A 282,503-nucleotide genomic window follows, 5' to 3' on the forward strand; every position below is an offset into this window, starting at 1 on the left:
AAACCAGTAACATTTGTTAATTTGTATAATATTTATAAAGAATGATTACTTGTAAATACATTGAGCCTGTTACGTTTATTTTAAACTTATTAATTATATTTATTTGATTTTATATCTTTCGGACAGAGGAATTACACGGTAATTAAATTTAATTTGTAATATAGTATTATTTCCAATGATTTATGGGTTTTTCGACAAAAAAAAGAACTGATTGAAAAGGGAGTGCCTATAGCATTAAAGTAGCCTTCCTTATTTTGTAAATACGATTAAAAAATCCATTGTTTTATATTTTGTGTACAGTAATGTATATTATAGTATAGTTTTTCAATACACTACTTGCTATTATTATAATATATGAATTATTTTTTATTTCCTAACGATCCATTTCCATTATCCTGTGAATTTTAAAAGGTAAGATGCATGAACGATATTTTTTCCTAGTTGGTACGACAAAAAAAAAGTTCGGGTAGGAAATCGTAATGTATGCATACAAAAAAAAATGTATGGTGATCACCGTTAGTCAATGATTATTCAGAAATCGTGAGATGCGGCCTGGTGTGATGTAGGTTTCAGAAAAATATTTTCTTTATCGTGCCAACGTTTCGATCTTTATTGAGATCGTCTTCAGGGCTCAAAGTGTTTGTTTTCTGCGTAAGTGTGACATTCTTGCGTGTCGTGTGCCACTCACAAACACTTTGAGCCTTGAAGATTATCTCAATAAAGATCGAAACTTTGGCACGATAAAGAAAGTGTTTTTCTGAAACCTACATCACACCAGACCGCATCTCACGATTTCTGAATAAACAAAAAAAAATATTTAGGAACATGCAAGGAAAAAATATAGATTTAACCTATCAAAAAATCCATTTGGCAGGAAATGTACACGACTGATAAAAAGAGGATAGGGACGTGGGATCTCCAATTTTTTATTTTTTTTATTTTTTTATTTTGTTCGGTTTTTACATAAGGTAACTTATCTAAAAACTTACCTATTAAGCTCATTTGCACGTATATAGTATAGTGTTTTGGCAGTACATGCTTCTGCAGTAAAGTTCGTTAGAGTTCCATTATCCTGTGAATTTTCAATGGTAAGATGCATAAACGATATTTTTTCCTAGTTGATACGATAAAAAATAAGTTTGGATAGGAATGTATGGTATATATGCAAAAACATTATTTACGTGGGAGGTTTAACCTATCAAAAATCCCTTTTCCACGAACTGTACACGACTGATAAAAAGGGGCTAGGGACGTCGGAATTCCGATTTTTTAATTATTATTATTTTTTTGTGGTTGGGTATTTAGATAGAAAAAAAAATTCGGGAAGAAAATTGTAATGTATATATACAAAAAAAGAGATATAGGAACAAACAAGGAAAACTCTAGCTTTAACCTATCAAAAATCCCTTTTGTATGAACTGTACATGACTGATAAAAAGGGGCTAGGGACGTGGGAATCCCGATTTTTTTATTATTATTGTTTTGTGGTTGGTTAGATAGAAAAAAAAATTTTCGGGAAGGAAATTGTAATGTATATATACAAAAAAAGAGATATAGGAACAAACAAGGAAAAATTCTAGCTTTAACCTATCAAAAATCCCTTTTGTATGAACTGTACAGTCACTTATCTAAAAACTTATCTATTAAACTCATTTGCAAGTATATAGTATAGCGTTTTGGCAGTGCATGCTTCTGGAGTGAAGTTCGTTAGAGTTCCATTTTGTGAATGTTCAATGGTAAGATGCAGAAACGATATTTTTTCCTAGTTGATACGATAAAAAATAAGTTTGGGTAGGAAATTGTATGGTATATACATAAAAACATTATTTACGTGGGAGGTTTAACCTATCAAAAATCCCTTTTGCACGAACTGTACACGACTGATAAAAAAGGGCTAGGGACGTGGGAATTCTAATTTTTTTAATTATTGGTTCGTGGTTGGGTTTTTAGATAGAAAAAAAAAGTTCGGGTAGGAAATTGTAATGTATATATACAAAAGAGAGATATAGGAGCAAACAAGAAAAAACTCTAGCTCTAACCTATCAAAAATACATCTTGCATGAAACGTACTTTTTTTAATCGGTTTTTACTTATATTATTATATTATATAGTATATTATTACCTTATTATTTATTACCTTATTATATTATATAGTATAGAGTTTTGGCAGTACATGCTTCTGCAGTGAAATTCGTTGGATTGGATCAATTATTATTATATTTATAAAGAATGATTAATTTTAAATACATTGATCCTGTTAGTTTATTTTAAACTTATTAATTATATTTATTTGATTTTATATTTTTCGGACAGAGGAATTATACGGTGATTAAATATAATTTGTAATACAATTAATTAAGGTTTTTAGTTGAGATAAAAAAGTTAATGTCAGGAGCGGGATTCGAACCCACGACCTTCGGCTAGATACGCCGCTGCTCTAGCACTTGAGCTATCGTGACCTCGATCCACTCGGACACTAACTTCCCGTCTCAACCCAACCTTTTGAATTTTCCCTCCTTTTTGCCATTTTTCGTGGGTTCGAATCCCGCTCGGGCCATTAACTTTTTTATCTCAACTAAAAATCTTAATTAATCATAAGCTATTACCTGGTCAAGCGGACCACGAAACTTGTGAATTTAATAATTTGTAATATAGTATTATTTCAAATGGTTTATGGGTTTAAAAAAAAGAACTGATTGAAAAAGGACGGAATGGATTTAAAAAAAAAACCATTGTTTTATATTTTGTGTACACTTCGAGCTCTGAAGATGATCTCAATAAAGATCGAAACGTTGGCACGATGTAGAAAATTATTTTTCTAAACCTACTTCACACCAGACCGCAACTCACCATCTCGAAATGACTATTTATATATATATATAATTATAATCTTCGGTGGTTGTTCTGTGCGTTATTTTTTCCAATTGTGTCCTTTTTATATAAATAAAGTCTCCAGTGAAGATGGCAAAAAGCTGAAACACATCTGACAGAAAACACGGACCCAGATAAAATATCAACATCCTGAATAATTAAAGAAAAAATCTCTGGTTTATTGCAGAATCAAGGGTGTGGTTATTCGAAACTAAGCGCAAAGTGCGGCTTTTCTTTTTGTTCTGTTGATTTTTATAAGACAATAAGTCCCGTCAAGTAAACGTGAAATATTATGGTCCAGGTAACTAACTCGCAATAAAAAGGGAGACGTGGTTTTGTCGGACTCTGGCCTGTTACAGATCCCAGTGTTCTGTTCGCTCACCCTCCTTATCTACGGACCTTATCTCTTTCTGTTATCTCTCACTTCCTCCTCCTCTCTAAATTACTCTCGAAGCCGGACAAAGCTGTTGGCATGTTTCAAGCGTGGGACGTCTCTCTTGCCACACTGCCAGAAGGTTAAATTAAAAAATGACGTGTGTATTTACGGATAACCAGTGCTGAGAGCTGCTCTGCCCCATTTGCATGACGTGAATTATTAAATGGGCCGTATGTGGCGTACAAGTTTAGGGGAGGATTTTCAAGTGAAGCACGGCCCAGCCGACACTCCTCGCTTTTCTCTCGACACCCTTGTTTTGAATATGAATGAGCTTAAATCAAAACTTCATTATTATGTACGCGGTCTCAGATATCAAAGCATACAGGACACGGTGAAAAATTCGTTTTCAGACTTCCAGCATAAAGATTGTACATAAAAATAGCGTTAATTAAAGAAACCTTTTATAGCCTTTATACAAATATTTTATATTTTTGGGCTAGTTTTTCTCCCATGACCTGTATAACTCATAAAAAATCATAGTACCTACATAATTTATTCAATGCCTATAATACTACGACTGTTTCAAAGCTGACGTTTTTTGCTTTATGCTTTCAGCCGTCAACCACGTCCGTTATGTGTCCTGCAACGATGCCTATATAAGTGAGAAAAATAGGATTAAATCGACAAAAATTGCTCAATAGTTTCATTGTTTTTATCTCCAGTTCTACAGTATTTACGGTAGCCTGATTTATACCATTAGGTGTATTTTATAAGGTGCTAAACCTCTGTAGAATTTCACGTACATCGGTGGAATCGTATTAAAGTTATCACTGTTTTGTGTGTTTTTCGAAAAAATCAAAGAAAAGGAATTTGTGGAAAATTGTAAATTTTCATTTGTGGTTTGTTTAGATGGCAGAATCCATAATCAACTTTGTTTCTTGCTAAATTATATTTTCTCATACTCTGCTACTATATCCAAATTATGTATTTTTGGCAGGTGGTCCTGTTTTACACGTTCATAAAAATAAAATTCTCAAATAATCTTAAATCTTCTTATAACCGTTTTTTGTGATTTTCGAAAAAAATTAAAGACCGGAAATTTGTGAAAAAATGTGAATTTTCCCAATAATTTCAATTAGGAGGGAAAATTCAAAAGGTGCGGTTGAGATGGGAAGTTGGTGCCCGAGTAGAACAAGGTCACGATAGCTCAGGTGGTAGAGCGGCACCGTATCAAGCCGAAGGTCGTGGTTCGAATCCCGCTCGTGGTACTGACTTTTTATCTCAACTAAAAACCTTAATTAAGTGTAACTTTTTATCACCGTTTTTTGTGGTTTTCGAAAAAATCAAAGACCGGAAATTTGTGAAAAATTGTGAATTTTCTCAGTAATTTTCATTTATGGTTTGTTTAGAGGGCAGAATCGAAAATCAACTTTTTTTTTGCTAAATTATATTTTCTTATACTCTGCTACCATGTCGAAATTATGTACATTTGGCAGCTGGTCCTGCTCGTTTTATCGCCTTTAATACGTTCATAAAAATAACGAAATTCTCAATAATCTTAAATCTTTTTATCACCGTTTTTTGTGATTTTCGAAAGAAATCAGACCGGAAATTTGTGAAAAATTGTGAATTTTCTCAGTAATTTTCATTTATGGTTTGTTTAGAGGACAGAATCGATAAACGACTTTGTTTCTTGCTAAATTATATTTTCTCATACTTTGCTACTATGTCCACATTATGTACTTTTGGTAGATAGTCCTGCTGGTTTTATTGCCTTGGTCATGCCCTTTAACACGTTCATAAAAATAGCGAAATTCTCAAATAATGTTAAATCTATGATCGATAATGGTTCAATCTAAAAATCAATGATCTTGCTGGTGTGCTTATTTTGTCTTTGATATTCTTCAACATTTCACCATTTTCACTGGTGGGTTAAGTGATCTGTGTATTATTTAGATAAACTTATCCCTTAACTTGTTCTCAAAATGCGAATGGCTATCAAAGAATCTGGAATATTTCGTTAATAAATCCTTTCCTTAAGAATCTACAACTTGAAATTAGTAAAAGCTGTCAAATACATAAAAGTGCCAGGTTTTATCTTTAACGTTTTCGGGAAACTCAGGGACATCCTTCGCCTTCCCATAAAATCTTTCCGATAAGACACGTTCAACTACAAATCGGAATCTCCGCGATCCAGTTTGACGAAGCGGTTGTTCCACGAAGGCAACATCCTTAGTCCCACTCTCTTTTCAGTAAACTCTGCAGACATTCCTACTCCTCACTTAATCAGACGATAACTTGTCATCAAAATGAGACCCAGTGGCCTTCAGAAACCGTCATGACTGTCTTACATTTTTGGAAGAACAGTTCAAAAAAATGGAGGATCAGACTCAACAAAATCAAATTCCAACAAATATCCTTTAACTCTCCCAATTTACTACGGCTCTGTTCTTCTCCCAGCAAATAATTTTTGTTGTTTTGTTAAGATCTGCGAGGTGATGAGCCGGTTTTCTAGTCTCCAATCTTTATTGACACCTTGTTTAAGGTTTGACGTTTTCCGGGATTAGTCATTAGTCATCATCTTTAGTGGTTATTCTGAGTGTTATTCAGACGATCATGTCCTTTTGACATGTTCATAAAAATTGTAGGAGGTGTCAAATAACCGCAAAAGTTTTTTTAACCAACTTTCCATTAAGAATCTAGAAAATGCAAGATAAAGTATTTTGAAGTAGACACAGTATTAAAATTTAAGCCTGAAATGAAGGAGAAACAGTAATAATCGATGATTTTTCTGTTCTTTTGGTTTTGCTTATTTTCGGGGCTTCTTAATGTTCAGTGTTATTAAGTCAATTATGACTATAACACCTTCGTAAAAATCGCAAGACTCTCAAGTAATATCAAATATTTTGTTAACAAGTCCTTTCCTTAAGAATCTAGGAGTTGTAATTGGCAAAATCTGTAAAAAAAAATTATAACTGTTGATCAGTAGACTAAATATCTATTTTTCAATACCACTATGCCAATTATATCATAAACTATTTTGGAGTAGACAGTTTAGTAAAATGTAATGTAAGCCGGAAATGAAGGAAAGAGAGGAAATAATCGATTATTTTATTGAGGACTGCGAGGTGATGAGCCGGTTTTCTAGTCTCCGATCTTTATTGTCGCCTTGTTTAATGTTTGACGTTTTGGGGGATTTCACCATCTTCAGTGGGGGACCGCGGTAGCCGAGTGGTTAGCATGAGAGACTCTCACGCCGCGGTCGTGTGTTCGATTCCCACCGTCGCCTCTGGCCCATTTTTCCCGATAACCCCCAATTTGAACACACAAGAATTCGTACTATGGCTAATATGCAAGATCTCTTTAATTTGACAATATTGCGTTAGCTTATCGCAGGCGCCCATCACGAGCCGCTTATGAAAGCATTGGCATAACTGCATCCTCCTGAATTATTTTTAAAGCCTCATGTCCAGGGCCCCCATATACTTTTACGGATTGGGCCAACATGTTTATTAACGCAATTAATTTTTTTTTATCTAAGGATTCGAACCCACGGCTCAATACGCCACTGTTCTAACCATTTGAGCTATCGTGACTTCTATCGTGGTCAAGTGGTTAGCGCGGCGGCATATTGAGCCGAAGGTCGCGGGTTCGACTTCCGTTCGTGACACTAACTTTTTCTCAACCAAAAACCTTCGATAAAAAGAATAATTGATATGGTCAGTTATGACCACTAAACATGTATGGATGTTTATTAACTATATATTCTTTTGACATGTCTTCCTAATATGGGTGTTCCAGTCTTAATCTCCTGTCGAGCCAGACTCCTAGAATTCGGATTTCTATTAGTTCTGGTATTGTTTTTGCCCATTATGTACAGTTCCATTGACATCTTTATTTTATTCCTTGTAACGTGTACAGCAATTGTGATTTTTCGGGGTTGTATTTTACCTTTCAGTTGGCCATTTCTCTATCAGATATAAGTTGTAATTTCCTCTACAGCTGAATTCGAATTTTGTTTTTACTCCAGTTAACACCAACAAGTCATTGGCAAATGCGAACAACTCAGAATCTTCTGGATGCTTGATGGACAGCAAAGAATCTTACATAATTGTCCAAAATCCTGGCCCGGAGCATGACCTTTTCCTCTTTGCGTTGACATTTTCCTTTATTCAAATCTGACGTAGCCATTCGATCTTTAAAGTATTCTTTCGATAGGTTAACTAAATTATTTGCGCATTGTTTTTTTCTCTAATTGTATCAAAATCGAATTCCAACTGAGCCAAAAGCTCCTGCCACATCCAGAGAAATGAGTAAAACATGTTCCTTCCTTGCTATTTTTTACTCTATTACATTTTTGAAAAATACAGAATAGAGACGGAATAGTACAAAAGCCTGAACTGAACGAGAGACAGTAATAATAAATTATTTTCCTGGTAACTTGTCTTTAACATCTTTCGGCATTTTTCCATTTTCAGTGGTTGGTCAGTGTGTTATTTCTTGCGAATGTGTGTTGAGTAGTGACCGTTAGTCGATAATTATTCAGAAACCGAGAGATGCGGTCTGGTATTTGTTAAATGTAAACAATTTTTGTAAATCCCAAGCCCTGAAGATGATCTCAATAAAGATCGAAACGTTGGCACGACAAAGAAAATGTTTTTCTGAAACCTACATCACACCAGACGCATCTCACGATTTCTGAATAATTATATATTTTTATATTCAATCAAAAATATATTTCTACTCACCCAAAAAGTTTGTTATCTGCATAAGTGTGTCATTATTGCACAAAGGTCGTGTTGAGAGTAAATCCCAGGCCCTGAAGATGATCTCAATAAAGATCGAAACGTTGGCACGATAAAAAAAATGCTTTTCTGAAACCTCCATCAGACCAGACCGCATCTCACGATTTCAGAATAATTAATTTATTCGAAGTATTTACCTTCGTTTTCTACAAATTTTTCCCAACGCGTGACCAACTTTTTTATGCCGCAACTGAAGAATTCTGAGTTGTCAAATGATTCAAAATCTGAAAACGCTTTTGGATTTGAACATCGTTTTCAAACATTTTTCCTTTGACGAAGTTCTCTAAATTCCTAAGCAGGTGAAAATCTTAGGAGACAAGTCCGGAGAATAAGGTGGACGCTGAAGACTTCGTAACCAAGCCCTTTCAATTTGTTTTCAGTATGTTTTGAAACATGAGATCTGGCGTTTTCGTGGAGGACCTTTCGGATTTACCAATGCAGGTTGTTTTTTTGAGTAATTTCTTTATGCATTTCGTCAATTTCCTTGCAGTACGATGTAGAGGTAATGGTCTCATCTCTTGCCAAAACGGAGAGGTGAATAATTCCAGCCTTGGACCACTATACGGTGTCCATCAATTTTTTGGGTGTAGATTTGGTTTTGGCATATGTCTTGGTATTTCGTCGATGTTTAACACAGCCCTGACTGACGATATGATCATATGAATCCATTTTTCATCGCAAGTGATTATTTTTTCAAGAATTGGCTCGTTTCAGATCATCTTCAGGGCTCAAAGTGTTTGTCTTCTGTGTAATTGTGCCATTCTTGCGTGTCGAGTTGAGAGTTTCTTGCGAAGGTTTATAAAATAATTGACTGTATTGGAAAAGGGTTACAAATCTTTTGTTAATAACCGTAGAAACTCGACATGTAAATGGTTAAAGGGCAAAACAAAGAAATTTACAGGTTATACCTGCTGAGTTCTGGATTGGCAATCTTTTGTATACAGCACTATTATTTCATAATTTGGTTGTAAATAGGTAAACTTATGTATTTTGTGTGGTGATTAGTGACCGTAAATCGATAATTATTCAGAAATCGTGAGATGCGGTCTGGTGTGATGTAGGTTTCAGGAAAACATTTTCTTTATCGTGCCAACGTTTCGATCTTCATTGAGATCTTCAGGGCCTGGGATTTACAAATACATGTAGGATGTGGAAAAAAGTGAATTTATACAATGCAAAATATATTTTTTATATTCATTAAAAAAAACGTTGGCACGATAAAGAAAATGTTTTTCTGAAACTTACATCACACCACACCGCATCTCACGATTTCTGAATACTTATGTATTTTAACCCTGGAATGTACGAGAGACAGGAAATAATACATGAGATATTATTTTGCCTAAGAGGTGATGAACCTGTTTCATTGTCTCCTGTCTCAGTTTTTCTAGTTATTAATTATTTGTAATCAATCTAGATAAATTTCACATTTTTAGATAATAATTTATAGAATTCGGTTTTGTTCGAACTTTCATCGTTTATTTCCATGGTGGCACGGCAAAAAAATCTATAAGAAGAAAAATCTCAACTGGATCTTTCATCTGAAAAGTGGAAAGCTGTGTATTTATAAATAAACAAACCTTATTGTTTGGACGGGGATAAGAAAGGGGAGCTTCTGTTATCCTAGAATGGAATTAGATTGGGCTGGAGTAGAAGGGACGGTGTTCAATCATATCTAGATATCCGGGCTGGAAGATCAAAGTAAACAGGAGAGTTGCTTCTAAAGGCTTCCCAAGGGGCCAATCCGCCGCCTCCCGACCGTTCTCGTTCTAATCAAAACTTTTCATATAATCCTCCTTAACTGCCACTTTTAACTTTGGGACGCAGCGGTGCCGGCTTTTGTTTTCCACACGTGGGCAAGGGTTTTACAAAAAAAATTTAATTTATTGATTTTCAACAAAACCAGACTGAATGTTTGGCAAATGCTAAAATCCAAAAGATTTTCATATTAAGAGATAAATGACGAACCGATACAGTCTAAATAACCTTTTTAGACTTGAAAGATTTGCCCTAAACTACACTGACAGGCAAAAAATTCTACACCTACTTGTAATATAACATGATTTTTATGCCCCAATCGATTCAGCCGCACTTCCAGATCTTATAGGAAATTGAACGCTGAGTAAAAAAGGTCCTATGAACCTGTGTCCGCAAACCCTTCAGTTCCGAGCTATAGGCAAAAAACCATGAAAAACCACGTTTTTTGCCCTTATTCGTGAAATTGTTAGTAAACCGTTAGCCTGACCATAAAACAGCTGGAAACAACATCTGTAGAGGATTAATTTCTGCGTCGAATGAGATTAAAACCAGCCAGATCGGCCGAAAATTTCATTTTTGGCGATTTTTCAGAAAAACAGTAACATTCGATTTGGGTGGAAAGCAGTAAACTAGCCAAAATTGGAATGTTTCATAAATCGGTCTGGGGTTGGTCTAGTGTGACGAAGAATTCGATCACCAACAAACGAGGTTTGTAACGGATAATTTTTTGATAGGGTGTTCAAATTGTGAATTTTCGATAAAAATGTCAGAAATGGTGAATTTTGTGTACCCCTTCACCCCCTAACTTCGAAAAATTGCCAAAAATGAAATTTTCGGCCGATCTGGCTGGTTTTAATTTCATTCGACGCAGAAATTAATCCTCCACAGATGTTGTTTCCAGCTGTTTTATGGTCAGGCTAACGGTTTACTAACAATTTCACGAATAAGGTAAAAAAACGTGGTTTTTAAAGGTTTTNTATATATATCAAAGTTTCACGTTTTTTAACGTTTAATAATTGAGTCTTTGTCTCAAAAAGTAAAAAAAAAATGTAAATTACTGAGGAAAATGAAAAATGAAAAAAAGACGGACGGAAAAAATTTGTTTATAAGATTTTTAAATAACATTTCAATAACGCGTATTTTCTCCTCTTGGCCAATTACATCTTGAAAACGCCTAGGTATACTTTCTACTAGTCTGGAAATGTCCCTTTGCTGGAGGTTAGCCCTTTCTTCATGAAGAGTCCTTTCAACATCGTGAAGTGATGGTCGTGCTCTGATTTGTCTTTTGAGGTTATCCCATAAATGTTTGATGGGGTTCAAGTCTGGGGAACGGGCTGGCCAGGCTAAGACCTTGATGTTATGCTGTTGAAGGTATTTTTGTACTATGCGACGATAGGAAACGCATGATGGTCCAATATTTCATCCCCATAGCTAGTGGCCGTCAATGACCCTCCACTAACATCAACCAACCCTGTGCTCTCTCCATTGAAATTCCCGCCTAAACCTTCACTGAGGTACGTTGAAAACATCGGGTCTGGGAAAAATTACAGTCTTGCAAGAGCAAATCTACACTCATCTGTAAAAAGTTCACAAGACCAATCGTCCAAAGACCAATGGATGTGTTTTCGAGCAAATGGGAGCCGTGTAATTCTGTGTGTTCTGGTCAACTATGGTCCTCTTACGGGCGAAAAGCCATCAGTCCATATTAATTTAATCTTTTTCGAGCGGTGTTTCAATTTGGACACGTTGAATTTACTGGAGCAGATGAATCGCATGAACAACAGTAAGATGCCGGTTTCGCAAAATTCTTAAGGTCAAAAAACTATCGTATAGTTCTGTTACCCTAGGGCGTCCAGAACCTTCAAAGGTCTAAGGTGCCTGTTCCTATGTCCGTTTCCGGACTTACATAGGATGGTCGTGCAACCATACACCTGAAGGCCCAACCCTCACGTCACCAGGCGTTAGCCACGGCTGCAGCAGTGCCCAGGATGGACCACGGGGAGGTGCCTAGTCGGGATACGACGTGAGGGTCGCACCTTACAATTATCTTACGTGCTAATGAGGGGATGCCCAATCTCCCCGTTCACTGAACCCCGCCCAGGAGAGAAAGAGAGTGGGCACCCCTTGTGCATACTGCTACTATATATACAATAAACTGCATATATTTTTACAATATGTTTATATATACAATTAAATCTAATATATCGCTAATATATTCTTCATTGGTTTTGACTGCACTGACACTTAGATGAACACTTACACTGACATTTTTATTCGTCACTGTTGGGTGGTGTTGGCCTTCCTTTTGTCATCACCTGATACACAAAGCGTTTAATGGCCGCAAATCCTTCCTTTGACATTACCGCACTGGATATGGCTCGGACGTTACACTCTATGGAGCACGTTTCCCCTAGCCATGCACTTCTTGCAGCTGAATGAGCAGGGCACCGAAAAAGTGTGGTCCGGTGTCTCTTCAGAACCATTAGAGCACTGAGGGCACTCCGCCGTGTTCCGTATGCCGAATTTACACAAATACGTCCCAAAAACACCATGCCCCGTGAACATTTGGGTCATATAATGGTCTTGACATATTTACGTTTTAGTCTGTCACTTATAGAAGGCATAAGATGATGGGTACGACGGCCTTTGACGGTTTCATCCCATCGTCTCTACCACCGCGTAATTGTGTCCAAATGAATTCTGTTGATAATTTCTTTATTTTCCGCCGGTTCCTTTCCTTGTTTCTTCATAGATTCTATGCCGTTTCTCAACATCTAATATAATTGGGATTACGCCGGCAATTACACAGTGAGCTTCCGTAGGAAGCAGTACGGTATGCTCTGGTGATTTTTAGTAGTAATTTTCGCTGCGCTGTTTCTAACGGCGTCCAGAACCGGGCCTTCCATGGTAAGACCCATTTTCTCGAAAACGATTAACGGGGTCTCGCAGTGTTTTGTATCCATATCTCCAACTTTTGTCCCTATAGAATCTCAGTTGACAGGTGATAAAATGAAATATCATATAGAAAAAATTACACTCCAGTCCACAGGACAATGATCCAAAACACGAGGCCAAAAATACGAGAGGCTGGTTCATAATGTGTCCTAGGATACTACAAACCTATCTCCAATTGTAAACACATATATTCATTATTTTTTGCATATATGTATAACTAAAATGTTCATGTAACAAGGTTTATGATTTTTTAAATTATCTTTTACCCTGATTATTAGTGAAATAATATATTGCCGGAAACTTGCAAATTGAAGCACAGTTTAGTGACCGCCTTTTCTTAAATCCTAGTGAGACTAGCAGAGATTTGTATATAACTGCGCTTTTCCTTTTGCCAAATATGTGGTGGTTAGTGACCATTAATCGATAATTATTCAGAAATCGTGAGATGCGGTCTGGTGTGATGTAGGTTTCAGAAAAACATTTTCTTTATCATGCCAACGTTTCGATCTTTATTGAGATCATCTTCAGGGCTCAAAGTAGTCTTCTGCCATTCTTGCGTGTCATGTTGAGAGTGCCCAAATAAATGACCCTAGTGGGTTCAGTATCTGCCATAATTTTATGTGGTGTGAGAAGTGATCAATCTTTAAGTCCCTTACACCTAAGGACATCAGCCAAGACAGCAATCTTCGAGCCGGGTTTCAAACGTACGATTTCGCTTCGGAAAGTCAAAGGTTTAGATCTTTTCTGTTTCATGCACACAAGGAGGTCGTGCTGAATCAAAACGCCGGAACCTTTCAAATTGAAGCACTGTTTAACGACCTCCACCCTTTCTTAAATCCAAATGAGACTAGCAGAGACTTTGACATAATTGAGCTGTTCTTTTGCCATATTCAGTGAGGAATTCTCTGGTGCCGAATTTTTCAACAAACCGAATAAAAACGCAATAAGTGACCCTAGCCGGTGCAGCATCATATATCATTTAGTTGAGGTCTAAGAAGTGATCAAGCTGTTTTTATGGTCTCCGATCTTCCTGGTTTGGATATTCTTTTGTTTTCTTAAAAATAATAGTTTCAAGTAAAAAATATGTTTTTTCCCTCTCCTGCTCGGTGTGTTGCCCCCGAAGACCTGTTGGTCCGTCGGGCCGTACGGTTGAATAAGAAATGCGAGCCGTGAGTAATAGTGGATACCTGATCGATACGAAACAGCTGCTCTGACAGCCCCTCCTCCCCATTTGGCCCACCATACAACTCCACCCATTCATCTTTCACTAATCCTTCCTCTATCCAGCCGTCGTATACCTCGTTTTCTTTCCCCCTTTTTTATCTAATGATGCAATTTGCATACATGATCCGTCTCGCCGGAGGATACGACGGAGGAAATTCCATGTTTTTTGACCATCACGTCTCAGATACACAATGCATTGTCCAACGCCATGTATGGGTCAGAAACTCTATTGTATATTTTTTTTATAAAGACAAAGGCTTCATAAAGCCTACTTATTATTAACAATAAAAATAATTATAATTTATACTCAGTGTCACTTTTAAGAGCAAAAGGTTGTGTGATATTCTTGAGGTAATAGCACATGAAGTGGATCAATCTGTACGATTTTAAAAAAGAACGAACTACTTCTCTATTAAAAGAATCGTATTATTTGAAATGACGACTGCTATAACAGATGAAGTTTCATTGGCACCCCGATGTGTATTGTATCGAGTCTAGGCGTACCGATTAGAACAAAGGCCGATTACTTCAAGGACTTCGCGGCCGGAAGTTTACAACGGGGCGAAGTTTTAAGCTCGATAACTGTGAATGACTTTGCACAAACTCACCTCACGCCTAACGGCCTAAGCAGTCGATGAACCTAATTGACATTTTTATCAAAATTTATCATACCGAGGCTGCCTATGGGTATGCTCGACGCTACTATTAATCCTGATTTTCTCCGGTTGAAATACTTAACCTTGTGGTTGTGTATTTATTGAAATTTTAAGAGATTACCCTATACCCTTTAAGATCTAGTACATATAGCCTAGTTCTGTACCTGTAATGCACCGGTGGGTCATAATTCATAGAGGAATTATTATTGTAATTATTTGACTTTAGGATGCACCAGTCTGACTCTAGGTGTGCTGAGGTTTCCTCCCATTTTTTGCATAATTCGCTCAACCGTATTGATGCCGATCTTTCACAATGCCCATTGAGTCTCCAATGATGAAAAATCTCGCAAGATTCTCGGATTGTATATGAACCCGGATTTCCATCGTTTCACACTCATCCTGTTTGCTATTCTAAGGTATTCTTCAGATCCTTCTCAAGCAAAATGGTTCTATCTACAGGCGACGTGGCAACTCCTTTTCAGGTAATTTTTTATTTGAACTCGGTCCAATACTGAATTGAGCTTAAAACAGGTTCGAACAAATCCTAACAAGAGTAGATTGTAATACCTCAAATTTAGACATAAATACCTATTTTAACCTATTAAACCCAACAATGGCTTAGCTTGTCCATAGATAATGTCCATCATTCATCCGTATAGATAGATTAGAACTAACCTATTAAGTTTGGGGTCTTGCCGTTCAGAAGCATCATCGAGCTGATGTTTGAGGTTTGCTGGCTGCTTGCCTATTTTATCATTATTCAAATGAACACACGTTCTGTGGACTTTGGCTGGAAAGACATTTGAAACCGTGAGTGCTGAGTACTTGGTTTAGGGTACCTGCGTACTACAGCCTTTAGGTTTTTGTCATTTTTATCTAACGACATCTACAAAGTCGAATTCTTAGGTCTATACCTAAAGGTCTCAATAACAAAAAATGAAGAGTTGGGCTGTCATGAAGACTAAACAAAAATCAGGCAACTTTACAACAAAAAAAAAATTAATCTAGTAATTGAATTTGGGAAGAATATGGGGTATCACGAAGTTATTCAAGTATTACAGTCAAAAGTCTTCAGAAGAATCACAAGCTCCTAAAACTCCGTCTCTAACCACCCCATCCACAATCACCTAACATTTGATCCCGTTTCTCCGTTCAGTTCAAGATTTGATCCCGAAGTTCAGCTCTAATATTTATTTAGCTTCTGTGTTTGTTCCGCTTGATCCCGCTATTTATTCTTGATTTGTCCCTCTGCACTTTTTTGGTTGGTATAAATAGTTCGGTTCCACATAGGTGACGCCCGTAAGATGGAGAGAAGCTGAAATGGATCTGAAAGATCAAAACCGAAATACAAAATTGATCGTACCAATATACAGAAAAACAGACCTGGAGACAAATTTGTCGAGTATGGTACCGACAGGCTATCTATATCACTGATCGGTGTTGGGTCCGCTTGAACTCGCTGTTTATTCTTGATTGGACCCTCTGCTATTTTTTGATCGGTTTCAAGGTAGGTAAAAGTTTTTGTAGGTATGTCGGGTTCGAATGCAAGGCCGCTGGATTCGAACCCGGGACCTTTACCTTACATTGATGAGCGCCTAAACCGTTTCGGCCACCGACGCACAATTTATTCTATTCCGTGTCGAAATAAATTTAAACAATTTCGTTCAACACAGGTGAAGCCCTAAGATGGAGAGAAGCCGAAACGGATCTGAAAGATCAAACGGAAATACGAAAATGATTGTACCAAAATACAGATTAACAGACCTCGTGACAAATTTGTCAAGATTTATCAAGTAGGGTACCGACAGGCTTTCTATATCACTGATCGGTGTTGGGTCCGCTTGATCTCGCTATTTTTTCTTGATTGAATTTTGAAAGAATACGGGGTATCAGGAATTCATTCAAGCATTCCAGTCAAAAGTCTTCAGAAGAATTATCCAAGCTTCTGAAACTACGTCTCTAACCACCCCATCCACAATCACTTCAACATTACCTCCGTTCAGTTCAAGATTTGATCCCGAAGTTCAGCTCTAATATTTATTTAGCTTCTGTGTTCTTTTTGTTGGTTTCAAGGTTTCAGATCAAAATAAAGTTAAATCATTCGGTTCAACAATCTACAGTAACTTTCAATTAATTAAGGTTTTTAGTTGAAATAAAAAAGTCAGTGTCACGAGCGGGATTCGAACCCACGATCTTCGGCTAGATACGCCCCTCCTCTACCACTTGAACTATCGTGATTTCGATCCTTTGTCGCCGAGAATCAAATAGATTACACGACATTTGAAAAATGGCAAAAAGGAGGGAAAATTCAAAAGCTGGGGTTGAGATTGGACGTTAGCGTCCGAGTGGATCGAGGTCACGATAGCTCAAGTGGTAGAGCAGCTGCGTATCTAGCCGAAGATCGTGGGTTCGAATCCCGCTCTTTACTTTTTTATCTCAACTAAAAACCTTAATTAATTTAAAGATATTAATTGGTCAAGCGGACCACGAAAACTAGTAAATCTACAATAACCTCGACATTACCTCCGTTTAAGATTTGTACCCGAAGTTCAGTTCTAATATTTCTACACAACCAAGCCCTGTAGCCAAGCCTCTTCTATCTCCCTTTTCCAGAAACCTCAAAGTCCTTTAAATGACTTTAGGCCTTTCAACCGTCTGCAGTAAGAGTCCTAGGGTCTCAAGTCATCTCCGTGCTTACAGTGATGACCGTAGAAGTATGAAACGAATATAAATCTAATCAAATATATTTAGAAATTCTTACATTGATAAGACAAAGCCTTGGGTGTATGTGGAATTGCAAAGGTCCTATTTATTAATTATTCAGAAATCGTGAGATGCTGTATGGTGTGATGTGGGTTTCAGACAAACTTTTCTTTATCGTGCCAACGTTTCGATCTTTATTGAGCCCTGAAGATGATCTCAATAAAGATCGAAACGTTGGCACGATAAAGAAAATGTTTTTCTGAAACCTACATCACACCAGACTGCATCTCACGATTTCTGAATTGATTAATTTAATTAATAATTATCGATTAACGGTCACTAATCCCCAAATAAAATACATAACTTAAGACAAGTACAAGTACACCCACTATCTACCAAATATAGAGGGCGGAAAGTGAACCGAATCTCGGCAGATGATCTTTGGAGCTGAACGGGCGTATCCTGAAAATGTGATGCTTTGGGGACCGACTCGAATCTAGCTCAACGGGGGGTTGCCTTTTAGAGGATCTTAATGAGATGTCGAATATGCACATCATAATGACCAGGATATATTAACTCACACACGATTAGCAATCTAACGCTGCACATAATGTCACAGGCCCACCTACTCGCTCCTTGAATAGATCCAGTATCATCCATAGAATTTGCTTTCTTAACATGGTACTTTATCCCACGAGGTATTCTACCATTACCTAGACAAAACATATAACTATTCAGAAATCGTGAGATGCGGTCTGGTGTGATGTAGGTTTCAGAAAAACATTTTCTTTATCGAGCCAACGTTTCGATCTTTATTGAGATCATCTTCAGGGCTCAAAGTGTTTGTCTTGCCCATTCTTGCGTGTCGTGTTGAGAGTGCCCATAAAGAAAATGTTTTTCTGAAACCTACATCACACCAGACCACATCTCACGATTTCTGAATAATTATCGATTAACGGTCACTAATCACCACACAGTCCTGTTTATTATTGAACCCAAGGTGAGCTGTATTATTTATAATTATGGTGTACTCTAAAGATTCATTTCAGAGTAAGGATAATAATTAAAATAAAATAGGTTGGTGAAAGTTCTGCATTGAATTTAAAAAACTCTGATAACGGATCAATATATAAAAGACACTAGCGCCAGATTTTTTAGCTTTCTCTTGAGCCTTCCGGGGTTTTTTTTCCAATAACACAAACCATCCTAATTGGTAGCCCTTTAATCTGTATATTCAATCATTTTCATTCGAGGGCTGAGTTGTCATCTTTTCAATTTTAAAGCCCAATTAAAAGATGTTCTTGATGACGATGAACTTCATTAGCAAGTAACCTTTTATTACAATTTATAACATAATTTAATACAAATCCGCTTGGTTTTTAGATGATGTAACTTTTAAGATAATATTCAATTATTAATTAACTTCTCATTAATTACTCTTGTTTTGAACAATTTCACCATCACGTAGTAGTAAATAAATGTTTTTTCAAAACACAAGATGGAAAGCTAAGTTTTGAAAATACTACAATCCAAACATCATATTATGTTTCTGCATGTTTTAAAGGTTTGGCTGTTAGTTCTACTATATGCGTCCTTTTTTACATAACAAACTCGCCAGGAAAGTGCAAAATGAAGAAACCAGTCTGACAAACAAAATTATGAGGATAGACAAAAACGTTCGGAAATGACCAAACTACAAGGGAAAAAATCCTTCGACTATATAAATGATATTTGCTTGGAGAAAACTTACATAGTTTCTATATTGGTTCCGCTTGATCTCGCTATTTATTCTTGATTTGATCCTGCTGTTTATTAGTTTCAAGGTAGTTTTGCTTGTAGTTGTTTAATTTATTCTATTTCGTGTCGAAATAAATTTAAATTTTTCAATTAGTTGATCTTTTTATGTTAAGTTTTGGTTGAAATGAAATAGCTAGTGCCACGAGCGGGATTCGAACCCACGACCTTCGGCCCAACACGCCGCTCCAACCACTTGAGCTATCGTGACTTCGATCCACTCGGACACCAACTCCCATCTCAACCTACAACCTTTCGAATATTCCCTCCTTTTTGCCATTTTTCAATGGGGGAGTGTCCGAGAATATAGGATAAAGTTGTAATGTCGGTAAAACTGGAAATGACCAAATACGGTTTCATCCCCCCTCAAGACCTCAAGAAAATCACAGTTTAAATTTGCAATATTTGACAGCGAGAACAAGTGAAGGCCATAAAATGAACGGTCCAATTGTAGATGAAACAGTCAGCTAATAAAAATCACCTAAGCAGTCATTTGCATCCACAGCTTACAACATGCTCTGGGTCATTGAAGGGTGGAATATAAAGGGGCGTTATAATCGGATTTTTCGATAGTTGGCAAACTCTAAAGTCTGGTACTATACAAAAGTACAAAAGGGCGCTGATTAAGTGCAGGGGGTCGGTAAAAAATCCCGGATTATTAATATTTGAACATGATGACTGTAGGTCCTTAAAAAAAATATTTCAATAAACGGAAGCGGAAATTGGTGGTGGTTCCTCCCCCCGGACCAGCCTTTTGAGAGTGAATAAGCCATATTTGCGGCAAACAGGACTCGTCGCTGATGCAAAATTCAGGCGGTAACAAGGCTGGAAATTCAATACCGTCTCTCAGCCCCACCGTCTTAGCAAAGTGTAGGATCGTGTACTGGTGGATTTAGGCCCTTAATTTTTTATCAAACGACTTTGACAGAAAGGAAAGTAAGAGAAGGGAGATTATTGCGTTACTTTCTTTTTTATCACATATGAACAATCTTTCAACAACAAACAACTACGGACGCACATGCGATATAATTATGAAATCTTGCATGGAGTATATTGATTATGAACTTTTCGTGAACATAAAATAAGATAATATCTATTATTAATAGAACTCTTCACTACTTTAAACTTTTCACCCTTTCAGCGCAACTTCGAAGACTTACGCGGAAGAATCCATGTAGATTTCGGGTGTCCCACAGCTGCCAAGTCTTCCAACTTCTTAAAGAAATCGTGTCCTCGCTCAGGATGCCTCGTTACAGGGGTTGAAGAGCGGAATTAACTTTAAAAAGAAGGGTAGCAGCGGGAGAAAGACACTGTGGTGAAGACCATCAACAGTATAAAGCTCGAATGGATCCACCTAAGAAGACCACCCTATACAAAAATCGTCCACAACCTCCGTGATCGGGTTCAACGGTACTTGTCATTCCATCTCGAATCAACTGCTTAATTAAAGAAAAATCTCCTAGCGTGGCCAAGAACCCTTGTGGGAAATTGACTTGGATAGGTTTCCTCAGCGTTAGTTCAGGTAGAATCCAGGATTACTTAACTGGATAGAACTATTACTAACTACTCGAAGTATGTAGTGTGCACGAATGGCAAACTTTACCGAAGGCAGTCTCTGGTTATCCATTCCACTTTAAACAAAGCCGCGGTCGAATCCGGAAGTTTCTACGCTGGGGAAGCCCCAATACTCTGGGAGATGGCCTTCTCTATCTAGGTAGTGCGCGCGGGAAACCAGGCTGATGAATTTCGGCCTAGGTAGCCCTTTGCGCGCGGTATACGGCTCGATGCTCATTGCGGACCCAACCACTCGGAGGGCAAGCGGGGAGCGAGGTTCGTCTTGGCCCCTCGGGGCTGGGACGCTGCGGCTGTAACAACGTCAGTCGTATGCGGAAGAGCGTCAGCTCTCATCTTGAGAATCAAATCGTCCGATAAGGCCTAATCGGGCAGGTGCGGTTAAAGATCTTCATTGTCCTTTTTAGGACGACCGAGTATGCGGGAACCTCAGAACTATTTTAGTTTGCAGAGCTTTCTCAGATGCAAGATTATTTCCAACGATCATGTTTAAAAAGCACAAGCAGTACTCAAGGTTTTGACCAGTACTGGAAGAAGGTTGGTCTTTAGGAGGAGGTGACTGAACATTTGACGCTACTGGTAACACAGCCAACGACTTAACCTTTGGGGACCCTCAAGGTATACGCTTTTATGATTATCTCTACGCTAGATTGGGCGTTGCTTTAGGTCGCACGACCGATGTACCGGTTTCGGTTTACCTGAGTCGAGCTCCGAGGTTATTCCACGACCTTAACCTTTACCCGCAGCTCTTCGGCACATAAAAGATGTTCTCTTTGCGGCCGAGAAGACTTCGGCGACTTCTGCGTATTCAATCACCTGCTGCACCAGAATATCCGGCACCGAGGCGATTAGCGATTGATGACTATCTACTGCAGTTTGAATACCATTGTCGGCCGAAAAATAAAATCTATATAATAACAATATGTCAAGTTAGAACAAGTCTGAAGGATATAAAGGTTAAATAACAAAAACCGTCAGTTTTTAAGTAAAAAGCGCAAATCTGAGCTTCACAATCTTACGAACAATAGCCACACCCTGGACTACATATGAATCATTGGGTTAAAACTTCTAAACCCTATGAAAATAACTGTTGTTAAGTTATGAGATTTTCTCTAAGGGTCTACACGGTGATGAACCTATAGTTTGGTATTTTCCAATCATCCTGGTCTGTCTATCCTATATATCAGTATATTTTAGATTGTCTGTCAAAAACAAAATGCCTTCTACAAAGTTATGACTACGGTACTTGATTCGTCCATTAGAATTTAACCAGCCATACAACACCGCCTCTATGCAGATTATGCAGAACAGGTTCCTGCTCATTCCCAAGGACTCCCCACGCCATTCAAAATATCTATTGACATGCTAATCAATAGGCACGTGAAGGATCGAATAGAGAAAAATAACCGGTTGTTATCTATGTGTCACTGATTATGAACAATACAAGACCGTAGGTTGGTCTATATCTTAATTTATGCTGTCCTAGAGGTTTTCTCTTTTAAATTAGTCGATAAGATTTCCTGGTCATAAATAACATAAAATTTAAACTCCAATAGAGAATTATGAGGGAATACGATGAAAGAGAGGGAAAGATAGATAAGTAGATAAATAGGTAGATAGAGGTAAGAGAAAGAGAGAGAATTGAAACGCTTTATTTATAGATTCGCACACTCAGAGTGAGAGGGAGAAAGAAGAAAAGGGAGAAGAAAAAAAGAAGGTACTTAGAGAGAAAGGAGAGTGAGGGGGAGAGAAATAAAAAAGAAAAAGAGAGAGAGATGAAAATAGAGTAGAAAAAAGACAAGGGAGAAAGGGAGAGAGAGACAGAATTGAAACGCTTCAATTAAAAATCTCGGAGAGAGAGAGAGAGAGAAAGAGAGAGAGAGAGATGAAGAGAGAGAAATTGGAAAAAAGAAAATACAATGCGATAGGGTGAGAAGTGGGATTAAGAGAGAATTGAAACGCTTCATTTATAAAATTCGGAGAGAGTGAGGGAAAAAAATGAAAAGAAATACAAACTGATAGTGAAAGATACGAAAAGAATAAGAGAGACGAAAATAAAGACAAACTAAAAGAAAGAGATACGAAAAGAGGTAGATAGACGAAAACAAAGACAACCTAAAAGAGAGAGATACGAAAAGAGGAAGGGAGACGAAAAAAAAGACAAACTAAAAGAGAGAGATACGAAAAGAGGAAGAGAGACGAAAATAAAGACAAACTAAAAGAAAGAAATCGAAAACAGGAAGAGGGACAAAAAAAGACAAACTAAAAGCGAGAGATACGAAAAGAAGAAGAGAGACGAAAATAAAGACAAACTAAAAGAGAGAGATACGAAAAGAGGAAAAAGAGAGAAAACGATGGAAAGAGACAGAGAGAAACTGACATAAAGACTGGCGAGAGAATGGGCAGACATGCCATACTTTATTTCTAAATAAAACCCTTTTAATGAACAACTTCCTTAGAAGAATTACTGCTAAATATATTTTAGCTCTTTTAAATAAATAAAATAAATTTTATAATGGATTTTTTTTTTTTTTTTTTTGAGCCTGCTTACCTAAGTAACTCCTATTGTCAGCCACTTCGTAATCACTAATTCCTTTGATGTTGCTTTTATTTTGAAACTTACTGTTTTGATCATTGCCTATCTGGATAATTTTTTATAATTTTTAATTGTTAAATTTTCGTTTCGTTTGTTTTGATCAATCGATAATTTAGGTAGGGCTAACCTGCGTTTTTGCCTTGGGTTAGTGGACGTCCAATTTCTCTCCTAGGATTTAGGCCGAAGGGGAGGGATCTCCCCTATTTCTACACCCCTCGCCGTGTTTACACCTCCCTCGGTTAGATTCTATTAATAATTCAACATCCTAGTCCTTCCCAACGAGCTATCTCTTCGCCCTATACCGATGGAACAATTATACATTTTGAGGACTACTAACCAAAAATTATAGAAAGATTGGATGTACTGTTCGGTAGTATCTGATTTGATCAACGTGCGATGTTCTGGTGTGGTTTCCTTAATTACCACAGCTTTGCTCTGCCTATTTAGATTGTCATAAACAAATTATGCTAAGATTTGTAATTCAATGTTATTATCGTTATGTTATCGACCACTTTTTCACTCACGAACACTTTGGATGAAGGTATGGTCTTGAAGAAAAAGCAAATTCAGTTATTTCTGCCCCAGCTTTCGACCTATTTTAAAGTCGTCATCAGGGCAAAACAATCTTAAATATGTCTACAGATTGACATATTTCAGTTTTTTACTGGTAAGTTTTTTCCTGAGTAGGACTGAGTCGGTCTTCAAGAAAATTTGAGATTGGTTGCAAAAAAAAGTTAAATATGTCTATCTTAAATAAAATTTAAATATGTCAATCTTAAATAAGTTTACAGATTGACATATTTAAGTTTCTTTTACAACCAATCTCAAATTTCCTTGAAGACCGACTCAGTCCTAATTAGGAAAAACTTACCAGTAAAAAACTTAAATATGTCTATCTGTAGACATATTTAAGATTGTTTTGCCCTGATGACGACCTTAAAATAGGTCGAAAGCTTGGCAGAAACAACTGAATTTGTTTTTTCTTCAAGACCATATTTGATCCTGAGTGTCCTTCAAGATTTGTAGTAATTAATCTTTTTATGTAAGATTTTGGTTGAAATGGAAAAGTTAGTGTCACAAGCGGGATTCGAACCCAGCCGAAGGTTAAATAAAAAAAGTTAAGTATGTCTATCTTAAATAAAATTTACATATGTCAATCTTAAATAAGTTTACAGATTGACATATTTAAGTTTTTTTTACAAAAATGTTGGCTTTTAGGGCACCATTAAAAAAAAAGAAAAAATATGTAGCTGTAATAATTATATAGTTTTACATTACTACAAATTCATTATCTATTTATGTTGGCTATTAGGGTACCATTAAAAAAAAACGAAAAGATATGTAGCTGTAATAATCATATAGTTTTACGTTACTACAAATTCATTATATTTAGTGGTCTGATTGACCAAATTAGTTCTTTCAATTAATTCATCTTTTTATGTAAGGTTTTGGTTGAAATGAAAAAGTTAATGTCACAAGCGGGATTCGAACCCGGCCGAAGGTTAAACTATATGATTATTACAGCTACATATTTTTTCGTTTTTTTTTTTTTAATGGTGCCCTAATAGCCAACATAAATAGTTTTTTTGTACAACCAATCTCAAATTTCCTTGAAGACAGACTCAGTCCCATTCACGAAAAAACTTACCTGTAAAAAACTTAAATATGTCGATCTTAAATAAGTTTACAGATTGACATAATTAAGTGGTTTTTTTTTACAATCAATCTCAAATTTCCTTAATGACCGACTCAATCCTACTCAAGAAAAGACTTACCTGTAAAGAACTTAAATGTGTCAATCTTAAATAAGTTTACAAATTGACATATTTAAGTGTTGTTGTTTTTTTACAGCCAATCTCAAATTTCCTTAATGACCGACTCAGTCCTACTCAAGAAAAGACTTACCTGTAAAGAACTTAAATGTGTCAATCTTAAATAAGTTTACAGTTTGACATAATTAAGTGGTTTTTTTTACAATCTATCTCAATTTCCTTAATGACCGACTCAGTCCTACTCAAGAAAAGACTTACCTGTAAAAAAACTTAAATATGTCAATCTTAAATAAGTTTACAGTTTGACATATTTAAGTGTTTTTTTTTACAATCAATCTCAAATTTCCTTAATGACCGACTCAGTCCTACTCAAGAAAAGACTTACCTGTAAAAAAACTTACATATGTCAATCTTAAATAAGTTTACAGATTGACATATTTAAGTTTCTTTTACAACCAATCTCAAATTTCCTTGAAGACAGACTCAGTCCCATTCACGAAAAAACTTACCTGTAAAAAACTTAAATATGTCGATCTTAAATAAGTTTACAAATTGACATATTTAAGTGTTGTTGTTTTTTTACAGCCAATCTCAAATTTCCTTAATGACCGACTCAGTCCTACTCAAGAAAAAACTTACCTGTAAAAAACTTAAACATGTCAATCTATAGACTATTTAAGATTGTTTTGCCCTGATGACGACCTTAAAATAGGTCGAAAGCTTGGCAGTAGCAACTGAATTTCCCTTTTTCTTCTTTGTCTTGATCCAGCGTGTTCTTCAAGATTTGTAATAACGTAAAACCATATGATTATTACAGCTACATATTTTTTTGTTTTTTAATGGTGCTCTAATAGCCAGCATAAATAAAACGTTATAATTGGTATCGGGAAAAAACATCTGATGTTGGGGCGAAAAGGAATTCGTTAATTAGAAACGATTCCAGCCAGCGGACAGAAACGTGTGGTCCATTAAACTGTGGTTGTTGTTGTTGGGTAAGCTGGTAGCCGGCTGTTGTGGGCCAGTCAGCGATATTCCCTACCGTACGCCCACACACGGTTCAATACTCTCCCACCCTCTCACTCCTTTACTCCTGATAACAAATAGAAATGAAATACGTTCTTTTAGCCCTTGGCAAGGACAGGTTTTACACGTTGAACTCTTATGGTGCACTAATAAAAGGAGAAATATATTTGTACTAGGTTTTGACGTCACATTTGGGGAATTACTTCAGCTTGGTCACGTCTGCAAGTCTGGCAGACTTTAGTTTTATGCAGAGAGATAAATTTTCTAAAAGTCCAATGAATATAGGTAAATTTTAAATGTACTGAATTATCATACTTTACCAGCTCAGCTTAGTTTCTTTTTTCCCCTCCACATGGAGTCGTAGTTGATTCTTTAGCACTTAAACTATCCTCTGTTGTACCTCTTCTAATGGATTTCCTGGAAGATTTTCCTTTTCAAGAATTCTTCTTTTGTGGATGGCATGAAGCTCTGTATAGCTCAGGTTTTCCCAAGTACAATACATTCTGTATTGTATCTCCATACAAACATTCTGGACATAATCGACATGGGTCATGTGATAATAGTCCCATTTTTTAAAGTGTTTAACTGGAGCATGTCCTATGAATATACCATTTAGAGTTTTTAATTCCTTTCTATTGAATATAGCTCTATATAAAGAACGTGTAAGAATGTCACTCGATATAAGCATCATGCTTGAGCAGGGCAGCGAGAATCTAGGCACCTATTGCTATTTTTGGAGGAAAATGGTCTGTTCGTCTTTAAAAGGATTTTGGAGAAATTCTAGCCAATACCGATCGCAGCATTAACAACAAATTATGCAATTTTTACACATTTTCGGAAATCACGGATATATAGAAAATAAGGTGGGCCCATTATACTCCCTTGGGGTACTCTCGCCGTTTTTTTCTTATTCTGAATAGTGATCTTGTTTGACTCTGAAGTTAATTAAGTTAATGTCTACAAACTTTTTTGTCAGCATCCAACTTAGATTATTGTTAAGACCTTTATGCAAGAGCTTGTCAAAAGCCCGTGGAACATCAAGGAACAAATTAGTTTTTTTCTATTTTTGTATTACATCCGTTAATCGGTGAATTTGTACTACAGTCGAAAGGTTTGATTTTAATCCAAATTGATGAGTAATGATGATTTTCTTATTTTTCCTGTGGGTTTTATTCTTTTTTATAATAAATTTTCAGTTTAGAAGCTGTCGGTAGTAACAATATGGGGTGATTTGGCAATTTTTCAGGTTATATCTTGATTGCAGCATTAAATAGGTGCATTGGTTTAACCACTTTTTGTATTTTTTTTGTTTTTTTTGTTATCCAGTGATAGGGCCAATATCTTGGAATATTCTTTGGGTATAACCAGCTTTATATTTTGTTCATTGGTTTAACCACGCTTTTTAAATATTTTTTAAAATATTTCTTCAGTGATAGGGTCAATATCCTGGAATATTCTTTGGGTGTAACCAGCTTTATATTTTGTACATTGGTTTAACCACTTTTTTTATATTTTTTAAAATATTTCTCCAGTGATAGGGTCAATATCTTGGAATATTTTTTGGGTATAACAAGCTTTATATTTTGTACATTGGTTTAACCACTTTTTTTATATTTTTTAAATTATTTCTCCAGTGATAGGGTCAATATCTTGGAATATTCTTTGGGTATAACAAGCTTTACATTTTGTACATTGGTTTAACCACTTTTTTTTATATTTTTTTTAATATTTCTTCAGTGATAGGGTCAAAATCCTGGAATATTCTTTGGGTGTAACAAGCTTTATATTTTGTACATTGGTTTAACCACTTTTTTTATATTTTTTAAAATATTTCTCCAGTGATAGGGTCAATGTCCTGGAATATTCTTTGGGCGTAACCAGCTTTACATTTTCTCCTTCTGACGTAGTCGATACTTCAATTGTGCTGCCATTGATGTTTTAATTTGATTTGACAATTTTAGCAAGGTGAAAGGCGAAAATCTAGGCTTTTTCTTGAACTGGTTAAACTTTTCTCATAGCTGATGTGTTTGCTATAAAATTTACTTATTCTACTGAAAAACACAAACTTTTATATTTTTTCGCCATCAGAACATCTACCCATTGGCGTAGTGTTTGAATTTCAAATTTTATATATATATATATATATATATATATAATTGTATATAAATAATTGTCGACCAAAAAAAAAGTAATAAAGACAAAAAGAAAATTTTGTAAAAACAATTGAATAAATATAAATGCAATAATTGTATAAACAATTATTTATTTCTGTTTTGTATAGTTTAAATTTTCAATTCGTTTATCAAATCAAATAATTAATTAATTACATAACTAATTATTTAATGTATTACTGGATACCCTTGTAATGTTGAATCTAATGAAAATAAACAAAATGTTTACATTGCAATGTGTTGATAACTGATATCTTGTTGACATTACAACTGTTTATTTTTCAGATTTTAATCTTTTAAATTTTGTATTCACTGTAAATTTTCAAGAGATCAAATCTTAGTAAAAGAATTAGTAAAAGAATCTGCTTTCGAACCCTTTGGAGATTTTATGGCGGAATCTGGCTCAAAGAAGGATTTCTCATAAGAGAAACATCAAACGTCCGAAGGAAAGTTGTGCGAAGAGGCTTTTTTCAATTTTCGCAAACACTCTTGATGAAGGTACGGTCTTGAAGAAAAAAGTAAATTCAGTTGTTACTGCCAAGATTTCGACCTGTTTTAAAGACATCATCAGGGCCTATGTTAATTTCACATTTTGAAAAACATATTTGTACAATTGATTTAACAATCGATATAACTACATAGAATTTACAAAATCATGTTAAACATATTTACGTTTTTTACAGGAGATCTCAAATTTCCTTGAAGACCGACTGGGACATTGCCAAGGACGGTAAAAGTATTGCATCCTTATCTCGGAGGTCCTCCTCTCGGTTATCAACATTTTTTTTCAAAATTACGTGAAAGGATTCATATTTCTATCGGGTTTTTTCGCCATTTGTTAACTTCCTTGACAATAACGACTTATTAACAATGTCTTTGGCTAGTTATTTCTTAAAATTCGGAAGGTTTTTCTCATCTAGAAGCATGTGCTGATTAATCACAAAATTTTATGTATCAAATTATTAGCAGATTTCAGTTTTAGACGAAAACAGTGAGAAGAGAAATAACTGAAACATTTGTCAGAGTTGATTTCTTTTATATACCACTTCCACGTCCTAGATAGAGAATAGAGCCACTATTTTCAACTTCATGTGAGAATTGTATGTTCTCATGATAATTACTAAAAAGATTAAGGAGATTGTCTAAATTATCCCTCGGAAAAATCAGAAACAAGTCATCGACATATTTACATAAGAACTTAATATTATAAGTGAACTGATCTAAAACCAAATCAATCAAATCTTTCATTAAGATATCTGCAAAAATGGGGGACAAAACGCCTCCATCGCCACTTCATCAACCTGCATATACAGGGTGTCCTTTTTTTGTGGCCCGGCTGAATTTCAGCAAAACCAATGAACTATGAAAAAATACCTATTTTTGTAGACTTGTTTCAAATTTTTACCTTTTTTTTGGAGAAAAATTATACAGGGTACCTCAGAGCTAGTTCAACTTCAAAATTTCGAATACCTAGACCCTAGACATCCTGACGATAAAAAATGTTTTATGCTGAAAAGAATAGTGCAATCAGATTTTAAATTGGTCAAAAAATGAGCGATAGAGTCAGGGGAGATGGACTGACAAGCATTTTTTGTCCTTTGCCGCAGTTCTTCGGGAGAGGAACATCATTAGTTGGTCAAACCTCTCTCAAAAATTGAGGAACTGAGCATCATTTAAATTATTTTTATAGAAATAATTCCCAATAATCAATCGTTGATCCTGTGAACCGCCTGATGATGACAAGATTACGAAATTCTCTGATCGTCCTCTGCCCACGTTCGAAAATTCAAACGGTTTAGTATGCCGTTAGAGGGGAACTTGTATTTATCAGTCAGGATGTATTGAAGAAGGTTTTTTTCGGCCTCCCAAATCGACATTTGTGCAAGGAACATTATACGCCTGTCATAATCAGAATCCCGAAATCCCTGGACAAGATGAGAGCGATACGGCTTAAAATTTGTCAGGAGTTCATCTATACTTTTATTTTTTGATAAACCTCAAACCCTTCCAATATTTCGTTGAGAGGAATTCGGATTTTTGCGAACATATAGTAAAATATTCAGCTCCTCGTCGAAATTACGCCGCCGGTTTCTTTTTGCCATAACTTTGTCATTATTTGTCCCATTTAAAAGCCGATTGCACCATTGTTTTCGGGTAAAAAATAATTTAAAATGATGCATCAGGATGTATAGGATCGTATTTGAAATTTGGTATTTGAACTTGGCCTGAGGTAAACATTCGAAACTAGAAATCGTGAGATGCGGTCTGGTGTGATGTAGGTTTCAGAAAAACATTTTCTTTATCGTGCCAACGTTTCGATCTTTATTNACGATAAAGAAAATGTTTTTCTGAAACCTACATCACACCAGACCGCATCTCACGATTTCTAAATAAATATCGATTAACGGTCACTAATCACCACACATTTGAAACTAGACTAAAATATTCTCATTGGTTCAAGAGAAATTCAGCCAGGCCGTCTAAAAAAGACAACCCTTTATATTACACTTTCTAATTTTCCTCCTTTAACAAACGCCAGAATAACATAAAAATCATCGGATAATTCCGATCCTGATCAAAAATGAAGAAATCCACAGAGAGACGGCTTTGAGCGAAGGGCAGGAGCGTAGGAATGCAATCTTCAGGGACAAGGCGGACGACGGCTGACGAAGGAACGAGAAGCAATTTGTCATGGTTTTAATGGTCCCTGGTTCGAACCCCTTGCCTAGCGTTTCTTTACCATTCAATAAATATACGAAGAATCAAACCGTTCTGACACAGTTACAATCAGTGTCGTCAAAACATATATTTTATTATTATTCATGCTTCTAAGTTTTATTATTGCTAAGATTATTTACTTTCTTATTGATAAATAAGTAGTACTATCTTTAATAACTCCAATACCAAAACCACACAAATCCCCTAGTGCCCCTCCTCTTATAGGCCAATAAGTCTCCTTCCTATTTTATCCAAAATCTTTGAACGTATCCTCTTTAAAAGACTAATTCCTATATTCGACTCAGAATACGCAATTCCTAACCATTAATTTGGGTTTCGACCTCTCCATTCCGCTGTTTAGCAGTGCTTCAGAGTAGTCGATACGATATCGTCGGCTCTAGAAAACAAAATATACAGCTCAGCCGTATTTCTGGACGTTATGGAAACATTTGACCGAGTATCGCACCCCGGCCTCCTCTATAAACGTGGCCATTCACGATCACTCCAAATGGAACCGCGCCAAGCCGTACAGATCCATTTGGAGTGCCCGAAATTTGAGGGGGCATTCACGACCGCTCCACAGCCAGTCGCTCCGAACGTCAACCAATGAAATACCTTCTCAAAATGGATGACGATCTCTTGTGCTACTCTTCTGTTTATTTACATATTAAAAGCAAAAAATCGAAGAGAAAATGGTGTAAGAAGTGGCTCCTGAACAGAAGCCGTAATACCCACATCAATTTGATGAAAGATCTTTCCCTTGAACCCGCTGATTGCAGGAACTTTAAGGATGGATGAAACGTCTTAATTATTCATTATATTTAGTGTTCTATTGACCAAATTACTTCTTTCAATTAATTAATCTTTTTTGTAAGGTTTTGGTTGAAATGAAAAAGCTAGTGCCACGAACGGGATCTGAATCCATGGCCTTCGGCTAAATACGCCGCTGCTCTACCACTTGAGCTATCGTGACTTCGATCCTCTCCGACTCCAAAAAATGGCAAAAAGAGAGAAAATTCGAAAGGTTGTAGGTTGAGATAGGGAGATGGTGCCCGAGTGGATCGAACTATCGAAGTCAGGATAGCTCAAGTGGTTAGCGCAGCGGCGTATTTAGCCGAATGTCGTGAATTCGAATCCCCTCGTGACACTATTTTTTTTTCATTTCAACCAAAACCTTACAAAAAAAAGATTAACGTCTTATTTATATTTACTCCAGCTTGTTACCCGCTTGATTAGAAAACAAAAGACAGTCATGAGAGAAATCATCACTATATGAAAGATTGGCAACCACATTACGATTTCTCGCTACAGGGATGAACTACAAAGAACTTAAGTTCTCTACTATGATTTCTGATCATTGTTAGGGGTTATCAATACCGCATCTCTCATTGCATTTGTATCCTTTGTTTTGAAAACGTCGACCAGCTGGTTGAGGATCGAATTTTTTTATTTCTATCGTGGTAATACAATCATTGTCCACCACTTTATAAACATGGTAAATTTTCATACAATTCAATCACCTCAACAATAAAATCTCGATTGGATGTCATTACCAATAAAGAATAAACGTTTTTGACTTTTTGAGAATGTACGACGGCGATGTTTGCTCAGTGACAGAAAGACGGAGACTGCGCCAAAAAAACGCGGGTTTCCCGTTCACGACGAAGCCAGCGCTCCAAAATTCCACCGTTCACGCCAGGTTTTCTCATTCACGAACGCGCCATGCCGTCGTCGCGCCGTAGATGGAGTTCGGACCGGTCGAATATTCGGCACAGCCGGGCACGCCAGTTCAGTTTTGCCATTGACGTGGTTTTTGGAACGGTGTCGCTCCGTTTGGACTGCTAGGAGCGATCGTGAATGGCCACCTTTACAGTGATGAGAGCCGTGTCAACGCCTAAACCGTTGCGGCCACCGACGCCCCCCTAATAGTATTTTATTAATCACAGAATTCTATACAATTAAATAATGCAAAATAACTATTAAAATAAATTTATACCTAAAAAATGTCACAACTCAAAAATTGGTAGTTTTTTAAGGGTAGTACAATTGGATTTTTGAAGTTTTATGTTTTCGCTTAAGTCTTGAACAAAGGAAAGACAGTATTGATGGATCATGACAGTTTTTATTGCCGACAACCGTTATAGCGTGTATTTGGTATGGTATGGTAGAAAAGGATTTAGGAAAAGGAAGCGGGGTTTGTACACCCCAGGCACTGCAGCCTTCTGGCTTATTGTACCTTCCTAGTTCCTTAGTTCAGTCAATAGACTCAATCCTTCTTCTTAGAAGTATCAGGTCATTGACTGTTGCTGCTGCAATTTGATTCCCTAAGTTTTTTCCGTTCGTTAGGTTAAATCTCCATTGAGCTGTTGCTTCGCATTCGAAGATGATATGAGTGGCCGTTTCGTCCTCCTCATTACATAATCTGCAAATGGGATCATCGCTGTATATACCCATGTTGTGTAGATGTTTTCTCAGATGCCAGTGACCGGTTAGCAGTCATACCACTCCTCTGAGTTTGGCCCTCTCTAATTGCAGCAGTGCTTTTGCCAGTCTCGGTGAGGGTTGCTTCATCATAAGTTTACTATGTCTAGCACCGCTAGAGTTTATCCACTTCTCCTTTTGTTTTGCTTGGATCCATTCTGCGATGGAGGATTCTATATTTGTTCTTGTTATCCCAAGAATAGGTTCGGGGCCTATGTATGGTCTTGCAGATCCTCCTCTGGCCAATCAGTCTGCTTTCTCGTTACCCAAAATTCCCCTGTGCCCTGGCACCCAAGATGTTATCAGGTTGTTGTGTTTCCCAAGGTTTTGAAGATTTTAGATGCATTCACTGACTAATTTTGATGTGATTCTTTTACATGCAAATGCTTTAATGGCTGCTTGGCTATCTGATCTTAAGAGGATTTTTTTGTCAATTTAATCTCTTTTAAGATTTTCCAGGGCACAAGCATTGATGGCATGTATATCTGCTTGAACGACCAAAGTGTACTTCCCTGAGTTTGATTGCTCATGTTTTGGGCTTGTACAGAAAACGCCTGATCCGGTTCCTTCGTTTGTTTTAGAGCCATCTGTGTACCATATCATTGCATCTAATGCTCTCCTGTGTTCTTCTCCTTTATAGTCCATTTAGACTTTATAGGAAGTTGTGAAGATTGTTTCCGGGATCATATAATCAGTCCCCATTTCTAATAATGGGTGTCTGATTTTGTTGATTATGGTTGTATGCCCAAATTGTTTAGTTCCTTTCCAATTTAATTGTTTCTGGAGCCTAAGTGAGCTTTTCCTAGCCACTCCTCGTATGAATATTTTCAGTGGAGGTAGGTTTAGCAATGTTTCTAATGCGTTTGTAGGGGTTTCTCATTGCCGCTGTGAAACATAGGTCTTTGTATACTGCCTAATGTTAGGGTAGCTACATTTTGTTGAGCTTTGTTCCACCAGATTAGTGATCCATAGGTTATTCCGGGTCTTATTACTGCCGTGTATAGCCAATAGGCCATGTTAGCCTTACAAATTACTAATGTATCAGGTACATATTATTTTGGAAAGAAAACCCTTAAAAATATTTATTTAGAAAATCGAGAGAAAAAGAATGAGAAAACAAAAGATTAAAAAAAAACCAGTGGAATTATTCCATTTTTGACATCTTTGGGCAATTTGTTATAATTTTCGCAGGTTGCGATGTCCTCATCGGAAGTATTTGAGAAAAAAGATGATTTGCATCAAATGGTAGGATTTGAGGGAGTTGATCTACGAGATGTGATCAGGCTATTTAAACAAAAGACTGAGAAAAGACAATTTGGGGTTTATATTTATTTTACTTTCAGAACCATAAAAAATTCTGAGTCGTATAAACTCTAGAACGCATAAAGACCCTCTTTCTGCTTTCTCGTGCTCTTTAATTTTTCCTTTGGCTTTGGTGGTTTTTCATGCTTTTGGGCTTGAAAAAGCATTTCTGTCTTTTTTTTTATACTTTCAAGTTTTCTTTAGAGCTTCAAAATACAATTTACTTTCATTGAAATTGAAATTAAGAAAACCAAGATGAAAACTATACAGTTTATTGCTTCAGAATTCAAATGAGACCGAATAAAAATTTGAAATTCCGTAAAAAGTAAACATTGAAAAATCCTATATCCTTATTTTGGATTAAGGATTAAGTGTCTTTACGTCTAATTGATATTCCCGATTTAAAACATAGCATAAACAAATATTTATTGGTAAAAACAATGAGACAATTAAGGGCAGAATTTTCTTTCATCGAGAAAATGGATAAAAAAATCGAATGGGAGGAATTATTTGCCTGTCAATGTGTAATAATGTAATGCTTTGAAACATTTGATCTTTTCAACTACCTTGTATCAACTTGTGTAAGATATATTATTAAAATTTCAGTACCCAATTGATTAATAAATTATGGCTTACTTTAAAGTATCGATTAAAACATTCTTTCATTACAAGATGAAAATCTCAGTTGATGAAATGTTTGCAGGCGGTGGTTTGAAATCGAAAGAGTGCCTGTGAAGCACTCGTAACGACTTTAAATCCCAGGCTTTCCCAATTATACCGTACTCCCTCTTACAATTAACATAGCAGCAATTCCTTTACCGACCGCGTTTTCCAGCTACCGAACAACAATTCCCATAGATTCCCGTCTCGGCAAGACTTTATGGAATGCCCATAATTAACCTTGGGAATTTATATCTTTATTGTGTACGATTTTTAATTAATGAACCGGGGATAGAATATTGTACGCGGGACAAAGGGTTGAATCGCGTCTCAGGAAGAGGTGACGGTCCGTTGGCAGTGGCAGGATATGCGGGCACTCCTTGCATACATTAAACCTCTGTCTCATAAATACCACAATAACCCCCAATCAATTACCTTCTCCCCTTGTCAGAAGAAGGGGCCCCGATTTGGCTCAATTATCCTCATCCATTCAACTCCCTTATTTGAATCATGATCTCATTTCATATCTGAAATTACCTGTGAAAACAGAAATACATCAATGCTTGTTCCCTGGAAAATCTTAGAGGATTGACAAAAAAATCCTCATAACATCAGATAGCCAAGCATTAAAGCATTAACATGTAAAAGAATCGCATCAAAATTAGTCAGTGAATGCAGCCAAAATCTCCAAAACCTGGGGAAAAACAACAACCTGATGATACCTTGGGTGCCGTGACACAGGGGAATTTTGGTTAACGAGAAAGCAGACAGACTGGCCAGAGGAGGATCTGCAAGACCATACATAGGGCCCGAGCCTATACTTGGGATAACAAAAACAAATATAGAATCCTCCATCGCAGAATGGATCCAAACAAAACAAAAGGAGAAGTGAATAAACTCTAGCGGTGCTAGACATAGTAAACTTATGGTGAAGCAACCCTCACCGAGACTGGCGAAAACACTGCTACGATTGGAGAGGGCCAAACTCAGAGGAGTGGTAGGACTACTGACCGGTCACTGGCATCTGAGAAAACATCTACACAACATGGGTATATACAGCGATGATCCCATTTGCAGATTATGTAATGAGGAGGACGAAACGGCCACTCATATCACCTTCGAATGCGAAGCAACAGCTCAATGGAGGTTTAACCAACGTACGGAAAAAACTTAGGGAATCAAATTGCAGCAGCAACAGTCCAAGACCTGATACTTCTAAGAAGAAAGATTGAGTCTATTGACTGAACTAAAGAATAGGAAGGTACAATAAGCCAGAAGGCTACAGTGCCTGGGGAGTACAAACCCCGCTTCCTAGTATCCTTTTCTACCATACCATACCACTCCATATGTCCAAATTGGTCGCCGAAAAGTCTTGTACAAGGTTAGTTTAGTGTTGACGGTTAAGACTTATTTCGGTCCTAGAAGTCTTCGTAGTTGTCCATACCTTCTGTTAATTGGTTGTCTCTTAAGTTTTGTGTGCACTTCATCTGCTGCCTTTCTCAATAGATAATGTCCAAAGTATTTGATTTGAATGGAAATAGGTATCTTTTTATTGCTGATGTACAGTGGAGGGCAAGACTGTTTTATCTTAAAAACACTGAGTATATTTTTCTTCATTCTTGTCCTCCTTTTTGCACCACTCTTCGATATGGTGACATTATTGGATTTTGGAGGCAGCTTGGATAGGATTCGAGCTAGAAGACAAAATTGCGGTATCGTCCGTGTAGGTTGAAATGATGGTATTGGGGTGTGCAGGTAGATCAGTAGTTTAGATGATATAAAAGATGGGACCAAGAATGCTCCCTTGTGGGACGGCGGCTTGTATCTGCGTGACTTCCGAGAACTCGTTGCCGCACCTCACTCTGAAGCAGCGATCTGTTACGCAGAATTTGAGTGGGTAGGAAGCCTTTAAATTCATAAAACATAAAAAAATCCTATGAAAATTCTGTGCTGCAATGGAGGTTTAACCTAACGGAAAAAACTTAGGGAATCAAATTGCAGCAGCAACAGACAATGATCTGATACTTCTAAGAAGAAGGATTGAGTCTATTGCACAGAACTAAGGAACTAGGAAGGTACAATAAGCCAGAAGGCTGCAGTGCCTGGGAATACAAACCCCGCTTCCTAGTATCCTTTTCTACCATACCATACCTGTGAAAACATTGAACTACTAAATTGTCTTTATACTCAAAACATCACAACAAAAACTCGTGCTTATTCAACATGAAGTTGATATTCTTGAGGAAAATGTAGCATAAAAGAAAAATTATTTGAACCGAGGGGTGGGACTTTCGTGGCGGAGGCATCCTCCCATGAGGGACCACCCTTCTAGGGAACGCCTGAGGGCAAATCCCGTATAATAAGGGCGCTCTTCCTTTCAAACCAGCCCTTACAGAATCTTATTTCTACCACATTATCTCCTACACTGCGCCTTTACGGTAAATTTAAATGTTGTAAATAACTATTTTTAAGGAAAAAAGTGTCTATAGTCCTACATGGCCTGAAACGGCAATAATCCTGATATAACCAAGAATCTATAAAACTAAATAAATTTAAAAAAGATTAGAAGAAGAATAAAAGAAAGCAGTTGGACATATCCAGGCGTTCAATCAAAAATTGACCTTCATGGTAATGACTACTAGTAGCTACAAAATAAGAAGAATCTAGGGCATTTTTTACACCTAAACCTGCAGTTTGGGATGCTTCATACTATTTCAAGGATTTAAGAGAAAAATACCAACTAAGAATTAAAGCAGTTCCCCCCCACCACCGAGGGCTTCCAACCGTAAAGTACTTAATATTCCGCCATCGGCACTACAGTCTAAAAGATCACCCACTTACAACAAACAAATAAATAAAACACATCACAGATACACTTATTTACACAGATATTCACGTTTTATACATTAATTATTCAGAAATCGTGAGATGCGGTCTGGTGTGATGTAGGTTTCAGAAAAACATTTTCTTTATCTTGCCAACGTTTCGATCTTTATTGAGATCATCTTCAGGGCCTGGGATTTACAAACATTGTTTACATTTAACAAATACATTTAGGATGTGGAAAAGTAAATTTATACAATGCAAAATATATTTTTTATATTCAATCAAAGTATTTCTACTCACTCAAAGTGTTTGTCTTCTGTGTAATTGTGCCATTCTTGCGTGTCGTGTTGAGAGTAAATCCCAGGCCCTGAAGATGATCTCAATAAAGATCGAAACGTTGGCACGATAAAGAAAATGTTTTTCTGAAACCTACATCACACCAGACCGCATCTCACGATTTCTGAGTAATTATCGTTTAATGGTCATTAATCACCACACACACGTTTTATACACTATTTACAAGTGAGGAAACACCCCCGTTTCTCTTAAAAAGCGGAATAGGGTATCCAACATCTGACTTGCTCGCCCGAGTACCGTTTTTATGTCGGGGTTCATGCCTACTCGCTCCCTGTAAGGGGCCAAGGCACGGCACTCCTCGACAAGACGAGACACACTGAGCAACCTTTCTCTGCAAGCGGGACACCTGCGCGGGTTTTGACCCCGAAGCAGATGTCCGTGTGTCAGACGGGTATGGCCAATCCTCAATCGAGTTAACACGATCCTTTCATTTCGTTTCAGATTCGCATGGGGCCATCGTTCGTCTTAACTCGCAGGAGCTTCTCGGACGACCCGGCCCACTGACGCTGCCAACGCTTTCTTACAGCGTTCTTTACTCGCACAGCGTCACCGGGCCGGATCGAGGTAGCTTGATCTGGAGGACGAGACGTCCCAGCTTAGCAAGCAGTTATTAAAAACATCCATGAGTGTATCATTAAAGGCAATTAAGAACCGAGTCGCTCACTGAACCTATCTGAATTATCTCATCTCATTGGAAAACAATAAGTTAATAGATCAAAGACTTCCTACTTGCGGTGATGATATGGCTTGGCTGAGATTGGTACCTTACAATTGGAAGGCTCCTAGAACCAAGGACTATCGTGACGAGAAAGTTAAAAGCAATAAGTGAGATGAAATTGGTGGATGAATGAAGAAGTACGATAAAAAATGAAAATAAATTTGAAAGAGAAAGAACTTATCGTTCGGCTAGGGGCTGTGGTGGGATTCTGTGGGTGCCTCACCCAGCTTAAATCGCCGATAAGTCCGGGAGGGGGGGTTTCTGATTCAAATTCAGAAAAAGTATTGAAAACTACCAAATTTTCTCGTAAAAGTATTCCAAAAAGAACATGAAATAAAGAACAAAAAAGACCCTGTGAAGTTCAAGGAAGGTTCTTTCCAAATTGTCTGAGGTGGAGCTTAGAACTCGGCAATGTCCTTCCCATTCACACGTAAAATAAAGAATTTTAAAAATGTTTTGTGAAAATCAGTACAGAGTTATTTATCTTTTTCTGCTAAACTGACGGAGGAAGAGCGTGAAAAGGTCTTTCCGTCCACGTAAATAAAAAATATACAAAAAATGCTGTATAAAAATCAATAAAAAATTGTGGCTGAGAATGGGCTCAGAGGAGCTCGAAAAAGCCATCCTCACCAAACGTGAAATAAAGAATGCAATAAAAAAGCGTTGTGAAGTCCAATAGATCTTTTTTTATCCTTTCCTGCCAAATTAACTGAGGAGGAGTACGAAAAGGCATTCTAGCCAAACGTTAAAAAGAATATAAATAAAAAGCTTTGTGAAGTTCAACCAAAGTTTATTGTAATTTCCTGCCAAGTTAGCTAAGGTGGGGTAGAGGTCGAAAAAGTCTTCCAAACCAAACGAGATATAATGAATATAAAAAAAAAGCTCTATGAAGTTCAATAAAAAATTGTTATCCTTTCTTGTCAAATTGGCTGAAGAAGGGTAGAGGGAAGCTCGAAAAAGCCTTCGAAACCAAACAAGATATAGTGAATATAAAAACAGCTCTGTGAAGTTCCATAAAAAAATTGTTATCCTTTTTTGTCAAATTGGCTGTGGAGGAATAGAGGGAAGCTCGAAAAAGCCTTCCAAACCGAATGAATATAAAAAAGCTCTATGAAGTTCAATAAAAAAAATGGTTATCCTTTCTTGTCAAATTAGCCGAAGAGGGGTAGAGGTCGAAAAATTCTTCCAAACCAGACGAAATAAATTGAATATAAAAAAGCTCTATGAAGTTCAATAAAAATTTTTTATCCTTTCTTGTCAAATTGGCTGAAGAGAGATAGAGGGAAGCTCAAAGAAGCCTTCCAAGCCAAAAAGATGTAATGAATATAAAAAAAACTCTGTGAAGTTCAATAAAAAAAATTTTTATCCTTTCTTGTCAAATTGGCTGAGGAGGAGTAGAGAGAAGCTCGAAAAAGCCTTCCAAACCGAACGAATAAAAAAAAGCTCTGTGAAGTTCAATAAAAAAAATTATCCTTTCTTGTCAAATTGGAAAATCGTTTATTTTGATCGTTTCTTGTCATATTGACTGAGAAGAGCTCAGAGGAGCTCGAAACTCCTCAACAAAACGTGGCATACAGTATAAAAAAAGCGCTGGGAAGTTCAAGTGCTTTTTTTTATTATTATTTTTTTAGCCTTTCCTGCCAAATTGGAGGAGTAGCTAGAAAAGGTCTTCTTCATTAAATCTTAAATAAATAATATAAATAAAAATCTATTTGAAGTTCGATAAAATGTTTTTATCCTTTTCCTGTCAAATTAGCTCTGGAAGGGTACAGAGAAATTCCAAAAAGCCTTCCCAACCACACGTAAAATAAAGAATGTAAATAAAGTCCTGTGAAGTTCAGAAAAAAATTTATCCTTTACCTGCCAGATTGGCTGAGGATGAGGATCGAGAAGTCCTCCTCAAAAAACGTGGAATGCAGAGTGCAATAAAAAAGCGCTGGGAAGTTCAAGTGTTTTTGTTTGCCTTTCCTGCCAAATTGGCGAAGGAGAATCTAGAAAACATCTGCTTGACTCTTGAATAAATAGAATGAAGAATATAAAAAGTTATGTGAAATTCAGTACGAAGATTTTATTCTTTCCTGCCAAATTGACTGACGATGAACTCAGAAGAGCTCGAAAAGGACTTCCCAACCAAACGTGAAATAAAGAAGGTAAAAAAAGTTCTGTTAAGTTCAATAAAAAGTTTTTAATTCATTCCTGCCAAATCGGGTGAGGAGAAGCTCAGAGGACTCCGAACTCAGAGGACCTTCCCAAAGAATTGTTCAAGACCTTTTTGATGTCCAACGAAAGTTTTTTCCATCCTTTGTTGCCGAATTGGCTGTGGGAGAGCGCAGAAATGCCTTCCCAACCAAATGTGTAATAAAAAATGAAAACAAAACTGTTGAGAAATTCTTGCCAAAAATAAAGTTAAACAAAGGATGTAATAACAACGCCCTATGAAGTTCAATAAAGGATGAATTCCAAAAAAGCACAAAAACAAAAAAAGAACCAAGAACTAGCGAAAAAGAACATAATTGTACTAATACTGCTAAAACCAATTTCTAACCAAATGTGAAATAAAGAAGGTAAAAAGCGCTCCGTGAGGTCCAACAAAAAGTTTTTAATCCGCCAAATTAAGGAGGAGCTCAGAGGATTCCGGGTTGAGAGGACCTTCCCAAAGAATCGTGAAATTGAAGAATGTAACAAGACTTCTGTGATGTTCAAAGAAGATTTTTTCTATTTTTTGCTGCCGAAATGCTGAGTGAGAAGAAGATGCCTGCAGAAATGCCTTCCCAACCAAACGTATAATAAAGAATACGAAAAAAAGCGCTGTGAAGTTCCATGAAGAGTTTGTTTATCCTTTCTTACCAATTGTACAACCTGAAAGCTCGATATCATTAGATATTAGTTTAGACCGAAATTATAATTACTCCGTAACACAGTAAATGAAATAATTAGTGCAAGAAAAAAATGTACGGCAATTAAACCTGTGTCATTGATTAGTCTGCCACGTTTATTAATTGCTTAATTATTTATAAATTTCTTTAAACGAGAATGAAGCCCACTGCAGAAAATGGCCGGGATTTTACTTAAATAATGCAGAGGCCTGTTACAATCTGCGTGACCTCATAGTGACCGAGGACATATTCGATCAATCACGTCCTGGAGGCGGAAAATGGACTTTTCTCGTCATTTTCAGTTTCGAAGATAATCGAGTGGTTTTTTGTTTGTTTATGAGGATATGTTGCACTGAATAATTTTAAACAAATATGTTTAGAAGGGTTGAAGCAGTTTTAAGGGATTAGCACTGCTTAATAGAGCAGGAATGGAAGAAATGTGTTTAACGTGTATTCATGTTGATAACATAGATTTTTTTAAATAATTCAATTAATTAAGGTTTTAAGTTGAGATAAAAAAGTCAGTATCACGAGCGGGATTCGAACCCACGACCTTCGGCTTGTACGGCGCTACTCTACCACTCGAGATGTCGTGACTTTGATCCACTCGGGCACTAACTTCCCATCTCAACCCACCTTTTGAATTTGGGGGAAGTTAGTGCCCGAGTGGATAGAAGTCACGATATATCAAGTGGTAGAGCGGCGTATCAAGCCGAAGGTCGTGGGTTCGAATCCCGCTCGTGACACTGACTTTTTTATCTCAACTTAAAACCTTAGTTAATTGAATGATATTAATTGGTCAACCGGACCACGAAAAATAGTGAGTTTTTAAATAATGTTTATTTCGTTTGTGATCTCTTTTGTTAACATGCGGTGGGGTTCTTTCCATTTGACTCCATTTTGCCGGCTTGTTATAGGCTTCAGTAGAGGGAATCGATATCTAGCGACTCCCTATCACATTTAGATTAACCCAGTCTCTCTCCCCCAACATTCACGACATCCCCATTTATTCAATACACCCTTTGTTTTTGATTTCGTCCTCGGCCGTGCATCATCTGAGAACGGCGTGTAAAAATAAGGGGCGTGGCGATTGTCCCAGCAATGTTATACGATGTAGACGTCCTATAAAATCTAACGGGGCTTGGGAGTATGATAGGCAAAACAACTATAAACTGTTAAGTACAAGTTTAATGTGTTTAGAGAATAAGTAAAATACAAGGGTTTTGATTAGAAATGTTTTAGTGTTGGGAACTGCGAGGTCAAGAACGTGCAGTCCGATGGTCTCCGATCACTCCGATCTCGGGTTTGTTTGTCAGACGGGTTTCAGCATTTCCAGGTCAGTATATGTGAAAGGTTTGCTAATTACAAATTTAGTAAAACTATGCGGACCAGGATGACCGGAGACGATTTGTCAGCAACCAAAAGAACTATATGGTACGAGAGGATTAGTGTAAAGTCAGTAAGCCATCGATGATGATAGAATGTTAACATATCGCACGCACACAACAAAAGAAAATTTTACAGGAGAGGCAAATGGAAGTTTACTTTTTTGACTTGTGTATTAAATACACGCAATTATAGAATCCTCCATCGCAGAATGGATTCAAGCAAGGAACAAAAGAAGTGGATAGCGTGTTAGACATAGTAAACTTATGATGAAACAACCCTCACCGAGACTGGCAAAAACACTGCTGCAATTGGAGAGGGCAAAACTCAGAGGAGTGGTAGGACTGCTAACCGGTCACTGGCATCTGAGAAAACATCTACACAACATGGGTATATACAGCGATGATCCCATTTGCAGATTATGTAGTGAGGAGGACGAAACGGCCACTTATATCATCTTCGAATGCGAAGCAACAGCTCAATGGAGGTTTAACCTAACGTACGGAAAAAACTTAGGGAATCAAATTGGAGCAGCAACAGTCAATGACCTGATACTTCTAAGAAGAAGGATTGAGTCTATTGACTGAACTAAGGAACTAGGAAGGTACAATAAGCCAGAAGGCTGCAGTGCCTGGGGTGTACAAACCCCGCTTCCTAGTATCCTTTTCTACCATACCATACCAAATACATGCTATTAGTTGTCGGCAATAAAAACTGTCATGATCCTTCAATACTGTCTTTCCTTTGTTCAAGACTTAAGCGAAAACATAAAACTTTAAAAATCCAATTGTACTACCCTTAAAAAACTACCAATTTTTGAGTTGTGACATTTTTCTGGCATATATTGGCTCTCAGTACTTATTTAAATTTATCTGTTACCTCTATATGATCGAATATTATGCACTGCACCGATAGAACCCATGCTTTGAGGAGCCAGTCATTGCTGGCACTCAATGTGTATGATTGGATGTTAAGGAGGTTCCGAGGCCACCGTCGGTTGACGATGTCATGATGGGAATGAGTGGAGAGGGCTCGAGCAGCTGGTTTGGATGGTTCGAAACGTTGGTGTGAAAGGTTTGGAATCTGGACGGGATCAGTTGACAAAAGGAATATTGAGGTCATTGTGGGTGTGTGTGTGTGTGTGTGTGTGTGTGTGTGTGTGTGTGTGTGTGTGTGTGTGTGTGTGTGTGTGTGTGTGTGTGGAAATAATAAGTTGCTTTTACAATTTGTCTAACGAACTGTGACTGGATGCGCTGGATACTGGATGGCTTGGCAGTATCCCACAATTCCAACAATGCCCATATTGGTCTTAGTAAAGTCTTGCACAGTGTTAGTTTTGTCCCAGTTGTCAAATTCGACTTCGGTCTTAGGAGTCTTCGTATTTCTTGTAAATTGTTGTTTAAGTCTTGTGTGGGAATTCCACGTCAGTCTGCTGTCGATATACATAGACCCAAGAATTTGACTTCAGTGTAAACTGGTATCTTTTTGTTGTTGTACAATGAAGGGCAAGACTGCTTTTTCAGCGTAAAAGTACACTGAGTGCATTTTTCTTCGTTCGGTCTTGTCCTCCATTTTTTACACCAGTCGTGAATAAGCTCAAGGTGTTCCTGGATATTGGAGGTAACTTGAACAGGATTCGAGTTAGATGATAGGATTGCGGCGTCGTCCGCGTAGGAGGTGATAACAGTGTCAGGATGTATTGGTAGGTCAGCAGTATAAATTATGTAAAGGATAGAACCAAGGATGCTACCTTGCGGTACACCGGCCGGTATTTGTTTCACTTCCGAGAACTCATTGCCTCACCTCACTCTGAAACAGCGATCAGTTCGGATTTCAATAAAAGTGTAGGAAGCTCTTAAGTTTAAAAAGTATGCCTGGATGCCAGACCCTGTCGAATACCAGTGCTTCGTCTAAGAACACGCCCAGGCAATACTCCTTTTTTTCTAGGACCGATGGGATGGTGTCGAATCAAATAGATTACACGACATTTGAAAAATCGCAAAAAGGAGGGAAAATTCAAAAGGTGGGGTTGAGATGGGAAGTTAGTGTCCGAGTGGATCGAGGTCACGATAGCTCAAGTGGTAGAGAAGCGGCGTATTTAGCGGAATTTCGTGGGTTCGAATCCCGCTCGTGCCATTGACTTTTTTATCTCAACTAAAAACCTTAATTAATTTTAACCCTAGTGTGAACTAAGCTTAAGACGTATCCTATCTAAGCCTTGATATTGAATTTGCTTGTCGACGTCACCACCCTGAGTTCATAGAGTCTAAATTCTCCATTGTTATGCTCTGGGTGGTACTACGCCGTACACTAATAGTTTCCTTTGTATGACCTTAGGCATCGTCAGAACCGATCTTTCGTTAATCCATTCAAACGGAAAGAGCGTGCCCCAGATGGGGTTAATATAAATAAACTGTAAATAAAACCTATTGTTTGCATATTCATGCGCGGTTTGTTAGCTTTGGTCGAAGAGGTACGAGCGTTTCCAACCCCCCCGGGTTTCGCCTACCTGCGTCCCACCCAGGATATAATCCTGAACCGACGAGCGGAAATAATCTTTCCTGTGATAGCGTGATCGTATCAACACAACGACCTCTCAAGTGAGCCGTGACGGCTTCCGATGTACTTCGAGTATTTTTCAGCCTGTAAAGACAAAGCACAACGGAGCTTTAAACTTTACTTTTCTTATAGCCGTGCTTTTTTGATAAAAATGAGAGAAAGAGAGAGAGAGAGAGAGAGAGAGAGAGAGAGAGAGAGAGAATGAGTAAATACAAAATCACACTCTTACCTATTTGTTAGAATAACAGTGCAAGGGTCAGTATTCTCATTGGTTCGAATTTTCCATTACCACATATGTTATATGTGGTACAAAACAATATAAAACAGAGGTATTACAGTTTAATAAAAATTAATCGTTCCTCGTCTGGCCGAGGTCTCCCTGTTGGTCTTGAGTCAGATGGTTCGCCCCAACGACGTCATCTGTTAATGTGCTCGTCTCTTGTTTCTTTCTCGACTGCTATCATTTACGATGAAGACCCCGTCGGCGATAAAAAGACCAGACAAAGAACGAATCCCAAAAGTAAAAGAGTGTGCCTTGGAGAAAGATGAATTTCGGGTACGTGGATTTGGCTGATTACTTTCAAAAATAAATAAAATTTGACGTTTATGTTAAGTAAGTTTAAAACCAAATTTAATCTGGTAATTGCGACAATTGTGCGTACAGCATAAAATTGCATTTTACATACAATAATTATGATAATTAAATTCACTAATTTCGTGGTCCGCTTGACCAATCAATATATTATAATTAATTAAGGTTTTTAGTTGAGATAAAAAAGTCAGTGTCACGAGCGGGATTCGAACCCACGACCTTCGGCTTGATACGCCGGTCCACGAAAAATGGTGAATTTAATGAATTAAAATGAAGTATACCTCACTAGAACTCTACGTGGCCATTTCATTTGTCGTCGAGAATACAATCCGATTACACGACATTTGAAAAATGGCAAAAAGGAGGGAAAATTCAAAAGGTGCGGTTGAGATGGGAAGTTGGTGTCCGAGTGAATGGAGGTCACAATAGCTCAAGTGGTAGAGCAGCGGGGTATCAAGCGGAAGATCGTGGGTTCGAATCCCGCTCGTGCCATTGACTTTTTATCTCAACTAAAAACCTTAATTAATTATAATTATAATAATATAATTAATGTAAATGCGAATATTTATGAAGTTAACCATATAACCCTTACAGCATAGTAATTACAGCATCTGTCCTACTAGTAGGTGATTTAAGTTATTTTTTCTCTAATATCTATTGAATAATAAATACATATACAAATTTATATAAATAATATAGCCAATAGTAAAATTTAACAAATAAACATAGCAATAAGTTATAAAATAGTTCACTAGTTTTCGTGGTCCGCTTGACCAATTAATATCATTCAATTAATTAAGGTTTTTAGTTGAGATAAAAAAGTCAGTTTCACAAGCGGGATTCGAACTTGGCTTGATACGCCGCTACTCTACCACTTGAGCTATCGTGACTTCAAGTGGTAGAGTCACCGTGGAAGTCACGATAGCTCAGGTGGGAGAGTAGCGGCGTATCAAGCCGAAGGTCGTGGGTTCGAATCCCGCTTGTGACACTGACTTTTTTATCTCAACTAAAAACCTTAATTGAGTTATAAAATAGTTTGAAATATAAAAGTTGTTTGGGAAAGTCATTTACAAAACGGTTACAGAATTGTCTGTCAAACAAGTAGGTGACTTAATCAAGTTATTTTTTTCTCTAATATTTAGTGAATAATAATAAAAATAATAATACAGCAAACAGTAAAATTTAAAAATAAACGTAGTAATAAGTTATAAAATATTTTGATGTATTAAAATTGTTTCGGAAAGTCATTTACAAAATGGTTAGAAACTGAACTCTGAAAAAAAAAGTTCAGTTTCCTCTCTCGTCTTGGCTGGTGTCCTCCTGGAGTGCCTTATGAACCTAAAACCATCCTTGGTCAATGTCGGGAAAACAAGGTCATAAATTAGCATTTTAATATATTGATTCCACCACCCATTCACCAGAGTGCTTATTCAAAAAACTGCCAAACACAGACAAGCCACTGATCGACGAAATTAAATATGTCTTTTCTAACTCATCACTGTTAGGGGTCATCGTTGTGATAGCGAACTGAGAAGAATAATAATCGACCAGGATGGCAAAAATACACAGAAATAAAATATGCTGTGCTTGTTAGTGTACTTTTCTTTCTTGTCACCTGTAGAAGATTTGCGCAATCGACCAATATTGGTCGCGATGTGCGAGGCCGACACCTAGTAACCTGTATAAGGTAAGAGTGTTAGTGATAAAGCTAGAGTAGAGTGAGAGTGAGAGAAAGAGAGAAAATGGATAAAAACAAAGAGAAAAGCGATACGGTATGTTTGTTTAAATTTGAACTTAAGAATTCACAGAAAGTGTGTGAGAGACAGAGAAATGAATGGATAAATAATCAGATAGCTAGAGAGGGGGAGAAAGGGATAAATAGGCAGATAAAGAGATAGTGAGGTAATCCTTGAGTGAAATGACATGAGAAAAAGGGAGAGAGAGAGAGAGAGAGAGAGAGAGAGAGAGAGCAAAACTGGAGCGAGATAAAATGCAAACAAAGTACAGAAAGAAAGAACATATTAGAGAAAGAGAGAGATCGACGGTTGGAGTGACGGTTTTATTTAATCACACAAAGTTAGGTCATTTAAAGAAGGGAGAGAGAGAGAGAGAGAGAGCAAAACTGGAGCGAGATAAAATGCAAACAAAGTACAGAAAGAAAGAACATATTAGAGAGAGAGAGAGAGAGAGAGAGAGATCGACGGTTGGAGTGACGGTTTTATTTAATCACACAAAGTTAGGTCATTTAAAGAAGGGAGAGAGAGAGAGAGAGAGAGAGAGAGAGAGAGAGAGAGAGAAAATTGGTGAAAGAGAGCAAAAAGAAGAATAGAGTTTAAACAAAGTGGAGAGGAACAAACATAATAAAGAGAAAGCGAGAGAGAAAGATAAGGATAAAAAGAAAAAAAAGTCGGTAGAGTCAGTGCAAACAAAGTTGAAAAAAAGAACAAAATAGAGAGAGAGAGAGAGAAGTGTTGAAAAAGAGAACAACTAGAAATAAAGTGAGTGCAAACAAAGTGGAGAAAGAAAGAAAAAATAAAGATAAGGAGAGAGAGAGAGAGAGAGAGAGAGAGAGAATAGAATGATGAAATATATAAAATAAAGATAGAATGAAAGAAAAAGAGAAAAGATAGAGAAAGATATAAGAGTTAAAAAACAGAAATAACAAGAAATATAGTAAGTGCAAATAAAGTGGAGAAAAAAAGAACAAAACCAAGAGAAGGAGATAGACAGTAGGATGAATAAATAAAAAAGAAAGATGTAGTGAAAGAGAAAAGAGAGAAAGATAAACGAGATGAAAAAGAGCAGAAACTAGAGATGTAGTGAGTGCAAACAAAGCGGACATAGAAACAACAAAATGAAGAGAAGGAGGGAGAAAGTGATGATGAAATATATAAAAAAAGAAAGATAAAGTGGAAGAGGTGAATAGAAAAGACAGAGAGCAAGAGAAAGAAAGACAGAGGGGGATAAAAGTGAGAGTGAGAGAGAGAGAGAGAGAGAGAGAGAGAGAGAGAGAGATTAAAACCGTGAAAGATCGTAAAAACTAGAGAAAGAGAGCAAATATAGTGAAGAAAGAAATAACAAAATAAAAAGATGAATATATAGAAATGTAAAAAGAAGAAAGAATAAAAATATAAAAGAGAAGGAGAAAGTCAAAGAGAGAAAGAGACAAAGGGAAAGATATATTTGAGAGAAGACAAGAGAGATGTAGGACCAATTACATCTGAATAAATCTTATATATTCCCCTTCTGAACCTCCTTCGTCTATTTTTCCTATTCAGGAAAAAAATATTAGACATTTATAATTTTGCGTTGTGATATTTAATCACAAATGTTTACTGAAATGGTTACGAAACAAAAAAAAAGACAGAGTTGGTGGAAAAGTTAATTTTCAATTATGCTAAAAAATTACAAATTTATCGGTTAATCCATTGGTAAACTACTTTCACTAAAACATATGAGCCTGATTAATTTTTTTATCGGAATGTTTTAAACTTTTTTAAATGTTTACAATATAATTAAAATTATTTTATAAAAAGTTAAAAAATATTCATAATATATGTACTGCTAGTAATTTTGTTATGATTATGCATAAAAAGAACGTTAGAATTTTATTTATTACTTATTAACTCTTTAACTTTTGGATTAGTACCTAATGGTGGAAGTTTTTGTGGTAAAACGTGTTCCTCGCTCTTTCCTTCTTATTATACAGTATCGCTGAAAAAAACTTTTACTTTTTATTTTATGTTTGAGGACGAATGATTGATTGGGTTTTGGTAAAGGTATAAAAAAATAGTAAGTGCAAACAAAGTGAAGAAAAAAAGAACAAAATCAAGAGAAGTAGATAGACAATAGGATGATGAAATATATAAAAAAGAAAGATAGAGTGAAAGAGAAAAGAGAAAACTAAAAGAGGTGAAGAGCAGAAACTAGATATGTAGTGAGTGCAAAGAAAGCAGACAAAGAAACAACAAAATAAAGAGAGAGGGAAAAAGAGATGATGAAATATATATTTAAAACAATTTTATTTATTACTCATTAACTCTATAACTTTTGGATTATTACCTAACGATGGAAGTTGTTGTGGTAAAACGTGTTCCTCGCTCTTTCCTCTTATTATTATTTTTTTATTTTTTACGAGGCAACAGCAGAGGTCATATCAACCCTCGGGGTGCCGGTGCTTTTGAAAAAAAGCCCAGTTGTAAGGACGTCGGGTTGGAATGCAGGGCCGCTGGATTCGAACCAGGGACCTTTACCTTACAGAGATGAGCGCCGTGTCAACGCCTAAACCGTTGCGGCCACCGACGCCCCTCTTTCCTTCTTATTATGTAGTATCTCCAGCAAAAACGTTTACTTTTCATTTTATGTTTAAGGTCGAATGAGTCATTGGATTTTGCTAAACGTATAAAAAGGTCATCAAAATGTCTAAACTTCATTGGCGCGAGAAAAACGAAAATAAAGAACAGTACATTAGAAGAAGACAACACTTTTCATTATTTACGTACGTAGTTACTGGACGGAATAATTAATGAATAGTACTAATAACAAAGCAAGTGGTTTATTTTAAAAGCAGTACTGCCGGACGGTGACCGTTGGATGTATTGGATATCGGCCAAGTGGACTACGACACATATATCGGTCATAGAACGGCAATGACCTTGCCACTCCCATTTCCTGATTCCAATACTCTTATCAGATTTAAAGTCGACTGTTAATGATAACATCAGTCATTTTATTTCAAAATGAAGAACAAGAGCGAAGCCTCGGACCGAGGAAAAGTTCAGCGACGGGTGGGGTGAAGACCTTCGCAAAAAAGGTCCTTCTCTCTCAACTATAATTACCTTCGCGTGCATTCGTCCTGTTTTTTCGTAATACCTTCACCGTGAAAAAAAGAAATACATCTAATATGAATATGATAGTGAAACACAGACGTGGCCGTAATATTTTTTAAATTACGGCAAAAATATTACGGCCACGATATATATCATTGTTGTTCTTGCATTTATTGTGGAAGAAGGCGTAGAATTGTCAATTTTTATAAAACTGAATCAATAATTTATTTAAAAGTAAAAAAATTCTAACCACTGCAAATAACAATCCTTCCTTTATTATTTTTTTAAAAGAATTAAAGAATACCTCCAATTTGATAGATAAACAAAAAGTCAGTTCTCATTAAATCTCTCTCTGCCAAAAATTTTGTCCACATTCCATCTCTCCGTCTGTCTCTCTCATTCTCTCTTTTCGTCTTTCTGCCTTTTCCTCTTTTCGCCTATTTTTCTTTTATTTTATTTGTCTTTCCTTTGGCATTTCTCTCTCTCACTATCCGTTCGACTTTCACTCTCNACTATTACATCACATACTTATATAATTTTATTTATTACTTTTATTATTCTCTTTTTTATTATATATTTTACATTAACTTGTAAAACGTAATAATCATTTTATTAGTATTTTATTTCATTTTTAAATCCTACGATTTGAAAAATACGTTTTCTCAATATATTCAAACAAAATGTTAAATTGTTCATATTAAAATAGTCTGTATTGCATTGATTGGCGATACAATCAAAGACATCTTGGCAATTAGTCGGCTATCTTTTATCTAAACTCTTCTCTTATCCCTCTTATCTCATTTTTACCCAAATTCTACGTGTCCTGATTTAAAATGTTGCTTACGACCTAATTGTATTTAGTAGTAAAAGTTTTTATAATATTTCACTCCGTTTATAATTACAGCTTTTTGATGCTAGCTGAATGCAAAGTGTTCCATAAGCTTAGACATTTTCCCCCTTCGTGTACAAGAGAGAGAGGGAGTGAGCGTGAGAGCGAGAAAGAGAGAGAGTGGGAAATTAAAAGAGAGGAAAGAAACGAAAAGAAAGACATACAAATAGAGAGAAAGGAGAAGAGAAGGACGAAAAGAAAGACAGATGAAAAGAGAGAAAAAGGGAGAGAGAAAGACGAAAAAAGAGAGAGGAAGAAATGGTTAGAGAGTGAGAGAGAGTTTGATTGTTTCACGTTTTATTTATTAAAATACCCGCAAAAAGTTAGGTCTCTGGGAGCTTTCTTACACTTAACGTGCAATTAGATTTTTTTTACGAGGGTTCGCAACAGCAGAGGTTATATCAACCCTCGGGGTGCCGGTGTTTTTGAAAAAAAGCCCATTTGTAAGTATGTCGGGTTCGAATGGAGGGCCGCTGGATTCGAACCCGGACCTTTACCTTACAGTGACGTGCGCCGTGTCAACGCCTAAACCGTTGCGGCCACAGACCTCCCACGAATTAGAATTATAATATTTTTTTACAGTCGCAGCAGGCATAAAATAGAAATAACAAATTATTATAAAATCAACAAAGAATTAAATGAATAAAGTGAGAGTAAGTTGAACTTATGAGTTATATTTTTATACAGAGCATATTATTGTTAAGTAACAAAATTGGATATTTTTCTTTTTTTTCCTAAGATTCTTAAAACTAGATTAGATTCTTCTAGAAGAAGAACATAATTTTACGATTGAAAAATGAAATAAAATACTAATAAAATGATTATTACATTTTACAAGTTAATGTAAAAGTATATAATAAAAAAGAGAATAATAAAAGTAATAAATAAAATTATATAAGTATATGATGTAATGTNGAGAGAGAGAGAGAGAGAGAGAGAGAGAGAGAGAGAGAGAGAGAGAGAAAGGCCAAAGGAAAGACAAATAAAATAAGAGAAAGAGAGGCGAAAAGAGAAAAAGACAGAATGACGAAAAGAGAGAATGGGAGAGACAGACAGAGAGATGGAATGTGGACAAAATGTTTGGCAGAGAGAGATTTAATGAGCACTGACTTTTTGTTTATCGATCAAATTTTTAAAAAATAATAAAGGAAGGTTGTTATTTGCAGTGGTTAGAATTTTTTTACATTTAAATCAAAAATTGAAAAATGGCAAAAAGGAGGGAATATTCAAAAAGGTGGGGTTGAGATGGGAAGTTAGTGCTCGAGTGGATCGAAGTCACGACAGCTCAAGTGGTAGAGCAGCGGCGTATCTAGCCGAAGATCGTGGGTTCGAATCCCGCTCGTGACACTGACTTTTTTTATCTCAACTAAAAACCTTAATTAATTGAAATATATTAATTGGTCCAGCGGACCGCTAAAATTATTGATTCAGTTTTATAAAAATTGACAATTCTTCGCCTTCTTCAATTTGGTATGGAGAAAAAGGAATACTTATTATTCGCCATATAATATACATATGTTCACCAACTAATGAAACTTTGACCCTGGAAAAGCTAGTCGGTTGGTTTCTAATTTCATATTAAATTAGTAGCAAAACCTGATTTGTCTGAAGTCCATCCCTGGAAGTGATTAATGGTGAGTCAACTTACCCCATGATCGCTGACCCGGGTGTATTGTTACGCAGAATCCATTCTTCCGACGTCACCAAGACTCATCCATCTATGAAACGGATCGTTATCTCGATCCTGTAACGCTTCAATTTCTGTCACTTAACAGGTGCGGTATCCAGGAATATAGCACCTAAGCTTGTGTAAATCCATTCCTTGATTAAATTTTGATGTTTGTCTTTTACTTTAGAAAATAATTTTGTGCTTTCTTGAAAGCAGAAATAATAAATTTAAAAAATTAGAACGAAAGTAGGATAAAGGTTAGATCAGTAAAGACTCTCTCTCTCTCTCTCTCATAATAAATTTAAAAAATTAGAACGAAAGTAGGATAAAGGTTAGATCAGTAAAGATACTGTTTGTAAATCGATTAGTCTGAAACGTTTGAAAATTTAATTTTTCCAACCTGAGTAACACATTGCTTGAATGCCTTCATGAGGAACGTGTTCATCTCAGGTTTATCCTAAGTCCCGAGGCAACTTAGGTTAACTCAAATTTATCATCGCCTCTCAACCGGCACCGGATGACGCAGATGAATTACGATGCCAGTGCGTTACCCAAAATACCTTTGTGTTCTGGTACTCAAGATATCAGGTTTTTGTGTTTCCCTAGGTTTTGGAGATTTCGAATGCATTTACTAATTTTGATGTGACCTTTTTTAAGATTTTCTAAGGCACAAGCGTTGATGTTTACAGTATTAGAAATATCGTCCAATTTTTCACTAATGAACACTCTGGATCAAGGTCTTGAAGAAGAAATTCAGTCATTGCTGCCAAGTTCGAATGTTGGGATATACATTGCTGAGCTCCCCAATCCATTACAAATTTTTTAGTATACCTCCAAATATGAACATGGAAGCACGTGATTTTCGTGTAATATTCCTTTAAGAGTTAAACTCGGTCATTCGGCAGCTGAGGCTGCAAGAAACATCAGTATGGCGTTTGGGGAAGGGAGTGTAAATGAAGGACCATTCGCTTTTGGTTTGCTAAGTTTTCGGAATATCGAATTGGAAAACAATCCCCGCGGAAGACCTCCAACTTTAATTGACAACGATGTCTTTTAGCTTCAGGTGGAACAAAACCACTATAAAGCAGACAGAGGACTCGCAGCACAACTAAACCAAACAACTAAGTGCAGCTACCGTGTCAAGACAATTAAGGAACTTAGGAAAAGTCAAAAAGATGGATCTATGCGTCCCTCATGCACTCACTGAGCGACAACGGTTAAAGCGCCTTGAGACATGCGTTTTGTTACTCGCTGGCAAAAAACCGAGCCTTTTCTTGAAAAAATAATCAATTGCGATGAAAAATAGATTGCATATGACCATATCGTCAGTCAGGGCTGTGTTAAACATCGACGAAATACCAGGACACATGCCAAAACCAAATTTACACCCAAAAAATTGATGGAGACCGTATAGTGGTCCAAGGCTGGAATTGTTCACCTCTCCGTTTTGCCAAGATGTAAGACCATTACCTCTACATCGTACTGCAAGGAAATATACGAAATGCATAAAAAATAACTCAAAAGAACAACCTGCATTGGTAAATCGGAAAGGTCCTATACTCCTCCAAGAAAACGCCAGGCCTCATGTTTCAAAACATACTGTAAACAAATTGAAAGAGCTTGGTTACGAAGTCTTCAGCATCCGCTTTATTCTCCAGATTTGTCTCCAACAGATTTTCGCCTGCTTAGGAATTTAGATAGCTTCGTCAAAGGAAAAATTTTTGAAAATGATGTTCAAGTCCAAAAAGCGTTTTCAGATTTTGAATCATTTGACAACTCAGAAGTCTTCAGTTGCGGCATAAAAAAGTTGGTCACGCGTTGGGAAAAATATGTAAAAAATTAAGGTAAATACTTCGAATAAATAATCTGGTGTGATGTAGGGTTCAGAAAAACATTTTCTTTATCGTGCCAACGTTTCGATCTTTATTGAGATCATCTTCAGGGCCTGGGATTTACTCTCAACACGACACGCAAGAATGGCACACAGAAACACTCCGAGTGAGTAGATAAACTTAGATTGAATATAAAAAATATAATAATATGTGTTTGTTAAATTTAAACAATGTTTGTAAATTCCAGGCCCTGAAGATGATCTCAATAAAGATCGAAACGTTGGCACGATAAAGAAAATGTTTTTCTGAAACCTACATCTCACCAGATCGCATCTCTCTTTTTCTGAATAATCATCAACTAACGGTCACTAAACATCACACAATTCGAATAAAATTATTTTGTTTTTACATAGTAATTAGAAGAATTTAATTATTGTAATGTAATTTAATAGTAATTTTACTAAAAAACTTTTACCTTGGAATCGGACATTTCATGTGAAACAACCCAATAGTTATAAGTATTTATTATAATCCATAAGTTAGATTTTAGGATTTAGCTTTATTTACATGACTAGCACCTGCGAAAATAAAACAAATTTTCAAAACCTGCATTAATTTTTGACCTAATATATACAAAAAATAGATAAAGGATTACAATTTATCGAACGGCGTCGTAATCCTTGTTTACTCGCAGATCCAACAAAGTGAAATTCAATTTGCGACATCCAATAATGTTGAGGTGGAGGAAAAGAAGTGCGAAAGATGGTATCACTGTCAATAATGCACATGGGATGTCAATAGGCTTAGTGCTGTATCAGATAGATGGGGGGGTTGAGCGCGCCGGGGGGTCAGCGAGCGGGGGATGAAGCCACCCTACTTCCTTCTACTTTCCCTTCTCCCCTTTCTATTTTATTGGGTCGGTATCAATCACCATTTGGTTCACCCTTCGTGAATCCGCACAACTCAACACGATATATTCGCATCGTCGGAGGCATCGTAATTCATCTGCGTCATCCGGTGCCGGTTGAGAGGCGATGATAAATTTGAGTTAACAAACGTTGCCTCGGGACTTAGGATAAACCTGAGATGAACACGTTCACGAATCAATCAGTAATGCACATATACAATAAAACATCCTTGTTTCCTCCAAAAATCGGAACTCTCAAGCTGCTCAAGCACAATTCTAATATCGGTTGGGATTCCTACTTCCTCTGTATATAGAACCAAGCAATTAAATTAAGTGGGTCACACCGAAAGACCTTTCTCTACATGCCGGAAACACACGCCTGCTTTGGCCAAAAATTGATTTTTTTACATATTTTTACTAACATATTCAATAAAGGCTACGACAATCTGGTTGATCAGGCTTGAAGATATAGGTTCTCCATGATTCTCGATAGCAAATATTCTACTTATCCATATTTTGTTATTGTAGGGTAACCTTTGGTAATTCCTTATTTCTAGTGTCTCTCCTAAATTATACATTTTTATTAGGTCGAGAAAATTTCGTTTTGGTTTATGTTTCTATCCAGTTAGAAGAGAGGAAAACACCTTTAAGAACGGCAGCATCTATTGGTACCCAGACGGATCGATCCTGGAACCAAATACTTAGAATCCATGGGAAAATACACCAGTATCTCCAAGCTGAGGTCGCAATCGAGAGATGTATCCAATTCAACTTGACTAAAGTGTACAAAAACAAGAATGTAGAAGAATGTAATCATGTCAGATAGCCAAGCCGCCATCAAAACACTAAGTTCAAACATCATCAGTTCAAAGTTTAAGTTGAACTGCAAAACCAAATTAAACATATTAGGTGCGCAGACCAAAATCAGCCTTTGCTGGGTCCCAGGACATATGGGAGTAGAAGGCAACGAGAAATCGGACACCCTTGCAAGAAAAGAGGCAGCTGATACCGCTGATAGGACCCGAACCCTTATGTAGCATAGGAACGCACACAATCAATGAGTACCTCAGACAGAAGGACAAAAAGAGGGCAGGGTGAGCTCCTGGTCATCAATTTAGCCAAAAAATGTGTATTTTCTCGGTCCGTTAAAAGTTCATATCTAAGGGTTATCTAAGGGTGCTTAAAAAGAATCAAAATTGTGAATGCTGAATGGTAAGACCATCTTCTATATGGGGTGAAATAATTTTAGATAGGTCTGTAAACAGTAAAGATCTTACTGAATGAAAAATAAAAGGAAGGTTTTAAGAGAGGAAACAGAACTGGAACCAAGTGTGATCCCTGAGAAACGCCAAAATTAACTTCAAAGTCAGAGGAATAGATAATAAACTAATAATGATATTAGTAGTTCCGTCACCATCAGTAGCGATTCGAGTCTGTACGATGAAATTCTGAACCATTTTTTTTATAGGAAAACAACAACTAATCTGCCTAACTTACATCATATTTAGATATACATAAAATTATACATACATAAATCTCTCGACAGTCAGTTAGAATTTCTCATAAGCTATCCGGCAAATCGTATGACTCGTATAGGCGCATAAATGAGGTGGAGGTTCCATCGCCATCAGGTGCACATGTAATCCTACAATGACCAGTTCGCAACCTAGCAAGTGGTGTTCCTTCCTTTCTGTATTTTCGGATTGATCTATTGTCTAGCACTAACTGTTGCCTGTAAGATAGTTTCTCACTGGTGCGAATGTTTTCAATGGTTTTCTTTTAAGTACATTGGGCACTTGCGGTCATAGGCAGGGTGAGATCCATGACAGTTAATGGAATTTATACAGATGTTTGTTTGGTGATCATTTGAATAGCAGGAGCTAGGCATGCAGACCAGAAACCCTGTTATGGATGAACACCATGATAGTAAGACCTTACTTACGGAGCCTGGGCTGATAAAGCAGAAGAAGTAACTAAAAGAAAAGAACTCACAAAAATACAGAGACTTGCATGCATCTGCATAACGGGAGCAATGAGAACATGTCCTACAATTAGCATGGAAAAAATATTAGGATTAATCCCCCTACATCACATGGTAATAAGGACAGCGCAGAAAACCATCATCAACTTTACCAAAGAGAAACCTCCAACAGGAATAAAACTGAAATGGAGAGATAGCAATAAACTATGGAAAGACCATTCGATACTCATGGCTCCAAGAGACGACATGAACAGGATGTTTGAATTTAACCAAAACTTCCGAATAAACCTGGGTACCAAAAAAGAATGGGAAAGAGAGGGAAACAACTCTTTTAAAAATGGCACCATCCTCTGGTACACAGATGGATCTAGAACACAAGAAGGTACAAGGGCAGGAGGATTTGGACCTGGAACCAAATACTCAGAACCCATGAGAAAATACACCAGTATCTTCCAAGCTGGGATTCATGCAATCGAAAGATGTACCCAAATCAACTTAAGTAAAGGGTACAAAAACAAGAATATAGCTATCATGTCAGATGGCCAAGCAGTCATCAAAGCACTAAGCTCAAATATCATTAGTTCAAGGATGGTGCTGAACAGCAAAACCAAACTAAACATACTAGGTACGCAGAATAAAGTCAGCCTCTGCTGGGTCCCAGGACACATGGTAGTAGAAGGCAACGAGAAAGCGGACATCCTTGCAAGGCAAGGAGCTGCTACACCGCTGATAGGACCTGGACCCTTCTGTGGCATAGGAACCCACACTATTAACGAGTATCTCAGACAGAAGGACAAATAGAAAATGAGGTAAATATGGAACTCACTCAATGGACACAAACAATCCAAGACCCTCCTAACAAATTTCGGAAGAAAAGAAGTAATAGGATGTGTCAAAGGAAGCAGGAAAAAACTGCGAATCCTAGCAGGATTCTTATAGGAAACTGCCAACTAAACGGTCATTTAAAGAAGATTGGAATAATCCAAGACGGCACGTACAAATTCTGCAAAGAGGCAGAGGAGACACCAACACACCTATTAACAAACTGTGGCGCTACACTTGCCCGCAGGAAGAAGTGCTTTGGGACGTGCAATGCGACCGTAGAAGAAATTCAACCATTGAAACCGAGCCTACTGATTAAATTCCTTGATGAATTAGGACTCGCCGGTGTGCTTTAAGCATAGAAGAGAGGATACAACAGCTTTTAAATGGCGCAGTAGATTACACCCCGATTAATACATCTTCATCTACATACAGGTGGAACTTTAAAATTGGATAGCGTGGCTTACCGGATATGATTTATCTTACTTCATGGAGTACTGCAGACAAGTTCCTAACGAGAGAGAAAATCTCGAAGACATTGGCGCTTTAGGGGTCTTAGAGGATTGTCGGGAAAGGTCTTGGATGGCATTAGTTGTCCAGGGACTTATGGAGGCGTCCGTGTTGAATTCGTGCGGTTTCGAGAATAGCATTTAAAGGCCTTGTAGGTAGTTTGGACAATGGTAAGGTTTGACTGAAGAAACTGGATTCTTTGTATGTTGGAACACTCGGTTCAACTCTAGAGGTCAATTTCTACTTGGTTTGAAAATTGGTTGTAGTAGTAATGAGTAAATGAGGCGTTTTTTAATGAGAGTTTTGTTCTCTTGTCAAGTAGACTTTTGAGTAGTTCATATCGTCTGTTTAGCTCTATTCTTTTAACCCTAGGGTGTCTTTTTTCGATGTCCCAAATAGCGGACGACTGGTTTACTGGAGAGGAACAGAATGTAGTAGTAGGAAGAGCATGAAGGTTATTACCTGGATTGGCCCTGGATGTTTCTGAAGGTCACTGCTGGGTAGACGATCAATATTATTGCACAATATTTTGGGTTGTGCAATTTAATTGATCGTGTGTAGACGATATTGAAAGTTTGTGCAATACATTGCATGATTGACGAAAAGTTAATTATATNAAAACATGTCTATGGAGAACGCAATGACTGCTGCTGCAAAATTTAAAAAAAAATCGTTTTCAGTACTCATTGTTATTAGATTTTATTTTGTTTATTTATTCATTCTTAGTTTATTTTTCTAAATATTAATTTTTCTCGAACGCTGGCATTTGTTTCATATATAATGCATCTCTGTGGAGAACACAATGACTGCTGCTGCAAAATAATAAAAAAATCGTTTTCAGTACACATTTTTTTCTAATTTTATTTATTCATTCTACATATATTTTTCAAATTATTAATTTTTCTCGAAGGCTGGCATTTGTTTCATATATAATGTATATCTGTAGAGAACACAATGACTGCTGCTGCAAAATTAAAAAAATCGTTTTAAGTACTCATTGTTATTAGATTTTATTTTTTTTATTTATTCTACGTTTATTTTTCTAATTATTAATTTTTCTTGAAGTCTAGCATGTATTTCATAGAAAAAGTATGTCTATGGAGGACACAATGACTCCTGCTGCAAAATAAAAATAAAAATCGTTTTCAGTAAACATTTTTTCGAATTTTATTTATTCATTCTACTTATATTTTTCAAATAATTAATTTTTCTCGAAGGCTGGCATTTGTTTCATCTATAATGCATCTCTGTGGAGAACACAATGTCTACTGCTGCAAAATAAAAAACTTTCTTTTTCAGTACTCATTGTTATTATTATTTTTTTATTCATTCTACGTTTATTTTTCTAATTATTAATTTTTCTTGAAGGCTAGCATGTATTTCATAGAAAAAGTATGTCTATGGAGAACACAATGACTGCTGCTGCAAAATAAAAATAAAAATCGGTTTCAGTACACATTGTTTTTTAATGTTATTTATTCATTCTACATTTTATAACTAATTATTAATTTTCCTCGAAGGCTAGCATCTATTTCATAAAAAAAGCATGTTTGTGGAGAACACAATGACTGCTGCTGCAAAGTAAAAAACTTCCTTTTTCAGTACTCATTATTATTAGTTTTCTACGTTTAAGAAAAAAGTACTTGCTGTTTAAAAAAACCATTCATTAATTTCCTATAAGTGATATTCACCGGGGGTAAACCTAATTTCCCCAGACGGATTTTCCAATAACTGATAACGTCGTAATTAACATCGGTTAAATTTCATTTTTATACTTTGCCCTCGAATTTTAATTAATCCCGAAGGGGTCCGAGAGTAAAAAAGGGACGTGTACCGTTAGCAAAATGGCGGTGCCTCATTATGTATACATTCAGCCCCTAACTTCCGCTCCTTCTCGCTACCGGAGCAATTGCATAAGTGGCGACGATCGATCGACTCTGCGGCACCTAAGTTGAACGCGATTTCAAATATGCAAGTACGGATCGATGCCGGAACGTGGTAACGAGCAAGAGGTGACATCGTGCGGATGGCAGGTCACCACGTTCCTACCCTCAAACGAGTTATCTGATCGACTCTATAAACACGAACCGGGACGGACGGAGTGTTTAGAACAAATGGCGATCCGTGCCGGGCCGTCAGTCCAATTAAGAAGCAATTCCAGTACGAGTGAAAAAACTAATCGAATCATTCGTTTGTTCTCTTAATCTCGCGTCATATTCGAGATAATCAATCAGGATTACAAATCAACAGACTTATCCTCTTTGGAATTCACTAGCTTTTACTTCTCGTTGTAATTTTGCCTTTCCTTTAGAAAATCTCTCAGGTTGGCCTAAACTGTTTAACTTAGGTGATCATGCGGTGAACATCATACACAGCCCTCAAACATATCTCCTTTTTAAGGACATAGATTCTACGGATCGTTTAACTTACATGTTCAAGAAGCTCTCTGAAACCCTCTGCTCTATGATGGCTACTTAAACTTCTGTGCGAAAAAGTGTTTTTAAATTCTGTGCTATGCAAGGAAGACGATGAAAATTGCATGTGGGTAAAAGAGCATATTTTTAATTTTGTTGCCACTGTCCTATAATGTGAAAGTTTTGAATCTTGTTTCTAGGACATAGACCACTTTCCAGGTCTCAGCTGCTTAGTCTTCTAAACATTGAAAAATTTCAAGGTCTTGCACTCCACAACGTCATGCCTGGCAATATAGGTTCGAGGGCAGAGGGCAAAGAATAGGACGGCAAATAGTTCAAGGAAAGGCCCTGAAACTTGTGGCATACCAAACGGCCAAAAACGCGACTTAAAAATAAGTCCTCCGTTCAATGGGACAGAGGCGAAAATGTTTATCAAAGGACCAACCCAGAAACTAACGGCAGGACTACAAAACCTAAGACGTACTAGGACTAAAATAATATTTGGACTGCTGTCTGAACACTGCAGACTCCGGAGGCATATATATAGACTCGGAGTGGCAGAAACAAGCCTGTGCAGATGTTTCCAAGAAGAAGAATCTGAGGAACATGTCCTCTGTTGGTGCAAAGTCCCAATAAGAGAGGAAAAGCCAGGGCCTGAAGGATACTCGGGAGCCCCTGAAAAGGCTTTAGGGTAAAAAGCCTTAAGCTTAACGAGGAGTCTAGATAAAAATGGTGATGCACAATAGACCAATACTGGTTATTGCTTTATGTGTATTTAGTGTTTTTATATATTTTAATGCCCAATTTTGCACTAGTTAAAATAGTTATATTCATAGCCAACTATCGGCAGAAGGATAACCATCCATGCCGTATAAAGCTTTATATATGTCTATTTATTTATTTACGTGAGTCTGGGTGTCTGGATTGAAGGAAAAGAAGGCTCCGCCATACCCAACGGACCAGAATCTTAATTCAAGCTTACCAACAAAATTAAGAAAATAAGAATTTCAGAAGTATTAAGTGTTAGATGTATCGACCACGTTCTACTCTTGAATACTCTGGATCATGGTCTTGATGAAAAAGCAAATTAAGTTGTTGCCACCAAATGTTTGAGGTTATGTTGCATGGCAATGTTGGGACTTTTCTGTCTTCCAAAAAATTTGAAATCACCTGTGAAAAATTTAATTATGTCATTTAGTAGACATGTTTTAATAGTTAACATTGTTTTGCCCTGATGAAGTTTTGAATAGTGTTCAGTCCTTGGCACTGTTGGGACTGAGTTGGTCTTCATTTGTAGATATTCAAAATTGTTTTATCCTGATAATTACTTCAAAATAGGGCCTAAGGCTTGTTAGTAACAACTGACTGCTTTTTCATTAAGGTCATACAGTGATCCAGAGTATTAGATCGGTAGTAGTAGCCAAGTAGCTAGCTTCTAGGCAAGGGTAGAAATATCTAAATTACAGAGGTCCAGGCTTTAGGTACCTAAGGTAAGGTCAATCATCATTAATTAAACAAGAATTAGCAGATTTATCTTATCCTCGACATTCGTCCCTGGGCACTTGGACAGAGGCAATGAAAAGGTTGACATGTTGGCCAAAGGAGCCAATATGGACTCTCGAGGTCCTGTTCTATTACTTAACATTTGCCACAAAAGAGGTTAAATTAGGCATATCTTAAAATGGATCTTTAATGAGTCTAAAACCTGGTAGAACAATACCACAGGCATGAGGCAAGCAAAGACATTCATAGAGTCATCCGCAAAACTTACAAGGGAATTAATGGAAGGCAACCGCAACCGAACCAGGATTCTGGTTGGATTACTGACAGGGCACAGCCATTTAAGAAAGCACATGCACGGGATAGGAGTATAGGCAGAAGAACCACTGTGCAGATACTGCCAGAAAGAGGAGGAGACCGCAGAATACATTTTATGTTTCTGTGAAGGTCTGTAGGTGCAACAAGGACAGGAATAGGCACAAGCAAGATCCTAAACTAAGGAGCCGCTGGCAAGGCTATGTAGGTTGACCTGAAGCTGGCAGGTGAGTTATAAAATACAGGGAGGACAATAATCTACTTAGGTCGGGGTGCCTCTTTTATCCCTACCCTTATCCTCGACAATCAAAAACCTTTATTCCTAATCATCCTCAGTAGATTCATTCAAAACCTTTTCGGTAAATGACTTAAACATTTCCAATACCAGTGAAAATTTGAAAGTGTCGCAAGTCGGGGTGCCGGGATTGACGAAAAAGTAGGCGCTACGGTCATACCCATCGAACTGGAACCTCAATCCAAGGTTACCAACCAAATTAAGTTAAGTAGAATTTCATTCAGGCTTAAAACAGCAGATTTTAAAAAAATCTTAAAATGTTCAAACTATTTCAAACTGAAAGATCAATAAATCATCGATCCCTCAATCGATCAGGCAAGAATGAATATCGCCAGCCATTACCCTCATGAAATACCGACTTATAATTGGGTAATCTGCTGAGAAGCTGTTCTACGCAACTATCTAGACACAATACAAGAAGCAGATACAATAAAAGAAGCATCATAAATATTAGTCAAGGGAAAATATATCTAACTTAAACTAAACTTGGAGGTGACTGACTAGTTGACAGACAAGGTAAAAACAAGACAAACCAACAGGACTAGAATAACGATCACTGAAAATATTAAATTCACATTGGATTAAAAGTTTCAGAATTAAAAGACCCAAGTCCGTCGTGACTGTTGAGCCTTAGCTCCAAAAAGAACAACTTAGCCAAGTAACTATTAGAAAAACGCTTAAACTTATTATGTACAGTGTACTTTTCATGCTAAGGTCTTATTTAAAAAGTACCAAGAAGGCTGGAATATGATTGACATGGGATTGAAGGGAATGAACAAATTCGTAAAACAAGGTAGAGCATTCAGCACTTTCATACAGGAACAGTGTCTATGTCTAGAATCAGTCATAACATCTATGTTTAAAAAAATCAATGTAAAACGTACTCAATCAACAGACTTCAATATCTCAATCTTGAATAATTCAATGTAGTCGCTCGAAGAAACTACTTTTTCAATCATGCAGTACGATCGATTTAGGGCTCACGAAGGATTTGTTCTCTTTAAAAGTTCTAGAAGTCTTACTATGTTTTTTAGATAAGAAAATCAATTTGTCTCTAGATTCAATAACATTATAATTTAATCCGACACGTGAAATATTTTTAAAAGTACGAATTATTACAATAATAATTTCTTAAGTAGTTTTCTCATTCCAAAACAGGCAAGTATGCTTAGATGTTTTATACTTTTTAGACGAACAAATTCAATCAATTAAAATACAAAATAAGCAACGTGCTTAACAATTAATCAAATCGTTTACCCCCTGACCTACAATAAAAACCCTTTCCCTTTAGATTTATCATTTTGTTGCCTGGTTGAGTGCCATGAGGGGGAGGACTCTCCATTCTATCAACCCCCCTTACTCGCTATTCGAAAAACAATAACTATTATTATATATTTATTATACAGGGTGTCCCAGTTCCTTCTGACGAAACTCAGGGAATCGATTCTACTCTTATTCGGAGCAAAAAATGCTCAGGAGACAATTTTCGGAAAGTTCTCTATTTTGAAGATATTCGTCAATTTAGGTTTTTTCAACTTTTCACTACCTTACCACATAAAAACGCTTACAACTTCCAAAATGTTGAGACTACAACAAATCCAATTACCATTTGAAAGAACACTAAATTTGCTGTAAGATACTTCTATTTGCAATAATCTAAATTACATAAAATGTTAGCCAATATCAGTTGGAACATGTCAAAATTACAAAATTTAAAATTTTGGTCATGATTGCACGTTCTACTGAGGTTACAAAAAAATACCTACAACTTGTCAAATTTCACAAAAACCTCTTCGTCTAATATGCTTTAGTTGATTTTTCAACTCTACTAGAACGTTATTTAAAAACCTGGATATATCGCCTTTGGAAGGTATAAAAAGAAAAACGTTTTGGTTCAAGAACTGGATGAATCGTGACAAGTGCTCAGTTGACATTAGTTAAATGAATGACATTAGTTAATTTTTATTTATTGGTTTTTCTTTTATTTTATCCTTAAAAATGTTTATCTTACTGTATTAGTGTGATTTTCGCAAATAAAATTATTTTTATATCACTAACTTAAAAATATAAGTAGTATCTATCGAATAGACTAGAATCTGAATTGTATAGCAAGTGGAACTCTCTACCAGAAAGATGTGTATATTAGAATTATATTTTAATACTAGATTAACAAAGGTTAAAATAATAATTAGTATTTATTATTCAGAAATCGTGAGATGCGGTCTTGTGTGATGTAGGTTTCAGAAAAACATTTTCTTTATCGTACCAACGTTTCGATCTTTATTGAGATCATCTTCAGGGCCTGGGATTTACAAACATAGTTTACATTTAACAAATACATGTAGTATGTGGAAAAAAGTGAATTTATACAATGCAAAAGATATTTTTTATATTCATTCAAAGTATTTCTACTCACTCAAAGTGTTTCTTTCTGANTTTTAATTTGTTTGGTTTGAGTTGATAATAATTTGTTTTTTATTGGTGTGTTGGCTGTCTTGTATTTGTGATTCAGAAGGAAAAGCAGCGAGGACAAGCGGACCTGATCGAAAACCACTTAACTAGAGTGTCACCTCCTCGCAGTCCTCAATATTTTACAATTTTGTTTACTACAATTCTTTGTAGAACGGAAATAATATCGTTACAGATTAGATTTAGAAAAATTAACGTGCCATAAATTCGCACAAGAGACCTTAAAGTGCCACCCCTCAGAAAAACGCCTTAAAAATAATACATCCGTTTTCGTCAATAATTCAATCGGTGATACGCAGGGCTCGGAAAGCTGAAGTGCTTGCTTGAAAACATCAGAAAAGGGCCGAGGGGATCCGTGTGTGTGAGTTGTGTTTATTCCGGCATTTAGGCAAATGGGGTCGGTTGTCTTTGAAAGAGCCGTTTGATATACTGCCCCTAAGGGATGAAGTGGTATCTAGAGAAAATGATTAAATGTTTTTATTTCCATGCATCCAAGAAAAAGGACAAGGCGGAATTATTTCTACCCTTCGCTTTCTGATAGACTGCGAAAGATGAAATTAAACACTTGATATGTTGATTTTATTAAAGTCATAATTAAACTAGTTTTTCTATGAACCCCATTAGTACAAAATTATGAAAAAACATTGCAGAATTTAAAAATCATTCAAGGTTTTAAAAGGGATGAAAGTGAAATAACACATACACTACTTGAGGCGTCTTACAATTTAATCATTTATTACAATTAATTAAGGTTTTTAGTTGAGATAAAAAGTCAATGGCACGAGCGGGATTCGAACCCACGATCTTCGGCTTGATTGTAATATATTGCTTAATTGTAATATATTCATTGGTCAAGCGGACCACGAAATTAGTGAATTTAATCATTTATGTTAAATTGTAATAATAATTTTTTGTTTTTTGTTGATTTACTCGAGATGATGAACCCTTGGCTTGATTTTCTACTGTCACTCTGATCCGCTCAGTCTCACTTGTTTTGTCTGTCATACGTATTTCGGGTATTTAAGTAGCTCGCAAGTTTGGGATAGTAATTTCAAGGAACTTTATAAAATAATATGCTCACTTTTCCAAAAGCTTTTTTAACTCCGGATTAGATTTGAGATGGAGGATGAAAGAACAATATTTCTAATTTGAAAAATGGCAAAAAGGAGGGAAAATTCAAAAGGTGAGGTTGAGATGGAAGGTTAGTGCCCGAGTGGATCGAGGTCACGATAGCTCAAATGGTAGAGAAGCGGCGTATCAAGCCGAAGGTCGTGGGTTCGAATCCCGCTCGTAACACTGACTTTTCTATCTCATAAAAATCCTTAATTATTTGAATGATATTAATTGGTCAAGCGGGCCACGAAAATTAGTGAATTTAATATTTCTAACGTCCTATGGCATGTAGTTCAGTCATTTCAGATAACTAAGGTTTATTTTATACCTGTTATTTTTTCCATAATTAGCTAGTTTACAAATTTACGATTTTTGAACCAGACCAGTGTAAAGTTACAAACCCAATAAGGAACTATGTAAGGTCTTGGCTGAAATGAAAAAGTTAGTGTCTCGAGCGGGATTCGAACCCACGACCTTCGGCTTGATAAGCCGTTACTTCCCATCACAACCCCACCTTTTGAATTTTGCCTCCATTTTTAAATGCCGTGTAATCTTATTTGACCAAAATTAGACTTATTCAGGTTTCTAGGTTATTTCGCGTAACCTTTTAGATTTACTGGCCTCATTTGTCCAAAATTCGACTTTTTCGACTCATTTGTCTCGAGGGTGGAGATTTCACTTTAACCTATTAGATGGAGATTAGTGACCGTTAATCGATAATTATTCAGAAATCGTGAGATGCGGTCTGTTGTGATGTAGGTTTCAGAAAAATATTTTCTTTATCGTGCCAAAGTTTCGATCTTTATTGAGATCATCTTCAGGGCTCAATAAAGATCGAAACGTTGGCACGATAAAGAAAATGTTTTTCTGAAACCTACATCACACCAGACCGCATCTCACGATTTCTGAATAACTATTACATTATAACCAAAAAAACATACTATGGCACATTGTTTCAGGTAACCCAGGTTTATTTTATAACTGTCTTTTTCCTTAATTAGCTAGTGACAAATTTACGACTTTTCAACCAGACCACAATAAAGTTACAATCCCAACAATCATCCAGAACGATATGACGAACCTCAGGCCTAAAAACATTAATAAAATATGCACTTATTTGACCAAAACTAGAATTATTCAGGTAAAAACTAGTGTAGTTTGAATATGAAGTTTTGTTATTATAACCTACCCTTTACTTTATTATTTGACAAACCTGTTTATTAAATTTAACACGGGCGAAGTACCTGTAACTTATCAAGCATCTATGATATACCCATGAATTAATGTAAGAATATACTTTTATTTATTTTTTTCCGGTTGACGTTTTATTTTCTTGAGTTTTTTTTCAGGAACTAGGCAAACATCAAACTTGATGGTTGTCTAGTTCGTGAAAAATATTAATGTAAGAGTGTTCTCTTTTGGCCCTGAGGAAGACGAAAATATATCGGCGAAAGTTTGGCATTGGTGCAAAAATAAGGATTTTTTTCCGACCACAACTCTAATCGTTAAGTAATTATTAAAAGTCTGGTCGATTGCATAGAAGAACCTATTAGATCAATGAGATTCAACGAGATTCAGATTATTTGTAAGTTGTCTAATGTAGAAAAACAAACAGCCACCTATGTTACCTGAATGCAAAGCAACAATGGATACCTAGATGGTCCTTACTGTAGAAAACAAGACACATTGAACCACAGCTTAAACAATACAATAATGCTATCCCAAAGCCATAGAAATTTATTTAAAAAAATATCGCCCTGCAAAAGAAACCCAAGGAATTTCAATGTAAGAATGTTCTCCGTTGACCCTGAGGAAGACGAAATATATGATCGAAAGCTCGCCGTTGGTGCAAAAATTAGGATTTTTTCCTGTCCACATCACTAATCCTTAAGTAACTATTAGAAAGTCTGGTCGAATGCTTAGATCCTTTAAGTGGGATATTCCAAGGGGTTGAAAAAAGTTCTCGGATATCATGGTTCAATCGAGTTAAATTTATTTTATTGTATTTGAACGTAAATTTGTTGTAAATACAGTTAGAAGCTATAGTGGGATTTCAAGGTACATTGCTTTAGGGATATCTTCCCTTTTCAAAGGGATATCTTGCCCTACGTGCAGCCCTCTGGCGGTGCGGTTCAGCTAGAATCGTTCCGAGAAAGAAAGCCTTGAATTCAGGGCAAATTCGCATTTTTATTTTTAAAGTGTGCTATGACGTTATGTGGTACTGTTGCTATGGTATGTGTTAAACGCATACAGTGAGAAGTTGGCGTTCAGAGACAAGAGCAAAGCGAAAAGGGACCGGTCGCCAGGTGCCCCTTTGTTTAGGGTGTAACATGGCGGAATGAGAACATCTGCCGATCCGGCTAACCATAAAAACACCAAAAATACGCGTTTTTCAGAAGAAGTACAACCACGGCGTCTCGCGAGACGGAATGGCACGTTGTAAAAAAAAATCAGGAATCAGCGGCTCAAGCGGCTCCGACGGCGCAGAATGAAGGGAAAAAACCGTTACATAATTACAGTGGGGAAGAGGGCCGGCGTTGCCAGTTTGTGCACGTGCGAGAGTTAGGAAAGTCAGAAAGTGGCGAAGGGGATCTATAGTTGAGGTGTTCAGCACCAATGGAGATGAGAGCAGCACTCGACGAAATGCTGATCTCCTCGATGCTGATCTTGCCGGTTCATCTGGCATAAACTGCCCTAAAGTCGCCAAAAACATAAAAAATAACAAGACCAAGGTCGAATTACCATCACCCCTTCACAACCTCACCAAAAAACATGTACGTTTCATAATTATAAGGCCAATATGTTTTGTTCCTCGAATAACACAATTCATCGTGTCGATACTGCCATCTAGTATACTACATTTGAAAGAAAAAATATGAAAATTACTTTTTCTTTCGATCAGTAACTTATACATTATTATAACAGTACTGCAGAAATCATGAGCTATATAACAAAACCTTCTACCTATTCTGATAAACGCCATTGCTGTTTATAAGCTTTCATCTCAATCTTAAAATAAAATCATTTAGCCATAATAATAACATAAAAGGACAAAAAATATCAACCAAATTTAACGAGTTTTTATGTAGTGGTGGATTTTGTCCGCAGGACAATGTAAAATCCACCAGTTCATGATGAAAATAGACAGGATTATGAAGTTTCTACTTTCTACTATTTAATCTGTTTATACTGTAACTATAATAGTGAAGTAAAGTTTGTTTCTTTCAATAAACCACTCACAAGATTCTTGAAAAATTTGACTCAATCAAAACTGATCAGCATATTCAACAACATAGTTTGGCCGTTTCTGTTCATGTTTGCCCTATCTTCGCTGTTTTGACCTCAGATTTTCTACTTCTCACCATCTTCAGTTTTCAATATTCTCGATACACTATTAGAAATTTAGCGCGAGGATAGCTAAGCCAAAAGGATCGGGAACGAGCAGACTATGGACTTTATAATATATATATTTATGCACGGTGATGCATTTGATGTTCAACACTGAAGTCGGCGAGAAGTCGAAATTTGCCACAATAATTTTGGTCGTTTCCGATTATTACCAGCCCGCAGTCTTCAATCTGACAGTATTCTGCAACTTTGAGTCGTTCTTTTCTACGACATATTTATTGAATTATACAAACCGGGCGTTAAAATTTCTCGTACGAAAAATGAGCTTGATTTTTCCATGTTTCAAATTTTAAGTTTACCACTCGTTGTTTCCATCCTTCCCGAATATTGTCGTATTGATGGCATTTAATAATAAAACATATCAGGCAAAGTTTACGACTTTTTTATATAGTGGTGTACTTTGCCCGTTGAACTTTGAAATTTGACTCGATTAAAACTGATCGGCATATTTTACCATTTATAATTTGGCCGTTCATGTTTGTCTGCCTATCTTCGCTATTTTAGCCTCCGGCGGGTTTTCTACTTCTCACCATCTTCAGTGTGTTTTACTGTGTGTTTTGAATATTCTTGACTATGTACTATTTGAAATTTGGTCATCCGGAGTATAAGCAGGGTGAGGCAATGAGCTGATGATTACTAAAACGGAAGGATGGGTTTGCCAAAAACAATCGGGAGCAAAATTTATAAGTACAATAAGGCATCGACACAAGCGTAACTCTGAAGGCGACGAGAAGCCGAAATTGGCCAAATTCTAAAAAACAAATTGAAAATATTGAATTATACTAATCGACTGTTATACTTTTCATATAATTCAGTGGCCCGAAATGGGGCGAAAATAGAAAAATGAGCGTGCCGCTTGCTATTGATCTTTGATTTTTCCATGTTTCAAATTTTAAATTTAATACTCGGTTTTTCTATTTAATTTATTATCTCTAGTGTGACTGTTTCGTTGTTTTGTCTTGCATTTTCTAATTCTTGCCAACCGCGCTGTGTTTTTTCTGAGCTGAATAATATCCTTGACTGTACAGTATTTGTAATTTCGTGTTCATGTTCATCCTGACTCAGTGAAGTAGGATGAGTCGCCGAAGCTCAAAATTACGAGAAGCCGGAAAACGCGTGCAGGCTAAAATGGCGAGGGTAAGTAGGCCAGAAGGACCGGGAACGAGCGAACTATAAGCGTGGTGAGGAATCGACACAAGCCCAACACTGAATATGGCGAGAAGCCGGAAATCAACTGTCTAACCAAAATGATCGGAGACTGCCAAATTACCTTCCCGCAGACTTCAAAAGGCAATCACACAATATTCTAAGTTTTTATGTCGTTCTTTTCTTCATGTTTATTAGATTATGCTCACCAAGGATCTATTTTCTTCAATTCAACTTTACCACGTAGTCATTATTACATAATAAATACGTGCCTGTTGTCATTGATTCTTTGTTTTTGTTTTTTCATATTTCAAATATTTAGATTTAATATTCGTCCTTTCCATCCTCTCACTATGCACCACTCCTGGTCGGTCATTATCTCCTTTGGTATTTTATTACAAACAAAAGATCGGTAAGTACCTGACGGACTTGATGAAAAAATTGATCCATATGCGAGTGATACAAAGTCAATATTTAGTCAAGGCAAGAGAACATAAATGATTTGTGATAAATTCCTTTCCAAAAAAAAATTAACTAATGCACCCGCGAGACCTTTCTGACTTATAGTATTTAACACTTTATAAGCTATTGATAATTTCTACAATCTGTTGATTGCAACTTGACTAATAAAAAAAAATATTTAAAAAAAAATTCTATGCTTTAAGTACACTTACGTTGTTATGGCTTTCGGACATTGATCACTTCACTAAGTCCGTCTTTTCTCGACGGTTTACGTTTCACGCACGCAATCTTCAGTGATGAACGTGCTGTGGTTATGAGTATCCTTTATATAAATATAATCAGATTTAAACATGAACAAGAATAAGATTTAATTAAAATATAAGAAAACCTTCTAATATGGAAAGAAGAATTTTTTATTGTTTTATTAAAAAAAAAATAGTGCAATAATTAACTGTATCTGGGTTCCCCCTTATAAAAAAAAATTCCCTGGAAACTGGCTGTTTCCAGAAGAAAACTTTATGGCTTTTATGGATGTCTTTTTTCTAGCATTTGATCATCATGATTTCTGCGTCTATTGAACTATTGGAAAGAATCGACTAATGGGCCGGTCAATTAAATTTTCGTTGGGTCCGGTTTCCGATGATTTTGGTTTAACTTACAATATTTATTTTTGGAAGGGTTGATCGGCGGAAGATTTGAGGTGTTTTGGGAACATCCCTTGAAAATCTTTGGAATGTTTAATAAAGATTTGTCAGAATAAAACAGAGGTAAAACAATGAACCGATGGCGAGAAGCCGAAACTTTTCCAACTGACAAAAACAGTTAAGATGGCCAGACCAAAATGGTCGGAAACGCAATATAAATAAAATTGTATTGAAATCTAGTTTGATTTTTTTAATACTGCTACGAACCTTCCCTCAAATAACAACAAACAAACTAAAATAATAATAATTCCTAAAATTCACTAATTTCGTGGTCCGCTTGACCAATTAATATATTACAATTAATTAAGTTGAGATAAAAAAGTCAATGGCACGAGCGAATGAAAAATGACAAAAACGAGGGAAAATTCAAAAGGTGGGGTTGAGATGGGAAGAGTCCGAGTGGATCGAGGTCACAATAGCTCAAGTGGTAGAGTAGCGGCGTATCAAGCCGAAGGTCGTGGGTTCGAATCCCGCTCGTGCCATTGACTTTTTTTATCTCAACTAAAAGCCTTAAATAATTACTAATATGTAATTACTAAAATACTAATAATGTGGAAAGTTTAGGAGCCAACAAACAGCTGAGGTTATCGCCGGCCATCTGCGTGTTTTTACTTTTTTCTCATCTTTCACGCATAACTTTCAGCCTGCATCCATTTATTACTGACTTACTTCTTTATAGAAAACTAAGTCGATATCCTAAAATGCTAGCCTCTCGTACGTAGTACCTTATATAGATAAATACACAACATACCTCACCACACACATAGAAGCCTGGTCAAATCCACTCCATCAGAGTAGTCGAACTCACTCTATTCTCGCTAATAACTTACTTTTTCTCTCCAGACAACTCACTCACCACAGAGTACACTACATACCTCGGGCCTTCCTTTCACGCTAATAAATTACATTTATTCAAAGTAATTAGCATAAACACAACACCCGATACAAGCATAGACCTCCCTCATAGAACTCGATATTCCTCGAAACGGTTAACAACTCCTTTCCTTCAGGCTAATAAATTACATTCATTCTAATACATTAACATAAACACTATTTAAAAATCCTTATATCCCTGATAACTGCCATCCCCCAAGAGTACGCTCAGTCTGATGATTTGCCAAAATATTACCGCGTTATGCACTCCTAGCAGGTTATTATTTCCTTTGGCATTTAATCATAGACAAAAGATCGATAAGTACCAGACGGACTTGATGCAAACAACCAATTATTGATCCGTCTGCGAATGATTAAAAAAATCAGGTTTTATTCGCCTTTCGAGGCCAGAAAACTTAAACGATTTGTGATGAAATCCGCCGTTCTTCCTTTCCAAAACAAAAACCTGTCAAACTTTATATTATTTAACATTGCATCATTTATGTTTTTAAGCTTATGGTAATTTCTAAAATCTGTTGATTGCAACTTGAATAATAAAAAAAAAATATAAAACAACATTCTATGCTTTAAGTACACCTTGTTATAACTTCTCTCTGTTTTTCGTTTCACTCAAGCGTTTGGCCCGCACGACATCTTCAGTAACGAATGTGCTGTGATTATGCGATGTTAAAAAACCCATTCCTTTCACGCTAATAAATTACATTCATTCTAATAAATTGACATGAACACAACACTATATACATTTAAAATTTCTTATATCCCTGAGGCTGACGTGCCAAAATATTGCCTATAAATATCAAGCCTAATGCAGCCGACCATTATTTTATCCTTGCATAATAACAATAAAATAATAATAAAAATAACATAAAAGAACGAAATAGAGATTTACGGCAATTCAGAAATCGATAATATCATAAAAAGTACATTTTTTTATGTATTATAAATTACTAAATATTGAAGGATTTATTTTGAATAGTAATGACTAACAGAGTACATTAAAAAGTCTAAACTTCTAAAAAATATGTTGTTCATCTGGGCAAAATTTTTCAAAAATGCTGTACAAAATTTTTTTTTGACATTTTGGTACATCGGACACCGATGTAAAAAGCCTTAAATCCCTAATTCTCCCATCAGACCAAAATTGAGACCAATTGTTCCCTTTTTCTCATCTTTGGCCGGTTTTAAAAATTCCGTTGGCTCTCCGTCCCGAGGAGTGAGGGAAATGGGAGGAGTGAATGGGAGGGACGGTGAATGGGATTTGTTTGCCTCTCGCATGCGCCTTTGTCAGCCCCTCCCTTTCGCCCGTTCTTTTCTCCTGTCCCGTCCGGTTCCTTTTCCAACTGTACCTCGGCACTGAAAATGAATCCCAGGATAATCTGAGTATGTATTTAACTGGATATGACCGTATTAAAGCCTGACGAGGATTTATCCGATTGATTATATGCGTTAACTGTGGTGGAAAAATTAAATATTTCTGTCAGAAGCGTTTCGGCTACTCGCCATATTCAGTGCAGGATTTGTCGAAAACTATCACACTGTTTTAAAAGTGGCCGACTCAGTGTAGAATTGGACATCAACTAACCTATTGATAAAATAATAGTGAGTCATAAATAATGACCGGTTTTGTTGCTAATTTAAAAATATATTTTATTTTCATACTTTTTTTTTATATATTCAAAGTATACACCGTTGGGTTCTATGATTTGTTACCATCTCGAGGCCAGGTGAAACTTATATATATTATCATAACAATACAGCAGAAATCATGAGCTATGTAAGACTTCTAGCCCTAAAGTTGCCAAAAACCTTAAAAATAACAAGACCAAGGACGAATTACCATCACCCCTTCACAACCTCACCAAAAAACATGTACGTTTCATAATTATAAGACCAATATGTTTTGTTTCTGGAATAACACAATTGCTCGTTTCCATACTGCCATCTAGTATGCTAATTTGAAAGAAAAACTTTGAAAATTACTTTTTCTTTCCATCAGTAACTTATGTATTATCGATTATTTGGAGGTCGTGAGCTGCGGTCTGGTGTGACGTAGGTTTTAGAAAAACGCCATCGCTGATTATAAGCTCTCATCTCAATCTGAAAATAAAATCATTTAGCAAAAATAATAACTTTTTTTTTAGAAATCGTGTGATGCGGTTTGGTGTGATGTAGGTTTCAGAAAAACATTTTCTTTATCGTGCCAACGTTTCGATCTTTATTGAGATCATCTTCAGGGCTCAAAGTGTTTGTCTTCTGTGTAATTGCGTGTCGTGTTCTAAATAAATATCGATTAACGGTCACTAATCACCACACAAAAATAATAACATGAAAGGTCAAAAATATCAACCAGATTTAACGAGTTTTTTATGCAGTGGTGGATTTTGTCCGCAGGGCAATGCAAAATCCACCAGTTCGTGATGAAAATAGACAGGACTATGAAATTTCTATTTTCTACTGCATAACCTGTTCGTACTGTAACCATAATAGTGAATTAAAGTTTGTTTCTTTTAATAAATCAGTCAAAATATGCTTGAGAAATTTTACTCGATCAAAATTGATCAGCATAATCAACAATCTAGTTTGGCGTCTCCGATCATGCTTGTCCGCCTATCTTCGCTGTTTTGACCTCAGATTTTCTACTTTTCACCATCTTCAGTTTTCAATATTCTCGATACATTATTAGAAATTTTGTCGTAATGAGCTGAAAACAAGCCAGAAAACGCATGACCAAAGCTGCGAGGATAGCTAAGCCAAAAGGATCGGGAACGAGCAGACTATGGACTTTATAATATACATATTTATGCACGGTGATGCATTTGATGTTCAATACTGAAGTCGGCGAGAAGTCGAAATTTGCCATAATAATTTTGGTCGTTTCCGATTATGAAGTTTCTACTTTCTATTGCATAACCTGTTCATACTGTAGTCATAATAGTGAACCCCCCTAACCATAATAGTGAAGTGAAGTTTGTTTCTTTCAATAAACCGATGCTTGTCCGCCTATCTTCGCTGTTTTGGCCTTAGATTGATTTTCTGCTTCTCACCATCCTCAAGGTTCATATTCTTGGCTATACATTATTAGAAATTTGGTCGTAGTGAGCTGATAACAAGCCAGAAAACGCATGACCAAAGCGGCGAGGATAGCTAAGCCAAAAGAATCGGGAATGAGCAGACTATGGACTTTATAGCACATATTGTTTTCCTTCACAATACCGCACTTTGGGTTTGAACGGAAGAATTCTGCAACTCCATTGCGAACCTCATCCACAGAATTAAAATTTTCCCCTTGAAGATAATGAGCCACAGGAACAGACGGTAATCGGAAGGAAGGTCTGGACTCTAAGCTGGGTGAGGGAGAAGCTCAATTCCATCTAATTCTTTAATTTTTTGCTTCGTGCAACGAGAAGTGTAGTCTTGTTGAAATAAAACACGATTTCCATTTATTAATCCTGGGTGACGCCGGGTCAAAAGACCATACATTTTTTGTAACTGCTCACAATAAAGGTTTGGATCAATGGTTCCACTTACTAGAATGAATTCCTTGCAGTCTAGACATTTTTCTTGGTTTTGGGGTTTCTACAAAATTTCCAATTTTCCTTTCAATTGACTATTCTTTTGATGAACCGAAGGTCATTTGGGTTTTTCAACATCTGACAAATTTCTACTCGGCTTCGTGCCTGCCCAATGTCAACTTATGAGGAACCAGTCTTAATGAGCGATTCACATTCCTCAAGTTATGTCCACGATTCATAGTTAGAAGAATCAATCCCCTCAGACGGTTTTAAACCATGAGGAACGCCTTTCTTGCTCTGTAAAATATACTGCCGATCTGTAAACTTTGTATATATATTAAACAATAAAGACATATAGTTGTAGTAGTAGAAGAACCAATCTACATAAACAAAACTATCGGAAGATTGCTCAAATAATCACGCTGAGAGAACAATGAAGGAAGCGTACATCATTCGAGAAACCAACAGCTTCCTCGCCGACCTCCTTACATCAACCAATCCCTCAAATTCAACTCCTCACATCACACTCGTAACACCCGCTCATCCCCAATTGACCATATCCTTCCGCAACATACAACCCATACCTTCGAAAGAACCCTTTTGACCCAAGCCCCTATACTCTGGAACTCACCTTTCTATTCGTCACGCTGCCTTCTTTTTCTCCTTTAAATCCCACCTGCATAATCACCTCCTCTCCCTCCAAGCAGAACCTTTAAGTTAATATTTGATATTTTTGTTTAATATTCTTGTTATTTTTCTTATGGCCTGCTTTACAGGTATACATTGTGCCCAGATTTCAATCTCATTTTATTTTTAATTTCATAGAAGGAACTTCCTTTATTTATTTCATGTATATTATTCTTAGGGGACATCAGTCCCAGAATAAAGTTATTTTTCTTCTTCATGGTGCACATGCCGTTAGGAAAAGAGAACTGGACCACTTACATAAACTCCCCCTTTCCTATCTTGGGTGGGTTACCTGCCTTTATGTAGCACCCACTGTCGAGGTTACATTCGAAGACTGAAATAAAGTATATACTATTTATTTCAAGAAGAGTAACAAATACAGTTTGGAACGGGTGAACCTTCAGTTGGGGAGTGGGCGCGACCCGAAGGGGTGAGCTTACGAACGTCGGAACATCCGTTTTCATAAAAGGGGGAGGCTTGATGGTTGCATTGGTCGATAGCCTCCCTGAATAAATAAAATGTGTTCTTTAGCGACCGGTGGTTCAGTAATGTCGACGATGAACTGAGGATAAGCGGATAAGCAGGATAGACCTTATGGATCAACCTGAAAATTCACGGGCAACACTTTATCAATGTTTTGCGTCGTTTATTACTCCTGAACACCATCGTCTCAACCATCGATTAAAAGGTATCTAGGCGCAAAATAATGGTACAACCCAGATAGTGGTGAATCTTCTAAACCATAGGCTGTCTTCATGTACAGGGGAAAGACATCGTGAACAAATTAGTCTCACAGGTGGGTGAGTGAACGACTTCCTGTTTGAAAAGACGCGAGACGGAGCATGATCGATTTAATCTAGGGAGGTAGCAATTTCCAAGTCTATAACTTGCTATTCGTTTGGATTCTGAGACTCTTGGTGGGTTGAAGCTGTCGTTCAGATGGTTCTATTTATCAGAAACCTTAACGAAAAACTGGGTGATTTGCATTCCACTTAAGTCTAAGTGCTGGCTTGTTAGTCCTTTGCTTGAAGAAGCCCCACCACTCATGGTGGAAACGCGAGGACGTACGGACAAAACTTGTTTCAGACTTTTGATCTTCTCGCCGTGGGGGTCAGGCGTATCGATGCTATTCCTTAGGCTACGGTTACTATGGATGCGAATTCTGACGAAATTTTGTTCTGACGGGTTCGTCCGAACAAACAAATACATGTTTTCCAATGAGAGTGTTTACTCTGGAAGCGAAGTGCATGTCAGAACACGCACGATGTTTTCAGAACCGTTCCAGCTCTCAAACGAGTTTGTCTACGGCTACTATGGATGCGAATTCTGACGAAATTTTGTTCTGACGAGTAGGTCCGAAATCCTGGTCAGTATAAAGTGGTTATATTGTTATATCTGATAGTCGTTTCTTCCTCCCAGCAAAATGGACGAACTTAATGAGTTTTATTTTCTTGAAAGTCCGTTGATTAAGTTATTGTTCATAGCTGGTGGGAAAACAGAGCATGTAACTGCTAAACTTACTGCTAGGGTCGATTTCTTGATCAACTTTCTCCCACTTTTGTCGAGAAATACTGTACTAATAGTGTTGTACTACTTTTTGTCTTTCATGTCCCAGGAACACAGGGNCGATCTTTATTGAGCCCTGAAGATAATCTCAATAAAGATCGAAACGTTGGCACGATAAAGAAAATGTTTTTCTGAAACCTACGTTACACCAGACCGCATCTCACGATTTCTGAATAATTATCGATTAACGGTCACTAATCACCACACACTAATCAATATATGGTCCATGGTGAAATAACCAAAACTCTCTAAATTCAACGTCAGAACACGAAAAAACCAAAGGTTGCGGTTACAATGGATTCGAATTCTGACGAAATTTTGTTCTGACGAGTTCTGACAGTTTGTCTGAACAAACAAATACTTGTTTGCCGATGAGAGTGTTTAATCTGGCAGGGAAGTTCATGTCAGAATATGCCGTCAATTTAGACAGTTTTGGTTTTACACCAAGGATACAGATAAACCGATGAATCGGTGTTTGTGGTACATGAACGTCAAAAATATCACAACAGAGGTATTTCTCGGCCAAAGAGGGAGAAACTTTCTCAAGAAATCGACACAAGAAATAAGCCATATTTGGTTAGTGGTCATAATTGATCACATTAATAATTCTTTTTATCTAAGGTTTTTGGTTGACACGAAAAATTAGTGTCACGGGCGGGATTCGAACTCACGACATCCGTCTCAATACGACGTCGCTCTAACCACATGAGCTATCGTTTCTTCGATCCCCTCCGACACCAACTCATCACAACCTACAACCGTTCCCTCTTTTTGCCATTTTTCAAATTTCATTTTAATTAATATGGTCAATTATAACTGCTAAACATACATGGATCAATATGCATTTTTTAACGGACTAGCAATAAGTTTGAAACTCTCCCCTATCCTCTCTTGTGGAAAATAAGTGGTTAGCATGCTCTGTTTTCCCACCAGCTTAACTTAATTACTTAATAACTTAATCAACGGACTTTCAACAAAAAAAAAAAAACTCATCAAGTTCGTCCATTTTGCTGGGGGGCAGAAGCATACTGTCAGAAAACGCGCACAATGTAACCACCTGGTTCTGACGAGGATTTCGGACCTACTCGTCAGAATTCGCATCCGTGGTAACCGTAGCCTAACGGGACTGGGTCGTTCTATTTGTGAACTTACGAGAAGTGCACCGTTCTTTCCTAAGCAGTATTACCTCACTTCACACCTTGTAATAAACGAACTACTGATAAGGCCATGTGCCAGGTGCGGTGGAAAACAGAACCCCTAAAAGGAACTCGTGTTTTTATCAGTGTTCGGTTAAAAGTTCATATTACTGGGTTGCTTTAAAAACTCGTTTAATGGACTAGACTAGGTTTGTTATGAAAAACTGCCTGACATTGAAGAATATTATTAAATAATGACTTTAAGTAATGTAAACTGTAACTATCCTTTCTTTAATCCTTCCATTTCTCCTGTTCACATTTTCATTTATTTTTTTATTGTGAATATTTTGTTTCTTTCTACTTCCTCTTTTCTTTCATGTATGTATATTACATTCCTTATGCATTGGGTATGTTTTGCTCGTAATTATTTTAGACATTTCAAAGTGCCAAATCCCGGCGATTTAAGTTTACGTATTTATTGGAAAAATTATGTTATTTTATTTTATACAATAAACTTTTATCACTCAAATCCAGAAAAATACAGCGAAAACTTGCTGGCCAGGATCATTAGGGGCTATCTAGAACATAGTTACATTCTATTTAGATAGTTATTTAGTTTTTATTTATTTTATTTTATTTCTTTTTCTTTATTTTATTATTTTTTAATTTTACGAGGGTTTGCAACAGCAGAGGTCATATAAACTCTCGGGGTGCCGGTGTTTTTGAAAAAAAGACCATTTGTAATTATGTCGGGTTCGAATGCAGGGCCGCTGGATTCGAACCCGGGACCTTTACCTTACAGTGATGAGCGCCGTGTCAACGCCTAAACCGTTGCGGCCACCGACGCCCCTATTTCTTTTTATTATTAAATATAATATATTTATATTCGCCAGTGGTTTATCGGTTTTTAAATTTGCACTTTTCACGGTACAACGGGCCGACTGAACTACTGATGATGGCAAAATGTCGAATGTTTGCCAGTAAATATACAGCTAAACTAGGCAAAACATCGACCTCGATGATCAGGGTCATCATTAAATATCATGTACATAATTTTCTTAAAAATACAAAATGAAATCAAAGTAAAATTTAAGAAAATAATTGTCGGCGGTATAGTGGACTGCATTTCCATTTTGGGTTTTACCAAAAATCATGGACACATACCACACATCTTGCAATTCTTGGCTCCATATAGAGAGCGTGTAGGAATATGAGAATAGTTCTTGAGCATGACAGCAAATTTTTAGATCCCCTCTAACGATTCTTGGTTGGAGGAGGGTTGTTTTATATAATTTAGTGCTCACATTGCTTTGTCCCCAGTGGATGTTAAGAATGTGTGTATTTATTAGCGTGAAGGTGTAGTATGAAAGCCCAATGGCGGGATGTTGGGTACCCCATCGACCACGAGAAAGAATATGTTTAAAAGTGAGTGAGATTGACTAATTTTGATGTAAAAAAACACATCAAAATCAGTCAGTGAATGCATCAAAATTCTCCAAAACCTGGGGAAACACAACAACCTGATGATGTATTAGGTGCCAGGGCACAGAGGAATTTTGGGTAACGAAAAAGCAGACACATTGGCCAGAGGAAGATCTGCAAGACCATACATAGGCCCCGAACCTATACTTGGAATAACAAGAACAAATATAGAATCCTCCATCGCAGAATGGATCCAAACTAAACAAAAGGAGAAGGGGATAAACACTAGCGGCGCTAAACACAGTAAAATTATAATGAAACAACCTTCAACAAGACTGGCAAACTCACTGCTGCAACTGAGGCTAGACTAGACTCATAGGAGTGATGATAGGACTATTAAAGTCACTGACATCTGAGAAAACATCTACACAACATGGGCATGTACAACGATGATCCCATTTGCAGATTATGCAATGAGGAGGAGGAAACAGCCACCCAAACACCATACCATCTTCAAATGCGAAGCAACGGCTCAATAGAGACTTAACCTAACGTAGAGAAAAAACCTAGGGGATGAAATTGTAGCAGCGACAGTCAATGACCTGATACTTCTGCACTGAACTAGGGAACTAGGAAGGTACAATAAGCCAGAAGGCTGCAGTGTCTGGGGAGCACAAACCCCGCTTCCTAATATCCTCATTACCATCTCCGTCAACACCAAAGTGAGTGAGAGTGTGAATGAGTTTGGATTTAGGAATTGCGTTGGGGGCTAAAATGACATAGTGTTGATAGCCGATGTAGATAGTTGGCTGGATAAGACCGAGGTCGTATCCCGAACTGCCAACACCCAGGGTGGGTGATTCTCGAGGTCTGCCAGTAATACATTGTAGACTACATAAATTTTAAGTGCTGGAGACTGCGAGATGTGATAGGCCCAACTCTGTACACGCGTGTGTATCGACCTTCTAAGTGACGATCGGTTTTAGACACTCAATTTCGTTCTTTTTTCTAAACGAGCAGGTCTGGAATTAGTCGATCATGTACCTAAAAACCATAGCCTGAAAACCATTGAACCTAATCCCAACGGGTAAAAAAGTTTTAAATTATGATCCGATTGGAACGATATTGCCCTTCAATGTTGATTCTAACGGATAGTCTCGTTTTCCAGCTTATCCAGGATTTTTTTCTTTTTTACTTTACGTGTCAAAAGGACTGAACAGCCTGTTTGCCCGACGAGACAGGAAAGTGCGCCAGCGATAAGTCAATACTGGAGAACGGTTTGGCATTCCTTCCGTGAGAGGTCAGCATCTACTGCACGGTAGACTTTTCCGTAGAAGACGCGCATCTCTTTACGCAGGTCTGCCCTGCGCTCGTAATACCATCGACCCTTGTCAATTCGAAACTCGATAATTGGAATTTCTTCATAATACAGACTCCTCAGAGCAGGTCACTTTAGTAAATCGAAAAAATTCTGTATATTTTTATACACTCGATAAAACGAAATATTTTTCGTAACAGGTGGAGAACAAGAATTGTATAAATCGAAATGGAGCCACTTTCCCTCTTTATAATTCGAACTTTTTGTAATATTCCTCTAAATGTCCACATATTGTTTCCTTACAGCCTAAAGTTTTTCGAATTTTCTCTTCCTTGTTATGTGTAGTACTTAATGACTGTTAATTAATGATTAATTGGAGTTCGTGAGATGGGGTCTTGTGTGATGTAGGTTTAGAAAAACATTTTCTTTGTCGTGCCAACGTTTCGATCTTTATTTAGATCATCATCAGGGCCTGGAATTTACAAACATTGATTATATTATACAAATACATGTAAGGTGTGAAAATGAATTTATACAATGATTTTCATAAAGCAGAAATTTTCTGTTTAATCAAAGTATGTGTTTTCTGTATAGATGTGTCATTGTTGTGTGTCGTGTTGGGAGTGTTAGTGAGATATAAACGTTTTTTGTTTTATATGTTTGATATGGAAGGAGTGGGGAAGGAAGTAGGGATAGAAATTCATTTTTCTGAGGAGTCGACTTCTTTGAGGTGAAAGGGGAAATGGGGTAAAAAAGGGTAATGGTTTTTCGTTTAAAAACAAGAAAAAACTTTGAGGTCTTAAGATGATCTCAATAAAGATCGAAACGTTGGCATGATAAAGAAAATGTTTTTCTAAAACCTACTTCACACCAGACCGCACCTCACGATCTCCAAATAATCGTTGGCTAACGGTCACTAAACACCACATACTTTTTCCGATAGTTTTAACCTGCCTGTCCTCTTTGTTTTGGTCCGGCCGACCAATTTATACCTTTTCCCAGTTCAGCGATGAAATTGTTATTTTGAAAAGAGAAACAACCCACGAAATTACACGGAAAACTCAATTATGCAATCTGCGGTGTGAAGAACCTATTCCGGATCGGTGTGGTCCGCCTACCCTCGCTGTTTTGGACTGTTAGACCAATGTATGCATTCGGCATGTTCAGAGATGGGTTATTTTGATAGAGAAATAGCTGAAATAAAAACGCAGAAAAACAACTGACGACATGCCGAAACTTTTCTCCACGAGTTCTGCGGTCTGAAGAACCTATTCCGGATCGTTGTGGTCCGCCTACCCTCGCTGTTTTGGACTGTTAGTCCAATTTATGCATTCGACCTGTTCAGCGATGGGTTATTTTGACAGAGAAATAGCTGAAATAAAAACGCAGAAAAACAACTGACGACATGCCGAAATTTTTCTCCACGAGGTCTGCGGTGTGACGAAACCTTTTTCCCATCGTTGAGGCCCGCCTGCCCTCGCTGTTTTTGACTGTTAGACCAATTTATGAGTTCGGCCTGTTCAGCGATGGGTTATTTTGATAGAGAAATAGCTGAAATAAAAACGTAGAAAAACAACTGACGACATGCCGAAACCTTTCTCCACGACGTCTGCGGTGTGACGAAAACCTTTTTCCGATCGTTGTGGTCCGCCTACCCTCGCTGTTTTGGACTGTTAGACCAATGTATGCATTCGAAATGTTCAGCGATGGGTTATTTTGATAGAGAAATAGCTGAAATAAAAACGCAGAAAAACAACTGACCACATGCCGAAACCTTTCTCCACGAGGTCTGCGGTCTGAAGAACCTATTTCGGATCGTTGTGGTCCGCCTACCCTCGCTGTTTTGTTCCCTCCGACCAATTTATACATTTGCCCGGTTCTATGATGAAATTGTTACTTTAAAAGAATAATGAAATAACTCCACGAAATTACACGGAAAACTCAATTACAAGCAGAACTCTTCTTAACGTAGTCTGCTGTGTCAAGAACTTATTTCGGATCGTTTTGGTCTGCCTATACTCGCGGTTTCAGTATGTCAGAGTAATTTAGGTATTTGGCCAGTTCAGCGGTGAATAAGTTATGTTAAAAGACAAACAAGTGAAACGAAAAAGCAGAAAAACCACTGGCGAAATGATGAAAACTTTTTCATTAAGGTCTGTTGGGAGATGAGCCTGTTTCCGATCAATTGGTGTGCCTCCCCTCGTCGTTTTGATGTACATTTCGACTTTTCGCTAATTACATAAAAAGGGACATAATTTACAATACAACATACAGACAAACTACTTGCAGAACGCTCCCATCGCCCACAAAACTGCAGATTTATCATCCCTCCGATTGTACCATTACAAAAATTACACAGGACATTAGTCACTGTCTAAATTGGGAATTTCCGTTTACAAGGATATACAGGAATGAATTTTATCAAGGCGACTTTTCATTAATTCTAGACAAAACAAAACTCACGGTGAAAGATTGATCAGCTTCCGCTGACGTCCTGTCGTCCATTGTCCCGTAAAATCTGATAACAGAAAAAGTTAAATCAAAATTAACATCATGGAAAAAGCTTATTCATAGTTCATTTGAAGTCAGTGATAGTTGCGATTTTTTTGTGTTATTATTGATATTATGCAGTATATATTTTCACAAGTGGTTTTTATTTTCATCATTTTAAAAACTCGACATGCACTGCCATCCTGTACGGTAAAGACATTGTAACAATCACATTTAATCATAATGACCTGTACTGTTTTACAATTATTGGATGGGAATTATTTTATTTACTTATTTTAACCGAATCGAACATACTCTAGCATCCACCATGCAGATATGACGTGATCCGAAGTCCAGAGGACATGAGCGGCCTCGTTGTTCGCGATAACTCTCTCCATTCCATCAACTGGAGCTGGGAAGTACGCGGAGGAAGTTGGAACGTCACTTACAAGTACAATTACCCGAGTAATTATCATTATTGAAGCAAAAACGTGTTCGGGTTTTTTAATTTTTGTCTTCACAGGCGGTTGGTACGAAGGGACGGCGATTTTCGTTAATTGTTCGACCTACATGGCCGGCAAAGAGCAGGCCACCGTGTCCTGGGGGTATATCAAAAATTGGGAGAGCAACGCGATCCCAGTCTACGCCAACGCGTGGAATATCAACTACAACGGTGATGTGTTCGGTTTCATACCATCTAATTATGGAAGATACACGTTCAGGATTTACTCGAGTATACATTTTACAAAAATCTTATTGCAATCCTATTTTATTCATTTATCTTGTTTTGTTTCAAGAGAACAAAAGACACAATCCTTTTGGCGAGGACTTGCAATACCCTCCTGATTTCTGCACTTTATCATCAAACGATAAAAAGGAGGTATGCTTATTGTTTATGTTATTAGCCAATTAACTCAAACTTTGTGAGATTTCTGTAGCCTGAGGGATGACGAACCTAATACGGTCGTTAACGTTAATTTTGGTCTGCATATACTCTCTTGGTTGGTCATTGTGTTGTGTTGGGTTCGACCAACATTCTCGACTGTTATTTATATTTTGGTCGTTTTCGACAATCCCGGGGTCAGAAATATAAACAGGGTAAGGCACCAAAACTAAAGATTACGGAAAACAACAATAACAATTTACAACGTCTAGCCAAAACCGGATAGGCAGACCAAAATAATCAAAAGTTATTTATACAAACATAAGCAATATTTTTATTATGTTTTAGATGTCAAAGTGGTGGATGCAAAAAAAGGCGCAAAAGAATTGCCAGGAAGCGACTGTAATCTGGAACTGGAACTCAAACAGAGGGAGATGGAAGATATTGTACAAATGGGCGCATAATACAGGTTAATAAAATCCCTTTTATCTTATTTATTTCTCAAAAAAATGTATAAATAAACAAATATAAGATCAAATCGATTTAACTTAAAAAGTGTGGTGAATTTACAAGCAGATTCAACCAAATGTTTGTACAGAAAGTTGGTTCAAAAAGGACAATGTAGGGAAAGCATTCGGGAAAACCATAAATAGGTTAAGATGTAACCATGCTGTATGTAAACAATATTTAGCAAAAGTAGGTGCTGGGTTGTGTTTCTACCCCTGACTGGAGAAGGAAGTGAATGGCATGGCACAAATGCTTATTCTTCTAAAACAGTCAGCCACGGTTTATAAAACAAACAAAATACGCTAAGAAAAAAGGAGAGAATGCTGGCTTTCATGTGGGTGCAGTACCGGGGGTAGATGGGTTCCCCCATTCCGGCCGTTCGCGGGGCGTTTGCTGCCGCACGGCTACACATGGTTTATGGCTCTAAAGCCAATACCAAAAATAATTCGGCATTTCCCTAATTGTTAAGTTTATTGTATAGCCAATAACAAACCAAGGGTACCGTGGAGGCGTTTGGGCGTCCGTTACAGACATTTGCCGTAGTAGGTTCGAACCCTGTCATAGGCCTTGATATTTATGTAATATATTTTAAAAAACTGTAAAAAAGTTTGACTTAAGATGGATGACGAACCGACAAACCACTGAAGGTACGAAATGCATATGCCAGCCTGACTGGCTAATAACATCGAATGTTGGGAGCCAATGATGATTACTCCGGTCAAAATGTCCTGCACGTCGTTTTGGTCCGTTATACATTAAGCATCAAGTCAATCCTGTGTTTGTTTGTTAACAAACAGACATACAAATGAAGATGACAGAATGAACCACCAAAATATCAATTACTCGTAGTCTAGTATTGTCGGAGAATACGAAACCACATATCAATTTGTAGAAAGGTCGTTACCGGTCAAAGTGTCAATCCTCGTCGTTCTTGGGTTAAAGGTCGTTAGGTCTGTCCTTCAAGGTTTGGCATTAAACTAAACAAAAAGGCACAAACATAAACCATTAACGATTATGAAATGAAAACACGTCTGGCAAACAAAAATATCAAATAAGGCTAAACTAGCATAATCGTAATGTTCCAAACTACATATAAATCTGAAAATAGGTTGTCTAGGTCAAACTGTCCTCGCATCGTCGCTGTTTTCGTAGTTTCTGCATTAGGCTATATAAAAAGGGACACAACTTACAAAAAGACACTTAGTCAAACCACTAAAGATTATGAATTGAAAACACGTCTGACAAACATAAATGTTAAAGCTAAATTAGCATAATCGTGGGGGGGCGCGGTTGCCGAGTCGTTAAGGCGTCAGATTCTCGGCTAAGTAGATCCCGCGGTCTTGGGTTCGATCCCCATCGACCGTCGCCTCTGGAATTTTTCTGACGCCTAAGGGGACCGGTGACCGCAATTGAAAGAAATTGACATGGCACTCATCAATGGAAGGAGCGGGATCAGATCTCAGCGACCCTGAATTTGGTCCCAACCCCATTCAAAAATGATCTCGATGGAGGTACACCGGCAAACCGGTGGCTCAAATTCACACTTGCGTTGCGAGCCCCCAAAAATGGAGCCAGCGATAAAGTACAATAAGCTGTACAGCTGCAGTGTTCAGGAGGGAACTCCTCCAAAAAAAAAGCATAATCGTAATGTACCAATAGATTCTGGACAAACTGTCCTTTACCCTTGCTCTTTTCGTCTGTCAGACAAGTTTCGTCAATAGATTACATAGACACCACTTACACAATGACGCACAGACAAAACACTAGTGAACTGAGCTTGACTGACTGACCAAAACAGGATAGACGGATCAAATCTACAACGACTAAACTACATATACATTTCTAGATATGTCGTTTCCGGTCAAACTTCCTATTCTCGGGGTTTTGTTATGTCAGATAAGTGTCGTCATTAGGCTATATAAAAATGGACACAACTCACTCAACGACGCACAGAGGAACCACTGGTGAAATACTGAGCTTGACTGTTGACCAAAACAGCGAGGATAGGCGGATCAGTTCAAACTAATTATAAATTCTAAGATAGGTCGTTTCTGATCAACCCTTCTTCCTGTTCCTCGTTAGGCCTAGTACGCACTGGGATTCTTTGAGTCGACTCTTTGAATCTTTGGAGAGTCTCGGCTGCGTCTAGCCTGAGTCCGGGCTGCCCCGACGCATTGTTGCGATGAATCTGGTGTGTTGCGGGTTAGCATTTTCGGACTCTTTTGAATCCCATCCGATGTGGGATTCTTTGACTCAATGTTGCGCAACATTTGCCAGTGCGGACGAGAATCGGAACAAGCGCTTTTGCTTTTTAGTTGACGTTCTAGTGAGTGTTTTCTTGAAGATTTTGCAAGTGTCTTGTATTTTTTTTTTTTTGCTTTGCCGTGTGGCATCCGCCACTCCAGAAGTGTCTTGTATAAAGTTATGTTGTGGAGTACAGAGTTGACTTTACAGTTTATTGAAGACATGCATTCCCATCGGTGTTTGTGGGATTATCATTCACGGAATACAGAAATCAGGAATTGAAAAGCCAAACATTGAACGGTTTAGCCCAAAAATTGAGTGTTTCCGAAGCCGAAATTGAAAAAAAATCACTCTTTAAAAGGACAGTTTTTTAAAGCACTTCCAATTGGATGCACTACGTGCAATGCAAAAAAAGAGCAAGGGAAATTCCCGAGAGAGCTAGTTCCTCCATCATTTTCGCAGGCACTGATGAATGTGAACTGAATCTTGGTCTGGACACGATTCTTTGTCGCGGAGAAGAGTCGGGGCTGCATCGCAACAATGATTCTACGCAGCCCCGACTCTACCCCGGAACATGAATCGACTCAAAGAATCCCAGTGCGTACTAGGACTTAGTCTTGCTTAGCTGCGATAGTTACACAAAAAGATACAATATTTACAAAATAACAAACAAATTCTGGCGGATGCTTCGCTGTACTTCAGGTACTTCCAGATGGCTTTGATCATTGGAAGGTCACTGAAAAGTGATAATCTAAAATTAATTTTTCTCATGTAAAGGCAGGCAGCGTAGCCAATAGTGAGATTTCTCTTTGAGGTTTGCGGAGTGATGAACCTACAATTTGGTCGATTCTCATCATCTGCCAGTCCTCGTTAGCCGCGTACCTTTGTGGTGGGTTAGTTATACAAAAAGGGACACAAATGACAAAAAGGTGAGTCCGACAATTCAAAATAGACTCGGATAGGCGACCTGATGGTAAACTATCCTACTGCAAATTGATCAATTTATTCGTTCGGTCTATTTAGTTCTTTTCTAATGACCTTTTAGTACAAAAAAGTTCACAAATGTTAAAATATCCTCGTGTATTGTGAAGATTATTTTCACTGACCCTTAGCAAATTAATTCAGGATTAAATAAAAGAAAGGAACAAGTATGAAAGCTTGAAATCGCAATTACGTCCTTGGAAGCATGCCCTCGGTTTCCAAATCTATTGGAAATCATCGAGAGATTGCCGTAACCTCGGTCGATTCTGGTTGACTGGCATCAAAAACAAGGCCGCCCGAGGGTCAGCAGCAATTGAGGGTTGTCCGGTTTGCACCATTGACATTTCAGACTGAGTCAAGCCAGTCGGTAATAAATTCTGTTCAAAACATCACTATCTGATTGATTTACTCTTGAGTTTATACATAAAACACCACAGATCGTTTAATCAATGTTTTTTTTTTCAGACAAGACAACGTGTTCCGTTTCGTACAGAAATTTCGCGACAGGTCAGGAAGTCGAGGTGATCAACTGGGAATTGGACGTGCCTATGAAATCGATCAAATACAAAACCAACCCGATGAGGATTGTCAATGAAAACTCCTGGCAACTCGCCCTGTCGCCATCGGAAAATTGGGGCTTCACCCCGACCGGAGATGGCCAGTGGATATTCCAACACTTCTCGAGTAAATATATATTTAACTACTTAGACTAAAAATTTGATTGGACATAGAGAAAGCTGAGTGCAGGACGACCCTTTATTTCACTAACCTTTATTTTCTTAAGAAGAAATTAATTCACACTCTAAGATCATTAGTTAATAATTGTTAATTTCTCAAGGAAGTAGAACGTTTTTATTTGTAATACACAAGAAAGAAGAAGAAAGGATGATTTTATGATTTGGCACAACGTAGAATTTTATGAATTAGGTTGAACAGTTCGTGATAATCAATCATGAAATAAAAATCTTAGATACAATTGATAAAAAATAATATTGATAAATGTGTGGTGATTAGTGACCGTTAATCGATATTTATTTAGAAATCGTGAGATGCGGTCTGGTGTGATGTAGGTTTCAGAAAAACATTTTCTNAATAAAGATCGAAACGTTGGCACGATAAAGAAAATGTTTTTCTGAAACCTACATCACACCAGACCGCATCTCACGATTTCTAAATAAATATTGATAAAATAGATTCTACTTCTTACCATTTATTGAAACAAAATTGGGAATAGATTTGTCTCAAATGCTTCAAAATTAGGGATCAGATGATAATAGGTTTTATGTTATTTTCGTCCAACTTTCAGACAATTTTCTTCGGCTTTGAGGCTCTTTTAATACAAAACTGTTATAATTTTTTTTCATTGAATAAGTTTGCATCGGCCGCTGTCAGTAATTCGAAGGTACCTTGTCCAGCGAGTACGTCGGATGAGGCAGCACTTTTCAGCCAGAATGCAACGGATTCTGCCGCGTCACCATAAAATACGAGACCTTGCGTTACAGAATTCACTACCTGTTTTTCTGTCTAGTTTTCTCTTTTGTACACAAGATGAAAGTGAAAAACCTTAGGTTAGAACCAAATAAGTCTAGTCGTTTTCCAAGCAGATAAATCCGCTTGTCCTGGTTTATTTTAGAATGTCGCCTTTCGGCATTTTGCTTAGGTTTGTCTGTGCGTTATTCTGTTCGCTTTGTCCGTTTTTTTGTAACTAACTTAGCAAGATGAAATCCTGAAAATTCTGAAACGCACACTTAACTAACAACTTGCCAATAATAAATAAAAATTTTCCATTATAAATCAAAAATATTTAAATTGTGACATTTCTTGTTGAGGTCTGCAGGTTGATTGTAGTTTGGCCGTTTCCGACATGGTCCACTTATCCTCGCTGCGGTCAGTCAGACATGATCAGCATTTCTCCAATGGCTTGTTTGTACGTTGTGATTTGCGTTTTATAACTCATGTCAAAATTTGTCTGCCAGAGCAAAACTCCGAGGATAAGTAGACCAGTTTGACAGGAACCCTATCTACAAATTGACATGTTTGGTATTTTCAGATAATCCTAATCTGCTTATATTTGATATTTCGTTCTGTCAGACTTGTTTCATTTCGCCAGCTTCAGTGAGCAGAAAGAAAATACCAATTTTTGGTTTCTATTTGGAAAACGTAGATTTTTACACGATGTCTTTTGAATAGAGTAATTTCAGCAATAATATTTTAAAAAACACGGACTTTTGCAATCTTATCCCATTAATTTGACTTTCGACAATTCTGAATCATAAAAGATAAACCGTTCACAAATACTCAACCTCAGATAACCATAAAAACTTCAAAACTCGCTGCAGTGCCAAAATCCAAATTTTTTCAAATTTTATCTACAACTGCATCAATTTATGCAATCAGAGAGATTATATGAAGAAAAAAACATAAGTAGCATGTTAAACGTGTATGTGAGCATCGGTGACCAACGTTAGGCAGCCCCTTAGACTACATGACCAATGAATGGCTTTATATGCGCAGTTAATGCTTCAAACTCCGAGGTAGATTGACCGGGAAGGTGGAAGGTCAAGATGAGGGAGTTATTAAGGGATAAACTGCAGTGGAATTGGTGGCATCGGATTTTGGCTAGGTCCGTAAAATAAAGAATTCAAAGGTGGGGTTGAGATGGAAGGTTAGTGTTCGATCGAGGTCACGATAGCTCAGGTGGTAGAGCAGCGGCGTATCTAGCCGAAGGTCGTGGGTTCGAATCCCGCTCATGACATTGATTTTTTATCTCAACTAAAAACTTTAGCCTAATGTTGCCAAATGCTGGTCGGTTATATATCTTCACAAAAGCTGAATGATTACACGACTTTTGAAAAACGGCAAAAAAGGAGGAAAAATTCAAAAGGTGGGTTTGAGGTAAGAAGTTGGTGTCCGAGTGGTTCGAAGTCACGATAGCTCAAGTGGTAAGCAGCGGCGTATTTAGCCGAAGGTCGTGGGTTCCAATCCCGCTTGTGACACTCACATTTTTATCTAAATCAAAACCTTAATTAATTCAAAATAATGTTTAATATTAAATGCATATCTCATACAGGCATTTTGTGCTCGTTGGATTGTTTCTATAGTTTCAAATGGAGAATATGGCTGGTGATCGGAGGATTTTTGACTAGAGGGATCAGATCCTATTAAAGCCTGATTTTTTTAGCCGTACATTTCAAGTCCGTACGTCTTCATCAAAGCTATTCAAAGAATTTTTTGTTGTGAACAGTAAATCTTGAACTTATATGATGTCCAGCAGTTTTTTATTTGTCTTTGCCTATGTGCCCTAAGTATTTGACGCGATTCGCTGTAGGAAGTGGAATTTGATTCAATTAAGCGGTAGAGAATTGCGTTTAATGGTAAAAGACACATATAAGGATTTCTTTTCATTAATTTTAATTACCCATTTACTCATAAGGAGGGATCCAACTGCTAGAACAGGAATGAAGTTCGTAGATTATCATCAGATGAATGTCTTAGAATGATGAGGAAAGTCTACCGTTATATGAAAAGTAATGGGCCTAGAATGATCCCTCGAGGAACACCAGAGAGGATAGTGATTAAGTTTAGGTAGAAGACTTTCAGGATTTTATTGTTAAATTCGTTAAATACAAATGACAATGAGGATATCAAATGAGGTTTTATTAACATACAAACTAACACTATTAAACTTTTTTTTCAGGGAACATTGTGTTTCGTCCATTTAATGACGTTCGTGGGGCGCTGGGAATGGCATAGCAGATTGAAGATTACTTTTTTTATGTTAATTAAATTAAGACTATATGATGTTTTTAATTTGTATACATTTTTAACAGTATTAAATGATTCCTATTGTTAATCAACATTATATCCAAATTACTTCAAAATAAATGGAATTGACAGACAGCGAGCTTTTTACGAATTTAAATTGTGACTAGTGATAGCAAACCGTCTTTAAACTGGAAGACTGCTAAATTGCTATAGGACTGACAGGCGCCTATTTTTCATAATGATATATTATGAGTAATATTAATATTAACGAGAAAGCAGACAGACTGGCCAGAAGAGGACTGCAAGATCATACATAGGCCCCGAACCTATTCTTGGGATAACAAAAACAAATATAGAATCCTCCATCGCAGAATGGATCCAAGCAAAACAAAAGGAGAAGTGGATAAACCCTAGAGGTGCTAGAAATAGTAAACTTATGATGAAACAACCCTCACCGAGGCTAGCAAAAACACTGCTATTTTGGAGAAGGCCAAACTCAGAGGAGTCGCAGGACTACTAACCGGTCACTGGCATCTGAGAAAACATCTACACAACATGGGTATATACAGCGATGATCCCATTTGCAGATTATGTAATGAGGAGGAGGAAACAGCCACTCATATCATCTTCGAATGCGAAGCAACAGCTCAATGGAGATTTGACCTAACGTAAGGAAAAAATTTAGGGAATCAAATTGCAGCAGCGACAGTCAGTGACCTGATACTTCTAAGGAGAAGGATCGAGTGTATTGCACTGAACTAAGGACCTAGGAAGGTACAATAAGCCAGAAGGCTGCAGTACCTGGGGAATACAAATCCCGCTTTTTAGTATCCTTTTCCACCATACCATACCATACCAATATTAATATTAATAATATTATGAGTTAAAATATACAAATACATACACGAACTACAAAGTACACGCGCCAATACTTAATGGAGCCTCACTAATACCACAAGTGACGTTATACAAGCCCAAAAGTACAAATCATCTTTTGGTGATCCCACATTTCGAATGCGAAGCTACAGCTCAATGGAGATTTAACCTAACGTACGGAAAAAACTTAGAAAATCACACTGTAGCAGCGACAGTCAATGACCTGATACTTCTAAGGAGAAGGATTGAGTCTATTGACTGAACTAAGGAACTAGGAAGGTGCAATAAGTCAGAAGGCTGCCTGGGGAACACAAACCCTGCTTCCTATTATCCTTTTTTTTACCAGACCATACTTTTTTTACGTTTTTTTTTTTCTTTCTTTCATTTTGTATAAATAATCCGAAATGAATGAAAAATTCCACCACACCCTAACCATCATGAGGAGGAAAGTGTTTTTAATAGTCATGCAATCAGAAGATCATTGAGCATTATAAAGTAATGGCAAGGAATTTGTAATGCCATTATTTGCTCTGATACGAAAATTGGCCTCGAAGTCATCAAAAATAATTTCTCGGTTGACCCGTACATCTTAGAAATTCACAAATATCTCTATGAAATCAGAACACTTAAGAAACATTTGGTATTCGTTTGGGTTCCTAGTCATGTTGGCATTTCTGGAAATGAAAAAATTGATCAACAGGCAAGGAATGCAAACCATCCACAAAGAACAGATCAATTTCCTCTCCGCCTGGATGATATAGTCGTTTATGTTAAAAACATTATCAAACGGAAGTGGGCGGCAAGATAGAATGTCTGTAGAGATGTATGAAAAAAATTAAGCCAGTTGTACATAAATGGCCGACTGAGGAACTTGAGAGAAAAGAACTTGTGATTCTCTCTAGATTGCGAATAGGTCACATCAGGCTAATCCATAATAGGCTTTTAATAGGCAACTTGTCCTCGATGTATGCGAATGGAGTACGTATCATTCTGACAGTAAAATATATTTTGGTCGACTGCCGCACTTTGCAACCCTTTAGGCAAAGGCTTAACTTTTCGAGAGATTTACAGGAGTTACTGGGTCCCCTTTGTTCCTTTCGAAGAGCACTTTTCACCTTTCTGAAATTTATTGGAATTTATAATGAGATTTAGGCCTTTTCCTAAATTGTTTTATCTGAAGTTTGCCTGCTAATGTTTGAATGAAAGTTGTGCGTGCAAGATTTCTTACTTTTTCAGGAATTTTTGAGGCGGAGCGGGAAAAAAAGGATAAAGAAAAAGAAATGTTATTTTGTTTTGTTTCTTATTATTGTTATGTAGTATTAGTTTATTTTATTTGTCATATTTGAATGGAAGAATTAAAANTGTGAAATGAACGAGACTTTTAAAGACTTTAACCCTTTCGAGATCTGTCTCTCAAAGCTATGCTCCAAACGTTTCCTTGAAATTATTAAGAAATGAAAGTATTTTACTTGAGATCGACAGTGAAAAAAAATTTTCTCAGTTTAAAAAATATAAAATCATTTGAAACATTGCCGTATCTTTTACCCTTCATAAATACCTAAACCTTTCTAGAGGTATACTCTACGTACCGGAACTGATTAACTGTAATGATAATGAACTGGTGGCCGAACTTCAGTCTCAAGCATTGAATCATGAAAACAGTTAGCGACACCTTTCCTAACACTAACTTTCCAAAAACCCCAAATCCCTGATAAATTAAATCTTGAGTTTACAAAAGTAAGTGTTCGCAAATACATACCTAATCCTCTGCAATGTTATAACTGTTTTCATTTTCGCCGTACAAGTAAAAACCGTCGTCTAAAACTCTGCGGCAAACGGTGAAAATGATCACCAAGATGTACATGAAGATATGTAGATATGGTTTCAGGTATCCCCCGTGCTCTGCCTAAAGCACATCGGTGAGTCCTATTTCATCAAGAAACTTGATTAATAGGCCCGATTTCAATGATTGAAGCTCTTCTATGGTCACATTATACATCTCAAAACATTTCCTCCTGCGGGCTATTGTAGCTCCGCAGTTTGTTAGTAGATGTGTTGGTGTCTCTTCTGCCTCCTTGCAGAATCTGCATGTGCCATCTTGGATTATTCCAATTTTCTTTACGTGTCCATTTAATTTGCAGTGTCCTGTTAGGAATCCTATTAGGATTCGCAGTTTGTTCCAGCTTCCCTTGACACATTCTGTAATTTCCTTTCTTTTTATTGACAATGTATTTAGGTCGAGTTGTCAACCGTTTCTTGAAGGATGTAGGGATAACAGTGGATTGACCAGCATGTTCTTCTGAGCGTAGAACTTTTGGGACATGATAAAGAGACAAGTCCCACATTAAGGAATGTGTAGTTCTGATCAATGAGGTCCGAATGTGATCGGGATGGCGGTGGCTTTAACTTGGTAATGGACGAGAGGTAAACAAGGGATGGACTTTTCCATATTAGGTATGAAGAAGGTTTTTATCCACGTTCTCCATTGAGGGCAAAGCTCAAAAGAAATATTGAGTGATCTCTCATCCCACGTCATTGACGTTCAAAGGGGTTGATATGGTCGCCGGTTTCTGGATTTGTACGATGGACTACATAAAACTGATTAAGTTTTTAATTTCAATATTATTAGGAGTTTGGGTAATGGGGACCCCTCAAAAAAAAGAATAAATGAACAAAATAATTTTTTTAAACTCAAATGTATTGATATAATATTAATACAATAATAATATAATTAATAGGTAATAGACTAAGTAGATTTAAATGGAATAGATAATTATTGTAAGTATAGAATGGTTAAAATTTCGTTTTACGGAACTGCAAGTAATTTATTTTGATTACAAGATAATACTATTTGTGCTAAATTAAAACCTAATATTTTGCTAATAAATATTAATAATTACTAAATAAGTAGATTTTTATGTTTGGCAGCCATGTTTTTTTTTCAATGATCAATATTTAAATTTTTTTGTAATTTTTAAAAATTTCAATATTTATTTATTGTAAAATTCCGACGGCACATGCAAAATATTGCACAAATTGAAAAATAAGGCTAAGTTTATATTGTTAATTAATAGTAAATGAAATATATATTTTTTAAATGTTTCGCATAAAAAATAGATTCACCCAGTGATTCGAAAATTAATATAAGTAGCAAGAAAAATCATATATATTTTTTAAAAGTTTTTTTATACAAATGCAATTAAAAATGGTGTTTAAAATATTTACAAGATTGACGGCATTTAAAATGTCGATTAAAACTTCCGTTTAGTACGGGATGAAAAACCGTCCACGATTTCTTCCAGGGTTTTGCCCTTGGTTTCAGGGAGAAACAGAGCAACGAATATAGTCCCTAAAAGAGCCATAGTGCCAAAGAAAAAGAACACCCCGCTGACACCCAGCCCGAGTTGGATGTAAGGATATGTCTTGAGCACTATAAAGCTGAAGATGTACCCGATGCACGTCGCTAAACCCGCAGCCACGCCTTTGACGTTGATAGGAAAAACCTCCGCCATCATGGACCATGGCAAGACGAGGAATCCGATTGTGCTCACTACGATGTTGGTCAATATCAGCACAATCGGAACCCAATGAAGGAAGTGCCATTCCGCAGAAGCAGCCCAGTACGGTCTCAACATAAGAAACGTACCGTTTGCGTACATCGTCAGAAAAATCCCAGCCCCGGAAAACGTAGCGACGGACCTGACTCCCGTAGCCGGGTAGATCATACTTGCGATCAAGCAAACCAATAAAATCGCCCCACCTCCTACAGCTGTAACGGAATAAGCGCTCAAGGTGACGACTCCAGAAGCTCTGATTATATCAACCACGTAAGCGATCATAACGTAAACGCCGGAAAATTGCTGGAAGAAGAGAAATCCTATCATAATCATAAGTGGTTTGTACACCTCGGGCTTGAGCAGTTCTTTGAATGTTTCGGGCCTGGGAGGCGGAGTTGGATACCGCTTTGGCAGAACGGGATAATCTTCGACTTCGGAGGGTTGTTCGATCGGATGAGGCGGAGGGACGATGTTGATCTCCTTTTGCGACCATTCGGCATCCCCGTGCCTGCCCTTCATGCTCAGCCAGACTGGACTCTCGGGTATAAAAATAGCAACCAGGATCAACGCCACGATAGAAAACAGGGTCGCCATACTCGCGACATCATGGTATTCGAGGTATGAGCCGGATGTGAAAACGGCAAATATCCCTCCGCCCAGGGCAACCGTCGACCAGGTCACCAGTGAACTTCGAATGCGCAAATCTGCACTGCAGAGGCATTCCGCTGCATAAACCGACGCGGGGATGCTAGCCAGGCCGACAGCGACGCCTGTTAAAATCCTTCCAAATATCAGTTTGTAAACGCTGGGCTGTGAGGAGGGCACGGCCAACACGAGCCAGCCGACAAAATTCACCACGTTTATCAATATCAATGCAGGTCTTCTCCCGTACTTATCCATCAGTTCTCCAACAATCAAGCATCCAATCGGTATAGCCATGTATGTCACACTCGCTGTAAATAAAACGATAAAATTAATTGAGTTTCATTTTAACTAGGCTTAGACTCACCAAACCACGACGCCTCGTCTACTGTGAAGTTTAACTCTTCGAATGAAGTGGCAGAAAACGCCAGACTCATGCCACACGGCAGACTCGGTAGAGCGACAACAAACCCAAGAAATATCTGAAATTGAGAAAGATATTTTGAAAAATCAGTAAAGCGTAAGTCACAAACCATGCAGGGGGTGGCCGCAGTGGTTTAGGTGTTGACAAGGCGTTCATCACTGTAAGGTAACGTATCCAGCGGCCCTTCATTCGAACCCGACATACTTACAAGGAGCTTTTTTCAAAAACACCGTCACCCCGTAGATCAATATGACCTCTGATGTTTCAAACCCTCGTAAAAAAAGAAAAAAATGCTCTCTCGAAGATCTCGTCGTATTAAGATACAAATTCTCAATGATAATCTCTAAAGAAATAAACATACGAAGGAAACATTTTATAGATTATTCGCAACTGGAAGATATATGCAGATGGCTAAGAACATCGTACCACCCACAGCCAGAATTCTTTCAGTTATAAATTTGTAGATGATCTATGATCACTCTAATCTGTCGATTCTCATCTGTCAGTCGAATTTGGCATTTACCCATATTGAGTGAGCCATTTTGTCATTTGTTTGTCTGTCCGATATTTTGTCAGTGTTTATCTTTAAATACAACACACTCACCAAAATAATGGCCAAATATATAAATTGGTCTGACTTTCCTAAACAGCGATTATAGGACGAACAAAATGATCGAAACAGGTTCATCACCTTACAGATCTCAACTAGAAAGCTTTAGTCATTTTGTCATTTGTTCGTCTGTCCGATATTTTGTCTGTTGTTTCTCTTTAAATACAACATACTCACCAAAATAATGGCCAAATATATAAGTTGGTCTGACTTTCCTAAACAGCGAATATAGGACGAACAAAATGATCGGAAACAGGTTCATCACCTTACAGATCTCAAGTAGAGAAGTTTAGGCATTTTGTGCCAAGTTGATCGATTTATATGTCCTTTAATTTGTCAGTTATTTGTCTTTAAATAAAACATACTAGCTACAGTACTAGCTAAATGTATAAATTGGTCTGACTTTCCTAAACAGCGAATATAGGACGAACAAAATGATCGGAAACAGGTTCATCACCTTACAGACCTCAACTAGAAAGGTTTAGCCATTTTGTCATTGGTTCGTCTGTCCGATATTTTGTCAGTTGTTTCTCTTTAAATATAACATACTGACGACAGTACTAGCTAAATGTATAAATTGGTCTGACATATAAACTAGCGAGAATAAACAAACCAAAACGCCTTGGAAAAAGATTTCGGCATTTAGTCAGTAGTTTGTCTGGCTTTTGTGCCAGTTATTGCTCTTTTAATATAATAAACTTTAATAACTATTAAATAGTGAGATTTGTGCCAGTTTTCTCTTGAGGTCTACGGGATTTTTTCTCTAGGCTGCTCCTCGTTGTTTTGATCTCTCTGACTGTTTTCGGCCTCTCAGTGGATAGTTTGCGTGTTTTTTAATCAGTTGTGACCTTTTTTTATTTAATTAATCACAACTTAACCTGAAAAACGCGTCTGACCAAAACCAAACGGTAAAACTAAGAGTAAGTGATTGTGACTGATGTAATCGTACAGCCAGTTACTCTAAATCTGAACATACTGATAATTATGAGGAATGGAATACCGCACGTCCATTAGTCTTAGTCATTCTTAACAATATAAACCTCTAAAAATATTTTGCTCTAAAGAAAATAAATTATTTAAGCGTCGTGATGTTCAATGTTTCATCGCTTCTGACAAAGTAGCCAAAAAATTTTGAAGTTTGTGATTCTTGATTGGAATTCGTGCGAAAAGAAGCTTCACATCTACCAACCAAAACCATTTGGTAAAGATAATACCGTCGAATTCTGATTAGCTTTCCAGATCTGAAATAATCGTAATAGTTTCGGAAGCCATGGTAGCTTGAAAAATTCAGAAGGGCGGCAATTGTTCGGGGGTAGCAGGGGTTCGAAATTCTATAGGCTTCAAAGGTCTGTGTCAAAATGAAGGTACCTCCCCTTAGCCAGGATGGTGGTTGGAACACCTGCTGGCAAAAAACCTGACCTATTTCCTTTGTACATTTTGAATTTTCTTATTTAATATCTATTTTAGATCTAATTCTATTTTTTAATAGAAAAAAATTAATACTGCTACTCTGAATTACTTTCACCAATCTATATACATCTGCTATCTAGCGGCTCCATCCACAAATTTATTAGTTCCGTGACCGCCAAGAGAATACGCTCAGATGACTAATAAGCTGAAATTCCTTTAAAAAGAAAAACCTTTGCTTTGTTTCACGTTCAGTAGGATCATAAAAAAACCTATGTCAATTTGAAGATTCAAGTGAAATTTATATCAATTTTAAGAGAGGATATTCAGAAGAAAACCTATGTCAGTTTGAAGAGTCGATTGAAATTTATGTCTAGTTAAAAGAACGATATTCAGAAGAAAATCGATTTCAATTTGTAGATTCAATGGTAATATGCCAATTTGAAGATTGAAGCGAAATTTATGTCGTACTTAAGGGAGGTTAATCACAAGAAAATCTATGACAGTTTCAAGAGTCGATTGAAGTTTATGTCTAGTTGAAAGAAAGAAATTAAAAGAAAATCGTTTTCAATTTGTAGATTCAATGGAAACTTGTGTTATACTTAAGAAGATTCAATTTAAATGTGTCAAATTGGAAGAAGGATATTCAATGTAAAACCTATGTCAATTTGACGAGTCAATTGAAATTTATGTCTCGTGGAAAGAAGGATATTCAAAATAACACCTATATCAATTTGAAGAGTCAATTGAAATTTATGTCTAGTTGAAAGAAGGATATTCAGAAGAAAACACACCAATTTGAAGATTCAATGGAAACTTATGTTATGCTCAAGTAAGAAGGTACAATTTAAATATATTTCAAATTGTAAAGGTATTCAGTGAAAACCTATGTCAATGCAAACATTTGATGGAAATTTATGTCAAGTTGGAGGAAGGATATTCAGTGTAAACCTATGTCAATAGGAACATTCAATTGAAAGCATATGTTGCACTTAACTAAGAATATTCAATTGAAATTTGTAGCACATGGAATGGAGGATATTCAGTAGAAAACCTATGTCAATTTGAAGATTCAAGTGAAATTTATATCAATTTTAAGAGAGGATATTCAGAAGAAAACTATGTCAGTTTGAAGAGTCGATGGAAATTTATGTCTAGTGGAAAGAAGGATATTCAGAAGAAAATCGATTTCAATTTGTATTCAATGGAAATATCCTTCCTTGAGCCTCCTCCCCTCACAAGGCGAGACCGAAGGAAGGTGTTAAGTACCCCTAGTAGTAATTAGAAGTAAAACTAGATCAGAGGCCGAGGTCCGCCGGTATGGGGTCTCCCTAAGGTACGGCGGGGAGGTGGAGGGATAAATAAAAAAAGATTCAATGATAATATGCCAATTTGAAGATTCAAGCGAAATTTATGTCATGTTTAAGGGAGGATAATCACAAGAAAACCTATGACGATTTCAAGAGTCGATTGGAATTTATGTTTAGTTGAAAGAAAGATATTCAGAAGAAAATCGATTTCAGTTTGAAGATTCAATGGAAACTTGTGTTATACTTAAGTAAGAAGATTCAATTTAAATATATGTCAAATTGCATAAAAGGTATTCAGTCGGTGCTACATGCTACAAAACATTGAATTGAAGCCCGTTCTAAATAGTCACCAACCATCCTATTGTGTTGGGCCTTGGCTTGTCATGCATAAAAATAAAGCCTGTAAGGAACAACTTCTTCTGATAACATATCTTCAATGTACCCCACGGCTATTAGGGAATCCTCGATGAAAATCAAGCTCGTGCGACCTTCCATACATGCCTGCTCAAACCATAACACCACCACCTCCACAACGTCTCCTTGTTCTGTGTCTTGCCAGAAGTTCTGGACCAGTGGCAGGCCTTCTCTCTAATCCAGATTCTGAAAGTCTTCGCCTTACAGTGCGTATTTCTTATTCTTCATAAAATATTTTTCATTAATATTTCTAACTTGTTGAAGTCGCTACTTTATCTCAACAGAGTAGAACGTCGATACGGAGTACATTCGATACAATAAACCATCATCATGATAGGCAGACTAAGTAATGATCAAATTATACATTTTATATGCTGTTAAATTTGAAGGTGGGGAAATAGAAAAACCTGATTACCCTTATCATCGAACAACCCTGTATAAATATTCAACAATCGCTTAAATTTTAACGTCTAGGTTGGCACGAACGGCAACGAAAATGGCAAAATCGTTGAAGTAAGACCAAGATACCTATAATTAGAAAAAAACAAATCTCATTTTTTATTTACCTTCATGTTTTTACGCTTCTTTAAACCGTAACTCCTTCGTTTGGTAATAAACTCAATTATGAAAATTTAGTATTTACTAATTGAACTTTTAAACGGGATTATAACTTGTAATAAACAAAAAGCTCAGTGTACATATTACAGAATTTTACTTAGTCCAAAAGGTAACATTCTGTGAACCACACCTGCAGGCTTCCTCATCAAGAAAGAATTTTATTTAAATATGTTTTATAAATTTAAAAAAAACTATTCGACTCACCTGCCTAAGCAGAGACGATCTTTTCGACGATGTAAACGAAGGCGTTATGACAAAATCCGGAGGTGCCTGGCTTGTACTCGGCTGAGGATCGAGAAGAGGACGAATTTCTTCTTGGACAATATCCATCCCACTGCTTGTTGAAGCCATCTAATGTTTAAGCAAATGTACAAATTAGTACAATTAAATATTTCGATGCAAGTGAATGGGCAATTGTGAGAAGAAGAAGTAATAGCATCCGATAGAAACTTACCTCATGTTGAACTAAGGAGCTCAACGGGAACGTACGTCAAGTTAAAGGAAGGATATACAGAGGAAAAGCAATGCCAGTTTGAAGATTCAACAGAAACTTATGTTATGCTTAAGTAAGAAGATTCAATTAAAATTTATGTCAAGTTAAAAAGAGGATATTCAGAGTAAAACCTATGTTGGAAGATTCAATGGAAACTTACATAAATTTAAAGATCAATTGAAATGTATGCCAAATTTAAGCAAATGTATTCGGAGGAAAACCAATGTTAATTTGAAGCTTCAATGGAAACTTTCTCAATTCGAAGATTCTATTTAAATTTATATAAGTTGAAGAAAGGATATTCAGAAGAAAACCTATGTCATTTTGAAGATTTAATTGCAACTGATGCTAGATTGAAAGAAGGATATTCAGAGGAAAGCCTATGTCAATGTGAAGATTTAATTAGAGTTGATACTAGATTGAAAGAAGGATATTCAGAGGGAAACCTTGACAATTTAAAGATTCAGTTAAATTTATGTCACGTTGAAGGAATGATATTTAGTGCAAACCCTACGTTAAATTGAAGATTCAATTGAAATTTATGTCAATAAGGAAGGATATTCAGAGGAAAACCTATGTCAATTCGTGTCAATTGAAAGAGTTAATTGAAATTTATGCCAGGTTGAATGAAGGGTATTCAGAGGATAGCCTATATCAATTTGAAGATTCAATTAAAATTTATGCCAGGTTGAAGGAAGGATTTCAATGATAACCTATGTCAATTCGAGTTAATTTAAAGAGTTAATTGAAATTTATGCCAGGTTGAATGTAGGGTATTCAGAGGATAGCGTGTGTCAATTTGAAAATTCTACTTATGGAAACGTATTTCATGCTTAAAGTAAGAAGATTCAATGAAAATTTATGTCTATTTGAAGACTAATTGGACTTGATGTCTAGTTGAAGGAAGGATATTCAATTAAAACATATGACAATTTGCAAAATCAATTGAGATTTATGTCAAGTTGAAGCAAGTATATTCAAAGGAAAACCTATGTCAATTTGAAGATTCAAGTAAATTTCATGTAACAATTTTGAACAAATCAATTGAAATTTATATTAAGTTGAAGAAAGGAAAACATTAGTCAATTTGAGGTTTCAATGGAAACTTATTTCAATTTGAAGATTCAATTGAAATTTATGCCAGGTTGAAGGGAGGATATTCAGTGTTAACCTATGTCAATTCGTGTCAATTTAAAGAGTTAATTGAAATTTATGCCAGGTTGAATGGAGGGTATTCAGAGGATAGCCTATGTCAATTTGAAGATTCTACTTATAGAAACTTATTTCATGCTTAAAGTAAGAAGATTCAATGGAAATTTATGTCAATTTGAAGACTACTTGAACTTGACGTCTACTTGAAGGATATTCAATTAAAACCTATGACAAGTTGCAAAATCAATTGAGATTTATGACAAGTTGAAGCAAGTATATTCAAAGGAAAACCTATGTCAATTTGAAGATTCAAGTAAATTTCATGTAACAATTTTGAACATATCAATTGAAATTTATATTAAGTTGAAGAAAGGAAAACATTAGTCAATTTGAGGTTTCAATGGAAACTTATTTCAATTTGAAGATTCAATTAAAATTTATGCCAGGTTGAAGGAAGGATATTCAGTGTTAACCTAAATTCGTGTCAATTTAAAGTGTTAATTGAAATTTATGCCAGTTTGAATGGAGGGTATTCAGAGGATAGCCTATGTCAATTTGAAGATTCTACTTATGGAAACTTATTTCATGCTTAAAGTAAGAAGATTCAATGGAAATTTATGTCAATTTGAAGACTAATTGAACTTGATGTCTAGTTGAAGGAAGGATATTCAATTAAAACCTATGACAATTTGCAAAATCAATTGAGATTTATGTCAAGTTGAAGCAAGTATATTCAAAGGAAAACCTATGTCAATTTGAAGATTCAATGGGAAATTTATATCAATTTGAAAATTCAAGTAAATTTTAAACAAATCAATTGAAATTTATAATAAGTTGAAGAAATGAAAAACCTTAGTTAATTTGAAGTTGCAATGGAAACTTATCTCAATTTGAAGATTCAATTAAAATTTATGCCAGGTTGAAGTATTCACTGTAAAGTTTAAGTAAGGCGTATAATATAAGTGTACAACATAAATCCACATGGATTTTGTGTACATTACATTATGTTAAATATTGTAATCGTTCTTATGATGAACTATAGTTTCGACGGTTTTGTGTTACAACATAATCTTCACACAGAAAAAATATATCTTTTACAGGGTTAGATCTATCTTATTACTACAGATAACCGTCTAGATAAGTCTCCCTAATCAGAATCAATGTACTAAACGCGATTTCAGAAGTTTAAAAACAAAACAAAAAAAGTTGATTGCTTGAAGAATTATTTCTAACGACGAGTCGTGATGCTCGTTGCATGGATCTGGATGGAAAAAAATTCAAATTGCGTGTTGTCTTGCTGAAAACGCATGTTATTAGAAAAAGTATCTATTTACAAATCTGAATATACAATATTTAAAAAATATGACTACGTTTTTACCTAGACCTTTATTTTCACTGGACCTTTTCATATGACATTTTAAACTGAAATAATATAATCGTGTTGGGACAGGTCAAATATATTTTTGATAAGAAGATATTTCAAGATTGTTTACCTTATTAAAAGAGTTGGTAAATATGGAACATTTGTGAAAATAACAAACAATTATTTTTACTCGTCACTTTTCTTTATTTCTAAGTGAAATTGTGCGAACATACATTTTCCTGGGATTATTTGTAAACTACTTTTTTGTTAATCATTTTTCATTTAGTTCAAAATGGTAAATAGTTAAGATTTTTATTGGTTTATTACTACCTAAATGATTTTGGGTTTGTAAATATAACAAATCAACCACCAACCAATCATCAAACTGTATTTTTTTATTATCATAATATTGTAATTTTTTCAGTCCGTAAATATTTTATCACGATTAAATTGAAATAAATATAACTATTTCTTGCTCATATTTATTTCATTTAGATCAATAAACTAAAGTTATTGGAATATTTCCGTGATCATTTTGGTCTGCCTATGTTCGCTGGTTTGGTCTGTCAAACGACATTTGGCTTCTCGTCATCTTTAGTGATTAAACCTACTATTTTGTTTATACTAGTTTTGTTTGTTTATCGAACAAGCTACAAAGTATAGATAAGCAAATTTTAATAGCCAGAGGTGCCTGCCAAAATAAATTTTGACACTTTTCTACTTCTGATCCAAATGATTTTTTTAACTGCAAATCAGATTTCTCTAAATCATTTAAAACAAGTAACCTCCAGGTCCATGAGTAGTGAAACGAAAAATAATATATTAATGTAAAATTAGAGGTATCATGTTGTATTATTAGGTATCTATTTATATATTATTATTTATTACTTAATTTTTTTTACTATTAACTTTACAAATTATAGTCTAATCTCTCTAGTTGTGTATTTTAATGATAATTGTTTAAAGTTGATATAAATATCTATGACCAATTTTCTAAGATTATTCCTAGTTTTGCAATACCTAAAGTTTGAAAGATTTAAAATGCTCCCATTGGCATCGGTGTCGATCTTGGTTGGGTCTATGAGGCAAACCATAAAAGAATGCAATATGTACAAAAAATTTATTAATAATTTGACCTTTGTTTTATGAAGTCGGAAACCAGGTTTTGCCGGAAAATATTATCAATTAGATTTTCCCCCTCGTAAGCCATCGCGGAAACGCATGGTAGGACCCAAGCCTGGTTACATAACAACGTTCCTAGCGTTACGTAACCGCTCACACTTACCGTTTACCGTACAATCGTTGTAAATCAATAAATAAAATTACCTTATGTTTAACGTACGATTTTCACGGTTAATCCAGCTGTTCGGAAAAATGGAGACCAAGAAAAGGAAACATTTGAAGTCAAGTCCCCCTGGTCGTGTCACGTGAAGCCGTGAGACTGACTTAACGTAGCCCCTTCCACCTAAGCCACCCTGCTCCTAATTAAGTCAAGTTAGCCCCGAAATTTGATTTTCTAAGGGACTTTCTCAATAAGTGAATTTAATATAATATTATTAATTTGTAGAAATCACGAGGGTGAAGACTTCTGGGAGAATTCAGTCAAACCTGAAAAACAGCCAACCTTTCTACTATTTAGTTTCTACTATTTATTTTTTATGATAGGTCATTTTTATAAATCTGACCTACTAGGGGGGGGGGCTGAGAAGACAAACCTGAAAAACCGCATCTTTATATTTAGTTTCAATTATTGCCAATTTGAAGATTACAAGATAGATACAATGGAAAGTTATGTCGTGTTTAAAGTAAAAAGATTCAATGGAAACTTATGTCAATTTGAAGATGCATTTGAAATTTTTGCCAAATAGAAGGAAGGATATTCAAAGGAAATGACAATTTAAACATTTGATTAAAATTTATGTCAATTTAAAGAAAGGATATTCAGAGGAAAACCTAGGTTGAAAGATTAAATGAAAACGTACATCAATTCAAAGATTCAATTTAAATTTATATAAATTGAAGAAAAGATTTTTAAAGGAAAACCAATGTCAATTTGAAGATTCATTTGAAATTTATGTCTATTAGAAGAAAGGATATTCAGAGGAAAACCTATGTTGGAAGATTAAATGAAAACATACCTCAATTCGAAGATTCAATTTAAATTTATATAAATTGAAGAAAAGATTTTTAAAGGAAAACCAATGTCAATTGGAAGATTCATTTGAAATTCATGTCAAGTAGAAGAAGGATATTCAGAAGAAAACCTATGTTGGAAGATTAAATGAAAACGTACCTCAATTCGAAGATTCAATTTAAATTTATATAAATTGAAGAAAAGATTTTTAAAGGAAAACCAATGTCAATTTGAAGATTAATTTGAAATTTATGTCGTTGAAGAAGGATATTCAGAGGAAAAACTATATCAATTTGAAGTTTCATTCAAAATTTATGTCCGGTAGAAGGAAGAATTTTCAGAGGAAAACCAATGTCAATATGAAGATTAATTTGAAATTTATGTCAAGTAGAAGGGAGGATATTCAGAGGAAAACCTATATCAATTTGAAGATTCAATTTAAATTTATATAAATTGAAGAAAAGATATTTAGAGGAAAACCAATGTCAATTTGAAGATTCATTTGGAATTTATGTCAAGTAGAAGAAAGGATATTCAGAGGAAAACCTATATCAATTTGAAGTTTCATTCGAAATTTATGTCAAGTAAAAAGAAGGATATTCAGAGGAAAACCTATATCAATTTGAACATTTAATTGAAATTTATGTCAAGTTGAAGTAAGTGTATTTAAAATGAAGCCTATGACAATTTAAAGATTCAATTGAAATTTATGTCTAGTAGAAGGAAGGGTATTCAGAGGAAAACCAATGTAAATTTGAAGTTTCAATGGAAACCTCTCAATTCGATCATTCAATTTAAATTTATATAAGTTGAAAGGATATTCAAAGAAAAACCTATGCCAATCGGAAGATTCAATGGAAATTTATATCAATTTGAAGATTCATTTGTATCAAGTTGAAAGAAGTGTATTCTGAGGAAAACCTATGTCAATTTGAAGCTTCAATGGAAACTTGTGGTACGCTTAAAGTAAGAAAATTCTATGGAAACTTATGTCAATTTCAAGTAAATTTTAAATCAAGTTGAAAGAAGAATTTTCAGAAGAAAACCTGTGCCAATACAATGGAAACTTCATGTTAAAGTAATCTGAATCTGCTTAATTTAAGCATGACATAAGTTTCCATTGTATCTTCAAATTGACATAGGTTTTCCTCTGAATATCCTTCCGTCAACTTGATATAAAATTTAATTGAATCTTTAAATTGACATAAATTTCGATAAAATGTTTTTGGGCACTTACGTACATTTTTGTCTTTAGTTTCAATTATTTATTTTATATAATTATTTCTTCTTTTAATGTGTATAAGCACAGAAATAACTTATCGCAGTTTTATACGGGTCAACATAGATTAAGAAGAATTATTCACAACAAAAACCAAAAAGGAACTTTTCTTCATTTAATTTCTTAAAATAGCAATAATTAATGATAGAAGAATCATAGGAAAACTTCAATAATAGTTAATTATAATTTAAATAAGCCCAGAACAGCGTAGAGTAAGAAATAATCAATTATGTTTACCACTTGAAAATTTATGGTTTTGATGTAAAAGGAAATATTTGGGCTAGATAAAATTGCAAAAGGGGCAAGTTCATGGAGGATTCAAGGCGGTTGAAGAAAAAAATAAACGTTCATAATCGCAAATTTTTACGAAAAAACTAGAAAATAATTTAAATTGTTACCTATGTTTGTTTAAAATGGCATTTTCAAAGGGGAGTGGAAGTATATATACAATTCGGACAAGTTAGTAAAATTGCAAATAGTATAAATCTTATTACGCTTTATTTACCCGATATAAAATTTTGCCGTTGCTTACATACTCTTCTTAAGCCGTAAATACGCCTGTCTCGTACACAATGGGAAATAATCATAACACCATTATTGTCAGTTATAAATTTATGTAAGATCATCTGAGTCCAAATATTGGAATTTCAACGGATACGATAAAAAATGTGAAAAGGATATAAATGATATCTTAACATTGAAAAGTGCAGGTGAATAGTCTTTACACGTAGAAATCAGAAAGAAATATTCCTGTCAAAATCCATAACCTGAGTATATCGACAAAACCCAAAATGAATTTTTGACAAATTTAATTTCACATGTACAAGTTAGAAGTTAATAGCCTGCCAAAAAGTGATATGATAATATATTGTCTCGATCGTTTAATTTCTTTTAACCTTATATAAACAACCAGTTTATATTTTAACTTCATCATTTTAATAAGAAAAATGTATTGTTTAATTGTCAAAACGTTTAAAATAACCGAAGATATGAAAAACACTTATCAGGACTTTCAGGCTAATATTTGAACGACAACAAACTTCGAGTGAGTGGAGAAATATTATTATAGTGGTCTTCGTTAGCTAACCAACTCGTAAATTATCTTTCATGTGATAAGAAATATTAATAAGGTGTTCATGTACAATCCATACTAATTTATCTTGATTTAAAACATAATTTATTGTAATATATGATGTTTGAATCTAGGATTTTGTAATTTAAATTTTATTAGTGTCATTCCTAACTATTCACTTCAGTTTTCACTATTTATTTGTAAACGAATAAATGTTGCAAAAGGTTGCTGGCCAAAAAAACGTATTATGCATTTTGTGTGTGTGTTTATTTGCAAGAGAAAGATTTAGGGAAATAGAAACGCAGTTAGAAAGGCAGAGAGGGTAAACGAAAACAAGAGATTGGATGGTTAAATAGTAAGAAAAAATATATCTAGCAGGAGGAAGAGAGAGAAACAGATAAATAGATAGAGTGGCACAGAGAGGCAGAAAGAAAAAAAGATGATAGACATAGAAAGAAACAGAGAGTTGAAACGCGTATGGCTGTAACATTGGAATAATTAACCAGGCAAATAGAAAGATGGATACAAATGTAGGAGGGAGTGAGAGAAAGAATACGATAATGGGAAAGATAGATAGATATAGATGGGAAAAGAATAAGTAGATAGAGAAAGAGATAGGACGAGAGTATCAGAGAGAAAAAAAAATAGGATGATAGACAAACGCATAAATCAAGAGAATAAGAAGAAGGGAACTACAAAGAAAGAAAGAGGGAGTGAGAGAGATTTAAACTCAGAGAAATAGGCAGAAATAGGAAGCGAGAAAGAAAGATAATTGGATAGAAAGAAAAAGAGATAGAGAGAGAGGGAAATATAGACACATATAGATGGAAAAACAACAAGGTAAATAATGAGATAGGACGAGAGAAATAGAGAGAACAAGATATAGAATGATAGACAAATGCATATATCTAGAGAATAAGAACAAAAGAATGACAAAGAAAGAGAGAGGGAGAGGTGGTGTAAACTCAAAGAAAGGTAGTTAGATATAGAGAGAGAGTAAGAGAAAGAAAATGAGAGGGAGTGAGAAAGATACCCAGATATAGATAGAAACAGAACAACTAGATAGAGAAAGAGACAGGACGAGAGAAATAGAGAGAATGATAGACAAATGTATATATCAAGAGAATAAGAAGAAGTGAACGACAAAAGAAAGAAAGAGGGAGAGAGAGAGGTGGTATATACTCGGAAAAAGATAGTTGGAAAAAGAGAGATGATGATGATAATGTTTATTTATCAGTCACACGAGATTTAGAAAATACGATTGTTACTAAGTTTGCTCTACTTCTAATTTATTAAACATTAATTAGTTCGAATAACCTGATTTTTGTGATCAATATGTTACATATATTCGTTTTACATTGAACTACATGTACTACAATGAACATTGAACTACATTGAACTACAAATTGCCTATTGAAATAAATATTCTAATTTACAGAATAATTGAGCAATTGAAAGTAAATTATTAATACAAGAAGGGAAAAACTACTTTTTCAATACAATTCAGTACAAATCATGAATTATAAATTGCTAATATAAATTTAGAAATAAAATTTCTAGTCACTAAATAGTGTATAAAATACTAAAACAGGGGCGTCGGGGGCCACAACGATTCAGGCGTTGACACGGCGCTCATCACTGTGAGGTAAAGGTCCCGGGTTCGAATCCAGCGGCCCTGCATTCGAACCCGACATAATTACAAATGGGCTTTTTTTTTCAGAAATACCGGCACCCCGAGGGTTGATATAACCTCTGCTGTTGCGAACCCTCGTAAAAAAAATAACTGAAATAAAAAAATAACTAACAATAACATAATAAGAGGTGATTTTTACGACTATTCTGGAAATCTTTGATATTTTTACATAATTTTATATATTCTCGGAAGTTATTCCACCTTTTACCGAGAATGACCTATTAAAAGTTTCGGCATCAATGATGACTTTAAGAGGTGTTTTTACGTCTATTCTGGAAATCTTTGATACTTTTACGTAGTTTTACGTGTGTACAGATTGTCGAAAAAGTTATTCCACCTTTTACTGAGAATGAGTTTTGGCATCAATCATGACTTGGTAAGAAGTGATTTTTAAGACTATTCTGGAAATCTTTGATATTTTTACATAATTTTATATATTCTCGGAAGTTATTCCACCTTTTACCGAGAATGACCTATTAAAAGTTTCGGCATCAATGATGACTTTAAGAGGTGTTTTTACGTCTATTCTGGAAATCTTTGATACTTTTACGTAGTTTTACGTGTGTACAGATTGTCGAAAAAGTTATTCCACCTTTTACTGAGAATGAGTTTTGGCATCAATCATGACTTGGTAAGAAGTGATTTTTAAGACTATTCTGGAAATCTTTGATATTTTTACATAATTTTATATATTCTCGGAAGTTATTCCATCTTTTACCGAGAATGACCTATTAAAAGTTTTGGCATCAATCATGACTTGATAAGAGGTGATTTTTAAGGCTAGTCTGGAAATCTTTGGTAATTTACGTAGTTTTATGCGTGTAAGGATTTTCGAAAAAGTTATTGCACCTTTTACTGAGAATGACCTACTAAAAGTTTTGGCAACAATCATGACTTGATAAGAGATCATTTTTAAGGCTAGTCTGGAAATCTTTGGTACTTTACGTAGTTTTATGCGTGTAAGGATTTTCGAAAAAGTTATTGCACCTTTTACTGAGAATGACCAATAAAAGTTTTTGCATCAATCATGACTTGATAAGAGGTGTTTTTACAACTATTCTAGAAATCTTTGATATTTTTACATAGTTTTATGGGTGTAGGGATTCTCGGAAAGTTATTGCACCTTTTACTGAGAATGACCTATTAAAAGTTATGGTATCAATCATGACTTGGTAGGAGGTGATTTTTAAAACTATTTTAGAAATCTTTGATATTTTTACATAGTTTTATGTGTATTCTCGGAAAGTTATTGCACCTTTTACTAAGAATGATATATAAAAGTTTGTTAATAGAAATTATGAATGATGGAGTGAGTGCGGTCTAAAACTAAATATAACTAAACTATCTTTTTCAAAAGGATTAAAAGTTTTTTTTTTAGTTTTTCAAGTGAGAGAGAGAGAGAGAGAGAGAGAGAGAGAGAGTGAGTGAGAGAAAGAGAGAGGGAAAGGGAGGAAGAGAGATGGTTAGAAAGAAAGTTAGAAAGGCTAGGTAAATAAATTTATATATGTGATGAAGAAATCATATAGAAAGAAAGAAACGCAATCTAACGATAATAAATTCACCAGCCAATTCATAATTTAAATTTAATTGCTAGAATAGACCTTTCAGATGCAAATCACCTCACGTATTTACCCCATCAATCAACGAAATAATCCTGTACCTGCGTATTGACTGGACGGGGTTCTGAGGGAGGATCCCGTCGCGCCGGTGAACCATTTTTGAGGAACAGACACGGGTTGTATTTCTCACTGGGACGGGAAAAGATTGCGTTGACCATCGTCTGGTTGACACAAAACTGAAAAAAAAATCCCGCCCCGTGAAGTTTCCTATTGCAAGATTATCCGTCAATTCTAAACAAATCTAATCCTTTTAGGAAAAACATGGTCAAATTAAAAATACCCGATTGCACCGATTTGTTCTAGAGTATTATATATATATAAGTATTATAAATTATTCGTAAAGTGTTGAATGTTTCTTTATCTGTCAAATGGGCACGTGTACGTTTGTACACTTTAAAAGAATTGCCTTAAATTTTTTTATATTAAAAAATTATAAGTCTGCGTGTTTTATTTCACTTTATCGGGTTGAGCTGGTCGAACCGATCTCCCATGTTGTTCTTCCTTTAGGATTTCTATCCCGATTATTTATATTTAGTAGATTACGATATCAGATGACATTTCCAACCTTTCTTTTGACGTTGTCATTTATTTTTCGGTCCATCGAGTATGTAATCGATCCTGGTTCCACTGTGCAGAGACCTACTGCGCACCGCACGTGATAATTGATTCACCGATTTAAAACTTTTAAAATATATATATATTATAATCACTGTACCGACCTTTTTGTTTGCCAAAGGATTTCGCATTGATAGAAATGTGAATAATTCACTCGTTCTGTCCCCATATACTAATCGTTGGTTCCCCATTAAGTAGGACTTTGTCGTTAAGCAGCAAGCACTTTTCATCTGGCGTCATTAATCCTCTAAGAAGTTCGATCTTTCAACAAAGTTTTCCTCTTCCTAACCAGGCTTCCAGGCAAGTTTGTACGACGTCCAACCGAGATTTATGTAAATTGATTCTCGAATTGTATACAGCTTATTATTATCGTTTAAATTTTTTTAATAGGTTGTGTTCAGTATAATTACAGGAAAAACCTACCCTTTAAACCGCCAATAATAATCGTTTTCCTGAAACAATAACTGAATATTAAATGGAATCATACCTAACAAAACGATATCAGATAATTTCTGTCTATTTATCAATTTACAAACAACAGTATTAACTTTCAAGGCGTGTTAATCTAATAATTAATAAATAATTATCTTAAAATGTATTAGTGTGAAAAGTGATAAAGAAAAAGTTATAATTGGAATAAAACTCAGAGACAAAGCTAACTCGAGAAAAGAGAGAGAAAAAAAAGAAAGAAGGTAGATAGGATGGTGCATACATACAAAGTGTGATTTCACAGACAAGTCATTGAAATAGGAGGAGAGAGAAAAAATAATAACGAGATAGAATGAGGAAGAGTGAGAGAATGAAAGAAAGAACGTGCAATAAAGTGAGAGATAAAGAGAGCAAAATGGAGAGAGTGAGATCTAGAGAAAGAGGGAATAATTGATTGTGATCAATGATTTATTCAACATAAATCACTCTTACATCCAACGACAGGGAGAAAAACGAGACAGAACAAAAGATAGTTTCATAGATGGATGTAGACATAAATAAAAAACTTGGATTAAAAAAAGGAAACTGGTATAGAGAAAGAGAGAAAATTAGAGGTGGGAGACTAAGAAAAAAGAGAGAGTGACAGTGAGAGAGGGAGAGAAAACTAGGAATGGAGGTATAGCCAGAGGCAAAGAGATCAAGTGGGAGAGAGCAAGAGAGAAATAGCAGATAGAGAGAGAGGGAGATAGAAAAAAAATAGACGGAGAGGGGAGATAGATAAGAGAAAGGGAGAGGGAGAGAGACTCCCTTTCTCTATCCCAATCTGTATTTCTTTATCTTTTTTCTTCTCACCCATTTTCTACTTTTTCTCTTTTTCTCCCTCTCTATTTCTTTCTCTTTATCAACCTATCTATCCATCTTTTTATCTTTCCCTCCGGCTCTATTTCTATCCCTGTTCTATCTCCCTCCCTCCCTCCTTCTCACTTTCTCCCTCTCTCCTCTCTTTCTCTCTCTCCCTCTCTCTCTCTCCCTCTCTCTCTCTCTCTTTCTCTATCTCTCTCTCTCTTTCTCTCTTTCTCTCTTTCTCTCCCTCTCTCTCTTTGTCTATCTATCTATCTACCGAATAAATATTTAAAATGCAAACTGACTACAAAATACAATAATACAAAAATTATAAAAATTAAATAAATATTACAATCTATATATATATATTTATCTATCTATCTTTCTCTCCATAGCAACAATTTCCCTGCATACCCAATTAACCTTGTAAAATCTCACGTTCTCTTGTTCTCTCTCTCTCTCTCTCTCTCTCTCTCTCTCTCTCTCTCTCTCTCTCTCTCCTGTCCTTCAAATAATTTGGGGGCTAATAAAAAAGACGTTTAATTATCTAAGTAAACACACCAAAAAAATTTCATTTGCACAAGTTTTTTAGATTTAATTATTGGTATCGCAATGAGATTTTTGTTTGATTACACTTTGTTTGCTTTCTGCCGGTCTACTTTAAGCAACAGGTATTTAAAAAAAACGCGGCAAATAAACCGTCAGAAGTCGTTTGCCTAATTGTACGACATAAATATAAAGGAATTACCATTTATTGCCCATCGTTAATTTTGTTGGGGAAGTCTGGGGAGGCTTTTGAGAACTTTGGCAAAATACATATTACATAATGTTTTTGTTTTTTTTATCTGGCGATTTGAGGTTGTCCTCACCACACGGCAATTATTTCCCGATAAGGTTTAAATTAAACGAATACGTTTAATTGCTTTTAGTTCAAGGAGAAGAAAAAGAAAAAATGGGCCACTTGTTGCTTTAGCCAATATTGTAAATAGAAGCTCATTTTCGGTTTGTCATAGGAAAACATATTCGTTTTAACGACCTCAATAGAACTTGAGCTGTGCCACAAGAGTCATTTGTCTACAACAGTTAAAAATAATATTGGGTTTGGGTTTATCAGTTGCTGAGCACGGATTGTTATTTGTTCATATTTAAAAACAAAGGGAGAAAACACTTTTGACATAAGTTAAGTTTTAACCCATTGAGAGCATCAAGTTGAGAAAACATTAAATTTACATATAGTCTATGTTGATCGCCCATGGTATGTGATTTGTTTCAAGCTTAAAAATAAATGATTATAGTTTTTTCATTTTATTTATTTATTTGTAGCCTATACATATTTTTACATATTACAAATGTGATCACGGTACTTTTTTTCACACTGTCACAGCACTAACACTAATGCCAGCGCTGTACCGGGAGGACACGTGCCATGAGAAACGAGCCAATATTGGCACTCAGTGTGAAGGATTAAGGGGCAAGGAGGCCATCGTTGATTAAGGGTTAAGGGTGTAGAGGGCTAGAGCAGGTTAGGATGGATCAAGAAGCCGGTGTGAAACATTTGGAATCGGGAACGGATCAGTGAAAAAGAATGTTGAGGACGTTGTGAATGGTTAAGTTGGAGGTGATTGGAAGGTTTGGATGCGCTGAATGTTGGATGGTTTCGCAGAACCCCACAGTTCCACTCCGTAAAAAAAAATCCTCATAAGATCAGATAGCCAAGCAGCCATTAAAGCATTAGCATGTAAAAGAATCATATCAAAATTAGTCGGTGAATGCATCCAACTCTCCAAGACCTGGGGAAATACAACAACCTGCTGTTATCTTGGGTGCCAGGGCACAGGGGAATTTTGGGTAACGAGAAAGCAGACCGTCTGGCCAGAGGAGGATCTGCAAGACCATACATAGGCCCCGAACCTATTCTTGGGATAACAAGAACAAAAAAAGAATCCTCCATCGCAGAATGGATCCAAGCAAAACAAAAGAAGTGGATAAACTCTAGCGGTGCTAGACATAGTAAACTTATGATGAAGCAACCCTCACCGAGACTGGTAAAACACTGCTACGATTGGAGAGGGCCAAACTCAGAGGAGTGGTAGGACTACTGACCGGTCACTGGCATCTGAGAAAACATCTACACAACATGGCATACAGCGATGATCCCATTTGCAGATTATGTAATGAGGAGGAGGAGCCACTGAAGCAACAGCTCAATGGAGGTTTAACCTAACGTACGGAAAAAACTTAGGGAATCAAATTGCAGCAGCAACAGTCCAAGACCTGATACTTCTAAGAAGAAAGATTGAGTCTATTGACTGAACTAAGGAACTAGGAAGGTACAATAAGCCAGAAGGCTACAGTGCCTGGGGAGTACAAACCCCGCTTCCTAGTATCCTTTTCTACCATACCATACCACTCCGTATGTCCAAATTAGTCGCCGAAAAGTCTTGTACAAGGTTAGTTTAGTGTTGACGGTTAAGACTTATTTCGGTCCTAGAAGTCCTCGTAGTTGTCCATACCTTCTGTTAATTGGTTGTCTCTTAAGTTTTCTGTGCACTTCATCTGCTGCCTTTCTCAATAGGTAATGTCCAAAGTATTTGATTTGAATGGAAATAGGTATCTTTTTATTGCTGATGTACAGTGGAGGGCAAGACTGTTTTATCTTAAAAACACTGAGTATATTTTTCTTGATTCTTGTCCTCCTTTTTGCACCCCTCTTCGATAAGTTCAAGACATTATTGGATTTTGGAGGCAGCTTGGATAGGATTCGAGCTAGAAGACAAAATTTCGGTATCGTCCGCGTAGGTTGAAATGATGGTATTGGGGTGTGCAGGTAGATCAGTAGTTTAGATGATCTAAAAGATGGGACCAAGAATGCTCCCTTGTGGGACGGCGGATTTCCGAGAACTCGTTACCGCACCTCACTCTGAAGCAGCGATCTGTTACGCAGAATTTGAGTGGGTAGGAAGCGTTTAAATTCATAAAACATAAAAAAATCCTATGAAAATTCTGTGCTACATTTAGGTAAATAAATAACTTCAATTCGATGTTCAGTTTCAGTTATTATTTAGGACGTGAAAGAAGATGGTGTACACTTCGAAAAAGTTTCATATTGACTATTCATTACCAATGTGGACGAAACGCATGTGCGTTTGTACTCAGAACGTCTACCTCTGACCTCAACCGTCTTGAAAAATTTTCACCGCTAGACTTTTTCTTTTCGGGCCATTTAAAATCAATAGTGTACAAAACTCCTTAACATCGATGATCATTAGGAGAGAATTATCCCGACAATCCGAAATATTCCGATAGATGTAATTAAGAAATAGAAAAACGATACGAAAAATGTGTTGGAAATGAAGGAAAACAATTCCAACATTTAATTTATCACTGGCAGTCTATTTTTTTCTTCCCTTTCTTTTATCCAAATTCATGGATGTTTTTGCAGAAAAATCGTCATTCTTCATTAAATTCACTATTTTTCGTGGTCCGCTTGACCAATTAATACAATTCAATTAATTAAAGTTTTAGGTTGAGATAAAAAAGGCAGTGTGACGAGCGGGATTCGAACCCACGACCTTCGGCTTGATATGCCGCTACTCTACCACTTGAGATATCGTGACTTCGATCCCCTCGGGCACTAACTTCGTGACATTGACTTTTTTATCTCAACCTAAAACCTTAATTAATTGAATGATATTGATTGTTCAAGCGGACCACGAAAATTAGTTAATTTAATGGATTAAAATGAAGTATACTTCACTAAAGCTCTCCGTGGCCATTTCATTTGTCGCCGAGAATCAAATCGATTACACGATATTTGAAAATGGCAAAAAGGAGGGAAAATTTAAAAGGTGGGGTTGAGATGGGAAGTTAGTGCCCGAGGGGATCGAAGTCACGATAGCTCAAGTGGTAGAGTAGCGGCGTATCAAGCCGAAGGTCGTGGGTTCGAATCCCGCTCGTGACACTGACTTTTTTATCTCAACCTAAAACTTTAATTAATTGAATTCTTCATCAAATAGGTAATTCTAGTTCTTGGAGTGGTGTTTATGCCAACCATCCTACGTGAAAATGTCTATGAACCTAGTAAAACTACCATTTCGCTAACTTCTACAAAAATTGAGATAACGCATCAACGCGAACAATTCTTAAAAATGATCTACTTTGAAATCAGAAATTTTAAAAAATTGGGTCTCATAAAAATCACAAAGAAAATTTTTTTAAAAATCGGACCAAAATTAAGCAAGTTGCAAGCGTGAATAAATTTTATGAATTGTTTTTATGTTGTCTTTGTGACCTTTTTGATTAAGCAATTGACTTCGACGAATTAAACCGAATGGAAGAAACGATATAAATTAATATGCGCCATACAGAACTGTTAGAAGCTATGGTGGCCTGAAATAACTGAAAACAAGAATTTTCAGTTATTTTTGTTTGTAGTTGTTTTAGATCTAACTCACTTCTCGATATACGTCCATCTTCTGTTTAGTAGATAGTAAATAGTAATAGAAAATCGGGGATTTAGGTTTATTAGCTCTGTGGAAAATTTTCCATTTATTGTTCATTATTCCAAATGAACACTTCAAATCTTCGACTGTTGAATGACGGTAATTAAAACTTTATTGTCAACTCAAGGACTTTATTGTCAAGGAGGGAAAACTCATAAGGTGGGGTTGAGATGGGGAGTTGATGTCCGAGTGGATCGAGGTCACGATAGCTCAGGTGGTAGAAGCAGCGGCGTATCTAGCCGAAGGTCGTGGGTTCGAATCCCTCTCGTGCCATTAACTTTTTTTCATCTCAACTAAAAACCTTAATTAATTGTCTTTTATTGTCAACGATCGCCCGAAAGCTGAATACATGTTAATGCCACTATAGACAAAACCTGAATGGATATGCAGGCCAAAATGATCAGAAACGACAAAAACTACAATCAGCCTCCGAAGAAAAAACAACCCAAGAGAAAATTTAACACAGCTATTATTTCATTGTTGTACAACAAAGTTCTACTATATATCCAACAAAAGACAACTATGAATTTAACCATGGCATAAAGGAAGCAAAATAGAAACATCCATCTAAATTGACAAAATAGCAAAACACGTCAGACCAAACCAGGAAAAATATTGTACAATTTGCATACATCTGATTGTGAGAAAATCCTTTTAATCTTTTAATTTTTTTTTAATTCGTCCTTTTAAACAAAAATTGTAATCCATCAATCAAAAAGAAATATTAGCTTCAAGAACCACTTTTACTAAACCAAAATCTCTAAAAAAAAATACGTTATTGGCCAGTGTAGATATTTTGATATTTGAGGGATGTGGTCCACGTTAGAAAATTTCGTATCATCCCTGTCCAGGCTATCTACTCCTTATGCCTGTACAGGTCCTGATGAAGGCGGAAAAAAAGTCGAAAGTGCTTTATCGTAATTGTTAAATATCAATCGAATCAAGTTTGGTCGTTTTCGATAATTTTGGTCTGCTTATCCTCGTTGTTTTGGTCTCTGAGGCCGTATTAATCATAGGTCATATTATTAATAGCAAAACAGCTTACGAACTCAGGAAGATGGCGAGAAGCCGAAACGCGTGTTGCTGTAGCCTTGGAATGATTGAACAAGCAAATAGAAAAATGGATAAATAAGCATGAGACGAAGAGAGAGAGAGAGAGAGAGAGAGAGAGAAAGAGTGAGAGAGAGGAAGGAAGAACTATTATAAATATATGACAGATGTAAAGAGATATGACGTATAATAAAAAACAATGAGAGAGAAAGAGAAAGAGAGAGAGAGAGAGAGAGAAAGAGAGAGAACTAAAAACTGAGAGGGAGTTATAATAAATTAACTTACAGATATTTAAGAAATGATATAGAGTTATTGGGGATAAAAGAAAGAAAAGTCAGTGAGAGAGAAAAAGAGAGAGAGAAAAAAGAGAGAGAGAAAAAAAAGAGAGAGAGGAAGGAAGAAATATTAGAGATATATGCCAGATATAAAAAGATATGCGGGGTAGTAAAAGACAGAGATAGAATGAGAGAGAAGAAGAAAATGAGAGGAAGATATAATAAATTTGCATACAGATATTTAAGGAGACATATAGATAGGATAAAATAAAGAAAAAACCGTGAGAGAGAGAGAGAAAGAGAGAGATAATGAGATAGATTGGGAAGAAAGAGAGAGTGGGAAGAGAGAGAGAGAAAAAAATAGAGAGAGGGAGGAAGAAATATTACAGATAAATGATAGTTGTAAAGAAACATGAGGGATAATAAAAGACAGAGAGAGAACAAGACAATAACAGGAACATATAATAAATTTGCATACAGATATTTAAGAAGAGATATAGAGAGTTATGGGGATAAAAGAAAGAAAAGACAGTGAGAGATATTGAGAGAGATTAGGAAGAAAGAGAGAGTGGGAAGAGAGAGAGCGAGAGAAAAGAGAGAGGGAGGGAGAAATATTAGAGATATATGCTAGATATCAAGAGATATGAGGGATAGTAAAAGACAGAGAGATAAAGAGAGAGGGAGAACAAGAAAATGAGAGAAAAATATAATAACTTTGCATACAGATATTTGAGGAGAGATATAGAGAGTTTGGGAGATAAAAGAGGAAAAGATAGTGAGAGAGAATGAGAGGGAGTGAGGAGAGAGAGTGGTGAGAGAGAGAGAGAGAAAGAGTGAGTGAGAGAGAGATTGGGAAGAAAAGAGAGTGGGAAGAGATAAAAAAGAGAGAGAGTGAGTGAGAGAGAAAAAAGCGAGAGGAGGAAGAAATGTTAGAGATATATGCTAGATATAAAGAGATATGAGGGATAGTAAAAGACAGAGAGATAAAGAGAGAGGGAGAACAAGAAAATGAGAGAAAAATATAATAACTTTGCATACAGATATTTGAGGAGAGATATACAGAGTTTGGGGGATAAAAGATATAAAAGATAGCGAGAGAGAGTGGTGAGAGAGAGAGAGAGGAGGGAGAGCGAGTTGGATGGATAGATATAACACATAGAGATAGATAGATCGAGCGGGAGAGAAAAAAAGAGAACGTGAGATGTTACATGGTTAAATGGGTGGACTGGGAAATAGATGCTATGTAGAGAAAGAGAGAGATTATACTATTGCGTTTATGACAAACCAATGTTCGCTTATAATCATTGTGGTCTGCCTTTATTCGCTGTTTTGGTCTATAAGATGAGATCAGCTTTTCGCCACCTTCACTGCTGATAGTAATATCAATTGTGTACTTCATTTTTGTAATGTAAAATAAAACAACTATAGGATAAGTACTGTACGGCATGGAAATTTCCGTCCGCCGGAAGATTATTAAAAGATGAACGGGCCAGGCGTTGAAGATGGCGAGAAGCCGATACTCGTTTTTACACTTAGTCATGGGAAGGAGAAATGACCCAAACAACAAATTAATCATCCCGCAGGCTCCGAGCTATAATTTAATTATTATATTTATTTAGAAACTGTGAGATGCGGTCTGGTGTGATGTAGGTTTCAGAGAAACATTTTCTTTATCGTGCCAACGTTTCGATCTTTATTGACATCATCTTCAGGGCCTGGGATTTACAAACATTGTTTACATATTACAATTACTTTTCCACATCCAAAATGTAATTGTAATATGTAAACAATGTTTGTAAATCGCAGGCCCTGAAGATGATCTCAATAAAGATCGAAACGTTGGCACGTTAAAGAAAATGTTTCTCTGAAACCTACATCACACCAGACCGCATCTCACGATTTCTAAATAAATATCGATTAACGGTCACTAATCACCACACATTAATTATTATAAAAACAACACCAAATAAAGACTTTAATTTTAACCAGGGGATAACGCGATAGACAAAACATCCACTGGCGTAAAAAGGCCGCAACATACAAAAACAACAGCGAAAATATCGAATAATTTATATTTTTTGACTATTTGGAACATTACCCCATCTTCAGTTTGTATCAAAAATCAAAAACGTATTTATAAAATACAAATCTTGAAGTCCATTATAGTACAGTGAGAGGATGTATAATTAGGTAGTGAAGGTTGAATTTTTTTATCTACCTGTTTGTAGTAGTGCTTGTTAAAGTGAACTTCCCATTACTTTGCTTGCAAACAGATTAATATTGATAGAAAAGTTTAATGCAAAAGTATATTTTATTATCCTTTCTACTGATTGTTAGTTTTCAATATTCCCTTCTCTTAACTTGAAGGTAGATCGGGCTATCTGCTCTACATGTCAGATAGTTAACCTCCTTGCTCTTTGGTTTTTATCAAAATATAATTGTAAAAAAAAACACATTTTGTCGATAGAAAAAAGATATCGTTGCGTCAATAGGAAAGGAATCTTTCTTCTTCGCTTGTCAGAAGAGAAGTACCCGTTGAGCTGCCTTTCGCCAACGCCAATCCTGATTCAGCTGTGGTAGGGATACAAACCTTGAGATGGACGTACATCTCCCACATCCGAATACGCTTCTCAAAGGATCTCATGCTCTTACATCCGCGACATGTGTTATATACGCTAAAAGGTACGTCCTTCTAGTTTTCATTTTCAAAATTTTATTTTATTCAGATTTACGTTATTTTGTTTTTCGTTCGAAATTTGGTCCTAGCTCTTCGACACGATAAAAGAATCGACCCATGCGTGTGCGTCTTAAGCTTCATTCTTAGATGATCAAATATCAACAAAAATACGTTGTTTAACTGACTTTACAATTTAAAATTAAAATTATTAATCTGAAAAAATTGGAAGAAATTCGGTTAATGCTTAATTATTTTTTTTATTATTACTAATTTTTTCGTTTTTAGGATTTTTGTCTTAATTGATATATTTCTTACTAGAGATTAGATTTCAAAGATAAACTCTTATATAAAAATCAAGACTATCGAGTTTCTTAAACTTAATATATTCTATGATATGTGTATCCATATCACATATATGTTATATGATATGTGAGAGAAAAAAGAGAGAGAGCAAGAGATAGTTGAATGGATAGACAAGTAGATGCTTTGCCTTCTTTCCACGAAAGTGAGAAAAATAGAATGAAAGGAATATAGGGAGAGAGAGAGAGAGAGAGGGGGGGGGCTAATTGAGAGATTGATTGATTGATGGTTTTATTTAATCTCGCAAAGTTACTTCTCTTGGGCCTTTTTACACTTAACGTGTGTTAGACATTTTTCACTATATATTATAATTTAGACTCCTTTGGTCTTTATTTATTTTACAATTATACTTTATAAAGAAGAAAGAGAGAGAGAGAGAGAGAGAGAGAGAGAGAGAGAGAGAGAGAGAGAAGAAAAAGAAGAAGAAATTGAGAGGAAGATATAATAAATTTGCATACAGATATTTAAGGAGAGATATAGAGAGTTATAGGGATAAAAGAAAGAAATGACAGTGAGAGTGAGAGAGAATGAGAGAGAGTGGGAAGAAAGAGAGAGAGAAAAAAAAAGAGAGAGAGAAATACATAGTTGGATTGATAGATAGAAATATACAGATAGATAGAGAGAGAGAGAGAGAGAGAGAGAGAGAGAGAAAGAGAAAGATAGAGAGATAGAGAGAGAGAGAGAAGAAGAAATTGAGAGGAAGATATAATAAATTTGCATACAGATATTTAAGGAGAGATATAGAGAGTTATAGGGATAAAAGAAAGAAAATACAGTGAGAGTGAGAGAGAATGAGAGAGAGTGGGAAGAAAGAGAGAGAGAGAGAAAAAAAGAGAGAGAGGAAGGACGAAATATTAGAGATATATGATAGTTGTAAAGAGATAAGAGTGATAGTAAGACAGAGAGAAAAGAAGAAAATGAGAGGAAGATATAATAAATTTGCACACAGATATTTAAGGAGAGATGTAGAGAGTTATGGGGATAAAAGAAAGGAAAGACAGTGAGAGTGAGAGAGAGTTGGAAGAGAGAGAGAACAAAAGAGTTTAAGTGGTTAAAATAGACGCTACGTAGAAAAAGAGTGACAGAGAAGGGAGAGGGAGAAAGAGAGATGAGAGAGAGATAAGAAAGTATATTACAGTCCTTTTTAAAAAGATAGTTCTACTCACACTCTAGGAGTACACAGTATGTCGAGAGAAACGTGGTTGTATAACTCCTTCAACCTGATGATGAGCTAAAAGCTCGAAATCCGGACGTCCAAACCAAAAAAAAAACTATCTTTTTAACCGCACTCACTCCACCATTCATCATTTCTAGTATATTACAGTTTTATTGTATTCAGTATTTACGTTAGTTTGTTTTTCGTACGAAATTTAGTCCTAGCTCTTGGACACGATAATATCGTAACTTTTGTCTCTCCCGTTTTGTTAAAACATATAAAATTAAAATGAAATGTTCGAATCGTAAATCTCTTTTCATCCCACCCCCCAACGGACTGATTGGAGGAAATTTAAAATTCGAAGAATACCTGATTTTTCACTGACAGCTTTTCACGGTCTACCCTTTCCAACAATTAGCCCAAAATTCTCGCACTAAAAAAACTGAGTTTCACAACCGACGAGGTGAGAGATAAAATTGTTGTACGTGCTTGACAAGTGGCAAGATAAAATATTCCAATATTGTCAGATAATTGTCTTTTTAATTATAGTTTACGCCTTGATTATTCCATTTTACGTAAATTTACGTTTATATAATTATAAGATTGTTTAATAAGAAAAATATAATCGATTTGTTTAAATTTTTCGCTTTTAATTAGTTTAGCCTGGCTTTTAGTAAAATCGCAAATTAATCTCAATATTTTTGTTAAATAAATAAAAATATTTTAATGACCAAGGTATATCAATAAAAATGCTTTTAACAAAGTATCCTTGTAAAAAAATAAATTGAAACAAAGTAATAAAAAGAAGAAATTGTAAATTTTAAATTATTAATTCTTATGTATCGAGGTAAAAATTTCTTTGAAGCCTTGAGAATAATTACATAAATTGAAACTAGTTGGCAAAAATTAAAATTTACGGAAAAACCTGTAAAGATTAAAAATTGTTGACTAAATTCTACATTATAACATTTCTTCAAAGAAAACCAAAACATTTTCTGGCTTTTTATTACTACTAGTTTAATCCTACTCATTTATTTCATTTACAGGAATTAAACTTATTTTAATATTTATGACCTGACAAAATGAAGACAGACCAAAAAATTAGCGACGATGAAACCGACTATGGTATAAAGGCGTCCATAGTACAGGTAAGAATTTTATTACAGAAATAAATTTTTTAATTAACATTTAAACATAAGGCACTATAAATTAATATAAATATTCATTATGTTAGATAATTATTTAAGTAATAATGAACTAATTAATTATGAAAGGGTTTAGGCGTTGATGGGCGCTCATCACGATAATGTAAATGTCTCAGATTTGAATCCAGCAGCACTGCATTTTAACCCAACATACTTACAAATGTAAAAAATAATTTTAAAAGATTATTAAATATATATATTAAGTTTAAAATATTCAAAACTAATTTATAAGAATTTAAGTGGCTATAAAAAGTGTAGGCAATTTTGCTTTTATTAATTATTCGAAAGTACTGGGTTGTTTCTTAAAACTAAAACAATTTAATTTTAAAAATATTCTAATCATGTAAACAGAGTTGTGAATAGATGATATTTTTAAATTGAATATTGAAAAATTAAAAACGAATGCTGCAAAATCGAAGGTCTAATTAGTATAAGCAAACTGAACACCTGGCAATCACGATTATATTTATTCAGTTGGTCGACCTCTCCTTCCATGTGAATAATTAAATTTTGATTGACAACTATTAAATATTAAAAATTCTGCATAAAGAATTGTCATTATCACATCTTTACACACACAAAAATTACATCTTTACTTTATAGTATGAATGTCTAACTTATCGAGCAATTGGAGATAAGTTAAAATTAATTTTATTTACCATGAAATCACGACAAAATTTTAAAACACTGGGTCGTTGAAAATTTGCAACAAAGTGGACGCCAAGGATATTAACAGTCAGTGAGAAATGATACATCATAAAAAAAAAAGGTCAGAAAAGACCCATTTATCAGTGGGCCAGACTTGGCGCTAAATTGGCAAATTGTGCAGACAAGTCCTTCCGGGTTCAAACAGTAAGAAATATTTTGAATGCAAGCAAAATTCAACGGTTTTCTCTAAACGTTTTTGAAATAAACAGTTTCTTTCTAGCGGCTCTTCAATAAAAATCTTTTTTCATTCCAACATTTCTTATTCTTTGAACCCAGAAGGACCTGCCTACACAATTTGCCACAAGTAATGCCAAGTCTGGACCACTGATTAATGTATCGGCCCTTTGTAACCCTTTTATGATTAGTGTGGCAGAACGACCACTAAGGCTGACCAGGTTAATCAGATATCAAGCTGTAAAAATTTCTATGATAAGTTAAATTTCCTTAAAAACCCAGGTGTTTTTTAATCATTTGTGACGTAACAATAAAACAATTAATTAGAAAAGATTATAACCAAAAAAATAATTAGACAGGTTTTATGATCTAGGAGGCATAAAAACAATTTTTAAAAGCAATTTGAACTTTACCAATCATTTTAGTCCAATCCTCAATGGATTAGTCTGACAGAAATTATGAAGATGGTAATATGTCAAAACGCATCTTACACACCTACTAACAACCAAATTACAGGTTCATCACCCCAGACCTGAGGAGGAAACGTTGCAATTTTTTTTTTTTTCTGCCAACCATAGACTTTAGATAGACCAGGTTGATCAGGAATGATCAAACTTTAATAATATCATGTTAAGTTAAACCTCCTTAAATTCTCAGGTGTTTAAGAGGAAAAAACAAGCAAAATAGTCAGCCTACTGTAAAGTTCCATTTCAATGAATTCAGATTAAGTTCAGGATTTCTAACTTGTAAAAGTCTAATTAAAAATTTCGCAAATTTCATCAATAGGTGGTTCTATGTGTTATTGCCAACACAGCAGTGCTTTCATCTGGGATGACACTTGGATTTACAGCAGTAGCCTTACCTTATATGTTAAAACCAAACGATGAATTCCATATAACAGTAGATCAAGCTTCATGGGTTGGTAAGTTGAGCAAAAATTTTATATTTTTGTATTATTTTAAATTATTATTGTAATAATATAACCATTATAGCAAGTATTGCTGCTATATCAACGCCACTGGGATGTCTTGTAAGTGGACCTCTGATAGACCGCTTGGGTCGGAAAAAAGGATTATTCCTTCTGAATTTCCCTGCGTTTATCGGATGGTTGTGCGTCGCTATTAATCCGTCAATGACACAGTTATACATCGGAAGGCTGTTGACGGGGTTCGCCTGTGGGCTCTCAAGCTCTCCGGCGACTGTCTTCTCAGCGGAATCGTCTATTCCTAGCCTCAGGGGATATTTAGTTAGTGGAACATCCATTGCTATATCAATGGGAGTTGCCATTGTCTATATAATGGGATTGATTTTCAAGGTAAAAAACGCCTTTTTTTTAAGCAATTTAAAATGTATGAATATATTGAAAGGACATTGAACATTCTGTGTTACAGGAAAATTGGAAACTCACCGCTGGTTTATGCAGCATTTTTCCAGTTTGCTCAGCTATATTAATTGGCTTTTTAATGCCTGAAAGTCCTGTGTGGCTCATGGTCAATGGTAAACCGGATGCAGCATGTAAATCTTTAAAATTACTTCGAGGGACCAATGATATATCAGATATAGAACATGAATTAGATGAATTAAGTGAAAGAGTGAACATGAACAAAAAAGGAAAAACAAATTTAATGTCAACTATAAAAGCGATGGGAAAGCCTGAATCATACAAACCTCTTATTATTATGAACCTGTTTTTCTTTTTCCAACAACTCACTGGTGTATTTGTTGTGATATTTTACGCTGTACGTTTTTTTAATATATTTATAATGTTTTTGCTATATAATGGTATTTTTCTTATAATTTTAGGTTGATGTTGTGAGAGAAGCTGGAGTGACAATGGACCCGTTTATTGTTGCAGTTTTAATCGGCATCACACGTTTAGGAGTCACTATTTTCTCTGCATGGATGTCAAGAGCTTATGGAAGGAGGCCAACTGCCATAATATCCGGTGTCGGGATGACTGTATCCCTCGTGACTCTTGCCACTTTCCTCTACGTTACGCAGAGCACACATCTTTCCGATACTCTGTTTGAGGGAGAGAGCGAGACTAATACAACTAATTTATCGGAATTCTTCAACAGTACTTTGGAAACTTTCAAGCCAGGAAATAGCTCAGAATTGGAAAACGCTGAAATCCCATCACCATCTTTGCTTCCGGTGATATCAATTCTTTTGTACATTTTAGCTAGTACTGTTGGATTTCTGACTCTTCCATGGGCTATGATTGGAGAAGTTTATCCAGCTCGAATCAGAGGAGTAATTTTTTTTTTAAGAAACTATTTTCTTTTTATACATTTTTAAGTCTTTATTAAAAAAATTATATTAACAGGTGGCAAGTGGATTGACAACATGTATCACATATCTGGTCAGCTTTGTCGCTGTAAAACTGTATCCAACAATGTTGACAGTCCTCGGTAAACATGGTGTATTCTTCTTTTATGGATCAATGGCTTTCTTAGGGACAATTTTTGTTATTTTTTACTTACCTGAAACTCAAGGGAAAACATTAGCCGAAATTGAAAAGTATTTTGCTGGAACAAGTTAGCACCTTCTCAAATTCATTTTAATCGACTTTCATCTATCAGCACAATTTTAATTTTCTTTTTCTCCCTAGAAAAGAAAAAAAGTACTGCTGATGAAGAAGAAGCGTTACACAGGACTCAACTACTTACAATTAGACCTGCAAACAAAGAAAATTTATGACCCTAAAAACACATCACTTAAAATTGTACATAAAACTTCTTAATTTTATTTATACTTAACTACTTTTACTGTTAAATATCTTCAAAAGACTGAACTGTTTTTATATTTTTTAAAATCAAAAACTATAGTACTTACAGTTCTTGCCTAAATTGTAAATATGTATGTAAATAAATGTGTACATAAATTGTGAAATAATAATTACTAAAAAGCATTAGCTTCGAGAATCAAGCTAGAGCACGACACGAGATCTGGGTGACTGGGTCCCATGTTCTGATTTTTGGAGGAAACAAGGTTGTTTTATTGTATATAGTACCGATAGTTTTGTGTACTTAGTGTGTGTTGAGAGCAAATGTATTTATTAGCGTGAATGTTTAGTGTGAGAGGGTCAATGGTGGAATATTAAGTACCCCATGAACCCTCAATTAGGTTAGTTATATAATAGGTGTAAAGGTTGATGGGGGAATATCGAGTATACGCTGCACTAAGTGAATGGTGTGTAAATAAAAAAGTATGTTTTAAGGTTGAGTGAGAATGTGAATAAATTTAGGAACTGATTTCTAAATAAACTAACCGTTAATAAACTATACGTGTGGTAGCCCTGGAGCCCAACCTCTACGGTTGGACAGACAAGACCGAGGTCTGATCCTGGACTGCAATTAACTGGGGTGGTTAATTCTCAAGTTCTGCCGGTAATTTGTGCAAATTACAAAAGCTAGTGGGCTGTGAGAAGTGATAGACTCTGAACATGCGTAAATTGTGATCAGTAAATCTATCACTTTTTCTTTTATCTCTCAAAAGTTTTCTCATTGTAAATCGCCTATCCATTAAATTAAATGGTAAATGCCACAAAAAAAAAAAAAAAAAAAAAAAAAAATCACTGAAACAAATCTATAAATCTTGCAAATAAAACCTGCCCCATTTGCGTAGTGAGTGACTAGATGGAATGGGGATACTGAGGCAGGTGATATTTGGTCCCAAAATAGAATACCCAGAACCCAGGAGCTTATATTCCATTCCAAGATCATGTAATTCACACATTTCATTCAATTTTGAATGTCGTGCATCATGTTGCAATTAAGGTACTCGATTGAGGTTAACATTTAAGAATGACAAAGCCAAAATAAAAAGTTGGGAATACAAAAAGCTGTCTCAAATCATTTTGCAGGATAGTTACTACACCTCTAGAGAAGTTTTCAGAAAACAAAGTGTGATGGTACAAAGCAATGGGAATCTCAAAAGAGCTCAGCTGCTCTATGAATCAACTTATAAAAGGGAGAAATTATGTAATGAAGCAGAAGAAGCCTCTAGTTGTGTAGAAGGGCTTTGGTTGTGTAGTCTTGAAAAAGAATAAGATTTGTTGTTGTTGAAGGTATTATGTAAGAATATAGTAATAGGATAGTATTTAAGATCATAAATTTTCTGTCCTCCCTTAGCGTCGAGAGATCCTCTTTCAGGCATCCTATTGGCACTTCCAATCTCTCGGAATCAGGCTAAAGCTCGGAAGACCCCGCACTGAGAAACGACAATTGCCTTATTCAAAGATATCCACCTGCACTTGGACACTTCCACTTTCAATATCCACAATAACATTGCGAACTGCTGGTTCAAGATTATGTCTTTCCGTGGTTCAAGAGAGTACAACTGGATTAAAACGGAGAAACGACGAGGAAAGGTGTTTGTTTACAAAATGAGTAATCTACATGTTTACTATTCTTAAATAAATTCGTTATTAGAAATGAGCTTTAACATTTGTTTGTTTTAGAAATCGGTTTAATTAAAATAGAATAAGAATAAATTACAAATATCCCTATTCATTTTCAAGCAGTTTATGTTTATATGTTATGTTGCTAAACTATTACCGATACTGATCTATAGAAATGATAAACGGTGGAGTGAGTGTGTTGTTCAATCTTTTTAAGAAGGTAGTTCCTACTCACAGTTAGTTAAGGTTCCAATAGTTTGTAATTCTCTTTTATAGTTAGCAGGTGTTAATGGGAGTTTTATCATGATCCAAATGAAACCAGTAGCTTTTTGGGTCCATGGATGAGAAAAATCCGCTGGGATCATAGTGTCTATAATTGTGGGTTTTCTATATACGTATATTTCAATTAGGTTTTTTAATATGGACAGTTTTAAGTCTAAAAAGTTTAAACAACCATCTTTATTAATTTCCAATGTAAAATTTATATTACGGTGTAAAGAATTAATTAGTTGGAGGAATTCTTTTATATCCTCTAGTGTTCCCAACCATATGCATAAAATATCGTCTACCTAGTATTTCCAAAAAAGAACAGATTTAATTAATTTGTTGTTTGATTTGAAAAGATTTTTTTCAAAATTATGCATGAATATTTCCGGACAAAGTGAGGATAATAGGTAGGTAACCCTTTCAATTCATAAAATTTATTATTGAATTTACCATAATTAGATAGTAGGCATATATTTAAGAGTCTATTTTATATTTTTTTACAAATTCGTTAATAGAATTATCCATAAGTTTTTATTTTATAAGTTTTGTATATTCTTTAACGTGGATATTTGTGAGTAAATTAAAAACATCAAATGTCACTAAAACAGAGTTGTTAGATATATTGATGTTCTTTAATTATTTTATCAATTCTAAATATTGTTAATATCAAATGTAGGTTTGAAATTGGTGTATTTTAATTATTTTATCAACTGTAATCGCAAGTTTTTGGCATGGATAATTATAAGAGGAAACTACTGGTCTTATAGGATTGTTTTCCTTGTGAATTTTGGTTTTCGGGTTCGTTAGTATTAATTTTTTAACTGGATATTGGTCATTTGAGAATAAAGTCACTATTTTTTATGGCTGTTTGAACTCTAGTTTTTAATTTTAAGGTGGGATTTTTTTTTTTCACAATCGTTATTGTTTAGAAATTCTTCAACTTTAGAAACATATTTTTGATGTTCAATGATAACTATACTATTCCCTTTATCAGCTTTTAAAATAACGTTGTTGTTACTTTTTAACTTTTTATCAATAGACCTAGGTACATAGGTTATTTAATTTTTTAAGGTTTAGATTTACCAAGTTTTGTTTAATCATTTCAATACATTTATATTTAAATTTTTGTATTTATTTCATAACAATCTGATGAACCAAGGAATAGTTTTCTTTTTTTTTGTATCTAGTTTGTTTTTGGGATGAATTTATGCCTTTATTTAATAAATTGTTTTCTTCTTTGTTTAGTACCATGTTTGTTAAGTTACCCTCGGGTAAAATTTAATTGGAGTTGTTTGATCTTTATAAGTATTTTTATTTTTAAGTGTACTGTACTTCCTGTTTTTAATTTTTTTATCCAATATACTTTGTTTTTTATCAATGATAAATTTAACTTTTCATCACTTATCATAATCGAATTTATCCCATTTTCCTGGAGACAATAATGAGGCAAAGCCTAATGTGTATAAGATATTGACAAAAACGTTTTGTATTTCTTTGACTATACAATTTATGTAATTCATTATTTAATGTGGTTTTATATATTTACATTGTAAGAGAGTTGAATAGTTTTTTATATTTATTTTACCAATAATGAATTTTGGGGTTAGGTTTAATTTCAAACGTTGGGAATTGAACCAGATTGATTTGTTGATTTTTGGGAATGAAAGTCTTAATTTATAATAAAGTTTTAGAAGTTCTTCTTTATTGGCTGATTTTAAGTGGAGTAGTACACTAATTGCGAGTAGGAACTAACTTTGTAAAAGATACTTATCTATTGTTTCAATTCTTTTTATATAAGGTCTTGGTTGAGATGAAAAAGTCACGAGCTGGATTCGAACCCACGGCCTTTGGCTCAATACCCCGTTGCACTAATCACTTGAAGTCATGATAATTCAAGTGATTAGCGCAGAGGTGTATTGAGCCGAAGGTCCAGGGTTCAAATCCCGCTCGCCACTGTAACTTTTTCATCTCAGCAATACCTTACATAAAGATTAATTAATTGAAAGATGTTACTTATTGACTTTGTTAACATAAAAATTAAGGACTTTTTTTTTAATTTACGTTAAATTGACTATAGGATGAGTCATATACTGTACTTACATAAAAAGAATAATTAATCGAAATAATTAATTTGGTCAATTAGACCACTAACATAAATGGCTTATCTATTGCATGCATTATATAATAAGAGTTCCTTTTAAGTTTTAACTTTATTGGCAATTTTAAAATGCTTGATGTAACTGTATATTTGTTCCGATTTTTTGACAAATAAAGTATTACTTTCTGTGAATAAAAATAAATTAATTAAATAAAATATTCTCTAGAGAAGTTAATAAAACAAAAAATTGTCATTCCTTCTCACTTTCTTTATATTTGTTTTTATATTTAAATTGTTTGTATTATATTTTTATCATTCCTTCGCACTTCTTTTATATTTTTATACACATGTATTATGACGTAATACTTAGAATATTTTTGTATTTGTTATGTTAATATGTCGATATTTTTAATTATTGTTAAATACATATTATTATTTATGTTTCAATTATTAATTATTACCTATGTATAATTTAAACTCTTTCAGCACATTCTTGTCGTTTCCTAGAAAACGTCACTATTGTGTGCGTAGTGTATTGAAGTTGTTCCTGCTGTCTGATCAGGGAGGTTGTTTCTTATTGTAACCTTTTGGGCACGTGTCTTGTCCAGAATTTGTGACTTTGTGAGGTTTTGTTATTTATCGTAATTCCACGAGTAGTTGCTGTTTATAGTGTACTTCTTTGAAATGTCAGTGGACGAAGTCACGGGCGAGAAGTCCGCCACGAAGAGGGCGGCCACCTCGAACGAAATGGAAGTCGAGGAAGTCAACGGGATCCAGGGCAAGCCGATTTCCAGCGTTCCCAAATCGAAGAGACAGCGAGTCAACCTGAACCCTGTCGAATTCAGGAAAATCCCCGTCCCAAAACACAGATACGGCCCTTTAAAAGAGAACTGGATGAAAATATTCACACCGGTAGTGGAGAACTTAAAACTGCAGATCAGGTTCAACCTCAAGTCCAGGAACGTAGAGATCAGGAGTTGCCCTGAAACAGAAGATATCAGCCATGTCCAGAGGGCCGCAGACTTCGTCAAAGCGTTTGTCTACGGTTTCGATGTCGAAGACGCGCTAGCTCTCCTCCGTCTTGAGAATCTCTTCGTAGAGACTTTCGAAGTCAAAGACGTCAAGACACTGAAGGGCGACCACCTCTCGAGGGCCATAGGTCGGCTCGCAGGAAAAGGGGGAAGGACCAAGTTCACGATAGAAAATATTACAAAAACAAGAATCGTCTTGGCCGACACAAAAATTCACATTTTAGGCTCGTTTAACAACATACAAGTAGCGATGAGAGCCGTTTGTAATCTCATTCTTGGCAGCCCTCCTTCGAAAGTTTATGGACAGCTCAGGACTGTTGCGACACGGATGGGTGAAAGACTGTAAAAAGATACCACTGTATTTATTACAAACCTTGTACATTTTCTAAAATATATTATGTTTTATAAAATAAAGTTGTTTTAAATATAAAAATAAGCCGTAAATATCATAATACCTCAAATCTATGGGTCTGCACCTTCTTTGGGAATTTTATAATAGCCAAGGGGTTCGCCAGTAGTTCTGGGTTTTAGTCATAACATAGTACTTAGACTTTTATTTGAGAATAATTCAGAAAAAATATTATAAATTGGTCGTCCCCACACCCGGTTGGTCATTAAGCTTTTCTGCCTGTCAGGAATTACTTTACTTTTATTTGCAGTAAACTGTAGGTGGTCAATATTTTTGCTAGGAGTTTTTGGTTTGAATCATACCTTAACACTTGAACTTTAATTTGAGAATAATTTGGAAAAAATTATTACAAAATAGTTGCCCGAACACCCAAAGTTACATGTTAAGCTTTCTTGACAGGAACTTGATCTTAACTTAAAGCATACTAAAGGGGACTGCAGTGGGTGAGTGGTTACAGTTTGACTCATTTCACTAGTAGTTCTGAGTTTGTATTCTGGCATCGCCTTTGTGTTTTTATTAAACAATAATTTGGAAAAATTAAACTATGATGCCAAGCAGGTAATTGGATATTAAGACATCCTTTATGACTGTCCGACGTTACTTATATTACAGAGCATTAAAGGGGTCTGCGTTGAACGAGTTGTCTGGCTCATATTCGCTAGTGATTCTGGGTTTGAATCATGCCATAGCTGTTGGACTTTTATTTGAAATAATTTGGAAAAATATTGTCAGGTGTAAGTCTACGATAGCTGGCAGTTAATTGGATATTAAGTGTTCCTGTATTACAGAAAATATAATTTATGATTTTTCCTTCTTGAAGGTGGGATAATAGGTCATCTCAAAAAACCACAACCAGTTTTTATCCACAACGTTCAGATTTATTTTAATCCTTCCTCAGGTGAGTTAGCGCAATGGTTAAAACAGTGGTCGTCAGTCATTAATATTTTACAATAGTTTGTTTTTAACCACTGTTTTAACCATTGCGTTAACTCACCTGAGGAAGGATTAAAATAAATCCGAAACGTTGTGGATAAAAACTGGTTGTGGTTTTTTTGAGATGGCCTATTATCCCACCTTCAAGAAGGAAAAATCATAAGTAAAACTGTTGAGGTTGAAATATAAAAAAACATAATTTATAATAATTAATATTATTATTTATCATTTAAACAGGCAGCTAGACAATTTCTGATGCACAAGCTGTAATGAAAATTTACAAATAGTAATGCTAAATTATACAATTATTTATCATATAATTTATTGTGATTAATTAGTCGAAGTTTAAAGGACTTTTTTTAAGATTACACAAAAATAACAGGAATTCATTATAGAATTTACAATTAATTGAACAAAACCATTTATAGCTGAACTGTTGGCATGATATTAAATAAAAGTATAAATTATTGTATTAAAACATGCACAAACACACACTTAGAAGTCTGGTCACATTCACTCCCCAGAGTACTCATCATTCTTCAGGGCAGGGTTAACCCCGTTCCTTTTGTGCTAATAAATTACATACATTCCAGTGAATTAACATATAATAGCCGATACAAACATAGAAGTCTGGACACATTCACTCCTTAGAGTAGTCGATATTCCTCAGGGCAGGGTTAACCTCGTTCCTTTCACACTAATAAATTACATTCATTTCCAATGAATTGACATATACAAAGCTAGAAGTCTGGTCATATTCACTTTCCAGAGTAGTCGTTATTCCTTGAGTCAGGGTTAACCCCCTCCATTCTCGCTAATAACTTACTTCTAGGGGATGATTAATAAATTTATATTTTGTTTCATATTTGTAATAAATTAAAATTTGGATAAATAAATTACATTCATTGCAATGAATTAACATATAACAGCCGATACAAACATAGAAATCTGATCACATTCATTCCCCAGAGGATTCGATATTCCTTGAGTCAGGGTTAACCCCCATTCTCGCTAATAAATTACTTTTAGGGATGGTTAATAAATTTATTTATTTCTGGGGCTTCTTTTCAGGAACTAGACAACCATCAAACTCATTTTCTTTTTAGTGATGGTTGTCTTGTTCCTGAAACCAAACCCAAGAAAAATTAAACAACAATTAAAAAAGAAGAATAAAAAATTTATATATTTATTTCATATTTATATTTAATTAAAATTAGGATATATTATAAGATTATGACTCCATTTCTACTATTTTTTTTAAATGTGGATCTAGTTTTGTTTTTTCACTATTTTTGTTATGTTTTATTTAAGTATCAATATTAATTTTTTTCTATTATTTATACAAGATGTATATTTGTATTTTATAGGCATTATTTGTATTGTTCTATGTGAAAATAAAATAATTATACAATAAGCAATCAGAACAAATATTTATTCTGCTGATTAGTGATAGAAATAAATTATAATAAGAAAGACAAAAATTGAGCCACTGGTCACATGCGTTGTTCTCCCTAGACAGTAGGAAATGCGATACTGTAATTATTGAATGTTTGAAACCTCTTTGATAAGTGTGATTTTGCCCGAATTGTATGTATAAACAACTCCTTCTTAATTATGTTTCAAAATTAAAAGTTAATTTGTTTGTTTGTTTTTATTGTAAAGTATTGGATCTAATGTGAGTACGATGTTTAAACCCGTTGTATATAACAATTTGAACCCTTGTTTTACCATTTGTACCTCTATGATTTGGGTCAAACCTCTATGCTACTACATAGAGATTAACAATTTAAAATATTTCATACCAAGCGGTTCATTGCGAATTGATTAATAAAGACTTGTTAAAAAAAAAAAATTCTCTACTTGGTTTAATTTATTCATTTTATACCACCTGTTAAATATGTAAGATTAAAGTTCCAAAAGTCCATTTGTACGATTTAAACAAATGGGGATTTTTAATTATTTGGATTATTTTGCTTTTATGGGTTTTTTTATAACCCAAGACTACTCTATTATTATTTAATAAATATATGAAATATTATAACAGCATGCATTATAGGAGCAATTTTTTTATTCAATTAGAGAATTATTTCAGGCTTTGTTTTAGCATTTTTTGAATTAGACTAACTTTATACGATGAAAAAAGACAAGACTGTTATCAAGTCGTATGGTGAGCATCTTAATAAAATATTTAAACGGCGAGTAAATTTCAATGCTACTTCTTTTCAGGCGACATGTGCAGATTGTGCGGGCAGTCGGAGAAAATGTTCATGACTGATATTTTCGACGATAAACTCGAGCTGTTGGAAAACATAAATTTGTTCATCCCCATCGTAATAATGCGGAATGACAATTTGCCCAATAAAATCTGCTCTGTCTGTTGTAAAAGCGTACGGATTGCGACAGACCTTATAAAAAAGGCAATAAGTACAGACGAAAAACTTAGGAAATTTTCGCCTATAAATAAACCGTAAATGAAAAAAATATATATTATGTCATATTTAAGTTATATGTTATATAACGTATTTGTATATTAGCTGTGAAAGCGACTGTTTGCCGATCAATGGACCGATTGTCTGCGACATTTGCAACACTGAATTCACCAATATGGTAAAATTTGATAATCACATGCGAAAACACAAAGATGTTAAAATTGAACAATATGAAAACAAACAGACAATAAAAATCTGCAGTGATTGTGGTAAGTGTTTTATCATAAATCATCAAATAACGCTTAAAAAATATATATATTTTTCAGGATTTGCATACCGAGATGAAGAGAAATTCTTGAATCATAAAGACAACTGTGAGAAAACATGTCAAACTTGTAAAACAGTCGTGACATCCAGTTGTACTTATTTTAGCCATGTCTGCGAAATGAAGGCTGTTCCTGCTGTAAAACTACCCATACAACAACAAAACCTTAAAGTTGTGGGTATTAGTTTTCTACACTACACCATTTAAAAAAAGATACTATTTTATTTTATTTTTTAAATGTGAAAGGCCATACCAAAATTGAAGACTGAAATTAAGACATCTAGGAAAAAAATAGGCAGCCAGACATATTGGCAGTGCGAGTTCTGTAAAAAGATTGTCACAACCAAAGTTAGCTTAGATATTCACATGCGCACACACACTGGTGCCAAGCCGTATATTTGTGAACACTGTGGAAATAATTTTAGGCAAGTTTTTTCTTTTTTAAATAAAAACTAAATATTAACAAATTTTTCATTTGTTACAGATCACGAGCCAATCTTTGCCAACATCTTGTGATTCATACCGGCTACAAAAAATACTCTTGCCCTGTTTGCAATAAAAAATTTTCAAGAAATTCCTTTGTAAGGACGCACATGAGAGTGCATACTGGCGAGAGACCGTATCCGTGTGAGGTCTGCGGTCATCGATTTTCTCAAATAGGTGATAAGAGGAGACATATGATAAGGCATACGAGACCAGCGGACCCAGAGAAATACAGAAAAATCCTTCCGAACGGCGCTATTGTAGACGAGAAAGAAATAACCACTGAACTATTGTTGTTTGATGGTTAAACTAAGACAGAAAAACTCAGGAAAATTTAATTTTATTATCATACAAATATAATTTTTTTACAATAATTTGGACTTTTGCCAACAGTTCAGTTATAAATTATTCGGTTAAATTAATTGTAAATTCTATAATGAAACCCAGTTATTTTTTTATGTAATTTTAAATTAAAAAATAAAAAGTCCTTTAAACTTAGACTAATTAATCACAATAAATTATATCCTAAATAATTTTATAATTTAGTATTACTATTTGTACATTTTCATTACAGCTTATACATCAGAAATTGTTTAGCTGCCTACTTAAATGCTGAATTATTTGAAAAACAAATTGGGCATGAACACAAAAATAAATTAATAAATTCCTGGCATAAGCTGTTTTGAGGAGCCCTGTGTTTTATTTATTTATTTATTTATTTTTTCTGAAATGATCAGTTTTCACAAGTCTATACAAATAGTAACCCTCGCAGTATTAACAAAAAAACGCCCACATAGCTGAAGGCAAGTAAGAACATCACATGAAATATAAGGCAAAATATCAAATTAAAAAAAAAAAAAATCAATAATGGAAAACGAAATATCCCTCCTCAAAGACCAAGGCAATAATAAAAACAGAAATACAGAACAATAATTAATTACTAAAATAGCATCAGCATAGATTAATTTTTTATATAATGAAATAATTCTAAGATCAACATGTAGAATTTTATTTAGCCAGAGTAGCATCAATTTGCTTAATCCAAGGGACTACGAGTTTTATTTTCCTGCGATAATTTGGGTCTTTGGCGACTGGATTAGCTTCCAGGTAGATTGTGGACAATGACTTGTTCACGTTTAACTTTTGTACACAAGCCCAATCTGATATTTTGTTTTTATTTAACTGAAAAAAAAAAAAAAAGAGATTAACATGAATTGAAAAGGTAAAACAAGCGATGACCCTAATTTTGTTATTGTAAAGACCCAACATATTTACATAGATTCGAGCCTGATAAGGTAGAACAAAGATGTACAAAACTAAAAAGGGACAATTAAAAATACCTGTTTTTAGTATTAGAAGTATCAACCAGTTTTTCATTTACATCAAGGTACGGTCATGAAGAAAAAAGCAAATTTTTTTGCTATTGTCAAGCTTTCGACCTATTTTAAGGTCATCAACAGTGCAAAACATCCTTAAATATGTCTACAGAATGACATATTTAAGTTTTTATAGGCGATCTCAAATATCCTAAAAGACCAACTCAATCCCAACATTGCTAAGGACTGAAACAGTCACTGTTTTAAGGTTGTTTTGCACGGATGATAGGTAGGTGAAAATAGGTGGAAAGCTTGGCAATAGCAACTAAATTTGTTTACTTCTTCAGAACCATGATCCAGTGTTCGTAAACAATTAAAAACCTTCGGTACCAAGTTGTAAAGAAAAGGAATAATCAAGTAGGGTCTTAAAGATGGAAAGGGATGATGCTCGGCAAAAAGAAAAGAAGGGAATTCCATAGGTTGGAGGTCCGGATGAGGATGGAATGAATTGAAAGTAGTGGAACGAAAGCTTGATGTGAGGATTTGCTTGTAGGGGTAAATCAATTAAGTCAGTGTACAGATCAATTATGTAGGAACTGCTTGGGTGCTGAAGATATAACATAAAAAATAATTCATTAACGTTTAAGCTCCCCTGTGAGTCCCTCGTACACAAAACATCCATAATCAAATTGGGAGAGAATAAAGGAGGAAACTAGGAGTTTATGAAAACTAAAGCGGGCTGGTACAAAGGAACTGATGGAGGGTGGAAAATATATAAGATGGGCAAAAAGCATAGCGATTTTTAAACTTCCAGGACAAGGTCTGATTAAGGATAATCTCAAGTTAAATTCACTAATTTCATGGTCTGCTTGCCCAATTAATTTATTACAATTAATTAAGGTTTTTAGTTAAGATAAAAAAGTCAATGGCACGAGCGGGATTCGAACCCACGATCTTCGGCTTGATACGCCACTGCTCTACCACTTGAGCTATCGTGACCTCGATCCACTCGGACACCACCTTCCCATCTCAACCCCACCTTGAAAAATGGCAAAAAGGAGGGAAAACTCATTAGGTGGGGTTGAGATGGGAAGTTGGTGTCCGAGTGGATTGAGGTCACGATAGCTCAAGTGGTAGAGCAGCGGTGTATCAAGCCGAAGATCGTGGGTTCGAATCCCGCTCGTACCATTGACTTTTTTAACTCAACTAAAAACTTTAATTAATTGTAATAAATTAATTGGTCAAGCGGACCATGAAATTAGTGAATTTAATGAATTAAAATGAAGTATATCTTCATGAAAGTTCTCCGTGGCCATTTCATTTGTTGTCGAGAATCCAATCCGATTACACGACATTTGAAAAATGGCAAAAAGGAGGGAAAACTCAAAAGGTGGGGTTGAGATGGGATGTTGGTGTCGGAGTGGATCGAAGTCAAGACAGCTCAAGTGGTAGAGCAGCGGCGTATCTAGCCGAAGATCGTGGGTTCAAATCCCGCTCATGCCATTAACTTTTTTATCTCAACTAAAAACCTTAATTAATTGTGATAATCTCAAGTTTCTTGATAGCAGGACAAAAGGTTGATTGTTAATTTTACACCCCTCTCAGTTAGATGTGGATTAGGAGTTGACAGCCGAGGGTTGTGGTTTGCCGGGTGCAGAAACGACTTTTTTCCCGGCCCTTAACACGGGGGCGCTGAGAGCCCACAAAGGAACACCGAAGACATTCAGTATTGAAAAAGGACTTGACTCTATATCACAATTTTTTTAGATTTAAATATGCAGATAAAATTCATGTGTGATACCTTTCAATTTTAATAAAAATTTATGATTTTACTTTTTTTTAGAAATTTTGGTGAAGTATAAGATAAAAAATTTTTTTAATGGTGTCCGAATTTGTATGTATCAAATTAATAATTACTGTAAATACAATTTTGGTGGATTTATTTTTCTTTTTATTTGTTTAGTTGATCCCAGAGAATTTTTAAAATTTTGTTTTGTTTTTCTTTTAATCGGTCAATTCATGCAAAGCCCCCATTTCATTATAGAGGGGTTTAATTGCTTTTTATATTTTATTACCTGGCGAAAAGGAAATCCCAAGAAGTTTTTTTTTAATGAGTGTTCGCACTAGCAGAGACCCTCGAGGTGTCGGGGGTGAAAAAAATTGTAAGTATGCCAGGTTTGAATGTGGGGCTGCTGGATTCGAACCAAGGACTTTTACCTTACAGCGATGAGCGCTGTGTCAACACCTAAACTGTTGTGGCCACCGACGACACACATTTGAGTTTTTAAGTAGGTAGATAAATGGACTAATTTTTCAAGATGCTTAACAAGATTAGAGAAGATTGAAGAGAAGTAAACTGAAGTGGAATTGCCTCAGTATGGATACATTTAATAAAAGCTACTAAGGCGTCAGTAAAACTGAGAAAAAGAAGCAATTAGGATACAATGGACGTCTACTAGGTTATGTGAACAGGAAGACTATGAGACTAACACAGAATGACTGTTAATCTCATCAGGTTTGCTGAGAAAACGGTAAAAGCTTTATGTTTTGTACATTCCATCTTGATTGTCTTTGTTCATCTGGCCAGTTTAATTTGCCAGATGAGTTTGAAAAAGTTACAGGTTTGAAGTACAAAATCAATGAGGGTAGCTTAAGGTTAATCACATCCCAGACCTCAAAATCTCACTTTTTAAGTAAGTTTTAATAGTTTAATTTTTATCAAAATAAGTTTTTAATACCCATAGCTCTTGGAGTTGCGCCAGATGAGATAAGTTGTCAATAGCACTGATTCGATTTGTGGCCAAATCTAGAGTATCTAAGAACTTGTTATTTTCTAAACCTTCTATCACCTCAATACCATTCTCCGAGAGATAAAGCTCTTGCAGTTCAGTCAGATTATCCAGGTTTTCAATTTTGACGAGCCTGTTGCACTAAAAAATAATGTTTATGGTTTTTTTTTTTAATCTTAATTATAATTTATATCTTAAGAAATAGACAACTTTCAGACCAGGTGGTTTAATTTTCAGCTAAGTTAAAAACTATTACTAAACTACTAAACAGTATGTTACTAAGTACTACACTCCTGTCCGTTCAGCTAGTTGAATCAACTAACCTCACCTGAAAAAAGACTTAAGAAATACCTGTATGCTGAGAAGTTTCAAATTTGATAAGTGGCCCAAGTTATTGATTTTGCTTATTTTGTTTTTCCCGAGGAAAAGGCTTTCCAGAGAATCAAGCCCTTCTAAATTTTCAATTACCTGAAAGTTTTTTCTTGTTTATATGTTTACTAAATTCAATTGCATTTTTTGTTAATTACACTGCTTACCCTGATTTTATTATTTCCTAATTCTAAAAGTTGAAGCTTCTTAAGATGGCCCAAATTTTGAATTTGAGAAATTTTATTGCTCGACAGGAATAGCTTTCTTAAATTGACGAGTGTGTGAATCCCGTTAATTTCTGTGATCCTGTTGAAAGACAGGTCCAAATTCCTGAGACAAAACAAAAAAAAATATGATTACGATTATCAAATTGAATTTTTCAAATTTACACTTACTCGAGGTTAACAAGTGTTTCAAGACCTTCAATTTTTGTTATTTGATTTCCATACAATTCAAGCTCCGTGAGATTAACGAGCGATTCAAGATTTTCAATCTTTTTAATAAGATTCCACCTCAAATATAAATTTTCAAGGCATTTCAATTTTTCCAATTCGCCCTTTTTTATCTCCCCTATCCTCTGATAATTCAAATCTAATTCCTAAAATAACAAATAGACCTAAATAATTAATCTCAATATGCTTACAATCAATATACATACCACAGCATCAATATCATCTACAACTATTTCTCCAAGGGGCTCATTTGGATCAGCAAAAACTGTGAAATAAAAAGCAAGCTTTGAATATATAGTTATTTATTCAACGTTGCATGATCACAAAACAAAATGCCACTTTAACAAATCAAAAACAGTTTGTTTTATAAACAAAGCTAAATAGAATAATACATCACTTCCTTCAATCAACATCAGGATGTTTTTACTTCATACAAGACATTCAATTTTTATGACATACATAAATGAAATGACAATAATGATTGGGACACGCTTTTACTCAACAATCTCCAGATATAATTTATTTTCATATAAAATTTTATGGCAAATAGAATTAAAGTTCAAAATTGGGAATTTAAAATTTGAAATTTTGCTATTTGAAATGGAATTCTTAAGCTGTAGTAATGTTTTTGAGAGATTCCTCCATATTGTAAGAGGAGTGATGAACCTGAAATTCGGTCATTTAAAAACATTTTGGCTCACGCCGCGGTCGTGGGTTCGATTCCCACCGTCGCCTCTGGCCCTTTTTTCCCGATAACCCCCAATTTGAACACACAAGAATTCGTACTATGACTAATATGCAAGATCATAAAGGCCAATTTAAAAAAAAAAAAAAAAAAAAAAAAAAAAAAAAAAAAAAAAAAAAAAAAAAAAAAAAAAAACCATTTTGGATCATTCACACACTGATGATGGCAAAATGCTGAAACATGTCTGACAGACCAACTCAGCAAGGAAAGGCAAGGCAGATCAACATAAAAACAACAATCAAACTTCAGATTGATTTTTGTTTTTAAAAAACCCTATCATACAGGAGGGCATCATCATCGAGATCCACCATCCATTGCATTGGGTGTTGCAGACGAGGGGTCAAACCACTTTACAACACATTTTTCACACATTATCAATTAAAAAGTCATAACTGCCAGAATTCGAACCCAGAACCACTAATGTGGCAAGTCCGACCCCCCACCCTATGACCCTAACCACTTGACCACCGCAGTCCCCTTAAATTTTTATATTTTTGTTTTAAATCTGCTTTGAATAATGATGACATTATTACAATACTTGCATTTCATTTTATAGGGTACTTATTGTGAACTTCTTCTTTAGATCTGCAGAGTGTTGGCCATTTCCGAATATTTCGATCTGCCCCAATTCCCAAAAAAAGGAGAGGCACTAACACAAACTCACCAATGAAGATGGTGAGAAGCCGAAACGCATCTGACAGACCAAAATAGCCTGATAGACAGAATCAACACAAACACTTAAACATATGTAATTATTATTTATTCACTGTATATTTACAATATTTAACTGTTATGCATGGTAATTATAACATGTCAGGTTGCTAGAAAAGGATTATTTGCAGTAAAAATATTGGCATGGTGCACTCATCTTGATAAGCACCACAATTGTCTACAAATTAACTCTTAACTTTATAAAAATTAACACAGGTTCTCAGAATTTAGTCTTTTTAGATCCAATCACTTCACCAAAGAACTAAAATGTTTCTTGTCCTGGGCCTTTGCATCAAACTAATGTCATAGGTGATCAGCTACACTTGCCAATAAGGAAACAGTTCAATGCTAGGAACTGAATTCACTACATTTTTGTTTAAGACTCAATGACCTATCACCATCGTCATTGATGGGGGACTTTAAAAATAAAGGTATTGGCATTGTCAGAATTGGATATAGAAAGTATTTACTAAAATCATTTAAAATGTCGCCATTTAGTATGTTTGTGCAATCTGATAACAAAAACCTCAAAAAAATTATTCACTTAATAAAATAAAAAATTTAAAATGTCATAATGGAACCCAGATTTGTATGCAATTGTATATTCTTTTTACTCACACCAACAACCATGGTAGTTAAACTTTTATCTGAATATTAAGTGGTTCAAATTTTATTCTGCATATTTTTTCATATTTCAAGAATATGTACTGCATAAATTTGCATATCTTAAATGTATTGTAAATATGAAAATGTTTTGATTACTTAGAAAATAAAAATAAACTAGGCAACAAGAACGTGGAAGAAAAATACAAGAGTCTAACATTTTATAAGGATTTTAGTTTATTTTTCCCAGAACAAAGATGTAAACAAACCAAATCATAGAACTATAATTAAATAATAACAGTATCTTCCATTTGAGCCCCTTCCATTTCCAAAACTTTTAGATGCAGTTTTTTGCCTTTCCTTGAAACCTAACTTTTTTGAAATAGTCGTCGGATTGTGGAAGGAAATAGGGACCTAATTTCAAACATAAAACTAACTAGTAAACTAAAAAACCTAAAAGAAATACCAAAAGTGAGCCGTTGTTTAAAATACCAGGCTAGTGTTTTCTTTTCAACCCAAAATAGAAATCCTCGGGAATGCAGGAATTATATTTCAACAGAAATTAAACAACATCCTTGACAAAAATTGACTGAATTGGGGTAAATCTCAAATGGAAACAATTAAGTTGTTACACAGGGAATCAACTATCCAACTATTTTAACTTCATACGAGATACGAGTATGCTGTTATCACCTATATTGACATTGTAGTTTTTTTTTGTTTTTTTTATGTACAATATGTGTTGAGTAATAAACATTCTTGTTTTACAGAAACCAATTTTGAAATGGATGTCAATGTCAACTTTAATTCACAACTTAATTAAGCTTAATTATTTTCTATATTTTAAATTATATGATTTTTGTCTGACTGAATTTTTCTGTTCTATTTTACTTTCAAAATGAATAAGTACTAAACAAAAAACAATATGACGAGGTTTAAAAAAAGCCAGGTGGTCTCCGACATCATCCTGCATATTTTGATATTTTTACAAGAAATTATGTGGTATTTTTGAGGGGTTTTCAATGACCATAATGTTGTACATCTAAAAGTTTTTAGTGCATATAATGTTGCATATTTGAAGGAGTTTTAGTGCATATAATGTTGCTTTTTTTTAGTGCATGCTGCATTTTGAGTTTTTTTTAATGAATATAATATTGCATATTTTAGGGGGGTTTAAGTGCATATAATGATGCATCTTTGAGGGATTTTAATGGATGTAATGTTGCATATTTCAAGTGGTGTTTTAGTGCATGTATGCAACATTATATGCAGTACAAAAAAACCCACAAATATGCAACTTTATATATTTTAAAACCCTGAAATATGCAACATGACATGCACTAAATACCACTCAAATATGCAACATTATATGGACTAAAAACCCTCAAATATGCAATATTATACATTATATTTCATACTTGAGGGCTATTTTAAAATATTGTATTGTTGCATAATTGAAAGTTTTAGTGCATATAATGTTGCACATTTGAGAATCTAGTTTAGTACATATATTGTGACATATTGAGTTTTTTTAGTACATGTAATGTTGCATAGTTCAGGGGTTTTTAGTGCACGTAATGCTGCATATTTGAGGAGTGGTTTTTTTAGTGCATATATTGTTGCATATTTGAGCGAAGTTTTAGTGCATATATTGTTGGATATTTGAGCGAAGTTTTAGTGCATATAATGTTGCTTTTTTTGTGCATATGATGCTGCATTTTGAGGATTTTTTTTTAATGAATAAAATATTGCAAATTTTGTGGGGGTTTAAGTGCATATAAAGATGCATCTTTGAGGGATTTTAATGCATGCAATGTTGCATATTTCAAGTATTGTTTTAGTGCATGTATGCAACATTATATGCAGTACAAAAAAACCACAAATATGCAACTTTATATATTTTTGTGTGGTGATTAGTGACCGTTAATCGATAATTATTCAGAAATCGTGAGATGCGGTCTGGTGTGTACATAATGTTGCATATTTCAGGGGTTTTTAGTGCACATAATGCTGCATATTTGAGGAGTGTTTTAGTGCATATAATGTTGCATATTGAGGTGTTTTAGTACATATAATGTAGCATATTCAAGAGGGTTTTAGTGCATATAATGTTGCACATTTCAGAGTTTTTTAGTGCATTGTTGTGCATTTAAAATTTTTTTAGGGCATACAAATCTGAGCTCTAGTCATAATTAATCATATGCATTTGCCAATATTTTAACAATTTGTTCTAAAAGATCCAAGGGAATGCAAGCACTTGAACTCAGTTTTGTCCAGGTTGGGAACTAATATTACAAGTACAGATACACATTTATGATTGTTTGGCATCATTAGAATTTGACATAGAATATTTACTAGATTTAAAAATTGAGCAATATTGTGTATTTGTGCAATATCTAATCAAAAAAAGCCTAAAAACTATAGTTACTTAATAAAATAACTTTAAAAATTTTCATAGACTTTTTGAGTTTGCATTCTTTTGTTATGCAATGTTTTTCTTCTTTTGCATTCTTGTGTTATGGCTCTATGTAGAATAAAATTACATGTATAAACTATTCTTAGAACATTTTTATATAATTAAAAATACACTCATCATATAGAGAATTAAGTCTTCTTAAAAGACAAATCAAAAATTTATTGTTTTCTTTTATATTGTAAAAAAAAAAAAATCAGTTCGTATGTGTTAACAACTCCAGTTGTCATGATTGTCTTGAAGGATGTACTATTCAAAATCAAAAGACAGTTCTGCAAGACAACAGGTTATAAAGATACGAACCTTCAGTGCTTGGTTCAACCTTTACTGCAGATGTTGCAGCAGTCGCCTCTTCCTCGACGGCTTAAAAAAAATTCAAATATAAAAACAACGCAATAAAAAAGAATGTTTTGATGAAAACACCTACCTTTTTCTGTGTCGCCCGTGTCCTCGGGTGTTTCTTTCGACGACTCGGTTCCATCTGAAAATTAAATATTCAATTATCAATCACAGCTAGGCCAGTTTTATGACGGGTGTGTGTTTCATTACCGTTAACTGGCATTTTATGTGTTCAAAAGATATAAAATCTGTAAACTGATACTGAACAAGCCGAAGTGGTGAAACAGGACGAAAGGTTACTTTGATAGACTCTTTTGTCCCCTCCCATCGGTCACGTATGTCAAATTTGACAGCGAATTTGTGACAACTTGTTGTCAATGGACGTCCCAAATTGCATTTTTACCCTAGTTTAATCGATAATATCTTAATTTGCTTTACAACGCATCTTAAAAATCTTTTACAGTCTTTTCATGTTAATTAAGACTAATAGAACAGATTCATTGACCATACTTGCAAAGAAATTTTCATTGAAGATTGCCATCTAACTAAATAAAATTGCATTTAACATTGATTTACCCTACTTTGTATATAAACAATACGGTTCAAACTTTAAATTTCAACTTATTTAAATGAAGAACCAAAACTGCACATATTTTTTTGAAAATTTGGTCAAAGTAGAATAGATAAGCGAATTTCACAATGAATTTGTTGAAATGATAGAGTCAAATGTATTTTACATAAGTTGTAAAAAAATTCATAATTCAGCTTTAATATTTTGTTTAGGAGGTTGATGGTGTCAGGCCACAATAAAAAGACTTACAATGTCCAACTGATTTTCAATTGGACATTGAAAGTCTTTTTATTGTGGCCTAACATCACCTAAACAGAGTATTGTAATGAGAGACTTTAACTGAGAAAAAAAACCTCAGAATTTAATTAATTGATTACTAGAAAACAAATTATACTAGAATGCATTCTACAAATATAATAATACTGAGTTCAAATGGGTACATTTCAACTCTTATAGGGCATATAAGAATAAGAATAATGTTGCTTATTCAGGTGCTCCTTATGCAGAGAAACATTGCATGATGTGCCCCACATAATAGAGGTGTCATGCCTTGGCTCCATACAGAGAGCATATAGGCATGCTGTCAGATTAAGAATGGTTCTCAAACACAGCAGTTGGTTTCTGGATCCCGTTCCATTTTTTAGAAGTCGTGGGGGTATTTTACTGTATATAGTTATATTGTATGTGTTTTTATCATTATGAGTTTTGTTTGAATACGTGTATTTATTAGTGTGAGTGGTGAGGGGTGATGGTGAAATATAGCGTCATCATTGTCCCTCCAGTGGGCTTAGGGTCAATAGCAGAAAAATTATAAAAGACCTCATCAATCTTAATTATTAATGCAGTCTATGGTTAATGGAGGAATATCCAGCGATCCACCGACTAATCAGAATGAGTGTATGTATGAATGGATTTATTTGTGCGAATGATTTATCCAATTTAAGTTTTATTAGGCTAGATTATAGTTTGCATGCGTTGGGGCTGAAATGACCTAGCTGTCGATAGCCTCGTTGGAGCCTAACCCTGTTTGTAGGGAAGGAATGATCTCCTGGGCATTTGGCTTAAGGGAGGTACTAGCAACCCAGCCACCTAACAGGGTGGGTGAACTTCCTGATGTATAGGCAGTAAGGTCAGCACGTTGGGGAGTGACAACCCTTCGGGGTGAAAGTCCGAATAAAGATGCTTATTGACAAAAGGCTTGTTTTAAACCCACCAGAGACCATTCAAAGTAGCAGAGCCTATCCAACTTCTGCAGGCGTCTGTAAGTCATTAATAAATCGACATAGATTTTTTTTATACGAGTTGAAATATGTATTGAAAAGTGCATATTGAGCTTCTAAGTCTTTAATATTATTAATTTAATAAGAAGAGCAAACTTTTTTTTTTTGTTGAGATTTGTTGCACTTTTTGGTGGGACTCCGTCATCAAAGGCTGAATATCAATAAAGCCTTTATTAAATACAAAGTTATAATTACTTTTAGTAAATAAATTCTTTGTATGTAAAAAAATATATAATAATAATAAAATTTAATTAATACAGCAGGCCACGGTCTTTGCTATTCATGCTTTGTAAACTATATATTATATAAGTTTATTTTATTTTTTCAATAAAGCATCTTATTCATTATATTCAACCATTGATAAGGAGAGCAGAATTTTTTCGATGGAAAAATATTACAGTAGATTCTCATTATTCGTGCTGGATATGTGCTCTGCATCACTGCAGATAAAGAGAACTGCAGATAGTAGAAACACCTCTAATTTCAGGCTTTGAAGCATTTTCTTTTATCTGCATGTCAATTAAAATACTTATATATCATGTGTGCCTATTGTCAATGTTATGTATGAACTTACAACTTTTTTTTTCAATAGGAAAAGTGCAACAAATGGTAACATACATAAAATTTATTCTATGCAGGTATGCATTAAGTTCATCAACAGGTATGCACCTTTGTATGACATCAAACCAAATGAGAAAAAATTATTATAAGTCTAAAAAACATTAAATTTATAAAAAAGCTAAATTAATTTCCGCATTTAGAAATAGATAATGATGAATCAGTTAAATTTGTTCTTTCAGCTTTCTCAAAGAAAATTATTATAGGAGGTTGCTTTGTCTGGTTTTTTTAACTCCTGGAAATTTTGTTGGAAAGGGTGGTATTGCTTGAGTTAGCAGTTGTGTTACGTTGATATTCTGTTCCACTATCGGATCGTAGTGTATGATATTTCAACTTTTGAGCTAATAGAAAGATTTCTCAAAATATTTTTAATTCTTCATTCCTGTTTTTCTAATATTTTATCTTCTTATATGGTCGATCTTCTTTAGAACTTAACTATGGAGGCAACTGCGGATGAATGAAAGTATGGATAACTAAAGTGTGGATAATAAGAACCTGCACATTGGTTTTTTGAAGCATTTAGAGTCAAACTATTTTCATAAAATGTACAAATTATTGCTGAGAAAGTCTTTTGTAAGAGAATTATGTCCAGAGAACTCGAAATTTCATGATAAATTTTAATATCTTCTGCATATAGAAGAAATGAAAGAAATAAAAAGAAACAATAGCGGTCCTAAATGAGAGCCTTATTTGCTTTTTTATAATGAATATAAGTTTATATATTTTTGAATAGTCCAAAAATATTTGAATTTAATTAAATATAGTCAATAGTGGTTATTGAATGTTCACCAATTACGTATGTGGTGTACGTAAGAATTACGTAGACGGTAAAAATGAGGTTCAACGAAAGTTCGCCCGCTAGAGTTTCACTGTTTGGTCATTCGGTGTTTCACTCTTTCGTTTCTGCGTTAAACGTGTGGATTCGATCTCGCTGTAAGTAAAAAAACGCCAAAATTAATCTATTTTCATCTATTTTATCGAAATTCCCATAATGTCGAGCTGGTGCCGAAAGAATTTCTTGAAATTGCGGCTTGTGTTTTAAAAGAGAATAAAAACTTTACCGTCGGAAAATGAAATTTTGGTGCCAGGTTGGAAAGGGCGAGACTGAGGTTAAGACCGGATTTCAAGTCGGTCAGATTATAAGTTCTTTCATATTATTTTTCGAAACTAAGTAATATTTAAATAATTAAGTATCAACCAATTCGTCCAAAGTATTGGTTGAATATTAAGCTTTTTAAGAATATTAATCTTTTACATTGCAATCCGGTATTTTTACAAAAATTACGGTTATTCTGGCTTTCTAATCAGAAATCCTTAACTACAAATTATTCTGAAATTCGTATCTATTTTTCCCTATAATTACCCTCAAACATAGTATATTTGTTCAAACGATGATAAAAAAAAAACATGCTATGGAGCACAAGTTTATTTTATTGCCCTTATGGTCACACCTGCTTTTAGTCATGTTGGTTTTTCTGTACTAAAATAATTTATTTATCAATAAGGGAATAACATTACCTACTATAGCAAGTTTTGTCATTTGTCTTACCATCTTAAAACTACAAAATGTCAATTTAATTTTTCAAATTCATCAGGTCGGAAAAACATTTTGCTCTATTAGTTTCCTAGATTCCTGACAGTGCACTGCCATCTAGGAAGACACACGCACTGAAGTGAATTTGCTAATCGTGCCATGAGCGGTGTACTTTTCATGATACAGGGTGTTCGGCTACTCCTGTTACAAACTTTTCCAGTAGATTCTACATCCAAAAAGGAACCAAAAAGCCCTAATTAAATATGATGCGAATCTCAACAGTTTCAGAGTTATTTCACTTTTCCTGATTTTTTAAGTTTTCACGACTTAGCTTCAAATAAACAATAACTCCAAAACTAAAAGGTTTTGGACACATCTGTTGATATCATTGAAAACTACATTAAATGTCCAATAATATCTTATCAATACTAAACTTGTAACTTGTAACCTTCGTGAAATAAACGTTTTAGTAGCGAGAACTTTTTGAAGTTGAAAAACTTACTATGGTGATCTAAACTATTATTTACAAACCTCAGAAAACGTACTCCATTTAATATACTTTTAGTGGTGCAATTGCTTTTTTAATTACTTTTTTCAAAGATGAAGAAATTGATGAAGGAAAAGAAAAAACTGTGGTTGAAGGATTGGTAAGGTGGAAAGATTAACAATAATAAAAAACTTAAGGAAATTTTGAATTAATTTTTTTAAATTTTGATTTGTAATACTCTCCATCCTCCGCAATGTATTTTCGACACGCTGCCGTTGCATCAAACCCGCAAAACCCGTACATAAGATGTATATCAGCGTATACTTCAATAGACAAAGTAGCCATAGTGTTAACAAGATATCACATAACTAAAAACGTTATGAATCTTAAAATTATTTTATACCAGAGAATAATAAAACAATAATTCTTTAATCAAAGTTGCAGTCGGTTGGTCAAATTAAAAAAAAAAGTTTAATAAATCCATTCAAAATTTTCTTAAGGTTTTGTTTTTAAATTTTCCACCTTACCTATCCGTCAGCCATGGTTTTTTCCTTTCCTCCATCAATTTCATCATCTTTGAAAAAAGTAATTACAAAAGCAATTGCACCACTAAAAAGAATATTAAATGGAGTACATTTTCTGAAATTTGCAGGTCTCTAGGTTTGGAGATAGTAGTTTAGAATCACTGTTGTAAGTTTTTCAACTTCGGGGGGAAAAAAAAAGTTCTCACTACTAAAACACTTATTTAATGAACGTTAAGAAGTTTAGTATTGATCAGATGTTATTGGAAATTTAATGTAGTTTTCAATGGTATCAATCGATTTGTCCAAAACTACCTGTGCCCTGACCCATTCCGATTTGTTGGCCTGACCTGGCTCCATGTGGCATCTGTTGGTATGGCTGCCTTGACAATATTTCAATAACGTTAAATTATAATAAATTGACAAATGTTTGTTTTTCTATGTAGAAAAATAATATCCTATGTTCAAAATCAATACAATAAGGTAAAAGGTATGTGTAGGTGCTTAAATTAAAATTCAACATTGCGATAATTTTTTTATTTAGTGCTTAAATAACATAGTTTACTTATATTTATACTATAAAAATATTATATGGGCAATAAAAATTAATATAAAAAACTTAACAGATTGAATTAATTATCATGCATGGTCCATCCTAATAATACTTATAAAACACATAACACGTAGTAAACAAAATAATAAATACAACTTAATAAAACAAATAACATATTAAAGTCTGTGTTATAAAACAACCTGGATTAAAAAAAAACCTTAATAAACCTGGATTACAATTAATAAGAACAATTACATTACACAAAATTTATATAATATGAAATAATAAAATAAAAATATAAAATTAATGGAATAAATATATTATGTACATATAGCACTACCTTATTGTATTGATTTTGAACATAGGATATTATTTTTAACAAAAATGTCAAAATTAGGAATGTCAAAAAAATATTACCTATTTTTCAGCGTATAAAACTTATTAACTGAAGAAAAATGAAATTATAAATTTGTGTAGTTACTAACCGTTGAAATAGTTTCAGTCTTATGAGCATCATCTTGCTCATCATTGTCACCTTCGTCATTCAGTTCAAAATTTTCGTCTTCTAACATAGCACGAATTCCTTGATTGGTCGTATTTTTCAAATCTTATACCATTTTATTTCATTTTATTTATTTATTTTTTTGCTCCATGAAGTTCTTTCTAAAAAAGCAAGTGACATCAAGAAGAAACAAGCAATGACAAAACCTACTTTCTAAATAAAATTAGATAAAACATTTAAAATAGTTGAAAGTTTAACAACCGTAACATGCATAAATAAAATAAATCAGTTTATTTAATAAAAAAGTATTTACCATGCTGTTATTTTTTTCTATATTTTTTTACATACATACATAATTGTAAATGTGTGATTTGTCACAAATGAAAATTATGGCAACAATTGTTTATTCCCAAGATAAACTTTAAAAAAGCTCAATACAATTTAGGATAAAATATATAATACAAATAGCAAAAAGATGATTTTGGTTGATGGTTGGTTTGATGAAGTTGGTATAATGAAGAAAGCTGTATAAAGAGAAAATTTAGTTTTATTTTTTATAATACTTAACCTTAATTTTAACAATCTATGAAGTGAGGGTCACTTGTCGAACTCTGCCCTAAAATGAAGCCGGTGGTGAGTGGATCCGAAAAAGGTGAACACAGGTCGAAAGCAGACACTGAAATTGACCTATTTGTAGAAACAGTAGGAAATTCGTAAAAACCCGGATCCACCACAATCAAACAAAAATAAAGGCAAGTGCCAGATGGTGGCTGCTGGGTTCTTGGGCTTGCACTACCAAGCACTAAGTGGCACTCATCGAGCTGATAGTGTTAAAAAACACTGTGAGGTTCTTCAGCTGAAGTCCTGATTTTATCATCGCCCATCAAAAAAAAGGTGACTCATTGGTGACCGTCATTTATGCTGATTCAATACAGCTTTTTTAACCATGGAGTAAAACTCAATGCCGAAATAATTGCTTTCAAATTGAAACAATGGACCAGAAATTGGCATGAAACCATCTTTATCGGAAAAGGCCGATTTTGTTACACAACACTCGACCCCATGTGACACACAAAAAATGTCGGGTCTTGGTTATGAGGTTCTGCCTCAACTTCCCTATACTCCAGACCTCTCGCCTACCGGCTACCATTTTTTCAGACATGAGGACATTTTCCAACATAAAAGCGTTATTGAACAAAAGTCATTAGGAAATGCGTTAATAGAAAATAGCCTCAAAATTCTCTCTTCTGTATAGAGAAGTTGCCATCATGTTGGGAGAAGTTATTGGCAGTGATAGAGGGATTTTGTTTAATAAAAAACATTTAAAATAATATATTTAATTGGTTTATAACCATAAACAATCTGCATTACTCTCTGGTCAACCCAATATATTGGGCGATTTTCATCCTAGCTCGAATGTGACTGTTTTAAGATTGTTATTTGCCTAAAGCCTAAAGAATTTTCCAACTTCAGTTGTCCTAGAAAATGCAACTTTGTCAACTTCCTTATGATTAACAACTGCAGCACGTGTCAGCGAAGCCTGTCACAACATTGACAACACCAGGGGCTCTCAAAGCAGTGCTTTTGCTCAACTGGTTTAAGTTGAACGGTATTTTCAGTAAAATGAGTTGGTGTGATTTTCCAAGCCCACAATGGAAAGTTTGATGGGACAATCTGACCATAAACACTTGACAGGATCATGACAAAAAGTTGCCATCGCATGGGATGGCCTTTCCATGAATTTTGTCATTCCAACTGACATAATCCGTAGGACTGTCCGCATATATAATATCACTTGAGTATGAATAACAAGGTTAGCCATTGTCTAATTTTTCCAAGCTGACCAAAAAAAAAGTGTCCACCTTGAGGTGTAAAATATTTATATTATTGTTTTTCCAGAATTAGCCTGAGATATGGCCCCCAGAAAAGGAAAGCAACCTACTGAACAATCTCAGGTTCAGCTTGGACCTCCAGTAAGAGAAGGTGAAATCGTTTATGGTGTGGCGCATATTTTCGCCAGCTTTAACGATACTTTCGTCCACGTCACAGATCTGTCTGGCAGGTAAATTGTATTTCTGTAAAACCTATTTTTGTTGTTTTTCTTGTTTGTAATAACATTTCCTTGTTTGTAGGGAAACTATTGCCAGAGTGACAGGAGGGATGAAAGTTAAGGCTGACAGGGATGAGGCGTCGCCTTATGCTGCTATGTTGGCAGCTCAGGTATGCGTGTTTTATTTTTGTGATTTTTATAAATTTTTATATCGATCAATTCTATTCCAGGATGTCGCTGAGAAATGCAAATCTCTCGGGATTTCAGCCTTGCACATCAAACTAAGAGCGACGGGCGGGAACAAGACGAAGACTCCTGGACCAGGGGCTCAGTCAGCTTTGAGGGCATTGGCTCGTTCATCGATGAAAATAGGCAAAATTGAAGACGTCACTCCAATTCCATCGGACTCGACAAGAAGGAAGGGCGGTCGCCGTGGTCGCAGGCTTTAGATTTTGTTTTCTTTTTACTATTTTTTTACATAACGGTCTTAAATATTTTTTATTTGTTTTGGTCACCATTGAAAAATAAATGGCCCTTATGTGAATTATTACGTTTTATTTTTATAACCTTTGTTTACATCCTTAAATATTCCTAAAATGATAATAAATTTTAGATTTAATGTAACGTAAATTTATAAATGTTTGTATCTGTTTGCTTCTGTCTTATTCCTTATTCCTTTGGTCTGAAGTGGTCTGTTGTATTTCGACCTCAAGCCATACCCATGGCTCATACTAAACCAGTGTACAACTACAACAAACCACAACATTGCGCATATGGGTGTTTGAGCCGTACTGAGTACTGATACCTTTGATGTCAGAGTATTTACAGACAATACGTAGGAATTTATTTTTTTAATTGGTTCTGGACCCCTCATCCATGATGCCCAATCGTGGATTTTAAGCCATCCTGTACAACAGGAATTACTGCCAACTACTGTAAGTTGTCAGAAACTTCCAAGGGCTGTATATTGAACTTGCTACAATGAAAAAGAAGAGGGCGCTCTGACCGACTTGATTATTGCAGTCTTTAATTTGTGAAAGTATTATCTGTAAAAAAATCCCATTACGAAGATGGACAAACGCAGAAAACCAAGTTAACAAGGATGATCAGGCTTGACTGCAAAAAATCTTATTCTCTGATCATCCCTGGGATAATGGTAGGTGCTTGGTATCAAATTTAATGAGGTTGAACGTCAAATTAACTTAATATTCAATATTACAAATTCTTCTCTCTGCTATTACAAATAATAATGAAATTGCCCTCCCCCATAAAATAAAAATTCCTCTTTACATGAAATTTCTTAGAATTTGACAATTGACAGTACATGAAAAAACAGAGTCAGGGTTCCACGAAAAGTTCCCTGTCTTACAAAGAACAATAGTAAACAAAATATGATCATGATCTACATGTAAGTTTTTTGTGATGATCATGAGCTTTATGTTCAAAGTAGCTTAAAAAACATGATTTTTTCATGTGAAACTTTTTTTTTAATGGCTTTTTGTTCTATGCAAAAGTACTTGATTGGCCACTTTTAAGATATGGAGGAATATGCATTTAAAAATAATATATAGACCAATGAAGCGTTTAGTCAAAAAAGTCCTCTTTTTCAACAAATGACGATTGTTTAAAAGATAAGAAATATTTATAAGATGGGAGGGAGGCTTCGTAGTTGGTTGATTTTACTGTTTCCCACTACTTCCTTGTTTCCACCAACACAGTTTTCAGTGTGCTAACCAGAATTGTTTCGCCTTTAACTGACAAGCTTTAGCATGTGATCTCTATTCTGAAATTTAAAATTTAGGTAAGTTACATCTCAAATTAAAAAAAATACTAACAATAAATAATAAAATGAATTTGTAACTCGGGCTATTATTAATACTAAAATTATGGAATTAAAGATGTATTCCAAAAGGTATCAATCGCGATGTAAACAGAGGACATAAAAATAAAAAATAGAGATTTAGATTTTTATCTATTGTGTACCATGCTGAATTTAATACTCTTAAATAAATAAACATTTATAGTTTTACTTTCCTTACATTTGAAAAATTTATAACTAACTTTATGACTAACCGAATATTCAATATACTCACTGTTTTTGTGTTTTCAAAGCAGTATTGATATTTTTCCTTTTAAGTTTATTTCTAGATCTTAGATTTTATACTTCAAAAAATGGGTGATAAAATTAATAGGGCTGGAAGAGGAGAAGCGCTTCGGAAACTCCTCCAGCGGCAGAATTTGGAGCAGCCACCCCCAGAGCCAGAACCGCAGGTAGCTTGCACCAGTTTTTAATTAAATACATTGATATTTTCTTTAAAACATGCAGAAATTGTTATAAAATATAATTGGAATTTATTTTTTAAAAAATAATTGTTTTTTCTATTTCTGTTTAAAGTTGTTGGAACATATTTCTGACAATTTATAATGGTTTTGTTTGTTTCATAGGGACTAGTATAAAAAAGTCAATTGATTAAACTTTAAAACTTTTAATTACTCGATTTCTGGTTCATTCCATGTGAAAATTAGCTTTTTTTCAACATTTAAAACAATATTTTCAATGTTAGAAATATCAAACACTTTCTCACTCTTGAACACTGTTTTGAAGCAGGTTTGTGCACAAAAAGCAAATTCAGTTGTTACTGCCAAGCTTTTCGAGCTATTTTAAGGCCAGGAAAAACAATGGGGCGATACGCCTGTCTTTCGTGTTGAGACTGTGGCTATCGAACACTGTGCCACTTGAGATTAAAAAGGCTATCGTACCGTTAACAGCAGAATCCACTTGGATAGCCAGGCGACACTGACCGAAATTACGTTGGTGGTAAAGTCTAAAGTCGTTTGGAATTGTATTAGTGTCAGACCTGAGGGAAACAACAAAATTACCCCTGTCTGGGTACCAGAACAGCAATTAAGAGGCTGTTAATTTGTCTAAATTTTGATGAGGACACCTATTTTTAAATTTTTTTATTTATATAATAAGACCAAGCATTCTGGTTTTATAATTATTAAGTTCTATTATTTACAATTATATCGCATATCACAGTTATGTTTTAAAGCGCAGATAGTTCTTTACACAGTTAAAATTTGAAATTAACACATATTAGATTAAGAATAATAATAATAGATATCATGGTTTGTTCTGAAGTAGGCAAGTCTTCAGTCTGTGAGAAATCCTCAGTCCTAGAGAAAAGTGTTTCGCACCATTCACCGTCTCTAGATTTTGGTGGAATTTAATAAATTTTTTCCTGATAAAGTCAAGGATGGTGGGGATCTGTAATTCTCGGTGGAGTTGTTCATTCCTGATGAACCAGGGAGCATCAACAGACATTTTAAAAACTTTGTTTTGCAACATGAATTTTATTAATAGAAGGAACATCTGCTCTCCATATTTCGCTGGCGTATAGAAGTGATGTGTAGACTATAATACAAAATTTGTTTTTATCTTGAATCTTTTATTTAGAATAGATAGAGTTGCGCAAGTCTTCAAAATCATTCCCCAATTTTTCTTTTTATGTGTCTCTCTATGGGAGAGTCTGTGATTGAGCTGAACTCCAAGGTACCTAACCGCTGAGCCTTGTAATTCCAGGGTATTTGATGTATTCTTAGCTTTAGTTTGGGCTCCTTTGGGAAGCGAGGAGTAAATATTTTCGCTTCACTTTTAACCTGAGTGTCACTTTCCACTTAGGTACTTGTACGTTGTCAAGCACCTTCTAGATTATGTTATGGGCTTCATCAGTGTTTGAATGGCTAGCATAAACGGATGTATCATCGGCGAAAGTGGCAATTTTTGAGTTTGGACTATTTGGAATGTCGTTGAGGTATAAATTGAATAAAAGGGGAGAAAGCAATGATCCCTGTGGAGTTCCTGTTATTGTTCGGGCTACTGACTTTTGCCCATTTGTTTTGATCTGGAAGGATTTGTTGTTTAGAAAGGAGAAGAGGGTTTCAAGAAGTTATTTCGCCAAATTTTTTCAGTTTATATTTTAATCCCTGGAGTCAGATTATCAAATGCCTTCTCCAAATCTAAGAAGACAACCTGTCTTCTTTTTCCTCAAACCCTTTAACAATATCCTCCCAAATTCTGTAAACTTGTGACCAAATGTTTTGGAGAGAATCCAAGTTGGTGATGAGGTACATGGTCCTCTATAAACGATTTGGAAAATAACCAGTGCGAAGGCAGTCGTTGAATATTTTAACTATTACTGGGATTCTTTTGTGTGGCAGGGTTTTAAAAAGTATTGCTGGAAAGTTGTCATGGTCTGGGCTTTTCTTCGTGTGTAATTGTTTGAGAAGGGATTTGATTTCTGAAGGCTCTATGTAAGGAACCAGCAATTCAACCGAGGAAATTAGGGGGCATGACAAATTCTTAAAAAAAAAAAAAAAAGCATTATACTTGTCTTCATCGTTTGTTAAAGTTGTACAATTATGTCGAATTACAAGGATTTCGTTTTGTTTGTTTTGTAACAAGTTGTCGGGTGGCTTTCCATAAGGTGTTGTCCTCGGGAGTGCCTAGCTCTTCTTTGATTTCTTGTTGTATCTGATTCACCATGGTTTTGAGGTGATGGAGTCTTAGCCTTTGCATTGCTTCTTGATTGCATTTTTCCTTTTAATTTTTTCCAGGATATAATTGGGGCTGTTTATGCCAAGTTAATTGGTTTTTCGCAATGAGGATGATCTATGGAGATTCTGGCTTCTTTGATCATTTGATTGGAATCATCAACGTAATCATCAATATCAAAGCTGGTACCTTGTTTGCAGGGTATTTTCAGTTTTGAATTTAGGACACCTATTAGCCTTGAACCCTTTTATGACACCTAATTTCTAAAAAATTCAGGACTTATATGGAAAGTCATTCTCATTGCCCTAGTGATGCTCAGATACAAAGGATGCTGACCACCCTTAGCTGTAATGTCTTTTTCTCCAGCAAACCACCCCAGCTATCATGGGTCCAACAACTGCTGTGCATAACCACAGGAACATCTTTGAATTTAGACCCCAACTTTTTCCACAAAGGCATTTATACCCATAACAATTTTTGCCCTCTGTTCGATTTTATTTTAGTGGTTGGTTCTATGAAAGATATTTCTCTTCTTCAGAGAAAGGCATTTCAACTCCATTTAACGCAAGCGGTTTAAGAAAAAAAGCATTATACCAACAAGTGCTACATTCTTGATAAAGGGAAAATGACCATACTAGATTCACCTAAGTGAAAATTTCACAATTAAAAATTATATTTGAAATGAATCTTACAGGTTTTATTATTTATTGATTTGACAGTAGTAGATATTGATGTTGATAAATTTTGGTTTACTGAACCTCTAGTTCAGCTGTATTTCTCTCAATTCCCTGTTTCTGCAGTGCCTCTCAGAATGTCTAATTGGTAATATTTAAAAATTTCAATTTTAGCAGTTTAATCGAAATAAACTTATTTAGTTAATTCTGTAAACATAATTTATTTTACATTACCATATTATGGATGCATAATAATGCATATATGTTTAGTAGTCGTAATTGACTGTATTAATTATTTTAATTAATTGTACTTTTTTCTAAGGTCTTGGTTGAGATGAAAAAGTTAGTATGATGAGTGGGATTCGAACCTAAACCACTGCTCTAACCACTTGGGCTGACTTTGATTCACTCAGAGTCCAGCCGAAGGTCATGTGTTCAAATCCCGCTTGTGGCATTAACTTTTTCATCTCAACCACTTACTTAGATAAAAAAAAGTATAATTAATTAAAATTAATTTTCATTTCATGCTGTAGACAAAGTCCATTAATTTCCAGACTGTCTTGTATTTCATGCTTTCCATTTTCAATAGAATTTTGTTTCTAGGTTCGTTTTGAGTCCTTTCCTTAATCATATCTTTTGATTAGGTCCAAGATTGCTGTTAACTTAAGGATTTCAATTCATATTACATTTAAATATCATTTGATGCTTTACATTTGGAGATAAAAAGCAAAGAATATTCTTCTTCAATGTGATATTTTAGAGTCTGCTGGTTCCTATTCCTAATTCTTGGTTCCTATTTGGTGCCTTCTTATTTAATTAGTTATCATTTATTTAAAAGAAATTTCTAATATTTAAATAGAAGTCCTGGTTTTGTATGTATATAAATATTAATGTTTGTCCAATTTTTCATTACCATTAGGGATTGTTAATATATTTTCCATGTTTATTTTTAACTGTATAATTGTTTCAGGAGGCGATGGGTGTTCAACGCCCGCCAGCGATGGCTGGCATGGGTAGATCCGCATTTTTTGCCCGCCTCCTATCAGATTTAGACAAAAAACCGCCTCAGACAGAGCCTGAACCAAAAGTTGATACTGCGAGTAGTACACCTCAAGAGGCATTGCCAAGGCGAGGGTTCGGAAGGGCCAAATTAATGTCTCGGATGTAAGCATTTTTAATTTTCATCGCTGAAATTGTTTTGCTTAATTGATATTTTATTCAGGACTTCATCTCCAACATCCTTAAAAGAAGAGAGTCAACCGCCTTTACCAAAACCTGTGACCTCACTTGAGAAAAGCATGTCTAAACTTTCAGTTAAAGAGAGCGCGTCAGACGACAGTTATATTGAACCTGTTGTTATGCTTGGATCATCTGGGACTAAGTAGATCTATGAATGAACTACTCTTTGTGACAATTGGATATTAATATTTTTATTTTATTTATTTAGAATCGATGTGGTTTGTAACTACATTAGATTGAAAGTGGAACAAGGCAAAGGTGTTTTTCAATACGATGTCCGTTACTCACCTGAAGTTGACTCAAAACATTTCAGATTCGAATTATTAAAAACAATGCAAAATGTAATCGGAGAAGTAAAATCTTTCGACGGGCACGTGCTCTACTTGCCATTTCAGCTACCTAAAACTGTAAGTAGATAAACCGTCTCTTTAAATTTGCCAGTTAAAATTTTGTGAACATGATTGTCTTAATTTGTATCAGGCTACCATCGGCCATGCTAACCTGCCTTCAGATAATTCACCAGTCACCATTACGATTACGTTTGTTAAAAAATTATACACTGGACACAGGGAAATGATTCACCTTTATAATCTCCTGTTTAGAAAGATAATGCATAATTTAGGACTAGTGTTACACGGCCAACATTATTTCGACCCAAAAGCTAACAAAAGTGTACCAGCTCACAAGTAAGTATTGAAAAAACAAAAAAGCTTATTATTATAATATGTGATAGAACTCACATAAATAATTTTTACTTTCATCCGGACTAATATGGGCAAATATTAAATTACTCAAAAACATTCCAGTCCCAAGCACTTCCCCAACTGTAGAGGGAGAATGGCTGGAAGAATTCATGGCAAATCAATGCCCCTCAGGCCCACAAAATAATTTCAACGAATACTCGAATGGATATTCTCCATGTCCTGAGCTGTACAATCCGTTTACCCATAAAGAACTTAAAAATGCGTTGAAAAATACAAATAACCGCTCCAGGCATGGATGACATACACTATAGTATGCTCAGTAGGCTCCCGAACATAACTCAAACTCTTAAACTTATTCAATCAGTTTTGGTTGAAGGGGGATATTCCAAAAGATTGGAAGAATACTGCAGTTCTAGCTATTCCTAAATCAAACAAGCCACGGAATCTTGTAAGTTTGTACAGACCCATTTCTCTCATATCATGTGCCCAAAAAACATACGAACGTATGATAAAATGTAGATTACATTGGTTGCTGGAACGGTATTCTAAGCTTCCAGCCAGCCAATATGGCTATCTCATTTGCTGAGAAAAAATGCGCCCTGAGTCTATTTCTGGACATAAGTAGAGCGTATGACAATGTAAATATTTACGTCTTAGGACACAATACGCCGACGAGATCTGTATATACGCTGTAGAAGATTCAATTGAAAGCAGTAAAGCCAAATTAAATAGAGCGCTGGGGAATCTGAAGGTTTGGATGGACGCAAACTGTTTGGAAATCTCTGAGCAAAAATCTTTTCTCTGTCCTTTTTCTAAAAAACGGCGAATAAACCTAAGAGATGTAGAGAACCTAAGAATTATGAATTCCCAGTTAGATTCAATGCCAAGTTCTTGGGACTTTATTTAGATAGAAAACTGACATGGAATCTACATATCAAACAATTGCTGTTGAAAGGGGAACAGCTGTTTAACATTCTAAAGAGTTACAATTAATTAAGGTTTTCAGTTGAGATAAAAAAGCCAATAGCATGAGCGGGATTTGAACCCACGATCTTCGGCTAGATACGCCACTGCTCTACCACTTGAGCTATCGTGACCTCGATCCACTCGGACACCAACTTCCCATCTCAACCGCACCTTCGGAATTTGCGGTTGAGATGGGAAGTTGGTGTCGGAGTGGATAGAGGTCACGATAGCTCAAGTGGTAGAGCAGCGGCATATCAAGCCGAAGATCATGGGTTCAAATCCCGCTCGTGCTATTGGCTTTTTTATCTCAACTAAAAACCTTAATTAATTGTAATATATTAATTGGTCAAGCGGACCACGAAATTAGTGACTTTAATGAATTCTAAAGAGTTTGTGCTGTAATAAATGGGGTGCTGATCCGACGATAGCTATGCTGAATTACAAATCCTCAATACGATCGTATTCGACTATGGGACTATTTTTTATGGAGCAGCTTCCCAATCGCTCTTAAAGAAAATTGATACACTTCGGAATGCACGTATAAGGCAAATTCTTGGAGGTCTACCAAGCACCCCCATAGTTGCGTTAGAAGCCGAAGCCTGTGAGTCCCCTCTGGAAATAAGGCGCAAAAAATTAGCGTTCAACTTCCTTATCAAACTTTTTTGTCAGGAAAGTCCTATATTTAATAAAATAGTTACACTCACTGAAAAAGTTCTAACCTCAACCTTTTACCAAAAAAATAAATCCCCCATCCTAGTGTCGGCCTTACTCCAGTCCGTTCCTTTCATCTACTCCCTTTTTAAAAGCCCTGTGGACCCCATGTATCAGATGGAGTATGAGGTACTAATTAACAATTTCGACACAACATTTTTTAAAAATTATTCCCAGCTCGACTCTCATATTGTTAAAAAAGAATTCCTAGCCGACATTAATGAGATATATCCGGAACATGTGTACATATTTACTGACGGCTCTTCCATCGATGGCAAAACAGGTTATGCCCTTTTTGACCCTAAACATCAATACAAGAAACAACATTCGCTTCCAACTTCAATGTCTGTTTATACAGCAGAACTAATTGCGATAGATAGCGCTCTCGATTACATACGAAAATTGGGTGATTTTAAATGTTGTATTCTCACAGACTGTCGAAGCATTGTAGAAAGGATAAATAACATTACCCCAGAATATAAATGCAGAAACTATATTTTTGCCCAAATCTGTAGGAAAATGCTTGAGTCAAAAAACATGGGAAAAAGGGTGGCATTGTGTAAACAAACAAAAAAAAAAAAAAAAACCGACAAATTACTAACTTTTTTTTAAATATAATACCAATGCTAAAATGTTGTTTTGTTGTTTTTCAGATTAGAAATATGGCCTGGGTATATAACTTCGATTCAGGATTTTGAAGGTGGTTTGATGTTGTGCTGTGATGCGTCTCATCGGGTTTTAAGGACTCAAACAGTCCATCAGTACATGTTAGATAATTTAAATATAATCGTATAGGAAAGATTGGTAATAAGTATAAAAATTTGATAAATTACTTATTTCAGGAAAGATATAATGCAACTCAACAGAGCAGAATGGAAAGAAGTATTTATAAATGCGATTGTCGGAAATTCCGTCCTAACACGTTACAATAATAAGATTTATCGTGTTGATGATATCGATTTTGATCATAATCCGCAGAACACTTTTCCTTATAATGACGGTTCACAGGTTTTTCATTTTTATATTCATATTACAAAATACATTTTCAGATTTACAATTATTGTGGGTGTTTTGCAGATGAGCTATGCTAACTATTATGAAAAACAATATAACATAAAGATTACAGATTATAGCCAGCCTTTATTAAAAAGCAGGGTCAAGAGTCGAATTAAAGGACAGGTATGCTGTTTAAAATAAAAAATTCTACTAATAGATTAATAAATAATCAAATTTTTATTTATAAGCCTGAAATGGCGATGGTAGATTTAATACCTGAGCTTTGTTACCTCTCTGGGTTGACGGATGAAATGCGCGCTGACATGAGAGTTATGAAGGATGTTGCACAGTATACAAGAATCTCACCTGGCCAGAGGCAATATGCCCTTCGTGAATTTATCCGAAATATAAACAGTGAATGATTTTTTTAAATTTTTATTACAAATAGAACTTTATTAATATATATATAATTTTAGGTAATAGTGATACTATGAAACTTCTAAGTAATTGGGGTCTAAGCCTAGAAAATGATTCAATTCCATTGCAAGGGCGTGTACTTATGCCAGAAGATATTTATTTTGGCAATAACGCCGTCCACAAAGGAAACCATTCAGCAGAATGGTCTAAAATGGCTTCCCAAAGCCCCGTTCTTACTGCTGTATGTTTTTTAATATTTTTTATTTGTTTATTCATATTTTCATTTGGAAAGTAACTTCTTTAATTTTAGATTGAAATTCGACATTGGATTATTGTGTGTACTCACCGTGATGAAAGAAAGATCAATGAGTTCGTCCAAATGGTAATGAAATGCGCTCCTCAAATTGGCATTAAAGTTTTCCCTCCGCGCATTTGTACTATTCAGAATGACAGCACTCAGAATTATATATGTACGCTTCATTCTGAACTGCGAAATGAAACTCAGATCACTGTTATAGTGTTTCCAAATGCTCGTGTGGATAAATATAGTGCTGTAAAAAAACTGTGCTGCATTGACAAACCTGTGCCTTCGCAAGTAATTATTTTTAATTTTAGAAAAGTTTTAAAAGATGAAAAAAAGCTAAAAGTTTTTTTTTTTTTTAAGGTGATTCAAACAAGAACCATATCCAGGCAAGATAAATTGAGAAGTATTACACAAAAAATTCTCTTGCAAATGAACTGTAAACTTGGTGGCACACTATGGTCTGTAAAAATGCCAGTTGTAAGTATAGCAGCCAATAATATAATCTTAAGTTTTATAATTATTCAATTAATTATGCGCAATTTTTTCAAAATGAAAAATTTGTATCACAGGCGGGATTCGAACCCAAGACTTTTGGCTAAATACGCTGCTCTACCACTTGAGCTACCGTGACTTTGAATTAAAATTAAGCATAAGATGATAAAGGTAATTAAAAAGTTAGTATTAATCTAAAACATTCACTCCAGTGAATCGTACAGTCTCGCTAATGTAGCACAGTTGTTAATAAAAGTGTTTCTTTATGAAGTCGTGATTTGCTTACAATTGGAATAAATGGGGAATCAAAGTGAGAAATTTGTGTAGCTCAAGTGGTAGAGCAGCAGTGTATTTAGCCGAAAGTCGTGGGTTCAAATCCCGCCTGTGACAAAAAATTTTCGTTTTGAAAAAATTGTGTATTGATTAATTGAGTAATTATAAAATTATTAAAAAGCTGATAAAAGTAATTAAAAAGTTAGTATAATCTTAAGAATACCTTCACTTTAAATGAAAAATTAGATCTAAAAAAATCCTACATCCTATACAGAACTTAAAAACAGAAACATTACTTATGTCCTAATACGTACAGCTTGTTAATGCACTAGTTGACTAAATTATTAATTTAAATAAAGTAAACTTTTGGATGTGTAATTTCTGATCAACCGGTCTGATATATAAATCCAGCAAGAATAAGCGGGGGGGGGGGTCGGTGGCTGCAGTGGTTTAGGTATTGACACGGCGCTCATCACTGTAAGGTAAAGGTCTCGGGTTCCAATCCAGAGGCCCTGCATTCACACCCGAAATACTTACAAATGGGCATTTTTTCAAAAACACCGGCACCCCGAGAGTTTATATGACCTCTGTTGTTGTGAACCCTCGTAAAATTTAAAAAAATAAAAATTAAATAAATAAAAACTAAATAACTATCTAAATAAAATGTAACTATGTTCTTACTTATGCAATAGCCCCTGATTCTGGTCAGCAAGTTTTCGCTGTATTCTTGTCAGACGGTTTCTGGATTTGAGTAATAAAAGTTGATTGTCTAAAATAAAATAACATCAATTTTCCAATAAATACGTAAACTTAAATCGCCACATGTAACCAACTGCCGACATACAAATGGGCTTTACAAAAAAAAAATTATTTAAAAAGAATTATTTGAATTAATATGTCGGATTGTGGTGTTTAAGCCCAGAGGTTGGGACAAACCTTTTTTTTTTTTTTTACTTTTTTAAATGAGGACATTTAAACTATGAGGTTATATGAACCCTTGGGGTGCCGGTACTTTTGAAAAAAAGCCCATTTATAAGTATGTCAGGTTTGAATGCAGAAATGAGCGCTGTGTGAACGCCTGAATTGTTGCATCTACTGAACTCCCCTAAGTTTTTATTTATTTACTTACCATCACCCCGGACAGCATTGATCTCGATTTCAGAGAAATTTTTTTTTTCAGTTTTACACCCGTACCTTTGATATACACATCTTAGCATATCAAAACCCAGACAGTAAATAATATAAAGATTATGTGTTTTATAATTGTTTCTGTTGAAAAAACAAAATGGTGGTAAAGAAACTGCATTCAGAAAAATAACAGTTTGAATCTTTATATAGTAAAACAACTCTTAATGGAAATTTTTTGCATTTGGCAAAAAAAAAAGATAAGATTTCTGTACATTTTAAACCCCTCTATAATGGAACCCCTCTAGTTTGGATGTAAACAGTAAAAACTTATTAAATTTCTATGTGCAAAAATATTTGTTACAATAATTTTACATTTTTTCTTCTTTTTTAAGTCAAAAATATTTCAGGAAGATTTGCTAGGTATTACACGAATTCCTTTACTGAGAAATAATGAAATATGTTTAAATTTTGATTTAACCCAGCTGTTAACTAATTAATTCAGTATGGTGACCATCATATCGCACACTTGCTTCTTTTAGTACTCTGAGCTTGATATCATGCTCTTGCCTTTTCAATTTTAAACTTGAAGTTCAAAGAAGTAGTGTGTTGCTTAAAACGGTAAATGCTGTTTTTCATTCATCTGCGATGTTTCGTTCAACTTCATGCCAGTTCGCTTAGATGTGCCGGCACAACATACTGTATAAATGTCTCCTTGCGTAAATCCCCCACTTTTCTCATCGAGCATCGCAACGATGGGAATTAGAAAGAAACGAAGTTGCGGTATGCACGGTAATATACAAAATTTTATATCTTTGCTTGACACCGCAATAATAACAGGACAAAACTATTTCTATGTCAGTCTATGATCATAAAGAACGTGTCAAAAAAAAAAAAAAAAAAATCATATGGTACCAGTAGATTTCAACATTACCTTACATACAAACAAACATTCTTTTTTTATTATATTAATAAAGATATAGATAAGTCCATTATATTTAGTTGTCTGATTACCAAATTACTTCTTTCAATTAATTTATCTTTTTTTGTAAGAGTTTAGTTGAAATGAGAAAGTTTGTGTGTGTGTGTGTGTGTTTTACAGGTAAGTTTTTCCGTAGGACTGAGTTGGTCTTCAAGAAAATTTGAGATTGGTTGTAAAAAAAACTTAAATATGTCTATCTTAAATAAAATTTAAATATGTCAATCTTAAATAAGTTTACAGATTGACAATTTAGGTTTTTTTTTACAACCAATCGCAAATTTCCTTGAAGACTGACTCAGTCCCACTCAGGAAAAAACTTACCTGTAAAACTTAAATATGCCAATCTTAAATAAGTTTACAGATTGACAATTCAAGTTTTTTTTTTTTTTTTTTTTTCAACCAATTGCTAATTTCCTTGAAACCCTACCTGTAAAAAACTTAAATATGCCAATCTTAAATAAATTTACAGATTGACATATTTAAGTTTCTTTTACAACCAATCTCAAATTTCCTTGAAGACAGACTCAGTCCCACTCAGGAACAAACTTACCTGTAAAAAAATTAAATATGCCAATCTTAAATAAGTTTACAGATTGACAATTTTTTTTTTTTTCAACCAATTGCAAATTTCCTTGAAACCCTACCTGTAAAAAACTTAAATATGTCAATCTTAAATAAGTTTACAGATTGACAATTTAGGTTTTTTTTTACAACCAATCTCAAATTTCCTTGAAGACGGACTCAGTCCTAATTAGAAACAACTTACCTGTAAAAAATTTAAATATGTCAATCTATAGACATTTTTAAGATTGTTTTGCCCTTATGACCTTAAAATAGGTCGAAAGCTTGGCAGAAACAACTGAATTTGTTTTTTCTTCAAGACCATATTTGATCCAGAGTGTCCTTCAAGATTTGTAGTAATTAATCTTTTTATGTATGGTTTTGGTTGAAATGAAAAAGTTAGTGTCACGAGCAGAATTTGAACCGCCAGCCGAAGGTTCGAATCCAGCTCATGACACTAACTTTTTCATTTCAACCAAAACCTTACATAAAAAGATTTAGATAAGGTTCATTAAAATTTTAATTTTAGTGGCAGTGCGCACTGGAGAAGGAGGGGATCGGCATGATACGCAGGTAGACAGTTGTAGTTTTTTTATCTCTTCTCACCTTCCGACCGGGACGATCCTCGCCTTCTTCTGAGTTTATTTTTTTACTCCGCACTTTTCTTTTGCTATTTTTTTTTCTTTTTTTCAGTAAGACAATTTATTTTATTTATTTATTGTACAATTGTAGTTTAAAAAAATGGGTACATCATATTTGTTAAAGAGGGGTTTCATTGTAATTGTTATTAATATTACTGATAATGTTCTAAGCACCGATTGCAGTATAATAAATAATAATTATGGTTTATGTATGTAAATTAACATTTTTTTGTAGAAATCGACAATTGTAATAGGCTTAGACACTTTCCATGACACTAGTCGTAAATCAAGTAGCATCGGTGCTGTTGTGGCGTCTTTAAATACACCTCTTACTAGATGGTATTCTAAAATTTACAAACAATTACCTGGTGTAGAGCTCATCGATGGTCTGGAAATTTGTTTGCTAAGTTGCCTTCAGAAATTTAGAGAAGTAAGCATTGTAATATAAAAAAAATTACAAGTTGTTTGATTATGGATTTTTTTCTCAGATAAACGGGTTCTATCCTGAACAGATAATACTGTACAGGGATGGTGTTGGCGATGGCGACTTGACGTATTGTAGGGATCATGAAATTCCTCAGATAATTTCGGCTTTTAATAGAATATCACCTGACTATAACCCCAAATTCCTTGTAGTTATTGTACAAAAGAGAATAAATACACGTATTTTTGCTACGGTACTTTATACATAATTAATATTATAATATTGAATAGAAAATTATAATAATTATGATCTGGATTTTCAGGAGAGAAATGATTTTTCAAATCCTCCACCTGGTACTATCATAGATCATACAGTTTGTCGACGGAATTTCTACGATTTTTTCCTTGTAGCTCAAAATGTCAGACAGGTATTATTTCCAATGCTTTTCTCTCTTGTTTACGTCAATAACTTTTTTTCCTCCAATCAGGGAACAGTCACACCGACCCATTATGTTGTGATATACAATACGACGAATATGTTACCAGATCATGTACAAAGATTAAGCTTTAAACTGACGCATATGTATTATAATTGGTGTGGTACTGTTAGAGTACCAGCTCCTTGTCAGGTATTTTACTCGATGTTTGTTTCAGTCCGTTTTGTTATATTTGATTATTTTCAGTACGCTCATAAACTGGCGAGCCTCGTCGGAGAAAGTCTTCACAAGGAGCCTGCGGAATGTTTGAATGACAAATTGTTCTTTTTGTAATTTTACCTTTTATTCAAACAAAAAGAAACTACACAAGTTTTTTCTTTTTTAAATGTCAAGTCTTATTTTTATATTGTTTATAAAGTTTAATTTTTTTAAGTGTATAAAATTTATAAGATATAATTTTCAACATGACCAATTGAAACTATAAAGAGTGGTAATTTGTCGTACATTAAATTTTTTTTAAAAATATATAAAATAAACTTAATGAATGAAAGCTAGTTTGTTATTTGGCTTTTGTAAAAAAAAGTATTAGGAAAACATAATAAAAGAAGATATGTTGTAATTAATGTTTTTGAATTAAGAAATCCAAAGCAAACCATTATTGGGTAGAATACAGCTGTGATTAATTATTATTCTCAATAATATACTTATTTTTCAGAAATGTTTACTTTTAAGTTTATTACTGGTTTAAGTACTTTACTATTGTTAAAGACAACGCTTATTAGCTGTATATGTTCAATTATGTTCTAGTTTTTATTTTGTTTTGACTCAATTTTGTATTTTAAAATGTTTTGTTGTTTTTTTAATATATTTTCCCAATATATCAAATTTAAAAAAATTAAATTTTCTTTTCTTTTTTTTCTGGATAGATTCATATGAATCGGATGTAGAAGCCTGTACCACACTTATTCTACTAATTACCTAGTTTCATTCTGGTGGCTTGGTGTTCTTCCGGTGAAGAAACTCATGTTTGAAAGGGAACTGTGGGTGTTAACTTTTTATTGTTGCAGCCACAGCTCCCCTTACAGACCAAAAAATCAGAGGTGACAATGGTGATTGGACCCAAAACCACAGGATCTACTTGCCAAGAGTCTGACGCCTTAACTACTCATCTACTTGAAAAAGCTTCACAGAAGCTCTTTTCCTCTGTCTTTCTTCAAGTTTACAATAGGTTTAATTGGTTAAACTTACATAAAATGGAGAAAAAAACATTTTAAATATTTAGCACAATTTTAAAATTTTTGTGCATATGTTGATATACAGTAAAATCTCCATTATACGGGTATCTGTCTCCCATAGTGTAATACTATGGTAAATGGTATATATTTCGCATAGAAACTATCACTTGTGATTTGGAGAGCATCGTCTTTGATCTTATTCCTATGAAACTCTCTCCAGTTTACATTGAACACATTCGTTATGATTGACGTTCTGGAATGATGTACTAATCCCTTCCCCCATTTACGGACATCATTCCAGAACGACATACTTCTTCTACTCCGCTGTTGTTGTGGGGGGGGGGGGTATTTTTGGAATCAAATTTGTACCCCAGGCCCCAGGGACACGTTTAGTATTCGCTTTTTCATCGTTGATGTGCAGACCGTTTTTCGATTTGACCTTTTGGAAATTTTTTACAGTTTAAAAAAAATTATCAAAATTTTTTCATTTAGTACATATTAATAAAAGTAATATTATGTACACGTGCCTTCTTAATTCACCTTATAATTAATGCATTAAAAAAATGAATTTCATTATCCGGGGATTTTTGATTTAACGTTTAGCCGTCATTACCCCAGATAATTTATTATTCACTATTATTAATATTATATTATTATTTTTACATTTTTTTATATTTTTTAGTTATATATGTATATATATTTTTTTTTAAAGGGGCAGCTTGGTCATTTCAGCCCTGAGCACATGCAAAATACAACACCTTCAATACTCATTCACACAAATAAATACATTCACACACACATGTATATATATAGTCACATTTCAATTGATTTCAAAGTGATAATGTTATGATTTAGATTTCGTGGTTAGGCCCAGAGTAAAAAATAAAAGAGTATTCTCTTTTAGAGAGGTGAACAAGAGTGCTTCAGTCCACTGCGGATTGACTGGAAATAGTGAGTACATATCCACACTATTTCCAGTCAATCCGCAGTGGACCGAAGCACTCTATTTTAGGGAATACAACACTTTTGAGGATCGCACACTTCTCTTGTCTCTCATCTACACGGAATCTTGTTCACCTCTCAGACTCGACTGTCTGTTCCCTATTCTATTTTATTTTTTTACTCTAGGCCTAATCACGAAATCTAAATCATAACATTGTCACTTTGAAATCAATTGAAATGTGACATATATATTTATTTATTTCATTCTATTTAGTAAATGGAGTACTCAATATAACTCCAAAGACCTGCATTCAATAACAAACTAATCTAATTGGGTTCGATGAGGTAATTTTATAAAATTCTGCCATCAACCCAAGTCATGTACACAGCTCGAAGAGGGATGGGGATGCTATTTCGCCTTCATCCCCATTCACACTAATAAATACACTCACTCATACAAAACACAGAAACACATATTTTGATGGCTATGTACAATAAAAAATTCCCGATTCCCCCTAAAAAGCAGAACAGGGCACCCTGAAGCTCACTACCATGTCCGAGGATCATTCTTAAATCCGGTGGCATGCCAACAGGTCTCTGCATGGAGTACTCTATTATGTGGGACACGAGCAATCTTTCTCTGCATAAGGGTCACCTGCGTAACAGGGACCGAAAAAAAACCACTTAGGTACCATTAAGGTCCAAGCAACTTTGAATATTAACAACAAAAATTAACTATTGGTTAATAATCAGTATGATTTTTGGAATAATTTTACCCTCGAAGACACTATTACAAAAGATTAACGAGAAATGTTATATATTTAATTAATACTACATTTGTGGTGCAATGTAGTTAATAAGCACATTTTTAATGTTTGTTACTCATTTTCACTTAGTTTTGCCTTATAGATTGAAACCAACATCTCTTCTCCTTTTTGGTTTATATCGTCATAGTCTTCAAAAGTCTCTTTACAATTCATCAACCAAGCTTTGATGTTTTCATATTTGTCCAGTTCGTAGCCTATAGCCTGTGTAAATCAAAAATTTTATTAATAATTTTTTTATGTTCAACTGTCTGGAAATTTTACCCCTGAATACCTCCATAGTGGAAACGACAGTGAAAAATGCGTAATCTGCGATTGTCACCTGATCTCCCGCAAACCATTGTTTTCCTTCGAGAAAAGCGTTCAATGTGTTGAAACCGTCATCGACTTTTGGAATTTCTTCCTCATTTACTCCCCGTCCTTTATACATTACTGGAATCTAAGGGATATCATTAATTTTTACAATATGTTTTAATCTTGAATACTAACCATGTATGCTGAAGCTATACGTGGCAGCAGTGTTGAATAACAAAAGAACATACGATGATTAACAATCGCCCTTGCCTTAATGTCTTTTGGGTACAGCATATCATCTTTTCCATATTCTTCAGCTAAGTACATCATAATTGCACCACTAATTCATTAAAAAAAAAATATATCAAGTGTCTATAATTATATAAATTAACATTTAACATTACGTTTCAGCAATAGCAAGCCCTTCATCAACTATAAAAGGCACAGTATGTTGTGGATTTATCTAAAAAAAAAAAATAATGAATTTAATAATTATAACTTTAAAAAAATTATATTGCCTGCAAGATAGTTTTTTAAATGATTGAAAGTTTTAAACTAAGTAATTATAATTTTTTGTGTGCCTTCAGTGTACAATTGAATGAAAATGTTGACCATAAATGCTGATCAATTTTCTGGTCCCTTTTGGGTTTTTCTTTTAAGCATTTTGATTTTATGCTATTTTCACAAAAGATTGTGATGTTCAGCGGTCATGTTCATAAATACTTATAGTGGTTACTTCAACAAAATCTTCTGCCAAATGCTCTCCTTGTTGAAAGTCCACTTTTTGCAGTGTCAAAGAGATGTCGAGAGCTTTTGCCAAAAGAAGAATTGATCTTGATGTATATCCGCTCTGAGAGTAATACAATTTGACAGGCATCTGTTAAAAAGAGAAAAAACAGGGATATAGATCAAATGTGGTTATATTAAAATTAGAAAAAGTAACTTTGGAGAGGGGGTGCTTGTCTTTCTCGCCCAGCCACCCCTCCATTTCAACAATGCAATTCACCGTCGCTGGAGAAAAGGAAAGGAAAGCGGTAAAGAATCTAGAAACAATGTAAATTTAAATATTAGGAAAAACTACAAATTTATTGAAGATATGATCTTGACAAGAAACAATCAACAAAGAGAAAAGGGAAATTGAATGGAGAAACTCTCCTTGTACAATACAAAAAAAAAAAAATTAAAAAAATTTTGTGTTCTCTAGTATGCAAACGAATATATTACCTGCAGGTTAAAGTTAACTTAAAATAGTGATTCCTTTTATGAAATAAATCAAATTATAATATATGTCCTAGAAAATCAGATCCGAGTTAAACATGAATCCACCTGAGTACAGCGAAATTTCCACGAGGTAGGCAAAATGTCCTTTTTTTGGCCGGATTTTCACGACTCAGACTGGAATGACTCACTGCGATATCCTGACGAGACGGTTGTGAATTCCTCAATGAATTCCTCCTACGAGAACTGAAGGGGTGCGCGATGAACGAAGGATGATGACTAAATTCAGTCTCCAGAAGAGTCTGCCAGCCGTTTTTCGGTTGAAAAAATCCGCTACCACGATCCTGTTGATATTGATGAAGATGATGATAATTGATGGATTGTTTTGTGTGAGGGATGAAAATCCCCGATCGACAAAATAAAAAAATAAAAAATTAATAGGGAAGGAAATGAAAATAAAATAAGCTATGGCGTTAACAGTAACAGAAAATTTCAATTCAGAATCCTTAGAAATGCAAACACCAAATTTCACAATCTTCGAATAGTGTTGAGTACAAATATAACTAATAAATTGTATGTAATGTAATTCAACAGTGAAGATGACAAAATGCTGAAACACATTGGATAGACCAACTCAGCAAGGACAGGCAGACCAACATGGAAGATTCATTCCTTTTCATTTCCATGATGCCATGATTCAATCCTTTATGAAAGAAGGGATTTTTTGTACCAGTATAGTATAGTAGATTAGCTTATTGGATTATATTTGAGCCGGGCTCTTTCGACCTGTGAACCGCGACCAGTATTGGTCTATTGTACATCTCCATTTTTTATTTTATTTAGAGCTCCTCGTTAAGTTTAAGGCTTTTTATCAGACCCCAAAGCTTATTCAAGGGCTCCCTGTGTATCCCTCAGGCCCTGGCTTTTCCTCTCCCAGGATTAGAAACCTTCTTACAACATGTTCCGCAGTTTCTTCTTCTTAAATATCTGCATAGGCTTGTTTCTGCCACTTTGAGTTTATGCCTATGCCTCCAGAGTCTGCAGTGTCCAGTTCCGACTATTATTCTAGTCCTAGCATACATCCCTTAGTAGTTCTGCTGTTAGTTTCTGGGATGGTCCTTTGATAAACTTTTTTGAATGCCTCTATCCCAGGCTATTCCCACTGAACGGTGGACTTATTTTTAATCCATTGTCTAATGGATCCGAGTTTTTGGCAGTTTGATATACCATCAGTTCAGGGCCAATAGGAGTCGTCATTGAACTTTCCTTGGTCAATTTATCGCCCTCCTCGTTGCCCCTCTGCACTGTGTGGACTAGTATTCAGACAAGGGTAATTTTCCCTGATGTCTGACATGGTCCCAAATGATTCTGGACTTTACAGCTGATGCGGCAATTACCTTCAGTACTGCCTGGCTGTTTGAGTAAATGGCTATTCTTCTATTGACAATACCCAGCCTTTTTATCTCCCAGGCACATTGTTCAATAGTCACTGTTTCTGCTTCAAATATGGTGGGATATTGTCCAAATTTTATATGAATTCTAGTCTTAGTAATAGTAAAAAAAGACCAAAAAGATGGTGGGTCAAAAATTATTCTGGGATGGAGGGGGAATCAGCGTGGAAATAATTTTTGCAAACATTAAATAATCTAAGGTGGGATGGGTTCTAGAAATTTTCTTTGAATGCCTCCAGCCAAATTCACAACGATACTGAACAAAGTTGGACTTTTGAATCTTTTTAAAAAAATTAGAATTTATTTATTTATTACATCAACGGCAAGTAGCCAATTTTACAACAGTACACATACTCAAAGTATGTGGAATTACACAGCTTTAATTTTGACCAGAGATGAACAGAATAAGTCCAGATCACTACTTAAGTACTTTAGTACATATTCTAGGAATGGGAGCATTTTTTAGGTAGTTGGTTTTACATAATGGTATAAAGAACAGAAGAGTGAATCTGGTCCTCTTATCTGGTACATTAAAGGATATCTTCTCCGACAATTCAGGACAGCTAATCATATTCCTTAAAAGTTTTACAAGAAAAACAATATCAATTGATAATCTACGATCTTCTAATGAACTAATGTTCAGTACATTTCATATGATATCCAACTAGAATTTAGACCAAGTAAGAACAGTATTTAAGAAATTTATTTTGAACAGATTCAAGTATATATATGTAAGTGTGATAATAAGGTGACCACACTACTGAGTTAAACTCTAAGATTGGCCTTATCAGAGTAAAAAACAATATTTTTAGGCAAAATATACTATTAAAATCCTGTGATTTCTTTTCAAGAAACCAAGTAGTTTCGAACATGTATTTACAATAGATTCAATATGCAGGCTAAATGAAAGAGAGAAATCAAAAATTACACCTAGGTCTTTGATATTGTTTAAAGCTATTAGTTCTACATCACAGATATTTAAATTGTAATGGACTAAGTTTCTTATGATAATGGACAACATTGCATTTATCAATATTTAGAGTAATATAATTTAGATCACACCATCTAACTAGATTATGGGGTACGGGCCTACCTAGGCTTTTAACCCCTCGGGTCCTGGTCGCCCGCCCTGTGTAATATATATATCTAACTAGATTAGTTATGTCTTGTAACATTTCAAGTCTTCAATAGATTTTATTATTTTAAATATTTGAGATCGTCCGCGAACAATTTAAATTGACTATTTGTAAAACAGTTAACAATATCATTAATAAATATATTAAATAACAAAGGAGACATGGGGCCACCTTGTGGAACACCAGAGGTAACAGATAAAGGTTCTGATTCCATATTATCTATCTTTACAATTTGAGTTCTGTTAATCAGAAAATCTCTCAATAATTCCAGCAGGCTACCATGAATTCCAATCACTTCTAGCTTAGAGCAGAGTTCATGGTTAACTGTATCAAAAGCTTTGCTGAAGTCAGTGTAAATGAAGTCAACCTGATAGCCAGTTTCAAAAGTTTTGAGTATGCTATGCTGGAAAGTTAATAGATTTGTTAAAGTGGATTTATATTTCACAAACCCATGTTGGTTTTCATCAATTAAACAATTGAACATAGGAGTAATTTTTTTACATAAAATTTGTTCAAAAACCTTTGGAATAACTGATAATTTATTTATAGGTCTATAATTCTGTATTAAAGCTCTATTGCCTTTTTTAAATATTGGCACAATGTGACTAGTTTTCCAAATGGTAGGAAATATTCCTGTTTCTAACGATAATAAAAACAATATATTAAGAATACAATCTGGACCCCTGGAATTGTTCTTTTTTTTTTTTTTTTTAGATTTTTAAGGGCATTAAGTACATCCACTTCTACGATTTGTATGGAACTAATATTTACTGTACTATCATAAATTTGTGGGTAAATTTTAGAGGTAGCATTTTTAGCGTAGACCGAGCCAAAGTGCCTGGCAAAGATATTAGCAATTTCCAATGGATATGTAGCTGTAACGTCATTGTAGTGCATAATAGCTGGTAATGCATTATTATTTTTTTTATTATGAACATAAGAAAAAAATTTGGTTGGGTTAAAATTAAATTATAAATAAATATATCTCCTCGGAATTAACTACAACTTTGATTACTCTAGGGTTATCAATTATCAGTTCTTAATTCAATGATATAAAATTATAATTTTTAATTTTTTTTTAAATTTCCTGAGTTTGTTTAAGAAGCAGCAGAGCAGTAAAGAAGCATCTAAGCCTAAATAACTTGAGCTACTTCCATTATCGTATCCTTCATCATTGTCATAAATAACTGAAATGGTTGGGGGGACAGTTTAATTTCTTCAAAACATTTTTCACATTCTTCTGTCCATTTCAACTTTTTTTCTGTAATAAAATATGTAATGGTGCTAACCTTGGTGCAATGGTCAATAAATTTGTGGAAAAAATTAATCTCTGATGTATCTTAGTGAATGTAAGAAGACGGAAATAGGGAACTAACTCTAAAATATTCAATTATATTGTTTTAGGTATGAATTTATTTTAATTTCACTATTTTCGTGGTCCGCTTGACCAGTTAATACTTTACAATTAATTAAGGTTTTTAGTTGAGATGAAAAAAAGGTTAATGGCACGAGAGGGATTCGAGCTGAAGGTCGTGGGTTCGAATCCCTCTCGTGCCATTAACTTTTTTTCATCTCAACTAAAAACCTTAATTAATTGTAATTTATTTTAATGTTTATTTTGGATTCTTTAATTTATACTATTCTGTGTTAATTAGAAAACTATTGTTTTAGCAATTGACTAATGCCATTTTTACTACAGAGTTAATTATATAAATTTTTCCAAAGCCAGAAAATTAATTAATACACTAAAAAATATGTATTTATCAGTTATTTTAATAATACGTTTTACAAAATTATTTTATATATTTGTGTCAACTGGCCGATTGAATGAAATCATGTGAAAATTTTGTCGTCTCGAATAGAGACTTTCTTTCTCAGACTAACCTTGGTCTTCGATGGATGAGTGTTAAAGTTGAAATGTTCAATTTGTTGTGACCAAATGTACTATGGAAACATAACATGATGTCACAATCATTGTCTGACCCATCATTAAATTATGATAAGATGGTGTATTTGGCAATCGCAAGCTACATCTCAACGATGTATTGTTATTACATGTCATTTTCCTAAATGTATTAAGATATAAATAGTATAGTGAAAAATAAAAAGCAACCAACGTAAAAAATAAAAAAATCACAGCATTCTATAAAAGTTATGGTCTGTAATATGTAATCTATTATCTAAATCCCTAATCCGAACATCGGTACTCCGATCATTCTAAAAATGTGAATTGGATAAAATTAAAATGATAATTCAAAAAGTGAGAATTATTTGGGTAGAAGGAGAGCGGAGAGAGAAAGAGAAAGAGAAAGAGAAAGAGAGAGAGAGAGAGAGAGAGAGAGAGAGAGAGTGTGTCACCTTTTAGACTGTACGAATAGTTGAGAATTAGTTTTGTTCAGTGAATCCCTCACCTCTTTCACTACTAAAAAATGAAATGTTAGATTTGTTGTATGAAGTATAATATGCCTACTGCTAAAACTGAAGGGAAAAGAGGAAGGAGCAATGAAAAAAATGTTAAATAAATTTAAAATACCTTGTTTTCTGTATGGAATAAAATAAAATGTGTTGAATTTTTTTTGTTCATGCATATGTATTGCATTTATATACCCGGTAACAGTTCTTTGGTGTAGAATATTTTATATGTAGACACAAATGTAGCAAAGACCAAATCTACATGTTAAATTATAATAGTAAATAACAGTTAATAAGTCCTGAGTAAGGAGAAAATACATCTCCAAAAGGTTGGCAAAAGTGATTATTGTCTCATTCAGATCATCAGCACTTGATTTTCTTCCAATATTCTTTCATCACGTTTTAATATGTATTATAACACTAAGCTAATTAAGAGTCAATTGGGTAAAAAATATTCATCATACCTCTCACACTACACACTCACGAAAATAAATTCATTGCATAATAAGAATCCCAGTACACAAACAAAACATATACCAAGCACTACATACTATAAAACAACCCTCTTTTCCTTAAAAAAACTAAGGTTGTTGAGTGAAACTTTTATAATTCTATGAGTAGTATAATTATTCTATACGTATTCTTAAATATTACAAATATTTTAACTATACAACTTTTTCTAAACTCTCAAAAGGGTTAACCTGTTTAATTGTTATAGTTATTGCTTTGAAGATTATATTTGGAAAAATTTAATTATTTTATTGTTACATATAACTTCATTTAAAAGACCTTAGAGTTTGTCCAACCTATACAAAAAGTTTATATTTGAAAATAAAACTAAAATGATAGGATGTCAAGTTTATTTTTTAGTTATAGGTTTTTTTTTCTTTTTTTTTCTTATTATCTATGCATATTAGCCATGGTGACGAATTCTTATATATGTGTTCAAATTGGGTTTGAATAATAATAGGGGGTAATAGGTTCCATATTTTCTCAATATGAAATTGGCAGAGCACGGCAGAGAAGATGCTAAACCTGAAATGATCGCGGGTCGTGCCAAACTGTCGATTTTTAAAAAATTTCCAAACTAGGTTTGAAATACGTCAAATTATAATTTTATTTCCTTTTTACCCCATTGACCTAGTTTTCCAAGTCATCAAAGGCAATTCCCTCTCTGCATATTTTCCTATCGATGTTGGTGTTCCTCAGGGTGGCGTTCTGGCCCCATACACTATTCCAGGTGTAAACAGCTTACATCCATCACATTCCCAAACCACATTACATTTTCAGACAACATAGAATTCAGTTCCACTCGATCCCTCCAACACCACACACTAGAGTATTGATTTAAAAAGATAAGAATAAAATTTAACATAGACAAATCCTCCCACATAACCTTCACTCTCTGTAAAAAGTTCTCCCCAACAGACAATTTAATAATATTCCCCTCCCAACTACGTGCGGTACCTTGGACTGTACGACAAATTCCTGTAAGAAACCCTCATACACAATATACAGCTCGTGTACCACATTTTGACAAATGTTCTGATTTACTTCTCAAAAATAAAAGGCTGCTTTACAACACCATGGACTAAATGACGGGAAATATGAAAATATACCTAACATTCCAATATCCACCGCATTCAAACTGCCCGATCCTTACTTCTACAAAAAATACTAGATGCTCCATTTTCTGTAGCACATGCAGACTAAAAATATTCCTTTCATTCAAGATAAAATCCGTACCTGTTACTACGAAATTCACAATTTCAACATCTAAGTTGGAACTAGTTATTGAACTCAATAATAATAAAAAAGTAAAAAACAAACTATATTCCCTCTGGAAGAAAGTGATATCCTTGCCCACATATTCTGCCGCATTTTGTGACAGCTCCATATAGAACACAGTATTGCTTCCCGCCACAATCACTTTCTCTCATTTTGGGATGCAATATTTGCATACAGATTTTTATTTTCAAATGCTTTGTTTCCTTAAGACAACAATAAATCATGCATAAATAATATATTTTCATCAATCTTTACTAGATATTTTTGAAAGCTAGATTTGCGTTATTCAAAACTGTAAAATCACTTGTTAAAATTTACAATTGCATGAAATAGAAAAGAAAATATGCAAGAAATAAAGCTCATTCAGAAAAATATATATTATATTGATGCATAGTAAAAATTAACAATTTTATACAAATTAACAACATTAACATTGACTCAATAAAAAGGATTAACAGAAATACCAAACAAGCTTTATTTTTAATAATCAATATAAATACCACTTGTTTACTTATACACAAGCCTACGAGTATTTGAAACAAACATAAAATCTAGTTTGGCATTCATGAGGCAAGATCTGCACTTTCACAGTCTGGTTTCTTTTTTTTGACGAAAGTAGTCAAAGTCATCGCTTGTGCATGTCATTCTAGTTGCAATCTCTTCTTTTTGAACGAAAGAATTTTTTCAATAGCCCCAAATAATTATCTGAAACAATAAATAGAATTACAAAATAACTATTTATTTTTTTAATTGTTATATTAATGAATTTATTTATTATTTTGTTTAATAAAAAGCAGGTTAAGTTGAAAAATTAGTGTTATGAATGGAAAAAGAACCCACGACGTCCCGTTCTTGACATTAATTGTTCAACTTAACCACACTTTGCATAAAAATAATATTCCAATTAAAATTATTACTCTAGTTAATAACCAACTAATATATATATATATATATATATATACATAAATTTGTATTATATTCTAACAAATAAAGAATATACGAACAAAAGCATTTTATGGGGATCTTCTATAAATTCCCTAAAAGCTCGCAGCCACTGAGCAGCTATAGCTCCATCTACCACTCTATGGTCAGCAGACAGCGTAACAACCATAACGTTTTTAACTACCCTAAAATACAAAACAAAATATAAATATACATACATACATAAAAATATACATCATACATAGAATAAAATCAAAAAATTTTTTTTTTTAAATAAAAGTCAAATTTGAGATGTTTGTATAAAGTTGACGGTGGATATTGGTCCGTAGTTTTTTTGACTTTGTATGAGGAAATACAAGAAGTTCCTCACTGAAATTTGTTAGCTCTTTTGTGCGGCTCCTTAGAAAATATTTTTTGGGAAGAATTTTGGAAAAATGAGTCCAGAGAGGAGTCGAACCAGGACTACCAAATTTTCCTGTTCCTAATAAATTACTTTTAGGCTTATAAGCCTGGGGGGAGGGTAGAAAAAAAAGAGGTGAATACAAGTGCCTGAGAAACAATGTAAAAGAACAAATAAAACTTGTTTTATAAAACATATGCAATTTCCTCAAATAAAAAATACAACTATGTACAGGTCACACTTTTAATATTAATACATTACAATTAATTAAGGTTTTTAGTTGAGATAAAAAAGTGAATGGCATGAGCGGGATTCGAACCCACGATCTTCGGCTAGATATGCCGCTGCTCTACCACTTGAGCTATCGTGACCTCGATCCACTCGGACATCAACTTCCCATCTCAACCCCACCTTTTGAGTTTTCCCTCCTTTTTGCCATTTTTCAAGGAGGGAAAACTCAAAAGGTGGGGTTGAGATGGGAAGTTGATGTCCGAGTGGATCGAGGTCACGATAGCTCAGGTGGTAGAGCAGCGGCGTATCTAGCCGAAGATCGTGGGTTCGAATCCTGCTCATGCCATTCACTTTTTTATCTCAACTAAAAACCTTAATTAATTGTAATGTATTAATTGGTCAAGTGGACCACGAAATTAGTGAATTTAATATTAATTTTAATTTAACGTACAATTTTAGCCAACAAATAATTATTTTTGGAGAGCCTTGCCAAAATTGAACAAAATGATTCAACAATTTCAGTGACATTAAAACCAGCAAGTGTAGAGTGTAGACAGACCCAGTCGGTTCAACAGACATTTTGTTTCTACGCTTTTTGTCACATGATTTTTTCCCCCAAAAAAATCTGTATTTGATTGTTCGATGGTTCGCAATTTCTTTTCCATTATTATTATTATTAATTTTTAAGGGCGTTATTTTATTTTATTTTATTTTTTTTTGTGAAATTGTTGTTGACAAAATTTATATTAAATTATTCATTATCAATGTGTTTGGTGTTCCTTGTCCAGTTAATAATAATAATTCCCTAAATATTTAATTTAAATGTGTGATGATTAGTGACCGTTAGTCGATAATTATTCAGAAATCGTGAGATGCAGTCTGGTGTGATGTAGGTTTCAGAAAAACATTTTCTTTATTGTGCCAACGTTTCGATCTTTATTGAGATCATCTTCAGGGCCTGGGATTTACAAACAATGTTTAAATTTAAAAAATACATATAGGATGTGGAAAAACTAAATTGTTGAAAAATTAGATTATATGAAAATGGTTGGATTTTGTCACACTTTTCAAAAACATGTTTCATATTTGATCATTAAATAAATTAGATTATATGAAAATGTTTGATGTGTGGAATGTGATGTGATGATATATGTATGTTATCTATATTGAAAAAAGTGAATTTATACAATGCAAAATATATTTTTTATATTCATTCAAAGAATTTCTACTCACTCAAAGTGTTTGTTTTCTGTGTAATTGTGCCATTCTTGCATGTTGTGTTGAGAGTGCCAGTGAGATATTGGTGTTTTATGTTTATATACGTTGGATTTTGAAAGGGTGGGGAAGGAAGTCAGTATAGAAAAGACATTTTTGTATAAGGCGTCGGCTTCTTTGAGGTGAAAAGAGCCGACGAAGGGAAAAAAAGTTGGTAATGGTTCGGCCAGATTATCCTTTCAGGATTACACAGACGGGGTTAAATAGGAAAAGGAAAGCTAAATTGTTGAAAAATTAGACTATGTGAAAATGTTTGATGTGTGGAATGTGATGTGATGATATATGTAGTTTAATTTAAAGTACTGCGGTGGCCATTTAACTTGTTGACACCCTAGCAGTTCTGTGTCCAAATCCCGATAACCCATAGACTCTTGTTGAGAAGTTATGAAAATGTAGTTTTTGAACAAAAAGCCCATATGTAAATAAGGGCTGCCGACGCCATTGCCTTATAGTGATGAGCGCCGTGTTAACGCCTAAACCATTGAGGCCACTGATGCCCCACAGGTTATTTAGTTAAGTTATCCTGTATGACCAACTTCACCCCCCCCCCTACATGTAGTTTAGCAAATGTTTGCTATCTTCTGTCTCAAGGAATCCAAGTGTCGAAGATACTTCTGAGAAATGTTGATATTCGTATGGGTATTTTTTGCCCAAGTGCTTCAAAATTTCAACTTCTGAACGTAGCTAACCAAATACAGAGGTTTACTTTTTCCTATTGTGTTATTTTTGCCGATATTACCATTTATCTGTCTCTCTATCTACTGTTCCTTTCTTTTTTTTGGAGAAAAAGTACAACAAATCGGTTGAAAATTTGGCACATTAGGCGTCAAAATATGCACAAAAAAGAAACATAATTAATTTTAAAACACTACAAACTTATGTTACATTGCAATAATTATATCCAGTGAAACTTTAAATTTTACCCGACTTTGTTGACAGGTACAAATTTCTCATGACTTGATCCAACTCCCAAGATGCAGGTCTGTGGAGGATTGATTATAGGGCAGAAATGAAGAACGCCATACATGCCCATATTGGATACAGTTATGGTTCCGCCCTGTTGGCATTAAAACAATTAAAATTGAATAGACGTACATCACTGTATTTGATTTACTTGATATTCCTGCGGTTGCAGAGTCCCATCTCTGGCTTTTTTAGATAAAGTTTTGATGTTTTCGCTTATTTCAATTAAACCTTTAGTGTCTGCTCCAAAAACGATGGGAGTTATCAAACCGCTTTTTATGCTCACAGCAACACACACATCAACAGACTTATATCTGTAATTGATTAGAAATATAACATTTAGTTCAAGGCTGAAATGTTTAGTTTATAATCTTTTGTTTTTTATAATTTAATACCGTCTAATGACTGTTTCCAGCCAAGCAGAATTGGCTGCAGGGACTTTCTTCGTTGCAAGAGCAGTAGCTTTCACAACAAAATCGTTAACTGTCAATTTAAGTTTTTCTTTTTCTAAAACAGCATTCAATTTTGATTTTAATAACAGAACTTCATCCATAACACATTCGACACTAGTGTAAAAATGTGGAGATATCTGAAATTACGTTTAAAATATAATTGTCATAATTACATGGTATATATAATATATTTAAAATACTTGTTTAGATTGTAGAAGTTTTTTGGCGATTGCAGATCGCATTCCAGATATAGGATGATCTTCGTAAGGTGGAAAAGTGGCACTCTGTAGTTGTTGTGAGACTGTTTTGTCCTTTAACATTTGCAAGTCTGCAACTTTCACCGAACCATAAATTCCGCTTCCTTTACCAACATCCTACAAAATCCAAATGATTTTCTTCATGAACACAACATCTGTTTAAACAATAAATACCTCCAGCCGTAAATTTTTCTTTTCTGCCAAATTTTTAGCCATCGGGCTGGCGTACACTCTTCCCTTTTCAGTCAAAGCTCTTGAAGTAACAGGAGCTGGAGTGACAGGAGCTGGAGTGGCAGGAGCTGGAGTGACAGTGGAAGGAGTAGGAGTTGGCGGTTGCGGTGGTGTTGATGGTGTTGAAAGAGTCGGAGAGACTGGCATTTTCGGCACAGAACTACCACTTTTATCTTCAAAATTGGCAAAAGATCCAATGTCTGTCTCATTTTCACAAATCACACATACAGGCTAAAATACAAAACAGATTGTAAAACTGACTCGATAATTTTAAATTATACAAGATTACTTTTCCAACAGGAACATCTTTGGTACCGGCTGGAACTAATATTTTGGCCAGATATCCCTCTTCTGGTGTTTCAAACCCCATGGTCGCCTTATCTGTTTCAATTTCAGCTAATAAATCACCGTCGTTTAATTTTTCTCCTGCAATAAAGTTTATTTGTAATCAAAACATTTGCACTTTTCAGTGCTGTTTCTTTTTTGAAAAATAACCAAGCATCAAAAATCATTGACAGATGAGTCAGGTTTTATTTTCAAAAGTTATACTATGTTATTCATCCTCCATACTCCCTACAAAATTTCTCATTTCCTCCATGAAGTTTTAATTAAGTATGGTTTATTAAAATTCTTTTCTCTGATCTTAGAGCATTGTTTTCTATAAGTATTTCTTTTCCAGAACTGCTTGACAAGTTTAGGAAAGTTCCTTCAAAATACAAAGCTGGATTGTCATGATCAGTTTTGCCTATTATCTACATTCATTAAAAAAAAAAAAAAAAAAAAAAAAAAAAACCAGTTAATGGTTTAAAGCCGTAAATATCTCTTTTTGTAATCTCAACTATATAAAGATTAATTTATTGAAAAAAGTTATTCAGTAATATCTAAATTTGATATTACAAATAATTTATAACATTACATTATTTTTATTATCAGGAAAAATCTATTTTTAAAAATCAAACTTGTGTAAACCATCAAAAGACAATCACGAAAAAATTAATTTCACAGTGAGTACTTAATGAAGTGGTGATTAAAATCCAATTTTTCTCTTAGTCTGAATCACATGTACCATGAATGACATTGATAATGCTCAACGCAACTCTAATCTCTCACTCAGACACTAAAGATAAATGAAATTAAATTGTTAGTAAACAAGCAAAGCACGATATCCATTTACACAGCGGAAAAAAAAAAGGAACAAAGATAAACTGTACCAACAATATTAAAAAATGTAATGTTTACCTAAAATAAATACAAAAATATTGTTTTTATGTACATCTTTCATTTAAATTTAAATTGATTAAAGACAAAATTCACCAATAGTTCTATCTGCGCTTTTAAACATTATGTGACCAATTAATTCTTATTTGTTTAATTTATCTCCCATAAAATAAAATATATTTTATCAAACTGTCAATATTGCTTATGCCTATTGATAAAAAAAAATTTGTAAGAGGCTGTAAATTCTTCACTTTATGTTATGAAAACGTCGCAATAATTTCGAATGTCTTTTCAAAAGGGAACAAGTTCTGATCGAATGAATAAAATCTTGGATCTGCAAGTTCAAAACCGATTTGGATCAGAGGTCTAAAACAAATGATAAAAAGTTTGATGTACCCTGGCTAACTCATTAATTCCAGAGTCAATATAAAAATTATCCCTAAAGAAACATAACAGCACATTAGGTATCACAATTAATTGAGAAAATTAAGGAAAGAAAAACTTATTGGACTGTTATCTAAATAATCATACAAATGAAATGATTAACAGGCATAAACCTATCTGCAGACTCAGATAGGTCAGAGCAAAGATAAATCTTCCTCATTGATTGTCATCAATTGAAGGGCCCAAGGAGAAAACGAGTGACCATGAGTTTCAATTTTATAAGAGACATTAAACAAAATTTCCAGTTTCCTAGACATTTATCTAACAACATTAACACCATAATTTTTGAAATTGCATCTTTCTCACCATTTTTATGTAGATATCTTAAAACCACATCCATCGACCAAACAAATGGCGTGTAAATCTCAAAATCAGAAAAAATTGACTCATCGATTTTCCTCTGGACCTTTGAATTATGAAGTCACAAAATGTGTTTTAACATAATAGAAATTTTAAACACCAAATAGTGCAATCCTGGGCTTGAGGAGATCTCTCAAAACCAAGACCTCGATGTTTTGATGCTTCTGAGATACTGCTGAAACTTCTACCAACCACAACTACATTAAGCCCTGCCATCAAATAAATAAATAGGTAAAATAGAGAAGATAAACTTAAGGAGAAAGAAGTTTGAAAAATATAAAAATCTTCTGGATTAAAAGGAAGCTGGATTTTATTAATTTTCGTTTCTTTCGTTTAAATTAAAAAATAAATAAATAAATACGATCAATAAGACCCAAAAGCAATTAGGAATGTCAGTCAGAATATTTAATCTAGAGGTAAAAATCTACTGAGATACTACTGAGCCAGGGGCTTCACCTAACCAAACAGATTTAATCCCTGACATCAAATAATTAGATCAATGCATAATGATGAAGTGGAATATAGACAAAAAACAAGGATTTTGACCTGAATATAAATTAAAAGCTTTGTTCCATCACTTTTTACTTCATTTCCATAAATTATGATTTAATAGAGGCAGTTTCGACTGTGATTCCATCCGGTGAGCTTTAGCCAAAAAGTAAGCGTCCTTGGGTCAACAAATATCAAATAGAAGCTGAGTTCAATCACTTTTCACTTCATTTCGTTCATAAATGTTACAATTAGACCTAATCATAAACTACGATTTATTACAGATTGTTCATTGAATCTACAAGGTACAAAGCTACAGAGAGGCTATTATGACTGGAATTCCACCCAGCTGACAATCCAAACAGATCAACCTATCAGACGGACCTAGTAAAGTGAACAAGTGTTCGGTCAGTTTGATACAACTACACAGTTGTCTGAAAAATAATTGATTTTATCTGCTAGGTTAACTGGAAGCTGAGACATTTTTGACTTCATTTCCTTCTATTTAAAACAAAAGTCAAATTGAACACTACGATCAACAACAATAAAACCTAATCTACTGTAGAGCCAGGTATCAGTTGAAAAACTGATAAATGAAAAATACAAAAAGATAAGCAAGAAATGTCAATAAATTTAAACTAATATTACATTATATTATTAAGATTATATGAAAGACACTCTGAAGCTATAGAGGTACAAGCTGTTGTGACCGGATCTATGCAGCTGACATCAAATGTATAAATAGATAAAGAAGAAAATAATGAATTTTGTCTGGAAGATGATAAAACAGAATATAGTTTGAAAACCAAGGATTTTGTGACAGGAGAAACAAAAAAAGCTGAGCTCAATCACTTTTCGCTTCATTTCCTTCTTAAATAATACCGATTAGTTGTTACAAATTAGATCTAAACATAAAATATGATTTTTTAGGGACATACTCTCTACGTACAAAGCTAAGGTTCTATTATGATGGGAATTCCATCCAGCCGATAGTAGACCAACCCCCGACATCAAATAAAAATAAATAATGAATTTTGTCGGCAAGATGAAATGGATTTGGATTTATACGGGCTCAAATCTGCACATGTATGTACATATGTGCATACAAACATGTGCTGAGTTGAGCCTATTTGCTTTTCGTAGTCCACCGGCAATGCTTTGCTACAGTAAACTGCTGGCAGACTCGAAAATCACACTCCCGGTGTAGGCAGTATTCGGTCAATTTGACACATTTACACCATTTGTTTGAAAAATAATTGACTTTATCTACTAGATTAACTGGAAGCTGAGACATGTTTGACTTCATTTCCTTCTATTTAAAACAAAAGAGAAATCGAAACTTCTAAATACTACCGATCAGTAACAATAAAACCTAATCTATAGTTGAGCCAAGTATCAGTTGAAAACCTGATAAATCAGAATACAAATAGATAAGCTAGAAACTTAAGAATTACATTATTAAGATTATATGACAGACACCCTGAAGCTACAGAGGTACAAGCTAAAGACATGCTGTCGTGACCGGATCCATGCCGACAACAGATCAACCTGATATCAAATATACAAATAGATAAAGAAGAAAATTACTTCATTTCCTTCATAAATAATACCAATTAATTGTTACAATTAGACCTAATCATAAAATACAATTTATTAGGGAGTTCCTTGAACGTACAGGTACAAAGCAATGGAGGTGCTATTATGACTGCGATTCCATCCAGCTGATCAAGCATTTGGTCAGTTTGACACATTTGCACAAGTTGTCTGAAAAATAACTGATTTCATCTACTAGATTAACTGGAAGCTGAGTCATTTTTCACTTTATTTCCTTCTATTTAAAACAAAAGAGAAATTGAAACTCCTAAATTCTACCGATCAGGTACAATAAAACCTAATCTATTGAGACAGGTATCAGTTTTTCAGCTGATAAATAAAGAATACAAATAGACAAGCTAGAAATATAAATAAATTTAAACTAATATTACATGAGATTATTAAGATTATGAGTCACTCTGAAGCTGAAGTACAAGCTACAGACATGCTGCAGCTACCGGGATCCATGCAGCCGACAATAGCTATTATGACAGAGATTTAAATCAATCCATAATTAATATCAAATAAATATAATTCAAACTATGCTAAAAATTACATTAAAATGGAAATATGTATTGTTATGTAAATTTTTAATAGATGAGTCAATTTAACTAATTTTTGATGTATTTTTCTACAGTATGTAGTATCAGTGTTAATTCGAAATATCAAATGTTTTGAATTTTTTTTTTTTATTGTCAGAGAAATCTCTAAAATGATTTTAAAGGAAGAAAGCCTGAATGATACAGGAGAAATTAATCAAACATTGGTTTGATTGACATTGATAAGGGATAAGAAAGAATTATTTTTAAAGTGTTGGAAAAATCAGGTCAAATTTTATTTCTAGCACAAAGAAATCTTGTGATCTGGCTATAAGCCGGTCGAGAATCAGTTGTCATTACCTGTACCTGTTTTTGAGATAAGAGATTCGAATTTGGTCGCAGCAAACGGTTGATAAGAATTTCGATAAAGCCATCGGCCTTCGGCACACAAATAATCCCTTTCCTCGTAATCCGGCGAATGACATGTTGTTTCGGAAAACGGACGAGCGAGACTATACGGATCCAAATAAATAAAAATTCTGCCGATTTTCAAAAATCCAACACCGACCGTGCTTTAAAAATCAGCTTTTAAAAAAACTACCAAACCTAAGCCAACGCAGGCTGAATGTTGACTAAAGGTTATCTATTTTCTCGGAGCAATCATGCGCGAGGTAAAATTTGAGGTACTTTCTAAAAAATTACAAACTGAGAGGATTACATTTAATAAAAATAATTACATCATTTGAAACGAACCATATCGTTTTTACACTTAAATTTAATCTATAATAAAAAAATTAATATTATTTATAAAAAAAAAAAATTAACCCTGATATTTCTTTTTTTGCAAGTGTTTTATTGTTACTACAAAAACAAATTTGACTTATTTAATGATAATATTCAGCATGTATATCATTTAATAATGATCAATTTTCTAATTTAGTATGTTTAGTATGTTGCTCCTCTTAGTTGTTTAGTAATAGAGGGATATAGATGTCACATGAGTTTGGTTTGATATGGTACAGCTGTTCTAAGTTGAAGACTTCCCACACAAAACAAACATTTTTAACAAACCTTCAAAAGAGAAGAATCGGTTAAAATGATTATACGAGGAGAATGAAAGGTTTTTAGTTGAATCGAGATGGGATTTTTATGGATGAAGGTGTAGAATGTCGTGACCTGAAGGTGTAGCATTTTTATAAGATGAGTTCTAGAGGTGAGACAGTGGTTTTGAGCTACCATGACACTATAATTTATGAGTCGGACGTCGAATTGCTCGAAGGTCCTCATTGGCTTAACGATACCATAATAGGATTTTATCTTGAGTATTTAGAAGAGGAGGTTTACGGGAAGACAATGTTTTGTTTCATCCGGCCAGAAGTCACGCAGTGCCTCAAGCTTTCGCCATTGTCCGAGTTCCCCGTGTTCCTTGATCCGTTACAGTTTAAGGATAAGAATGTCGCTGTGATGCCGTTAAACGATTGCGAAAACCCCAATACGCCTGGCGGTTCGCACTGGAGCCTTTTGGTTTTCTGCAAGACGGTCCGTACGTTCTATCACATCGACTCGTCCAAAGGGTCCAACTACAGCCCTGCTAAACTACTTTCAGCGAAGTTGTCTGAATACCTCGAACTGAACGGTGACTACGAATTCAAAACGCTTAACTCCTTACAGCAGACCAACTCATACGACTGTGGTGTCTTCGTCCTCTGCAACCTTGATAATGTTCTTCAGCATTTGTTCCGTCACAATACTCTGGATACGTTGGATACGATCAGAGAATACCAAGTAGCAAGAAAGAGAAATGACATCAAGCAGTTGATAATTAATTTAGCAAGGCATAAATTATAACATGTGCTTTTTGCTTTAAAATCACCACTAACTAAAAATAAACTTTATTTTGCTAATGAATTTTTATTTTATTTCTTTGTTCTGATTTTGATTTATTTACATTTTAATTGTAGGTAATACTAAGCATTATTTTTAACAGCATAGTACATTATTGATAGCTATAAAGCTTGAAAAAATGTAAACTCTAAAAATATGTTTATTCTAACAATATATTTAGATAAAAAATGTTTATGTGTATTTAAATACATATTAAACCATACATATATATATTTTTTTTAATAAAAAGCAAAAACTCTGTAGCTTCTGTAAAGTAAAGAATTCAGTGGGTGTTACACTGCGTCCGATAACAATTATTTTCTGATATTTTCTTGGTTAATACAACAAGTCTTTTTTTGTATACTTTTGCTGAATACATGTCTAAATTTCCTGAAATTACGCTTAAAAGAAAAATAATAATACATATTTCATAAATCGTCATTTGTGTTTTCATCTGCTGACATATTTTTCATTAATTTCACTCTACAATACAGGCTGCTCGCCTCACAAACTTTACCAGTGAATTTCACATTTCCAGATTGACAAAAAAGTTCGTATAAACCGATTCTCAGCCCTTTCACAGATCGACTAACGGTCACTTTTTTTCACAGATATTCAACATTTTATGTTGTTTTTTTCCCTACTTATGGTTTTCATCATAAATCTACTCATAGGTCTTAAATACATTTTTGGAAAGAAAAAAAAATCAAAAAGAGTTAAATTTTCCTTAAAAAGGCACCTTTCTAGAATTTTCAGTTTAATTTTGGGTTTAAAAAAAAACGCATTGTATCAGGGGGGAGTGCACTGAAAAAATTTGTTCCTTTATATTCAATAAAAAATATTTTTCTGATTTCTGTCGTGATAAAAATTCAGTTTATCTAGGATTGCTGGGGAATCTAGAAATTAATTTGAAAATAAAAATATTTTCAATACTTTATTTTGCAGCTAAGATCTGGAATATTGATGTATGATTTAGTGTAAGCATGATTTATCATTGTGACAGTCTAACTTGAAATATAATATGAAAGAATTTATATCAGTATAGTAGTGCAGATTCCAGATGACTATGGCAAATTCATGAATTATATAGATGCACATAGCAAGAAGAATTTTTGAACTGGCAGGTACTTTGGATAAAGAAACCAAAAATTACCAAGCAAAGGCAAGATTACTAGCAAAGTTGACACCAAGATCTCTTCTAATAGAAGTTGGCTTGGGTAAATCTCAAAGCTTTTCAGTTTGTTCGCATAAGCCCAAAAAATTGAAGTAACAGTCTTTTTATATTGTTCTATTATTTAGTTATTCACGTTTTAGAATAATACTGTTATTATATTTAATTTTTATGTTAATAAAAGTAACCGACAACTTTTGTATTATTACAAATTTATGGGATTCTAGGGTAAGCAATTGCCAAAATAAAAATCAATTAAAAGAATGTTATGATGACATCATTTAATTACCATAATTATAATAAACAGTTTTTTTTACAGTTTTTTCTTATAATATTTATTTTATTTATATAATAAAATTAACTCTTTCTCTCTTACATAAATAGAGAGCTTTTGCTATTATCTGTTCTATTTCTTCTCAATCAATAATCAATTCATTGTAAATGGCTGTCAGTTTAATTTTTAGTATAAAATTTGTGCATTTTGGTTCAACATAATTAGGCTAGCAAGTGTATTAAATGAAGAAGTTTATATGAAATTTGTCAAGATTTTAATTGCTTCCAATTGGGTCGCAAATTTATTTTATTTATTTATTTTTACTGATTTTAAATTTTACAGTTTTTGAAAGGTTGTTTTTTAATTTTTTTAAAAAATTTTTTCTTTTTAAGAAAAATTAAATTGAAAGATCTTAAGGGCAACTTTGTAAAGAAAATTTAACACTCTTTTTAATGCTTTTTTTAAATTTTATTTCCCTAAACTGCAAATTTTAAGACCAAGTAGATTTGACGAAAATTGTAAAAATTATGGCTGTTATTATATTTCATTTTTATGTAAATTAGCAATTAACAAAATAAAAATCAATTAAAAAATATTACTAGATTAATTAATTAACATAATTACAAGTAATAGTTTTTTAACTGTTTTTTCTTATTATACTATTTATTATTATTTCTATAATAAATTTAACTTTCTCTCTAAAATAAATTGAGAGGTTTTGTTATTATCTGTTCCATTTGTTGTCAGTCTATAATTGTATTTGTTGTATGTCAGTTTTAATTCTTTATTTTCTAGCATAAAATTTTTCCATTTTGATTTAATGTAATTAAAGAATAGGGTATACCGCTAGAAAGCAAATTAAATGAAGAAGTTTTTATAAAATTTGCCAAGCTTTGAATTGTTCAAATGGGGTTGCAAATTTAGTTTTTTTTACAGATTTTAAATTTAACAGTTTTTGAAAGATTTAGTGTTTGTTAAATTGAATGTTCTAAAAGGGTGCATTCTTAAAGAAAATCTAACACTTTTCACTTTTTTAAATTTATTTATTTAATTTTTTTTAAAGTGTTTTTACATATTTTTTCATTTACCCTAAAATGAATATTTCAAGACCTACAAGTAGATTTATGACAAAAATCATACAAGTTACACAGTGATTTAAAATTACTGTTTTTATTTCATTTTTATGTAAATTAGCAATTAACAAAATAAAAAAGCAATTAAAAGAATGTTAAGATTACATTATTTAATTACCATAATTACAATTAACAGTTTTTTTATTATTATAATATTTATTATTATTTTTACAATAAAATTAACTCTCTTCCTCTTTAACATAAATGGAGAGCTTTTGTTATCATCTGTTCCATTTCTTCTCAATCAATAATAGAATTTGTTATCAATGGATGTCAATTTTATTTCTTTATTTTCTTGCATAAAATTTCTGAATTTTAGGCCGAAATAATTAAAGAAAAGGATATACCGCTAAAAAGTGTATTAGGCGAAAAAGATTTTATAAAATCTGTCGTTTTGAATTGTTTCCAATCAAATTTAGTTGTATTTTTTAACAGATGTTAAATTTAACAGTTTTTGAAAGATTCTTAGTTTTTTTATTTACCTAAAATGCAAATTTCAAGACCTACTAGTAGATTTATGATGAAAACCGTAAAAATTAGGGCTGATTATTGTTATTGTATTTCGTTTTTATGTAAATTAGCGATTAACATAATTAAATTAATAGTTTTTTAACAGTTTTTTCTTATTATAATATTTATTATTATTTCTATAATAAAATTAACTCTCTCTAACATAAATGGAGAGCTTTTGTTTTTAACTGTTCCAATTGTTGTCACTCAATAATTGTATTCGTTGTCAATGGCAAATTTCAAGACCTGCGAGTAGATTTTTGATGAAAACCGTAAAAATTAGGGCTGATTATTGTTATTATATTCCATTTTTATGTAAATTAGCAATTAACATAATTACAATTAATCGTTTTTTTTAAACAGTTTTTCTTATTATTATTTCTATAATAAAATTAACTCTCTCTAACATAAATTGAGAGCTTTTGTTATTATCTGTTCCAATTGTTGTCAGTCAATAATTGTATTCGTTGTCAATGGAAGTCAATTTAGAAGGCATAGAATGAAAGTTGCGCGCTTGGGGAAACCGTTCGCCCCCTTCGCAGTTCTCGTTCGTTCGTTGACATGTCAAACATTTTAGTTCGTTGACTGTCATTAACTATTAAAAGTTCGTTTTTATTGTCAGTAAGGTAGTTGTTAATTATTATTTTTTGAATAAACGGTTTTGACCATGGCAAACAGTGCTACAGCTCTCAATTGCAGCTGTGCTTTAGAGCATTTGTCGAAAAACGGTACGGTCCTCAAAACGACCAAAATAAAAACGGTTTCGGTACACATAATGAGAAACGAGTTCAGGGACATTTTTATACAAGTCAACTCGAGGGATTTCAACCAGAAGTTCTTGCTCAACGGGGTCATAATACACAAGAAATTCGCCCACGAGGGAAAGACGACTTTTAAGTTCCCAGATCAGTGTATAAATCTTTTTATATCCAACGCCCCTCCCACGTTGCTCTCTTCTTTCCTCAAGACTCTATTCGTCAAGCTGAGCAGTTCGAAAAGCTCTCCGAAGGTCCCGATAAGAGACAGGCTACTATCCGTCAAACAACAGTCGACCGAAGAAATCAGCCCGATCAGTACTAAAGATATCAACAGGGTGCAGAATACAGACGTGACTCCAAAGAGGAAACGAAATCAAGAAGGATTGACAAAAGTGAAAAAATAATATTTTATATTATGTAAATTTGACAACTAATATTATTTATGATTTTCAGGAATCAAAACGAATATGCTTACAACCACTCACATCCCTGACTGAAGAACAAGAAAGAGTTCTTCAAGCAGTACTTCAAGGCAGCAATGTTTTCTTTACAGGTGTGATGTATGATTTTATTATTNACCATTTGAAAGAACGCTAAATTTGCTGTAAAATATTCTATTTGCAATAATCTGAATGACATAAAATGTTAGCCAATATCAGCTGGAGCATGTCAAAATTACAAAATTTAAAATTTTGATCATGATTGCACGTTCTACTGAGGTTACAAAAAAATACCTACAACTTGTCAAATTTTACCAAAACTGTTTCAACTAATATGCTTTATGTTGTTATACCCAGGTTTTTAAATAACGTTCTAGTAGGGTTGAATAACAATTGAATGTTTGAAAACGTGAGCTAAGGTAAATTTGAAGGGTGGGTAGAAATAAATCAATTAAAACTCGCTTTGTAAAATAAAAATGACACTTGTTTGACCGGTTGAATGAAAAATGGTGTACGGGATCGAAGTTTGACTGATGGCTAACATTTTGCCATTCAGATTATTGCAAATTTATCTTACAGCAAATTTAGCGTTCTTTCAAATGGTGTAATTCAATTTGTTGTAGCCTAAACATTTTGGAAGTTGTAAGCGTTTTTATGTGATAAGGTAGTAAAAGGTTGAAAAAACCTAAATTGACGAATATCTTCAAAATAGAGAACTTTCCGAAAATTTTCTCCTGGGCATTTTTTGCTCCAAACGAAGAGTAGAATCGATTCCCTGCGTTTCGTCAGAAGGAACTGGGACACCCTGTATATTAAAATTAACTCTCTCTAATATAAATGAAGAGTTTTTTTTATTATTTGTTCCATTTGTTCTCAATCAATAATTGTATTCAGTGCCAATGGATGTCAATTTTATTTTTTTATTGATTATTTAGAGATAGTGAGATGCAGTCTGGTGTGACGTAGGTTTAGAAAAACACTTTATTTATCGTTCCAACGTTTTGATCTTTATTGAGATCATCTTCAAAGCCTGGGATTTACAACATTGTTTAAATTATACAAATATATGTAAGACATGAATATGAATTTGTACAATGATGTACACAATATAGAATTTTTAGGTTTAATCAAAGTATTTGTATTCTCTCAATGTTTTTTTGTGTAGATGTGTCATTGTTGTTTGTCGTATTTAGTGTCCGTGAGATAATGTTTTTTGTTTATAGTTTGATTTTGAAGGAGGGGGAAGGAAGTAGGGATAGAAATCCATTTTTCTATGAGGAGTTGGTTTCTTTGTGGTGAAAGGAGCCGACAATGGGAAAAAACTGGTAACAGTTTGTCGTTTGGGTCTGGTTAGCCTTTCAGGATTATTATAGATTAGGGAAAGGAGAGACAAATTGTCGAAGAATTAGATTATGTTGTGGTTTAATTGGTTGTATTATATGTTATGTGTGTTATATGTTTGTTATTGATATTGAATTTGATTAATGATATTAGCATAGCTGCGACTGACTGTACATGTCTTTTCTGTAATTGATGCTGTGTTTATCTCTGTTGATGTAAACCATTTCTAAAAAGTTTATTTTGTTCTGTGTAATATTTTTATGTTGCTGGACAATTTATACAATCAATTTTGTAAATCACATCAGACTTATTTGTTATTGGTGTGGGATTGTTAATTTGGGGAAGAAGGGTGTGATTAGTTTTATAGTTTATGAAGGTTATTTTAAAGTTATCAGAAGAGAGAAATCTGTTTAATTTGTGTGATGGGCCGTGAACGAATGGAATAGATATGTATGTTGGTTTGCCTGTGTTTTATAGAATTGATGTTATTAGTGATAGATTGGTGTATATCATTGCATAAATTCAAATTCATACATTATGTTATTTGTGTAATTTAAACAATGTTTATAAATCCCAGGCCCTGAAGATGACCTCAATAAAGATCAAAATGCTGGCACAATAAAGAAAATGGGGCGTCGGTGGCCGCAACGGTTTAGACGTTGACATGGTGCTCATCACTGTAAGGTAAAGGTCCTGGGTTCAAATCCAGCGGCCCTGCATTCAAACCCGACATACTTACAAATGGGCTTTTTTTCAAAAACACTGGCACCCCGAGGGTTGATATGACCTCTGCTATTGTGAATCCTTGTAAAAAAAAATGTTTTCCTAAACCTACATTACACCAATACCATACTCTTTTTTTTTTTTAGCATAAAATTCTGCATTTTTGTTAAATGTGATTAAAGAATAGGGTATACTGCTAGAAAGTGTATTAAATGAAGAAGTTTTTATGATATTTGCCGAGATTTTAGTTGTTTCCAATGGGTTGGCAAATTTAGTTTTTTTTAGTTATTCAGAAATCGTGAGATGCGGTCTGGTGTGATGTAGGTTTCAGAAAAACATTTCTTTATCATACCAACGTTTCAATCTTTATTTAGATCATCTTCAGAGCTCAAAGTGTTTGTCTTCTTTGTAATTGTGCCATTCTTTCGTGTCGTGTTGCGAGTAAAGAAAATGTTTTTCTGAAACCTACATCACACCAGACCGCATCTCATGATTTCTGAATAATTATCGATTAACGGTCACTAATCACCACTCATTTTTTTACAGATTTTAAATTTAGTGTTTTTTAAAATAACAATTAAATTGAAAGTTCTAAAAGGGTACCTTCTTAAAGAAAATTTAAAAGCTCTTTTCAATGTTTTTCCCTCTAAAATTAATAGTTCAAGCCTTCGAATAGATTTACGATGAAATCTGTAAAAGGGTCATGTTCACCCGGTTAAGAATAGGTCATGTGAGGTTGACGCATGGACGCTTACTCGCTTACTTTCAGGCCAAAACCCGCATGTCTGGCATGTAGAGAAAGGCTGCTTGATAGCTATTGAAATGAATAGTATTAATGATTCCACTAATTGAAAAGTGTCATTCCTTGGTTGTTCCATATAGAAAGCATGTAGGAATGCCACCCAATTTGAGAATTGTGCTTGAGCACAGTAGCAAGTATTTGGGACCCCTGTACCAATTCTTGGAGGAAACAGGATTGTTCTATTACATATATTCTGAAACCTACATCACACCTGACCGCATCTCACGATTTCTAAATAAATAACTATTACATACAGTAGTGATAGTTGTGAATTCCTATTTGTATTGAGAATGAACGTATGACCTCATCGACAATATACAAATCTCATAGCATCATTTAATTGCATTATGATATATGATTAGCAATGAGGAATTTTTGATGTAAGGGTAACATCCTTTGATTATAATTATTTAATTTGTTATCTGTTTATTATTTCCAATTTTTATGCAAAGACGGTTGAGAAGAAGGGATTCGAACCTGAGACCTTTGGAGTCTCATGGGTTCGAATCACGCTCATGACACAAATTTTTCTTCAAAACCATCTTTGCATACAAATTGGAAATTTACTGCATCCACCTGCAGGCCTGACCATGCACCTTCAGTTTTGGAGAAATACATGAAATAAGAAATGATGAATAGGAAGAAAGTTTTACTCTTCAAAAACATGGCTGCAAATTCAAAGCACCCACCTTTTGGTCCTGACCTTGTTCCTTCAGACTACCATTTCTTTCTAGACCAGATTTTTTTTTTTTTTAATATAAACTGTTTAATGCAATTAGTGTTAACTAATGAGTACTACAGGTTGTATTTCCAGGACTGACAATATGAAATAAATTGAATTTTTACTCTTAAAACTCATTTTCTTAATATTTTACTGAATTTAATAATTTAACCTTCAATGTATTTAAGGCAGTGCTGGGACTGGAAAATCATTTTTACTCCATCATATTTTAAATTCGTTACAACCGGCAGTTACCATAGCCACTGCGAGTACTGGGTCTGCTGCATGCCTCATCGGTGGAACTACACTTCATTCATTTGCTGGTAAACTATTATTTTACACTGTTGTAAAGTTTTTTGAATTTTTTAATTTGATACAGTAATTTTTAAGGGATTGGAAGTGGTGAAGGGACATTAGAACGGTGCTTAAATTTAGCCAGTAGGCCGTTCATTCAACAAAATTGGCGCAAGTGCAAGCACCTAATTATAGATGAAATATCCATGATTGAAGCTGAACTATTCCAAGTACAACCTTGTTCACTTTTCTCTTAAAACATTGTTTAATATTGGATATTGCCTTTCAGAAAATTGAATGGGTAGCTAGACAAGTGAGAAACAACGACAAGCCGTTTGGCGGTATTCAGTTGATTATTTGTGGTGATTTTCTTCAATTACCTCCTGTTAGCAAGGAAAAAAATAAATTTTGCTTTATGAGCGATGCTTGGGAAACTTGTAGGTTTAAAACGTTCTATCTTAAGCAAGTCCACAGGCAAAGCGATCAAGAATTTATTTCTTTGTTGAATGACATGCGATTTGGGATGTAAGTTTGATTTTTTTAAATTTAGTTAATGCTTTCTAATTAATATTTTGTGTTTGTAGAGTGACTCAAGACACCGTTAAAAAACTTAAAGAAACTGAAACTCAATCAATTGAAAAGGAGGGAGTACTCGCGACCCGACTTTGCTGTCATACTAAAGAAGCAAATTTAATAAATGCTTCAAAATTAGAAAAACTCCCTGGTCAGTTTCTCATTTTCAGTTCACAAATGTGTAATTTTAATTATTTAATTTGTTTTCAGGTGCGTCTAAAATTTACGAAGCTACAGATAGTTCAGCACAAGCGACAAAGTTACTCGATGAGTGCACCCCTGTAGAAAAACGTTTCGTACTTAAAGAAGGATCGCAAGTCATGCTCCTTAAAAATATTTCAATTTCACAAGGTTTAGTCAACGGGGCTCGAGGTGTCATTGATTCATTTTCTAACGGTATTAATTTATAATAAATATCCTCAGAAAAATTAGAATTTTCAGTAATTAAAATGATTGTTTTTAGGTTTGCCTGTTGTAAAATTTTTAACCGGCGTTAAACATGTGGTTAAACAGGAAAAATGGAGCGTTAAAACAGCTAGCGGCGTTGTTCACGTGCGGCAACAGTTGCCTTTAAAATTAGCCTGGGCGTTCTCAATACATAAATCACAAGTGAGATTTTTTATTTTTTCCCCATAATAGCCAAGTATTATATCAATTTTTTTTCCAGGGCTTGACGTTAGATTGTGTAGAAATTTCTTTAGACAACACTTTCGAAGCTGGCCAGGCTTATGTAGCACTATCACGAGCAAAAAGTCTAAATTCGATACGAGTAATTGGATTTCAGTCTAATCAAGTATGGGCCAATCAGGACGTAATACAATTTTATAAAAGGCTGCTCTCGTACGAGCAAGAGTACATCAGATTAGGCACTGTCGATAAAAAAAATAAAACTGTCAAAAAAAAATCCATACCCCTTGTCACCGTAAGATGATAATAATAGATTGATAGTTCAATTTTTTTAAATTTTATATACAATTATTGTAGGAATTGTGTTAATTAAATGAAATTTTAATTCTGATTCTGTCAAAAATGTCATGAATTATTTTCCTTTGTCAATTTTTGACTGTTGTAAATTGTGTTAAATTTTATTCTAAAAACAACTGTAATATGTGCTCTCAAGTTTTCAAATTTAATTTAAATAATTCAAGAAGAGGAAATTTATAAATAGAATTTATTTTATTAATTGATTTGTTTTACAGTTTTATACTTTCATAATAAAATTAGCTGTAATGGCATAAATCAAAGAATATCAAGGGGATTTAACTTATTTAACTTCCTCCCACATAACTTATGTTTAAAACATTATGTCGCTCCCTGTAAAAGGTGCTTCTTGATTGTCACAGAGCAACTTTTCTCTATAAACGGGTTGTGGGATTTACAAGGCAAGTGTCCAGGTGTCAATCAGGTATGGCCTATCCTCAACAGGCACAATTCCTTCCTTGCGTTTCAGACCGTCAACATTGCTCAGTCATTCTTTCCAATAGATTTCCCTCATGATATAAAAAGAAAACGATAAATCTAATTAATAGAAGGAATCATGCTTATAAAGTTTTTAAAAGATTTCCTAGTGATACTAATCTAAATTTCTTATTACATTGCTTGTGATTATTCATGTTTTATTCAATCCACTGAGTATTCTATAGCAAGTAATTTGACATTTTTGGTCTTTTGTAAATGGCCGCAAACGACAGCATGGAAATCCTATTTTGATATGAGTGAAGATGGTTTTTACATTAAAAATGACTGTGAAATAGCCGATGCTTTTGCTAAATCCTTTGAGAGAAAAACTTGTCTTTAAAAAAGGAAATCCTTCGCTTATCAGCAATTACCGCCTTATTACAAAATTATCTTCAATCCCGAAACTTTTTGAATCGGTTATAACAGATTGTATATCAAATAATTTCTTAAGTCTGGTGGATGTTGCTCAGCATGGATTTGTTCCTGGTAATTGTAGGTCAACTTTTACAAACTTATTAATATTTAAGGAATTTATACTTAAAAATATTGAACATGGGTCCCAGGTTGCCACACAACTTCTTATAAAGTCTCAACAGACTACAAAGGAGAGGAAGAGCATCAGTTTCAATGAAAAGATGCTCCAAAACAAACGAAGGAACCGGATCAGGCGTTTTCTGTACAAGCCCAAAACATGAGCAATCAAACTCATTAGGGAAGTACACTTCAGTCTTTCAAGCGGAAATACATGCCATCAATGCTTGTGCCCTGGAAAATTTCAAAAGAGGTTAAACTGACAAAAAAATCCTCAAGATCAGATAGCCAAGCAGCCATTAAAGCATTAGCGTGTAAAAGAATCACAACAAAATTAGTCAGTGAATGCATCCAAAAACTCCAAAACCAGGGAAACACAACAACCTGATGATATTTTGGGTGCCAGGGCACAGGGGAATTTTGGTTAACGAGAAAGCAGACAGACTGGCCAGAGGAGGATCTGCAAGACCATACATAGGCCCCGAACCTATTCTTGGGATAACAAAAACAAATATAGAATCCTCCATCGCAGAATGGATCCAAACAATACAATAGGAGAAGTGGATAAACTCTAGCGGTGCTAGACATAGTAAACTTATGATGAAACAACCCTCACCGAGACTGGCAAAAGCACTGCTGCAACTGGAGTGAGCCAAACTCAGAGGAGTGGTAGGACTACTAACCGGTCACTGGCATCTGAGAAAACATCTACACAACATGGGTATATACAGCGATGATCCCATTTGCAGATTGCAATGAGGAGGAGGAAACAACCACCCATATCATATTCGAATGTGAAAGAACAGCTCAATGGAGATTTAACCTAAAGTACGGAAATAACTTAGGGAATCAAATTGCAGCAGTGACAGTCAATGACTTGATACTTCTAAGAAGAAGGATTGAGTCTATTGACTGAATTAAGTAACTAGGAAGGTACAATAAGCCAGAAGGCTGCAGTGCCTGGGGAGTGCAAACCCAGCTTCCTAGTATCCTTTTTCACCATACCCAGGTTGCCATATATAGGGTGTTCGGCTAGTCGTATAACAAACTTTGCCAGTAGATTCTACATTCAAAATGGAACCAAAAAGTTCTTAATAACTATGGCCCGAATCTCAACAGTTTCAGAATTCCCCCTTTTCTGATTTTTTAAGATTTGCTTCAAATAACTCCAAAACAAAAAGGTTTCGGACAAATCCGTTGATACTATTGAAAACTATGTTATATTTCTAATAAGATGTGATCAATACTAAACCTGTAAACGTTCTTGAAATAAGCGTTTTAGTAGCCAGGACATTGATTTTTTTTTAAGTTGAAAAAATTACTATATTTAAATTACTATTTCCAAACCTAGAGACCAACAAATTTCAGAAAACGTACTCCATTTAATATTCTTTTTAATGATGCAATTGCTTTTTAAAACCAAAAAACCATGAACGCTCAAGATGTTGAGATTTATAATAAGAATTTCATGTGATTTTAATGATATGTCTTTTTGAAAATATTTTTCTTTTGTAAGAAGCATATTAGAGTATGGCTGTGTTGGAGTCACTTTTATAGCTCCGAATTGGACAGATTGAACATGAACATTATAAATTTTTCTGATTTGTTTCTTATAAATTTAAGATACATAGGGATTCTCATACCTATGAAACAATTCTAAGGGCACTGATTGCACAGATTATTCACACCATTACACCACTAGAAGATTGGTGCGTGACTGTTTTTTGTATAAGTTGTTCCTACTTATTAACATTAATCCAGTTTAACGCTCCTGCTTTTCATTCAAGGTCTAAGGACCTATTTCATATGAAACATGGTTACACAAATTATGTTACAAATCAGCCGATGCTAAGAATACTAAGGCAAGCAAATAAATGTGAGAATATGTGGTGGTTAGTGACTGTTAATTGATAATTATTTAGAAATCATGAGATGCGGTCTGGTGTGATGTAGGTTTCAGAAAAACATTTTCTTTATCGTGCCAACGTTTCAACCTTTATTGAGATCATCTTCAGGGCCTGGGATTTACTAACATTGTTTACATTTAACAAATACATGTAGGATGTGGAAAAAATTGAATTTATACAATATGTAAATCCCAGGCCCTGAAGATGATCTCAATAAAGGTCGAAACGTTGTCACGATTGTTTTTCTGAAACCTGCATCACACCAGACCGTATCTCACGATTTCTAAATAATAAATGTGAGAATATTGATTTCTTTAATAAATCTGTCCGTAACCTAAGGAAAGATGTATTAAACTCTAGTCATTAATAGTGAAATTTGTTCCGTTTATAAAATGATTTTTAGTTATGTGTTTAGTATATAGTATGCTATGTATATAAAATATGTACGTTTTATTGTATTTGTTTAGTATATCTACCAGTGTATAGTATTTATCTGTTATTATATTGTTTTTTGGTCCCTGGGTCCCCCCTCCCCAGATTGTGCCATCCAGCCCAACATGATCAGGTACCCTACAAGTCCTGCTTTTACTCACCATATCTTTTGCAAAAGCACAAGAGGGTCCACCAAGAATCTGTGAAGAATAACAAAAATCTTACTTATGGAGGTAGTACAGGTGAGATAGGCAAAGCCAACTTTGTCGCGAATCACCCTGAGTGCTTGTCAAATTGCAAACAGTTAAGCCATGTACATGCAAGGCCACAGGAGCCTCCACTAAACCCTTGCCGGAGGGGCCGTGGTAGCTGAGTGGTTAAGGCATCAGACTCTCGGCTAGTAGATCTTGCGGTTGTGGGTTCTGACGCCTAAGGGGACCGGTGGCCGCAATTGAGAGAAATTGGCATGGCACTCATCAATGGAAGGAGCGGGATCAGATCTCAGCGACCCTGAATTTGGTCCCGACCCCCTTCAAAAATGAGTTTCTTCGATGGAAGAACACCGGCACACCGAGGGCTCAAATTCACACTTGTGTTGCGAGCCCCCAAAAATATGGAGCCAGGGATAAGGTACAATAAGCTGTACAGCTGCAGTGCTCAGGAGGGAACTCCTCCAGTTCTGGTATCCATTGTAAAAAAAAAAAAAAGTAGATGAGGTGAAAACCGGTGAACCCTGAACTGAGTTCTAAGAATGCAGCTCGGTAGAGGTGTGGCGGTGTACCATCCCGAGTCAGACCGACCCTCCCTAAGGCTTCGCCAAACTGAATGCCCAGGAGTCACATCTGAGTTAGAAGTCTCTCGTATACCTGGCTATGCTTGTTTTTCAGGATAACCAAAGGGTGGCTTGCTTGGCCACTAAATTGTTTAAAATAATGACCAAGTTGATACATTTCTGTACCAGGAAAGAAGAATAATTGTTAACAATATAAATATTTTTATTTAATTGAAATAACAGTAAAATAATTTAATTTAATATGTACAGGTGTAAATAATAATCAATGTTACAATTTATACAAGTACTTAAAAATATATTAAACTTTGTTTTTACAAGTATTTACATGGTATGTTACAAATATGTTAAGTTTAAACTTTTGGCTCAAAACAATATTTTGTTAGTTATTTACTTTTTCATTTTTGACCTCGTTTTGCTTCCTTGGGGAACGAGAGGTCAATCTGAATTCACCAGGCAGATCGTAACACCGGCAGACACAGCAGGACGGAAATTTGAACCAATCCGAAAAGATGCCCCTGCAATCATTAGTCGGGTCGTACGCTAGGAGACGATGGAGCCTGTACTGTTGTTCACACCGGCAGCCTTCTCTGCAGAACATTTGTTTATTCTCAAACCTGCAATTGATACATTTTGATACGCTGCGTGTGTTAAATTTTGTGTTTTTACTCACGTGCATCTTTCCCAGTGGACGTACTGTTCAAAAGGGTATAGATTGAGCAAAGCCAAAACTTCACCTCGTGTATTGTTTGCCCAGAAAGGCGCTACAACTTCCTCCTTCACTGGACATGCGTTTCTATTAACAATTAATAATTTTTAAACAATTTATTTAATTAATGTGAATAAATTTAAAGTACTAACACTCCTCTACTCTTGTAAAAAAGTTGTGCTTTTTCAGTTGTGGTTGTTGATTTTTCCAATGTGTCTTGAAAAATCAAAGGTTTGGATGTAGTCTCGGTTTTCTGAGTTGTCGTTAAAAACTCTGTCGTTGATTCGATGTCGAATTCCGTTGTTGAAAATTCTGAATCTGTCGTGCTCTCTTGGTTGGTAGTTGATGGCGTTTCTCGTGTCGTCGTTTTGTTTGTAATATCCGGCTGTTGAGTTGTCGTCGAAGTGGTCGTCGTCGACGGAGGTGGAGTCGTCGATTTACTGGCCGATTTGTACTCATCCTTTTTCTGCTTGAAATGTTTCAAATTTGAATCGTGCGTCCATTTTTCACTTTGGTATTCAACGTCGTTGGATTCAATTTCGGAACGTAGGACTGATATGTGCCTCTCATCTCCGTACATTCGTCTCATCAGACCATGATTTTCATACACAAATCTTCTGACTGCTCTCCTAAAATGCAAATGTTAAAAAAAAATTAAACAATAACACTGATTTATTATTGAAATATATTGTATTCACTTTATTTATTAATAATCACTTCTTAAGATTTTAGTTTTTTTTTTTTTTGAAAATTTTGATTAGAATTTTTTATTGTTTCATTATGTTCAATAATTAATTAGAATGTGTAGGGTTTAGAGTGAAAAATTACCATTTAAACTTTAAATTAATCTCGGTGTCATCTCTGAGGTGATGAATCTATAATTTGGTCATATAATCAAGCTAATTTTAGCTTCATATAACTTTCAGTGGTGGGTTAGGGATATACGCTGTCTGGGGCACCGATTCAAATCCAACACCAAACTCATGAAAGATTGAAAGCAGACCTCACGAGCATATTTCAAAATTATTCAGAAATCGTGAGATGCGGTCTGGTGTGGTGTAGGTTTCAGAAAAAACATTTTCTTTATCGTGCCAACGTTTCGATCTTCATTGATATCATCTTCACGGCTCAAAGTGTTTGTTTTCTGTGTAATTGTGCCATTCTTGTGTGTTGAGAGATTTCTGAATAAACTTCGACTAACGGTCACTAATCACCACACATATTTCACAATATTATTTATTATTTCAAATTCTCAGTATTTTAGGTTATTTTAACTTTAATGATTATTTTATATTTACAACAAATATTTTCTAAGCTTGAAAATTTGGCCTATCGTATTTGACTCCTTAGATATAAATTGAAAACAAGTCTTCTGCCCAAGTTTTTACATTTTTCAATGTATGAAATTTGTTTAACCTTAAGAAAGTGGGCCATTATTAGAAGTGTCAAGCTGAAGAAGCAAAATCAGAACCACACTAATTAATTAACACAAAATTAATTCTATCCCTTAAAGTTTTTACTATGAATCTGGAAAATTATGCGGTCATGTTCTTGCTGAAAGAAAACTTACTACTTATAGTCTTCATCTGTCCATCCTCACTGTGGATGTCTTCAAGAATGTGTATTTTGCCATCTTCAGTCATTATCATTTTACCAAGACCCAACACTGAAGGTGTTCCAAAACAAGGTTAAGCTGATCAGGATGATTGGTAATGACCAGAACAAAATCATCACCGGTAGACTGTTGAGAATCTCACAATTTAATTTCCATGGATATCAATTGGAAGCGAGTATTTACATACTTTTTATTTCTTTCAATGTATGACTTTTTCCCTTAATAAAATGGACCATTGCAATAAAAAAGTGCAGTCTGATGGAGAATGTCAGGATTGCTCACTACAAAATTCTCTTTTGTAAAGATTTTACTTTGAATGTGGAAATTTGTGTTTACTTCTTATCTGAATATCCTGACAGACCAACACGAGGCTAAGCAGTGGAATGATCAATAATGAGCAAATTACAGGCTAATCACCCAGCAGACCACCAAAAATCTCACAATTTCACTTCCTTGGCTATCAATGTAAAACAAGTCTTGGTCTAGATTTAATTTTTTTCAATGTTCGAAACATTTATTTCTTTTAAAAGAAAGTGGGCTGCTAGAAAGAAGTGGTCTGAAGAAGAAAAATCAGGATCGCCCAATAGAAACTTAATTATACATATTTTGCCTACTCACATAACAAGGTGCAACTAAAGCTTTGAGGGAACTTCAGCTAGAAAGAACTTTGCGGATACCTACTGATGACAGACTAAAATTCAGTTTTGATAAAAAATTTGTAAACAAAATACCTCGTAGAGCAAACCAGGAGAAAAGAAATGACAGTTAATGCCGACCATATCTGGTTTACAGATGGCTCCAAAACTGAAGGCCGTGAGCTGGCATTTACAGAAATAAACCAAGGACTAGAATTCGTATAAGCCTTGGACAATATGCCACTGTTTTTCAAGTGGAAACTGTGGCTATTGAACACTGAACCAGGGAGATAAAAAGGATTATCAATAGAAAAATAGCCATCTACTCGGACGTCCAGGCAGCACTGAAGGCAAATGTCGCATCAACGGTAAAGTCCAGGGTCGTTTGGGACTGCATTAGAGCCCTGTCAGACAGTGGAGAAAATAAAAAAATTACCCTTGTGCCAGGGCACACAGGGTATAGGGGCAACGAGGAAGCCGAAAAATTGGTCAAGGAAAGTTCAATGAGGACACCTTGGTCCTGAACCCTTTTGTGGCTTACCAAACTGCCAAAAACACAGATCCATTAGACATTGGATCAATAATAAGTCCTTCACTCAATACAAATCTAGCACGGGACTGAGTCATGAAAAAAAAATTATCAAAGGACCATCGCAGAAGCTAATGGCAGGACTACTAAATTTAGGATGTGCTAGGACTAGAATAATAGCTGGATTCCGAAAGCATAGGCATAGACTCGGGGAGGCAGAAACAAGCCTGTGCAGGTATTGTCAAGAAGAAGAAAAAACAACGGAACATTGTGGGCTGAGATTCCTAATCCTGGGAGAGGAAAACCCAGGGCCTGAAGGATACACACGGGTGCCCTTGAAAAAGCTTTGGGTCTGATAAGCCTGAAGCTTAACAAGAAGCTCTTGATTAAAAAAAAGAAAAACCGAGATACATTGAAAAAAATATACCAATACTGGTGAGACCAGCTCCTATATAATCAAATCTAATGTATCTATTTTGTAATGTTTTTTCATAGAATGTGGGAAATTGTATGACCAAGTTCTTGTTAAAAGAAAACTTAATTCTTATTCTCATTGCGGTCTGCTTATCCTAGTTGTTGGTCATTGACATTTCACCCAGATGCAGCACTGAAGATGTAGAAATGAAAAATTTTTGACAGACCAGCACAGTGAGGATAAGCAGACCCAGAAGATTGGTAACGACCAAATTACAGATTAAAATGATCTTCAAAGTGTAATTCTTTTATTGAAAAATAATTTAATAGACTTGAAAAGTTGAAAGTGGCAATTTTTTTGTCCATTTCACATAATTCTAAATATAAACACTTTTTGACTAATATATTTGATATTTTAAATTTATACACAATGAGACTTAATGAAGAGGTTTTCAATACAAACCAAGGATAGTATGATCCTGGAATGGTGCACCAAGTTTGCGTCGTGAAGTCGCACGGCACATCCAATCGTTTCCCACCTCTGAACGGCTTAGTGCAAGTTGTGTACCCATCATAGCCAAGGACGCCAACAAAATTGATCAGCACCTGCAACGACGCATTTGATTTATCAGATCGAAGGAAACAATCCACACGGATAAATTAGTAATGAATGAATTACAGTCTAGGGAAAAATCTTCAACAGCCTAACTTGCGTACTTTTTTTGTACAAGTAGAGTCAACTTTCTATATAACCAACATTTTCCCATCCTAATCACTGAGAGAAAAGTAGCCTATTTCTTTGGCTTTCATTTTAAAAATGATGGGTAACACCACTTGATTCACTTTTGTCAAGGGTTCTTCGCTAGGCCATATTAGTGGACAATAGGGTTAATTTAGAAAAATAATAGATGAAATTAAGTACAGAAGTAAAAAGTAGCCTTTTTATTCTATTTTGTAACTGCGGATAATTTAAAAATTGTTTCTTTTATTATTTTTATTTTATTTTTTTAATTCTGTGCGAGTGCTTGAAAATCAATAGGCGTGCATGCGTGTTTCCTGGGTGTGTTTTATTTTTTCCCCCCCCTCGTCTGAAGTGAAAATTTGTCTCAAAGCAAGCGTCGGAGAGAATAACATGAAAGTAAGTCTGAATCGGTTTTAAACCTGCCAACTTTACCGTACGCCACCGAGGTCGAAGTCCGTCCATTTTCTTCAGTGCAATCTGAGCCCTCCTACAGAAAAGACAAAACTTGAAAAACAAAAACGCAAAGAAGAAAGTCCCCCCGTTTTATTATTTGGGCTGTAATAATCCCAAGCGTTTTGCCCACATTTTACTTTCTACTCTATGGAAAAATCCTCCGTTTTGACCCATTGCACTCATAAACGTGATCCACTTTTGGCCGAGTTATTCCATTTTTTAACCCGACCCCATCTCATAAGCATAACCAGGCAAATAATTTAATATACGATCGGTTTACATTTTTAAAGAATTTCTTTCGACCCGATCATTATTATTTTTTATAACTTGACTTACGAGGTTTTCGGCTCGATCTGATCAAAGATGTCTTAATTATATGTAAACCATTTTAGGTAAGAAAGAAAAAAAAAGAATAACGGTCCCCAGCCGGCTAAGTTTAATGATCCTTTAAAGTTTAAATAATTTTGATAAATATAATAAAAATTTACATAAATATTTTAACGAGATTTAACCGTAATACATAATTTAACAGTTTTTAGAAAACACAAGTTAAATCACTCTCATCATTGTTTATTTATTTGTTTATAGACATCATCAAGGGTGTCGCGGGCTTCAAGACTTTCCGTTAAGATTTCCTGTTCCTGGGGTTTTTTTTGGCCCAAGATTGAATTTCTAATATCAAGCAGTTTCGATTTGTCTTCAGAGTTTCTGTTGATCTCTATTGTTCTCCGCCCGACTGTTAGTACGTCGGTTCATAAAGGTTGTTCCTTCTGACAATGAGTGAAAGTTGAGGCCTAGGTGAAGGACTTTTTGTTTTTTCGTTTGGCCTTTCTCTTATTTAATGGGCATGTTTTTAAATCTCGCCGTACTCAGTTTGTACAAGCTCTGGACATGTTTGATTCGCAAGTTTATCACTTTTATCAATCGCTTGTTCCAAAGAATGAGATTTTAAACGTTTCCGTTACGGTTGTACATTGCATGAAGAAACAAGATTTTGTTTTATAAATAATTATTTATTTAGAAATCCTGAAATGCGGTCTGGTGTGATGTAGGTTTCAGAAAAACATTTTCTTTATCGTGCCAACGTTTCGATCTTTATTGAGANACAGATCAAACTATAACTTGTCAGGATATAAGCAGGGCGAGGCACTGAAACAAGCTCATCACTAAATGTGATTAAAAACCTGAGGATCGGCAGACTAAAATGATTGCAAATAACCAAACTATGCCAAATTTGTTTAAAGAGAGAAACGAAGCAGAACTACATGAATATCGCTTTGGTACAGCAAATATTTGCACCATATTTTTTTGTACACTTTTTTGTATATTCTTTTTAGCTTCGAGACTTCTGTCTCTATTGTGATTTCTTACGTCTCGAATTGAAGAAACACAGTTTGATTTTTGATTCGTGACTCTTCACTGAAGATGGCGAGAAGCCGATAGGACACGTCTAAAATGATCAGCAACGGCCAAAATAAAATCATTTTATTCAAAACATGTTCCTTTTCTAATTGTTTCCCATTTTTCAATAATTTGTCAGAAGCCTTGTTGCTAAAAGGAAATGTAGGGGCTTATCTTGACCAAACTGAAAGTTTGTTACTATTAACATGTGTTACACTGAAATGCCCTATTCTTAGCCTAAGTATTTAATTTTTTCCCTGGAGAGTATGAGTAAAAGTGTGTGAGAAATGAGGTATAGATTATTTAAATTATATATTCCCATATTTGTGGTATCTTTAAAAAAAACTTTTATACAAACTTTATAACTTTTGTATTTGTGTAAAGGTATGATTTATTGTTTTGATCGTAATTTCCCAGGTTGTTATTAAATGATAAAGGTGTTCAGGCGAATGAAAAGAATTCACCTGCCCTTGATCCAGAACACGTAGTAGGCAGTGGGCCGAGTGCGTTGGACGGTAACAAAAGGCGTCTGAATTTCACTTTTCCCCTTTGTCGACCCCGAAGAATGACGAACTGCATCTCATAAACGATTTAGTGGAGAAAGTGCTCTCCATAGGTTTGACACTGCCGTACTCCTAACTCTCCCAAGTGCAAGCTGCAGGCTGGGTTTGCATACCGGATTATTATTTTTTTCCCCGCAACTTTCTCTAAAACTGCACGGGGAGATTTTTCCATAAAAGCCATCCAGTGACACGACGCTCCGACAAAATAAAAGTTGTCCTGTTGTGTTTTGGTGACATGATTTCACCTCAAGGAAAGTGCACACTTACACTTTACACATATTATCGCCCATGTGTTAAACAGAACTTTCAGAGTATTTTCATCATGAGCTGCTGAATTTATTTTCTACATCCCATAATAATTTTTTAGACTTTTGTTCACATTTAAATCCTTAAAAATATGCCTAGATAATTATTTTTACACTTAATTAATAATAAAATCTAATAATTGTTCATATTTATTACCCATTGTCGGTGCCTTACCCTACTTATATCCTGAACCTGGATGACCGGAAACGACCGAACTTATTAATTAACCTTATTTAAAATTATAATCTGTTAGACTTTTTTCTGACTATGTGCAGTTCTTTACATTCCGATCATCCTTTATCAGGGGTATAAACATGTCGAGGCACCGGCATAAACCCACTAGTGATGATGGGGAGATGCGATATAGGATTTATTCAACCTGACTATATCCCCGACCCAGGTTGACTCTAAACCAACAAACTACAAATAGTCAGGGAGATAAGCAGGTCGAGGCATCGACACACACCGCTTAAGATGGGTAAAACGCAAGAAACATATAAAAGACCAAAACAGCGAAGATAAACGGACAAGAAATGACCAAACCCCCAGAAATCAAGGATAAATTTTTGATTTTTTTTTATCGAACATAGACGAGTTATTCAACCTGCTTATTTCCCTGTCGCAGGTTGATCGTAAACGAACAAACTACAAATATGGTAAAAGACAAGAGACATCTAAAAGACCAAAACAGCGAAAATAGACGAACAAAAAATGACCAAACCTCATAGAACACAAGAAGTTTTTGATCATTCTTTTTTTTTTTCAAACATGGGCGAATTATTCAACCTTCTTATATCCCTGACCCAGATTGACTCTGAACGAACAAACTACAAATAGTCAGGGAGATAAGCAGGTCGAGGCATCGACACACCCACCGCTTAAGATGGGTAAAATGCAAGAAACGTATAAAAGACCAAAGCAGCGAAAATACACGGACAAAAAATGACCAAATCCCCAGAAATCAAGGAGAAATTTTTTTTTTTTAATCGAACATAGACGAGTTATTCAACCTGCTTATTTCCCTGACGCAGGTTGATCATAAACAAACAAACTACAAATATGGTAAAAGACAAGAGACATCTGAAAGACCAAAACAGCGAAAATAGACAAACAAAAAATGACCAAACCTCATAGAACACAACAAGTTTTTGATCATTCTTTTTTTTTCAAACATGGGCGAGTTATTCAACCTTCTTATATCCCTGACCCAGATTGACTCTAAACGAACAAACTACAGATAGTCAGGGAGATATGCAGGTCGAGGCATCGACACACCAACCGCTTAAGATGGGTAAAACGCAAGAAACATATAAAAGACCAAAACAGCGAAGATAAACGGACAAAAAATAATCAAACCCCCCAGAAATCAAGGATAAATTTTTGATTTTTTTTTTTATCGAACATAGACGAGTTATTCAACTGCTTATTTCCCTGACGCAGGTTGATCGTAAACGAACAAACTACAAATATGGTAAAAGACAAGAGACATCTAAAAGACCAAAACAGCGAAAATAGACGAACAAAAAATGACCAAACCTCATAGAACACAAGAAGTTTTTGATCATTCTTTTTTTTTTTCAAACATGGGCGAATTATTCAACCTTCTTATATCCCTGACCCAGGCTTATCATAAACGAACAAACTACAAATTATGTAGATGACAAGAACCTCTAAAAGACAAAAACAGCGAAAATAGACGGACAAAAAATGACTAAACCCTACAGAACTCAAGGAAAAATTTCTGATTATACTTTTTTTAATCGTACATAGGCGAACGATGCAAAACAAATTCATGCAATTAATAGTGCCGAGTTATATCCCTGACACAGGATGATCATAAATTTAAAAAAAAATAATGGGAATATTCAGCGATACTATTATAAACAATATGAACAGTATACTCTCGCTGGTTTCGGCGACAGATCCACCACTGAAGATGGCTGGACCCCGAACCCTTACACAAGATGATCCAAAACGAACAAACTAAAAATTGTAAGGGTCGAGGCATGGACACACACCAACCACTGAAATTGGCGAGAAGCATGAAGTATCCGATAAACTAAAATATCGAGGATTTGGCAGCCAAAATGGCCAAATTACAAGTTTATTACCCAGTTAGACTCCAAAAACAAATGTCATTGTTATAAATATTATTATCGGTATATTTTTTACTTATTTCTGTGACAGACCCATCACTGAAGATGGCGAGAAGCGGAGAGTTTCTGGCAGAGCAAAACAGCAACCGCAGATTCATCATCCGGTTTAGACTCCAACAAGAAATGTCGCTGTTATGTATATTACATCCGTCTATTCCTGCTGGTCTCTGTGACAGTCCACCACTAAAGATGACAAGAAGCACAAACACGTCTGACAGACCTAAACAGCGAGGCAGACAGGTCAAAATTATCCAAAACTATCGAACTGCCGATTTACCAACCCATAAACCGCTCATGAAATCTCACAATTTAAACTACAAATAGCCATGTATTAAGGCAGGTCGAGTCACTCATACAAATCCTTCATGAAGATAGCGAAATGTGTAAGACCAAAACGATCGGAAACAACCAAACAGAATTCAGGAAGATCGCTGATCATTACCGATACCTTTGGTCTTCCTGTCCTTGCTAGGTAATGACCAAAGTTCACAAAGAAATCTCAGTTTTCATTGTACATATGCAAATTATTCACCCTAGTAATCTTCTTGACCCAGGATAATCAGAAATGAACAAACTACAGTTACGGATACAATCAGAGCGAAGCATCCACCACTGAAGGTGGGTAAAACGCAAAACAGCCACGATAGGTAGTACAAAGCTCAACAGAACTCAATAGGAAATCTCACAATAAACTTTTTTTATTGTACATGCTAACTTTTTTCACCCAGACCCAAGACAATCAGAAACGTACAAACGACAAATAGTCAGGGTTAAAAGCAGGCCGAGGCGTCAACAACCCAAAGATGGGGAAAAGGCGAAATGAGTCTACCACACTAAAACAGCGAAGATAGACAAAATAAAGAAAATGATCAACCCCTACAGAACTCGAGGAGAAATTTTCGAATATTCTAACTGTTCAGGGCGAAGCACCCACCACTGAGGATGGGTAAAACTAGCCAAGAAAAGTAGTGAAGATAAACAGCCAAAGTCGTAAAAAAAATTTTATCGTGTATATAAAAGGTAGCTTCCTATTTCCCTGACACAAGGTGGTCGGAAAGGAAGAAACTACAGATAGGAAAAAGTTTATATAGGTGATGATTTGAACGAGAAATAGTAAACAAAAAACTTGATCAAGTCCCTGTAGACTAAATACATTTCAAATCTAAAGAAAATTTTATGTATCTAGGGCCTTTTCAGTATCTAAAATATAGGTATAACGCAAAACTAACAAGATAGGCAGTCCAAAGCTAAACAGAACTCAAGAGGAAATTTCACGAATTATTCAGCCTGCTTACACCCAAACCCAAGATGATCAGAAACGAACCAAAGTTACAGATATAAGCAGGGCGAAACACCCAACACAGAAGATGGGTAAAACTGACAAGCAGACAAAACCCAACAAATCAAGAGGAAATCTCCAATCTGTTTATCGTACATATAAAAGGTATTCAACCTTATTTCCCTGACACAAGGTGATCGAAAAAGAATAAACTGTAGTAGGAAAAAAGTATACAGGTAATGATTTCAATAAGGAAATAGTAAACAAAAATTTGAACAAGTCCCTGTAGACAAAATAAATTTCAAATCTAACGTAAATTTTACGTATCTAAGGCCTTTTCGGCGTATAAAATTTAAGTTTTATTTATTGTCAAGTCTTACACAGTTTGAAAAAAAAAATATCAAAGTCATTCACGTGTTATGATGGTGAATTTTATCGTCCAAGTAAGAGCCAGAAAAGTTCTGGAAAAAAGCACAATTTAAATCCATGTATTTTCATGTAATATTTTTCATCTCCACGTTCAAATGGAAAGGCTTCGTTTTCGCACGGATGTAAAGAAACGCCCGTATGGCTCATCAGTTATCTTTAACCGAGGTCATTGATCCTTTTGGTCAGTATGAGACCTCTCATAAATTTTCGCCGTCTCCCGCTCCAGAGGAAAACAATCTGATCAAAACGTCAGGTCATTTTCTGTACGTTGAGCAGAGGTCAAATTATTTAAAATTATTATTACCTGATGACATCAAACCTCCGGAATGACCCTTTCGCCTTGAATCTACTTATTTTGCTTATTGCAACTTGATTTATAGAAAAAAATCTAAAATGAAATATAAGCAATTTTTTTATAAAAGGTAACGTATTCAGAACAATTTTTGAAAAAGGCAAAACGTCTACCAAGGTACTTAGTAGATGCCTTGACAAGGAAGGTGGTTGTTTTTATTTTTTAAAGCCCCTGCCAATTCAAGCTTATAAAAACTAACTGTTATATAAAACATATAAAATTGAAACTTTGTACGTATATTGTAGAATTGATTTTTTTTAATAACATCTATGGTCCGTCTGTTCTCGCTTTTAGTCAGCTACAGTCGCGATTTGCCTTAGTGCCGCATTGTTTTGTTCCGATTTTTAGCAATAGTAACACAAACCGTTGTCGTTTTTTAAGGATCAAATCAATTTAATCATTATCACTGCTGGCAGAAAATCTGTATATGTCATCCTTATCAGATCTATACAGCTTTTGTGTACAATTCTTTTTCAGTTGGTTAAAGTCATTCTTAATGGACACCCAAGGCGAAATTCAAAAGCCGGCTCCAAAAAGAGTCGGCGATTATTGGATTTCTTTAGTACTCACCCAGACGGATATTGATGACTTCATCTGAAGACCCTTATCATTTATCGTGCTTGAGATGTGATACACTGGGCTGGAGCTTCGAGCTCCATGGACGGTTGTGTGAATGGGGCAGACGAACTGGGTCACCAGTTAGGACAGGCTGGGTACCGTTATCCTCCCTCCTTGCCTTCACCAGTCTTCGGTGCTCACTTTCTCCACTGACCCACTCCCCCTCTTTCACTTACCCACCCCCGTACTGGCGGTATAGATAATTGTTTTTTTATAATTTGTCTCCTTTGCGTCTAGCCGATTTCCAACTTGAGACAGGGCTACTGAACAAAATTTGGCAATTTCGAACAGAAAGGAAAACAAAACATATCGTATTATTAAAAAAAGGCTTTTAGCCGCTTTGTCGTGCCTATTCGTCAAAACAAGAGTCAAATTTCAAAAATACAACTCCATTTTAAATCCTGTTTTTATCGGTCCTGCAGTGGTATTATGAACCATGCCATTCCAGTCACTGGTCTGGACTAACTGGTTCATTTTAGGTCCAGCTTTTCCTATCACCTACCTACTATAATCTATTATTAACCAAACGGTAATTTTTATTATGAATAATAAACTCTATTGAGAGACTTATTTTGAAGTTTGCGGGTTATGCCTTGTAGTTTGTCTGCCTATCATCGTTGTTTTGGTCTATAAAACGCTTTCTCCTTCTCGAAATCTTCATTAATGGTCTCTCGTGTGAACAGAAACCAGAGGACTTATAAAAAAAGATAAGAATATTTTTAGACTTCTTGTTAGGAAAAATCGAGTGATGAACCTGGAGTACGGAGGTGCTCGATCATTTTGGTCTGCCTACATTCGCTGTTTTGGCCTATTAAACGCTTTTATCTTCTCTTCATCTTCATTGGTGGGTCGGTCAAGTGTACAGAGATCAGAGACTGATAAGAAAAGACGAATAATAATATTTATAAAATATTTCTTGTTGAGCAAAACCGAGCAATGTACCTGAAGTTCGGAGATGTTTCCGATCATTTTGGTCTGCCTACATTCGCTGGTTTGGCCTGTTAAACGCTTTTATCTTCTCAACATCTTTAGTGGTGGGTTGTCAAGTGAACAGAGACCAATAAGAATAGAAGAATAAGGTCATTTATAACAGAGATTTTTATTGGAGTCTGACCGGGTGAACCTGTAATTTGGTCGTTTTGGCAGCCAAATCTTTGGTATTTTAGTTTATCGGACGCATTCTGCTTCTCGCCATCTTCAGTGGGTCTGTCGCCGAAACTAGCGAGAATATACTGTTTATATTGTTTATAATAGCATCCCTGAATATTCACATTTTTTTAAATTTACGATCAACCTGTGTCTGGGTTATAACTCGGTACTATTACTTGCAGGAATTTGTTTTGCATCGTACGCCTATGTACGATTAAAAAAAGTTTAATCACAAATTTCTCCTTGAGTTATGAGGGATTTGGTCATTTTTGGCTGTCTGTCTTCGCGGTCTATCGTCGGTTGGTCATTCCCGATCGTTTTTGTCTGCCAATCTTTGCTGTTTTGTTCTGTAGGACGCTTTGTCCTTCTCGCCATCTTCAACAGAAGGTTGGTCACCGAACCCTGTGAAAATATACTAATAAGAATATCTAATAGTGAGATTTCTTGTAGGGTGGCGTCGAACCGGGTGACGAACCAAATTTGGTCTTTTTCTATCATTTTGGTTCGCCAACCCTCGCTGCTTTGGTCTTTTAGGCACGCTTCGGCTTCTCGCCACATTCACTAGTAGGTTTGTCACGGAAACCAGCAAGAACAGACAGATGAGAAAATTTATAATAGATTTCTTTTTGGAGTATGGTGGTGAATCTGTAGTTTGGTCATTTATGATTATTTTTGTCAGACTATCCTCGTCGTTTTGGTCCATCAGACGCTGTCTGCTTTTCGGCATCTTTAGCGGTGTGTATGTGTTGATGCCTCGACCTATTAATGACCTTGACTAGTTTTAGTTTATTCGTTTTGCATGGATGGGTTTTTGAATTCAGGGATGGAGTCTAATCGGGTGATGAATCTGCAGTTAGCTCAATTTGGGAGTGCTTATCCTCAATTTTTACTGTCCGGCACGTTTCGGTTCCTCTACATCTTCAGTATATGTCACAGAACTGATATGGCTATTTATAATAGTAAGATTTCTTGTTAGAATCTAACCGGGTGATGAACCTGCAGTGTGACCATTTTTGTATGGCAAACCTTGTTGTTTCGGTCTGACAGACGCTTTCTCCTCCTCGACATCCTCATTGGTAGGTCTGTCACCGAAACCAGCAATAATATACGGATTAAAATATTTATAATAGTTATTCTTGTCTACCGGATGTGATAAACCTGTAGTTGATAGTGTCCGATCTTTTTATTCTATCGCTGTTTTGGTTTATTTGACGTGTTTGATCTTCTCGCCATCTTTAGTGGTGAGTGTGTCATGAGACCAGCAAGAATAGAAAGATATTTGGAATAATAAGATTTTTTCTCGGGGTCAACAGGGTGATTAATTTAATGCATTTTCATCCCTTATCAACATCTATTCATGATGATTTGAGTGGTTTAAAGCTACCTTAAATCATGTCTCGAACGACAATCAAATGACCGAACATCTGAACTTAGATGATCGAAGATCAACTCAGATTCATCACTCTCAGACCACACCAAAATGTGTCCCAATCCAACATTCTGATGCAGTCTAATGTCCTTTTTTTCTTTTTCAAAGCGTGTTTTACAGAAAAGGGACAGAAATGAAAACAGCGACGACAGCCAGCCCAAAATGGTTCCCTATTCTCCCGGGTTGTTCCTCTATGAGTTTTAATAAGTAATTCAATGACAAAACATAAGAAAAAGTACTGCAGGAATCAAACTTAGCAAACTGTGTTGACAAAAAAACCAACGAGGATGGCCAGACCGTATTGATGGACAACACTATTCCGTTGTCATATCACATGATTTTAAAGCTTTTATTAGAAGGAGAGATGCTATCCCATTAGAAAAAGCACTTCAGGCAGCTAACTTTTCAAATAATGAGATTTCACCGTCCTATCCATTTCAGCGGTAACTGCCGTGCCACACCCTGCTTATACTCCTGACCCTGAACGAAAAGACCGAAGATTAAAATGAATGCATGAATTCTTCTCGTGAAATATTTTAAACAATCAACCAACGCGCAATTTTGCATGTATTTTGACCAGTTAATAATTTATGGGACCTTTGGCCACCCTCACACCTTGGCGTGTACTTCCCACCTTTCGTCTCTAGTCGTCATAGATACACAACAATAACAATAAACCTCGTCAACAAAGGGAACATATGTTGTTTGTTTGTTGTTGAATTTTTTTTTTTAGAACCGATAAAAACTTGAGTTTTCGTTCTAATAAATGGCGGACCCGCCCAGCACAGGATGTTATTGTTGTATATTTTCCTCCATGGCCAGTTTGCTCATTCAAGATATAGCCATCAACGTTTTGGCGACGAAGCCGTTCATCAGGAACGGATTTTTTAAGATTCTATTCATCGGCATGTAAGTTATAAGAGAACTCCAATACTTTCCTCTTTTAACGTTTTTTAAACAAAACACATACGCGCGTTTTTGAGTGATGAAACTCAGAATCTTGACCTAAATATGACAAGCGTGTTGCAAGAATTTTGTAAAAATAAAATTCGCTTTGGAAACCGAAAAATAAAAGAAACCAAGTACCAAAAATCCTTAGGTCTTAATTTAGTAATCAAATAATATTTTATAAATTTATAACACAAATTAGGAAATATGTTTTTCTCATCTTTCAGAATCAACTGTATGTTCACTGCTAATTAGATAAGAGTGAATGTGTACATAGTGTATATGTGTGTATGTGTGTATGCGTGCGATGTGTGTGTGTGTGTGTGTGTGTGTGTGTGTGTGTGTGTGTGTGTGAGTGAGAGAGAGAGAGAGAGAGAGAGAGAGAGAGAGAGAGAGAGAGAGAGAGATAGTAAAATAGAAAGGATAAATAGGTAGGTAAATATAGTGTGAGAGGGGAAGAGAGGTTGATAAAAGAAAGATAGAAATAAGTGATAGATAAATAAATGTAGAGAGACAGGGGCAGAGATAAAGAAAAATGAGAGAGAAAGGAGTGTTATATGTATAATTAATAAAAAAGAGAGAAAAGAGAGAGAGAAAAAAAGAAAGAGAGATAGAGAGAGTGAAAGAGAGACTCAGAAGCAGAGAGAAAAACAAAGGAGATATACATAAATTGATTGTGTGAGGGAAGAGAGAGGGATAGAGGTGATAAAAGAAAGATAGAAATAAGTGATAGGTAAATAAATGTAGAGAGACAGGGGCAGAGAAAAGAAAAATGAGAGAGAAAGGATTGATATATTCATGATTAATAAAAACAGAGAGAAAAGAGAGAGAAAAAAAGAAAGGAAGAAAGAAAGAAAGAGAGAGAGAAGAGACTCAAAAGTAAAGAGAAGAATAGAAAAAGAGGTATACATAAATAGTGTTTGAGGGAAGAGAGAGGGATAGAGGTGATAAAAGAAAGACAAAATAAGTGATAGATAAATAAATATAGAGAGGCAAGGCTGAGATAAAGAAAATAGAGAGAGAAAGGAGTGATAGATAAATAAATAGATAATAGAGCAACCTAATAACCAAACATACATGTAAAGAAAGAAATGAAGATATTTAAATAGATAGGTAAATTGATAAACACAGAAAGAATGAGATAGGAAGACTGCCAGCTGTTATGAAAATCAAATAAATTTATTTTATTACTTTTTAATAAAAAATATGATAAATTTAATGTGTATTTTTATATATTTTATTATAGAGTCCAGGTTGCGACTATAATTGCTACATTTTTCATATTTGGTTATTGTATATTCAGAACCTACGTTGCCAAGGTATTTCCACATCTATTTTCTTTAGTTTTCCAATTCAATAATATATTTTCTTTTAAGGCTGGGTTTTTGGGGATTCTTTTTAAAAGGTTTAGAGCAACAGTAGTCATCACATTGGTGTATTTAGCTCTCACGGTACTACTCCATTTGATTTCTCTCTTCAATAAGTTGATAGGCAATCTCGACAATAAATGGCCTACGTACCTTGAAACAATTTTCTTCTTCCACAGATTTAGTGAGTTTGAAACTATCTAACAAAGTGTGAAACACAAAGATAATAATTTTTTTTTTCTTCCAGCGTCAATGTTGTGGTACTATACTTGCAAAAGAGCGATTCTAAGACTTGCTGATCCAAGGTTTTACGATGAAGAATGGGTCAGGCATGCGTTTGTGCATCATGAATCTTCATTAGCTCCAAAACCGTTTAACTAAAAAGAGCTGTGATTTAATTTGCAACAAAAAATCAAAATACCTCTAGCTCAATTATTTATACATAAATAACACTAAAAGAATTTCTTTATATGTTTTTACTAATAATAATTTGCTCAAATAAATAAAAATGAATTAAAATCAAATCCTGCTGTTTTTTGATATACAAGGGTTCAGGGTATAGATGAAAAATATTGTAAAAACTGAAAAATTGCAGTCAAATACAAATAATTTTATAATACTGTACATATAACAGAAAGACATAAATACAGACACTTATGAAAACACTGGTTACTCACATCATTTTTTTTCTTATTCCCACCAAAAACTGACTGAGAAGCTAATATCCAAAGATCGGATATGATGCCACCATTTTGGAGGAATGTATAACATCTCCCCTATAAATAATTATATGTTAATTACAAATATAAAATATATTAAATTGCATTACATTTAATTTTACCTGGTCTTAAATGGCATTCATATGCTTTGGCTTGTCTATATTTTGGAAATAAATCGTAGTTTGGAGAATAAGGATCGACCTGTGCCGTATTATTGAGCATTGTAGCATCATGAGGATATAAATTTTCCGAATCTTCTGGTGAGTACAATAATACCCTCTTGCTACCAACGACCTAACAGCTTCATAAGTATTCTAAATAATTAGAAGATAGTTTTTTATTATACCTGGCAGAATAAGTTGTGTTTAGGATCGTAATGCAACGGAGTTACAGTTCCTGCTGGGCCGAACCAAGCATTTGTGTCTACTCCGTAACTTCCGTCTTCTAAATCTGAAATACAACAATATTCAGGTACGCAAATATCATTTTGCAATTCAGGGACCTGCAAAAACGATTAAATCCATTGAACAAAACGTTTAACATCAAGTATAATTTTTAACGTGCCTGATTGAACAGTTGATGCTGGGCAAGGTATCCAACTGAATCGCCTTTTCTGATAATATGGTTTTCGATAAATTCCTGTAAAGTCGTCAGCCGCATCCCCCAATCGTTTTCCGTATACGATGATCCGAGTTCAATCGGTACTGTTCTGTGCCCAGCGACCTTTTTTAAATAATTTATATTATCCCACTTTCCAAATGCTGGCCAATGAGAGATACAATCTGTCCATATTAAAAACAATTAAATTCGATACAAAAGTTAAATAATTAATAATAATAACCAAGCAATATGGCTGGTTTCTGTGGATAAAAATGATGTTCGCTGAAATATTGCAATGAAGGGAGTTTGAGAGAACATATTTCTTCTCCTTTTATTCCTGGGAATGCATCACAGTTAGAAGAATAAGTACACTTGGAAATTTCAGGGTCAAAACTGTCTGATTCAACTACAAAACAAAAAAACAAAAACAAAATTATATCAAATAAAGGCAAATTCAACAAATACGTACGTTCAAATAAAGCTGAGCTGATTAGTCTAGCAGCAGTTGAAAGTTCATCATGAAAGCCACAACCTAAAATCAATCCTAAGTCAGCAGTTCGTACAGCTTCCTTTAAATTGTCCGCCGTATTTTCATCATCCTGCATCGCCAATTGGAGCAATCCTATAACTTTTAAAAAACAAGCAAGCGCATGCAGTTTTCTATGATTCTCTGGCACTGTACTCCAATGGCCTATGTTAAGATCTTCCCAAGAGATGTCGATTACGCTTTCAATTAGTTTCAACGAGTATCTCGTTCTAAAATGTTCATAAAAAGTTATTTTTAAGAATATATTAAACTGAATTTTTCTTACGTATTGTCTGTCGTTACTAAATTATATCCCTTCTCCAAAAGGAATAACGAATCCGGAAGGGCATCTCTAACCTGAGAAAGCCTGTCTGTCTTTAAAAACACTTTGAGCTGGCTGATGATGCTGTTTAGCTTTTCCATTTTTCAACTGTTGCAGATTCAGCTACCGGTCAGAAAGTTTGGCACGTTTTCTTGCATAAAAAGTCTAGATCAGAATTTTATCACTTTTCAAATTATAGCATACAATTGGGATTTTAAAAAGAATTTTTTAGATTTCCACACAAGGTTTGATGTTAATTTTTTTGGCAGGCCCAGTAAAAATATTTTCAGTAAATTATTTATTAGTGTATTAACTTTAATTAAGCTAAATTTAAAATATCCAGGATGTACTACAGATTTTTCTGGGAACAAACTATTTTGTGTCATTTCCAGGGTTCGGACAGATCTGTATACTAATTTCTTAAGTGAGATGATAAATAAATTAATTTTAATTACAGGCAGCAGGCAAGGATTAGTCAATAAACAAAGAATAATATTTGATTAATTTTTCTTAAATTAATTTTTTAATTAAGATCCTACACTAAGGAGCCGCTGGCAAAGCTACGGAGGCTGATTAATAACTTAAAACTGGCCAGTGAGTTATAAATAACAAGGTAGCAAAATAAATCTATTTGGAGGTGCAGTAGGCCTCTTTTATCCCTATCCATATCTCCTATACTAGGACAAGTCTCACAGCGGAGTGTAAAAGTGATATGTTGTGACTTTGAGGGTTAAACTTTGTTGTTGATATACGGTTTTGTAACATAAGTGAAGCTTGTGTAGAAAAGGGATTAAGGGGTTAATATGGCGGTGTGATCTGTGTATGTGGCAGTAAGCGCATTCTCATTTGTGGTCATACCAGAAGTAAAAATTGGTTACAACAGCATTGTGAGTATTGACCCTTGTGGCAGATCTGTAAGCACTTCTTTCATCTCAGAAATCTCTGAACATCATGCGAAAAATCTCTCCTTGAGGTATGATTGTATAATCAGATAAGCCTGGGGTAAAAATAATTTTAATTTGTGTAATAATCTCTCATCCCATACTTTTCTGAAAGCGAGAAATGTGTAGAAACAGTTGCGTTCAGTTTCTGCTCATGAAGTACTGAAATCTGTAAGTCTGTGAAGTTGATTGGTCTGGTAAGATGTTTGAAGTAGCAATAGAGAGGATTATTTTCTATATTTTCTAAATTATTTTTTTGAATAATTTAGAAGGAATAGGTAAAAAATTAATAGGATGATAAGACGATGGGGAGCTTGCATTTTTATAAGGCTTTGGGATCATTTTATTGTAAGAAAGTTTGCATTGTATGGGAGTCTTTTTTTTATTATTTTTTTATTTATTTAAAGGCATAAAACCACTAACGGTCACAGCTGCCTTAAAACATCCACCAATGCAGCCTCCTCACCCCGTGCGCAGAACCAGAGGGAAGAAGCCCAGAAGGCCACCGCAATGCAGAGGGACAATCACTATAAACAGCGTGATGTTATCGCTAAACCGTTGTTTCGGCTCTCCTGAAAAGATGTGCATTGGCTGTGAACATCGACATCCCTCAAGAGTCGGGGTATTTTTTTTCCACCCATATGCAAAGCGCACTGATTGAACTATGCCAAGGTTTAAACGATAGTTTTATTTCTCTAAGATTATTTTCCCCAACATCGCCAATCTTTTTCCCATCGAGATCAAATTTCTGATTTTATATGTGAAATATAATCGTAACCTGGAACTTCTATTACTGCCTCTCTGCCCTATCCGCAATTTGATTTCCAGCGATGCCGCTGTGACCAGGAGCCCATAAGAAAACCCCAATACCTCTCTGAGAAAGACGTTTTAATGCTACGAATATTTCCTGTATGAGATGGTTACGTGCTCAATGCTGACAACTTCTTGGGCAGATTATATTTATAAATTTATGTATTGCCATCAGCTCAGCACTAAAATTTCTGCACATTGGAGAAAGAGAGAAAAGATATTTCCTATCGTTGGAGGTAAAGGCAGCTCCAACTCAATTTGAACTTTTCGACCCATCAGTAAATGCTAAGCATGCAGAAGGTTCGCTAGGATTTCTAAAAAAAAATTTTTTTTGTATACAGATTTTTTTTGCGTTTAGCGAGTTTTGGCTGACATTTAGCTTTTGGTGAGAGCCATGGAGGAGGTGTAGAGATAGAGATAGTTTGTAATGCTGGAATGTTGTCGGTTTGACTGAGTAAAAATAAAAAAGTGCTTACAGCAAAATATTTCTTTTTACTATTATCACAGTTTTCAAGAGAGATGATGTTTTTATTTAGAAATAAATCATTCCAAGGATGCAGTGGAGATATGATTTTAACAAAAAATTTAATGTCAAGAAACTGTCGTCTGTACGTTAATGGCAATTCTCCAGCTTCAACCAGTTACGAGTCTAATTAAATTACTTTTAGCATTTGAAGTCATTACAAAGAATGTAATATATAATTGAAACTTTTAATCTTTATTTACTTCTGAATTCTTATTAGACGTGCTGATATTAATATAAATTAATGTTTTAAAAATGTTAAGTAAATTACTAATTCTAGTTTTATTTAATATAATATTAAAAAGAGAAAAAATGTACTTACTATTTATAAAATGTGCTTACGGTATATGTGACTGTTGTCAAATTGGGTGAAATTTGACAGTAGAGGTATATGGAACTAGTTGAGCAGCTGATGTGTAGCTGATCAGCATTTGTAAACAAAACACTAGTAACCTCTGGAATAGGTTTTAACCAAGTTCGAACTACAACCGAATCTCGATCCTCTACTGAAACATTGAAGTCTGAAGACCTCAGGGCGAAGATTTTTTTCGAAGTTCTAGGAGCAGGATGAGCGGTTCCAACGAATTTCCTACAGTGGCTACCATAATCGGCTGGTAAAATTGACAATTCACTTGATGATAGATTTTTTTAAAAATATTTTTCTCTGCTCAGCCCCGAACAGTTAAGCTCGGCAAACGGTCTGGTCGCGACCCCTTTGACAATACCTGGGGACTTCCAGCCAGATGACACTTCCCAGGTGAAAGATCCGGTGCAGAGGGCTGTCCTGGACAACATCTGCGGAAAGCTGCCGACGAAAACCCCCGTGGTACTAACTGCTTCTAAACAAATCACTTTTCATCTCTCTCCTTTAACTTTGTTGCTAAAAGCAAACACATAAATCTCATTGATATGTTAACTGTAAACCTCAGTTAGACCATTAATCAATTTAAATCAAGTTGAATGAGATTTCCTTCTGAGGACTGTGGAGTGATAAACCTCATTTTAGTTGTATCTGATCATTCTGGTCTGGCTGTTGTTGTTTTGGTCTGTTGGCTGTTTCTTCCTTTTGCTGTCATCAGTCATGATGTGATGTTTGTACGATTCTGAACTAACACAACTTGGCCTAGCGCAGGGATGCCAGTTTCCTCAGAAAACCCCTGTGGTACTTGCTGCTGCTAAAAATCACTTTTCATGTCTGTCCTATTAGCTTTGTTCTTAAAGCAAACATTTAAATCACATTGGTATAGTGTGTAACTGTAATCCTCAGTCAGACCATTAATCAGTTTAAATCAAGTTGAATGAGATTTCCTTCTGAGGACTGTGGAGTGATGAACCTCACGTTAGTTGTATCTGATCATTCTGGTCTGGCTGTTATTGTTTTGGTCTGTCGGATGTTTCTTCCTTTTGTTGTCATCAGTCATGACGTCATGTTTGTACAATTCTGAACTAGCACAACTTGGCCTAGCTCAGGGGAGCCAGTTACCTCGAGTCTGGCACAATTCAGTTTTTGACCTATCCTACTCAACACGTAGTTAGTTGGCTGTAAAGTTAACTAAAATGACTAAATAAACTAATTCCTGTCCTACATAAGGGCTTGAGCTGAGCTACCCATTAGGTGTCAAAGACGAGGGGTCAAACCGCTCTCTGGTGGGATTCAATCACAGAATCCCTAGGGAACAAATACAAGTCGGATGCTGTAACCATTCAGCCCACGATGGTCCCCTACAAATGAATATCAGAACTATAATATATGGGGAGTTGGTATCCGAGTGGATCGAAGTCACAATAGCTGAAGTGGACAAAGCAGTGGCATATTGAGCCGAAGGTCGTGGGTGACACTAACTTTTTCATCTCGTATGTGGAAGTGATCCTATTGATAATGTAAGTGGACGACGGCGTGGCAGCCGAATTATCTCTCGATATTCGCTTGCTTTTCTCTAAGCGACAAGAGATTAGTTGGCGTAAGCGCGTCGCTACTTATTCTTGTGTAGGGGAAAGTAAGGTTCCAGAATTCAATAAACCAGAGAGCATATTCAGTAACATTTATTGTACACAATTCTTTCTCTTAACCCAAACCACAGAATCTTAATTAATCTGCAAGTCAGCCACAACTCTAAATCTGGGATGAGTCTATCAACAAAGAGGCTTACCCCAAATGATGCTCGCCACGATCAGTGTCCACAGCATCTTTTCTCTCGACCGTTGACTTGGCTCGATTGGTCGCAACTGCTGATCCTCGCTGGCTCTGGCTGGCTGAGTCCTCTTGTTGAATCCCAGACGGAGTATAGCTGCTTCTCTCCCAGTCCTTGGTCTTGACTGCCTAGGGGGCGAGTCTCTGGTTTTGACTGACTTTTGATTTCCCAGTCATCCCTTTTATACCGGGTCTCTCCCGGAATAGGGGTGGAAAGGAAACTCAAAAGTTGGGGGAGTTCCCATGCCACGGGTGGGCCGGCGAAGACCGGTGGCAAGCACAGGGTTGACGCGACCCCAATTCACGATGTCCCCCGTGGTTACAGATTTTTGACCATGTGACAACCCTTCAGCATTAAGTAACTAGACGATAGTTATTTATTTGATCGGTGTCCAGCTATTGCTATTTTATGTTCCCCAGGTTCGAAGGAAACAAGACATGGGTCAAGCCTGGGTCTGCCACACACTTCGACGTTCTTATCTATCTGTCTACCTGGGTAACCATTTCCAAGCTACGTTTGGCAGATTTGAGGGGGATGTCACGTCATTCCCGTCTGGGTGGTCGCCCTTTCAGAGTACAACCTTTGTCCCTTTTCATTGTTTACCCTATTTTGTTCTTATTTTAACAATTTAAACTTATCGCTAAGACGGGGACCGGCTCACAATAAGATCAACAGTTTCCTCCACCAGCCTAGATATTGATAAATCTTTTTGTAATGACCTAAGACTGGCCTGACTGTCGGAAAAAATTCTAATATCTTTTCCCTGGATTTTATTATCCATAAGTGTTCTACAGCAAACATTAATGGCCCAGATTTCCCCCTGAAAAACAGAGGTGTTATTACCAAGAGAGGAGATGCTGATCCCTAATTTAGGTATATGTATTCCAGCACTGCTTCCTTTGCCTTTGATAAGTGACCAACGGTAAAACAGTCTATGTTACGATGGTCATCATCCGCGCGCTATAGTTATATTCAAGCGGAGTAACTACCTGGAAGTATTTTTCCCTGAAGGAGTTTTAACCTTTTTATCGCTAACGCTTAATAGTTGGCCATTGAACTTACTCAATAATTCGAGTGACCTATGTTGTTTCTCTTATGGTTCCAACTGCCTTCACTAATTAATCTACAGCAGCTGGTTAGTGCTCTGACCTTAGCCTCTATGTGAGAGTGTAGTATTGGATATAATCTCAGGTGCTAGGGTGGGTGTAGTTGAAAATGCTCCCGTCATCATCAAACAGCCTAGTCTTTGAAATTACCTTAATTTGTTAATATTCCCTTTATTTTCTAGCTTTTTACTACAGCTGCGAACAAAAATATAGGTAGAATAATTGCGGTATATAGCCATTTGGCCACCCAAGGTTTGAGACCCCATGTTCTACCTACAATTCTCCTACATTGCACCATTGATATTGTGCCTTTCCTGTATATGTTATTAATGTGGCCTTTCCAATCAAGTTTCCTGTCAAGCGTCACCCCGAGGAATTTGATTGAATCCCTTAATTTTAATTCGATGCCGTGAAATTTAGGGTTTTTGAAATTACCTAATGTTCTTCTACTAAACATTATCAATTCCAGTTTAGCTGGATTAATTGATAGACCTTTATCACAACACCACTTAGAAAGCAACCCCATGACTTCATAAGCAGTGAAGAGTCAGGGGATCTCTACCCGTGATCATTATGGTACCATCATCTGAAAATAATTGGCTGTAGAAACCTGAATTATTCAATTCTATTAAACTGTTTACTGTGATTAACCACAGAAGAGGTGACAAGCAGCCTCCCTGTGGACAGCCTCCTTTGACATTAGTTCTAAGAATGCTACTAAATGGTAGGCCTGTTCCTCCTCCTGGTAGTGGCTCGGTTGGTTGGCCCTCCGGGGGCCGAGTTGGAGGTTTCTCCCCACAAGTTGATTTGATAAGAATTTCTCTTAAGTAATTTTTTTTCCCAGTGGCTAATGCGGAAGTGCAAAGTTAAAAAATAAAAGGCCATACAGTCTTTGATTCGGTTGAAAATGTTACGACTTGGAATTTTCTTATGTAAAAATAGAATGAGCCAGTTTTCCCATCAACCATGATTTTACTTTGTATCATGCCTTTTTCATTTTATAAATCAATAGAATTTTCTTCTCTGCAGAAAAGTTTGAAATGTGATGTCTGTAATATTGAGTGCAATGGTTCAGTATCATTTCAAGTCCACATGCAGGGGGCAAAGCATCAAAAAAAGGTAACCTTTTTTCCCCAATGTTTATGTAAATGTGCAGATCATGTGTATTTTATTACAGCTAAAAGAACAGAATATGAAGTCTTTTGCTAAATTGCCTTTTATAATCGAAGACAAAGAGACAAAAACATTCCAATGTAAATACTGCAACACTACACTGAATGCTATAAGCCAGATTGAAGCACATATTGAAGGTTCGATCTTGTTTATTTTATTACTTTTTATTTTTATTATTAATTGCCTTTTTTTCCCCCTAGGTTCAAAGCATAAAAGTAAAACCAAAACTACATCTAATGAACAAATAATACACAATGTCTCTAACAATATAAAGAACAACTGTCAGTCGAAACAGTGTAAGTATTTGTACTTAAAATTTCTTCATGTAAAAATTAGCGTTTATGATTTCCCCAATTTGTGTCACAGTTTAACAAAGATTTTGAGTTTTACATTGTACTTTTTTGTTGATTTAGGAAAGTAGGTTTTATATAAAATTAGAACAGAGAGTTGGTATAAACCCAAGCTCAAACACATTAAAAAGTATATATATAAAGTACGCATTAATTTTCTTATAGTTAAAAAAAAGTATAAATTTTATTTTAGACTTGATTACTTGACTAAATATTATATAATAATGTATAAAACTATTGTATTCAACAATTTACTCTAATTTTGGTAGTAGGTTGCTTGTTGAATATTTAATACACATGCACAATATTTTAAAATAAACTTTCCTTGCCATTTAGACCCAAATTATAAAACTAAAAATATATTCAACCTGGGATAATTGCATAGATAATATTAAAACAGCTTGGATATTTAACTCGAAATTTGCTCTAGTATTGATATAGGTAATTTATAGTTTGGTCAGCAGGCAAAAAAAGTATATTTTCCTTGTTTGAATTTGCATGTTGATCAATCAGATTTATTTCATCATATCATAATTGTGATGTGATAAATAGATATAATTGATACATGCCTTAGGTGCGGATTCGTCGCCCAAACTCGATACGAACATCAATTATTGTTCGATATGCAACATCCACACTAATTCTAAACTGCAACTGGCTCAGGTATATCGCCTATGAAAAATAAAGCAATTAAAAATTAATAAATTAAAAAAAATATGTTTACTTTCAAGCATGCAGTATCACAGAAGCATATGAACAAAGTCAAAGCACAGAAACAAGGCCGGTATAATCCGTACAAGAAAAGCGGTAACTGGGACAACAATTATCAACCTAAGCAGAACGGAGGTAGTATTTAATTTGGCACACTGTGCTTGTTACTGTTTTGGTCTGTTTTTTAAGGTCCTTTTTCCAAACTGAGCTGCGGCATTATGACTCTTGGAACAGGTACAGGGAATTACCAACGACCTTGGGTAAGAGAAAGCGATGGATACCAGTACAACCCAACGCCGAGTACCCAGTTTTATAGGAGGAAAAACACGCTTGAAGACAGATTGTATAATGGTTAGTACTCTTATTAAAAGAATTAAAAATTGGTTTGCTAAAATGGTATTTATTACATTACTTAGAATTTGTTGTTTCAGAAAATGATATGTGGTAAAATTATGTTGTACAGGAAACCTAAGATCTCTGTCGCTGTATAGAAATTGTATAAATTGTGTATTTTAATAATACTAAAGTGTAAGGACACACTTTTGGTCTCAAATGTTTGAAAATAGGTACCAAATTCTTTTTTTTTTCATATTAAATTTTTCAAGTATGTCATAACTAAACAAGTATTTTTTAAATTAATTAATATTAAAAATAAATTATTTAGAATAAGTGTATTAATTTATTTTATTTAGTCCTTTCCTTTATCCTTTTACATTTTAATTTGGTCATTACCGATCATTTTGGTTGGCATATCCATGCTTGGTTAGTCTGTGAGACATGTTTCCATTTTGCTGTCTTCAATATGTCTGTAACCTTGCACTTTCACAACCTGATGATAAATTTAAGAAGTATTGATTGTAAAGTCAACAGTTAGTGATGATCAATGGACAAAGAAAGTTGATTTTAATAACAGCATGAAGTATCGTCAATATCAAATTAGTTTTAATAAAAAAAAAGACACTTTTTTAATAGTTACATACTGTTTTACTATTGGTGGTGTCATACTTTAATATACATTATGGAGGGCTTAACTTCCAACTACCCATTGAATGTCACAGGTCAAACCACTTCTCAATACTTTTTACAAACTAACCACGAATAAAATTTAGGACTTCAAAACATGAATTAATAAAAAAGATAAAAGAGGTATAGTAGTTAGGTTAATATTGAGGTGGAAGGCAGTAGGTCCTTCAAAACATGAATTAATAAAAAAGAAGTATTGGTTAACACAAATTTGAGTTGGAAGGCAGTAGGTCCTTCATAATATGAATTTATTAAGATAAAAGAAGTATAGTTGTTAGGTTAACACAAATTTGAGGAGGAAAGTCGTAACTCTTTCATAACATGAATTAATAAAAAAGATAAAAGAAGTATTGGTTAACACAAATTTGAGGTGGAAGGCAGTAGGTCCTTCATAATATGAATTAATAAAAAAGATAAAAGAAGTATAGTTGTTAGGTTAACACAAATTTGAGGAGGAAAGTCGTAAGTCCTTCAAAACATGAATTTTATTAATAAAGACGATAACCAAATATAGTTGTAGGTTAAAACAAATTTGAAATTGAAAGAAGTATAACTTTCAAAACATGAATTAATAAAAAAATGTAGAAGAAGTATAGTTGTTAGGTTAACACAAATTTGAAGAGGACAGCCGTAACTCTTCAAAACATGAATTAATAAAAAAGATAAAAGAAGTTTTGGTTAACACCAATTTGAAGAGGAAAGCCGTAAGTCCTTCAAAACATGAATTTTATCAATAAAGACGATAACCAAATATAGTTGTAGGTTAACACAAATTTGAGATGGAAAGAAGTATAGCTTTCAAAATATGAATTAATAAAAAAATATAGAAGAAGTAAAGTTGTCAGGTTAACGTAAATTTGAAGAGGAAAGCCTTAAGTCCTTCAAAACATGAATTTTATTAATAAAGACGATAACCAAATATATAATATAAATAAATTTGAGATGGAAAGAAGTAGGGCTTTTAAAATATGAATTAATAAAAAGATAGAACCAAACCAACTTCTATTAGAGATTTTGCCGTCAACTTGTAGCAATCATACTTTAAGCTACATTTACAAGAAATCAAAAATCGCTCCTTTAGTAAAATGCTAGGCTTCATCATCCAAAGTACATGTCAGTTCAGAAATATTTTTGGGAATCTGCACAATTATGCTGATATAAAACCTACAAACCGTTTAAAATAAATTCCTTCGTACATTATATTTCAAATTAGACTCACAACGATAAATTCTTCCATTAAATGTAAAAGTAAATCTTACTTAAATATTCCTGATCTTAGCTGCAGAATGAAGTATTTTGAGATTGTTTTTATTTTCAAATTAATTTATAGGTTCTCCAGAAATCGTTTTCAAATTAATTTATAGGTTCTCCAGAAATCCTTTTCAAATTAATTTATAGGTTATCCAGAAATCCTTGGTCCAAATTTTTTGTACCTCCTGGCCACCGCAGAAATCGAAAGTATTTTTTAATGATTATAAAAAAACAAATTTTTCACTACTCCCCGATGCAACGCATGATGATAGACTGTAATAACATATGCAACATGGTTGATTTATTTAACACTTCTGTTTCCTCAATTTCATTTATTCAAAGCATAACAATTTTATTTAGTAAAATAAAGCCTAAAACTGTACCACGTGGGCAGTTATAATGCTTTATCATATTTTTTCACTCTTTGCATAATTCCTAGAAGTTATGGTAGATAGGGTGTTTAATTAAATCTTTATATTGTTTTATTTAGAAGGATTTTATTGACTTTTATTTATAAGGATGGATTTTATTGACTTTTTCACTTACATATTTTTGGTGTATAGTATATGTTTTATTTTCTATTAATGTTGTTATTTTTAAGCATCGTATCATATATATATTTTTCAACTTTACTTTTATATACAATTTTTAAGAAATGCGTTTTTGTTCTGTAAATAAATAAATACTTTTGTGCCAAGAATAAATATATTATTACTAGTGTATTATTACTATTATTATATGTGTGTTTCTTAGTGACCTGTCGTTTCATAATTTGTTGAAGTCGTGAGGAATGGTCAAGAATGAGGTAGTTTAGAAAAACAACTTTTTCATTTTTTAGCCGACGTTTCGATCTTTATTCGAATCATCTTCAGTGCATAAAGTGTGTACTTTCACAAAAAATCATTATGACACCAAAACAGTAGCATCACACTTTTTTGCCCTGAAGTTGACCCGAATAAAGGTCGAAACGCACTAAAAAATGAAAAAGGTGTTTTCCTAAACTACCCCCTTCTTGTCCTCACGATTTCAACAAATAGTTATTACATATTATTACTAGTTAGGATAGGTTTACTACTTCAACTTGCGTGCTGTCAATTTCGATTAAAATTTTCTAAAATTTAATTAAGGTTTTTTTTACTTGATCGGAAAACCTTTTAACTTTAAATTTTTGCCGCTTTTGGAAAAACCGCAGGAAAAAGCGGGGCGTCGTCAAAGATCGTGCCAAATGTCTCAGGGATAAGCGATTATAAATTATAAGGATTTTATTCCGGCCTATATACTGTGAGTATTTGTATTTATTTTTATATATAGTCGCAATAAATGAAAAAAAAGAAAGAATAAAGCAATTTATGTAACGCCGGATATATGTTTATGAGAATGGGCACTTTTAAAATTCAGTCGGACTTTTTTTGACAAAATTTTGTTTCCACCATTTACACTGATTCATTAAAAAAACGGCCCATTTTAGAAAATATTTTATCTTCCATGACCACAAAAAAATAAAAGAAAACAAGTAATATTTAATAAACAAGAGAAAAATGGTCTTGTTAAGAGTAATACTAGGGTACTATTTCTAATTTTATTATATTTAGGGTTAAAGCAAGAGATGAAATTGAAATTAAAAAAACGATGACATACAAACATATGATCAATGTGATAATAATAGTTTCATATAAAATCATTGAAAACAAAAATGACGTTAATATCTGAAATTGTATTTTTATTTTTTTTTTATATGAGAAATCTCCATTTTGTACCGAGTTAACACTTTTCACATTGATTCAATATAGATAGATTCAATTTTTCCCACTTATGAAATGTGCTAATTTGTTCTAACGTGTTGTGTAAAATGCAGGAATGTTCAGTAATTAATAAAATGGAATATTTCTGAAAGAAATAACCTGAATAACGTTCTCTCTCTAAGCCGAACTTCGGTACTCCAAACATTTTAGAATTTTGAACTGTAAAAAATTCGAGAAGATAATTTTAAATGAAACAAATGAAAGAGTATTTGGGGAGGAGTAGAGAGAGAAATAAAGTGTGTGTGTGTGTGTGTGTGTGTGAGAGAGAGAGAGAGAGAGAGAGAGAGAGAGAGAGAGAGAGAGAGAGAAAGAGAGAGAGCGAGAGAGAGTGAGAGAGAAATTGTGAATGTGGGAAGTGTGTGCAAAAGAAAAAAGGAAAAAAAGAGTAAAAGTAAGAAGAGAACAATTATGAATGGATATCTTTTGATGATAGAGAGAAAGTGAGAGAGAGAGAGAGAGAGAGAGAGAGAGAGAGAGAGAGAGTGGGAGAGAGAGAAAGAGAGATTGTGAATGAGGGAAGTGTTTGAGAAAGAAAAAGAAAAGGGAGAGGGTGAGTGAGAGGTTGTGAATGACAGAGTGTATATGAAAAAGAAAAAAGAACGAGAGAGTAAGAGTAAGAAGAGAGCGAGAATGAAATCTTTTGGAGAGAGAGAGAGAGAGAGAGAGAGAGAGATTGTGAATGAGGGAAGTGGTTGAGAAAGAAAAAGAAAAGGGAGAGGGTGAGTGAGAGGTTGTGAATGACGGAGCGTATGTGAAAAAGAAAAAAGAACGAGAGAGTACGAGTAAGAAGAGAGCGAGAATGAAATCTTTTGATGAGAGAGAGGGAGAGAGAGAGAGAGAGAGAGAGAGAGAGAGAGAGGGAGAGAGTGACTGGGAGTGAGAGGTAATGAATGAGGGAGTGTTTGAGAAAGAAAAATAAAAGAGATAGAGTGAGTGAGAAATTGTAAATGAGGGAGAGTGTGTAAGAAAGAAAAAGGAAAGAGAGAATAAGAGTAAGAAGAGGGCAAAACGAATTGAATAGCTTTTGATGATAGAAAGAGAGAGTGAGAGAGAAAATTACAATATTAGACTATACGAATTTTCGACAATTTCTTTGTTCTCAGCTCCCTTCACTATTAAAAAATGCTAGTTTACATTTTTGTGTTAAGTATAATATATCAACTGCTTAAAAATTAGTGACAAGGGTAAGAAGCAATGCAGAAAATATTAAATAAATTTATTTAAAACTGATTTGAAAAATAATTTTAATTAATTAAATAATTTAATTGAATTAACAATTTTAAAACTGAACAGTTATTATTCTAATAAGTTTAACGTTTTGTGTACGCAATAATAACAACAGTGTTGTGTTAAAATTTTTTAATATTTTTTATTGTTTAATTATTTTGTGTATATGCATGTTTTTTTAAATACTGTCTGTAATCCGAACTTTTCAATAATACGAATACTCTCCTGCAGCAATTAGAGCGCTGTATTGTTTGGATTTTTGATATATCTGTCAAATTTTTCAATTCAAAATTGTTAATAGAAACAAAGTAAAAAAATAGTCGGACAATAGTTTGTTGTTTAGTTGTTAATTGCGACGAGAAAACATTCTTGTACAAGGTCGATGCCAGGGTCGTCGAAGCGGATCCTACTGTTTTTCCCACTTTTGAACGGTAGGAAAACTCGTTAAAGAGAAAACAAAAAATTCGATTTGTAAGATCAGCCGAGGCAGGTCGACTACACAGCACACGGGACCCACAGCAAAAGAGGGGCCGGGAAAATCAATAGGCGGACTAGTCGACGAGGATTATCGTTTCTGCTCAGACATGTCAATCCTTGACCGTTTTATCTGTAGACTCCGTGGAATGAACATCCCGACCAGTGGCCTCAGTCAGACGGTGGTCAGATAACTGTACATTCCTAAATAACATTCTGTTCTCTTATGTAGCACACATCCGATGTAACTGTAGTGAAAGTGCCTTATCATCAGAACACCAACTCAGTCTCAACTCGGCTTTCAACCAAGGTAAGTCTTTAAACACCTCAACTCCTTTTTTTAAACTTTTAACCAGTTCACACCTCATAATTTTAATACATTTTTATTAAAAATTAATTCTTAATCATTGAGCCTTACATATATTTAATAAAAAAAATTAATTACGATTTTATTAAACATGCGAGTCACTTCTCTACATGAAAATTATTCCCCTTTTTTATTGAACCTTTATATTCTATCTTTCAAAAATAAAAACAAAAATTACTGTATCTACTGTGTAGAACGCTATAGATACTTTAGATCTAAAAAAGTCTCTATTTTTTAAATAATTAATTTATTATGTTAACAAAACACATGTATTTTCCCCATAATGGATTTTTAAGATTTCGAGGTTCAACGACTCCAGAGTCTCGTGGGAATGTCCTGGAATATGGAAAAGTGCTTGTCTTTTTAAAAAAAATTCCGTGCATTTTCAATTTTCGCCTAGGAAAAAGGATAGAATAAAAAAAAAACTAGGACTTAATTCGCCTTAAGCTTTAAACAAATTACGACATACACTCGTATTTAATTTGAAATAATGCCATGAAAAATTAAATATTTAAAAAAAAGTTTAAACAAGCAATTTAATAGTTTGTCTGGAAAAAGTATATACAACGCAATAAATTAATTTTCTAAGAAGATATAAAAGTTTTATATTTATCAAATATGTTATATAAAATTCTAGTTTACAGTTAAAAAATACGTATAAATCTCTTCAGTAATTTTCCACGCAATGTAAGTAAACATTGCTATAAAATATTTGTCCTTATTAGCAAAAGAAATTTGACATGTTTCTTAAAATGCGTTTTGTAGCTTTTTATGAGTATAAGCAACCTTTGTAAAATACTGTAAGAGGATAATTAAGGACAATTAAAACGATTTTCCATGAGAAAATTTTCTTTTTTTATTCATCACGGAATCTAGTCCAATCGATTAACAGCGTATAAAAATTATACAGTAATTTATAACAAAATAAAAATATCTGTTCAGTAATTTGTCAAAACTGAGGAGGAAAGTGATTTTTTTAAAACAATTTTCCTTAACCTTTATATTTTTCAAACCTGCATTTTGGCATTTTAACACGCAGATAAAAAAAAAATATTAAAAAAATACTGCCTATCACAGGAAAATTTTTTTTCAGTCTAAATCAAATAAATGGTTCAAGGTTTGATTTTGACAGGTGAAATGAATTTCCTTGTGAATATTCATTTTTCTATTCAGCCTAGAATCTAATCGATTCTTCAAATATAACATTACATACTTTTTTTAAAAATCGCAGTTTGTTTATATATTTTCTTTGCTTGGAAAAACATGGATATACTAAGCTACACCCTAATTCTAACCCAACCTAACCCTATGCCCTAAATCTTAAGTTTAGGCCTCAGCAGATTTGAATCTTTGTAATACGTGGCATTCTAATTATTAAAGGGGTCCCAGAATGAATTTTTTATTTTATCTAATTTTAGTAACACCCTAATCCTAAAGTTCTAACCTAACCATAAACCTAATGCAAACACTTTCCCTTACAGTAACATAAACATAATCCTAACCATTACCACCAACCAACATCATAACCAAACCAAGCCCTAATCCTAATCCCTAGCCCTAACACTAACCATAAACTTAGTCTTAACAATATCTCAATCTTAATATCAGCCCAAACCTAATACTAATCTAGCATAACCAAAACAAATCCTTACCCTAAAACCCTAACCTAACCACAATCCTAAGCCTGACCTTGGCCTTAAGTCTGACCATAACATAACATAACCTAACCCTAACATTATACAAACCCTAATACAAACGTAATACTAATACAACATAACCGTAACCTAATCATAATCTTAAGGTTTATTATGTAACCTTAGCCTTAAGTCTGGCCACAACCTTACTCTAACTCTAACCATAAACCTAACCTTAGGATTATCCCAATTCTAAAACTAGCCCAAACCTAATCCTACCGTTAATCATAGCCTAACCTAATGCTAACTCTAACTATAAATCTAACCCTGACCCTAGTCCTAACCCAACCAATACGCGGTAACGTGAAAATATTCAAATATAAAATTGAATATCCAGTTCAAAGATATAAATAATAATTTGTAATAAAATAAATATATATAATGAGTAATTTTTTCAGACAGTGTAGGGAAATGAAATCTAATTTTTTCCTTATTAAAAACAGACTTTATTTTTATTTTTAAGGTGTGTTAAGTAGCGTTTAAATAGTCAAATGTTTTCTAAATATTCTAAGATATTGTTAAAAATATAATTTTTATAATTTCAATCGAGTGAATATTTAAAGTTTGATTGTATAAGTGATATTCGGGGAGAAATTCCGTTTTCAAATCAGCTTGGCATATGAATTCAATTCATACATTACATACAATATTATTATTTTTCTCATATTTTTGTATGCATATAAATTTAAAAAAAATTAAAAATTTAAAGCGTGAAGTCATTTTTTTTAAATTAATTGTATTACACGAAACCGACCTTGTATATAACCGTTTGCTAATCAAAGTGGACTGTAGTTATCAGCAAATTAAAACAACATACAAGAACAAATACACTCGTACACGAGTTGAAAACATTCACTATCTACTATTTATCCTATTCCTAAATGGAAATTAATATAATCTCAAAAAGAGGGACAAATTAAATGGACGGTTCGCTATATTTTTCTGACTTGTTCTTTTTTTATTTTTGGACATGCAATATCGCACATTCATCTTTGGGGCTTTATCAAAAGATAAAGATTTAAATGAAATATTGTACAAATTGAGGAGGGGAAAGATTATTTTACTAGCAAACAGCGTAATTAAAAAAAAAAAAAATTGTAAAAAGTTCCAACGACACAGAATCCATTGACGTGAAAATTTTGATACTTTTTTGATACGTTTGAATTTGATACTTTTCTTTTACTAGGAGTATTCAGCAGGTATAAAGTATTGCCTTTTGTACAACATTTAAATTTAAAAAAACTGATAAACAACGAGACTAGGCGGACGCAGAATTGATCCTAAATTTATTGTATACGTTTTAACTCGCTGGGTTCTTCTGCTGAGCCATTTATTGCATGATTTACGACGATTAAACATTTTTCTGAGTTAAAAATACATTATTTGCTTACATAAACACGATTTACCTTCTATTTACTGGTTTGAACGTCCAGAAATTGTAGAATGAGTACACAGTCAATAGTAGGGTTTTTCTAACATGAAAAAACAGTCTATCTTGAAAAATAAACGGAAATGAAGAGATAATATTCCTACTCATAGCATAGGAGTGGGTGTGTCAAAGCGTACGTTAAACTCTCGTATTATATTTTGTAAATTTTTATATTTTGTTTTTAATATAAATCTGTTTATTTTTTTTTTTTATTGGCAGGATGTCGTCGGCGGCCAAATTGCTACACGTTCTCTCTCTAGGCCTCTACTTGTATGTTACATATTTTTTACAATTAAGAGATGTCGAAGGGAAGAAATCGAACGAGGACCCGACCATCAGAACTATGACGAGTTTATCGAAGCGATTCCTCACCAACTGGACATACGTAAGTTTCTCTTATTATATTATCTATTCTATCCAATTGTCAAATTTGAGTTAAAGTTAAAAAAATAAGGCTGCCTTTGTTTACGACTTCCTAGCACACAGGGAAAAAAAATTAAGAGCCAAATTAGATTTGAAGTTAATGAATATTTTTACGTAACTTCTAAAAAGGCACATTCACTCAAAGACATATACAAAACATGTGCATATTCTTTCTCACTCTTTCTTCACTCCCTTGTTTCACTCACTCTCATTCTTCCTCCCTGCCACTCTTTCTTTCTCATGCTCTCTCTATCTTCCTCCTTCTCTCTCACTCTCTCTTCATCCCTCTCTCTCTGTCTCTCACACTATTTCTTTCTCTCTCACTCTCTCTCTCTCTCCTATCTATATATCTATCTATTTATTTAGCAGTAAACAGTAAATACTGTTGATTCTGTATTAATTCTGAAAGATTAAAAAAAATTATTGCCCAATTTGTGACAAAAATTTTACAATTATTAACATTTTCTTTTTCCTTCTCTCTCTCTCTCTCTCTTTCTCACTCTCTCTCTCTCACTCTCTCTCTCTCACTCTTTCTCTCTGCCAATCTTTTTTTCTCTGCCACTCACTTTCTCTCTCTCTCTGTATTTTTCTCTCTTACCCCTATATATCTATCTATTTATTCAGCAGTGAGCAGTAAATACAGTTGATTCTGAATTAATTATTTATGAAAATTAAAAAATGTAAAAAAAATATTTATTAATTTGTGATATAAATTTTACAGATTATAAATTAAGATATAACCTACCTTCTCTCTCCCCCTCTCTATCCCCCCTCTCTTACTTTTTTTATCTCTCCCTCCCTCTCAGCCACTTTCTCTCTAACTCTCTCCTTCTTTCTCTCTGCCACACTCTCCCTCTCCCTTTCTCACTATCTCTCCCACTCTTTCCACCACTTTCTCTGTCAATCTCTCCTCCTTCGTTCTCTCTGCCACTCACTCTCTCTCTCTCTCTTTCTCTCTCTCTCTCTCTCTCTTTCTCTCTCTCTCCCTCTCCCTCTCCCTCGCACTTTCTCTCTTTCATTTTCTTTTTCTCTCACTATCTTTCTAATAATAATGGAACATATAATATATTTAAGTTAATAAACTATAAATTGATATTAATAATATCAATTTAAATTGCTACTAATTAATTAATTACTACTAATTATGCATTACTTAAATGATATAAAAATTTTGTAAAATCTCAACAAAACAAAAATAAATAAATAAATGTAACGCAACTTACAATATTTATTTTATCTAATAAAAATTAGGTAAAATAAAGATATCTGAAATAGCATAAACAAATTTATTCATAAGGAAAGTGTATTTTTGTTATCTTTATTTTACTTAAATTTATTTACATTGTAAATTGTTTGACAATTATTTTTTATTTTATTTTTTAATAGTCCTTATATTCTTCTAAGTTAATGTATAATTATTACAATTATTTTTTTTTTATATAAGGTTTTTGGTTGAGATGACTTTTGTCATTACAACCGTTAGATTTCTTGATCCGATTGACCAAACATCATCTTTCAATTAATCAATCTTTATTTAAGGTATTGGTTGAGATAAAAAAGTCAGTGTCACGAGCAGGATTCGAACCTGCAACCTTTGGCTCATTATGCCGCTGCTCTAACCACTTAAGCTATCATGACAACGTATCCCGCTCGTGACACTAATTTTTCATCTCAACCAAAAACCTGAAATAAAAAGAATTAATTAAGAATAATTGTCACAATTAATACGGTCAATTATGGCCACTAAACCAATATGGATTAATTTAATGTATAATATCTATCAATAACGTGTGGTATTTAGTAACCATTAATTAATGATTATTTGGAGGTCTTGAGATGCGGTCTGGTGTGACAGGTTTTAGAAAAACATTTTCTTTATTGCGCCAATGTTTTGATCTTTATTGAGATCATCTCCAGGGCTCAAAGTGTTTGTTTTCCTTGTAGATGTGCCTGCCATTCTTGTCTGTCAAGTTGAGTGGCACTCAAGTGGCACTTGAAAATTCTTCACATCAAAACATTGGCACAATAAAGAAAATGTTTTTCTAAAACCTACCTCACACCAGACTGCATCTCACAACCTCCAAATAATCTATCAATAATATTTTTTATAATTTATAATGTTGTCGTAAAGTTAAAAATCTTGGTGTTATTTTTTACTCTAACCTTACCATGACCATGCGAGCTCTATTATTAAAAAGATCTAGTCAAGCCTCCATTCTCTTCGACGCCTCAGCTTTTTCAATCCACAAAAAACTAGAGTCCTCCTTATTAAATCCCTAATAATTATTTTATTCTCTTACTGTAGTGCTATTTTTTCACTTTTCTTACTCTCAATCAGCTCATCGCTTTCAAATTGCATCAAGATGCAAAATGTAAAAAGAATGCAAAATCATTCTTACATTAGATGCTGTATTGATTTTAAACCAAGGGAGAATATTTCATCTTATATTAATGCCTTCCGCAACCCTAACATTATAAGCTAAGCACTTATAAACTTAAAGTTTTAATATATATTTAAAATTAAATCAAATAAATATCCACAATATATATTTTCCCTCAATCCAAATCTAAACGCACCAATCATATCCCAAGCTTTCAACAATTTTCTAAACCTTTATCCTTATCCTTCCAAATTACAGGGTCAAGACTATAGAATTTGCTTCCCCAGGAAGTACATTTTGCTTCCTCACTGGCTTGTTTCATTTCCATGGCATCTGATTTTTTAAAAATGACAAGAATCATCAGCTTCCCTTTTCCTTATCTTTTTCCTGTTTCCTTTTTTCTCTTGCTGATTTTTTTATTATGTTTATAAAACTTAATTTAATAAGTACATGAAAGTGGGCATAAATTCCTATTTGTACTTTTAAAATAAATAATTTCACTACGTTTCACTGATTGTCTCTAAATGCAGCATGAAGCAATTGTTGTCAATGTTTTCAACATTTTGATGGAATTCACTAGTTTTCGTGGTCCGCTTGACCAATTAATATCTTTCAATTAATTAAGGTTTTTAGTTGAGATAAAAAAGTCAGTGTCACGAGCGGGATTCGAACCCATGACCTTCAGCTAGATACGCCGCTACTCTACCACCTGAGCTGTTGTGACTTCGATCCACTAGGACACTAACTTCCCATCTCAACCCCAAAAAGGATCTGGCAAAAAGGAGGGAAAATTCAAAAGGTGGGGGTTGAGATCGGGTAATATCTAGCCGAAGGTCGTGGGTTCGAATCCCGCTCGTGCCATTGACTTTTTTTATCTCAACTAAAAACCTTAATTAATTGTAATATATTAATTGGTCAAACGAAATTAGTGAATTTAATGATTTAAAATGAAGTATACTTCACTAAAGCTCTCCGTGGCCATTTCAATTGTCACCAAGAATCAAATAGATTACACGACATTTGAAAAATGGCAAAAAGGAGGGAAAATTCAAAAGGTGGGGTTGAGATGGGAAGTTAGTGCCCTAGTGGATCAAAGTCACAATAGCTCAAGTGGTAGAGCAGCGGCGTGTCTAGCCGAAGGTCGTGGGTTCGAATCCCGCTCATGACATTGACTTTTTATCTCAACTAAAAACCTTAATTAATTTTGATGAAAGTTAAGTAGTATTTTAACTTTGACCTTTTAGACCAGAAAATTAATGACTTTATGCACAGTTTACATGGGTTTTTTTAAAATGCATTATTTAAATCTTCATATTTTAGGGGAGAAAAGTAATGTGCTACATAAGACACCTGGGGCCTTGTCTAGTAAAAATGAGCTTCACTGTTATGATTGTGACACCATGATACATGGTGAAAGTTGCAGTAATCTCAGTGCGGGAAATAAAACACTTATAAAAAAATGCAATGAAGACTCTAGGCTATGCATGGTATCCCCAATTTATAACATTGTTTTCAATTTTTTTCAACTTTTTTTTTAAATTACAGGTGAAGAGATTTTCTTATACGACGAGTAATGAAAACTCAACTTCTGTGCTGAGATTGTGGTCACTGCAGAGGAACTGTTCGTCTCGGTGTGAACCTGGTTGTATTATAATAGGCGAACGGACAAAGTTGTATTCGTGCATTTCGTGTTGTAGCACGAACGCTTGTAACGTAGGGAAAGCTGGGTCACATTCGCTGACATACAACGGCAAAACTTTGTTTGTACTACTGATTTTTTCTTTTAAAATGTTTTGTAAATTTTAACAAAACTTTAAATACTCAATAAGTTCGAATCTAAAACAATTATTATTACAAAATTTTATAGTTCATGTATAAAACTAATGAAGACCAAACATCATCGATATTAAATAAACACATACTTTAATAAATTTAAATTCCATAATAATAGCATAATTTGAACTTTGTGCCAATTAATTACTGAAAATATTTATTGTCTCCTTAAAATAGCCAGGCCTTAAACAAAATTGTTCTTATTAATAAACTTCTAAATTTTTCATATTTTAAATGTACGTCTTGAACATGTTCAGTAGTTGCTTATGGACATGAATTAATTTTTCAATTCAATATTTTTCAATTTTTAAAAATATATATTAATACTGAAATTCTATTTTTAATGTAATTATGCCAGAGGTGCCATAAACCTAAGCTTTAAATAAAAATGTTTACCATCATATCAATTAAATGTTTTCTAAAAAAAAAGTTTAAATACAAATGGCACTGTTTTTTCACAATGAAAGAAAATTACAACAAATTAAAGATGCCAAATTAGAAAAGTAAAATTTACGACACAAGTAGTAATTTCAAAAATCTATCTTATGAATATGTAATTATTGTATTATAAAAGCCAATGTGTATAAATTACATCGTGTAAATTATTAAAAGCAATAAATATCTTTTTTCCATTATTCTATTTTTACCAAACAGTCTTTGGCCTTTTTTCCAACCATTTTTGAATGCTGGGAAAATCATGGATTTTATCTCTGAGCGCTTTAATGTTCGGGTACTTGGCGCAGATATCTAATTCAGCTATGAAACTAAAATATCCTAAGACTGCGACGAAATAAATATCACCCCAGGAAAGCTAAAGAAAACAAATGTGTACAGGTTAAAAAAATATATATAGAAATATTTTTTAAAAAATTCTTACCTTTCCATTTGCCAGGTAGCCATTCTCTTGTATAATTTCATCAAATTTTTCTAGATAATAAGGTACTATCTCGTTCAAAACTTTATCCTTTATTTTGCTTTTGTGATCCTCGTCTTTACAATAGTAATACGACCAAACGGCTAAAAGATACAAAATATTTAATTTATATTTTTACAAATTAAAAATTATAAATCTATACTTTTATGGGAAGTAAAATTAAATGTAAAATTTTTAAAAATGTATTTTCCTCACCGACTCTAAAATCAGAAAATGTATCCATGATTGAATCGATTTGAAGCGATTCCCACCGATTTTCACCTGCTAAATTAGCCTCTTGTCCAAGATATCTAACATCACAACAATTTATTTTCACAATTTATTTATTATAATTTATTTTTAATAATAAATACCGGCAAATTGATAAACTTTGGTGTGTTTCTTTGCCATCAATTTCTAAAAGAGGTACTTTTCCAAATGGCATTTCTACAAAAGATTTAGCAAACATAAATCTTTCTTAAAAATAATCTATCGCCAATAAATGAACATTTCCTACTTGATTTATACTGTTTTGAAAAAACATTATAATTTGGTATCCTTATGTCTTCGAATTCCTTTCCGAGGTAACTTAACATAAATCTAACTGGCTCTCCTAGACCCATTATGTCAAAATAGATCAATTTATAGTTTGTCATTGCTATAATTTTTTAATGAGGAATAAGAAAAACAGGATCTAAAACGGTACACTGCCAACTAGCAACTGGCTTGGCATGCCTACTTTAGTGTAATTAACTGATAAAACAGTTCTAGTGGTGGGAGAATAAATTATGAAACCAAACAGGGACAAAAAGACTGAAAATTATACAATTTAAAGAGTTGGGAGAATAAATAAAATTATACTCCCCACTAGGAAGTATTGTCTAGCATGACCCTTGATTTTGTATGTGTGAAAATAGTCATTCAGATTTGCAAAATTTGTGCAATTATTGATGAAACCTCTGAGTTTGCAATTTTGGACTAATCTGCACTTTTTCTCATCTTTTTTTCTTTACTGCTTATTTAGATAAAAATAATAATCAAACCTAGATTATCGTGTTCATCAAATCAATGCTAGTCTTTAAATCTAAATTAAGTAATAGTAATATTGCTGATGGACTTTTAAAATTAAAAATTTTGCAAAACTATTTTGCACAATAGGAATCCTTTTCAAAACCTTCCTGAAAAGATTATTCAGAAATTTTGAGATGCGGTCTTGTGTGATGTAGGTTTAGAAAAACATTTTCTTTATCGTGCCAACGTTTCGAGCTTTATTGACATCATCTTCAGAGCCTGGGATTAGCAAACATTGTTTAAATTGAACACATGAGGGAAAAAGGTTTTTTTTTATGTTTATATAAACATAAAACAGCAATCTCTCACTGGCACTCTCAACACGACACCCAAGAATGGCACAATTACACAGAAAACAAACTGAGTGACTTGAAATACTTTGATTGAATATAAAAAATAAAGTAAAAATATTTATTTGCATTGTATAACTTCACTTTTTTCGACATCCTACATGTATTTGTTCAATAAACAATGTTTGTAAATCCCAGGCCCTGAAGATGATCTCAATAAAGCTCGAAACGTTGGCACGATAAAGAAAATGTTTTTCTAAACCTACATCACATCAGACCGCATCTCACGATTTCTGAATAATCATCGACAAACGGTCACTAATCACCACACTCTTCCTGAAAAGAAGAAACCCTTTTAACTTGGTTTTGCATTGGTCACTCTGGACTTATCCAGGAGGAAAAAAAAAATTCCCCGAGGGGAAAAAATCCTTAAACCAATACTTCTAACCAGTTTATGTCTTATTTCCTACATACATTTTCTGTGTTGGTGCGTGGGCTGAGATTCTCCTAGGAGAGGAAAAGCCTAGAAGGATACAGGAATTCTTAATAAATCTTTGGTATCTGATAAAAATCCTTAGATCTAGTAAAACGCTCTAGAAAAAGGAGATTGCACAATAGACCAACATTGCTTGTGGTGCTTAAAGCCTTAAAGAGGACAACTTCTTTTAACCTTAACCTTAACGTGCTTAAGGATTAATGACTCGGAAAGCAGAAATAATCATGTGCAGATACTGCCAGGAAAAAGAAGAAACAGCAGAATATGTCCTTGGTTGGGGCAAAGGGTTTTGCAGGCTGAGATTCTCCTAGGAGAGGAAAATTTTTTCTTTTATTCCTTTATCCTACATTTTTAACCTTAACCTTAACATGTTTAAGGATTAATGACTGGACAGTTCAAACCATAGACTCGGAACAGCAGAAATAATCTTGTGCAGATACTGCCAAGAAAAAGAAGAAACAGCAGAACACGTCCTTTGTTGTGGCAAAGGTTATGCAGGCTGAGATTCCTACTTTTGAAAATGGAAAAGCGTTTCCTGAAGGTTTGGGATCTGGTAAAAAGCCGATTGAGAGCTCCCGACGAGGTGGAAATTGCACAATAGACCAATATTGGTCACAGTGCTTGATGTCATAAAGAGGCTGACTTATTTTAACCTTAACCATAACATGTTTAAAATAATGAGTTGTAATCATATAATAAAAAGTTTTAGGTTGAATAATATTAAAGTGTGATATCTAGATACTCAAAAATAAGTATATTCTACTTAAGTATTAAGTGAAATTTGTAATTGCTGTCTGCACGGTGTTGAACCTTGGGTGATGAATTTGGTTATTACCATCATCCTGGATTAAGTGATTCAGCATTTATCCACCTTCAGTGATTATTTTGTCTTTATATCCACTGCATACAACTTTTTGCAGATGGAATCTGACTGCACGTTCAGTGAAAATCACAGCATTGGCAGACCGTGATTTGACATTGGTGAAATATTCGACTGATTACAAGTCAAATAATTTTTCACTTCCAGGATAGATAGGTCCAAATGGGTGTCTACAAAGCCTTTTATCTATTATCTAGCTTTAGGTCTTTAGCCTCCATAGACTGATAGTGGCTCCTCACTTATATTTACTGGATTCCACTTTAGTATAAACAACTTTCTTTTGCTTTAGCATATAATATCACAGGTTTCCTCTTCTTCTTATCAGAACTTAAACGGGTTCTTTTTGGCTACTCAAAATATTTGTGTCTATTGAGTCAGCAATGTCACTTTAGTAGAGCTAGTTTTGGCTCAACCTTGATGCAGAAAATTAGGTTAAGGTTAGTTTTAAATGAAACTTTCTTCCTGATTTTTTTTTTTGCATTTTTTTGGAATATTGCTTTCCCGATAATCAATTCAATTGTTCCTGTTTTGGCAATTTGGAATTTTACAGAAGCATTCTCGTCCTAGAGGTGCTGCTGAGGACCTCTCCCAGGCCATTATGTCAGATTCTTCATTAGTCTTCAGTCCTGGGTGACATGGAATCATCTTTCATCATACCCAACAATGAAAATGACAAAATTACAAAATGGTCTAACAAACCAACACAGCAAAGATAAGCCAGTATGATTAGTAACGTCCAAATTAAGAGTTGATGTAATGTTATAACTTTTTGGACGAAATGATGAAAAGTGATGAAAAATATCTATGAATAAATCATGAGTTATTGTTTGGCATTCAAGTCATAAATCCGAACATAATAAAAGAGGTTGGGGGCGTCGGTGGCCGCAACGGTTTAGGCGTTGACACGGCACTCATTACTGTAAGATAAAGGTCCCGGGTTCAAATCCAGCGGCCCTGCATTCGAACCCGACATACAAATGGGCTTTTTTTTCAAAAACACCGGCACCCCAAGGGTTTATATGACCTCTCCTGTTGCGAACCCTCATAAAATTAAAATTAAAAAATAAAAGAGGTTTGATTATCATTGCAAAAATCAGCATAAGCTCAGCCTTCAATATCTTTGGCAATAAAAGGATCATTATTTCTCTGAAAAATACAACTTAGAAAAAGTCCTTTTTTTGTGTACAAAAATAATTTTGAATTTACAGATTAAGACACAGTTGAGATTGTGTCTGAAAGTTAAATAAAATAATTCTTGTGAACCCATACTGGGTCTCTTATTGAAGACGAACCCAATAAGTGACCAAGTGCTGGTCAGCGACTCCCAGACCAATACCCAGCATGAAAAATAATTTCTGTAATACAGGACGGCTTAATGTCCAACTAGCCATTGGGTGTCTGGGATGAGAAGTTCAAGGAAAGAAGAAGTTCATGGCAAATGCAACGCCCTAAGCCCTCAGCTACTGAGACCCCATTACGGTTGGGATGGTGAATATCAAGTAATCAGATTTTTATTTTACATAATACCATGGGGAATCACAGGAGTTAATCATTAAGACCGAGAAGGCGTAGAATCACAGGTTGGTAATTTGGCTGGTGGAGGCCCTATTTCTGGGACCTACACTGTTCCTCATTTATATTAATGATATGCCCAAAACCCCTGGTGTTGAACTGGCCCTGTTCGCTGATGACACAGCGCTCTACACATCATCATGGAGGGTGAGTGCCATAGTGAACCGATTCAGAAGGGCAGCGGAGAGGATTTTCAGGAACTTTACGAGGTGGAAATAACTAAGACTAAGCCAGACTCTTCACGAAAAGAGGTCCAACTGCAGAACTTAAAGTTAACCTTAATGGTGGAGAAATTAACTGGTCTCCCTCAATAAGGTACCTCGGCGTTCAGCTAGATGCTAAATTAATGTTTACAGCCCATATCAATGAACTAATACAAAAAGGAAAAACACACGTAAAAATACTTTTTCCACTCTAGGGTCGAGAGTCCCAGTTGAGCGTTCAAAACAAGTGAACAGCCAGTGTTAACATATGCATGCGCTACTTGGAGCTTAAGTTGTAACATTAATTATAAAAAACTGCAAAGAACCCAAAATAAAAGTTCCTAAGGTTATGCCCTAACAGCTCATTAGCGACCAAGATAGATGAACACACAAACTCCGGAGTGCAATTTCTGTGCAAGTTCATAGAAACAAATTGTCAAAGATTTTTCGATAGATGTCCTGGTAACGGCATAAGATTAATTCAAGATATCGGACAAAAATGTGCACCCAGAGCCAAACACAAAACCCTATGGGACCTCAAGGCGAGGCTTAAATTTATTTACGCCTAACTTAGTTATTTAATTTATTTATTTATTACAATTAATTAAGGTTTTTAGTTGAGATAAAAAAGTCAATGGCACGAGCGGGATTCGAACCCACGATCTTCGGCTTGATACGCCGCTGCTCTACCACTTGACCTATCGTGACCTCGATCCACTNAGAGAAATGTTTAGATTAAAAGATATCACGATTTTCCGACGCCAGGACGTGATATCTTTCAAAATCGATAAAAAGCGAAATTACTCTGAAATGGTTGAGAATCGGACCATGGACAATATGAACTTTTTTGTTCATTTTAGGGTGAAGAATCTACTGGAGAAGTTTGTAGCACGAGTAGCAATTCACCCTGTATATGTATTATGTATATGTATATGTATATGTATGTGTGTTTGTATATGTATATGCATATGTATATGTGTATATGTATTTACATTTATTTTATGTGTACTTATATTGATTATTTATGTAATTTATTAAATACATTAGGGACTCATACATTATGTTATACATAGGCTATATATATTTTTTTTCTTAAAATAAAATAAAATAAAAAACTTGAAAAAAAAATCATTAAGGCATTTATATCTTTAGTTAATTTTTGTTGATGAACATTGCCTTAAGTTTTCTGCAATGAAATTTAAACGTTTTTTACATAGTAATGTTTTGAGGTTTCAAGGAAAGCTGATTTGATTATAACTACAATTTTTAATAATAATTTAACACAATAAAAAATTCAATAAATTATATGGCAGCATTAAGATTGTTGTGTGTTTATTTTCACCGTTTGTTTGTTATCTAATGCAATTTAGAAACATTATCTCACCAAGGCATAAATCAAACTGTAATTGTAAATAAAAATATAATTAGACAAGACAAAAGAACAAAATAATTTAAAACGCGTCATCATATTATCTTGTTTTTACATAAACGTGTGAATAAAATCTTACGATAGCAAGAGTTATTGTTTGTTTCTATTTACCCAAATTAAATCATTTCTGCTGACTAATCAAGAAATAAAGTAAACAATTTTCCTTTCACAATTTATTAATACATATATATGGCACAAATATATTATTAAAAAACTTTTAATACGTATAATTATTTCTTAAGAATATTTTATGAGCAAATTTTATCTAGGTTACACCATGAACTTTCTCAACAAATCAGAAATATTCAAAGACACTCAGCAACACAAAAACTAAATCAGCTAACACATCATCATAATAAATAGGGAACAAATTTCTATGTGAAATAAAATATGAAATATGTACATACATAAGTATTCATTTTTTAACAAATATTCAAGTAAAATAGAAAAATATGTAAAATAAAAAAATAAAAAAATATTTTAGTTAGGCACTTTTTAAACGAATTTTATAATTTCCATTTCGTGTAAAAAGGAAGAATATAAAAAGGTAATAAAATAGATAATAAACCTTTAATTTTCAAATTGATTGGAAATAATGTACATTTTTAAATCTCTTTGGTTTTTCCTTTTATGGGCTAGATGTATCTTTCTAGTGCTAAAAAAAATTCCATAAAATAAAAATGCATTTTTTAAGGAATTATACAAATTTAACTGCATTAATAGACAAAATAAACATACCACCCTTAAATTTTAATGTACCAAAAATAGGTTTGGTTGAAAAATTAAGACATGCAGTAGGTTTTTCTTCAAGAACAAAATCCCATCTTTTTTTTTAATGGTTTTATTTTTATGAAATAGTTCAGGGTCTTCCGCCTCCCCTATTCACTCTTACTCTCTTTTTTATTTATTTAATTGAAATTGATTTCACAGAAATAAAAACATTTAAAAAAGATGGGATTTTGTTCTTGAAGAAAAACCCGTCATTTTTTTAATGGTTTTATTTTTATGAAATAGTTCAGGGTTGTCTGCCTCCCCCTATTCACTCTTACTCTCTTTTTTATTTATTTAACTGAAATTGATTTCACAGAAATAAAAACATTTAAAAAAGATGGGATTTTGTTCTTGAAGAACAACCCGTTTTTTTTTTTTTTTAATGGTTTTATTTTTATGAAAAAGTTCAGGGTCTTCCGCCTCCCCTATTCACTCTTACTCTTTTTTTATTTATTTAATTGAAATCGATTTCACAAAAATAAAAACATTTAAAAAAGACAGGATTTTGTTCTTGAAGAACAACCCATCTTTTTTTTTTTAATGGTTTTATTTTTATGAAATAGTTCAGGGTCTTCTGCCTCCCCTATTCACTCTTGCTCTCTTTTTTATTTAATTGAAATTGATTTCACAGAAATAAAAACATTTAAAAAGACGGGATTTTGTTCTTGAAGAACAACCCATCTTTTTTTTAATGGTTTTATTTTTATGAAATAGTTCAGGGTCTTCCGCCTCCCCTATTCGCTGTTACTCTCTTTTTTATTTATTTAATTGAAATAAATTTCACCAAAATAAAAACATTTAAAAAAGATGGGATTTTGTTCTTGAAGAACAACCCGTTTTTTTTTTAATGGTTTTACTTTTATGAAATAGTTCAGGGTCTTCTGCCTCCCCTATTCACTCTTGCTCTCTTTTTTATTTAATTGAAATTGATTTCACAGAAATAAAAACATTTAAAAAAGATGGGATTTTGTTCTTGAAGAACAACCCATCTTTTTTTTTAATGGTTTTATTTTTATGAAATAGTTCAGGGTCTTCTGCCTCCCCTATTCACTCTTACTCTCTTTTTTATTTATTTAATTGAAATCGATTTCACAAAAATGAAAACATTAAAAAAAGATGGGATTTTGTTCTTGAAGAAAAACCTAATATATAAATAAAAATATATCTTTCTAGAGCTAAAAAAATTTCATAAAATAGAAATACATTTTTAAAGAATTATACAACTGTAACTATACTGGTGGTCAAAATAAATGCACCACCTTTAAATTTTAATTGATTTCTTTAAACTTGTCACACTTTCACCCATTTGTAGTAATTTCTTTGCGGAGTTGCTTGCTATATACAAGCAGTTAATATATGTGATACCTCGAAAAAACAAACAATAATTTGCACTGATTCCCAGTCCGTTTTACACGCCATTCAAAATTTTTTCGCCTATAATATTCTAATACAAGGAATATATTACGCTTTAAGGAATCATAAAAATTTAGGAGTAGCTGTAGATTTTATGTGGATACCTAGTCACTGTAATATAGGAAATGAAAATGCTGACAAGGCTGCCAAAGCCAAAGGAATCAGGCTATCGTGACCTCGATCAGGTGGTAGAGCAGCGACGTATCTAGCCGAAGATCGTGGGTTCGGATCCCGCTCGTGCCATTAACTTTTTTCATCTCAACTAAAAACCTTAATTAATTGTAATGTATTAATTGGTCAAGCGGACCACGAAATTAGTGAATCTAAGATAGAAGGTTTGGGATGTTAGGGCGTGAAATGATCTTAGCCGTTAAAATGCTCTTAAAAATTAATAATAATAATAATTTGAGCAGTTTTTTATTTGTCATGTTAAAGTTGACCCAATCTTGTCTGTCAAGTGGTTGGCTGTTTGACTTGTTTGGATGTCCCACTTCTTAAAATTGTATAATTTTCAGTCTTTATATGCCTAATGATATATTCTCCCACTACAGGAAATCTTTTATCACATAGACTACTACAGAAGCCACTTAGGCAATTGACGATTGCCAGTTTAGCATCTTGGACACCTGATTTTATTTTTTTTTTTTTTTTAGTGTGAACTATTAAAAAAAATGAACTGTAAGTTGACCTATTTTAACATAATGGGCCTCGGAGAGTCAGTCAGGTTTATGCTAAGCTACCTCGGAAAGGAATTCGAAGACAGCAGGATAGAAGATTATAATATTTGGATGACACAGTATAAATCAAGTGAGGAAGTATTAATTTATAAGCAATTGATAATTTACATGAACTGTTTCATTTATAATTTTTTTTAAAAATAGAAATGCCATTTGGAAAACTACCTCTTTTGGAAATTGACGGTAAACAGACTCATCAAACTTTAGCGATTTGCCGGTATTTATAATTAAAATAATTATAATACCTGGAGTTGTAATAAAAATTATGTTTTGTTAGATATCTTGGACAGGAAGCTAATCTAGCAGGGGATAATCAATGGGAATCATTTCAAATTGATATAATAATGGATACATTTTCAGATTTCAGAGTCGGTGAGGAAAATAAAGACAACCTGAAAAATGATTTTTTATTTTATTACATAAATTAAATTAACATTGAATCTTTTAGCCGTCTGGTCGTATTTCTACTGTAAAGACGAGGATTACAAAAACAAAATAAAAAGTCAAGTTTTAAACGAAACGGTGCCTTATTATCTTGAACGATTTGATAAAATTATCGAAGAAAATGGCTACTTGGCAAATGGAAAGGTATGCAATTTTTTAATTTAGTTAAATCAACATTAAAATTTTTTGTTAATCGATTTAAAAAAAAAAAATTTCAGCTTTCTTGGGGTGATATATATTTCGTCGCAGTCTTGGGATATTTCAACTTCATAACCGGATTAGATATCTGCGCTAAGTACACAAACATCAAGGCACTCAGAGATAAAGTTCACGATTTGCCCAATATTAAGAAATGGTTAGATAAAAGACCAGAGAGTGTTTGGTAATAAAAAAAATATTACATCAATTGGTAGTTGATATGCGTAAATGTTCGGTTCGTATATTTCCATTTCTAATTTGATCACTGTCTCGAACACACACATAAATTTTTTTTAAAATGATTAAGTTGATGGTGGATTTTATTCTGCATGTCATTTCTTAGCTTTCCTCATTGAAGATAACTCACTAAGCCGCATTTAAATATCTAAACTTGCAAGAACTCTCTGTAAATCAGTATTTGTATTAAGTATTAAAAAAACTATCTCATATTTTGTGTATTGAATATGTTTTGAAAGAATGGTTTTTAATATGAAATTCTTGCATTAAAACAAAGCTAAAATATTTTCTAACTTCTAACTTCATTCTAACATCAAATAATTTTACATTCAATTTGTAATCAAATAATTTACAATGATAGTAATAATAAACAGTTAAAATCTGCAATTATTCATATCTACCCATTCTGTATGTGTTATTTAATAAATTATTATTATATTTGTTATACAATTAATTGTTGTCCATTTATTGTTTGATTTTTATCATAAGTAAACATGAAGTATTATTTTTTTAAATTTTTTATGTTTGTACTGCCTTTCCCACTGTAACCAATTTTATAATTCCAGAACTGAAACAGTTTGAGAAAAACAAACAAAAACGAAATGCATTTTGTACTTGTGACTCATTAAAAAAAAAAGTTCTTTTAGTTAATAATATGAAAACATAGGAAATGCATTTTGGACCTGTTAATCAAAAACATGTTCTTTTAATCAATAAAGTCAGTGGTTTGACGTTTGACTATGATCACCAAGTTGGTCGTTAAGCCCTTTAATAAGAGAGAAATTACTTTTTTTCTGTTTAAAAATTTTCAAATTTTTAAGTAAAATGGGCAGGTCCTAATTGGCCATGTGGATCATCAAAGTTGACCGAAATTATTTAATTTCACTACTCCATAAAAAAAAAGTATGAAACACTGAAATTTTTGATATTTTTTATGTTGCTTTTTCACTAAATCAGCACAAATATTTTTTATAATTCAGGTATTTATTAAAACATTTGGTTAGTGGGAAAATAAAAATAACTCAATATAAACTCAAAAACCTAAAAACTAATTTGGAAAATAAAATGTCATTTTTGTGTTATTACGATCTTACAATCACATGAAGCAAAATTGTTTCACTCACGAGTGTAAAGTAAAATAAAAAAATTAAAAAAAATATCTGTGCCACAAACTCAAATTAATCGCAAAGACAAAAATCGGGGCCTGATCCAAATAAATTATGACAATAACCTTCAAAAAATAAATGTATTCAGATTAAGAAATAAATATATTTTTTTCCTTTCCAAAAGGTAGATCGGGGATGAGGCCAGGAAGACAGAAACAACATTTATTTTCTTGTCGAGCTTTCGGCAGAATATATCGCCTTCATCAGGACTATATAACATCAATGAAGCACCCCGCTGTGCCTAATGTAAATTAGGAAAATATTAGGATACAGAAGCAAAACAATCAAATATGCAAACGTTTTCGCATTTTGGGTGACATTTGGTTTTGTAAAATATTTTACATACGTGTTTTAAAAAATGATTTTTGATTTTTGTTAGTTTTATAATGGACTTTGTTTAATTGATTTTTTTTTAATGCATTTTTATAAAAGTTGTTTTAACATTTAAGTCAAGAGAACCGTTTGAAGATCCCCTTCATAAAATAATTACTTACTTATTCCGAAATACTTTTTTTTAAATATTTTTATTTTACGTTGAAAAGGGAAACATTTGAACAGAAAATCCGACTGCAAGATTGTAAAATGCTCATTTTGTCTTTTTTAATTTTTTTTTATTGGGACACTTTGAACGCTATTAATATAATTGATATATCTTAGATTGTAAAAAATTAATTAAAGATTATTTTTTTAAATATTTATGTTTTGTGATTTGTTATATTAAAAATTAGGAAAATATTAGGATACGGTAACAAAACAACCAAATATGAATGGTTTTCATTCTTTTTCAAGGCAATGATGGAATAAAGGTGGAGCAGCTTTTCTCCACTTTTTTCCGGTGTTTGAATTTCTTTTTTTTTAAGGAAGAATTGAAGAAATAATGTGGACAAAAGCGGCTCTACCTTTATACCAGCGTTGCCTTGAAAAAGAATGAAAATCGTTTGAAATGTTGGCAAATTAAAAAATTGAGCTCTTCTTTTGTGTATGACTGCACATCCCACAACCCAACATGTTGGATTTAGTTTAATTATAACTTTTTTTAAATACACTTTTTAAAGTTGTTTTGACATTCATGTCTAAGAAGAGAAACAATTTTTTTTAATACACTTTTTAAAGTTGTTTTGACATTTATGTCTAAGAAGAGAATTTTTTTTTTAAAAATACACTTTTTAAGGTTAAGTTTTGACATTTACGTCTAAGAAGAGAAATTTTTTTTTTTAAATACACTTTTTAAGGTTAAGTTTTGACATTCACGTCTAAGAAGAGAACCATTTTTTTTTTAAATACACTTTTTAAGGTTAAGTTTTGACATTTATGTCTAAGAAGAGAACCATTTTTTTAAAATACACTTTTTAAAGTTGCGTTTTGACATTTATGTCTAAGAAGAGAACCATTTTTTTTAAATACACTTTTTAACGTTAAGTTTTGGCATTTATGTTTAAGAAGAGAAAGATTTGAAGAAGCCTTTGTAAAAAATTTACTTACTTATTCTGGGAGATTTTTTAAATTATTTTTAATGTACTGTTTTAAAAATTTTATTTTGTCTTTTTTTTCATCGTGACCTTTTGGGCGCTATTAATCTGTAAATTGGTTGTTAAAATTCTTGAATTTGTAAAAATAAGTTTTAAGTAAGTATGTAGAATAAAATTGACATGATGCTAACAATTATATTTACGATCAATTTTCAGTAAAAGCTAACAAAAATAAACAACTTGTAAGTTGTTTGTTTTGTAACCTTAAAACTAAAAAAATTCCTTTTTACAATAAAAAAAAATAAATAATAATTAAAAAATAAACATTAATTCTTTCGCCATCCAAAAATAATTATAAATTAAAATTTAATGTTCTTATCTAATTAACGAACAAAAAAGATTCCTTCTTGTGAATAGGTTTTTTTTTTATTGCTCACCATCAATAAATTCTTATTTTTTGAGAGAAGTTGGCGGTACTGCGTAGGACTCCCCTCGCAGAAAGACTCTCTCCTTCTTTTTCTTTGTTGATCTTGTAGGTCCAGTACAGCAGCGCTGCTTGACAATGATGTACGTACAAATATAATTGATATATTTTATATTATAAGATAATAAGGGGACCGCGGTAGCCGAGTGGTTAGCATGAGAGACTCACGCCGCGGTCGTGGGTTCGATTCCCACCATCGCCTCTGGCCCTTTTTTCCCGATAACCCCCAATTTGAACACGCAAGAATTCGTACTATGGCTAATATGCAAGATCATAAGGCCAATAAAAAAAAAAAAATAATAAAAAAAAATAAGATAATAAATCATGAATATAAGTTGAAGGCAAAACAAAAACTAAAAAACAAGTAGTTGTATGGGGTTGTATAACTTGTTTGATCCTACCACCGAATACACTACGGCACTATTTTTTCATTTTATTTTTAAATTGAAAAAATGCAATAAAACGCTCATACTAAGGTAAATAGAAACCAATCAGTAAAAAAGTCACACTTCAAAAAAGTGTAACATTTTTCTCTGGGTGCAGACATGTTAAAAAAATATGCATTAGATGGTCTCTCTTCTAGGCAGAAGGAAATTGTGAATGACTCCAGTCCATCAGTTCATGTGTCCAGGACTCCAGGCAACCTACCACTCTCACTATTATTCTGTCCAAGGCAAAATTATGATACGGTTGCATGCATTTTCAAACTTGTTTTCCTTGGCTCCTAGGGTCTATTCTTTAATTCTAATTGGCAAGTACGCTAGAATGAATCTCATACATTTTGACCTAGTATCACTAAAACAAGTTTCATTAGTTTCAATCCAAGTCCAATTTTTGAGCCGAAGAGAATATAATTCAATTAAAGTAGATTCCCGTACAATGTGGGCGATACATTCTGCTTAATAGGAAAAAATACGCTATCAGTCCAAATTATGCAAGTTTAAGCATATCTCTAAATTGTAACGAGTATTGCATTTGCTGTTGACATGTAATTTAGTTTGAAATATTTCATTGCGGCCCATGTGAAAATGTTAAATTTATTTTACGCTTTATACGGGACTGTATATCAAATGAGTGTGACCAATTCATTCATCGCATTATACAGGGGTTCACTGTAGATTCAGAAAAGTGTTTTTTTGTCAAGACGTAATAAATGGCATTTTGTTTGGTAAATAATACACATTTAAGAAAAAATATTTATTTTATATCACCTGTGAGGCTTTCGATAAAAATTTTAATAATGCATACTTTATAAAACAGAATTGAAGATCTTTACACAAACAGTCATCAAAACAATCCTTAATTAATGTACATCTTGTGTTTATTTTACAATTTTTCTAAACTATCGACAACAATGAAATGTAAAAATGTTAAACAATATTTTAAAAAAATTATTCATATTCTACAAATTTATCATTGTAATTTGTAAAACATGCAAATGTATTTCCTAATTTGTGTCTGTGCTCCGGGCTGAACGGTGTTTTCTTTACTTGCAGTAATCTTTTTGCTAAGTCTTCCATGATTTCACCTAATTATAAAAGATAAATGTAGTCAGGAGCATTAGAGAGTTGTGTAAACATTGATTTGATTACCTGTGCATAGAATTATTTTTGATTTTGCGAGGAATTTGATTGTCACAGCTGTTTTAGTAAGACACTCTTCCGAAAGGAATGGAGGATCGGCGACTACCAAATCGAAATAGGCGGAAAAATTAGTCGGAAGGTCTAACGGCGACTTGTAGTCGTAAAAATGGAAATCCGATCCGTACGCTGAGAATCTCGAGTCGTATTCGAATAATTTCACTGAGAAAGGATAAAATCAAATCCAACGCTTGATAGTGAGGAAACATTGTCGCATAGAAAACTCACCTTCGATAGAATTTTCGCTCATTTTTTTCAGGCTTTTATACAAAGTTGGCGCCGATATTAACGCCACTTTGGATCCTGCAGGGCAAACTCTGCAGATTTCATCACATATCGTTTTTACAGTTTTATCATCGTACCAAAACTGGCTGAGTTGCTGGAGCAAAAACATAAACGCATAAAATATTGAATTTACTAAATGAAATGACCATTTACCCAATCTTCTTTAAAAGGCGAGCTTTCTTCAACGACTGACTCTTCTAAGTCACAATAAGAATTTCTCATTATTTCCTGTTCCATGTAAAACTCCCGAAGCGCAGCGGCAGCTTCTGCAGAAAGTACGGTGACATCATCATCAGATTCGTCCATGTCTAGTTACCTGCCATATTCCTATACAAAAATCATTAAATGTATATGAGTTAATTGAGATCCTCCTCATCCAGGAAAACCTGTAGTTGTCTGGTCCACACACACCAGTGATTCTCAATATTTTAAAATAAAGCTTTAGTTTAAGTAAATCGTTAATGTAAATTAAAAATAGTACAGGCCCTAAAACACTTCCTGTGGAACACCAATTAAGTGTATTTAAAAGTATGAAATTACTATCCAACCATTTTCAATTATTAACATTTGATCGTTAATATTTTTGTTACATTATCATAAGTCTTGCCAGAAAAAAAAGACTGGCTGTATCATTAGGGAACCCCAATATTTTACCAGAAAGTTTTAGTTTAAGTAAGTCGTTAATGTAAATTAAAAATAGTACAGGCCTTAAGACACTTCCCTGTGGAACACCACAATTAAGTGTATTTAAATATGAAATTACTATCTAACCATTTTTTAATTACTATTATTTGATTGTAAATATTTTTTATTACATCGACATAATTCTTCCCAGCAAAAAGTATAGCTGCACCATCAGCGAATCCCAATATTTTAGCGGAAAGTTTTAGTGTAAGTCGTTAATGTAAATTGAAAATAGTACAGGCCTTAAAACACTTCCCTATGGAACACCACACTTAAGTGTATTTAAAAGTATGAAATTACTATCTAACCATTTTTTAATTACTATTATTTGATTGTAAATATTTTTTATTACATCGACATAATTCTTCCCAGCAAAAAGTACAGCTGTATCATCAGCGAATCCCAATATTTTACCAGAAAGTTTTAGCTTAAGTAAGTCGTTAATGTAAATTAAAAATAGTACTGTCCCTAAAACACTTCCTTGTGGAACGGCACAATTAATATAAGTGGGAATGCTAAAAGTTGGCTTATTTTCATATTTTTGAGATATATTTAACAAATATAATTTAATGAAATTATAAACTGATCTTTTGATAACGATATTGAAAAGTTTTTCAAGCAATACTGCATGAACTACAGAAGCAATCAACTTTCATATATCCATGAACAATCCTATGACTTTATTTTTATTGTCAAGAGCTTTTGATATAAAATCAGAAACCTCAAAAAGTCAATCTTCTGCACCATCCCTAACCTGTATGTATAATATTTTAGCCATTATTTCAGAAGTTATATTTGTAATAGATTCTACCAGATCCCTTTTGTCGTTTTTGCGAAATTGCAGATTGTGATAGGTATGCTAGGTCTAGATTCGAAATCTTTGAAGGAGCGGACATCACCAAATCACTTCCTGAGATAAAATAGTCTAAATCTTGGGGTTTGTGAACAAGTACAAGAGATTTATGCAGGACAAGTGAGCCGACCAAGACCCGGACCTTTTAGGGATGGGGTACGAGTCTACCCAGACATTTAACCCCCGGGTCTTGGTCGCCCACCCTGCATATAAACTAAACATTTTGATTTTTTGCTCTGAATGTATGTATAGTAACAAATGTGACCAGTATGAATTTAACTTTGTGAGATTTTTCCATGCGGTCTGTGCGATGAACGTGTAATTTGGCCGTTATTGATCATTTTGGTTTGTCTACCCTCATGTATGTTTTTACGTAATTAAATCTGTGTTTGTCTAAATAGGCTGTAACCAGCGTACTTGTATGTATTATATTTTAGCCATTATTTCAGAAGTTATATAAAAATACTTTGGCAAGTACAGCTAAAGTTGGGTTACAAGGAGGATAGACTAAAATCGGTAACGACCAAACTAAATTTAATTAACAGTTGACCTAAGTTATCTGTGGTCAGTATAATTAAAGAAATACAAATAGATGAAACGATCGAGGACTGTTGTGGTCAAATTGTTAGACAGATTAACTCAAATTTTTCTACGTTATTGATTCTAGGATGGAAATGGTAAAAGGTGCTGTAAAGTGTCCACTTGTTTACGACACCCAACAGTAGGTTGTTAAGCAGACATGAAGAAAGTACAACCACCCGATAAATTTTTATCGGGTGGTTGTTCTTATTATTATATTTATAATTAATCTTTATGTAAGTATTGGTTGAAATGAAAAACTTAGTGTCATGAGCGGATTCGAACCCAAGAAGTCGCGATAGCTCAAGTGGTAGAGCAGCGGCGTATTGAGCCGAAGGTCGTGGGTTCGAATCCCGTTCATGACACTAACTTTTTCATTTCAACCAATACCTTACGTACATCAATTATTTCAATTATTTATTTTAATTATCAATTATTTTAAAGAAATTATTTGGTCAATTATAATAGTTATTTCGCAGAATTTACTGATTTACTGTAACACCATTTCAGCAAATTTTATGTAATTTATCTGTACATTTTGCTCTTTTATAAACAAACTATCTTTCTGCAGCTTAACTTGTGCCAAATATTGCAATATATTTTAATAACTTAGAACTTAAAATATCAATTTTTGCACATAAAATTAGTCATTATAAGTTGGATGAAAACTTTTTCCATCCTTCACACTAGCTTAATATTATCCAACTAAATAAACTTTCACACTCCATGAAAATAAAGCATAATTTTATGATTTACCATTAGAAAAATATGTAAAATTAAATTATGTTTAACCTTAAAACAAGATTATTCTGCCCCGTTTTCTCTTTCTTCCATGATCCTGGCTGAATGTCAGCACCAACTCTTACAAAAGTACCTTATTAAAATAAATCTCTTTGAAAAATTAATAAAAACAAACTCAAAATTTAAAAAAAAGGTTCACTCGTGGTACTTCAGGCATGGACTTCTAGCTACAATGTTTATAGTTTGGAAATGAACTGACGCCGACCTAATCCTAAGTCATGACATCACGTTATGCCTAACTTTTTTAAATCGTGGTTCTATTTTCACTCTCAAAACGTATTTCTTAACATTTCTAAGCAATTATTTTGTTTTATTCAATCAATAATTCAATACTAATAAAGCTAAAATAGAAAGAAAACATTAATTTATGGACTTGGATATTTTTCGGTCAAAACAATCAATAGTACATTTTTGAGTGTAATTATTGTGTCACATAATATGTATATCGGTTATTTTTTATTTATTCATTCATTCTTCAAAAATTACGTTGTCAATTTAAACACTATTGTAAATAATTTGCACTGGTTAAACCTCAAATCTATTTAATATGGTATTCTCATTGCTACCATAAGGGTACATAAAGTCATTCACTTTTCATTCTCTCTGGCTACTTACTTTCACTTTCTCACTCACACTTATTCACTTTCTCTCTCTCACTCTGATTTACCATTAGAAAAATATGTAAAATTAAATTATGTTTAACCTTAAAACAAGATTATTCNAAAAAAGTCAATGGCACGAGCGGGATTCGAACCCACGATCTTCGCCTTGATACGCCGCTGCTCTACCACTTGAGCTATCGTGACCTCGATCCACTCAGACACCAACTTCCCATCTCAACCGCACCTTTTGAATTCGGTTGACATTGACTTTTTTTATCTCAACTAAAAACCTTAATTAATAAATTAACTTACACCTTAATTAAATTAACACACACACACACACAATATATATTAAACTGTTTTTTCTTTAAATGTAATATAAATAGCTAAGTTTTGAGAGTACTTATTAACTCTATTGTTAGGTCATCTTTTGTCTTTTCCTTAACAAAGGGCAAAATTATCAGCGAATAAATTACACCTCTTTTACTTAAAGTCAAATCATGGTCAACAGTTTGAGGGAAGTTTGAAAATATATTGCACAAAGAGATAGTGGAGAGAGAGAGATGGGGGACAATTAATAAAAGATTGATTAAATGACGTGCAAAGTTTAAAGTTGGTATTATTTCCAACGGGAAATTTATCATCGAATTTACCAAAACCGCTATACAATCAGGTAAAAGGTAGACGTATAGTTGTTTGATGGAGATTTCGCTGTTTTCCAATATACAAGTGAAAAGGATGGGTTTTTTTTCTGGGGGGTAAACTGAAGTAGATGAATTTTTTTGATCCATTGCTTGATTTTTCATCGTCGGTCATCGCTACGGATACGGGCAAATCTATTTTCCGCCGTGTGGTCCTATCGCGCAACGGTTCGTTTTTTAAACATCGATCCGCGATGAGTCTAATGGTAGAAGGGGGAAGAAAAGTGGAATTAGGGTAGGCAGGGTGAAATAAGGATACAGACCGTCCCTTCAACGCGTACATAATATGTAGGTCGACCTGTCTAAAAGATTCCTGAAACATGGGCTCTCCGATTGATTCGAACCTCTACTCGTCACAACTCTCCCCCGACTTGAAAGAAAATCTTTAATAATAACTCGATTATTAACCAACTCACAAACCAATCAGTGATATTGACAACTAGATATAGGTAAGATTAAAGATTTAATCTATGAACATGACAGAAGAAATATTTGTATCAGGGCAGAAATTACCTCTGGAAGGCCAAGATGGCAATTTTTTAAACTTTATCCTGCAACTTGTATTACCTATAAGATAAAATTTAGGGTAGTTTGTTTGAACCAAAAGTGTTCATATTTGGAAATATGGTGGCCCTATACCCAACGTGCAATTTGTTGCAAATAGAAGATTGCTTTATTTTCGTTTTCTGCTGTTCGGTAGTCGAAGCAGTGATATCGAAGTTATTAAATAAAAATCCTTTCATTAACCAAAGTAAAACAACGATGCCATAAGACAAAAATCCGCTTCTCCCTGCTTATAGGCCTGACGTACCGAATTGTACAAAACCCGACTCAGTGGTTTTGTGATTCCCTGAGGAAAATTTTCTTCTATCCTTTTTATACTTTAATTAACTAAAACAAAACAACGATGCGACAAGACCAAAAATCCGCCTCTCCCTGCTTATTGGCCTGACGTACCAACTTGCACAAAAACTCTCATCAGTGTTTTTGAGATTCTCTGTGGAGTAGTTTTTTCCAACCTTTTTAATCATCCATCAACTAAAATAAAATAACGATGCGATAGAGAAAAAATCCGCCTCTCCCTGCTTATAGACCTGACGCACCAACTTGTACAAAAACCTTCATGACAGTTTTGAGATTCCTTTTGAAAAGTTCTCTCATATCCTTTTTATCCTTGAATTAACTAAAATAAAACAACGATCCGAGAAGGCAAAAAATCCACCTCTCCCTGCTTATATACCTGAGACCGACTTTTATAAAAACCCTCGTCAGTGGTTTTGAGATTCCCTCTTGAGTTCTCTCATATCCTTTTTATCCTTGAATTAACTAAAATAAAACAACGATGCAACAAGAAAAAAATCCGCCTCTCCCTACTTATAGGCCTGGGGAACTTGTTCCAGATTGTGTGTCTATTTATTTTAAACGTCCTATTCAACAGGCCAACATTGTAGGAAGTTTAGCAATTAAAATTTTTTGATTAACCAAAGTAAAACTACGATTCAATTAGACAAAATTCCACTTTTCCTTGCTTATATGCCTGACACACCAACTTGCACAAAAACCCTCATCAGTGTTTTTGAGATTCCCTCTGGAATAGTTTTCTTCTATCCTTTTTATCCTTCAATTAACTAAAATAAAACAACGATGCAACAAGACAAAAAAACCGCCTCTCCCTGCTTATAGGCCTGACAACCGACTTGTACAAAAACCCTCATCAGTCGTTTTGAGATTTCCTCTTGAGTTCTTTCCTACCTTTTTTTATCTATCCTTGAATTAACTAAAATAAAACAACGATGCAATAAGACAAAAAACCGCCTCTCCCTGCTTATAGGCCTGTCGCACCAACTTGTACAAAAATCCTCATCAGTGTTTTTGAGATTCCCTCTGGAGAAGTTTTTTCCAACCTTTTTAATGATCCATCAACTAAAATAAAATAACGATGCGATAGAGAAAAAATCCGCCTCTCCCTGCTTATAGGCCTGACGCACCAACTTGTTCAAAAATCCTCATCAGTGTTTTTGAGATTCCCTTTGGAGAAGTTTTGTCCAACCTTTTTAATCATCCATCAACTAAAATAAAACAACGATGCGACAAGAGAAAAAATCAGCCTCTTCCTGCTTATAGGCCTGACGCACCAACTTGTTCAAAAATCCTCATCAGTGTTTTTGAGATTCCCTCTGGAGAAGTTTTTTCCATTTAGCAAAGGAGAAGTTTAGTCCATCAACTAAAATAAAATAACGATGCGATAAGACAAAAATCCGCCTCTCCCTGCTTATAGGACTGACGTACGGATTTGTACAATAACCCTCATCAGTGTTTTTGAGATTCCCTCTAGTGAAGTTTTTTCTAACCTTTTTAATCATCCATCAACTAAAATAAAACAACGATGCAACAAGACAAAAAAAACCGCCTCTCCCTGCTTATAGGCCTGACGACCGACTTGTACAAAAACCGTCATGAATGGTTTTGAGATTCCCTATAGAGTAGTTTTCATCTCTTCTTTTTATCCATCCATCAACTAAAATAAAACAACGATGCAACAAGACAAAAAAAAGTCTCTCCCTGCTTATAGGCCTGATATACTGACTTGTATTAATGGCGTTCATTTCTTCTTGAGAAGTTTGTTGCTTCACATGCTTATCGACCTGAAGAACCGACTTAAAAAAAAACTGAATTTAAATCCTTTGATTGACCAAAGTAAAACAACAAGGCGGCAGGACAAAAAATCCACTTCGACCTGCTTATATCCCTGACGTTATCACGATAGATCATTTTTTTAAACTGAACTATTTTCATAGGGAAAAAACTATTGTGACAATCTAATATGTTTATTGATATAATTTAATTTTCACAATAACGAAGTCAGTTTTGGTTTGTTGAAACCATCAGTTACCAGCAGTTTGATCATTATTGACCAGCCATGTTTCTCGGAATCCTACGCAGTTACTGCAAATGTATAATAATTAATTATTGATGTGATCGGATGAATTTCTTGTTTTGACGACATTGAAAAGCAACCGAGAAAGCACCTAAGCGGGCTTAATATGGAAAATCGTGACTGGCTGAAGTCTAATTGTTGATAATAGAGAAGACCAGAAATGATCTAATTATTGAACACAGTCCAGTTAGGCGGACTTTTAAATTGACTGTCAATTTTGGGTCATTGTTAAGAACGATTACTTTTATAAATTTGATGTGGGTTTTTTAACTCAAAGAAACAGTTTTGTACGTGAATAAATAGTGTCTTTTTTTTAAAATATATATATTTTTTTTAGGATTGGACACAAATTTTAATAATGGACTTAGAAAATTGTTCAAAGGGCTTCCTTTTATAAAGTAGCGACCGTTCCTAATTTCGGGTCCGATTGCGGTTACAAATTGGTTGAAGAGGCAGATTTTGTCGCCCAGTTGTTGGATCCTCGTCTGAAAGTTCAACGGGCCCTGCCCCCGGAATCGATTCCATGAAGGTCTCGCCCCTTTCCAGCATCCACCTATGAATGAACTCCATTCACAAGCATCCCTCTTTTGGCCTCCTTCAATTTACCCACTGATTAAAAATAATGAGTAAAAAAAAATAAAAGAAAGAACATTGAAAAAAAAATCTGTTTCAATGAAGGTCAATTCATCAATATTGTACAGGGCGTCAGGCCTATAAGCAGGGAGAGGCGGATTTTTGTCTTGTAAATATTAATTGATCGATTTTATTAAAATTTCTATTATATCTAAAAAAAAATAATAATGTGAAAAATATTAAATAACGGAAAATTTTACATTACAAAAAAAAAAGTTTGCGATATTTTGGAGTTTAGAAACGTCAAAAAAGTTTGGCCCAAACCCGTGACCCACCCTGGTCCACCCCTTACAAAATGAATATATAAAATATTGAAAATATTTCAACAAAACGTAGACGAAGGAAGGAAACTATTTTTTAAATCGTGTTAAATTATATTTTTGCCTATAACTTAATTTTTTTCCCTCTTCCAACTGAAAACTTTGAAATACCGAAAAACTTTTAACTGAATCACAAAGTTGGGACAAACAGATCAGAATTATTCGAAAACAGGAGTTTTAACCAGTTTTATATCAATAAATTTTAACCTTTGAGGCAAAAGATGTATTTCTTATATAAAATAACATGTTTAGTTAATTTTTATAAATGTAAATAATTTTAAAAAAAGAACCTATAAATGATAGGTGCGTAAGACAGTTTTGTTTGACTGGGTCTTACGTAATAGAACGAATGAGTAATAAATTTTAATGCTATCTGGGCTAGATTTATTTAAAATATCGTTAAAATTTATTAATATAAATTGTCACAAAATGTAAAATATTTGAACTTATGTTTGATCGATTTATTTGTTGATATAACAGTTTTGTTTGATATATAAATGCCTGTCTATAATTTTTTCATTATATTTCGTAGTCCTATTGACCAAATAAGTTCTTTCAATTAATTAATCTTTTTATGTAAGGTATTGATTGAAATTAAAAAGTTAGTGTCACGAGCGGGATTCGAACCCATGAATTTAGGTTCGAATTCCGATCGTGGAACTAACTTTTTCATTCCAAGCAAAACCTTATATAAAAAGATTAATTAATTGAAAGAACTTATTTGGTTAATCAGACCACGAAATATAATGGATTAAATATTAACTTTATTTTTTATTAAAATCACTAATTTCGTGGTCCGCTTGACTAATTAATACAATACGATTAATTAAGGTTTTTAGTTGAGATGTAAAAAAGTTAATGGCACGAGCTGGATTCGAACACACGATCTTCGGCTAGATACGCCGCTGCTCTACCACTTGAGCTATCGTGACCTCGAAAAAAATTGAAAAATGGCAAAAAGGAGGGAAAACTCATAAGGTGGGGTTGAGATAGGAAGTTGATGTCCAAGTGGATCGACGGCTCAAGTGGTAGAGCAGCGGCGTATCTAGCCGAAGATCGTAGGTTCGAATCCCGCTCGTGACATTAACTTTTTTTTATCTCAACTGAAAAAACTTAATTAATTTTATATTTTATTTAAATAATAAACGCAAGTTTTTTTTACCTCAAAGGGTCAAGTAAATATAACAACTTAATATTAAGTTACTTTGTATTTGTGTTGTTTTTTCTTTAATAAACAGGCCCTGATGATGAAGGAAACCACCGAAAGCTCGACACATCCCAAAAAAGTTGTTTTTGCCCCATATGATCTCTTAATAAGATTTTATAACCCAAACTTATACTTGCAGGTCGGTAAACATCCAAAACAATAAGCGCACTGTTTAAATAATAAGTAATTGGCAGGGTCGAGGTTTTATGGCAGTCAAATCGCGCGTTTCTAATGCGGTTTTAATGTTTTTTTATGATATTTTCAGCATATTTAGCACAAGCTGAAAATCAAGTTTTGATCAATAATCATATTCGAGGCCAAAGTCGATTAGTACAAATAAATCCAATTATAATTAGCTAAACTGTACTTTTCCTTAACTTTCACATATTTCAATTTCACCATTCACGAGAATTTTTCAGAGTAATAATTTTTTACAATCGGATTTATTTGTTTGATTCGAATTTATGAAAAGTGGGCAAACACCGTAGTAAAAAAGACAAAAAAAGTAATTTTGTAAAATAAAAATCATAAAACCCAGGATGGTTATTTTGTTTAACTATTTAATTTTTTGTTGGGAAAATATATTTTTTAAATTTTTTATTGCATAAAACTCAAGATTTATTGTAATATATATTTATTTACAATATTATATTTAAGAATTTATCGTTTATTAAAACATTAAAAATAATGTCAATATGTAGTCCAAACAAGGCCAAATTGCATTTTTTTAAAGCTAAAAAATAATATATTTTATTTATTTAATTTCATTGTTATATTTCGACCTCAACAGTTAATCTTATGATTTTTCCTTCTTGAAGGTGGGATATAGGTCAGGAACTCACCTGAGGAAGGATTAAAACAAATCCGAAACGTTGTGGATAAAAACTGGTTGTGGTTTTTTTTAGATGTTCTATTATCCCACCTTCAAGAAGGAAAAATTATAAGTTTAATTTCATTATAAGATGTATATTGTAAAATGCTAAAATACACATTTAAAAATTTAATTATAGTGAAAATCACAACAAACAAGAAAAAATTTGTGTAAAATAAAAATCAGTGGATCGTGGATGATTATTTTCTTGAAATATTTGACTTTTTCATTTCAACCAATACCTTACATAAAAAGGTTAATTAATTTTCAAAAAAAATTGTTGGCTAAACTAGGGCCTGTTCTCAAGAAGATATTTTGGAATGAAGAATTTAAAAAAAAATTTTGGTACAAACCCGTCACCAGGTGTGAGTTCCCTCACACTTTAATTTCATTCTTATATTTCGACCTCAACAGTTAATCTTATGATTTTTCCTTCTTGAAGGTTGGATAATAGGTCAGGAACTCACATGTTGGTTTTTTTTGTGTGGTTAGAAACTTTTTTTAAAATTTGTTTATTTATTTATTTTTTTAACGAGGGTTCGCAACACCAGAGGTCATATAAACCCTCAAGGGGCCGGTGTTCGTTGTTTTTGAAAAAAAATTCCATTTGTAAGTGTCGGGTTCGAATGCGGGGCCGCTGGATTCGAACCCGGGACCTTTACCGTGATGAGCGCCGTGTCAAGCCTAAACCGTTGCGGCCACCGACGCCCCCCCCCTTGCCGAATTATCCCAGGAATATCGAGTACTTTGGGGTAGTGTGAATGGACGTGTGAATGTAATTTATTAGCGTGCATTGAGGTACTTTATCCCGAATTACCCCGAGGAATATCGAGTACTCTGGGGTAGTGTGACTGTAATTTATTAGCGTGAATGGAGTGGCTTCTTGCCGTATTACCCCAGGAATATCGAGTTCTTCGGAGCAGTTTGAATGACGTCCGTATAGGGAATGTGATTTATTAGCGTGCATTGAGGGGTTTCTTCACCTTTACCCGAGGAATATCGAGCACTGTGGGGTAGTGACCAAGTGTGAGTTTTTTGTACAAGTTGGTTTTTTTGGGAAGGCTAGGGATTTTTTTTTAACGAGGGTTCGCAACAGCAGTGGTCATAAATATAAACCCTCAAGGGGCCGGTTTCGGTGTTTTTGAAAAAAAAGTCCATTTGTAAGTGTCGGGTTCGAATGCGGGGCCGCTGGATTCGAACCCGGGACCTTTACAGTGATGAACGCCGTGTCAACGCCTGAACCGTTGCGGCCACCGACACCCGCAATAATTCTTTGTCTATATATCTAGGTATATTGCATGTTTACTATTTACCTATGTATAAATATTGACCTTATAAAAATATATAATTTCTAGAGCTAGAGAGGAAGTTAATATGGAAAATTCAGTGAAATAGTGAATTGAAAACAGTTACATTTAATACAATTAATTAAGGTTTTTAATTGAGATAAAAAAGTCAATGGCACGAGCGGGATTCGAACCCACGATCTTCGGCTAGATACGCCGCTGCTCTACCACTTGAGCTTTCGTGACCTCGATTCACTCGGACACTAACTTTCCATCTCAACCCCACCTTCTGAATTTTCCCTCCTTTTTGCAATTTTTTTCATTTTTTTATCTCAACTAAAAACCTTAATTAATTGTTATATATTAATTGGTCAAGCGGACCACGAAATTAGTAAATTTGAAGTTACATTTAATATATCACGTGTAATTCTTCTTAGAAACAATGCTACGTCTATTTTCTTTTTTTTTCAAAATAGGTTCTTTTTATATTCTAGTTGCGGTTTTTAGCCTCAAAGTATACATTAACCCTTTTAGGCTTACACGTATGCATCTCGTTAGTTAGAGTGAAACCCTTCTTTCAACGTTTACATCGGATCAAACGTTTTAAATCTAATTGATTGCCTCAAGTCAAAGAGGAAATTAAACAGAGATCGACGTTTGTTTCCTACGTTTTAGCAGTTCTGACTGTAATCGTGTTTAATGAGGAACATGTTTTTTTTATCATCAACAAAATCACTGCCTATCTAATCTCTTTTTGTGTAGTTATGTTGTATATTTTTATTTGTTGTATTTACTTCTGCAGTCGTGAGACAAATGCTCTTCTAACACTTAGGAGATATTTATGTTTAGCTGTTATACTTATAGATTTTAGGACATATTGGATCACAAAGTTTTCTTTCAAGTAAATAGAAATTTTCCGTTTCCCTTAAAAATCCAGTTTTATTTAAATATTTCAAAAAACGGACAAAAGGCGAATTTGCAAAAGCGTTAAAGGCCAATTTGGTTAAAAAGACTTTTCCCCGTTTCGCTGTGGGAACAAAAGGCCCGCTCGCCAGTCCATACACGTCCATAAAACATATATTATTCCTTTCTGGGCCGAGCTTAGGGTCCCATTTCTTTAATATTGCGGCCCTCTATAAAGGGACACAAGTGGAATATACCAAGTTCTGGATAATCTATCTTTTAACCCTACTGCACTCGATGGATTTATTACCGTTATTCGACGGCGTATAGAAATGAGGTGTGGAATATTCAATAACTTAAGAGGAGGGGCTTTATTGAAAAAAATAAATTTTATTTCTGCGACTTCCATTGGAATATTGATTCGATATTGAAAAAGTAGAAGTATAGGAAGGATGATATTTTAGGACAAAACATATCAACTAAATTAATTTACATTCTATTGTATAGCTCATTAATTTCAAATTACCTTTTTCACTTCAAATTAAACTTTATTATTCAAATAACTTTCTTAGATTTTATTTTCTTCTATTAATTTTTTTTCATGTTTCTCCAGGTGGGTTATGTTGTTTATGACATAACGGTAACCGACTCTTTTTTATTTTTCCAATTGCTGGACCTTTTGTACCTTAGGGCCTCGTCAAACGTCAGAAGATACCAGAACTAGTTGTAATAACTAGAAATAATAATAATTAAACGAATAAAATAATAATTAAACTATTAACTTCACTAATTTCGTGGAAATATATTTTGCATTGTATAAATTCACTTTTCCACATCCAAAATGTAATTGCAATATGTAAACAATGTTTGTAAATCCCAGGCCCTGAAGATGATCTCAATAAAGATCGAAACGTTGCCACGATAAAGAAAATGTTTTTCTGAAACCTACATCACACCAGACCGCATTTCACGATTTCTAAATAGATATTATTATTAAATTCACTAATTTCGTGGTCCGCGTGACCAATTAGTATATTACAATTAATTAAGATTTTTAGTTGAGATAAAAAAGTCATTGGCATGAGCGGGATTCGAACCCACGATCTTCGGCAAGATACGCCGCTGCTCTACCACTTGAGCTCCGAGGCCATT

The 282,503-nt window shown here is 34.4% G+C and overlaps 19 protein-coding genes, 1 long non-coding RNA gene and 1 other non-coding gene across 39 annotated transcripts; 12 read left to right on the plus strand and 9 right to left on the minus strand.

Moving 5' to 3' along the window:
• The first annotated feature begins 87,136 nt into the window (after positions 1–87,136).
• Positions 87,137–95,546, plus strand: LOC106666699. Its single transcript, XM_024227434.1, has 7 exons — positions 87,137–87,251; positions 87,362–87,506; positions 87,565–87,774; positions 87,839–87,921; positions 88,273–88,393; positions 92,122–92,340; positions 95,354–95,546. Exons 1-7 carry the CDS (start codon positions 87,177–87,179, stop codon positions 95,407–95,409), a joined length of 909 nt encoding a protein of 302 aa, XP_024083202.1. The 5' UTR covers positions 87,137–87,176; the 3' UTR covers positions 95,410–95,546.
• A 3,827-nt stretch (positions 95,547–99,373) lies between these two features.
• LOC106669028 (facilitated trehalose transporter Tret1-like) lies at positions 99,374–128,245 on the minus strand. Of its 5 annotated transcripts, XM_014398293.2 has the most exons (5): positions 116,126–116,194; positions 105,734–105,840; positions 105,484–105,630; positions 100,864–100,978; positions 99,376–100,807 (listed from the first exon to the last, which is right to left on the minus strand). In XM_014398293.2, the coding sequence occupies exons 3-5, from the start codon at positions 105,628–105,630 to the stop codon at positions 99,549–99,551; spliced, it is 1,521 nt and encodes a 506-aa protein (XP_014253779.1). In that variant the 5' UTR covers positions 105,734–105,840; positions 116,126–116,194; the 3' UTR covers positions 99,376–99,548. The 5 variants fall into 5 exon arrangements, with proteins under 5 accessions (XP_014253763.2, XP_014253766.1, XP_014253797.1 ...); XM_014398277.2 differs by lacking the exons at positions 105,734–105,840; positions 116,126–116,194 and adding an exon at positions 116,804–117,007 and having other exon boundaries at positions 99,374–100,807; XM_014398280.2 differs by lacking the exon at positions 105,734–105,840 and having other exon boundaries at positions 99,374–100,807; positions 116,126–116,270.
• Positions 126,316–132,964, plus strand: LOC106669069 (facilitated trehalose transporter Tret1-like). 3 transcript variants are annotated; one of them, XM_014398330.2, is made up of 8 exons: positions 126,316–126,480; positions 129,038–129,139; positions 130,865–131,000; positions 131,071–131,393; positions 131,470–131,817; positions 131,882–132,331; positions 132,405–132,615; positions 132,690–132,964. In XM_014398330.2, the coding sequence occupies exons 2-8, from the start codon at positions 129,074–129,076 to the stop codon at positions 132,776–132,778; spliced, it is 1,623 nt and encodes a 540-aa protein (XP_014253816.1). In that variant the 5' UTR covers positions 126,316–126,480; positions 129,038–129,073; the 3' UTR covers positions 132,779–132,964. The 3 variants fall into 3 exon arrangements, with proteins under 3 accessions (XP_014253816.1, XP_014253833.1, XP_014253824.1); XM_014398347.2 differs by lacking the exon at positions 126,316–126,480 and adding an exon at positions 126,577–126,598; XM_014398338.2 differs by lacking the exon at positions 126,316–126,480 and adding an exon at positions 128,355–128,454.
• Positions 132,965–137,397: 4,433 nt separating this feature from the next.
• LOC106666719 (RNA-binding protein pno1) lies at positions 137,398–138,290 on the plus strand. The gene has a single exon (XM_014394098.2). The coding sequence runs from the start codon at positions 137,530–137,532 to the stop codon at positions 138,220–138,222; it is 693 nt and encodes a 230-aa protein (XP_014249584.1). The 5' UTR covers positions 137,398–137,529; the 3' UTR covers positions 138,223–138,290.
• Positions 138,291–140,781: 2,491 nt separating this feature from the next.
• On the plus strand, positions 140,782–143,316 carry LOC106669935 (zinc finger protein 493-like). Of its 4 annotated transcripts, none has more exons than XM_014399830.2 (7): positions 140,782–140,893; positions 141,311–141,385; positions 141,445–141,685; positions 141,753–141,916; positions 141,974–142,146; positions 142,219–142,397; positions 142,457–143,316. In XM_014399830.2, the coding sequence occupies exons 2-7, from the start codon at positions 141,352–141,354 to the stop codon at positions 142,761–142,763; spliced, it is 1,098 nt and encodes a 365-aa protein (XP_014255316.1). In that variant the 5' UTR covers positions 140,782–140,893; positions 141,311–141,351; the 3' UTR covers positions 142,764–143,316. The 4 variants fall into 4 exon arrangements, with proteins under 4 accessions (XP_014255316.1, XP_014255326.1, XP_024083171.1 ...); XM_014399840.2 differs by having other exon boundaries at positions 141,323–141,385; XM_024227403.1 differs by having other exon boundaries at positions 140,788–140,805; positions 141,323–141,385.
• Positions 143,260–152,573, minus strand: LOC106669945 (protein phosphatase 1 regulatory subunit 7-like). Its single transcript, XM_014399854.2, has 9 exons — positions 152,463–152,573; positions 152,341–152,394; positions 152,217–152,276; positions 147,588–147,646; positions 147,325–147,527; positions 147,097–147,259; positions 146,912–147,028; positions 146,510–146,701; positions 143,260–143,637 (listed from the first exon to the last, which is right to left on the minus strand). Exons 1-9 carry the CDS (start codon positions 152,473–152,475, stop codon positions 143,464–143,466), a joined length of 1,035 nt encoding a protein of 344 aa, XP_014255340.1. The 5' UTR covers positions 152,476–152,573; the 3' UTR covers positions 143,260–143,463.
• A 2,998-nt stretch (positions 152,574–155,571) lies between these two features.
• On the plus strand, positions 155,572–160,912 carry LOC106670307 (40S ribosomal protein S14a). Its single transcript, XM_014400508.2, has 4 exons — positions 155,572–155,654; positions 160,218–160,380; positions 160,451–160,538; positions 160,599–160,912. Exons 2-4 carry the CDS (start codon positions 160,232–160,234, stop codon positions 160,815–160,817), a joined length of 456 nt encoding a protein of 151 aa, XP_014255994.1. The 5' UTR covers positions 155,572–155,654; positions 160,218–160,231; the 3' UTR covers positions 160,818–160,912.
• Positions 160,913–162,058: 1,146 nt separating this feature from the next.
• Positions 162,059–176,715, plus strand: LOC106670061 (piwi-like protein Ago3). 2 transcript variants are annotated; one of them, XM_014400065.2, is made up of 18 exons: positions 162,059–162,169; positions 162,506–162,639; positions 166,568–166,761; positions 166,820–166,978; positions 167,045–167,243; positions 167,317–167,522; positions 169,871–169,984; positions 170,060–170,225; positions 170,295–170,396; positions 170,462–170,627; positions 170,690–170,871; positions 170,941–171,225; positions 171,295–171,411; positions 175,244–175,438; positions 175,497–175,685; positions 175,755–175,859; positions 175,920–176,060; positions 176,115–176,715. In XM_014400065.2, exons 2-18 carry the CDS (start codon positions 162,541–162,543, stop codon positions 176,199–176,201), a joined length of 2,706 nt encoding a protein of 901 aa, XP_014255551.1. In that variant the 5' UTR covers positions 162,059–162,169; positions 162,506–162,540; the 3' UTR covers positions 176,202–176,715. The 2 variants fall into 2 exon arrangements, with proteins under 2 accessions (XP_014255551.1, XP_014255559.1); XM_014400073.2 differs by having other exon boundaries at positions 162,517–162,639.
• A 2,130-nt stretch (positions 176,716–178,845) lies between these two features.
• LOC106666926 (glutathione S-transferase 1-1-like) lies at positions 178,846–184,893 on the minus strand. The gene is made up of 6 exons (XM_014394470.2): positions 184,853–184,893; positions 179,900–180,040; positions 179,568–179,626; positions 179,359–179,503; positions 179,144–179,308; positions 178,846–179,073 (listed from the first exon to the last, which is right to left on the minus strand). Exons 2-6 carry the CDS (start codon positions 180,038–180,040, stop codon positions 178,924–178,926), a joined length of 660 nt encoding a protein of 219 aa, XP_014249956.1. The 5' UTR covers positions 184,853–184,893; the 3' UTR covers positions 178,846–178,923.
• Positions 184,894–187,619: 2,726 nt separating this feature from the next.
• LOC106670387 (dihydrolipoyllysine-residue acetyltransferase component of pyruvate dehydrogenase complex, mitochondrial) lies at positions 187,620–192,367 on the minus strand. The gene is made up of 8 exons (XM_014400678.2): positions 192,209–192,367; positions 191,863–192,150; positions 191,632–191,805; positions 191,375–191,568; positions 191,131–191,293; positions 190,940–191,073; positions 188,173–188,295; positions 187,620–187,873 (listed from the first exon to the last, which is right to left on the minus strand). Exons 1-8 carry the CDS (start codon positions 192,287–192,289, stop codon positions 187,870–187,872), a joined length of 1,161 nt encoding a protein of 386 aa, XP_014256164.1. The 5' UTR covers positions 192,290–192,367; the 3' UTR covers positions 187,620–187,869.
• Positions 192,368–197,436: 5,069 nt separating this feature from the next.
• LOC106670606 (sentrin-specific protease 8) lies at positions 197,437–198,887 on the plus strand. Its single transcript, XM_024227443.1, has one exon. It carries the CDS (start codon positions 197,763–197,765, stop codon positions 198,408–198,410), a length of 648 nt encoding a protein of 215 aa, XP_024083211.1. The 5' UTR covers positions 197,437–197,762; the 3' UTR covers positions 198,411–198,887.
• A 3,133-nt stretch (positions 198,888–202,020) lies between these two features.
• Positions 202,021–208,204, plus strand: LOC106666709 (ATP-dependent DNA helicase PIF1). Its single transcript, XM_024227442.1, has 9 exons — positions 202,021–202,684; positions 202,746–202,845; positions 206,508–206,642; positions 206,710–206,843; positions 206,903–207,138; positions 207,198–207,337; positions 207,397–207,582; positions 207,650–207,795; positions 207,854–208,204. Exons 1-9 carry the CDS (start codon positions 202,202–202,204, stop codon positions 208,115–208,117), a joined length of 1,824 nt encoding a protein of 607 aa, XP_024083210.1. The 5' UTR covers positions 202,021–202,201; the 3' UTR covers positions 208,118–208,204.
• A 4,359-nt stretch (positions 208,205–212,563) lies between these two features.
• On the minus strand, positions 212,564–229,690 carry LOC106669264 (protein spaetzle 4). 2 transcript variants are annotated; one of them, XM_014398605.2, is made up of 7 exons: positions 229,668–229,690; positions 229,552–229,598; positions 217,381–217,435; positions 216,670–216,812; positions 213,166–213,642; positions 212,978–213,100; positions 212,564–212,921 (listed from the first exon to the last, which is right to left on the minus strand). In XM_014398605.2, exons 3-7 carry the CDS (start codon positions 217,408–217,410, stop codon positions 212,687–212,689), a joined length of 1,008 nt encoding a protein of 335 aa, XP_014254091.1. In that variant the 5' UTR covers positions 217,411–217,435; positions 229,552–229,598; positions 229,668–229,690; the 3' UTR covers positions 212,564–212,686. The 2 variants fall into 2 exon arrangements, with proteins under 2 accessions (XP_014254091.1, XP_014254099.1); XM_014398613.2 differs by lacking the exons at positions 217,381–217,435; positions 229,552–229,598; positions 229,668–229,690 and adding an exon at positions 224,458–224,579.
• LOC106669292 (transmembrane protein 138) lies at positions 224,765–230,065 on the plus strand. The gene is made up of 4 exons (XM_014398664.2): positions 224,765–227,992; positions 229,278–229,350; positions 229,408–229,582; positions 229,646–230,065. The coding sequence occupies exons 1-4, from the start codon at positions 227,850–227,852 to the stop codon at positions 229,777–229,779; spliced, it is 525 nt and encodes a 174-aa protein (XP_014254150.1). The 5' UTR covers positions 224,765–227,849; the 3' UTR covers positions 229,780–230,065.
• Positions 229,682–248,769, minus strand: LOC106669245 (lysine-specific demethylase 8-like). Of its 5 annotated transcripts, none has more exons than XR_001340911.2 (9): positions 234,162–234,261; positions 231,530–231,730; positions 231,187–231,473; positions 230,959–231,123; positions 230,682–230,899; positions 230,464–230,619; positions 230,240–230,400; positions 230,076–230,174; positions 229,682–229,775 (listed from the first exon to the last, which is right to left on the minus strand). XR_001340911.2 is itself a non-coding variant. In XM_024227405.1 (9 exons), the coding sequence occupies exons 2-8, from the start codon at positions 231,664–231,666 to the stop codon at positions 230,089–230,091; spliced, it is 1,221 nt and encodes a 406-aa protein (XP_024083173.1). In that variant the 5' UTR covers positions 231,667–231,716; positions 248,616–248,769; the 3' UTR covers positions 229,682–229,775; positions 230,076–230,088. The 5 variants fall into 5 exon arrangements, 4 of the variants coding, with proteins under 4 accessions (XP_024083173.1, XP_024083172.1, XP_014254070.1 ...); XM_024227405.1 differs by lacking the exon at positions 234,162–234,261 and adding an exon at positions 248,616–248,769 and having other exon boundaries at positions 230,240–230,411; positions 231,530–231,716; XM_024227404.1 differs by lacking the exon at positions 234,162–234,261 and adding an exon at positions 248,616–248,769 and having other exon boundaries at positions 230,240–230,411.
• LOC106669276 (zinc finger protein 346-like) lies at positions 234,279–239,989 on the plus strand. 3 transcript variants are annotated; one of them, XM_014398622.1, is made up of 9 exons: positions 234,279–234,453; positions 234,512–234,665; positions 238,167–238,256; positions 238,315–238,447; positions 238,511–238,606; positions 239,235–239,323; positions 239,392–239,509; positions 239,561–239,722; positions 239,835–239,989. In XM_014398622.1, exons 1-9 carry the CDS (start codon positions 234,407–234,409, stop codon positions 239,885–239,887), a joined length of 942 nt encoding a protein of 313 aa, XP_014254108.1. In that variant the 5' UTR covers positions 234,279–234,406; the 3' UTR covers positions 239,888–239,989. The 3 variants fall into 3 exon arrangements, with proteins under 3 accessions (XP_014254108.1, XP_014254117.1, XP_014254126.1); XM_014398631.1 differs by having other exon boundaries at positions 234,280–234,453; positions 239,392–239,506; XM_014398640.2 differs by having other exon boundaries at positions 234,280–234,453; positions 239,803–239,954.
• Positions 245,077–248,976, plus strand: LOC112127080. The gene is made up of 2 exons (XR_002910380.1): positions 245,077–245,458; positions 248,858–248,976. It is a non-coding gene; the product is annotated as an uncharacterized LOC112127080 (long non-coding RNA).
• Positions 248,977–250,625: 1,649 nt separating this feature from the next.
• Trnai-aau lies at positions 250,626–250,699 on the minus strand. Its single transcript has one exon. It is a non-coding gene; the product is annotated as a tRNA-Ile (tRNA).
• Positions 250,700–253,271: 2,572 nt separating this feature from the next.
• On the minus strand, positions 253,272–255,043 carry LOC106664023 (glutathione S-transferase-like). The gene is made up of 5 exons (XM_014389382.2): positions 254,706–255,043; positions 254,563–254,635; positions 254,405–254,499; positions 254,153–254,292; positions 253,272–254,086 (listed from the first exon to the last, which is right to left on the minus strand). Exons 1-5 carry the CDS (start codon positions 254,842–254,844, stop codon positions 253,919–253,921), a joined length of 615 nt encoding a protein of 204 aa, XP_014244868.1. The 5' UTR covers positions 254,845–255,043; the 3' UTR covers positions 253,272–253,918.
• Positions 255,044–262,890: 7,847 nt separating this feature from the next.
• Positions 262,891–264,188, plus strand: LOC106663963 (glutathione S-transferase-like). Its single transcript, XM_014389225.2, has 5 exons — positions 262,891–263,120; positions 263,195–263,267; positions 263,328–263,422; positions 263,499–263,638; positions 263,713–264,188. The coding sequence occupies exons 1-5, from the start codon at positions 262,985–262,987 to the stop codon at positions 263,878–263,880; spliced, it is 612 nt and encodes a 203-aa protein (XP_014244711.1). The 5' UTR covers positions 262,891–262,984; the 3' UTR covers positions 263,881–264,188.
• A 4,169-nt stretch (positions 264,189–268,357) lies between these two features.
• On the minus strand, positions 268,358–272,611 carry LOC106663964 (EEF1A lysine methyltransferase 1). Of its 2 annotated transcripts, none has more exons than XM_024227445.1 (5): positions 272,594–272,611; positions 269,127–269,300; positions 268,917–269,067; positions 268,641–268,850; positions 268,358–268,576 (listed from the first exon to the last, which is right to left on the minus strand). In XM_024227445.1, the coding sequence occupies exons 2-5, from the start codon at positions 269,277–269,279 to the stop codon at positions 268,440–268,442; spliced, it is 651 nt and encodes a 216-aa protein (XP_024083213.1). In that variant the 5' UTR covers positions 269,280–269,300; positions 272,594–272,611; the 3' UTR covers positions 268,358–268,439. The 2 variants fall into 2 exon arrangements, with proteins under 2 accessions (XP_024083213.1, XP_014244712.1); XM_014389226.2 differs by lacking the exon at positions 272,594–272,611 and adding an exon at positions 271,882–272,076.
• Positions 272,612–282,503: the final 9,892 nt, after the last annotated feature.

Source organism: Cimex lectularius, unplaced genomic scaffold (genome assembly GCF_000648675.2).
Source record: "Cimex lectularius strain Harlan isolate CLEC.00 unplaced genomic scaffold, Clec_2.1 scaffold86, whole genome shotgun sequence".
Taxonomy (NCBI): domain Eukaryota; kingdom Metazoa; phylum Arthropoda; class Insecta; order Hemiptera; family Cimicidae; genus Cimex; species Cimex lectularius.

Excerpts from the sequence above, each read along its gene's own strand:
- LOC106666699 (XM_024227434.1), top strand. The coding sequence starts at position 87,177 with ATGCAGTATATATTTTCACAAGTGGTTTTTATTTTCATCATTTTAAAA. Across the intron at positions 87,507-87,564 it reads TTACAAGTACAATTACCCGA|GCGGTTGGTACGAAGGGACG; the intron begins GTAATTATCATT and ends TTGTCTTCACAG. Across the intron at positions 87,922-88,272 it reads CATCAAACGATAAAAAGGAG|ATGTCAAAGTGGTGGATGCA; the intron begins GTATGCTTATTG and ends ATTATGTTTTAG.
- LOC106669028 (XM_014398277.2), bottom strand. The coding sequence starts at position 116,929 with ATGAAAAGTGCTTGCTGCTTAACGACAAAGTCCTACTTAATGGGGAAC. Across the intron at positions 105,631-116,803 it reads ATCCTTTGGCAAACAAAAAG|ATGGCTTCAACAAGCAGTGG; the intron begins GTCGGTACAGTG and ends CTTAAACATTAG. Across the intron at positions 100,979-105,483 it reads GATCGTCTCTGCTTAGGCAG|ATATTTCTTGGGTTTGTTGT; the intron begins GTGAGTCGAATA and ends TCTCAATTTCAG.
- LOC106669069 (XM_014398330.2), top strand. The coding sequence starts at position 129,074 with ATGAAGACAGACCAAAAAATTAGCGACGATGAAACCGACTATGGTATA. Across the intron at positions 131,818-131,881 it reads TTGTTGTGATATTTTACGCT|GTTGATGTTGTGAGAGAAGC; the intron begins GTACGTTTTTTT and ends TTATAATTTTAG. Across the intron at positions 132,616-132,689 it reads AAAGTATTTTGCTGGAACAA|AAAAGAAAAAAAGTACTGCT; the intron begins GTTAGCACCTTC and ends TTTTCTCCCTAG.
- LOC106666719 (XM_014394098.2), top strand. The coding sequence starts at position 137,530 with ATGTCAGTGGACGAAGTCACGGGCGAGAAGTCCGCCACGAAGAGGGCG.
- LOC106669935 (XM_014399830.2), top strand. The coding sequence starts at position 141,352 with ATGAAAAAAGACAAGACTGTTATCAAGTCGTATG. Across the intron at positions 141,917-141,973 it reads AAAAATCTGCAGTGATTGTG|GATTTGCATACCGAGATGAA; the intron begins GTAAGTGTTTTA and ends TATATTTTTCAG. Across the intron at positions 142,147-142,218 it reads AACAACAAAACCTTAAAGTT|GCCATACCAAAATTGAAGAC; the intron begins GTGGGTATTAGT and ends TAAATGTGAAAG.
- LOC106669945 (XM_014399854.2), bottom strand. Across the intron at positions 152,277-152,340 it reads CACGGGCGACACAGAAAAAG|CCGTCGAGGAAGAGGCGACT; the intron begins GTAGGTGTTTTC and ends ATTTTTTTTAAG. Across the intron at positions 147,528-147,587 it reads TAGATGATATTGATGCTGTG|GAATTAGATTTGAATTATCA; the intron begins GTATGTATATTG and ends TTGTTATTTTAG.
- LOC106670307 (XM_014400508.2), top strand. The coding sequence starts at position 160,232 with ATGGCCCCCAGAAAAGGAAAGCAACCTACTGAACAATCTCAGGTTCAG. Across the intron at positions 160,381-160,450 it reads GTCACAGATCTGTCTGGCAG|GGAAACTATTGCCAGAGTGA; the intron begins GTAAATTGTATT and ends CCTTGTTTGTAG. Across the intron at positions 160,539-160,598 it reads CTGCTATGTTGGCAGCTCAG|GATGTCGCTGAGAAATGCAA; the intron begins GTATGCGTGTTT and ends ATTCTATTCCAG.
- LOC106670061 (XM_014400065.2), top strand. The coding sequence starts at position 162,541 with ATGGGTGATAAAATTAATAGGGCTGGAAGAGGAGAAGCGCTTCGGAAA. Across the intron at positions 175,439-175,496 it reads GCCTTCAGAAATTTAGAGAA|ATAAACGGGTTCTATCCTGA; the intron begins GTAAGCATTGTA and ends TTTTTTTCTCAG. Across the intron at positions 175,686-175,754 it reads ATACACGTATTTTTGCTACG|GAGAGAAATGATTTTTCAAA; the intron begins GTACTTTATACA and ends CTGGATTTTCAG.
- LOC106666926 (XM_014394470.2), bottom strand. The coding sequence starts at position 180,040 with ATGCCTGTCAAATTGTATTACTCTCAGAGCGGATATACATCAAGATCA. Across the intron at positions 179,627-179,899 it reads TGGCAGAAGATTTTGTTGAA|ATAAATCCACAACATACTGT; the intron begins GTAACCACTATA and ends TTTTTTTTTTAG. Across the intron at positions 179,309-179,358 it reads GTATAGCTTCAGCATACATG|ATTCCAGTAATGTATAAAGG; the intron begins GTTAGTATTCAA and ends GATATCCCTTAG.
- LOC106670387 (XM_014400678.2), bottom strand. The coding sequence starts at position 192,289 with ATGGGGTTTGAAACACCAGAAGAGGGATATCTGGCCAAAATATTAGTT. Across the intron at positions 191,294-191,374 it reads CTGGAAACAGTCATTAGACG|ATATAAGTCTGTTGATGTGT; the intron begins GTATTAAATTAT and ends AATCAATTACAG. Across the intron at positions 191,074-191,130 it reads TGCAACCGCAGGAATATCAA|GGCGGAACCATAACTGTATC; the intron begins GTAAATCAAATA and ends TAATGCCAACAG.
- LOC106670606 (XM_024227443.1), top strand. The coding sequence starts at position 197,763 with ATGAGTTCTAGAGGTGAGACAGTGGTTTTGAGCTACCATGACACTATA.
- LOC106666709 (XM_024227442.1), top strand. The coding sequence starts at position 202,202 with ATGGCAAACAGTGCTACAGCTCTCAATTGCAGCTGTGCTTTAGAGCAT. Across the intron at positions 202,685-202,745 it reads ATCAAGAAGGATTGACAAAA|GAATCAAAACGAATATGCTT; the intron begins GTGAAAAAATAA and ends TATGATTTTCAG. Across the intron at positions 206,844-206,902 it reads TTGAAGCTGAACTATTCCAA|AAAATTGAATGGGTAGCTAG; the intron begins GTACAACCTTGT and ends ATTGCCTTTCAG.
- LOC106669264 (XM_014398605.2), bottom strand. The coding sequence starts at position 217,410 with ATGGACGGACTTCGACCTCGGTGGCGTACG. Across the intron at positions 216,813-217,380 it reads TTCGACCTCGGTGGCGTACG|GTGCTGATCAATTTTGTTGG; the intron begins GTAAAGTTGGCA and ends GCGTCGTTGCAG. Across the intron at positions 213,101-213,165 it reads TTTTACAAGAGTAGAGGAGT|AAACGCATGTCCAGTGAAGG; the intron begins GTTAGTACTTTA and ends AATTGTTAATAG.
- LOC106669292 (XM_014398664.2), top strand. The coding sequence starts at position 227,850 with ATGGCGGACCCGCCCAGCACAGGATGTTATTGTTGTATATTTTCCTCC. Across the intron at positions 229,351-229,407 it reads TCAGAACCTACGTTGCCAAG|GCTGGGTTTTTGGGGATTCT; the intron begins GTATTTCCACAT and ends TTTTCTTTTAAG. Across the intron at positions 229,583-229,645 it reads TTTCTTCTTCCACAGATTTA|CGTCAATGTTGTGGTACTAT; the intron begins GTGAGTTTGAAA and ends TTTTTCTTCCAG.
- LOC106669245 (XM_024227405.1), bottom strand. The coding sequence starts at position 231,666 with ATGGAAAAGCTAAACAGCATCATCAGCCAGCTCAAAGTGTTTTTAAAG. Across the intron at positions 230,620-230,681 it reads AGCATCAACTGTTCAATCAG|GTCCCTGAATTGCAAAATGA; the intron begins GCACGTTAAAAA and ends TCGTTTTTGCAG. Across the intron at positions 230,175-230,239 it reads TGAATGCCATTTAAGACCAG|GGGAGATGTTATACATTCCT; the intron begins GTAAAATTAAAT and ends AATTATTTATAG.
- LOC106669276 (XM_014398622.1), top strand. The coding sequence starts at position 234,407 with ATGAGCGGTTCCAACGAATTTCCTACAGTGGCTACCATAATCGGCTG. Across the intron at positions 234,454-234,511 it reads GTGGCTACCATAATCGGCTG|CCCCGAACAGTTAAGCTCGG; the intron begins GTAAAATTGACA and ends TTCTCTGCTCAG. Across the intron at positions 239,510-239,560 it reads ACCTAAGCAGAACGGAGGTA|GTCCTTTTTCCAAACTGAGC; the intron begins GTATTTAATTTG and ends CTGTTTTTTAAG.
- LOC106664023 (XM_014389382.2), bottom strand. The coding sequence starts at position 254,844 with ATGACAAACTATAAATTGATCTATTTTGACATAATGGGTCTAGGAGAG. Across the intron at positions 254,636-254,705 it reads TTCAAAACAGTATAAATCAA|AAATGCCATTTGGAAAAGTA; the intron begins GTAGGAAATGTT and ends AATCTTTTGTAG. Across the intron at positions 254,293-254,404 it reads ATTTTCTGATTTTAGAGTCG|CCGTTTGGTCGTATTACTAT; the intron begins GTGAGGAAAATA and ends TGTATCTTTTAG.
- LOC106663963 (XM_014389225.2), top strand. The coding sequence starts at position 262,985 with ATGAACTGTAAGTTGACCTATTTTAACATAATGGGCCTCGGAGAGTCA. Across the intron at positions 263,121-263,194 it reads GATGACACAGTATAAATCAA|AAATGCCATTTGGAAAACTA; the intron begins GTGAGGAAGTAT and ends TTTTAAAAATAG. Across the intron at positions 263,268-263,327 it reads CAAACTTTAGCGATTTGCCG|ATATCTTGGACAGGAAGCTA; the intron begins GTATTTATAATT and ends ATGTTTTGTTAG.
- LOC106663964 (XM_024227445.1), bottom strand. The coding sequence starts at position 269,279 with ATGGACGAATCTGATGATGATGTCACCGTACTTTCTGCAGAAGCTGCC. Across the intron at positions 268,851-268,916 it reads GAGCGAAAATTCTATCGAAG|TGAAATTATTCGAATACGAC; the intron begins GTGAGTTTTCTA and ends ATCCTTTCTCAG. Across the intron at positions 268,577-268,640 it reads AAAAATAATTCTATGCACAG|GTGAAATCATGGAAGACTTA; the intron begins GTAATCAAATCA and ends TTTTATAATTAG.